A 256239-nucleotide genomic window follows, 5' to 3' on the forward strand; every position below is an offset into this window, starting at 1 on the left:
GGTCGGGTGCTGGTGAGATCTACCGCGAATAAGTTAAATGTTTATAGATATCAAGGTTTTTGTTTTCAAACCACTGTATTAAAATATTGGGGAATTAGGGGAGGGGGGACTTTGGGGGGGGGGGGGGGGGGGGAAGGAAAAATGGAAGATATAAGTATGACTGAAAATATACACATTGTAGCCACTGTACAGAAAAACCATGTTAACATCTATAGGTGACAACACCACTGTAAATGTATACTTTGAGTACATGACTTTTGACGGTTTCCAAAACTTGTACATGTATGATCTTTCTAACTGTCAATAAAAAAGAGTTTAAAAAAAAAATTATTAGGTTATTGTTCGATTGATTGGGATTGCATCTAATATTTATATTACCCTTCACAGTTATAGACACCTTTAAAACGTAATATTTTATTGATAAATAATTAAAATAAAATAGGGCTAACACAGACAAACCAACAAAAACATTCAAAAACACACAATCTCTGTTTTAGCACTGGGTCATTATGATAAAGGCAAACCACAGTACACAGAGATGTAATATGGCTTACTTATTCAACCGAATCCAAAATAATCTCCCTCACAGTTGAATGTAGCCTGCTTTGGGAATAAGATTTACATAGAACATAGATGGCAGGACTGGAGAGGTTTATTGGACTGAGAGTTTTGTGTGAAATAACCGTGTGAAAGACGATGCATAATTTCACTGATAAGCACCAAAGAAAAACAAAGCCATTAGTCAAATATATTTCTCTCTATGATGCAAGTTCGTAGGATGTACAAAGAGTCCTTGCTTGAGTATATCAGGCAATTGAACTGTGTAAGGACTCAATTCTAAGGAAGGTTCTAAATAAGTCCATGTCTTTGGATATTTTGTATGGCAGGTCATACGCCTTACGCGCTATCTTCCAGGCTGCTATGGTGTCTCTAGCCATGACAGAATGCTTACCCTCAATAGGAAGGTTGAAAAAGCCCGTATGCAAGAGGGCAATTAAGCTCCATGGGCTGAATAGATCTGCTTCTAGATCACTAATGGAAAAGTCGTTGGATCCCCTTACCCAATCTAAAGAATGTCTTATGAGGCTAGCAACGTTATACATGTAGATGTCTGAAAAATGTATTTCACCCCCGCTCTTAGGAAGCATCAGCTTTTTCAGGGCAATTCACAGTTGCTTTCTTGACCACACAAAGGTCATGAATGCCGTGTGTAATTTCCCCAAATCACGCCTTTGTAGTAAAAGAGGAGTTGTATGTAATGGGTATAGGAGCCTTGGAAAACTGAATATTTTAATTAAGTGGCATCTTCCCAAGAGAGAGAGCAGGAGGTTACCCCATTTATGTAGTACTTTGGTTATCTTTAGTATTAATGGGAGATAGTTTAGTGAATAGAGGAATTTCAGTCTTTTGCCTATATGTATTCCCAAGTATTTAATGCTATTTTTGACTTTATTAACCGGGCAGCTTTTGAAAAACTGTGCCAGTAATTTCCCCCCGGAGGTAGATGTAGAGCAATTCGCATTTAGTGGTGTTTACGTTGAAGCCAGATCTTCCCAAAAGCTTCTAATAGATCAAAAACCTGTGGTAAATCAATGAGCGGTCAACCCAGCGCTGTCAACATATCAACAGTCTTGACTGTTTTACAGAAAAATGTTAATGCCTTTAGTTTCTGTAGTGCTTTCTAGTAGTCTTGCCAAGGGTTCTATTGCTAAGTTAAATAGAAGTGGAGATAGCAGGCATCCCTGTCTGGTACCTTTCTGTAGAGGAAATTTTGGAGAGAGAAAGCCTGGTGTGTAAATTTGTGCGTGAGGGGAGGAATATAGATTCCATATATAGTAGCAGAAGGGGCCTCTAAAGCTCATTCTATCCATTACTACTTTTAACCAAGGCCACAAGACATTGTCAAAAGCCTTTTCTGCATCTATCGTGAGAAGAGCCGGAAAAGGGTGGGCTGAAGGATGTATTTTAATGTCATCTTGTACTGTCAAGATTTTTCGTATGTTTATAATGGCCAAGCGTTCTTTTATAAAACCTGTTTGTAATGGGTAAATTAATTGGGGCATGATAGTAGTTAGGTGGTTTGCCATCATTTTTGCCATCAGCTTTAAGTCGGTGTTAATTAAAGAAATTGGTCGGTAGGATTTTGCGTCCAAAGGGTCTTTTCCGGGTTTGGGCTACAATTTAATATGGGCTGTATTCATGTCAGAGGGAATGGGGCAGTTCTGCATATAACCGTCAAACAAAGTCTCAAGTACTGGGGCTGTCTGGTCTTTGAATATCTTGAAGAATTCACCCGTATACCCGCTCCGGTCCTGGGGCCTTGTTGTTACCCAAGTTTGCAATACATTCTTTAGTTTTCAGTTGAGATATGGGGAATTTTATTCCACCCTTTGTTCTTCGGTCAGCGAGGGCCAAGGTATATCTGAAAACATGTCATCTCCCATCTCTGCAACCAACTGTGAATGTGAGTAAAGTTTTGAATAAAAGTTTTTTGGGGATGGGACTGCACTTTTCCTGAAGTGTCTTTTACGCCCACTATATTAGACCTATGAAGGGGTTTCCTTGCTAAATTAGCCATTATTTTCTCTGCCTTGTTCCCATATTTAAACAATTTTGCTTCCTTTCATGAGTGTAATAGTTGTTCCCTTTTATGAAGCCACGTTTCATAGGAATCTTTCGCTGTTACCCATTTTTGCTTATTATGGTCACTTCGACTGCCCTGAAATCGTGTGTAAGCCTCGCGCAATTGTTCACTTTATTGACTTATTTTATCCTTAATGTTTCTTTTTAGAGATATCACATAAGCAATTATCTTGCCTCAGATTACGGCTTTGACAGCGTCCCAAACCAACTGGGGGTTATTAGAGTGTTCTTCATTGTAAGACATAAATTCTAGCCACCATCCCTTTAGCAAAGCACAGAAAGTCTTTAGATATGATGGGAATTTTCATATGTAGTCGGTGTCTCTCGGAAGCCTCTTACTCAGGGACAACACCACTGGAGCATGATATGAAATTACCTTATCCCCTATAGAGATGTTAAGTGTTCTTGGTATCAAATGGGGTGTCACAAGGATGTACCGTATATGCCAGCGTATAGGACTACTTTTGAACCCCGAAAAATCTGCTCTGAAGTTGGGAATCGTCTTATACGCCGGTAATGCAAAAAAAAAGAAAGTGTCAAAAAACCCAAAAACATTGCTCACCTTCCCCGGCGTTCTGTGGCGCTGCTGCAGGCTGTCGCTCTCTCCTGGTCCCCGTGAATTTCAAGTGCTCTCCGTTCTATTTTAGCCCGTTTTAGTGCTTTTAACTGCACTTCATCACTCATCACAATGTATTTTCCATCCATGTGTCATCTGAGTATTTCATTCTCTCTCTATTCTTTTGTCTCTCATTTATTTTCTCTCATTCATTATTCCTCATTCTCTCTCTCATTCATATTCTCTCTACCAATCATTCTCTCTTATTCCTAGTCTCTCATATTCATATGCTCTCTCTCACACGTTCTATTCCCTCTCTCTCATACATTCGCTATCTCTCATTCATTCTCTATCATTCATTTTTTCGATTTCATTCATTTTCTCATTCATATTCTCTCATTCTTATGCATATTTTCTCTTTCTGTCTCATTCATTCTATCTTTTATTCTTTATTATTCATATTCTCATTCATTATTTTACATTGATATTCTTTCTCATTCATTTTCGCTTACTAATTCATACTCTATTTCACATTTCTATTCTCTCATTCATTCTCTCTCACTACCTCCCTCCCGCTACATTCCTCCCTCCCACACCGTGTTTCTACAAGCACTGTCCGATGAACACAGATCAGCACTGTCATACAGTGTCAGAGGAAGATAACAGCTAGGCATGCGCAGTCTGACCGGCCCTGTGCATGTCAAGCCGATATTCAGCTGAGCTCAGAGCTCGACCTGCGCTCTGACTATGCATGCCCAGCTCTCAAATCAGAAGTCTGCTGAGCTGAGAACACGATCTCTGTGCACAGGATTACAGAGATCGGGACGTCAGTGGAAGCCTCGAAAGTGCTACTTTAGAAGTCACTGATCAGCGCTGCGGGGAGACGAACAGATGCATCTTTATGTGGTAAGTAAATTGAAAAGTCTCTTCTATGCCAATGATTGTTTAGAAAATGAGTTCGTTTTTTCCCGGAATAACCCTTTAAATGGGGAAAATTGCCTTCTACCTCATTGTTTTGTTTTTGCCTTCCTCTGGATAAACATTGGGGGGGTAATAGGCTGAACAGGATGGACATGTTTTTTCGGCCTTACATATTATGATGCCTCTATTAACTGTACTGCGGAGGCTTGCCGTCGGCCATGCGCAGTACAGTTTATTTTCTTTTGTTTATTTGTATTTCCTGCGCCATTGCTTAGTGATAATGCGGGTACCCACAGTCCATTTGCAATGTTAATGTTGACATCAATGGAGGCTGCCCTCGCGAATTCCTCAGCAAAATAGTGTATGCTGTGATGTTTCTTTCTCTCGCAGAATACACAATTTCTATCCATGAATGTGAATGAAAAATCTAAAGTTCATGCCTTTTTAATGCCCGTGTTTTACTGCAGCTCATCTGTGCGGAATCCGCAATACAAATCAGCCTGTGTAAGCCTGACCGTACTCTGACGGACGCAGTGAAAAATCGCTGCTGTACGCTGGCTCACACAGTGGTAAAACGCTGCAATGTATACACTGCATTTTACAACAGTCATCTGAGCCCAGTCTTGGGAGGTTGAAGAACGGATTGCCCTTTTCAGGGCCATTACTCCATATATCAGGGTCAGTTATAACACGTTAGATGGTAACGGCAGGTGTCTCATTTTATACATTTCTCCCAAACAACTATTAGTTTATTATTCTGGTAGCCTTTTTGTCGTCCTCTTATGTTAGTAGCGGTTCAGTTTAGTGATGTAAGCCTGGGTTCAGCCGAGGAGGGCGCCGGCCGTTACACGTGGGCACTGTTTTGGGGCGGCTCTCCGGCTCTGGCCGCACCTCGAGCGCCAGTTTTATGCGCATGCGCGCTGCTGCCAGCTGGGTGGGAGGCGGAATAATGCGAGAAGTAGTGTATGGGGAGCGGCGCAGGTCCGTGATCCCCTCATCTCCCCTGACACCTCCCGGCCTGGCAGACCAGGCACTCAGTCTGCCGGTACCGCACCGAGGCAACCAAGAAGTGGCTCGCTCATCCCGACATGTCGCAGACAGCGATGTCAGAGACGTACGGTATGGAGGCGGGGCCTGGGCTGTGGCGTACGTGCAGCGGTGACGCCGCGGAGAGTAGCTCGGTGGAGTGCAGGTGACCGGCGCGCTGTGAGGAGAGCTGAGGGCTGTGGGACCGAGTGGTCTCCTCACAGGAGAGTCTTCTCCAGCGCTGCTGGAAGCAGAAGACTCGTTCTGAGCCCCGTGTTGTAGCTGCCACCATTATGTCGGCCGCGTGTCGTCTGCATCACGACATGTGGGGTAGATAAAAAAAACAGTAGTCTATAAAATATGGTGCAGCATGCAGCGCTAGTACTCCCATAAACCCCGGACACCGTGACTGAAATGCAATGTGTCCCGTTACTTTTGCGGGGTCTGTTGCATACCGTTGGCATCCTGGTATCGCCATCACGGTCATCGATCTATGCCTATGATGGAGCAAAATTACGGAAGAGTAAACGCCGCGTTACAGGAATGTCTGCCCACATGCTCGCAAATATTGCGCAATGTTTTTGCATATGTAATACACGTAAAAAAAACCAAATGTGAGTGGTCCAATACAAATCAATGGGCTATTGGCATAACGTGTTGCACGTGGGAAAACCGCCAACAGTGACAATCCCTGGGGTGAGACTGGACTGAAACCATGTGACCTGGAGAGCAGACGAGCGCCTCCTGCCTGCACTACCGCGCTGTCCTGATTTGTGTTTCTATGCAGTTTTCTGTTTACAAGATGGAGTTTCGGGACAGAAGTGGCATTGGACAGAACGTAATGCGCTTAAAGGGGTTGTCCCGCGAAAGCAAGTGGGTCTATACACTTCTGTATGGCCATATTAATGCACTTTGTAATATACATTGTGCATTAATTATGAGCCATACAGAAGTTATCAGAAATTATTCACTTACCTGCTCCGTTGCTAGCGTCCTCGTTTCCATGGAGCCGTCTAATTTTCAGCGTCTAATCGTCGGATTAGACGCGCTTGCGCAGTCCCGGTCTTCTTCTTTTCTCAATGGGGCCGCTCGTGCCGGAGATCAGCTCCGTGTAGCTCCGCCCCGTCACGTGCCGTTTCCAGCCAATCAGGAGGCTGGAAGCGGCAATGGACCGCACAGAAGCCCTGCGGTCCACCGAGGGAGAAGATCCCGGCAGCCATCTTCAACCGGTAAGTAAGAAGTCACCGGAGCGCGGGGATTAAGGTAAGCGCTGTGCGGTTTGTTTTTTTAAGTCCCTCCATCGGGTTTGTCTCGCGCCGAACGGGGGGGCTGTTAAAAAAAAAAAAAACAACCCGTTTCGGTGCAGGACAACCCCTTTAAAGGGGTTGTCCCGCAAAACAAAGTTGGGGTATACACTTCTGTATGGCCATATTAATGCACTTTGTAATGTACATTGTGCATTAATTATGAGCCATACAGAAGTTATTCACTTACCTGTTCCGTTGCTGGCGTCCCCGTCTCCATGGTGCCGTCTAATCTTCAGCGTCTAATCGCCCGATTAGACGCGCTTGCGCAGTCCGGTCTTCTCCCTTCTGAATGGGGCCGCTCGTGCCGGAGAGCTGCTCCTCGTAGCTCCGCCCCGTCACGGTGTGCCGATTCCAGCCAATCAGGAGGCTGGAATCGGCAATGGACCGCACAGAAGACCTGCGGTCCACCGAGGGTGAAGATCCCGGCGGCCATCTTCACAAGGTAAGTAAGAAGTCACCGGAGCGTGGGGATTCGGGTAAGTACTATCCTTTTTTTTTTTTTTTAAACGTCTGCATCGGGTTTGTCTCGCGCCGAACGGCGGGGGCTATTGAAAAAAAAACAAACCCGTTTTTTTTTTTTTTTTTCAAACACCCCCCCCCCCCCCCCCCCCCCCCCCCCCCCCCCCCCCCCCCCCGTTCAGCGCGAGACAACCCCGATGCAGGGGTTAAAAAAGAACACCAGACAGCGCTTACCTGAATCCCCGCGCTCCGGTGACTTCTTACTTACCTGCTGAAGATGGCCGCTGGGATCCTCTCCCTCGGTGGACCGCAGGGCTTCTGTGCGGGTCCATTGCCGATTCCAGCCTCCTGATTGGCTGGAATCGGCATGTGACGGGGCGGAGCTACACGGAGCCCCATTCAGAAAAGAAGACCCGTACTGCGCAAGCGCGGCTAATTTGGCCATTGGACGGCGAAAATTAGTCGGCTCCATGGAAACGAGGACGCTAGCAACGGAGCAGGTAAGTGAAAAACTTCTGATAACTTCTGTATGGCTCATAATTAATGCACAATGTACATTACAAAGTGCATTAATATGGCCATACAGAAGTGTATAGACCCACTTGCTGCCGCGGGACAACCCCTTTAAGGGCTCTCTCGCACGAGCCTTTGTTTACGGTGCACTATATGTGTGTGATTTGTGCGCATGATACGTGGTAAATAACTCTACATCACTTTCAGCAGCGCCTCATCTACACTGTTCAAAGTACGAGCGCAAAGAGAAAAAAAAGAACTTGGCATGCACTATAGAGGCCAAGATAGGGTATGGGTTTTGTTGGCACATAGCAGTACACAGTGTATTGCTGCATGCTTCCTGCACCGGTGATGTGCACGCAGTAAACACTCGTGTGAGAGAGCCCTAACGTAGTACACACATTTTTTGTCCATCAAGAAGCTTTGTGTATTAATAATGCTAATTAAAACCCGTAGTTCTAATTACATTGGTGGAAATTAAAAGTGTTCCACCCAGAAGGAATTGGGGTAAGTTCTGACCTGGTAGAGCTGTACTGATAAATGACATCAAACTTGGAAAAAAAAATAATCCGTTTATTGTGCCCTAGTAAAGGTGTCAGTAAGAAGTGCGCCCAGCATGAGAGCACCGATGCAGGTGTCAGTTAGAAGTGCGCCCAGCATGAGAGCACCGATGCAGGTGTCAGTAAGAAGTGTGCCCAGCATGAGCCCCAATGCAGGTGTCAGTAAGAAGTGTGCCCAGCATGAGCCCCAATGCAGGTGTCAGTAAGAAGTGTGCCCAGCATGAGCCCCAATGCAGGTGTCAGTAAGAAGTGTGCCCAGCATGAGCCCCAATGCAGGTGTCAGTAAGAAGTGTGCCCAGCATGAGCCCCAATGCAGGTGTCAGTAAGAAGTGTGCCCAGCATGAGCCCCAATGCAGGTGTCAGTAAGAAGTGTGCCCAGCATCAGCCTCAATACCGGTGTCAGTAAGAAGTTTGCCCAGCATGAGCCCCAATGCGGGTGTCAGTTAGAAGTGTGCCCAGCGTGAGCCCCAATGCGGGTGTCAGTAAGAAGTGTGCCCAGCGTGAGCCCCAATGCCGGTGTCAGTAAGAAGTGTGCCCGGCATGAGCCCCAATGCCGGTGTCAGTAAGAAGTGTGCCCGGCATGAGCCCCAATGCCGGTGTCAGTAAGAAGTGTGCCCGGCATGAGCCCCAATGCCGGTGTCAGTAAGAAGTGTGCCCGGCATGAGCCCCAATGCCGGTGTCAGTAAGAAGTGTGCCCGGCATGAGCCCCAATGCCGGTGTCAGTAAGAAGTGTGCCCGGCATGAGCCCCAATGCCGGTGTCAGTAAGAAGTGTGCCCGGCATGAGCCCCAATGCCGGTGTCAGTAAGAAGTGTGCCCGGCATGAGCCCCAATGCCGGTGTCAGTAAGAAGTGTGCCCGGCATGAGCCCCAATGCCGGTGTCAGTAAGAAGTGTGCCCGGCATGAGCCCCAATGCCGGTGTCAGTAAGAAGTGTGCCCGGCATGAGCCCCAATGCCGGTGTCAGTAAGAAGTGTGCCCGGCATGAGCCCCAATGCCGGTGTCAGTAAGAAGTGTGCCCGGCATGAGCCCCAATGCCGGTGTCAGTAAGAAGTGTGCCCGGCATGAGCCCCAATGCCGGTGTCAGTAAGAAGTGTGCCCGGCATGAGCCCCAATGCCGGTGTCAGTAAGAAGTGTGCCCGGCATGAGCCCCAATGCCGGTGTCAGTAAGAAGTGTGCCCGGCATGAGCTTTAATGCCGGTGTCAGTAAGAAGTGTGCCCGGCATGAGCTTTAATGCCGGTGTCAGTAAGAAGTGTGCCCGGCATGAGCTTTAATGCCGGTGTCAGTAAGAAGTGTGCTCGGCATGAGCTTTAATGCCGGTGTCAGTAAGAAGTGTGCCCGGCATGAGCCCCAACGCCGGTGTCAGTAAGAAGTGTGCCCGGCATGAGCCGCAACGCCGGTGTCAGTAAGAAGTGTGCCCGGCATGAGCCGCAACGCCGGTGTCAGTAAGAAGTGTGCCCGGCATGAGCCGCAACGCCGGTGTCAGTAAGAAGTGTGCCCGGCATGAGCCGCAACGCCGGTGTCAGTAAGAAGTGTGCCCGGCATGAGCCGCAACGCCGGTGTCAGTAAGAAGTGTGCCCGGCATGAGCCGCACCGCCGGTGTCAGTAAGAAGTGTGCCCGGCATGAGCCGCACCGCCGGTGTCAGTAAGAAGTGTGCCCGGCATGAGCCGCACCGCCGGTGTCAGTAAGAAGTGTGCCCGGCATGAGCCGCACCGCCGGTGTCAGTAAGAAGTGTGCCCGGCATGAGCCGCACCGCCGGTGTCAGTAAGAAGTGTGCCCGGCATGAGCCGCACCGCCGGTGTCAGTAAGAAGTGTGCCCGGCATGAGCCGCAACGCCGGTGTCAGTAAGAAGTGTGCCCGGCATGAGCCGCAACGCCGGTGTCAGTAAGAAGTGTGCCCGGCATGAGCCGCAACGCCGGTGTCAGTAAGAAGTGTGCCCGGCATGAGCCGCAACGCCGGTGTCAGTAAGAAGTGTGCCCGGCATGAGCCGCAACGCCGGTGTCAGTAAGAAGTGTGCCCGGCATGAGCCGCAACGCCGGTGTCAGTAAGAAGTGTGCCCGGCATGAGCCCCAACGCCGGTGTCAGTAAGAAGTGTGCCCGGCATGAGCCCCAACGCCGGTGTCAGTAAGAAGTGTGCCCGGCATGAGCCCCAACGCCGGTGTCAGTAAGAAGTGTGCCCGGCATGAGCCCCAATGCAGGTGTCAGTAAGAAGTGTGCCCGGCATGAGCCCCAATGCCGGTGTCAGTAAGAAGTGTGCCCGGCATGAGCCCCAATGCCGGTGTCAGTAAGAAGTGTGCCCGGCATGAGCCCCAATGCCGGTGTCAGTAAGAAGTGTGCCCGGCATGAGCCCCAATGCCGGTGTCAGTAAGAAGTGTGCCCGGCATGAGCCCCAATGCCGGTGTCAGTAAGAAGTGTGCCCGGCATGAGCCGCAATGCCGGTGTCAGTAAGAAGTGTGCCCGGCATGAGCTGCAATGCCGGTGTCAGTAAGAAGTGTGCCCGGCATGAGCCGCAATGCCGGTGTCAGTAAGAAGTGTGCCCGGCATGAGCCGCAATGCCGGTGTCTGTAAGAAGTGTGCCCGGCATGAGCTTTAATGCCGGTGTCAGTAAGAAATGTGCCCGGCATGAGCTTTAATGCCGGTGTCAGTAAGAAGTGTGCCCGGCATGAGCTTTAATGCCGGTGTCAGTAAGAAGTGTGCCCGGCATGAGCTTTAATGCCGGTGTCAGTAAGAAGTGTGCCCGGCATGAGCTTTAATGCCGGTGTCAGTAAGAAGTGTGCCCGGCATGAGCTTTAATGCCGGTGTCAGTAAGAAGTGTGCCCGGCATGAGCTTTAATGCCGGTGTCAGTAAGAAGTGTGCCCGGCATGAGCTTTAATGCCGGTGTCAGTAAGAAGTGTGCCCGGCATGAGCTTTAATGCCGGTGTCAGTAAGAAGTGTGCCCGGCATGAGCTTTAATGCCGGTGTCAGTAAGAAGTGTGCCCGGCATGAGCTTTAATGCCGGTGTCAGTAAGAAGTGTGCCCGGCATGAGCTTTAATGCCGGTGTCAGTAAGAAGTGTGCCCGGCATGAGCTTTAATGCCGGTGTCAGTAAGAAGTGTGCCCGGCATGAGCTTTAATGCCGGTGTCAGTAAGAAGTGTGCCCGGCATGAGCTTTAATGCCGGTGTCAGTAAGAAGTGTGCCTGGCATGAGCCCCAATGCCGGTGTCAGTAAGAAGTGTGCCCGGCATGAGCCGCAACTCCGGTGTCAGTAAGAAGTGTGCCCGGCATGAGCCGCAACTCCGGTGTCAGTAAGAAGTGTGCCCGGCATGAGCCGCAACTCCGGTGTCAGTAAGAAGTGTGCCCGGCATGAGCCGAAACTCCGGTGTCAGTAAGAAGTGTGCCCGGCATGAGCCGAAACTCCGGTGTCAGTAAGAAGTGTGCCCGGCATGAGCCGCAACGCTGGTGTCAGTAAGAAGTGTGCCCGGCATGAGCCCCAACGCTGGTGTCAGTAAGAAGTGTGCCCGGCATGAGCCCCAACGCTGGTGTCAGTAAGAAGTGTGCCCGGCATGAGCCCCAACGCTGGTGTCAGTAAGAAGTGTGCCCGGCATGAGCCCCAATGCCGGTGTCAGTAAGAAGTGTGCCCGGCATGAGCCCCAATGCCGGTGTCAGTAAGAAGTGTGCCCGGCATGAGCCCCAATGCCGGTGTCAGTAAGAAGTGTGCCCGGCATGAGCCCCAATGCCGGTGTCAGTAAGAAGTGTGCCCGGCATGAGCCCCAATGCCGGTGTCAGTAAGAAGTGTGCCCGGCATGAGCCCCAATGCCGGTGTCAGTAAGAAGTGTGCCCGGCATGAGCCCCAATGCCGGTGTCAGTAAGAAGTGTGCCCGGCATGAGCCCCAATGCAGGTGTCAGTTAGAAGTGTGCCCGGCATGAGCCCCAATGCAGGTGTCAGTAAGAAGTGTGCCCGGCATGAGCCCCAATGCCGGTGTCAGTAAGAAGTGTGCCCGGCATGAGCCCCAATGCCGGTGTCAGTAAGAGGTGCGCCCGGCATGAGCCCCAATGCCGGTGTCAGTAAGAGGTGCGCCCGGCATGAGCCCCAATGCCGGTGTCAGTAGGAGGTGCGCCCGGCATGAGCCCCAATGCCGGTGTCAGTAGGAGGTGCGCCCGGCATGAGCCCCAATGCCGGTGTCAGTAGGAGGTGCGCCCGGCATGAGCCCCAATGCCGGTGTCAGTAGGAGGTGCGCCCGGCATGAGCCCCAATGCCGGTGTCAGTAGGAGGTGCGCCCGGCATGAGCCCCAATGCCGGTGTCAGTAGGAGGTGCGCCCGGCATGAGCCCCAATGCCGGTGTCAGTAGGAGGTGCGCCCGGCATGAGCCCCAATGCCGGTGTCAGTAGGAGGTGCGCCCGGCATGAGCCCCAATGCCGGTGTCAGTAGGAGGTGCGCCCGGCATGAGCCCCAATGCCGGTGTCAGTAGGAGGTGCGCCCGGCATGAGCCCCAATGCCGGTGTCAGTAGGAGGTGCGCCCGGCATGAGCCCCAATGCCGGTGTCAGTAGGAGGTGCGCCCGGCATGAGCCCCAATGCCGGTGTCAGTAGGAGGTGCGCCCGGCATGAGCCCCAATGCCGGTGTCAGTAGGAGGTGCGCCCGGCATGAGCCCCAATGCCGGTGTCAGTAGGAGGTGCGCCCGGCATGAGCCCCAATGCCGGTGTCAGTAGGAGGTGCGCCCGGCATGAGCCCCAATGCCGGTGTCAGTAGGAGGTGCGCCCGGCATGAGCCCCAATGCCGGTGTCAGTAAGAAGTGTGCCCACTATGAGCCCCGGTACAGGTTTACGAAGTGAGCCCTGCTCCAGGTGTGAGTAGGGTGTGCGCCCGCAGTGAGCCCTGCTCCAGGTGTGAGTAAAAAATGCGCCCGCCGCGAGCCCCCCTCCAGGTGTGAGTAAGAAATGAGTCCCGGTACAGGTGTAAGTAAGAAGTGTGCCCGCCGTGAGGCCAGGTACTGTTGAGTAAGAAGTAAGGCCTGGTACGGGTGTGTGCCCAACATGAGCCCTGTTACGGGTATCGATAAGAAGTGTACCCGCCGTGAGCCACGGTACAGGTGTGAGTAAGAAGTGAACCCAGCATAAGTAGACACGCTTGGGTCCTAGCTGGCATTGAATTAGTAAAGGCCCATTTAGATGGGACAAATATCGGGCAAACAATGCTGTTGCATGAGAGATAGTATCGCTGTTTTGCAGCTGGGAGGCTGGTGGAGATTTCTCTCCTCGCTTTCCCCTGCCCCTCTCCATTCACTTAACATAGCTGCTGTTCAGTACTGAACAGCTGCTATTTATGCTGAATGCAGCATAAGACGATGAGCTGAACGATCATCGTTCTGTGTAAATAGCAGCTGTTCAGTATTGAACAGCCGCTATGTTAAAGGGGTTGTCCCTTGATAGCAAGTGGTGTTAAGCACTTCTGTATGGTCTGCGCATGCAGACCTCTGCAGTGCAAGCACGCCTGAGCCGGACAGAAGAGGGCAGACAGCGCAAGCGCGTCTAATCCCGTCAGAAGGCAGCTTTAGTCGGCGCCATGGAGACGGGGACACCAGCATCGGAGGGGTAAGTGTATAACTTCTGTATGGCCAATATTTAATGCACGATGTATATTACAAAGTGCATTAATATGGCCATACAGAAGTGCTTAACACCGCTTGCTATCACGGGACAACCGTTTTAAGTCAATGGAGAGGAGTGGGGGAGAGCGAGGAGAGAAATCTCCTGCTGGCCGCTCTGTGAGTGACCCAGCAATACTAGCTCCCATGCAACAGCACGGGAGCGAGTATGTGCAGGTGCGAGTGTCGGGCATTGTTCTCCGGCATTCGTCCCATCTAAATGGGCCTTAAGTGTTTGGATATTTTGTTGGTGTCTCTCCATGCCTGCATGACGTTTGCATCTAGTGGTGAGTGGCCATGTGATGTAATGTGTCTACCTATGGCATCCCAGACATGCTCGATTGAGGAGAAATCTGGGGTCCGGCATGGGCCAATCCATGGTTGTGACACCTTGTGAGGTGTGTCTGTGGTTGGTGCAGCTCCAAGTAAAATCAGAGAGCGCTGCACCTGCAGTAACAAGCACTGGCCACTACACACGTCTGAGCAGCTTCTGTTCTGTACCCCAGTGTATTGCAGTGCAGACAGCGGGCACCTGATCAGCTGATTGTCCGGGGTCCTGAGTGGTGGATCACAGCCGATCACTAGTATTTCCCTGGAAAACCGCTTTTAACTTATACTGTTAGATCACACAGAGAAATTGTTTTTCAATTGGTATCATTTGCCGTGACTAGATTGCGTTAACTACTCGTCATGGTGGCACGGGGGTTCTATCGACTTGGTCTTTGAACACCTACCTAATGTGTTCACTGAAAGTCCACATACACTGGCATTTAGTTGTCTAAATTCACTTATAACAGTGGGGTCTGATGAATTTTTGTCTACTGGGGGGTCAGTCAGCTTTCCCACAAGAGATATCGGGAGAAAGAAGGGTCACCAGCATTAAATTTCATCTTTATTTGTAACTAGCTGATATACCCGGCTTCGCCCGAGTTAATTTGCTACTGGTGTTTATCTGGTGTTCACATGGAAAATCTTATGAAGTCGTGGTTACTTTAGAGATACTGAGGAAAAACATATGTTCACCATTTTGCATAGTTCTCTGCGTTACCCAGGAAACGCCACGTGGAGGCAACCATGCGACGTTTCCTTTATATAAAATGACATCAGGAAGTGAGAGAATTAGATTACGTACATAAAATTTGGACACTAATTCTTTTGCGCTTAGAATTGAATAATCGAGTAGGGACCCATTACCTTTTCATATTTATGACACAATCAATGCTCGTGCCAAATTTCATGTTTCTATGACATTGGGAAGTGAGAGATTTAGATTATGTACATTAAATTTGGACGCTAATTCTTTTGCGCATAAAATTGAATAATGGAGTTGGGACCCATTAGCTTTTCCTATTTATGACATAATCAATGCTTGTGCCAAATTTCCCGTTTCTATGACACCGGAAAGTGAAAAAATTACATTCCACACGTAAAATTTGGTCGCTAATTCTTTTGCGCATAGAATTGAATAATCGAGTTGGGACCCATTAGCTTTTCCTATTTATGACATAATCAATGCTCCTGCCAAATTTCCTGTTTCTATGACCCTGGAAAGTGAAGAAATTACATTCTGCACGTAAAATTTGGTCGCTAATTCTTTTGCGCATAGAATTGAATAATCGAGTTGGGACCCATTAGCTTTTCCTATTTATGACATAATCAATGCTCCTGCCAAATTTCCTGTTTCTATGACCCTGGAAAGTGAAGAAATTACATTCTGCACGTAAAATTTGGACGCTAATTCTTTTGCGCATAGAATTGAATAATCGAGTTGGGACCTATTAACTTTTCCTATTTATGGCATATTCAATGCGCGTGCCAAATTTCCTGTTTCTATGACACCGGAAAGTGGAGAAATTACATTCCGCAGGTAAAATTTGGACGCTAATTCTTTTGCGCTTAGAATTGAATAACGGAGTTGGGACCCATTAGCTTTTCCTATTTATGACATAATCAATGCTCCTGCCAAATTTCCTGTTTCTATGACACCGGAAAGGGAAGAAATTACATTCTGCACGTAAAATTTGGACGCTAATTCTTTTGTGCATAGAATTGAATAATCGAGTTGGGACCTATTAACTTTTCCTATTTATGACGTATTCAATGCCCGTGCCAAATTTTAAGTTTCTATGACATTGGGAAGTGAGAGATTTAGATTATGTACGTTAAATTTCAACGCCAATTCTTTTGCGCTAGAATTGAATAATCGAGTTGGGACCCAATTTCTTTTCCTATTTTGGACATAATCTATGCTCGTGCCAAAATTCATGTTTCTACGACATCGGGAAGTTGGAGAACTTTTGGCGAGTCAGTCAATGAGTCAGTGAGGGTTTTCGTCTTTATATATATATAGATGGTGTTCATCCTACAGTGCAGATAATGTTAAATTAATTCTGTGGGTAAGTACGATCATATTTATATGATTAATATGAAATTTATATAATTTTTTAATATCTTACTGCTGCTTCATGCGTTTTATTTAATTTTTTTAAAGGATGTGCTTTTCGTATTGTCGCATTCAAAGACTACTAACATTTTTATTTTCATCAGCTATGCGGTTTGAGTTTTTTTTCATTTTTGTGGGTGGAATTTTATACTCTATCTGTACCATTTGGTGATCCATATGACTCTTTAATTGTTTTCTATTCCATTTTTTGTGAGGTGCGATAAATAATGTGCTGCATTTTTTTGTGGGTCATGATGAATGTGGTGATACCAGATTTGTAATGATCTTTAAAAATTTCTTTTTACAATAATGAAAAATGTGGGGTTTAAACATGTTGGTTGTTTTTTTTTATTTTTAAATTTTTTTTACACTCTTTAGGCCGCCTGCAGACGGATGGGTTGGATCCCGCTGCGAGAGTTCTCGCAGCGCAATCCGCCCCGTGCCCCTGCAGTGACGACTAGTGCGGCTCACTTGATTCCGTGTCGTCTTCTCTCTGTGATGTGCCTGCTGACGCCCAGCCGGTGCATGCGCAGCGCGGAGCCGGCGCTTGTAGTAAGATTTCTGGGCAAGCCTCTGCGAGACCCGCACATAAATAGACCATGCCGCGATCTGTTTTCTGCGTGTGTTTTCACGCGAACAAATCGCGGCTGTGTGCATAGGATTGCGGGCACGGGCGGAAATTCTGCGGGAAATCCCGCTCCCACCGCGGGATTTCCACCCATGTGCAGGGGGCCATATATTTATATTTTGCACTTTTTATTTTTGCCCTACTATAGGACTTCAGTATCTCTACCTTTTGATGATTCTTATAACGCACTGCTATAATTTAAGTATAGCAGTGCATTATATTGCCTATAAATCTCACCCAGAGGCTGAGCCTCATAGGCCACCTTACATGGCATACCCAGAGAACATCTTCAAGCCTCCTGGTGCCATGACAACCCATCGGGGCACCGTGATCGTATCTCGAGTGTCTGATGGGTGACAGAGAAAGCCCCCTCTTGTTAGTCTTTTATATGCCATGGTTGCACTCACCGTGGCACGTAAAGGGTTTAACACCAGAAATCGGGAGTTTATCCAGTCCCCGCTGTCTGAGCAAGTGACAGGCTGTCATCTGAGAGCTGAGCACCCGCTGTCCCTGGCACTAGAGACCAACCCCTTTAAATATTGACTACCTGTTACTGTAATATTTGCTGCCCAACCTGTATTACTAATGCATTTAAGTCAGTGGGAAGGTAATAGCCAGTACCGCTCCCCGCATGTATTGCCCCAGACTATCACTCATTAGCAGCCACTTACATACCATCTCTGCAGAAAGAAATCAATGCAACTCTAATCTGACATCTATTGTTTAGACTCTGATGGGACAGAAGAAACCACAAGCTATTAGACATCTAGCAGTGGGAGTACAGTCCTGGCAGGAAGTCTACATCACACCGGAAGGTTTTCTACTTTATTGCTACCTGAATTTGTTCAACCTGCGTTTTAATTATTCAGGCAGCAAATGCAATCTCCCTATAATGCTGTGCAATCCTACTGCCAAGTGTAAACTGTAGCTAAAATATCAAATACTAATAAATACCAAAGATTAAATAAGAATAGATTATTTAGCGTAAGTTCACGCTAGCGTTTTCATTTCTGTTTTGCTAATCTATTGTGAGAACAGCAAAGCGGTAAGAAAACTTTGTAGTTTTCCAGGTCATAAAAATGTATCAAAGCGGAAGTTCTTCAGTTTCAATCAATTTTTTCTCTGTTTTCCGTCTGGCCACCTGCACACGGGCGGAAATCCCGCCGCGGGATTTCCGCCACTGAAAGCCTGCATAGGAGTGCATTACAATACGCACTCCTATGCAGATGGCCGCGGTTTGGCCGCGCGAAATGTCGCGCGGCGAACAAACCGCGGCACGTCCTATTTCTGTGTGGGGCTCGCAGAGCCTCGCACAGAAACGTCACTCACTGGGCCGCCGGCTACGATCTGCGCATGCGCCGGCAGCTGGCACATGAAAGAGCCGGGGCCGCCGGACGCGGGTGAGTACGCGCTCGTCTCTGCAGGCGCTCGGGTCGGGTCCCGCGGCGAGAATTCTCGCCGCCGGATCCGACCCGCTCGTCTGCAGGCGGCCTCTCTCTTATATTTTTCACACTGAAACCAAAGTGTAGACTGCTGCACTTTTGTTTCCAGTTTCAAAAGCAGAATATGGATTGATTTGTTTTTTTGTTTCATTGTAGTCAATAGGACTTCACTAGAGCAGCACCCATCCTCTGGAATGCTCTACCCCAAGGCATCCGGACAATCCCCGATGCACGATATTTCAGACGTGCCTTAAAAACGCACCTCTTCAGGGAAGCATACCAAATCTCCTGACCTAGTCCCTCGCCCCTCCCTATGGTGCTCCACCCTGTTTGCCTTCTGATAAATAATCTGTACATAAAATTTCCTATTGCCTGTGTTCCCCACTCCCTGCACCTCCTGTACCACCCTCAACCCATTTGTGTCTAACCCAATGTACCTTATATTGTAATTGTTGTATTGTTTTGCATTTATCCATGCCTGAAAGCGCTGCGGAATAAGTTGGCGCTATACAAATAAAGATTATTATTATTATTATAATAGGAGGTGGATGGGAACTGAAAAGCAATTTTTCATTTCCGGTGGTGGTGGTGGTTGTTCTTCAGTGCTTGTGGCTCACTGGTTAGTGCCATTGCCTCGTAATGCGGTCCTGGGTACAAAATTTAGCAAGGACAACATTAACGTTGGAAAAACACACAGATGTCACGCTTGGTCAGACTTGAACCTAGGACTCCAGCACTGCAAGGCAGCAGTATAAACAACTGAGCCACCATACTTGATGAGAACATATAACCTCCAAGTAGGGCTGGGCGATTAATTGAATTAAATTGATTAATTCGCCCTTTGGGGGCCTCACGATTCAGTGTTTTTAGCAGACTCGTGAAATGCTATTTCATTATATTTTTTAAAAATTGCCCTCGTACTACATGCAGTCGTCTTTGTGCCTCTGAAGACTGACAGCCCCTTGCTGGCATCACATTACTTACAGAGTTCCTGCCACCAGCACCAATATCATGACAGCCTCATAGAGTCAGCCTGGATTCCACCCTTCCTCATCAGTGCTCTGCTTCCCACCATTGGGTGCTGTTTGTGTGGTCTCAGACTAGCTGCTGGTGGGTCAGTGGTATGCAGGATAGAGGGGGTTTTCAGCAGCTTCCACTGATTTGCACTTGCACGCACTGTGACAGCTCAACAGCATTAGCGCGGATTACATTGGCGCCTTGTCTTCCTTGTCAATGTGTAGCCTGCAGACTCCTTATTGCAAAGATTGCATATCAAGGTGCAGGCATGCTGCACTCAGCACCTCTTTGTCTGTGAAATTTATCATTTACAGTTAAAATTAACAGATAAAAATTCACACTTTATTAAGACCTATTTAATTTCTTAGTGGCCGCCTGCTGTAAACATACAATGGGCAGTTGTGCGTGGGGTAGCTGTTTGACATAGCTGACACCTGATTAACCGCAGCTTGATCACTGCCGCTTAGTTGGTTGAATGCCATGCTCAATTGACTGCAGCAACCAAGCAGCTAGTTAGACAGTGGTGGTCCCTTCAAGCCTCATTGCCATCCACACACAACATTATCGTTGGGTTCACTTGGAAGGCTGGAGCCAAGAGAAGGATCCCTAGGGCTGTCCACTAGGCTATATACTAACACTGAAATGCACAATATACTGTACTCCAATACTGAAGTAGAGCGGTATATTGTCCAAGTGGGTACTTTTGTATCTTGTCTCCACCATACTAATGGGTGGAGACATGGGCTGGGCTGCGGAAGCTAGAGGGAACGTCCACAGCTGCGGATTGGCTGGCGGAGACACACACCTGCATCGGAAGCCACTGCTGTAAATGTCCCGCTGGCATCTCCCAGCTCCTGACCCTGCTGCTGTCACTGTTCGGAGCTTGCTGTCTGGCAGCTTCTCCCAGCTCCCGACCCCACTACTGTCAGCTGGCCTGCCTGCTCTGTTGTCACAATTTTTTCACGCGCGTGAAAAAATCTGCGACCTGTTCTAATTTGGGTCGGATTCTGCGCGTGAAGCCTCCAATACAAGTGAATGGGTGCGTTTTTTCACGCAGTACATCCGCAGTGCAGCTGCGGATGGAGTCACTGGTTGCTATGACTACAGGAAGTAGGCATGGTAGGAGACGTCCCAACACACAGCAGAGCTTCACAGGCAAATTTGTAGAGGGAGATAGGTAGTATTTCTTGCCAATGCAGGATGTAAGAATGCAAAATCTGTAGTAATGAATTCCTCTTGTGAATTTTTTTGCAGTGACTGAAATAAAGTCACGCTGGAGAAGCGCCTGAAAAAAGTTATATGGATCAACCATGCCCACAAAGACATCTGCTCACCGGGTGAAAGCATGTTGCCAGAATAATTTAACGGTGCTCGCACAAGCAAGAGGGACAAAACGGTGTCTGGGTGTTGGTTTTTAAGCTGTTTTCCAAGGAATGGGCAGTTCTCTAGGGGTTGGGTTTACAATAAGGGGTGTCTGCTGGGTTTTCTGCGCGTTGTTTTCCGCAACACATCCGCGCGTGATTTTTCACGCATCCGCACCTATCCGCAAGCACATTTAGGTACCATACGCGCGTGAAAATCCGCTAGCGGAATCCGGAACGCTCGTGTGCAGGCGGCCTTAGGCCTCATGTCCACGGGGAAAATCAGGCCCGCTACGGATTCTACATGTAGAATCTGCAGCGGGTCCCTCCTGACCCGCGGACATGAGGGCTGAAAATAAGAATTGAAAAGAATTTACCTATCCGTAGCGGGCGGGGAAGGTCTGCTGTTCCTCACGGCCGGATCTTCTTTTTCGGCCGGCGGATGAATTCGTCACGCCGGCGGCACGTCGTCGACGTGCCGCGCGCATGCGCCGGGGCACATCCGCCGAGCCGAAGCAAGAAAGATCCGGCCGTGAGGAAGAGAAGACCTTCCCGATCCGCTCCGGATGGGTAAATACTTTTAAATTCCTATTTTAGGTCTCCCGCGGATCCGGACGGCTTCCATAGGCTTCAATAGAAGCCCGCGGGAGCCGTCCCCGCGGGAGACCCGCACGAAAATGGAGCATGGTCCAGATTTTTTCATGCTCCATTTTTTTTTAAATCCCTTTTATTGACCATCCGCGGGTATTTATCTACCCGCGGGTGGTCAATGCATCCCTATGGGATGCGGATCCGCATGCGGGAGATCCGCTGCGGATCTTAAATCCTATTTTGCCCATGGACATGAGGCCTAAGAGATGCAATGTAGGTAATCTTCTTTTTAGAAGAACCGTAAGCCGCCTTCACACATTGAAAATGCTCTGGAATTTTTGCTGATGGAATTGCACAGAAATTCTGCAGCCTTTACAGCCTAAGACATATGGAGAAGGTCTCTTTAAATCTCCTTATCATGATGCGTAAAATTTCCACAACGACTCTGCTGTGTTTTTGAAAAAGGCTGTAGATTCTAAATCTGCAGCATCTGTTTATGTTGTGAATTCCTGATCTTGAAATACAAGGCTTAAACTCTGCAGCATTTGCAATCTGCAATTACAAACAGCGAAATCCACACCATTTTGCTGCAGATTTGGTCACTGTGGATTTAAATCATATTTACTGCAGGTTTTCCTCTGGGGAAAGCCCACAGCAGTTATGTTTAATTCTGGTGCATTATGTCTCCTCCAGAAGTATGGGTGGAGACATGGGTTAGCTGGGTTGAGATACAGGGGATGGGCAGGTGACGCCCACAGGTGCTGATTGGCTGATTCACGCTGCAGGAACCCGCTGTCAGCAGTGTGCCATGTCCGCTCACATCTGCCCTGAAGATCCCGCTGCTGTTTCGGCGCTGTGTGCCGGGTGTGAGCCGCCACCCCTGTCTTGTACTTGGATAAATCCTTGGAGAGGTCAGCTGTGGGGACGGGACAGCAAAGACCAGCAGCCAATCAGCAGTTATGGGCGTAACCTCCAACTTATTCTGGTCAACCACTAGCTTCTGGTGGAGACAATGCACCAGTATCGTTATGTTTACAATGAAACTGGGCCTGCAAGACTATGCTATTTCCCTACATAGTCGTAATCTTGAATGATGAACGAGCATCAGTAGGGGATGATATAAGATCCATCGTAAGGGAAGAAATTCAGCCTGAAATTTCAAATGCCTGTGCCTCTAAAGTTAGTGAACTACTTAAAGAAAACAAAAACATGCTTGGGTGCAAATCTCCTCTGAGTTGGTGGCTCAGAAAATACTAGACTTGGAGAATAAGATTGAAGACACAATTACTACTTTGATTTGAAAAAAATAAACACCCTCCTAAAACACATACGAAGTTCTGTGGATGTGGAAGAGTTAAAGAAATCTTGAAAAAGTGTGTTTCTGGTCAATTCAAATCTCATAAAGTTTATACTAGAGGAATTGAAGGGGACAGAAGATTGTTTTGGCCTTTAGGCTCATGTCCACGAAGCGCCTGGATTTTTCATGCAAATTTCTGCAGCGGATACACTGTGAGTCATCATTAACCCTTTGTAATCCAATTTTGGATTCAGGGTTTCCTAGGGGGCTTTCTCTTTCTGCCATTGTACAATGGTGTTGTCTGCTGGGTAGAGCCAGTACTGCGGTATGTGACATGCCGGAGAGGCCCCCGACAACCGAGTGGCCAGTAATATACAGTAAGAATACCCTGCCGGACATCCTCCGACATCGGAGCTGTACAGCCTTCAATCAGAATGTCTTCAGACGTCAGACAGTGGATTTGAAAGGGTTAAATAGCTTTTTTTTTTTATTGCTTGCAGGAGATCACGGATTACGTTTTTTTTTTACCGCCACGGATGTACTCGATCTACTGTGGATTATCTTCGCAGAAAAAATCTGCAACCCCAACTCTGAGCCTTTTCACCACCTCCCTAATTGATTTTACCCTTCAAATTTGCAGTGAATCTGCAAATGTATTTACGGATGCACTGCGGATCGTAAGCTCCCATAGAGATGAATGGTGAACATTCGCGCGTGATCTGCGGTAAAATGGAGCATGCTGCAATTTTTTATCTGAACGTAGCATCCACAAATCAAATGAAAATCATACCCGCAGGCATTAAATGTATTGCAGATGCCCAATGCTTCCCTATAGGCGGCTTGATTTGCGGATCTCGCGCGTGGATCGGATTCTGTGGGCGGCGCCCACCCTGCCCGCGGCAAGAGGACATTACTTACCCGTCCGGATCCCCTGCGTGGCTGTGCGGGTCTTCCATCATCTCCACTGCGGATGGAGAAGATGAGGTTTTTTTTTTAAATCTGCTTTTCCGCGGGCCGCACGTCAGACAGCTTCCATTGACTTCAATGGAAGCTGTCCATGCGGACCCGCAGCAAAATGGAGTAGGCTGCGATTTGTTTTCCGGACCACAATGTCCGCAAATCAAATCCGCATGCTTAAATTCAGCTGTGGGCATCCAGTATTGTCTATGGGCGGCTTAAACATCGGATCGTCCACGCAGGGCAATTCAATTCCGCCTTGTGGACATTGGGCCGTAGGGAATTCAGAAGTGAATTTATTTTCAAAACCCATCCCTCCCCTAGAAGCAGTTGTTGGAATGAGATGAAACTTTGTCTGTGATTGTAACGTTGATATAAGTAAGTGAATAGAATATCAGAGCAAAAGCATAATTTCTTGTGGAGAACTGACCCTTTGTAGTGAGACTCTAGTACCCTGTTGTACCGCCTTTAGCTTGGATACAAGATGTGATACGGGTAGGTATGGAGGCTCTAGTACCCTGTCATACCACCTCTAGCTTGAATACAATGGGCAGGCATGGAGGCATACAGGTTTCCGTTTGGTATATTGCGGTATATCGTTACACATTTGCTGTAACTGAGCCTCTAGATCAGTGGTGGCGAATCTATGGCACTCGTGCCAGAGGCGGCACGCACGGCCCTCCCTGCTAACGCGCCGCCGTCGGCTGCTCAGAATGTTAGAGAATACTGTCAGGGGTGCTGCAGCTCCCATGCCGGTATTCACTCAGCTGCGCTGATCCTGGCACACACTGTAACTTCAGTGTGCAGTCGGGATCCTTCTCCCCTGACGTCTCCTCCGCGAGAGCATAGGGAGGAGGCATCCAGGAGCACACACTGACGTTCCAGTGTGCACCTGGGATCAGCGCTGCTAGCAGCACCGATCAGAGGAACAGCGGTGCTTCCACGAGGAGGAGTATATGGGTCTCAGGGGGGCACTGTTACTATTGGGGGCCGCTGTGGGATGTCACTACTGGGGCCGCTGTGGGGTGTCACTATTACTACTGGGGCCGCTGTGGGATGTCGCTATTACCACTGGGGCCGCTGTGGGATGTCGCTATTACCACTGGGGCCTCTGTGGGATGTCGCTATTACCACTGGGGCCGCTGTGGAATGTCGCTATTACCACTGGGGCCGCTGTGGAATGTCGCTATTACCACTGGGGCCGCTGTGGAATGTCGCTATTACCACTGGGGCCGCTGTGGAATGTCGCTATTACCACTGGGGCCGCTGTGGAATGTCGCTATTACCACTGGGGCCGCTGTGGAATGTCGCTATTACCACTGGGGCCGCTGTGGAATGTCGCTATTACCACTGGGGCCGCTGTGGAATGTCGCTATTACCACTGGGGCCGCTGTGGAATGTCGCTATTACCACTGGGGCCGCTGTGGGATGTCGCTATTACCACTGGGGCCGCTGTGGGATGTCGCTATTACCACTGGGGCCGCTGTGGGATGTCGCTATTACCACTGGGGCCGCTGTGGGATGTCGCTATTACCACTGGGGCCGCTGTGGGATGTCGCTATTACCACTGGGGCCGCTGTGGGATGTCGCTATTACCACTGGGGCCGCTGTGGGATGTCGCTATTACCACTGGGGCCGCTGTGGGATGTCGCTATTACCACTGGGGCCGCTGTGGGATGTCGCTATTACCACTGGGGCCGCTGTGGGATGTCGCTATTACCACTGGGGCCGCTGTGGGATGTCGCTATTACCACTGGGGCCGCTGTGGGATGTCGCTATTACCACTGGGGCCGCTGTGGGATGTCGCTTTTACCGCCGGGGCCCGCTGTGGGATGTCACTATTACCGCCGGGGCCCGCTGTGGGATGTCACTGTTACCGCCGGGGCCCGCTGTGGGATGTCACTGTTACCGCCGGGGCCCGCTGTGGGATGTCACTGTTACCGCCGGGGCCCGCTGTGGGATGTCACTGTTACCGCCGGGGCCCGCTGTGGGATGTCACTGTTACCGCCGGGGCCCGCTGTGGGATGTCACTGTTACCGCCGGGGCCCGCTGTGGGATGTCACTGTTACCGCCGGGGCCCGCTGTGGGATGTCACTGTTACCGCCGGGGCCCGCTGTGGGATGTCACTGTTACCGCCGGGGCCGCTGTGGGGGGGTCAGTATTACTGCTGGGATGGGTACTGCTTGGATATGTTTACACATGGAGGAAATTACCATGACAAATTCTGCAGCATTTCCGCATCTAAAAAGCAGTCAAAATCTACACGCTGTGTTTTTTGAAGCGGCCGCGACTGAGATAAGTATCATACGTTGTGATAAGCCCTGCCCCATGATGTGTTGGCACTTTGCGATAAATCAGTGGGTTTTGGCTTGCAGTTTGGGCACTCGGTCTCTAAAAGCTTCGCCATCACTGCTCTAGATTGTCTAAACTTGTAGGCTGTGGAAGTTGGCGTCCTAGATGGTCCCATGCTCTTTTCGTTCGTTGTTTATCTTATGCAGGCATAAAACCTGCCATTGGCTTGTTCACTTAGTGTTCGGTTAAAACAGCAATCATTTTGTCCCTGTATTATCTTATACAGCGAATGTGAAAGACTAAATGATCCACGTTTGAATGAGTCAACAATGTTTGTAGCTGTCTAAACTGGATGTGCGAGAGACAATGAGCTAGCAGTGACGTCACTCACTGATTCAAACGATAATCGACTAGTCGAAAAGCACCCTTAGACTTCATTCACCCGGGGCAGTTCGGTTGCAATAAAAACTACAACAAAAAGTGCATTGGTGAAACCAAGTATGTTTTTACTATATAGTAAAATGTGACAATTCACGCAGTTTTGCAAATGCGCTTTTTGGTGCAGTTTTTATTGCAACCCAACTGCCCCATGTGAATGGAGCCTTAGGTGCAGTGTCGCCCAGTTTGGTACAGGCTGCCTCCTAAGACGAGACTCCTGACGGCAGGTGCTTAGTGGTTAGACAGCGCATGTGTGACCTGTACAGCTTGATTGGCACGTATGCCATTTCACTGCAGTAGAAATATAACCTAGAGACAAGCTGGGAGATGCAGAATTCTACACATGCTCGACCGCTACACATTGAACTACTCTGGGACATGTTTATGGGCAACAGTAATACAATCACCAGGGGATGTTACTGTGAGAGGTGAAGGCTGCGGACTGATTCCCTTTAGAAAAAACAGTCTTAGGCCCAATGTCCATGGTCGGATTTAATTTGCGGGAGATGCATGGGTGTCATCAAAGCAGTGAAAAGCATGCAGATGTGATTTTTTTTTTTTCTTCTTTTTTCTTTTCCCCGCCGTGCAAAGAAATCGCAGCATGCTCCATTTTCCTGTAGATTTCGTGTGGACGGCTTCCATTGAAGTCAATGGAAGCTGTCCGATCTGTGGCTCGCCCGCTGCTGTCACTTTAGACGCGTTGCGGATCTGCGGGAAAGCAGGAGATTTAAAAAAATAAATAAAATAGCGCCCTGGACGCATCCGCCGTGCTAGAAGAAAAAAGATCCGTCTGTGATGGAGGGGACCCGCGCTGGATACGGAGAGGGGAGAAACTGTGCCTCATGCACATGGGGGAAATTGAATTGTGGATCATGTGCTTGTCAACAGGCGCCGGCGATCAGCTGCTTAATGTGCCCATTGATGTGTATGGAGATTTCTCTCTCCACGTACACCAGCGGATTTTATTTGCGGCCGCAGCATGCTCTATTGAAGTAAATGGAAGCCGTCCCTGCTGCAGCACTTCTGCAATGAGCACTGCAGAAGTGTCGCACGTCCGCGTCATCGCCTAGGTGATGGCGCGGCGAGATTTGTAATGCGGATGAGCGACAGTTGCACATCCGCAGTACAGAAGAAGATTCATCTGACAGGTACACAGGGTCGCAGGCACGGGAGGATGGAGAGTGACTTGTTTTGATTTGATTTACTGTAGATGATGGGTTATGATTAGCATCTTAGCACAACAACTTTATGTACCAACATAAGGGCCAGCTACATGGAACGATTATCGTGCAAAATCTTTTCAAACGAGAATGCTTGATAATCATCCAAAGCCATCTACATCCGAAGCCATCTTGCTCTGTTTGTTTACTTGTCGTTTGTCACTCACATTCAGCCAGCATCAAAATCATCACTGGTTCGCTGACTTCTCTCTGCGTCTCAACGCTCTGTGTATACGTAGAATGTGAGCAAGAAGCCAGCGAGTAGTGAGCAATACTTAGCTGTGATCTGCCTGTCTAATTGATCTGCACAAGTGCTAACAACCAGTGGTGACATCACCCACTCGTGCAGATCGTTTAGCCGACAGTTGTTCCATGTAAGTGGAGCATTAGACGGTGTCCTTAAAGGGTTAAGCTGACCCATACCTTATATTTTGTTAGTAACAACTTTCTAGAAACGTTTGTGACAACCCGTTAAAATTGCTTGTATTTTAGTTGTTTTGCAGCTTTCCGTAGAAGATATTTCAGAGAAATGTTTTGTTAACCCCCTTAGTGACGAAGCTTTTTTCATTTTTGTATTTTCGTTTCTTCTGCCTTTTAAAAAACAACTTTTTTATTTATCCATCAACATAGCTGTATGAGGGCTTGTTTTTTGCGGGACAAGTTGTATTTTTCATTGGTACTATTTAATATATCATATAATGTACTAAAAAACATTAAAAAAATTCTAAGTGGAGAGAAATGGAAAAAAAAGTAAATTCCGCGTCTTGCTTCTACGGGGCACAAATTGCAACAAAAATGACATAATATCTTTACTCTATAGGTCAATACGATTACTCCGATGCCAAACTTAGTTTTTTGTTTTTTTTTGCTGTACTACTTTTTTAAAATTTTCTGTCGCCATCTTCTGCACACAATAGGTTTTTATTTATCCATCTACATAGTTGTGCAAGGGCTCATTTTTTGCGGGCATTCTGTAGTTTGTGTTGGTACCATTTTGGAATACATACGACTTTCTGATTGCTTTTTATTGCATTTTTTCTTGGAGACAGTGTGACCAAAAAAGAGCATTTCTGGCGTTCTTTATTTTTTACGGATTTTTACGGAAGCAGCGCTACCAAATATGTATCTTTGTTTTATTATTTAGACTATTTTATTATAAGTATGGCAAAAGGTTTATTTTTTAAACTTTTTTATTACTTTTTAAAAATAATTTAGTAAAACTTTATTGATCTTTCAATGATCCCTTGTCTATCGCGGGGGTTATGTTCCACGAAGTAGCAGCATTGTATTTACACAAATGAGTCTGTTGTGGGGAACTGCCAAACAATCGCAAAAGCGAACGAACAATGCGCTTTTTAGTGATGCCAGTTTACACGCGACGAACAAATGAACAGCATGCTACGATCAGTGAGCCAATCAGTGTCCAGGATGTAGAACACATTCCATCAGCCAATAATGTGCCGTGTTCAATCTCGCGTTGGCAAGCGCTAGTGGCGTATTGTATTTCCTGTATGTACCGCAAAATTCCATGATATAGTGAAAAACTCAGTGAAAACAGAATTATATAGGGTCTATCTAAAATCGTCTATGCACTGCATTGAACCGCGATATAGCGAGAGATCACTGTATTCTTACTTCTTTTTTTTTTGTGCTCCTTATTGCACTCCAAATCTCTTTAATAAAAAGCATTTAACGTACAGTGCACGTCTAAACAGCACCTCAAACAGGAGCTCTCATTGAAGCACATTGCCTAAAGTATCTTACAGAAAGATTCACTTAAAAACTAACTTTTGGCTTCTTTCACATGGCTGTCTGAACTGTATGGATTTTATTAGATTTTGTAAAAAACATTGGATCCCTTCCTGATGAAAACTTCCAAAAGTCAAAGTCTGGAAAACAGGTTTCATTATCCAGTCAAAGATTTCCTTTAAATTACTGTTGTTGCTCCAATGACTCAGTGTGACTTGTCACATGTATGAGCTGTAATAGGTCTCTCAGAGGTCACTTTGTAATTTTACAATCATTTTGCATTTCAGATTTTCTCTTCAAATTCCTTGTCATTGGAAACGCTGGCACAGGAAAATCCTGCCTGCTACACCAATTTATTGAGAAAAAATGTAAGTCAGTAACCTCTGATTGAATGTGTTCATGTATTACTTGTGTATGTGTTGTCATGATACATTTAGGCTGCCTGTCCACAGGCGATGATCCACCTGCGATAAATCGCCCGCGGATGCTATGAAAAGCTTTCCATAAGCTAACTTTGAAAAGCGCAGTCAGACGTCCACGAGCGGAGAATCCTAGCCATTCTCCGCTCGTGGGATTGAATTATCCTTGGTGACCCTATATATTAGATAGGCACATCGCGGAGACCTGTCAGTGCTCCTCCCTCCTCCACTGCAGCGGAATATCACTAGCGATATTCCATCCCGGCCGTGGACAGGCAGTCTAACATGCTCAATACTTTTTTTTTTTTCCGTACCTTTTTAGCGAACCAGTGTTTTATGTTTTTGGGTTATTATTTAATGACAAAACTAATTCATAACCAAAGTAAACTGAAATTAAAATCTGGGTGAATCAAAAGGTAATGCCTCCACTGTCATCACAACTTTAGTAACCACTTCAGGACCGCAGAATTCTTATAAACATCCTGCAGTTCTGAAGTGTATGGAGCAGGCTCAGGAGCAGAGTTTGCTCCATACTCGCAGCTATCAGTTGACAGCAACTGGTAACTGCCACGATCAGAGTTAGCCATCTAAACAGTCGGTGGGAGGGAGGGGACCCCTTCCTATGCACAATCAGTCCCCTCCACAGGGGTGCCAATGAGCAAGCATGGCAACCCAGAGCCTACTGAAGGCTCTCAGGGCTGCCTCCCATAGATGCCTATTAAGCCCTTCCTGGCTTGAGAGGCAATGTCAAAATTTACTGAGGTATTGCTGTAAACAGTATAAGCAATCAAATAATTGCAAGTTCAAGTCCCATATGGAGAATAAATAAAAGTGAAAATGATTTTTTTTTTGCTTTTTTTTTTGAACTGTTTAAAAAAAATCAATAGTTGAAACACCCCTTTCCCATTTTTCCCCCCAAAAAAACTAAACCAAAGAACTCACATAATTGGTATTGATGTATATGTAAAAGTCCAACCTATTAAAATATCACAATATTTGCCCCATATAGTAAGGGCCTTAAAAAACACGAAAATAACAGAATGCCAGAATTGCAATTTTGTAATTTGCAATATATACATTTGGTATCCCAGTAATCGTACTGATCCATAGAACAAATTAAAAATTAAACCCACCAAAAATGATGTCAATGCATTTTTTTTTCATTTCTCCCTACTTAAAAAGTTTTAAAACGCTTTTCCATACATAAAATTACATTAAATGTTAGCATTTAAAATTACAGCTTGTCCTGTGAAAAACAAGCCCTCAGACGGTTACATCAATGGACAAATTAAAAACTTTTAGCTCTTGGAAGGTGGGGGCGCAAAAACAATAATGAAAAAATAAGAAATCCCTGTCCTAAAGGGGTTAATGAACAAATCAACGCAAAACGGACACAAATTGTAGCCTGAAGTCTCCTGTAGATGAAACTACTGTTCAAGATAGTCACCATTACATGAAATACATTTACGCCATTGCGAGAGAAACTATAGTGTCTGTTGAACACCATCTTGTTTCCGAACCATTTTTTTACTTATTCAGATATTTTGTTCAGAAGATTACAAGGCCTGAAGAAAACAAGCTGCAATTGACCTTCGTTCACACAAGTGTCTGCTTAGGGGGAGATAGCTAACGAAATATGGACTTTGTTCTAGAAACGTATTCTGCTAGCAAATAGTAAAACAGATAAGGAGGTTTTTTATTTATATTTTAACTTAGTTCAGGAATGCTTATAGATTGCCAGTTAGCAATCTCATACAGTTAGTAAACAATGCATGACTAGATAAGTAGTTTGCCTAGAAATCGACACTGCACATGCAACGTTTTAATAATCATTAATAAAGAGGCATAACAAGGTATCCCTATACTAAATCAGCTGACCTTTTATTCTCATTTTCAATGTATTTTTTAAAAGGACTATAAATACTTTGGATGGTTAACAAATAAATGGAAGCATTGCGATTTACACAAATGCTGTGTGACATGTCAGTGATTCTCCAAGCTACTAAAATTTTAATCCTTAATTTCGAAAACAAGAATATACTTGTAGAGCTTCATTGCACGAACACCATTGTTGAAACTAAGTATGAAATCCAGTTTAGAAAAATTTAAGTTTGTTTTTGATCCATGATTTTACAGACGACTTCATCCAAGTTTTTAAATTTCATACATCTTCTGCCTTTGATAGACCCAAACAAGTAGAAGGGGCTAAATCAGGGCTAAGAGGTGGATGAGGCACTGCTGACAATGCCATTTTGGCAATCGCCAGGGTTATGAAAAATGATGTGTGACATCTTGAATTATCGTGATGCAGCTATATTGCATAAATTTCTTTGAGGTCTTTGTCTTCCTGATGACCACCTTCAGCTTCTTACATATTGTGAGGTAGGTTTTCCTGTTTATTGTGAGATGCCTATCGGAAAAGTCAATGAGGATAATGCCCTTTTGTGTCCCAAAACTCTTTTGTCATAATCCTCTGCGGTGATCTGGCAGACTTGAATTTTTTGAGACATGGAGAACTACTATGGTGCTATTCCTTGGATTGAACCTTACTCTCCGGATCATACAGGTATGTCTAGTTTTCGTCCCCACTCATCACATTTTTGAAGAAGTCCTGTTCCTCAACTTCAAAGACATCCAGGAGCTCTTGACAGATCTCCACCTATCTCTTGCAAATGTCAACAGCTTGGAAACACACTTGGCACAAACTTTGTGATACCCTGAGTCAGTAGTCATCGTTTGTGCAGAAGTAAATGACACGTGCAATGCATCAGCAACATTCCGATCTGCGCTGTGTCTGTCGCCTGGAATCAACTCATCAGCACGTTGCCTGTTGCCATCGGTGACTGATGTTGATGGACTGCCACTCCTCAGCCCATCTGCAATTTTGTTTCACCTGCTTGAACTTCACCCAACATATTGCTAATGTCTATTACAGTGTCCCCATAAACATTCTTTAGCTCATTATAGATTTCTTTAGGTGCACACCCCTCTTTCGCCTGAAATGTAATGACCGCTCTTTGTTTTAGACTTATGCCTGTGGGTCTAATCATTCAATCTGAAAAAGAAAAGCATATATTGGTAGAGTGAGGACAGCTATATAACGTCGTTTATAGCCATTCACAGGCACTAAAATAGTGACTTTGGAGTTAGACATAGAGGCAATACTTTTTGATTCACCTTTGTATGTTTTTTTTGTATTATGTATAACTAGTGATAAGTGAATTCTTCAAAACAAAGGAGCATATTTTCTTAGACTGGCATCTCATATGCTGGTCGAAGTAAACTTTGCGCCAGTGTAAGTATGAGAAATGCCGTAAATGGCGGCACCCCCGAGCACAGTGAGCTGGCGTAGGTTTTATCTATAATGATGCTTATTTTAGCTAGGTATTGTTGTTTTTTTTTTTGCTTTTACTTCATGTTAAAATGTTAATAAAAACAAATAAAAAATTTTCCGTTTTTTGGTATTTTTTCCAAATGCTTCAACTTTATTTTGTAGGCAAGCCTTACGTGATAGAAAAAAAACCATGTCATTTTTGAAATCTGTGCAAAAAACTACATAAAGATGATTTAACAAAATCAAAACAATTTTTAAAAAAGTTTTTTTTGCAGACCTGTGTAATTTACACTGTCTTCTAGTGAAAATATAGTAAATCTGTCGTGGACTTTTACTGCACATGGATTTAAAACCGGCATGCAGGAAAAGAAGTGACATGTCGCTTCTTGATGCATTTTCTGTGTTGGGAATCTGCATGTAGATTATGCAAATTGAAATGGCTGCATCAATGTGTGTATCAACAGCCTTACAATTGCATAGCTGTTGCAGAGATCTACACCTCGGATGCAGATTTCTGCTGTGGTTTTTGAGGCAGGATCCGCATGGATAAAGCTTTTACAGACATTGTCCGTGTGAACATACCATAAGAAGTTTACAAAATAAAAGTATTAAATTAAAACTCACCATTGTTATGTATGTGGGTTCAAAGGTATATATTTTTGACTGTTTGACTTCTCATGTTTTGTGTGTGGGTTTGATTTTTGTGGGATAGCAAAGCATAACATCTCTCCCACAAAAAAGTAACAGTTGAAGAGTTGAAATGTGTAAAATGTAATGTAATGATTTTCATTATCGTAGGATACCTGCATACGGCAACACTTAATGGGAATTTCAATGATTAAACTATTGATGAGTCAGGATAGGCCATCAATAGCTGATAGGCGGGGGTCCGACACATGGCAACCTGACCCTGGCTGTTCCCAAGGCTGATGTGGTACTGAATGGGGATGCTGTGTTCCAGAGACACAGTTCTGAACACTGTGCGGCAGCCTGGAATGGTACGGCAGGCACATTTTCCATTCAAGTGAGCCTGCTGCATAGTGTACAGAACTGTGGAGTGAATTTATGAAACTGTCTAAAAGAAAAACTGTCTGTATTGCTCTTGAAAAATTAAAAGTTGTGCTGTAATTGGTAGCTATGGGCAACACAGTTTTTCTTTTAGAGTTTCATAAATTTCACCCTGTGTGTTTCAGCAAACAACAGCTCTGTGTAGCTGTAGCGACCAGCTGATTGGCTTCTATTGATGACTTACCCAAAGTATAGGGCATCAATAGTTCAGTCTGAGAAAACCCCTTTAACATATACAGTACTGTGCAAATATTTTAGGAAGGTGTGGCAAAAATGCAGCAGAGTAGGAATGATTTAAAAAATAGAAGTACGTTTTTGTCAGTTAATAAAATGGAATGTGAAGGAACAAAAGAGAAATGTAAATCACATCAATATTTGGTGTGACCACCCTTTGCCTTCAAACCAGCATTGGTTCTTCTGGATACGTTTGATGGACGTTTGCAGGGAGGTTGTTCCTAACATCTTGGAGAACTAAGCACAGATCTTCTGTGGATGTCAACTCGCTCCAATTGTTATCTCTTCATGTAATCCCAGACATATTCGGTAATGTTGAGATTAGGGCTCTGTGAGGGTCATATCATCAGTTCCAGGACTTCTTGTTTTTCATTACACTGAAGATAGTTGTTAATGACTTTGGCTGGATGTTTGGGGTGGTTGTCCTGCTGCAAAATAAATTTGGAGCCAATCAGACGCCTCCTAATGGTTTTACGTGATGGATAAGTATCAGCCTGTATTTCTCAGCATTGAGGACATCATTAATTCTGACCAAATCTCCAATTCCATTTGCTGAAATGCAGCCAAACCTGCAAGGAACCTCCACCATTTTTTACTGCTGCCTGTAGACACTCATTATTGTACCGCTCTCCACCATGCTTCACTCCTGCCTGCAGACACTCATTATTGTACCGATCTCCCCCCATGCTTCACTGCTACCTGCAGATACTCATTATTGTACTACTCTCCACCATGCTTCACTGTTGCCTGCAGACACTCATTATTGTACAGCTCTCCAGTCCTTCCACAAACTGCCTTCTGTTATAACCAAAGATTTCGAATTTTGACTCCTCAGTCCAGAGCACCTGCTGCCATTTTTCTGTACTCCAGTTCCTGAGTTTTCATGCATAGATGAGTCACTTGGCCTTGTTCCTACATCGAAGGCATTGCTTTTCGGCCTCAATTCCTCCATGAAGTCCACTTCTGTCCAGACTTCTCTGAACAGTAGATGGGTGTAGCTGGGTCCTACTCGTTTCTGCTAGTTCTGAGTTGATGGCACTATTGGACACCTCAATTTAAAAGGGACGTAAGACATAAGCATGATTTGTATTTCATATGCTGCATAGTTTCCTTGGCTACATCTATTGTTCTTAATGTTTCCTGTTTCTTTGTGCTGCTTTTAAAAGAGCTTGAACATCACAATTTGAAATACCAGTCTGCTTTAAAATCTTTGCCTGGTTAAGACCTTGCTGATGCAGTATAACTACGTTGTGTCTTGTTGCTGTGCTCAGTTTTGCCATGGTGTATGACCTGTGACATAAAACTGTCTTCCACAACCTTGCTTTTTGTAGCTGAGTTTGGCTGTTCCTCACCCAGTCTTAAGCCTTCTACAGAGCTGTTTTTTTCTGTTAATGACTGTGTTTCAATCTACATATAACGATGATGATCATTATCACTTGTTTAGTATAATTGGTTAATCTACACTAGACTATAATCCTACAAAATCCCTGACCTTGTGCAAATGTACCGAGAAGAATTGATGCTGTCCTAAGGCAAAGGATGGTCACATCAAATATGGATTTGATTTATGTTCAAAAGATTTTTATTGGTTTGTTTAGTTAGTCTGTTCATGAAGTACAATGAAAACGGTTTTATAAACGTCATATGTCAAATAAACAGTGCTGACGTACAAAAAAATTTGCCGTCGTTCTTCAGATAACATTTCACTTTTCTTAGAATATCTTTTAACTGTATAAACAATCTTGTATAACTCATGCATAGTTTTGGATTTGATTTAGATTTCTTTTTTGTTCATTCACTTTGCAGTTGGGTTTATTTTTGTCAGTTAAGGGTGCCTGTCCACCGACGTGATTTCGCCGGCGGTAAACTGCTGGCGAATCACGCCGTCTGAAGCTTTCCATTGCATTGCTATGGAAAGTGCCGGCCCCCTGTCCACGAGTGGAGAATCATTGCGATTCTCCGCTCGCGGTCTGCAATTCACAGCATGCTACGAATTGCCCTGGTTCTCCGCGGTCAGCCTATCTATTAGATTAGGCTGACCGGCGGAGATTCGTCTGTGGCTCCTGCTCCTGGGCGGCGGCTCCCATGGCGGATCTACCGCAACGCCCATGGACAGGGGGGCCTAACAATCAGCACTTCTATTATAAAAGCATTTGAATTTTGCAACATTTTTTCCACATCTGCCTAAGGCTGGGTTCACACTTGGCGGAATTGCCGCAGAATTTCTGGGTAGACTTTGTGCACGGAAATTCTGCCGGCAATTTTTATCTTTTAACTGTATAAACAATCTTGTATAACTCATGCATAGTTTTGGATTTGATTTAGATTTCTTTTTTGTTCATTCATTTTGCAGTTAGGTTTATTTTTGTCAGTTAAGGGTGCCTGTCCACCGACGTGATTTCGCCGGCGGTAAACTGCTGGCGAATCACGCCGTCTGAAGCTTTCCATTGCATTGCTATGGAAAGTGCCGGCCCCCTGTCCACGAGTGGAGAATCATTGCGATTCTCCGCTCGCGGTCTGCAATTCACAGCATGCTACGAATTGCCCTGGTTCTCCGCGGTCAGCCTATCTATTAGATTAGGCTGACCGGCGGAGATTCGTCTGTGGCTCCTGCTCCTGGGCGGCGGCTCCCATGGCGGATCTACCGCAACGCCCATGGACAGGGGGGCCTAACAATCAGCACTTCTATTATGAAAGCATTTGAATTTTGCAACATTTTTTCCACATCTGCCTAAGGCTGGGTTCACACTTGGCGGAATTGCCGCAGAATTTCCGGGTAGACTTTGTGCACGGAAATTCTGCCGGCAATTTTTATCCCGGGATAAAGCAGCAAAGTGGACGAAATTTGCAAAAATCTGGTCCACATGCTGCAGAGAAGCGGAATTCAAAGCTGTGGCATGTAAATTTTTCTGGCCGTCTCCGCTGCGGCCTCTCTCCTTTTTTTCTGACCATTCCGCGAAATTTCCGTGTTCACACACCCTGTGTGAACCCAGCCTAGAAGTTTTGCACAGTAGTGTAGTTTATTTTTTATTAAGAGAATCTCTGATGTACACATTGACAAGGTTGATCACTTAGTTGGATGTTTGACCATTTAATAAATTTTGTTCATAGGTTGCTTTCTTGCCATGATTTACGAGTTAAAATTCTGTTTTTCTTTCTAGTTAAAGAAGATTCCAATCACACAATAGGAGTAGAATTTGGCTCTAAGATTATAAATGTTGGTGGTAAATATGTGAAGCTACAGATTTGGGATACAGCTGGACAAGAAAGATTTAGGTATTCATATTGATGTATAATCCTTCTATTTTTTATGTCAAGCTACATAGAAAATATAAAAATAAAATCCCTAGAGAACCATATTAGAAGCTTGAGCCAGCAGTGCCCTATCGTGTTGGAAATAATCGCTTACATTTTAGGCATTGTGGCTTTGGTTGACAAATTTTTATGAGCAATTTTCTGCTTGGCACCCACCCCACCTGTGTCACTAGATGGCAAATTAGTTTGACAGCAAAATATTTTTTGAAAATGTACCAACACTTTCAGATGTGCATGAGTAGTAGCAGTATTTCTGGACAGTTTGTCTTGTATATGTAATTTTTTCACCAGTCTTTACCTTTTGCACTCTCCATCTGTAATTCTCAGTCTTCTCTGAGCTTGTGGGTAGAGAGTAGCTGCTATGATGTCTTCTAAACACTGCAGATATAGAGGAGTAGGATCCCTTATTCTGTACCTATGATTCCTTTTATTAAGATTGTTTCTTAGAGACTGGGTAACTAAAAAAGTGCAATTCTGGCGTTCTGTATTCTTTTTCCTGACTGTGTGGGATAAATAATGCATTTTGTTTGATCAGACTTTTATGGATCGCTGCACTTGCCTTCAATGATGTCCAGTTTAATGGAGCTCTCAGAGCTCCAGACTAAAAGTATTACCAAGGAGCCATTGGCTCCTGAACCACAAAATTTTGGAGCTAAATAAAATTTCTAGTCACCGAAAAAAATTATATAATTTTGTAATAAAGTAGACTTACTGTGTGCAGTGTCCCATATACTATAAATGACTGTCGCTTCCATTAAATTCCACCTCCAGTCCTGGGTTAATAACCCCCTCTATAATGTTCCCCATTTGTTGTGCCCTTAGATTACTCAAATGGTGACAGACATTTCCCAGTGAGAACCATTCTAACGATCATACGGAGACGTGAGAAGATAGCTATAATCTGAACTAAGGGTGCGTTCACACATAGCAGATTTCGTGTGGATGTTCCACTGCTAAAAAATCTGCATCAAAATTCACACTATTAGTTGCGAATCCACAGCAAATTTCAACGCTTCAATTTAAATTCAGTTGAAAGGGTGAAATCAGCTGCAAGATCTGAACTACATGCACAACAAAATTTGCACCAAGCGACACAGATTAGCTATAGAGTTTTTCCACAGTTGAAAGAAAAAAAAATTGCGGCAAATCAGGTATATGTGAATGCACGTTAAGAATATGTTCACACGTTCCAGAAATACTGCAGATTTTCCACAGCGGAAAATGCACCACTGGTGCGGCTTTTCATGTGGATCCGTCACTAATTTCATCCTTTAAATAGAAAGGGTGAAGTCTGCTGGGGGTCCGCACCAAAATCTGTATCAATATCCGCACCACTAATTTGGTTCTTTTTGCGGAATTAACGTGGATTTATATGCCTATGTGCACGTTCAAATGTAGTGGAAATGAGGTGGTTTTTCTAGAGCAGAAAATTCAAAACAAAATCTGTATCAAAACTGTGTCAAAATCTACACCATTGGTGCAAATTTTGGTGCGACTCTGCTGTAGATTTCATCCTTTCAATTGAAGGGGTGAAGTTTGCTGCAGATCCACCTCAAAATTTGCACCAATGGTGGCTTTTGGTGCAGATTTTCTGCTGCAGAAAATCCACACAATTTTTTTTATGTGTAAATGTACCCAAATGCAGCACATTTCAAAGGTATCATACAAGGAACAAGTAATGTCACAGTAGGGCTGACAACAGCTAGGAGCCCCACTGCACACCCACTGTATTGTGCATGGAAGGTGTTCCCTCTCCCACTCCACCTCCCAGTACATACAAGCCGTGATGCCGCTGTGCATAAAAGTTATGATCGCCTCTATGACTTCACCTCCTGCTTCATCAGTACCACTGATGAACCTCTACTCCTTCCCCTCACTAAACCAAAGGAGCCACTGGTAAGACGGCTTGTTATTCACAATGCAGAAGGGAAGACAAGCTTTTAATTTCAGATCCTTCTGAGCAGTGCGGGCATACTTCAGGGGCGGGTCCTGACCTTGGAAAGAGGCATACTTTGCCTGGGGTACGTCTGCAACAACATATAGGAATTTGAGATGTGATGGCAGCAGGTCTAGTTGCAAATGGCCACTAGATTGAAAAATGTAGTCGCTGTTTGCAAACTCTTAGTTGTATTGGTGACCATTTTAGTCGCCATATTGAGCACTGGCTCTGGTCACGCATGCCACCATCTCTCCATAAATTTCATTGGGGCAGATGAAAATGTCAGAGTGCAGCTGCTTGGCTGTCTCAAGCAAATCCATTGAGAATGAATGGAGCAGTACTGCACATGCACGGCCAATACTCCATTCAATCTGACGTCAGTGCGGGACTTATGACCACAGTACTTGTAATCAGTAGAGGTCCAAGCCATCACACTTCTCACCTATTCTATAGATAAATAAGTCAGTCATTAGATGACCCCTTCAACCCCTTCCCTCTCCATGACCTATTAGTACGTCATGGATCGGCGGGGTATGTATGAACCTTTCTTCATACAGTGCGGGCATCAGCTGTTTGTTACAGATGACACCCGCGGGCAATAGCCGCTATCTGCCATTCGAACGATCGCGGCTATTAACCATTTAAATGCTGCTGTCAATTCTGACAGCAGCATTTAAATCCCCCGAACGATGTTCGGGGGTCCCGCAGGCCCCCCCCCCCCCCCCCCCCCCGCGGTGAGATCGGGGGAGCCGTGCAGGTGTCATGGCAGCCGGGGGCCCCGGGCCTACCTTACCAGACTGCCTATCAAGCCATCCCCGTGATAGACTGCCTGTTAAATGGCAGTATGACGTAATGCTATAGCATTACGTCATACTGCAGGAGCGATCAAAGCATCGCTGGTTGTAGTTCCCCAGGGGGACTTTAAAGTAAAGTTAAAAAAAAAAATCAATAAAGTTTTTTTTTTTATTGTAAAAAAAAAAGTTATAAAAGTTTACATCACCCCCTTTCTGCCATATCTATTATTAAAAAATCTAAATCCTAAAATAAAAATATGTATTTGGTATCGCCGCGTCCGTAAAAGTCCGATCTATCAAAGTAGTGCATTAATTTTCTCGCACGGTGAATGTCGAAGAAAAAAATAAAGAACGCCAGAAATGCATTTTTTTAGTTACCCTGTCTCCCAGAAAAAACGCCATAAAAAGCGATCAAAAAGTCGTATGTATTCCAAATTGGTGCTATCAGAAACTACAGGACATCACGTAAAAAATGAGCCCTTGCTCAACTACGCCGACGGAAAAATAACCGCAGAAAATAATTGAAAAAAATTAGATGTCTTTGAAAAAAAAAAAAACCTATACAAGTTTGGTATCGTAGTAATCGTACCGACCCATAGAATAAAGTTATCATGTCGCTTTTGTTGCCGTTTGTGCGCCGTAGAAACACGACGCACCGAAAGATGGTGAAATGTCGTTTTTTTTTCCATTTTACTCCACTTAGAATTTTGTAAAAGTTTTTCAGTACATTATATGGTACTTTAAATAGCACCATTGAAAAATACAACTCATCCCGGAAAAAACAAGCCCTCATACAGCGACGTCGATGGATAAATAAGAGAGTTACGAAAATGGAAAAAGAAAAAGGGGACTCGTCATTAATGGGTTAATAGACAACATTGCAAATTGCTATATATTGCAATGCCGAAGTACTACAGTATATAGTACAAGCAATCAGATGGTTTTATATATACATTATGACACCTGTACATACACACCTGTACAAACAATCGCTTTAGGTTACGAATCTAGCAACACGTTCTTATAAATCCATAGATGCACACTTATACATACATATACACACGGAGAGGAACACTTGCATAAATTAATATATTATGTAAGCCTTTCTTGAGTGTAACAATATCACATCTTGCAGTGCTGCAGTTCTAGTTTTGATACTGACCTTGCTGGGGATTTGAGCCCGAGACTCCACCACTGCAGGGCAGTGGTGCTAACCACTGGAGAAGCAGCAACGTTGTTCAGGGAGGCTAAATTAGGGAACCTGATTTTTATTCCCATTGATGATAATAAAAGTTGGAATTGGGAGTCCTGATTTAACCTGATTTTAAAAAATAATTGTGATCACTCCTGACCTGATTATTTCAATGATCGCTCAACACTAGTAATGGTGACCCAATAAGAGTATGTACCATTAATAGCGACCCTCTGCTTTTTATCACTGACCAGTTACGTACCCCTTAACACATTCACGCCAAGACCAAGCATCCTCATTTTATATACCAACCTTTTATGTTGCGTAGCTTACGTTACCAGCCTCATCTTTTATGGGGTCTCATGACCTTCTCAATGTCGTCACTGTCATAATATCTGAATTGCCTTAATGGCATTCTACAAAATGTTGTGAAACGGCTGAAGAATTACTATTACTAGTATGGGTCGCATCCCACAAATGCTGATTAATGCTTTTCCACAACTGTCTACACATATTGTAACTTTTACTCCATGCATGAAATAATATGTATGTTGCTGAACAATTAATAAATGACAATATATTGTAATTTCTCCCAGTAAAGGCTCATGTCCACAGGCAGATTCCGCATACGGGAGCCCACAGTGGAATCCGAACCTGCTTGCAGCCGGCCACCCTGTGTACCAGTCCGTGTCTGTACTGTGGATTTGTGCGGAAAGGCCGGCTGGGGCACATCCGCAGTACTTTTTCCGCAATTCAAACATATTTGGGCCTAACATATGAACCAAAAGCCTTACCATTGGTAAGGCTTTTGCAGTTGTACTTGCAGTTGTACTTAACCACGTGCCGACATTCCTGGCATAAGTAGTAATAATAGATGGAGGAATCAACTGACCAATCGTTTGACCTCTTCTGGCTGCAAATCTGCAGCCTTCCTCCAAGATGATCTTTGACATCAGCATATACTACTGTAAATATTTTTTAATTTGTTTAGAATTGCATGAATACTGTGTGACAAACCTGGCTGTAGTATCATTATTTAGCAAACATGTATTGGATTCGTCAGCAACCTAGCTTGTCTGTTTCTCTGTATAGCAATATTTATACCTTTAAAGCCATAGTATATTCTCTACATTTTAGTTGTTCAGAAACTCGCCAGCCTTCATCCATGAAATCATTATTATCACTACATATACGTCGCGCTCTAACAAATTCACCCACTGGCAAATATCTGGTAACATGTTTGGGGTGACTGCTCGTAGCATGCAATAACACATTCCCTGAAATCCTTCTTAGATGTACTGTAATACTGATGTACAAGGCGACATCAGATGTGATACCCAGGACATAGGAAGTGAACAAAGATTTTTTTTATGTCGACACAATTCGGTCAGAGGGGAAACCTGTGTGTTCTTAAATCTCTGACTCCTTATTACATCACATATAGAGCCTGCCTATTGAGTAGGCAGGCTTATTAAAAGCTAACACTTATTGGCTCATCTTATCTTTTAACATCAGACAAATAAAGACGGAACTATAGTTTACTTTCACTTACATGTTTAGAGAAGGGAGGGGTAGAGTGTGTGTGTAAAGAAAGGGGTATTAGTGGGTGAATTCCAACTGCTGGTATCTGGTTATACAGTGCATCTTAGCTACAACTAGTAACACACAGGAAAAGATTAGATACACAGCAAAGCAAACTGCATGTACAGACAACTATGTTTTAAGGGAAAGGAAGCTAATAAAGGCTCATTTATATGGGACGAATGTTGGGCAAACTATGCCCGACATTTGTCCCCGCAAGTACCCATTCACGTACTTTTGCACAGGAGCAGGTATCATTGCTTCACAGCGGGGCAGCTGGAGATTTCTCTCCTTGAGCTCCCCCGCCCCTCTCCATTCACTTAATATAGCCGCCTTTTAGAACTGAATGGCTGCTATTTACACTCATTGCTCATTATTCAGAATTTTAAGTTGCATAAAATTCTGAGAGATGAGTGTAAATGGCAGCCATTCATTACTGAACAGCCGCTATGTTAAGTGAACGGACAGGGGTGGGCGAGCGCAATTAGAGAAATCTCCTGCGGCTGCCCCTCTATGAAGCAACGATAGTCGCTCCTGCGCAAAAGCTCGTGATTGGGTACTTGCATTGTTTGCCCAACATTTGTCCCGTCTAAATGGGCCTTAAGGCTCAAATTAGTATACAGTAGAATAAACCAAATTAATATAAAGAGAGAAAATAGCTAAGTAGAGATGAGCGAGCACGCTCGGATACAGCAGTTACCGCAGCCACATTTATTTGTGTGCACGTTTGTGAGCAACACTAAATACGCACAAAATGACATTGCATATATGCGCCTCTCTCTCCCCCTTTCTCTCTCTCTCTCTCTCTCTCTCTCTCTCTCTCTCTCTCTCTCTCTCTCTCTCTCTCTCTCTCTCTCTCTCTCTCTCTCTCTCTCTCCTACTCTCTCTCTCCTATACTCCTCTCCCCACTCTCCTTCTCCCCCACTTCCTCCCCTCCCCTCCACCACTCTGTCTCCCCCACTATTTCCATTCTTTTCCCTCCTCCCCACTCTCTCTCCTTCGCCCATCCCCCATTCTCTCTCCTTCTCCCCCACTCTCTCTCCACCACTCTCTCCGCTGCTCTAGCTGTTCCCGTCGCCGCTCCTGTGCTGCCACTTGCCCTGGCTCAGTTTTCTGCGGCGCTTCACAGGGAAGCCTCCTGTCACTCACCCCGGGGCTTTCCCTTGTCCCTTCCTCGCTCCTGCGCTTTCACGCTCGGCACTGCAGTGGTCCTAACCCTAAAGCTCCAGCCTCATCTTAACTGTAAACCTCCAGCCCTAAGCCTAACAGTGAAGCCGTGGCAAGCCGGCCCCCTAGCCAATCAGAAGCTCAGCAGGCGTTAACTGGGCGTATACTGTGTCACTAGGTCTCCACCTATCCTTCTGGTGGAGACAAAACATACCATTACCATGGGTGAATTCCAACTGCTGCTGCTGGTATCTGGTTACACAGTGTATCTTAGCTACAACTAGTATCACACAGGAAAAGATTAGATACACAGCAAAGCAGACTGCATGTACAGACAACTATGTTTCAAGGGGAAGGAAGAGAATAAGGCTCAAATTAGTTTACAGTAGAATAAACAAAACAATATATATTATGCTTCAGCCTTCGGGCTGATAACAGAGAAACAATAGCTTATAAGTCCTCTTACCACAATACTACTCACGTGTACATGGATTCGGTGTTTAAAAAGAGATCCAAAAACAAAATGGACTTCGGCCTCCATCACACAGACTATTTTTTCAGTGTTTATCGCTGCGCTTTCAGTGCAGCGCTAAATGCTGTCAGAGAATAGAACAAAAAAACTGGCAGTGGAGAAGGCGCAACAATCCAGGTTAAAGCAAATAGGAAGTGACCAAAGGTTTGGGAAACTTCTCCTTTTATTTAATAAAGTACATGATCAGCTTATGAGCTCTGCGCATGGGCCGGCTGGGCGGCAGCCGACACATCACAGAGCTGAAACCGCGGGAGCAGGTGAGAGGCGCACTGGTCACTGCAGGAGCGCGGGTCGGATTCCGCTGCGAAAATTCTCACAGCGAATCTGACCTGGCCATCTGCAGGCGGCCTTACAAGGGAGAATTAAGCCGAATGTCCACGGACGGATTATCGCTGCGGAATGCGTGGTCAGACACCCGTTTTGAGTTCCGCAGCAATGTCCGGACATAGATATGCTGTGGTAAACAATTTCTCCTGCCCACGAGCGGATATCAACTGCGATTTTTCCGCTTGTGGGGGGAGAATTGCAGCATGTAAGCCACACAGCAGTCCGTCCCGCAATACTTCCGCAGTGTGCAGTGCGGAAGTACTGTGAGAATCTGCATCACAGTCCAGCGCCGGCACGTCATGCGCTGCGCTCCGCATGCACGCCAGTTCACCAGGCGAGACACTCGCGATAGTTCCGGAGAGGTGAGTATAGGGTTTCTGGGGGGCGCCGGGTCTGATTTCGCTGCGATATTTTGCAGGCGGAATCTGACCTGGCCGTGGGCATATGAGGCCTTAGGCCCCCTATCCACGGCAGTGATTTCCACGCCACCTGAAGCTTTCCATAGCATTGCTATGGAAAGCGCCGGCCCCCTGTCCACGAGCGGACAATCACCGCGATTCTCCGTTCGCGGCTGGCAATTCGCAGCATGCTGCAAATTGCCCTGATTCTCAGCGGTTAGCCTATCTGTTACGTTGTGCTGCTGGGACCTGTAGTACTAGGGTTTCTAGCAGCACAGTTGAATGATTGAGCTGGCTGGGTGTGGTGATCTCCTGCTAGCCAATCCCCTGGGTCTTTGCTCACATATAAACCCAGCTCCTGTCAGTGTTTGTCTGGTGTTCAGGGTGAGCAGTCATATTACTTCAGCTGGCTGTGTGATCTGTGCTCTGTTCTGTCCTGTTGCAGCTCGCTGTGTGATCTATGCTCTGTTCTGTTACAGCTTGCTGTGTGCACTGTATCTGGTGCTGCTGGAATCCTGGATAGTGTAGGGACTAGTGGTATAGTCGGGAGCCGTGAAGTGGCCCGCTAACTTCCAAGTTTTTATCAAAATGTCAACTAATACCTGGTATTTATATTCAGCTTTCTATCTGTTAGTAGTGGTTGCATTTTGGCTGCTGCATGCTGTGTTTTCTGGATTTGTGTGTCAGCTCTCTCTGTCCAGTTGTCCCTGTCATGTGGCATGTGTATGTATCCTGTTCTGGTGCATGGTTCCTAGGATCAGCTAGGGTCCAGATCCGAAGAATGCTGGGCCGCCCTTTATTGGGGCGATGTCCACACTTAGGTAGGGCCATGTTATCCTCCTGGTAGCACAGGGTCAGTTGCCTGAAACCTGTGTGCGTGCATCTCTCTTGGTCACGATCGTGTGGGCCCCGTGCTTAGTTTGCCCACACGATCGTAACACTATCAGATTAGGCTGACCTGCAGAGAACCGTCTGCAGCCCCTGCTCCCGGGCGGCGGAGATCCGCCGCGGGATACCGCAACGCCCGTGGACAGGAGGCCTTAGGCCTCCTTCCCACGAACGGATTTCCGCCGCGTAATTCGCGGCGGAAATCCTCTGCGTTGCCCGCAGCTATTCTATTGAACCTAATAGCTCAGTGCTCACGGTACGGAATTCCACTGGCGGAATTCCGGACCGTGAATTCACCCGTCCTCACCCGCGGCATGCTCTATTTGCCGTGGGTGTACGCGCGGACGGCTTCCATTGCAATCAATGGAATCCGTCCGTTCATGCTATCTTCCGCTGTAGCACACCGGAAGATAGCGTGAAAACGCTTCCCCGCCCACCACCGCCGTGTCATGTGACGCGGTGGGCGTTTCACATAATGCGGCGGAGGTGGGCGGGGAAGCGTCATGCGGGAGCGAGGACGCCGAAACCGCAGGTAAGTATGTGGTCTCCTGGGGGGTGCCGTGACGGGCTCCCCCACCAGTAATAACGCCCCCGCCAGCGATCCCCCACCAGTAATAACGCCCCCCCCCAGCGATCCCCCACCAGTAATAACGCCCCCCCAGCGATCCCCCACCAGTAATAACGCCCCCCCCAGCGATCCCCCACCAGTAATAACGCCCCCCCAGCGATCCCCCACCAGTAATAACGCCCCCCCAGCGATCCCCCACCAGTAATAACGCCCCCCCAGCGATCCCCCACCAGTAATAACGCCCTCCCCCAGCGATTCCTCACCAGTAATAATGCCCTCCCCCAGCGATCTCCCAGCAGTAATAATAGTGATACCCCCCAGCGGCCCCCAGTAGTAATAATAGTGACACCCCCCTAGCGGCTCCCAGCAGTAATAATAGTGACACCCTCCCAGCAGTAATAATAAAGACCCCCCCCCCCACCCCCAGCGGCTGTCAGCAGTAATAATAGTGACCCACCCCCCCAGCAGTAATAATAGTGACACCCCCCCAGCAGTAGTAATAGTGACACCCCCCAGCAGTAATAGTAGTGACACCCCCCCAGCAGTAATAGTAGTGACAGCCCCCCCAGCAGTAATAATGGCCCCCCCACAGCGATTCCCCCACCAGTAATAACGCCCCCGCCCAGCGATCCCCCACCAGTAATAACGCCCCCCCCAGCGATCCCCCACCAGTAATAATGCCCTCCCCCAGCGATCTCCCAGCAGTAATAATAGTGATACCCCCCAGCGGCCCCCAGTAGTAATAATAGAGACCCCCCCCACCCCCAGCGGCCGTCAGCAGTAATAATAGTGACCCACCCCCCCAGCAGTAATAATAGTGACACCCCCCCAGCAGTAGTAATAGTGACACCCCCCAGCAGTAATAGTAGTGACACCCCCCAGCAGTAATAGTAGTGACAGCCCCCCCAGCAGTAATAATGGCCCCCCCACAGCGATTCCCCCACCAGTAATAACGCCCCCCCCAGCGATCCCCCACCAGTAATAACGCCCCCCCCAGCGATCCCCCACCAGTAATAACGCCCCCCCAGCGATCCCCCACCAGTAATAACGCCCTCCCCCAGCGATCCCCCACCAGTAATAACGCCCTCCCCCAGCGATCCCCCACCAGTAATAACGCCCTCCCCCAGCTATCCCCCACCAGTAATAACGCCCCCCCCAGCAGTAATAATGCTCCCCTCCCCCAGCAGTGTCCCAGCAGTCCCCCAGCAGTGATATACTTACCCCTCCTCCTCATGGAAGCGTTGCTCCTCTTCTGCCCGATCGCTGGTGCACACTGCCGGATGCCTCCTCCCTCTGCTCTCGCGGAACCAAGTAGGAGACGACGGGGGAGGAGATAGCAGCGCTGATAAGTGAGTGCCTGCAGGGGAGATGTGGCCACTGCAGGCATTCACTAGTGGCGAGCTGCTGATGGTGACGTGTGCCAGCAGGGAGGGCTTTGCGTGCCGCTGGTTCGCCTCCACTGCCCTAGCTCATTCCCTTCTTGGTTGGGCAAAAACATTTCAGCCCTCACCCTGATGCATAGGCTTTGCAGCAGAAAACAAATGAGTTTAGCCACTATGGAAGATGATCATTCTAAAATGGAAGAATATTCTGCAAAAATTGAACTAATAGAAGGGTAAATGTGAAGTTTGGAAAACTGGTCTAGTACGGCACAGGATTAAAGTTTCTGTTCCTGCAATCAAGCAGGCGCAGGTCGGGTCCTCAGCTGTCAGAACCAGCAGAAAAGGGAGGTGTTTTTTTTTAACTGCTTCTGCCTTCTCCTTTCCCAGGTACATAGCTCTTAACCCCTTAATGACATGGCCTATTTTGGGCTTTAGGCCTCCCTCACACAGGGCGTTTTATACAGCGTTTAGCGCTGCCTTTTCAGCCCAGCGCTAAACGCTGTACAACACTCCCATTCATTTCAATGGGGCTGCTCACACAGGGCTGAAAACGCAGCGCCTTGCAACGCTGCACTTTGACAGCGATGCAAGTTCTATTTTGGGGCGTTTTCGCCTATTGAAATGAATGGGCAGCGGTTTTAGCACTGCTGAAAACGCGGCAACACTTGGTGCCGCGTTTTTGGCAGCGTTAACCGCTCGCCGATTTTCGGGGTGAGGGCTTGCAATAGAAGCCCTACCCCGAAAATCTGCCCCAGCCAGGTAGAGAGAAAAAAAGAAAGTTAATACTCACCTAGCCGCTGCAGTCCGGGTCGCGGCCGCTGGTCTCTGCCGCTGATCCGGGCTTCCCCTGCATTCACAAGTCTATTGCCCAAGGCCAGGTTTGAGAACCCTGCCTCCGACAATAGAGTGCTGTGATTGGTTATCGGCACGGTCGATGCCCAATCACAGCCCTTCATTGACTGTCTCAGCCAATCAGCGCCGGCAAGCTCTGATTGGCTGAGACAGTCAATGAAGGGCTGTGATTGGGCATCGAGCAAGCACCGACAACCAATCACAGCACTCTATTGCCGGAGGCGGGGATCTCAAACCTGGCCTCCGGCAATAGACTTGGGAGTGCCGAGGAAGCCCGGATCAGCGGCAGAGACCAGCGGCCGCAACCCGGACTGCAGCGGCTAGATGAGTATTAACTTTTTTTTTTCTCTTCAACATTCTTGGCTGCGTTTTCAGCCGAGCTCAAAACGCAGCCAAAACGCTGGCATAAAGTATGCCAGCGCTGCTGAAACGGGGCGGAATCTGCAGTAAACGCAGCGTTGAAAAACGCTGCGTTTCTGCAAACGCCCTGTGTGAGGGAGGCCTAAGGACGCAATGAATTTTGGCGGATTTTCTTCTCCATTTATCAAAAGTCATAACTTTTTTATTTTTCCGTCAACGCGGCTGTATAAGGGCTGTTTTTTTGCATGGCGAACTGTAGTTTTTATCGGTGCCACTTTTGGGTACATTTGACTATGTTGTAAAACTTTTATAATTTTTTTTATGATAGCAAGGAGAGAAAACACATCAATTCTGCCATAGATTTTTTTTTTTACAGGGTTAACCATGCAGCATAAATGACACAATCCATTTTTTCTGCAGGCCGGTACGATTACAACGATACCAAAATTCTTACATTTTTTTTTTAGGTTTTTCCACTTTTCTGCAATAAAAACCCTTTTTTTGGAAATCCTTTTTTTTTTCTCTATCGCTGCATTCAAAGTCCTGTAATTTTTTTTTATTTTTCTATGTACGGAGCTCTGTGAGGGCTTATTATTTACGAGACGAGCTGTAGTTTTTTTGGTACCATTTTGGTGTACATATGGCTTTTTTGATCACTTGTATTGTGTTTTTAGTGAGGCAAAATGCTAAAAATTAGCATTTTGCCTCAGTTTTTTAGCGTTTTTTTAAACGCTTTTTTCCATGCACACTCAAAAGCATGTGCAGCTTATTGTACGCAGCGTTACGGACGCGACAATACCAAATATGTGGGGTTTTTTGTTAACCTTTTTTTATGCTATTATGAGAAGGTTTTTTTTTTACTTTTCTTTTTTTTTTACATTTTTTTTTAAATTCATTTTTTAAATCTTTTTTTTCACACAACTTGTGTCCCTCTGGGGTCTTTCACCACAGTACTGCTGATCACTGTGATGAGGCATGGCAGGGCTACTGCCCTGCCATGCCTTATCGCTTATACAGCGTTCATAGGCAGTGGCACTACAGGACGCCAATGTCTGGCGTCCTGTTGCCATGGCGACAGGCCGGGGTCTCGCGATAACATCGCGAGAGCCGGCTGAAGACACATGGGAAGCGCGCTCCCTCTGTGAACTCTTTCCCTGCCGCAATCTACTTAGATCGCGGCAGGGAAGGGGTTAACAGCAGGACGCCGGCTGTGACTGACACCCGGCTCCTGCTGCGGGATAGGACGAGATCATATGTGATCTTGTGCTATCCCCAGGACGTAAGTTTACGCCCTGTTGCGGGAAGTACTCCGCTGCCAGGGCGTAAACTTACGCCCTGGAGCGGGAAGGTGTTTAATGAGTGCCATGTACTAAGAAGTGAAAGCCTTACTTCCACTACGTGAGTCAGCGGTCACGTTACCGCTGGGTGCCCCCTGTTACAGCGGAGCTGCAGGGTCCTGGCAGACCCTGATGAGCTCTGTTAGTGACTGATGTCACTACAGGGGGATGTTTTCCCCTGTAACTGGGGCTGCTATGGATGCCCCAGCTACAGGGGAAAAGTGTGAAGAAAAAAAAATAAGACCGTTTGAGTGTCCCCCAGAGGTCTTATATGACATCATGGGGGTCACAGATGGTTAAAAAAATGGTTACAAAACTAAGTTTAAAAAAAAATTACAGAATAAAATCTATATATATAAAATTGAATGTATGTCTGTCTGCGTGCGTGCGTGCGTGCGTGTCTGCGTGCGTGTCTGTTTGTCCTTTATGCGCTACTACACCATTCATCCGATCGCCATGAAACTTTGGGAAGTTGTTAAGTACACTCCTAGGAAGATTATAGGCATAGTACAAATATCCTACGATAAATGGCTCGCGAGCGTCGTCGAAAGTTACGCCCCCCCACGTAGATCGAATAAGTAAGCCACCTGCTATTGTGATGTCATCACTGATGTCATCAACATCGGACGCCCTTGAACATGCCCCAACATGTTCTATAAAGCTGCATTGTGATGTCATTAAGGCTCTATTATGACACGTACAGCTTGGAACCACTAGAGCACGCCAGCCAATTACCATTGGAGTTGGAAGTGGGTAAACAAGTACTAGGATATCTTCCTAAGAAGCCACAGTAGCCGGATAAATTGTATGTTCCACCCAACGGCTATTTTATTCAGCCCGCAAGGTGGAAGCAGCGGCCTACAAAATCTAATTCTCTCATTTCCTGATGTCATAGATAGATAGATAGATAGACTGTATGCAATAACCCAGATAGATAGATAGATAGATAGATAGACTGTATGCAATGACACGTACAGCTTAAAACCATAAATACTAGAGCACGCCAGCCATTTACAGTCAGTCTCCATTGGAGTTGGAAGTGGGCAAACATGTACTAGGCCAGTGATGGCGAACCTTTTAGGGACCGAGTGCCCAAACTACAACCCAAAACCCACTTATGTATCGCAAAGTGCCAACACGTCAGGGGGCGGGGCTTATCACAACGTATGATTTTACCCCCGTCGTTCTAAAAAGGACAAGGCTGTTTCAGAATAGACCGGGTGCAGATTCTGACTGCTTTTTGGACGCGGAAATACTGCAGAATGTCTTCAGCGGAGATTTCTGTGGAAAATTCTGCAGCATTTCCGCATCTAAAAAGCAGTCAAAATCTGCACCCGGTCTATTCTGAAAGAGCCCTGCCCATTTCTGCCACATGTACACATACCCCAGCGGTAATAGTGACACCTTCACCCCAGCGATAATAGTGACATCCCACAGCAGTAATAATAGTGACACTCCCCCCATTAGTAATAAGAGTGACATACCCCAGCGGTAAACCTCAGTGGTCGCTGCTGCCGTCATCTAGATATATAAAAACGTAGTATGTATGTATGTCTGTCTTCGCAGCAACGCGCGACGGGTACGCTAGTCTATATATATAAAATTGAATGTATGCGTGTCTGTGTGTGTGTGTGTGTGTTTGTCCTTTATGCGCTACTACACCATTCATTCGATCGCCATGAAACTTTGGGAAGTTGTTGAGTACACTCCTGGGAAGATTATAGGCATAGTAAAACTATCCTACGATAAATGGCGCGCGCGCGAGCGTCGTCGAAAGTTACAAACCCCCCACGTAGATCGAATAAGTAAGCCACCTGCTATTGTGATGTCATCACTGATGTCATCAACATCGGACGCCCTTGAACATGCCCCAACATGTTCTATAAAGCTGCATTGTGATGTCATTAAGGCTCTATTATGACACGTACAGCTTGGAACCATAAATACTAGAGCACGCCAGCCATTTACAGTCAGTCTCCATTGGAGTTGGAAGTGGGCAAACAAGTCGTCGAAAATTACGCCCCCTCCCCCACGTAGATTGTTTGATTTCCATCACTGGATGTCTGACAGTTAAAGCTGCATTGTGATGTCATTAAGGCTCTATTATGACACGTACAGAGCCACGTAGATCGTTCGATTTATATCATTGCCACTAATTCTCTCACTTCCCGATGTCGTATAAACATGAAATTTGGCACGAGCATTGATTATGTCATAAATAGGAAAAGCTAGTGGGTCCCAACTAGATTATTCAATTCTAAGCGCCAAAGAATTAGCGTCCAAATTTTACGTACGGAATCTAATTTTCTCGCTTCCCAATGTCATGGAAACTTGAAATTTGGCACAAGGATTGATTATGTCATAAATAGGAAAAGTTAATGGGTCCCAACTCGATTATTCAATTGTAAGCGCCAAAGAATTAGCGTCCAAATTTTACGTACGGAATCTAATTTTCTCGCTTCCCAATGTCATAGAAACTTAAAATTTGGCACGAGCATTGATTATGTCATAAATAGGAAAAGCTAATGGGTCCCAATTCGATTATTCAATTCTATGCGCCAAAAAATTAGCGGCCAAATTTTACGTACGGGATCTAATTTTCTCGCTTCCCAATGTCATGGAAACTTGAAATTTGGCACAAGCATTGATTATGTCATAAATAGGAAAAGTTAATGGGTCCCAACTCGATTATTCAATTGTAAGCGCCAAAGAATTAGCGTCCAAATTTTACGTACGGAATCTAATTTTCTCGCTTCCCAATGTCATAGAAACTTGAAATTTGGCACGAGCATTGATTATGTCATAAATAGGAAAAGCTAATGGGTCCCAACTCGATTATTCAATTCTATGCGCAAAAGAATTGGCGTCCAAATTTTACGTACGGAATGTAATTTTCTCACATAGAAACGTGAAATTTGGCACGGGCATTGAATATGTCATAAATAGAAAACGCTAATGGGTCCCAACTCGATTATTCAATTCTAAGCGCCAAAGAATTAGCGTCCAAATTTTACGTACGGAATCTAATTTTCTCGCTTCCCAATGTCATGGAAACTTGAAATTTGGCACAAGGATTGATTATGTCATAAATAGGAAAAGTTAATGGGTCCCAACTCGATTATTCAATTGTAAGCGCCAAAGAATTAGCGTCCAAATTTTACGTACGGAATCTAATTTTCTCGCTTCCCAATGTCATAGAAACTTAAAATTTGGCACGAGCATTGATTATGTCATAAATAGGAAAAGCTAATGGGTCCCAATTCGATTATTCAATTCTATGCGCCAAAAAATTAGCGGCCAAATTTTACGTACGGGATCTAATTTTCTCGCTTCCCAATGTCATGGAAACTTGAAATTTGGCACAAGCATTGATTATGTCATAAATAGGAAAAGTTAATGGGTCCCAACTCGATTATTCAATTGTAAGCGCCAAAGAATTAGCGTCCAAATTTTACGTACGGAATCTAATTTTCTCGCTTCCCAATGTCATAGAAACTTGAAATTTGGCACGAGCATTGATTATGTCATAAATAGGAAAAGCTAATGGGTCCCAACTCGATTATTCAATTCTATGCGCAAAAGAATTGGCGTCCAAATTTTACGTACGGAATGTAATTTTCTCACATAGAAACGTGAAATTTGGCACGGGCATTGAATATGTCATTAATAGAAAACGCTAATGGGTCCCAACTCGATTATTCAATTCTAAGCGCCAAAGAATTAGCGTCCAAATTTTACGTACGGAATCTAATTTTCTCGCTTCCCAATGTCATAGAAACGTGAAATTTGGCACGGGCATTGAATATGTCATAAATAGGAAATGCTAATGGGTCCCAACTCGATTATTCAATTCTATGCGCCAAAGAATTAGCGTCCAAATTTTACGTACGGAATCTAATTTTCTCACATAGAAACTTGAAATTTGGCACGGGCATTGAATATGTCATAAATAGGAAACGCTAATGGGTCCCAACTCGATTATTCGATTCTATGCGCCAAAGAATTAGCGTCCAAATTTTACGTACGGAATGTCATTTTCTCACATAGAAACTTGAAATTTGGCATGGGCATTGATTTTCTCGCTTCCCAATGTCATAGAAACTTGAAATTTGGCACGGGCATTGAATATGTCATAAATAGGAAATGCTAATGGGTCCCAACTCGATTATTCAATTCTATGCGCCAAAGAATTAGCGTCCAAATTTTACGTACGGAATCTAATTTTCTCACATAGAAACTTGAAATTTGGCACGGGCATTGAATATGTCATAAATAGGAAACGCTAATGGGTCCCAACTCGATTATTCGATTCTATGCGCAAAAGAATTAGCGTCCAAATTTTACGTACGGAATCTAATTCTCTCACTTCCTGATATATATAAATGAATGTATGTCTGTCTGTCTGTCCTTTATGCATTACTACACCATTCAGCCAATTGCCATGAGACTTTGGGAAGTTGCTGAGTACACTCCTGGGAAGATTACTGGCATAGTACAACTATCCTACGATAGGTGGCGTGCGTGCGAGCATCGTCGACAGTTATGCCCCCCAGACAAAGATCGTTTGATTTCCATCTCAAGCACGAAAGCAAAAAGGCATTACGAGCAACGGGATGAGTGTTCAACCAGAAAATGATGCATCCGCCGAACGTTTCGCAAGACAATTGCTGGATATTGAGAATGCTGAGGTAAAATGAAAGCTGTGCTGTGATTGGTTGCTATTTCTTATACTGCTGAGGTAACATGAAAGCTGTGCTGTGATTGGTTGTTATATATTATACTGAGGTTGCATGAAAGCTGTGCTGCGATTCGTTGTTATATATTATACCACTAAGGTAACATGAAAGCTGTGCTGTGATTGGTGGCTACTTCTTATACTACTGAGGTTGCATGAAAGCTGTGCTGCGATTCGTTGTTATATATTATACCACTGAGGTAAAATGAAAGCTGCGCTGTGATTGGTTGCTATATATAATACCGCAGAGGTAACATGAAAGCTGCGCTGTGATTGGTTGCTATTTTTTATATTGCTGAGGCAGAATAAAAGTTGCGCTGTGATTGGTTGTTATTTCTCTTACTGCTGAGGTAACATGAAAGCTGCGCTGTGATTGGTTGTTATATTTTATACTGCTAAGGTAACATGAAAGCTGCGCTGTGATTGGTTGTTATATATTATACCACTGAGGTAACATGAAAGCTGCGCTGTGATTGGTTGTTATCTAGATATATAAAAACGAATGAATGTATGTCTGTCTGTCTTCGCAGCAACGCGCGACGGGTCAGCTAGTATATACATAAAAAAGAAAATGACCCGCCGCCGACACCAACCAAAACCGTCGCTGTATGCGCCCTGCAATCCAAACTAGACACATTATGTTTGAACTGTTTTATTGGCATTAGTTAACAATTACCGTATATACCGGCGTATAAGGCGACGGGGCGTATAAGACGACCCCCCAACTTTCACCTTATACGCCGGGAATACAGCGGAGCAAAAAAAAATAAATCATTACTCACCTCCCCCGGCGTTCTGCGGCGCTGCTGCAGGATGTCGCTCCCTCCTGGTCCCCAGCAGAGCATTGCTTTCTGGACGCAGGGCTTGAAATCCCCGCCTCCAGAAAACACGTGCCTTCAGCCAATCACAGCCATTCAATGATGTCATTGAATGGCTGTGATTGGCTGACGGCGTGTGTTAGTTAATCACAGTATTAGCTTTCTGGAGGCGGGGATTTCAAGCCCTGCGTCCAGAAAGCAATGCTCTGCAGGGGACCAGGAGGGAGCGACAGCCTGCAGCAGCGCCGCAGAACGCCGGGGGAGGTGAGTAATGATTTTTTTTTTTTTTTGACACTTTCTTTTTTTTGTATTACTGGCGTATAAGACGACCCCCCGACTTCAGTGCAGATTTTTCGGGGTTCAAAAGTCGTCTTATACGCCAGTATATACGGTATACAAAATATGGTGCAAAGATTTATCTCGCTGCCTACGAATACAACACCCTGTAGATTCCTCACAGCATATCCATATATGATGAAATGTCAATCCAGTAGTTGTGAGTTGCTTTGGGATATAAATTTAGGATACGCTGGCCCCAAAAGGTTTGAATCAGGGCATTGAATTTTTTAATTAAGAAGGGGGTAGATTCGCTTTACCTGATTATGACACTTTATATATTGTTGTTGTTTTTATTTTTTTGCAAAAACAAAAATATATATGTATATATTTTTTTTACATTTTCCTATTTTTATCGTGATCTATGTAATATATATATATATATATATATATATATGGAATGTTTTTCTCAAAGTTTTTTGATACTTGATTTTGATACACAATTTATTTTATATCTTTCTATGAAAAAAAAAATTTCTATAAAATGTTTTTCTACATAAGTTTTTTTTCTACATAATTTTGCATATATTCATTAAAATTCTTTTGTCATATATGTTTTTAGGGGAGGTTTACAAAATGCCTACATTTATAAAATACCCACATAAATGGAGGTTGCTCCCCCAAAAAACTGCAGAATACTCTGTGGGAAATGGGTTAAACTCACCACATGGTTTAGATTAACCACTCATGTTTTCCTAATCCACCAACCCCTGTTTTGTGACGTTCCTATATATTACTGCTGGACACTCGCATTGTACTGTTTTTCCCTGAGGAAGAAGTCAGTTCTAGGCTTCATAATGCATAGGAATCTTTTGGGTAGCTGCAGTAATTGTAGCCAGCCGGGTCATGTCCCAATTTATCCCTCAGTCTCCTTGGCGCAGAGTTTCTTTTACTTATTCTCAAGTCCTTATTCTCTGTGCTACCTAGTGACTCTTCTACTGCTTCCTTGTCATACCTTTGCCCACTTTCTCAGAGATTATTTATTTTTTCAATTTTTTTAACTTCTTTATTTTTTTATTTTCAGAGATCATAGGGATGTCCGAGTTTTGGACCAATAGGAAGAATCTATTTCATCATATCGTAAAATTCTTTAACCTGCCTGATATTGAAAATAGTTTAGACAGACAACTTCTTCTTGAAGAAGCAAGGAGGAATTTGTGACTCCTTGAAAACTTGCTCATCAAAGAAATGCAAGGCCTCTGGGAGATTGCATGACTAGAGAGATACTTAAAATCCCATAGCATTCCAAAAGGCCTATCTATCTATATACCACTAGCTGGTGATTTGGGGGATCCGGTTATTAACCCCTTAATGACGCTTCCCCTTTTTTTTTTCTTCCATTTTTTGTTTTTTCCTCCCCCTTTAGGGTGCCTACCCACTGGCGTTTTTTTTTCCCTGCGAAATTCGCAGCATTTTTTTTCTGCAGGGGTCTATGGGACTTGTAATGTTAAAATCGCGACCGCGCAAAATCGCAATTTACCGCGATTCGCGGTAAATTGCGATTTTGCGCGATCGCGATTTTAACATTACAAGTCCCATAGACCCCAGGAGAAAAAAAATGCTGCGAATTTCGCAGGGAAAAAAAAACGCTAGTGGGTAGGCACCCTTAAAAAAAAAATCGTAACTCCTTTTTATCCATCGATGTCGCTGTATGAAGACTTGTTTTATGCGGGACAAGTTGCAGTTTTCAATGGTGCTATTTAAAGTACCATAGATTGTACCGAAAAACGTAAAAAAAATTCAAAGTAGAGTAAGATAAAAAAAACCACATTCCACCATCTTTCAGTGCGTCTTGTTTCTACGGCGCACAAAGTGCAACAAAAACGACATGATAACTTTATTCAATGGGTCAGTACGATTGCTACGATACCAAGCTTGTATAGTTGTTTTGTTTTTTTTTGTACTGTACTACTTTTTTTTTTTTTCAAAGACATTTAATTTTCTTTTCAATTATTTTCTGCGGTCATCTTCTGCGCGCAATGAGGTTTTTATTTTTCCATTGACGTAGTTGAGCGTGGGCTCATTTTTTGCAGGATGTCCTGTAGTTTCCGTTAGTACCAACTAGGAATACATACGACTTTTTGATCGCTTTTTATTGCGTTTTTTTTCTGGGAGACAGGGTGACTGAAAAAGTGTATTTCTGACGCTTTATTTTTTTTTTCGGACGACGTTCGCCATGCGGGGTAAATAAACGCGGCGATACCAAATATGTATTTTTATTTTAAGGTTTTTAATTATGGATATGGAAAAAGGGGGGTGATTTAAACTTTTATAACTTTTTTTAATATTTTTCTTTTACAATAAATAAAAGTTTATTGCTCTGATGTACTCTTTTTTTTTTTTTTCTTAAGTCCCCCTGGGGGACTACAACATGCGATGCTTTGATTGCTCCTGCAGTATGACGTAATGCTATAGCATTATGTCATACTGCTTTCTGACATGCAGTCTATCAAGCCAACCTACGGGGATGGCTTGATAGGCCGTCTGCTAAAGGCAGCCCTGGGGCCTTTCAGAAGGCCCCCGGCTGCCATGACACCGGCACGGCTCCCCCGATCTCACCGTGGGGGTTGGGGGGGGGCGTATGGGACGATGTTCGGGGGATTTAAATGCCGCTGTAAGAATTGACAGCAGTATTTAAAGGGTTAATAGCTGCGATCGGCGCACGGCCGATTGCAGCTATTGCCCGCGGGTGTCAGCTGTAATAAACGTGCAGCATGCAGAAACTGTGTGACTGAACAATTCTCGTTCAGTCGCTGCATGTGTTTACATGGAACTATTATTGTTCAAATTCCCAATGGGAGTGTGGGAATCTGAATGATTCTAAAAGATAATCGTCCCATGTAAAAGGGCCATAAATGTCACCAGGTAAACCAGTGAAGATTAAAATAGACAAATTGCTGGGTCCCAATGGCAGACCCCCCCCCCCCCCCCAGATTCTAAGTGGATTAAATAATGTGATAGACAGACTGTTTCTTATATTTGAGGACTCTATAGTGACGGTCTGTTCCACTGGATTGGCACATAGCCAATGTGGTGCTTGTATTAATAAGTGAACCTAGAAACTACAGGCCGGTACATCTGACTTCTATTGTAGGTAAAATGTTAAAGGGTCTCTAAGAAATGCTATCCTGGAGCACCTCAAGGAAAAGGGCTGTATAAGGAGTCCTACCCACTTGCGTTTTTTTAACGCTGCGTTAACTAACGCAAATGTGAATAGGACGCAACGCAAATTTGTGCTTTGTCATTTTTGTGCATTGTGTTTTTAACATTAGGAAGTCCCATTGACATTTGCGTTTAAAAAATGCAGCGTTAACACAACGTTAAAAAAAACGCAAGTGGGTAGGAGCCCTAACTCCGCATCAGCATGAGATCGCTCCTGTCAAACCCACCTGATCAGCTTCTACGAGGAGGTAAGTGCTAGACTGGACCAGGGAGAGTCATTGGATCTTGTGTATCTGGACTTTTCTAAAGCTTTTGCTACTGTGCCGCATAAAAGTTGGTATATAAAATGCGAATACTTGGTCTGGATGAAAATGTGGGTAAGTAACTGGTCAGTCATAGGAAGCAGAGGGAGGTTATCAGTGGGGTAACATAGGGGCCGGTTTTGGGTCCTATTCTTCTTAATTTATTAACGATGATGTGGAAGTATTGTATAGTAAAATATCAATATTTGTAGACTTTAAGGAGCCCTAACACTGATAAATGTAAGATTCTGCACATGGGCAGAGGAAATGCATGTCAAAATTACATACTAAATGGGAAACCGCTGGAGCAACCGGTTTCAGGCAGCTGCTGCCAAGGCAAATAGGATCATGTGCTGCATCAAAAGAGGTCTAGGGGCACATGATGAGAACATTGTTCTTCCTCTTTACAAGTGACTGGTCAGACCACACATGGAATATTGTGAACGGTTTTGAGCTCTGGTGCTTAAGAAGGACATATCAGAGCATGAGCGGGTACAAAGGCGGGCAGCTATATTTATAAACAGAATGGACAAACTACAATACCCAGAAAGATTATCAAAATTCGGGTTACTTTTTTTTTCTAAACTAAATATTTCGCTTACGGGGGCGACAATATAATGTATAAATATATCAAGGGACAATACAGAGATCTTTCCCATCATCTCTTATACCCAGGACTGTAACAAGGGGGCGCTCTAATAACTATATATAATTATATCGGGTCAGTACAGAGATCTCTCTCATCTATTTAAACTCAGGACTGTAACAAGGGGGTGCTCTAATAATTTATGTATAGTATATCGGGGATCAGTACAGAGATCTCTTCCATTATCTATTTATACCCAGGACTGTGACCCGTGGCTAACTGGCCCTGCATGGACTTGACGCCGCATTCTGCGCTTGTGCGCTAGGATGGTAAAAGGTCGGGCGCATGTGCAGAAGTCCGGAGGACCCGGTAAATTTTAAATCTCCTGCTCCTGGCTGTCAAACACAGCCAAGAGCAGGGAGATGTCACTGAGTCCGCAGTGCGCGGTCCCCAGCGATGTGATCGCTATTATCCAATGGATAACAGCAATCATGCAAAGTTTTAAAAAAGTTAGTTTCACCTTACCTAACGGATCATATGTGTGAGAGGAGGTGAAATTACTTACCTATGCTCTCCAGCGATGTCACCTGATGGGATCTTTATCCGTGGACCTTTGCCCGGCTTCTGTGCATGTGCGCACCGACAAAATGGTGGACGCAAGCGCAGAAGCTAGGGAGGGCCCGTGAAATTTTAAATTTTCTAGCTTGGAGCAATGACCGGAAGCTTGTTCAGTGGTTCTCGCTCACGAGATCGCCATTATGAAATGGTATAAAAATAGTATAGCGATCTACCTTAGGTTGTCAGGGTAATTTCTGCGTACAGCACCAATCAGGCCCACCCCACTTGCCCCGCTGCCGGCGGTAAAGAAGAAAACACCACACACGGAAGTCTGGTATAGCTCCTCACACGGGGACATGACTGCGCACTTTATTACAGATTACATGGGATCTTATACCCTTTGGTCTCATCACTAGGAATGGGTGATGGGCTCATTGGCTCAAATTCACCGCATAACCATATATGGGAAGTCCGGATGTCCGGCCTGAGACAGTGAAAGTCATATACGTAGTTGAACAGTCGTTATCTAGATATGGCGCTTCTGGGAAAACAGCCAAGTACACGGCCTTCGTCCGATTCTTCTTTGCTGTGTTTAAAATACATTTTGTCTTCGCCTTGCAAGGCCTTTGGAATATCTGATGTAAGGCGACATATAAGTTTTTCTCATTTTTAGAATTGAATAGAACTTGCATACAGGTATAAAAGCATAAAAAACATATGGCAATATATACATATTCCCTCACAAACCCCCCTAAAAACTTATATGGAGATCAAGCACCAGACCTTGCCCTCTTCCTCGGTCGCCTCTCCCTTGCGTCAGGGTTTCTCCACTGCCCGTAAGTCCCTACTCCTAGGAGGGGGGGATCCCTACCTCACCTCAGAAGGAGGCCATGGATTCCCTGGGCTTATTTCCGGGCATCCATACCCTGTACCTGTACAAGTTAACACCCCGCAGGGTGTGCCCTCGCTCGAACCTAAGGTCTTCTGCACTATCCCTAGGCAAATGGGAATTCCACTGACAATTCATCTTAGGAGATCGGGGCAGGCGCAGTACTAGTACATTTCTCCATTCTTCTGGTAACGTAAGTGGTTGGCATTATCGGAACTGGCTCTTCATCTTTTTCAAACAAGGGAAACGTTGGTGTCACATTATCCAGTCCCTTACTCATACTCTTTTTGATCAAAGGGATAATACACATACAGGAAATTACATACCCCACCTCTTTCTGCTAAAATCATATCAAGGGCCACTCTATTTTGGAACACCATGGATGCAGTGGGCCCTAACTGGTCAGCTAACCCTTGCAAAGCATCCCTGGTGTAGTTTACAAAACTTTGCTGATTGTAATAGATATAATTCATCCAATCTACATTATTATTAACAGTGACAATAGCAAATAAGGACTCAAAACCTGCTTTAACCTGATCTCTAGAATTAAATTAATCTCGCACCCCCCTTGGCACTCCTATTGCATCTATGTATACATATGGATCAAAGTTACCACCTGGAGCGTCAACTTCTCTCTTAGCACGATGCGGTGTTGGATTCTCACCCTCAGTGTAGTCTTCATATTGCACATTTGATTGTATTAATTTGTTCTGATCCCTGAAGCTGGGGGCTAGTGTACAGTAGTCAAAGGTGTGTGTGGCTATGTGTGTGTTAGAGAAATTGTACCACAATGTCACTGTGACAGCCACTTCCGCCAAGGTCCCCAACCCTGCCCATAGCATGTAAAGGATATGCAGGATCATGAGTTTTTTCAGTGCGAAGTGTGGATCCAAGTGGGCTTTCCTTTGAGCTTGACTGCAGTTGTGGTGGTGAGCAACATCTGGTAAGGACCTTTAAACAGGGTTTCTCTCTCAAACCTTTTCACATAGACCCTGTCACCTGGTTTCAGATTGTGACACTCATCTGTAGGACCTGGGAGAAAAGCAGAGACTGCAGAATGCATTATTGACAATTCCTTGGAGAGGCCTATGACAACATTAACAAGAAAATCATTCCCCAAACTCTGATTCTGTGGCATGTACCCTCCGGAGAAAAAGTAAAAAAATAGTGGAAGACACTCAATTCAAGATTTGCCCGTTTCCTCCATTGGCTTTTGTATCTACTTTCCCACTACTCCGCGGATGGTAGGGTGTGTGAAAAGCCTGGAATATACCCAAAGCAGACATGATGTGTTACATTATTTCACCTGTGAAGTGTGTACCTTTGTTTGACTCAATCACTTCCGATGCCCCATATCTGCAGATTACCTCATTCATGAGCTTCTGTGCGGTTACCTGCTTATTTACTTTGGTAACAGGGTAGGTCTCCGACCTGAAAAGAAATCAACAACAACAAGCACATATTCATGCTTCCCAACAAGTAGGAGCTGAGTGTAGCCAATTTGCAATCCCTGTTATGTGGCAAATTTACTTCTGCCCTGTTGCTTACGGCAAAGATCATGCAAAATTGGACAAATGATGCAGCAGCTACAGAAAACCCAGGAGCCACCTGTCCTCGTTCAAGCGTCGACATCATTGCTGCTTTGAGAGGTGCGTCTTTCCGTGCGTCAGCTGGGCCATCATGGGGCACAGGGACTGTGGTAGGCAAGTGCTGTTGACTGTTCACCATATGCCATCCCTTTTTAGTCCATTTTTCCTTTTCTTCCTTGCTGGCTTGTAACTGTAAAGTCCTTAGTATATCAAAGTCCAAGTTTTTAGTCAACGTCCAAAGTTTTAGTCAAAGTCCAAAGTTATTGTTAAATTCTTCTTTTCTTCCACGGCTTGAGGGCCGCTGCCTTTGCTGTGTGGTCTGTGATGGCGTTGCCTCTTGTTTCTCCGGTGTAGGAATTGGTGTGAGCTCTCCACTTTGTCAGGTAGAAGTAGGGTCTCCATGAGACTCTGCACCGTTGCATCATTCTTAATTGGCTGTCCTGCTGAGGTAAAAAACTGTCTGGCCTTCTATGTTGGGCCATAATCATGAGCTATGCCAAATGCATACCGGGAGTCAGTGTAAATGTTTGCCGTCTTACCTTCCTCCACTCTACACGCCTCAGTGATGGCTTTCAGTTCCACTTCTTGTGCTGCGACATGCGGAGGCATTCTGCTTTTAGGACATCTTGTTGTGTGACCACTGCATATCCAGTGAGGAGTCATCAATCACCCCTGGTACCATCTATAAAAAACAACTCAAAATATGCATTGTTAACAAGGGCTTTCAGTAACTTTTTTAAAACTTAAATTTTCTTGTTGCATCAATGCTAGACAATCAAGCTGGTATTTTATTTCAAAAAGATCAGAACCTTGTTGCAAAAAATTTTAAAAATGGCTGATTTGCAATACCTAGATTACCTATGCCTTCTCCTCCCCCCCCTTTGAACCAGGGTACTCAATTGCAACAAGAGTACCCGGTTTCAAGGTAGTATAACATTGTAAAAAGATTTGATGGATGCAGATAAGGCCTGTAAGATGTTAGCACCAATAACAGAGACATGAGTTACATCAGGGCAGAATAATCTACAAACACCTATTAATATTTCAAATGTGATATGCTTTGAGCAAATTCATTATTAATCTGATCCTGCCTGCAATGTCTTATCAAATTTGAGAGAAAAAAAAACAAAAAAACTTTTACTAGCTGCTCAAGATCCTCACCCCCTCCCTTGTGGACAAGAGGGATGAAACCTTACGTCCTTTACATCATCTAGCTCCACCCCCTCGATACTGGTCGCTTGCGTCTTTTTTCACACCTTCATTTCAGCTTTACAGTCTAAGCATCCACATCACAACCAAGTAAAGTCTTATGCATTGGGGGGGACTTTTATCCCCAGTCAATACCTGCATCACACATGTTACATTCATCACAGCCTGAACACTGGGCGCTAACTCTCATCCATCCATGTGCTCAAGTCTGCTCCGTCACCCCCTATTGAAGGTGTACCAGTACATACAGATGCACAGACAAAAAGTGTGACAAACATACATACATCAGTTGAAAAACATTGAGGTGAGTGCTATAATGTTATAAAGTACATGATTCTATTGAGATGAGATTGTGAATGAGCGCTATTTTTGACAAATTATGTGAAGAAAATTTGCTGAGTGACTGAGACATTCTATCTTTCTTATTTACTGAAGCTATTATATGCTATATTAAACGCTGATATATTTTAGAATGCGTGGGTATCTTTCAGCCCCCCTGCCTTTCTTTCTCTGTATTTGACCCTGAGCTGAGAGTCAAGTCTGAAAGCCCCCACCTTTGCAAAATAAGCCTTGGAAAGCTAGACACAGGCTGCAGCTTCAAGTAAACAAACCTTCTCCTCTAAAAGCAAGCTCAGTTAACCATTTGCACATATATATACATATATACACATACACATACATCTATTATCTATCTAGTATTATACACCTTTTCCTCTCTCTCTCTGCCAACAAATCACGTCTTGTAACCTTCTTCTCGACTTTGCTTGTTTCCCATATTTCTCTCCCTACCTAACTGCCAATGTAACCTTCAATAGACACTCTCCCGACACCCTCTTGATCACTTACTGTACTTTCCAACATTTCACTTACGGATACTTTCTTAAACAAATAATGTGTACATATTTAACTTTCTCTGACTGTCTCTCTCTCCTCCTCACTCCAGCACTTTCTAGCAACCCTTGGTCTTTCAAGGCGCCCTTCTTGGTCCTAAAGACCTCCTCCCAATCACCATACTGTAATCTACCATGCGGGTCGATGTCACACATTTGCATAAGTTTTCTTACAGTTTACAAATTGTGACCCTTGTCTCTCCTCCATCAATTGATCCGCACAGCGGCGGCCCATAAAGGGCTCCTTCTTCTTTAATAAGGTCTTACGCATATTAGAACAACAACAACAACAATAATAATAACACGCTCCATAGAGTGCATCCTTCTGACCCGAATTGTCAGCCCCTTATATATGGCAAAACAACTGAAGGCATCTTCTTCTATGGAACCAGTCCCATAGAGTGCATCTCCTCAGCTAAACCATTAATTAACTAACTAAACTAAAATCGAGGGTCCCTTCTTCTATGAGACCTATCTCATAGAGTGCATCTCCTCCTCAGCTAAACCATTAACAACTAACTAAACTAAAACCAAGGGTTCCTTCTTCTGTGAGACCAAATGAAAAGAAAGAGAGAAAAAAAATTCTGCAGATACAACAAACAATCTTCACTATCATTAAAACGTTAAAACTTCAAAGTACAAATAGACTACAGACTAGTTCCTGGGTGAGCGATTGGTGCGCATATCATGGTCAGTGGTCCGTGACGGCAAACCCGAAGCCCACACGAGCTACCGTGTAGAACTCTTAACCCAACTCTTCCGGTCACAAAACACAGATAGTCCCTCCCGCTGCAAGACTCGCAGTGTAAAACACAACATAAATATATGCTGGTCTTACCTGGAGTTCTGTGAGTTGATCAGGCTCGGTTTGCAGCAGGACGGCTTCCCTGTGGCGTGGATCCGGATGGACAGGGCTGCACGGCTCCGGTTTTGTCGCCCCACGTTGGGCGCCAATTGTCAGGGTAATTTCTGCGTACAGCACCAATCAGGCCCACCCCACTTGCCCCGCTGCCGGCGGTAAAGAAGAAAACACCACACACGGAAGTCTGGTATAGCTCCTCACACGGGGACATGACTGCGCACTTTATTACAGATTACATGGGATCTTATACCCTTTGGTCTCATCACTAGGAATGGGTGATGGGCTTATTGGCTCAAATTCACCGCATAACCATATATGGGAAGTCCGGATGTCCGGCCTGAGACAGTGAAAGTCATATACGTAGTTGAACAGTCGTTATCTAGATATGGCGCTTCTGGGAAAACAGCCAAGTACACGGCCTTCGTCCGATTCTTCTTTGCTGTGTTTAAAATACATTTTGTCTTCGCCTTGCAAGGCCTTTGGAATATCTGATGTAAGGCGACATATAAGTTTTTCTCATTTTAGAATTGAATAGAACTTGCATACAGGTATAAAAGCATAAAAAACATATGGCAATATATACATATTCCCTCACAAGGTGGGTCTCACACGACCAAATAGGAATTGCGGATTCAGCATGTGTTAGTTCCGCGGCAATATGTGGATCAATCAAATGCATTGGATTACACAATTCTGCTCACATTAGCAGTTCGGAATTATGTAATCCACTCGCAAAAAAACAGAATGCAGCATGTTCTGTTTCCGCAATATAAAGCCCATTGTGCTCTATGGTCGCGGATATACAAGTCCATATGCAATTACATTGTGTACGCTCTTTGGGTATCTGCATCATTGCTAAGCAACGGTGCTGGAAATATAGACAAATAAAAGGTGTACTGCGCATGACCACCTGCATAAGTACTCATAGACTGCTAGAGTTGGAAGGGACCTCCAGGGTCATCGGGTCCAACCCCCTGCTCAGTGCAGGATTCACTAAATCATCCCAGACAGATATTTGTCCAGCCTTTTGTTTGAACAATTCCATTGAAGTAGAACTCGCCACCTGGTAAACTGTTCCACTCACTGATCACCCTCACGGTCAGTACGTTTTTTTTAATATCTAATTTGTGTCTCCTCCCTTTCGGTTTCATCCCATTACTTCTAGCCTTTCCTTGTGCAAATGAGAATAGGGCTGATCCCTCTGCACAGTGACAGCCCTTCAGATATTTGTAGACCGCTATGAAGTCTCTTCTCAGCCTTCTTTTTTGCAAGCTAAACATTCCCAGATCCTTTAACCGTTCTTCATAGGACATGATTTGTAGAACACTCACCATCTTGGTAACCCTTCTCTGAACTTGCTCCAGTTTGTCTATGTCTTTTTTAAAGTGGGGTGCCCAGAACTGGACACAGTATTACAGATGAGGTCTGACAAAGGAAGAGTAGAGGAGGATAATTACCTCACGTGATCTAGACTCTATGCCTCTCTTAATACATCCCAGAATTGTGTTTGTCTTTTTGGCTGCTGAATTACATTGTTGACTCATGTTCAGTCTATAATCTATTAGTATACTCAAGTCTTTTTCGCATGTGCTTCTTAGCCCAATTCCTCCCATTCTGTATGTGCTTTCTTCATTTTTCTTGCCGCAGATTTAGGACTTTGCATTTCTCCTTGTTAAATACCATTCTGTTAGTCGCTGCCCACTGTTCAAGCGATTCTTGATCTTTTTGAATACTCTTTCTCTCTCTTTCCTAGTGTTAGTTATCCCTCCTAGTTTTGTGTCGCCGGCAAATTTGATCAGTTTCTCATCAATTCCCTCCTCCAGATCATTTATAAAAATGTTGAACAACACTGGGCCTAGGACAGAGCCTTGTGGTACCCCACTTGATACATTCTTCCACTTGCATTTATGACCACTCTTTGAGTACGATCACTCAGCCAGTTGTGAATCTACCTAACAGTTGGCTTGTCAATCCCATAATTAGGTCATTTTTTCAATAAGTATAGTATGAGATACTTTGTCAAATGCTTTACTAAGGTCAAGATGTATTCTATCCACAGCATTTTCCTGATCAACCCAGTCGGCGATACTGCATTGAAGGAAATAAAATTCGTCTGGTATGACATGTTTGTTACAAACCTATGCTGGCTCTGGCTAATTACTCCAATTCCATTCAAGTACTTGCATACATGCTGTTTAACCCTTTCCAATCCACTGTCTGACCTCTGAAGACATTATGATTTAAGGCTATACAGCTCCGATGTTGGAAGACGTCCGTCAGGGTTCTCTCATTGTATGTTGCCAGCCTCTCTGCTGTCGGAGCCTATCCAACGTGTCACCTCATGCAGTACTGGCTTTAGCCAGCAGATAGCGCCGTTGTACAACAGCAGAAAAAGAGTAAGCCCCCTAGGAAAACCAGGATACAACAAATTGGATTGCAAAGGGTTAATAATTTGATCAAAGATCTTTCGCGTTATGGAAGTCAGGCTCACAGGCCTGTTATTTCCGGGATCTGCCTTCTTCCCTTTTTTGAAGATGGACTTCTTCCTGTTCTCCAGGAATTTTCAAAGGTTATGGCGAGTGGTTTAGCAATTCATGTGGACCTTGAGACTTGAATTCATTTAAGTTCGCTACCTCTTCCCTTACCATTTCTACTTATAGATAGCCTGCATTCTTTTATTCTCCCCAGTAGCACAGGGAAGATCAGTTGATGTTCCATCTACTTTCTGAGAGAAAACAGATACAAAATAGGAATTTAAATGTTCGGCCTTCTCAACATCATTCTTAACCAATTCACTATTTTCATCTTGTAAGTCTCCAATAGCATCTTTGACTTTTCTATGGCTTTTGACATACCCCCCAAATCCTTTTTTATTGCTTTTGGCCTCTGTTGCAAGCCTCAATTCATTATTAGCTTTTCTGACACTTGCCCTACAGTTTCTGCAGACCGCATTATATTCTTCTTTAGATATTCCCCTCTCTTTCCATTTGATAAACATATTTTTCTTTGTTTTTACATGTGTGCAAGGTCTGTGTTCATCCATCCTGGTTTCTTTAAATGCTTCCCATTTTTCCTTCTTTTAGGGATTGTTAACGATTGTGTTTTAGAATCTCATTTTGCTGTATTTCCCAAACTTCTTGGATATTTCTCTTCTTAAGAACATCGAGTAATTGGATTCTTCCTACCCTCTTTCTGAGTTCATTAAAATCTGCCTTTCTAAAATCCAACCTGGAGGTCTGAGTTTTCTCAGGTTTTCCTCCCCTTTTTATCCAGAATTCAAGGATAGCATGATCACCGCCTCCCAGTCACCTTTACTTCCTCCACCATTTCCTCCCTGTTGTTAAGAATTAGGTCCAAGATAGCAGATCCCCTTGTTTTTTCTTCTACTTTTTGGAACATAAAGTTGTCAGCAAGAGCGGATAAGAATTTGTTGGATCCATTACTTTTACCTGAGAGAGATTCCCAACAAATGTCTGGATAGTTAAAATCTCTCATGATCACTATGTCATGCTTTTTTGAGAGCTTGGCTATCTGGTGTAGAAAGAGTTCATCAATATCTTCTGATTGTCGAGGTGGCCTATATAGTAAATGCCTACAATGGTGTCATTTCTGTTCTCTCCTTTTATTCTTACCAAACAATTTCTACAGAACTACCATGCTCTGAAGCTTGAATCTCTGTGTTCATCCATCCTGGTTTCTTTAAATGCTTCTCATTCTTTTTTCTCTTAGGGATTGATAATGATTGTGCTTTGAGAATCTCATTTCGCAATATTTCCCAACCTTCTTGGACGTTTCTGTCCTTAAGAACATCCAGCCATTGGATTTTTCCTACCCTTTTTCTGAGTTTATTGAAAGCTGCCTTTCTAAAATCCAACCTTGAGGTCTGAGTTTTCTCAGGTCTTCCTCCCCTTTTTATCCAAAATTCAAGGATAGCATGATCGCTGCCTCCTGAGCTCCCAGCAACCCTAACTTCCTCAACCATTTCCTTCCTGTTGGTAAGAATTAGGTCCAACATAGCAGATCCCCTTGTTTTCTCTTCGACCTTTTGGAAGATAGTTGGCAGCAAGAGCAGCTAAGAATTTGTTGGATCCATTACTTTTACCTGAGAGAGATTCCCAACAAGTGTCTGGATAGTTAAAATCTCCCATGATCACTACGTCATCCTTTTTGAGAGCTTGGCCATCTGATGTAAAAAGAGTCTATCAATCTCTTCTGCTTATCCAGGTGACCTAAAGTAAATACTCAGTTATGCACAGTACATTACGCAGCCATACGCAGGGCTACGGCTGGGCTCACAGCTGGCGTCTTCTGCAGGCTCGAAGTCCTTCAGATCGCTACCTGTAATCCCTACATAATTTACAAGAAGTCTCCGGGAACACTCACTTTCCTGCAATTCCAGGAGCAGCTTATTGAGCACCTTTTTTCACTCCATCCCTGCCACTGAGGTAAAATAAATACCTCCCCCCCCCCCCCAAAAAAAGTGGCAGGTTTGCAGTAAGCATGGGAGGAGGAGGGATACCCGGTTTTATTGCCCCATGTGCCCATCCCAACCAGGCCTCCGTAATTACCCCCCGGGGGTGGGTGGTGGAATACTTTTTAGGGAGTCAATTTTTTTTTTCTGCACAAGTGTGCAATGGGGCCTGGAATTTATTCAGTTGTGCCCTGAAATCCAATGGGTGTTCCCTCCATTATAGCCCTAGCCATGTGTCCTATAAGTAGATTGGGGCTTAACTGTGGGTATTGCTGAACACGGATGAACTAGTACTATAAAATTTGGGGTGCCTTTTCCTTTTCTTTGTTTTGAACACCTAAAACAGTCATGAAAGTGGCATTTATAAAAATAAAAACAATTTTATTTATTTTTCAAATGCTTTTCAATAGTTTTTTGCAAAAAATTGGGGGGGGGTCAGAATGCTCAGTACACTCCTAGATGAATTCATGAGGTCGAGTTCTCAAAATGGGGTCTCTTGTGTGGGGTGTTCCATCGTTTTGTCAGTTTGATGGCTCTACAATGTGCAAGGTATTATTGTATCTTGACGCCACCAGGAACCTAGGGGTTGGACAGGAATGCCCCTGCCCCCCCCCCCCAAGCTCCCCATAGGCTGACATCAATAAGGTCCTAACTGCACAGTGTTTAGAGATTTATACTGGGCCGTGGATGGTTAAGGTTAGGGCTTATTTTCCAGTGGCATTTACTGTGAATAATGTAATCCTCACTGCAAAATTAACCCTAACCATCCTGGGCGCGCAAAAATCCCTAAACACTTTGATGCTACACGATGCTGAAATAAGTACCTGCCGTTCCTCTTGCTTGTGGCCTGGCCAACCGCTGCCTCGGGACAGAAGGGAGATGGAGAGCGGGGAGCTGCAGCACCGAGAAACTGCCGGACTGCACTGTCGTGCCACTGCTGCATCAACATGATATAGATGTGTGTTGCAGCAGCCGGCAGAAACAGGTGGCAAGGGCCCAACGGCACTTTCCTGGCGCCGCTGGGTGAGCACACACTCCATGTCCGGCCGCGGCCGGTCCGGACACCTACCCCGTCGATCAGCAACAGCAGCGAGGACAGCCGGGATGAGCAGCAGCAACGAGGAACATCAGCAGTCGAGAGCGGACGGCTAACACAGAACTGCAGCAGGGAGGTAACATATTGAGCGGGGAGGCAGGGAAATTTCAAGCAGCATCGGGGAGCTTAACATGTGGACCGCCCCAGGGAGCCTTTAAGACTGATGTCAGAGTGACAGCAGCAGCGGGGAGGACAACTCTTGGCAGGGAGCAGAGGGGAGAATTATACTCACCTTCCAGGACCTGCAGGGGAGACATCTGTCCAGCCACTGAGGTACTGGGGGCGTCACCGGGCTGTCAGTGCTCTCTCCAGCACTACTTCCTCGTGACCTCAAGGTACAATAATACCAATGTGCAATGCGGCCTGGAATTTAGTCAATTGTGCCCTTAAAGCCAAAGGTTGTTCCCTCCATTATAGGCCTAGCCATGTGTCCTATAGGTAGATTGGGGTTACAATGGGTAGGTTTCTGAACACAGGGCAAACAGCGGTATCCACTTTGGAGTGCAAGTCTTCATATATATGTGCCTTGTACAAAAAAACTAATGACACGATTACCCGAAAAATGAAAATCGTATTTTTTCTGTGCTTTGCTTAGTCATTCAAAAAATGTGAATTCGTTAAGGGGTCCAGTTTTCAAAATGGGGTCATTTGTGGGGGGTGCTCTATAGTTTTGGAAGCTCAAGGGCTCTACAACTGTTCAATGGGGCCTAAAAGACCTTCAAGCAAAATTTCTGTTCTGAAAGCCACTGACTGCTTCTTTTGTTTTAGGCTCCATTGTTCATACAGACATAAAATTATGGCCGCAATGGGTATGTTTCTGAACACAGGACAAACACGGGTATCCATTTTGGGGTGCAAATCCTCATTTTCATGTTCAAGCTCTTTAAAATGACACATTTGCAAAAATATGAAATTTTATTTTTTTTCTCCTCTAAATTGCATTAACTCCTGAAGAAAACTGTGGAGTCAAAATACTCATGACACCAACAATGAATATATTAACCCCTTTAAAACTACAGGACGTACAGTTACGTCCTGCAGCTGTGGGGTATGTATGGAGGGAGATTGCGGGGCACCCACAACAGCTCTGATAAGCCGCGTGGCTGATCACAGCTGTTAACTTTTTAAATGCCACTGTCAATTTAAATCCCCTGACCGGGTATCCCTTCTCCCATGCTTACTGGAAATCTGACACTTATTTGGGGGGGGGGGGATTTCTTGATCTCAGTGGCAGGGATGGGGTGAAAAAAGTGGCGCTCTGTGAAGCTTCGTAAGCTTACTGAGGTGCCGCGATCTCCCACATAAGGCGTCCCCTTAAATGGCTGTGATTGGTTAATGCAGGGCTGGCTTTCATTGGCTGACACAGCGCTGAGTTAACCAATCAGAGCATTAGCTTGCTGGAGGCGGGGCATTCAAGACCCGCATCCAGAAAGCAATGCTCTGTAGGCGTAGAGGAGAGAATGACAGCCTGCAGCAGCGCAGCAGATCATCGCAGAACGCCAGCGGGAGGTGAGAATTGATTTTTTTTTTTCTACATGTAGTTAGTTTCCCCATTGATATGCATTGGAACGCATTAATGGCATTTCAATGGGGAAAAGTGCTTTCCCATACATGCTTTACAAGCTCCGTCTCGAAACAGATTAAACTCGTATGTCAAGGCACCACTGTATTAAAATATGGTACCAACGGAAACTACTGGACATCCCGCATAAAATGAGCCCTCGCACAACTGTCGATGGAAAAATAAAAAAGTTATTGCCGTCAGAAAATTATTTTAAAAAGTTAAATATCATCATAAAAAAAAAATTTAAGTAGAATCATAGAATGGTAGAGTTGGAAGGGACCTCCAGGGGCGTGGGGTCCAACCCTCTGCTTAGTACAGGATTCACTAAGGCCTCATGTCCACGGGTAAAATAAGAATTAAAAGCCGCAGCGTTTTTCCCGCACGCGGATCCGCGCCGCATAGGGATGCACTGGACACCCGCGGGTAGATAAATACCCGCGGATGGTAATTAAAAAATTTCTGGAGCATGAAAGAAAATGCTCCATTTTAGGCCTCATGTCCACTGGGTAAATGGAATCATTGGCCATCCGCGGGTCCATTAAATTGATTTTTGCACCCATGGATGGCATTTTAAAAGAACTGCGTTTTTCACTCGTGGGAGAAAAAACGCGGCATGCTCCATTTTGCCAAGGATCGGCAACATTGCTATCACATTGATAGCAATGTGTGCGGATATCTGTAGGCAAAAAAAGTACCATTTAAAGCAAATCCGCATGGAATCTGCCGCGGAAATCTGCGCCAGATTCTGCGCTGATTGTATTTTTCTAGTGGACATGAGGCGTTAGTGCGGATCACGCATGCGGGAGCTCATAGAGCACATAGCTCTATTGATCTCCCGCATGAAAAATAAAAGACAATTACAGTGCATCCGCACTGCAAACCGCAACCCAAATCCGCGTTACAAATTCGCAGCCGATCTGATTTTTCACGTGGACATGAGGCCTTAATCATCCCAGACAGATATATGTCCAGCTTTGTTTGAACATTTCCATTAAAGGAGAACTCACCACCTCCCGTGGTAACCTGCTCCACTCATTGATCACCCTCACTGTCAAAGTTTTTTCTAATATCTAATCTGTGTCTCCTCCTCTTCAGTTTCATCCCATTGCTTCTAGTCTTTCCTTGTGCAAATGAGAATAGGACTGATCCCTCCGCACTGTCAGATATTTGTAGACCGCTTTTAAGGCTGCCTGTCCACGGGTGTTGCGGTATCCCGCTGCGGATCTCCGCTGCAGGAGCCGCCGGCCGAGAGCAGGAGCCGGCAGACTGATCTCCGCGGTCATCCTATCTAACAGATAGGCTGACCGCGGAGAATCGTGGCAGCATGCTGTGAATTGACGGCCACGATCGGAGAATCGCAATGATTCTCCGCTCGTGGACAGACGGGCTGCGCTTTCCATAGCAACGCTATGGAAAGCGTGCATTGCGTTCCCCGCGGCCGGAATATCGCTGCGGGGAATGCAGTGCAAACCCGCCCATGGACAGGCAGCCTAAGTCTCATCAGAATAACATGACACATGAAACAATCACATTTGGTTAAAAACAAGTACTTGTGTGTATCATGTAAGATAATACCTAACTGGCACTTCCGACTACTATCTTTATTGCTCAGCCTTCTTTTTTGCAAGCTGAACATTCCCAGATCCTTTAACCGTTTCTCATAGGATATGATTTGCAGACCGCTCACCATCTTGGTTACACTTCTCTGAACAAACTGGAGCAACTTCAGAGAAGAGTTACCAAGATGGTGAGCGGTCTGCAAATCATGTCCTATGAGGAACGGTTAAAGCATCTGGGAATGTTTAGCTTGCAAAAAAGAAGGCTGAGAGGAGACTTAACCCCTTAATGACATGGCCTATTTTGGGCTTTAGGACGCAATGATTTTTGGCGGATTTTCTTCTCCATTTATCAAAAGTCATAACTTTTTTATTTTTCTGTCGACGCGGCTGTGTAAGGGCTTGTTTTTTGCGCGGCGAACTGTAGTTTTATCGGCGTCATTTTTGGGTACATTGACTATATTGTAAAACTTTTATTTATTTTTTTATCATAGCAGGGAGAGAAAACGCATCAATTCTGCCATAGATTTTTTTTACAGCATTAATCATGCAGCATAAATAAGACATTCCATTTTTTCTGCGGGTCGGTACGGTTACAACGATACCAAAATTCTTACATTTTTTTTAGGTTTTTCCACTTTTCTGCAATATTTTTGGAAATCTTTTTTTTTTTCCTAAATCGCTGCATTGAAAGTCCTGTAACTTTTTTATTTTTTGATGTACAGAGCTCTGTGAGGGCTTATTTTTTGCGAGACAAGCTGTAGTTTTTATTGGTACCATTTTGGGATTCATACGGCTTTTTTGATCACTTTTATTGTGTTTTTAGTGAGGCAAAATGCTAAAAATTAGCATTTTGTCTCAGTTTTTTAGCGTTTTTTTTAACGCTTTTTTACCGTGCACAGTCAAAAGCATGTGCAACTTATTGTATGCGTCGTTACGGACGCGACAATACCAATTATGTGGGGTTTTAATTTTTTTTAACCTTTTTTATGCTAATCTGAGAAAAAGCATAAAAAAGGGTTTTTTAAACTTTTTTTTTTTTATTCATTTTTTAATCTTTTTTTTTTTTTTTTACAACATGTGTGTCCCTCTGGGGGACTTTCACCACAGCCCTGATGATCGCTGTGATAAGGCATGGCAGGGCTACTGCCCTGCCATGCCTTATCGCTTATACAGCGATCTTAGGCACTGGCAACACAGGACGCCAGTGTCTGGCATCCTGTTGCCATGGCGACAGGCCGGGCTCTCGCGAGAGCAGGCGGAAGACACAGAGGGAGCGCGTTCCCTCTGTGAACTCTTTACCTGCCGCGATTTACTTAGATCACGGCAGGGAAGGGTTTAACAGAGGGGGCGCATCTCTGATGCACCCCCCGCTGTTGCAGCGGGACGCCTGTGACTGACAGCCGGCTCCCGCTGCAGGATAGCGCGGGATCATATGTGATCTCGCGCTATCCCCAGGATGTAAGTTTACGCCCTGTTGCGGGAAGTATCCTGTTCCCAGGATGTAAACTTACGCCCTGGAGCGGGAAGGGGTTAATATCTGTCTACAAATATCTGAAGGGCTATCACAGTGCAGAGGAATCAGCCCTATTCTCATTTGCACAAGGAAAGACTAGAATCAATGGGATGAAACTGAAAGGGAGGAGACACAAATTAGATATTAAAAAAAAATTTCTGACAGTGAGGGTGATCAATGAGTGGAACAGGTTACCATGGGAGGTGGTGAGTTCTCCTTCAATGGAAGTGTTCAAACAAAGGCTGGACAAATATCTGTCTTGGATGATTTAGTGAATCCTGCACTGAGCATGTTTTTATTTATTTATTTTTTTTAATATTTAGTAAAACATTATAGTTTTGATGTGTCCTTTTTTAATTTTATTTTAGTCCCCACAGGGGAGAACAACTAGCAATGCTTTGAACGCTCCTGCGGTATGCTGTTATGCCATAGCATTACATCAAAGTGCAATCGGGCACCCACGGTAATGGCTTGATAGGCAGTCTGCTAAGACAGCTCTGGGGCCTTTCAGAAAGCCCCCAGCTGCCATGACACTCCGCACGGCTCCCTCGTTCGGGGGATTTAAATGCTGCTTTCAGAATTGACAGCGGCATTTAAACTGTTAATGGTGCCAATCAGCCACGCAGCTGATTGCAGACATTGCTGCCCGGTGTCAGCTGTAATAAACAGCTGGCGCCCGCGCTGTAAGAAGAGGGGTCGCTCTGCGATTCCTTTTCATACATACCCCAATGCTGCTACCCACAGTGGGAAGGGGTTAAAGATCCACAAATTCTTTGGGTCTATTTTTATACAATGTATGTTGAAAAAAGCAATATCAGAATTACTTGGTTATGCAAAACCTTTAGGGCTCATGTCCACGGGCAAAATAAGAATTAAAATCCGCAGCGGATTTTAACTCTTCTCCTGCCCGCGGATCCGCACCCCATAGGGATGCATTGACCACCCGCGGGGTAGATAAATACCCGCGGATCGTCAATAAAAGGGATTTTAAAAAAAATGGAGCATGAAAAAATCTGGACCATGCTCCATTTTCATGCGGGTCTCCCGCGGGCTTCTATTGAAGCCTATGGAAGCCGTCCGGATCCGCGGGAAACAAAAATCGGGATTACTCACACGCTCCGTTTCTTCTCTTCGCCGCGGCGCCATCTTCTCTCCGTCGCGGCCGGATCTTTTTTCTTCGGGACGGCGCATGCGCGGGGCACGTCAACGACGTCATCATGCGCATCCGCCGAGCCGAAGAAAGAAGATCCGGCCGCGACGCAGAGAAGATGACGCCGTGGCGAAGAGAAGAAACGGAGCGGATGGGAGGTGAGTTTATTCTCATTTATTCTTATTTTCAGTCCTCATGTCCGCGGGGCAGGAGGGACCCGCTACGGATTCTCCATGGAGAATCCGGAGCGGGCCTGATTTTCCCCGTGGACATGAGGCCTAAGGCCTCATGCCCACGGCCGAGGCGGACTCCGCCAGCGGAATATCGCTGCGGATGCGGACACGGCTCTACCCCCCCCCCCCCCCAAACCCTCCCCCCCCAAAACACTGCATACTCATCTCTCGGGAGATGACACTGCGTACTGTCTCTGACGTGCCAGCAGTGGGCGATGACGCGGTGGGCGGTAACACGTAATCACGCGATACTTCCACTGTGCTCACAGCGGAAGTATCGCGTGACGGAGTCAATGGAAGCCGTCCACGCGGTTTTCCGCGGCAATTAAAGCATGCCGTGATTTCTTTCATGCTGCGGAATTCTGCAGCGTGAACATTGAGCTATTAGGTTCAATAAAATCTAATAGCTGCGGGATAAAGCCGCAGATTTCCGCCACGTAAAAAATGTGGCAGAACTCTGTCTGTGGGCATTACCCCTTACAGAGTTATGCTATGTTAAATTGACACATGTCAGATTTCCAATATTTGATCTGGTCATTAATGCGCAAACAGGCTTGGTCACTAAAGGGTGTAGAGGGGTCTGGACTTTTTTTTGAGGATTACATGTTAAATTATAGTCACTGATTACTTCAGAATTCAGAAGGGTCAGTGATTATTCCGATTGCCAGATTGGAGTCGGGAAGAATTCCCCCCCCCCCCCCCCCCCCCCGCCCCCTGCAAAAAAAAAATTAGGCAATTTGGCTACTACCTCATTAGGGATTTTTGCCATTTCTCTTTCTTAACATTGGGGGGTAATAGGCTGAAGTGGATGGCCGTGTCTTTTTTTTTTTCTGCCTTGCAGCCGTTACTAAGTTAATATTGAGGACAAAATCCTTTTTGTCCTGCGTATTTGGCTGCTACTTCTAAAAAGCAAGTTTTTCCAAACTCCTGCACAGGTAAACGTAGCAGACGTATCGCAGTGATCGGTGTGCCTATCACTACATTGTGTTGCTTCAAGAGAGCTGCAAAAATATGCTGACAGCAGAGGCGTAACTTGAAGCTTCTGGCCCTCAATGCAAAACCTGTAACAGGGTCCCCAACTATAATGCTTTATTCATAGTACTGGGCTACCTACATGGAGAATAGAGGCCTTATGGGCCCCCTAAGGCTCCTGGGCCCGGGTGCAACCGCATCCCCTGCATCCCCTATAGTTACACCAGTGGCTGACAGATTCCCTGTAAAGCACAGCCTGTTTTCAGAATAGTCCCACTCTCAGAGCAGATATCAATATAGCCAGCTAGTCCAGCAAAAACGAATAAAATGTTGTTTTTTTTCTCCAAACTATTAGATTCCCCTTAGGCTGCCTGTCCATGGGCGTTGTGATAAGCCACTGTGGATCGCCGCTGCGGCAGCTGCCGCCGGGCAGCAGGAGCCAGCAGACGGATCTCCGTGATCAGCCTATCTGACAGATAGGCTGACCGTGGAGAATCACGGCAATTCGCAGCATGTTGTGATTTGCTGGCTGCGAGCGGAGAATCACTATGGTTCCTTCCTCGTGGACAGGGAAGCTGCTCTTTCCATAGCAACGCTATGGAAAGCGTGTATTTTTTTCCCCACTGCCAAATTGTCGCTGCGGGGAACGTAATGCAAAAACACCCGTGTACAGGCAGCCTTATGTAGAATGATGTCTTCTAGTTGAGAGGGCTTTAAGTTTACTGGTTGCTTGGCACACCTAATGGGGTGATCAAATCCCAAATTTGCTGACTCATCTGTAACCCTTCCTTGGTGCAGAATGTATTTTTGTGCAGCTTTTGCTTCATATTTTCTCATAAAGGATTAGTTGGCAACAAATCTGGGCTTCTTGCCGGCCAGAGAAGTGTGGGATTTCATTTTAAGCCAAACTAGGATTTAGTCGACTTGGATGTATGACAGAGCGCTGCATTTTGTTGGAAGGTAAATTCTCCATCATTAGTTTCATCCATCATTTCAGAATAGAGTGCAAAAAATGTTCAGCCCAAATATTTATGTACACAGAAGCATTGATAGTATTTACTATCAAGTGCATACTGCCAACTCCTTTTAGCTGACATGAATTTCCACACCATTACAGAAGCTGGAAAGTCACTGTCCGAGTTGGGAACTCTGGTTGAAACGCTTCTTCAGAAGTTTGGATCACTTGTTTCTGTTCATCAACAATGCAGAGCTTGAACCTTCACTTGTCACTCCATATTATCGAATTCCACTAATGAGGCCCCCAGTTTTGGTGTTCCTTAGCCCACACCAGATATTTAGTTTTTGCAGGGTTATAACAAGTATTTTTTCCTTTGCCTTGTAGTAGCTTATGCAGGCTAGGTTTATGGCATTATTTCATTGGATGTTACTAATGGAATTCCACTCCATTGAAATTGCAGCAACTGACACTAACTGATTCTTCGTGACAGTTCTGTGCAACGCTCTTCTGTTTTTGTCTTGAACAGAAAATTTTCACAAGCGGCCTATTTTCTTCCCAACAGTAATTTAGTGTGTTTTTGTATTTTTTGAAACGGTACCTTGAATTGTCGGCAGGGTGTATCTAATGTTTTGAAAATCACATATTGATATTCTCCCTTTATGCAATTTTTATAATGTTCATAATTTTTATGGAAATGTTTTGTGACTGCCACCTAAAGGTATGTTGTACTGTATACTTCGCCTGGCTTGATCAGATCAAATTTAATAAGCTTTATTAACCAATCTGAAAACAGTCAGGCTATTATTATAGTTCCCAGATGTTGTGGAAGAACTTGTGTAACATTTCTATAAATAATATTGTTTGAATTTTGGAACTTGTGTTCTATAGAGGAATAATTATAGTTTAAGAAAATACAAAGTTTGATTAACTGAAGAACATAATAAAAAAAGATTTACAACAATTTTGCAAAAATGGATGCATTCTTAACAAATGGTACCCGGACTTTTATGAAAATTTGTAATTGTAATGTAGTAATTTTTTTTCTTTAATAATGCACGCATGCTGTTAACATTAAACCTATTTCTGTATCCTAAATTCTGTGTCTCCTTTAATAGGTCTGTTACACGCAGCTATTACAGAGGAGCTGCTGGTGCTTTACTTGTTTATGACATCACAAGGTAATGTGTATAATCTGTTTTGCACCCACTGGCTTTTAAGACCACTTTCACACGAGCATTTAACGGGTGTATTTATGTGCTCTTAAAGTGGTTGTACCCAGTTATTAAAGGGGTTGTCCTGCGATGGCAAGTGGGGTTAAGCACTTCTGTATGGCCATATTAATGCACTTTGTAATATACATCGTGCATTAAATATTGGCCATACAGAAGTTATACACTTACCCCCTCCGGTGTTGGCGTGCCCGTCTCCATGGCGCCGACCAAAGCCGCCTTCTCGCTGGATTAGACGCGCTTGCGCTGAAGGGGCGCTCCGGCGTGCTTGCGCCGCGCAGGTCTTCTGCGCATGCGCAGAAGACCTCTGCGGCGCGAGCATGCCGGACAGAAGAGGGCAGACTGCGCAAGCGCGTCTAATCCAGGGAGAAGGCGGCTTTGGTCGGCGCCATGGAGACGGGGACGCCAGCATCGGAGGGGGTAAGTGTATAACTTCTGTATGGCCAATATTTAATGCACGATGTATATTACAAAGTGCATTAATATGGCCATACAGAAGTGCTTAACTCCACTTGCCATCGTGGGACAACCCCTGATCCAGCCTCTGTCGACTTGGCCGTATAAGGGCTTGTTTTTTATGTGACAGGCTGTAGTTTTTATTGGTACTTTTTTAGGCACATAGGGATTTTTTAAAATTAGTTTTAGGGTACATTCATACAAACGTTTTTCTGTTGGACGGAAATAGGATCCATTCATTTGAACGTCTGTTCTGCGAAATGGTTTTGAGGGGCCTCTGTCATCTCATTTGAGCACTTGTATCTACATTATTGGGCTCAAAGGTGAGGGGACCGGGAACTGCATTTTGTTCCCACCAGGTCCCCTGTTTTAGCTTTGTGTCCCTAGAAAAGGTAGCGCCTGCACACAGTGTGGATCTTTTCAGAAGGCTGTGTGTGTGCGCTCTCTTATTCAACTCATTGACTTTAGTCTCAATAAATTTCTCTGGAGTTTTGAAACATATCAGACATTTGTATCATTCGAGTTTAGAGAACCCCTTTTAATCTCATTTCAGCTTTAAAAAAAAATTTCTTTTTCCAAATACAGTCGTGAAACGTACAATGCCCTCACCAACTGGCTAACAGATGCTCGAATGCTGGCTAGTCAAAACATTGTAATAATTCTTTGTGGGAACAAGAAAGATTTAGATGCTGACCGTGAAGTTACATTTTTGGAAGCTTCTCGATTTGCACAAGAAAATGGTGAGTGATGGTCTTTTCTTATATGTAGTAGAGGAGAATATCTGTACAATGATTCTGGGCAGCACAAGTGTTTACAGATTGTACTAAATTGGCCTTAATTTCTGGTTGTCGACAATATTTAGATTTAAATCACTGAAGCATATACCCTGTGCAGCACCTACATTAATCTAAGGTTTTACTTCTAAACAGCCCGTGAAGGGACTTATCACCAGGAAACCCAACTATGGTTTATATTGTATATGTTTGTTTCAAAAAGAACGTCTTTGTCTCTCTGCCTCCTCAATTCTCCAGTTGGTCAGCTGAACAATAAGGTGACCGATACATAATAAATGCTAAAAATTTAGCTAGAAAAAATATATTATACCCATAAATTGTATATATATATTTCCAACCCTTATATCCTTTATATGATAATATATATTTTTTTAGGAACAACATATTTTGCAGAACTTAACAAATCAAAGGGTGTTTGCACTGAAAAAATTGGACTTTACATACAGTTTTAAATTGGTAATTCGCACTATAGGAGTTAAAGCCCCCTCAAAGTTTACAATCTGAGGAAATAGGGTGATAGAAGACGTTGGAGTGTTTGTTCTGGACATACCATGTAAGTTGTGCAGGTCTAGAAGTTATTACATTAGGGAATATTTTTAAATTAGCTTAATAAGTAGAAAAGTCTAATAGGCTGCGTGTCATTAAAAAACTGATAGGAACTGTATGATGCACTGCAATACAGAAGTAATTAAGTGTATTATACAAATGACTGCATGGTCAAATGCCCTAGTAGGACAAAAAAAGTAAAAAAAATAAAAAATGTCATTTTAAAAATTGCATTTTTCCTCCCAAATATTGCTTTATTATGTAATACATAAACAATGGCTATTTTTTTAAATACAGGCTGAACCCCAGGATGGAATCATAGGCTTTCATTGTCCAAATGAAAACCATAAGGTCTCTGTTTGAGCAGGGTTCCATTCCTCTGCAGGATTTGTGGAATAGTGTAGTTGACTTCCCTTTGCTGTCAGTCACAAATGTTGGAAAGGAATGGAACATTGCTTAGAGTAGTTATTGGTCTTCATTTTAAAGGAAACCTGTCATCAAGTTTTTACAATGCAATCCACTATAACACTTCAACAGCGCTGCTAATGTGAGTTTCTTATTGCTATTTGGTTTTGCACTCCATGCCTCGGTACCTTTACAATCTGCTTTTGAAGTTTCTCCGTTCTGTATTCTAATGAGCTCAAAAGAGTTAGTTTTTGTCTCAGCGCCATACCAGGTATGCACCTGTTCTTAATTGACATGCATAGTGATTTATCTTCATTGTAATCCCATGCATGTGCCATAGCAAACCCTGCCCGCTCCTGCAGATGTCTACGGGAGTAATGATCTTCAAGGTGCATGCGCAGTACACTACAGAAGTATCAGCTAGTAAGCGAGAGCTGAGGTGCGTGGACAGGGATTGTAATGATGCCTGTGTGGTATTACAATAAAGAATAGAAAACCGTATGCATGGCAACTAATAACAGGTGAGTGCCTGGTGCGGCGCTGAGAAAAAATCTGACACTCTTCAACTCATTTCAATACAGCGCGGGAAGGCTTCAAAAGCAGTTTGTAAAGGTACGAAGGCACGCATTACAAAACCAATTTAGCAATAAGGAAATATCATTAGCAGTACTGTTAAAGATTTATTATAGATTACATTGTAAAAATCTGATGACAGTCTCCCTTTAACAATGAAACCCCTATGGTTTTGTCTGAATCCCATTTTCGGGGACTCGGACAGGACCCTGGACAGAGTATTTATAGCATATGTGCAATTTTAGATGACTTTTTAGAATAAGCTCTCATGTATGCACATAGAATCATTAAATGGTAGAGTTGGAAGGGACCTCCAGGGTCATCTGGTCCAACCCCCTGCTCAGTGCAGGATTCATTAACCCCTTAGTGACGGCCCTATTGTAAAACTACGTCCTGCTGTTGCAGGACGTGTATGGAGGGAGGTAGCGCCGCTATCTCCCTCCATACAGCGCAGGCGTCAGCTGTTTATTACAGCTGACACCCACGGGCAATAGCTGCGCTCGGCCGTTCGCGGCTATTAACACTTTGAATGCCGCTGTCAATTCTGACAGCGGCATTTAAATCCCCCGAACGCTGTTCAGGGGTCCCGCACGGCCCCCCCCCCCCCCCCCGCGGTAAGATCGGGGGAGCCGTGCAGGTGTCATGGCAGCCGGGGGCCTAATGAATGGCCCCAGGGCTGCCTTAGCAGACTGCCTATCAAGCCATCCACACAGGGTGGCTTGAAACACTGCCTGTAAAAAAGCAGTATGACGTAATGCTATAGCATTCCGTCATACTGCAGGAGCGATCAAAGCATCGCATGTTAAAGCCCCCCAGGGGGACTTCAAAGCAATGTAAAAAAATAATCAATAAAGTTTTTTTAATTGTTAAAAAAAAAAAGTTATAAAAGTTTAAATCACCTCCCTTTTGCCATATCCATTATTAAAAAATCAAAATCATAAAATAAAAATATGTATTTGATATCGCCCCGTCCATAAAAGTCCGATCTATCAAAGTAGCGCATTATTTTTCCTGCACGGTGAACGTCGTCTGAAAAAAAAAATAAAGAACGCCAGAAATACACTTTTTTAGTTACCCTGTCTCCCAGAAAAAACGCAATAAAAAGCGATCAAAAAGTCGTATGTATTCCAAATTGATACTATCGGAAACTTCAGGACATCCCGCAAAAAATGAGCCCTTGCTCAACTACGTCGACGGAAAAATAAAAAAGTTATCGCGTGCACAAAATGACCGCAGAAAATAATTGAAAAAAATTAAATATCTTTAAAAAAAAATAAAAGTACTACAGCAAAAAAAATACTATACAAGTTTGGTATCGTAGTAATCGTACTGACCCATAGAATAAAAATATCAGGTCGTTTTTGTTGCAATTTGTGTGCTGTAGAAACAGGACGCACCGAAAGATGGTGGAATGTCGTTTTTTTTCCATTTCTCTCCGCTAAGAATTTTTTAAAAAGTTTTTCAGTAAATTATATGGTACAATAAATAGTGCCATTGAAAAATACAACTCATCCCGCAAACAACAAGCCCACATACAGCGACGTCGATGGATAAATTAAGGAGCTACGATTTTTTTAAAGGGAGTAGGAAAAAACAAAAATGGAAAAAAGCAAAAAAGCTCCGTCACTAAGGGGTTAAATCATCCCAGACAGATATTTTTCCGGCCTTTGTTTGAACAGTTCCATTGAAGGAGAACTCTCCACCTCCCGTGGTAACCTGTTCCACTCATTGATCACCCTCACTGTCAGAAAGTTTTTTCTAATATTTAATTTGTGTCTTCTCCCTTTCAGTTTCATCCCATTGCTTCTAGTCTTTCCTTGTGCAAATTAGAACAGGGCTGATCCCTCTGCACAGTGACAGCTCTTCAGATATTTGTAGACAGCTATTAAGTCTGAACTCAGCCTTCTTTTTTGCAAGCTAAACATTCCCAGATCCTTTAACCGTTACTCCTAGGACATGATTTACAGACCACTCACCATCTTGGTAAATCTTCTCTGAAGTTGCTCCAGTTTGTCTATGTTTTTTTTTTTTTAAGTGGGGTGCCCAGAACTGGACACAGTATTCCAGATGAGGTCTGACTGAGAAAGAGTAAAGGGGGATAATGACCTCATATGATCTAGACTCTATGCTTCTCTTAATACATCCCAGAATTGTGTTTGCCTTTTTGGCTGCTGAATTACATTGTTGACTCATGTTCAGTCTATGATCTACTAGTATACGCAAGTCTTTTTCACATGTGCCGCTTAGCCCAATTCCTCCCATTCTGTATGCGCTTTTTTCATTTTTCTTGCCCAGATGCAGGACTTTGCGTTTCTCCTGTAAAATACCATCCTGTTAGTCGCCACCCACTGTTCAAGCTTTTCTGGATCTTTCTGAATACTCTCTTTCTCTTCCCTAGTGTTAGCTATCCCTCCCTAGCTTTGTGTTGTCAGCAAATTTGATCAGTTTCTTATCAATTCCCTCCTCCATATCATTTAGAGAAATGTTGAACAACAATGGGTCTGGGATAGAGCCTTCTGGTACTCTACTTGATAAATGCTTCCACTTGGATGTGCAGCCATTTATGACCACTCTTTGAGTACGATCACTCAGCCAGTTGTAAATCCACCTAACAGTTGCCTTGTCAATCCCATATTTGGTCATTTTGTCTAAGTCTGGTATGAGATACTTTGTCAAATACTTTACTAAAGTCAAGATATACTATATCCACTGCATTTCCCTGATCAACCCAGTCGGTGATTCTGTCATAGCAGGAAATTAGATTTGTATGGCATGACTTGTTTGTTCCTAGCTCATGCTGGCTTTGGTTAATTACTCCATTTTTATCCAAGTACTTGCATACACGCTGTTTAATAATTTGTTCAAAGATCTTTCCCGGTATAGAAGTCAGGCTCACAGGCCTGTAGTTTCCTGGATCCACCTTCTTTTTTTTTTTTTTTTTTGAAGATAGGCACAACATTTGCCCTTTTCCAATCTTCTGGGACTTCTCCTGTTCTCCAGGAATTTTGGCAAGTGGTCCAGCAATTACCTCCACTGCTTCTTTTAGTTTCCTAGGATGTAAGTCATCTGGACCTTGAGACTTGAATTCATTTAAGTTAGTTATGTGTTCACTCACCATCTCTTTACTTATAGATAGCCTGCATTCTTTTATTCCCCCCATAGCACAGGGAAGATCAGTTGATGTACCATCTACTTTCTGATAGAAAACAGATACAAAATAGGAATTTAAAAGTTTGGCCTTCTCAACATCATTCTTAACCAATTCACCATTTTTATCTTGTAAGCATCCAATAGAATCTTTGACTTTTCTTTTGCTTTTGACTTACGCCCCAAATCCTTTTTTATTGCTTTTGGCCTCTATTGCAAGTATCAATTCATTATACGCTTTAGCTTTTCTGATACTTGCCCTACAGTTTCTGCAGACCGCATTATATTCTTCTTTAGATATTCCCCCCTCTTTCCATTTGATAAACCTATTTTACTTCATTTTTTAACATGTGTGCAAGTTCTGTGTTCATCCATCCTGGTTTCTTTAAATGCTTCCCATTCTTCCTTCTTTTAGGGATTGTTAACAATTGACCTTTGAGAATCTCATTTTGCAGTATTTCCCAACCTTCTTGAATATTTCTGTTCTTAAGAACATTGAGCCATTGGATTCTTTCTACCCTCTTTCTGAGTTCATTAAAATCTGCCTTTCTCTTTAAGCTTACAAGTAGAAAATTACCAGTAGTGGAGAACCAGTCACCTCACACTCGTCTATCATTTTATGCCGTGTGGTAAACTCCTATCCCCGCAACAGCTGATCGATAAATACTCAGTTCCAGAACGCCTATGGCTTGAACTGAAACAAATACACAGCTTCCTTCGCTCCCTGCTATGTTCCGCTGGCCCCTCCGTCACCCCTACGCCGTTTGAGGGAGCCTGCATATGGGCCCCACTTCAATCAGGTATAATATCGTCACTTTATGCTAACATGAACAAACCCCTCGCAGAAGCCAAACTCCCCTTCATGCAACACTGGGAGTTGGATTTCGGCATTTCCCTCCCCCTGCAGCAATGGCAACACTGTTGCACCTTCATTGCTAAAGGCAGTCATCAAGTAACTCTCGCTGAATCCTCAGTAAAAATCTTACACAGGTCATACCTAGTTCCTACAACAATCCACAAATACTCTCCATCCACTTCCCCGAACTGTGTTAGGGGTTGCGACAACCTGGGTTCAATAGCCCACACATGGTGGACCTGCCCATCGGTTGCCACGCCTTGGAGGGGGGTGACCAGACTCATCTCCAGGGTGTTGGGTAGGGCGTTCCATCTTGCCCCATCTGTCTGTCTCCTGGCCGACAAGCCTCTAGGCTTCAACAATCAACAACAGAAACTTTCGCAACAGATATGTATGGCGACTAAAATCTATATTGCATCCCAATGGATGACGCCCACTCTCTCTCTAGAACCAATTATTGCAAGAGCATCAAGAATGATACTTTATGAAAAGTTGTCGGCCATGAGGGAAGACAGTATGGATCTCTTTCTGAAGACCTGGAGACCCTGGGCAGAATATCTAGATATACCAGGCAGCTAGGCCCCTTAGGCATGAGATGGCGAGCTGTAAGGAATGACTTGCTCTGGCGTCTCAAGAAAAGAAGATAAGCAAACGTCCCGAATACATTCTGAAATTACGGACGGAGAGGGGTAGTGAACGGATTAGGTCAGGAGGTACAGGATTATATAATAATGGGGAGACGGACATATCACGCCACATGTAGAATTAGATGAGGTGGATGGAGGAAGGGGAAGGACTGCACACAAACAAACAAGCTAACCCATTGGGCATTACCAAACAGTGTGGACTCCTATTCATTATTCACTCTTTTATGTTTTTTTTACAAAAAATTTTATTTTCTATTGTTTGATTTGATATCTGTTTATCAACCTTAAGATGCCCCCTGCGTGCGGATTTATTAAAGCAGATTGTATTGTTAACTTGAAAATTTCAATAAAACACTTTGAGAATAAAATCTGCCTTTCTGAAATCCAACCTTGAGGTCTGAGTTTTCGCAGGTCTTCCTCCCCTTTTTATCCAAAATTCAAGGATAGCATGATCACTGCCTCCTGAGGTCCCAGCCGCCCTTACTTCCTCCACCATTTCCTCCCTGTTGGTAAGAATTAGGTCCAAGATAGCAGATCCCCTTGTTTTCTCTTCTACTTTGAGACATAAAGTTGTCAGCAAGAGCCGGTAAGAATTTTGTTATATCCAATACTTTTACCTGAGAGAGATTCCCAACAAATGTCTGGATAGTTAAAATCTCCCATGATTCCTATGTCATGCTTTTTTGGAAGCTTGGCCATCTGTGGTAGAAAGAGTTAATCAATATCTTCTGCTTGTCCAAGTGGCCTATAGTAAATGCCTAAAATGGTGTACTTTCTGTTGTTCTCTCCTTTTATTCTTACCCAAACAGTTTCTACAGAACTACCATGCTCTTAAGCTTGAATCTCTGTGGAGATGAAGGTTTTCCTAACATACAACGCAATACCTCCTCTCCTTTTTTTTAGTTCTGTTTCTTATATATAAGTTGTATCCCTCAACCCTTGTATTCCAATCATGCGTATCATTCCACCAAGCTTCCGTGATGCCTATGATATAATAACATTGTTCTCGCTGACGAGATAGGTCAACCATTTTTATCCCCCTGATCAAAGACTTTATGCCGAGAGCGAAGAGTCTTTTCTTGGTATAATCAAGCACTAGTAACGTATATTCTCTCCTCAGACAGTTAAGTGCAGAGTGATTTGCCTCAGTGGGAGCCATAATATAACAGGTTTCTGCCTCGGAGAGACAATGCTCCAAGTCCTCCCTTGCCTGCGGCAGAGACTTTCTATAAACTGAGATGGCCCCAGCAAAAGACCCTCTACTTAAGGCCTTAAGAGCCTCCCAGACCATGGACTTGGATGCTGAAGAAGCATTAACTTCCCAGTAAATCTCTGCCTCCTGGTCACTATAAGTGCAGACTTCCTATTGGTCAAGCCAAAGGGGATTAAGTCTCCACAGGGGACGAGTGTCCCTCCCCTCCAAATGGAGGACCAGCTGTAGTGGTGAGTGGTCCGAAATACCTCAGGGTACATAAGAAACGTCACACACCAAAGGAAGACATTCCGGGGACCCGAATCACAGGTCAATTTGAGAAGAAAAAAAAACATGAGTCACTGAATGACAAGAGTATACAATAGCGTGTGGATGCTTCAGGCGCTACATCTCCTCCAGCAGATAAAGAGAAGCCCACGTAGGCAACTGGGATCCCACCTGAGTCGTCTGCCGAAGACTGTCACGTATTGGGTCCATTAGGTGATTAAACTCCCCCCATCGGTATCACTGGGGCTGCCTCTAGGAGTATCACCTTAGCCATGATATCATGCAGCACCTGAATATCAGCTGGAGCTTGCAAATAAACATTGACTATGGTCAAAAGCTGTCCGTTAAAGAAGCCCTGCAATATAAGAAAGCAACCATTAGGGTCAATATGCAGGTGTTTGAATGTGAACGGGACTGACTTGTCACTAGTATTGTCACGCCTCTAGCATAGCTAGAGTATGTGGAGTGATAGGCTAAGCTAGCAAGCGCACGTTTGAGTGCCATTACTTTAGAGCCCTGCAAAATAGTAAAGTCCAGGACAGCACAACTCCATATAACCCTCAGGGTGGGACTGTCCAATGTGCCAGCCGCAGCAAGGAGCTGGATCGCTCAGCTCCAAAAAGCCAGTCAGAAGAAGAATAGCCGTGGCAGCAGGAAACGATGCAATCAAAAAACCTTTATTCCTCCAGTCACCATACGACGTTTCGATCAAACATGATCTTTATCAAGAAACTTTAGAGCCCTGCAAATGTGTTTCCTGCAGAAGAACAATGTGGGGAGAATAATTCCTAAGGAAATTGAACACCAGTGCCCTCTTTACCTTGGAATTAAGGCCTCTGACATTCCATAAAATCAGCTTAAAGGGGTTGTCCCGCGAAAGCATGTGGGGTTATACACTTCTGTATGGCCATATTAATGCACTTTGTAATATACATCGTGCATTAAATATGAGCCATACAGAAGTTATATACTCACCTTCCCTGCGCTGGCGTCCCCGTCCCCATGGTGCCGTCTAATTTCAGCGTCTAATCGCCCGGAAAATAAGGAAGAAGTTGCAGACAGGGGATTCGGGTAAGAATTTTTTTTTTTTTAATTTCAACACATCCCTTGGGTTTGTCCTGCGCTGAATGGGGGGCCTATGCAAAAAAAAAAAAAAAAGGTTTCGGCGCAGGACAACCCCTTTAAGCTTATCAGCCATTGGGAACCCATTAAAAATATGAGAAGGTCACATCTGTACAAATCAATTCTGTAACTGCGCATGGACATTGCACTGTTAATCACTGAGACAGTAGGTTCCAACTATCACTGAAGAATTCACTGTCTGGAACCCAGTAGATTTGTAAATATTTTTTGCTTAAAACATAGCTTTTAATAAGAATACATTAAATCTAAAATTTATACATATAACACTATTCCAAAATAATTAACATACACACACTTAAGTATAACCAAATTCCCTTGACCTCTCGGTAATCCTATAGGGCTGTAGATATAGATTAGTCTGGATTCACTACCAGATACCTGGTTCTTTTTAACCATACATGGTATCCATGGTTTATGACTTTTAATAATGGTCTACTAGCCCCAGTAATTCTCTTTAAAATAGTCGGTCAAGGGATAATTTTTCGGACTAGATTAGTCAGATAAATCACCTTTTATCTTTAAGATTGCAAGTGACTAATACAAGGGTCCCCATATGTTGGCTAATAGAGGACAGGAGATCATTTTTGGGTTTTTATTTTATTAACCCTATTATCCTGGATCTTGAAAAACAATAGGATCGACGCGTTTCTTTAGTCTGATGTTATTATTGGACTAATTCATCAGGATCCACCGATTTTTTTTCTATTTTTTATATTATGTACAATTGATCAAAGAGATGAGATGTTTTTCAACACTTGCCAATATTTCAATACAAGGATTCTATAGGTCTATTGACCTCAATGGTAAATGAACCCTGTATCTATAGAATTGAGGTAGTGGTTAATGATAATTACCCCAATTAGATATGCTATCACATATAGCTGCTTTTAAACAGACTATCATGTGTAGCAACTAACTCGTGTGATATATACGATCATTAGTATCCCTTCTATGTATACTGACCACGCATACACCTTTTATATAAAGTAGCAGCGCCAGAGCATCTAACTACTGGTGGGGTTATGCTTAAAAATATATAACAGCATACCCCTATTTAGTACCTCAGTCTTACGGCGTGACTGGTAGTTTTTACTGCCTCTGTACTGATAACACAGCAAGCCTACAGCTATATAGCCCAGAAGGACTGTCAGAGCGCGCATACAGACGTATCATGCAGCGCTATTGAGCACTAACAAAAACACACAGTGGGGTGGCTGAATGAGACTGGGCTATATAGCTGTAGGCTTGCTGTGTTATCAGTACAGAGGCAGTAAAAACTACCAGTCACGCCGTAAGACTGAGGTACTAAATAGGGGTATGCTGTTATATATTTTTAAGCATAACCCCACCAGTAGTTAGATGCTCTGGCGCTGCTACTTTATATAAAAGGTGTATGCGTGGTCAGTATACATAGAAGGGATACTAATGATCGTATATATCACACGAGTTAGTTGCTACACATGATAGTCTGTTTAAAAGCAGCTATATGTGATAGCATATCTAATTGGGGTAATTATCATTAACCACTACCTCAATTCTATAGATACAGGGTTCATTTACCATTGAGGTCAATAGACCTATAGAATCCTTGTATTGAAATATTGGCAAGTGTTGAAAAACATCTCATCTCTTTGATCAATTGTACATAATATAAAAAATAGAAAAAAAATCGGTGGATCCTGATGAATTAGTCCAATAATAACATCAGACTAAAGAAACGCGTCGATCCTATTGTTTTTCAAGATCCAGGATAATAGGGTTAATAAAATAAAAACCCAAAAATGATCTCCTGTCCTCTATTAGCCAACATATGGGGACCCTTGTATTAGTCACTTGCAATCTTAAAGATAAAAGGTGATTTATCTGACTAATCTAGTCCGAAAAATTATCCCTTGACCGACTATTTTAAAGAGAATTACTGGGGCTAGTAGACCATTATTAAAAGTCATAAACCATGGATACCATGTATGGTTAAAAAGAACCAGGTATCTGGTAGTGAATCCAGACTAATCTATATCTACAGCCCTATGGGATTACCGAGAGGTCAAGGGAATTTGGTTATACTTAAGTGTGTGTATGTTAATGATTTTGGAATAGTGTTATATGTATAAATTTTAGATTTAATGTATTCTTATTAAAAGCTATGTTTTAAGCAAAAAATATTTACAAATCTACTGGGTTCCAGACAGTGACATTGCACTGTTGGTCAAACTTAAGATTTAAACTGTTATTAACGAACACCAACTTCCCTTCCCGCCTTACCCATCCAACCCAACCGAGGATAGGTTTGAATCCCATAACTATTACAAGTAGAACGGTGGGGCACAGGCCCACCAGGGTACTCCTGAAAAAAACAATGAAAAAAGCTGCAAAAGGTTTGAAGGTGAGAAGAGAAGAAAAGAAAGAGAACTCCCCTGTCTATCTCCTAAACATTTTGACATCCATAAACCCATATAGAAAACCCGATATCACATATTCTGCAGCGTACTAAGTAACTCAATAAAGGAGAAGGACCCTTTCAGCCAGGGGGAGAATAACTTAGTACAAAATAAAACAGTGGCCCGTTTTGCCTCGGGGGGAAAATGCCCCTCTCAGCAAAGGGGTCATAGATAAGGCTAGAGTATACTAGACCTTTTTGATCAGAGTTCGGCTTTGGGGTCAGTAGCCTGAAAAGAAAGGAGAGATTATGCATTGCAAACTGTTGTTTTAATGTCCTTGTTATATAAGCATAGAACAGTCTCTGCATTAAAATAGTACAGAGTCAAGTATTCTTCCAACAATAAGAAGGATTCTCCTTACCCTCATAAGAGAGAATAAATGCAAAGTTAATGGCATCAAGGAGTATCAAAAGTTACAAGTCTCACTAGGATATTTAAGGCCAATCAAAATTTATTGGCGCTCTAGCCAAGCAATCACATCTTCCAGCTTATCAAAGAAGTGAGCCCAGTTGTCCTTGATTACCTTAAGCTCAGCTGCATACATCATTGCATATGGCAGCTGCTTAGCGCGTAAGAGATGCTTTGCCTTCATGAACTTCTGATGATGCTTCGGTACTTCCAGGGAGTAGTTGGGGAAGATTCTCACGTGCTGTCCCTGTACTTTTAGGGGGTCCACTCTTCGGTTCAGTTCCAGCACTTTATCTCTGTCCCTGTAATTTAGGAGTTTAGCTATAAATGTGCATGGAGGCGCTCCTGGAGGCAGGGCTCTGGTTGGAATATGGTGCGCATGTTCCCCGCAGAAGAGGGTGAAGAAGAATTTGGAGCCGTAGATTTCCCTGAGTAATGATTCAAGGTATTTACAGGGTTGTCCCCCCTCCACTCTCTCCGGCAAGCCGACCATCCTAATATTGCACCTGCGAGACCTGCAAGGTCGTCGATCTTTACCTGATGAGCAGAGGAGGTAGATTCAAGCACCTGTATTTGCGCCCTAAGTGGTGTGACTATGTCCTCTAGATCAGAGACTCGCGTCTCCACAGTGGTGGTGCGCTCTCGCAGGTTGTGGACATCTGCCCATAGCAGGCCGAAGTCAGACTGCAGGGCATCAATCTTCCCAGTAAGAGCAGATCGACAGTCTGTTATGGCCCTGTTATGGTAATAAATCATATTACAGAAGATTTTACTGCTTTGCTCCAGATTGGTTATAATGAGAAGCTTCATGCATGAATATATGTATTTGAACTCATGGATGTTATCCGTCAGTCCCTAATACTCTTTTGGTTTATTCAAAGGAAGTACAATACAGATATACTGAATATGATGCACCAATTACTTGCATGCCCCCAACATCATAACAACTCATGATTGGCCTAGTATGTAATGACGCTGATGATTAACATATCTTTACGCCCCAGGTGTATGTCGCTATGTGAACACGTAATTCCTATATACCCAAGTAGCATAGACTTTATTTGTATTCCAATCTGGACCAAGGAATCCGAGGGAGGAGATAAGGAGCAGCCCCCCCCCCCCCCCCCATATGAACGGTGGGCATCCCAGCTCTTTCTCATAAGAAACACATCTGGAGACAGTGCTAAGTCCTGGGAACTGTGTGTATGAGTGTGTTGGAGATACCGCACAAAAATGCAACACACACACAGTGTACAGTATTGAACTAGTTAACCATTTCACTGCTAGCTATATTCTACGAAAGTGGATATATGAATAAATATATGTATGTTTGCATAGGCTGATTTAAGTAACACCTTTATATTATTATTATTACAACAGTCCCTCCTTTTCGTTTCTTGTAGTAGTCAGGTGAACATCTCTCAGGTACCTACAAATGCCCTACTGGTAAGTGTCGGTATTCCTATACTACTTCCCCAGATCCCCCAACCGACGTTCTCATAATATGCATAAACAAAAAGTATCATAGAAAGGCACTGCAAGAAGGGAGGGTTGATTGAAAGCAGATTCACCTTCAAAGTCAGTAGTCAAAGGCAAAGCATCATCATACATAACAGGGACAGCTTTGTCAAAAGTCTTTGGGAAAATTCCTTGACGGCACAAAATAATGCAGTTAATAATAGCAATGTCAGTAAGAATAGTCACTAAAGTTCTAGCAAAAGATGAAATTCGGTGGCTCCATCTGCCAAAAATATCAGTCCAGCAGTCATCAAAAGGGGTCGGAGATGCCAGAATTTGCTGCTAGTTCTTTAAAGAGGCTAATTAGATCCTCAGAGCCTTAGTTCTGGAACCATGGCTGTGAGAAAGTTAACAGGGATTGAACGACCTAGGAAAAGGCATATGTTCATCATTGTAGGAAGACTCTCTTGCAATGAGACGCGTGTATCCAATTGGATTTGTCCTTCCAGCTGAACATCTGTAGCGGTGGTCAGGAACACTTGTTATGGACTTTCAAGTCTGGGTTCTAGAGTTTTGCGGACTTGTCTTTTAGTAACCACCCAATCTCCTAGTTTCACAGATTGAGTTCCTTCTAAGCTGTCAGGATCTGGAAGGGAACTGAACACTCGAGAATATACATTAGTTAAGTGTTTTGTGAGAGCAATAACACAGTTTGTCAAGCTACCATCCTGTAGCTGCAGTTATCATGGAAAATACAATCCTAACTTTGGGGCCGACCCAAAAAGTACCTCATATGGGCTGAGGCCTATTCTGTCAGGTGTGTACCTTATGAAGAAGAGTACAAGTGGGTACTCTTCTAGATAATACATTGCAATAGGTCTGTACTGTATTGTATTATAGCTATTGCTAGTGATCATTTGCCATGGCAGAACCAGACACCAGGCAATAGCAACCCATCGCCCTTTTGTGATGACATTGTGGTGTTATAGAGATCATAGCATTTAAGGGGTTAACAGCGGAGCTCAGTTTTTTCGCCAGTCACCGCAGGTGCAGCTAGAAGCCGTCTGTCAGTCTTCGGCCTTCCTCACACAGGCGTACAGCAAAGCTCCATGATTTTGAACACAATGCTTTTCCACAATTTACTTTCGTTTTCGTCCTACGCCGGCTTTTAGCACACCCCATCATTGATGAGGTGCGCTAAACACTGAAAAATAGAACAGATTCCGCTTGAAAATTGAGTGCCTGTCTTCAAGGCTCCATTGAAAACAATGGGAGCGTTATGCCGCGGTGCTGAAAACGCCTCGTTAATCGCGGAAAAAAGCCCCAGAGTCAGGGAGGTTTTAGTTGGCTCCCTCTGCAGATGGCACAGCTCAGCTTTGGAGCCCGTGCCATGCATAGGACGTATGTTTACATCCTGTTGCCTTAAGTAGCCAGTATATATGCCTGTGTGAATGAATGGCCCCTTAGTGTGCACTTTTCATGAAAGCACTTTAAAGGGGTTGCTTTTTTTGTCTCTGATGTTTGTTGTTGTTAGCCATTTAGTTGTTCATGACTCGCGGCGACCCTAAGGCCGGCTGCACACGAGCGTGACGGGCTCCGCCGCGGAAGCCCGTCTCAGCGCCCCCCAGAGACCCCATACTCACCAGCGGATCCGGCGTCTTCGCTCCCGCATGACGCTTTGCCGCCCACCGCCGCCGCGTCACATGACACGCCCACCACGTTATATGACGCGGCGGTGGTAGGCGGGAAAGCGTTTTCACGCTATCTTCCGCTGTGTTACAGCGGGAGATAGCGTAAACGGACGGCTTCCATTGACTGCAATGGAAGCCGTCAGCGCGTACACCCGCGGCAAATAGAGCATGCCGCGGGTGAGGATGGGAGATTTCACGGTGCGGAATTCCGCACCGTGTGCCCTGAGCTATTAGGTTCAATAGAACCTAATAGCTGCAGGCAACGCAGCGGATTTTTGCCACGAATTACGCGGCGGAAATCCGTTCGTGGGAAGGAGGCCTAAAAGCGAGCTCCCTTTATGTTTTTCGGTTTTGCTCTACTTCTTGCAGTTGTCTGATATTCATGCCAGTATCAGCTTTGACCGTATCAAGCCATCGTGTCCTTTGGCGGCCAGATCTTCTTTTGCCACTGATCTGTCCAAGCAGATCTATAGATTTTTATAGCGACTTTGCATTTACTACAACAAAAACCTTGCTGTGCGCAGAGCTTGGAAGAGAGGAGTTTATTGTATAGCTCCCCTCCAGCTAACATGTACAGGATGTTTCACCGAAAATGCAACCCTTATTTCGGCTTGTAGAACTGTATTTTCAGGGGCCTATAATTGACTCTTGTTCTGTTTTCTGCCATGACTATATTGTTTGTTAGGGTGCAACGCCTGCTGTCGTTCAGTTGGCCTATCCGGAGAAGACCGTGCTCATATATCACAAATGATGTGATCGAGTGCTGATGGGTCATTACTGCTAATTTTGCACATCTCGCTTAACAAAAAACAGAATAGAAAGTGATGAAAAAGTCATATGAATAAGCAAATGGTACTATTAAAAAGTATAAGTTGTTCTGCAATTAAAAAATTAATCGGCACACTTTGAATGCAGTGATTAAAAAATATGTACTTTTTTTATAACAAATCTGCGAAAAAAGGTAGCAAACTATATACATTTTGTATTGACGTAATCATTCTGGCCTGAAGAATTAATTTAACATATTATTTATACTGCATGGCGAATGCCAGAAAAACAAATGCCATAATTGCAAATTTTGTTAATGTTGCCTAAAAAACTAAAATGGAATAAAATGTTACATATTACCAAGAATAGAATCAAGAGCTCCTCCAGCAAAAACTAGCCCTTATTATTCTAATCATGCTGACCAAGAGAATGTTAGCACATTATATATATATTTCAATATATTTATTAACAACCTGATAGAAGGACTGCACAGTAAAATATCAATATTTGCAAAATTATACGAGACAATTAATACAACAATGTGTGGCTGCAAAAGGATCTAGGCCTTATGCACACGGCGGTGACGGGCTCCGCAAGCGGAATACCGCAGCGGAGTCAGTCACGGCGCCCCCCCCAAAAACCCCCCCTACTTACCTCTGGATCCCAAAGTCCTGCATGACGCTCCAGCGTACAGGTGTCACATGACACGGTGGGCGCGGCGCGTATTCACGCTATACTTCCGCTGTGCTACAGCGGAAGTTTAGCGTGACGGGCGGCTTCCATTGACTACAATGCAAATAGGACATGCTGCGGAATTCCGCAGCATGTACATTGAGCTGTTAGGTTCAGTAGAACCTAATAGCTGTGGTGTAACGCTGCCGTGTGTGTTAGGCCCTAGATAAGCTGGGGGACTTGGGCAGAAATGGCAAATGAAGTTCATTGTTGATAAATGTAAGGTTATGCACATGGGCAGGAGAAACGAATGTCACCAATATACACTAAATGGGATACAGCTGGGGAAAAGTAATATGGAAAAAGACCTGGGGCACTAGTGGATTGTATATTTAACTGGAGCAACCAATGCCAGTCAGCTGCTGCAAAAGCTAGTAAAGTCTTGGGGTGCAATAAAAGAGGCATAGGGGCAAGGGATGAGAACATTATTCTTCCACTATATAAGACACTTGTCAGGCCTTACATGGAATACTGTATACAGTTCTGGACACCGGTGCTCAGGAAAGATGTTGCAGTGCTTGAGGAGGTTCAAGGAAGGGCAACTAAATTAATAAATGGAATGAGAGAACTAGAATACCTGGAGAAGCTATCAAAATTAGGATTATTCACCCTGGAAAAAAGACAGCTAAGGGGCGATCAAATAACTGTATAAATACATTAGGGGACAATATAAGGATTAGAGTTGAGTGAGCATGCTCTTCTGAGCTTGCTACTCGTTCGAGTATTAGGGTACTCGAGATGCCCGTTACTCGAGACAAACACCACGCGGTACTCAAGTCAATTGCATTGCATTTCCCTTCCCTGCATGTTTAGCGCCATTTTCTAGCCAATAAACATGCGGGGAAGGCATTACCACTTCCTGCTGTGATGTGCCAGCCCTCCCCCCCACCCCCCCACAGTAGTGAGTGACTGAGCCGATCAGGTGACCGCCGAGTACTTAAACTAGTCCCACCCGCGGCTCGCCTCAGACGCATGCTGGCAGTGGCTAGGGAAAGTGCTGATGCTTATACAGGAAAAAGTGTTAGCGTAGGATCCGCTCTAAAACAACCCCAACGGTCCTTCTTGGGGCTACTCCTCATCGTGTGCATTACAGTTGTGGCTGGCTGGAAGCAGTAGTGCACCAATTTTTTTTTTAAAGCATCTATCTCTCTGCAGAGCATTACAGCTATAGCATTCTCAGTCTGCAGTGCATTAGGTAGAGTTTAGGGACAGAGCTGCTGAGATGGGGAAAGTTTTACAGTCGTGATCCTCTCTACAAGAACCCCAACGGTCCTTCTTAGGGCTACTCCTCACCATGTGCATTATAATTCTGGCTGGCTGGTAGCAGTAGTGCACCCTTCTTTTTTTTTTTTTTTTTTTTTTTTTATTACTGTAAATTTTTATTTGAAATTTTCAAGTTTTACAATATTGTAATAAACTTTCAATTGCTATACAACACAGTCTCATTGTTATTTCACAGAAGCTGTTTCTAATTGTGTGGATCGAGAGAACGAGAGGAGAGGGCCCACTCAGCAGGCATGTTTGAGCGATCCGCCTCCCGACATCCCGGCCCACTCTGAAAAATAGACTGTTAGTTAACTTTAACAGAATATGAACGGCCTGGCCAGGGCCTAACCTGAGTTTTTTAGGGGGAGTAGGGAAAAAGTAGGGGGGGGGGACTTCTGAGACCAGGAGTTTTTGTTCCCATGGGGTGGGTGTTGTAGAGGGCGGTTTCGGGCTGTAGCATGGTGGAGAGACAGAGGTTCTTTGTTGTTCTAGTTCCCTTATGTGTTTACAGGGAAGTCAGGAATCTATTGTTTTGCGATGGGTAGGAATAATCTAGCCATGGGGACCATATATTTGAAAATTTCTCATGTCTGTCGGCTAGAATAGAGGTCAGCTTTTCATTTATTAGGTACCAGTCCATCCTACGCTTAACCTCAGTCCAAGGTAGCTTTGCGCCATGAATGGGCAATAACTTGTTTCGTGGCCAGAAATAGAAAGGATATTAATTTTCTTGAGTCCGGAGGGATATTGTTTATGCGTTTATTTAACAATGCTTCCCAAGGGTCTTTGCGGATGTTGTAGCCTGTGACTGAATATATTAGGGAGTAAACTCGAATCCATAGTCTCTTAACTTGGGGACAGGACCACCATATGTGGAGCATATCACCCGTAACTAGGCATCCGCGAAAGCAGTTGGGAGAGCGTCCGGGTATTGCATGGGCTACTCTATCTGGGGTTAAATACCAGCGGAATAAAATTTTAAATGAAGTTTCTAGCATTAGTATATTTCTGGCGCTGCTGTTGGTATATTCCCATATTTGAGTCCATTCCTCGTCAGATAGGATTTTGCCTAGGTCTTTCTCCCAACGCGTTATGTACGGCATTTGAGAGCGGTAAGAGAAATGAACTAAATCTGAGTAAATTTGCAAAATGAGGCCTCTTGCATGTGGGTATTTATGACAATATCTCTCAAATGGGGTTAAGGTCAGTGGAGAATTCGAGTTCTTGAGGAGAGAGGAAATAAAGTGTTTTAGTTGTAGGTATCGGAATATTTCCGAGGATGATAGGCTATGTTTTTCCTGTAGGGTGGGGAAAGGGGTGAGCTCTTTTGTTGACAGTAAATGGTATAATTTGGTGAGGCCCGACTTCGTCCAATTCTTAAACAACTGAGTCGATTCCATTCCTGGTATAAACATAGGGTTTCGCAAGAGTGGCGTAAGGGGTAGGTGCGGAGATATTAGTTTTCCTGAGTATTTTATTGAGTCCCAGATGTAAAGGGAGTGGTTGATAATAGGGTTGTTGATAATGGGTCTATGTATAGGTGGTATCCATAAAATGGAATCGATGGTAAGGGGGTGTATTTCTGATGCTTCCAGTGATACCCAGAGGGGGGTGTTAGAGAAGGAGTGTAAGAGGGCCAGTTGGGCCACCTGGGCCGCCTGATAATATTTTAAGTAATTAGGAACTCCCAAGCCTCCCTTTCTTCTGTGGCTGTGTAAGGTAGATTGTGGAACCCTGGGGATACTGCTGGCCCACACGAATCGGAGGGACATTTGTTGGAGAGTCTTAAGCATGTATCCAGGCACCCGTATCGGGAGAGCCCTAAAATAGTATAATAGTTTAGGGAGAAATGACATCTTTAAGGCATTAGCTCTACCAATCCAGGAGATGTGGTATCGGCTCCAACTCTCCAGGAGTAACCTTGTTTTGCGAAGAAAGGGAATGTAGTTTTGACTATATAAAGATAAATAGGAATTAGTCAGTTGGATGCCCAGGTAGCCCAGAGAGCCCGTCGCCCACTGGAAGGGGAAATTTGTCTGTAGCAAATCTACCGACTCGGGTAATAGTGTGAGGTTGAATGCTTTGGATTTTGTATGGTTAATTGTTAAGCCTGAGATTGACCCGAATCTGGATAGTTCCGCCATGAGGTTGGGTATGGTAGTGTGTGGGGAAGATATGAGCAGTAGTATGTCATCAGCAAACATTGAGAGTTTGTGGTGAACTGAGGCGATTTCGATTCCTTTTATGTTAGGGCTGTTGCGGATATTAATAGCCAGGGGTTCCATGGCCAGGATGAAGAGTAGTGGGGATAGTGGGCAGCCCTGTCGTGTCCCACGATGAATTGGGAATGTATCGGAGCAGAAACCACTGTATCGTACAAAGGCGTTAGGGTGGGCATATAGTATCCGTAGCCATGTGAGGAATTCGTCAGGAAACCCCCACCCGTCGAGGATCAAGAACAAGTATTCCCAACCTAGTGTGTCGAACGCTTTGTGTATATCTAAGGATAGAAGCATAGCTGGTATCTTTCTGGTTCTACAGAGGTGGGTGAGGTGGATTATTCTTCGAATGCTGTCAGGAGCCTGACGGCCTGGGACAAATCCTACTTGATCTTTATCGACTAGTGTGGGGAGGGCCTTATTTAGTCGCGTCGCTAGGATTGTGGTGAGAAGCTTTAAAGGGGTTGCCCCGTGAAAGCAAGTGGGGGTATATACTTCTGTATGGCCATATTAATGCACTTTGTAATATACATCGTGCATTAAATATGAGCCATACAGAAGTTATTCACTTACCTGCTCCGTTGCTAGCGTCCCCGTCTCCATGGTGCCATCTAATTTCAGCGTCTAATCTCCCGATTAGACGCGCTTGCGCAGTCCGGTCTTCTCCCTTCTGAATGGGGCCGCTCGTGCTGGAGAGCTGCTCCTCGTAGCTCCGCCCCGTCACGTGTGCCGATTCCAGCCAATCAGGAGGCTGGAATCGTCAATGGAACGCACAGAGCCCACGGTGCACCATGGGAGAAGACCTGCTGTCCACCGTGGGTGAAGATCCCGGCGGCCATCTTCGCAAGGTAAGTAAGAAGTCACCGGAGCGCGGGGATTCGGGTAAGTACTATCCGGTTTTTTTTTTAACCCCTGCATCGGGTTTGTCTCGCGCCGAACGGGGGGGCTATTGAAAGAAAAAAAAAACCCGTTTCGGCGCCGGACAACCCCTTTAAGTCTACCTTTATTAAAGATATGGGGCGATAGTTCTGTTTGTCTAACAAATCTCTATCTGGCTTAGGTATCCTTGGTATGGAGGCTAGAAGGGCTGTCTGACCCACCTGGTGGCCGTCTCTCATTGCATTGAAGTAATCAGCCAGATAAGTGCTTAGGATTGGCGAAAATTTTTTGTAATACGGGGCCGAAAAGCCATCTGGGCCAGGTCTTTTATTGGGTTTGAGTGCTTTAATAGCATGAGTCACTTCTTCATGGGTGATTTTGGATGCTAGATTGTCAAGGAATGTTTCCCCAAGTTTTGGTAGTGGGGTTTCTTGGAGGTAAGAAGCGATTTCATTTCTTGGAAGAGCGCTTTGCTGTGAATACAATTTGGTTAAGAATAGGGATGAGCGAACGTGTCCGTTACGGACACATCCGCACCCGGACACCGGCTTTGCCGAACACTGCAGTGTTCGCGCGTAAGTGTCCGGGTGCCGCCGGGGGGCGGGGAGATGCGCGGCGGCGCGGGCGGCAGTAGCGGGGAACAGGGGGGAGCCCTCTCTCTCTCCCTCTCCCCCCCACTCCCCGCCGCACCCCCCCGCGCTGCCACAGCGGCCCCCGAACTTTTTCGCCCGAACACTGAAGTGTTCGCAAAGTTCGGTGTTCGGGCGAAAAAGGGGCGGAGCCGAACGTGTTCGCTCATCTCTAGTTAAGAACTTTTGGAATTCTCGCGTTATTGTATTTGGGTTTGCTGTAATTTCATTTTGGCTTGTGCGTAGCTTGTAGAATGGGTTTGTGTTGGGGTGCGAGCGAAGTCTACGGGCTAGAGGCGTGGAAGGTTTTATTGTTAAGTACATAAAAACGCTGTCAGGACCATTGTATTTTTTGTTCTATTGTATCTGTAAGGCAAAGGTCTAATTCTGTTTTAGCTCGAGATAGCGCTTGGAGATTATTTTTAGATGGATGTTTTTTGGCTGTTTCTTCAAGTTGGGAGACTTGTTCTAATTTTAGTTGATGCGACATGCGTTCCCGTTTGCGTCGGGCTGCTATTTGTATTAAGTGGCCTCGAATCACTACTTTGTGCGCTTCCCAAAGAGAGATAGGGGAGGAGGCAGATGGGATATTCAATTGAAAGTATTCTTCCAATTGTGGAGTTAATACGGATATAACCCCAGGGATCGATAGGAGAGAGTCGTTGAGGGTCCAAGATGTGTTTGTGGGTTTAGACATCAAAGAGTTGCATGTAATGTATAACGGGCTATGGTCAGACCATGGTACTGATAAGATTTTAGACAGTAGTATTTGAGGTGTGAAGGTATCGGGGATTAGAATGTGGTCTATTCTTCTATATAGAGAGAGTGTGGAGCTGAAAAGTGAGTATAGTCTTTGGTAGTTGGGTTTGATTCTCACCAGGCATCTACCAAATGGTGTTGTTGAAGGAGGGTTTTAAAGTTATGTGATATCGTATGTTGGGGCAATAGGGGGTGGGCTGGAAGGGTGGTTGAGTTCCTATCCAGATTCGGGTCAAGAATGCAGTTTGAGTCACAGCAAAGGATAATGGTACCTGATTTATTGGTCTCGACCAATTTAAAAAGCTTTGTGAAAAACTGGATTTGTCTTGAATTTGGAGCGTAGTAGGAGACGATAGTGACTGGGACGTCTTGGATGGAGCCTGTCAGTATTAGGTAGCGACCTTCCGGGTCTGCTATAGTAGAGATGTCTGTGAAGGGAACTGATTTACTGAAGCAGATGGTGACTCCTTTAGTTTTAGTGGTAGCATTTGCTGAAAAGAATGTGGGGTATTGGGGGGAAAGGTAGCGCGGGTTGAAGTTACTGGAGAAGTTGGTTTCTTGTAGGCACACTATGTCTGCGTGTCTGCTTTTATAGTATCTGAATTTTTTTGAGAGCTCTTGTGGGGAATTAAAGCCCTCTACATTGTGGGTTATTATTTTTAGGTCCATGGGCGGGGGTGGTAATTATTGTAAATGGAAACCGTCTCAGGACCTCCACCCCATGGGAGGGGAGGTTGGGGAGGGACAGGAAGAGGGAAGGAGCAGGGGGAAGGAGGGTGTGGCCAACATATCCTTTTATTGTTAGGAACAATGGGTGAGATTGTCTTAGTAGTAACAAGTGGTAAACTCTTCATAGTTACAAGGTGGTGCACAAGTAGGAAGCCATTTTAGCTCTGAGCTAGGGTGGCTATGAGTATTTGTAGTTTAAAGTTAAAGGAGGTCGGGAAAACCCTAAGAGGGGGGGGAGTGGTGAGAAGGAAAGGGGGGGATAGAGAGGGCAGAGGAGGTGGGGAAGGGAGGGTAGATCTGGGTAGAAAGCATTATAAAACATAAGGCATTTCAATATTGACTGTAATTCTTGTTGGAATGTTTCGTTAGAGAGTAGTGTTCTATCCAGGAGGAAAGTTGTTCCTATCTCTAAGAGGTCCACTGCCCGGAAAAGGTCTGCCTTATTTCTGTCTTTTTGTTCTTCGGGTAGGGCCTCATGTATATAGTGGGATTACCTCACAGTAATGCAAAAAAATTGTTTGCGACCGGTGAAAGATTAGGTCTGCAAGAGAAACAAAAATCTAACGGCCTGCAGACCTAAAAGTCCTTCATAGATTCAACTCCAGAGGGTTGTTGTGAATTTATTCAGGTGGTTGTGGCGTCTTTTTTCCTGGCTCCTGGCGTGGTTTTTGAGGGTGGTGGGGATGCGGGAGACGAGGCTGTGGAATCCAGCTGGGGCGGGGGCAGTTGTAGGTTCAACTCTTTGAAGCAGCGGCGGGCACCCTCAGGTGATAGGATGGTATGGACTTTATCTTGAAATGTAAAAGTCGGTTTAAATGGAAAGCCCCATCTGTATAGTATCTTCTCTTGTTGTAGGATAGATAGGTACGGTTTAAGAGCTCTCCTCTTGGACAGTGTAGATGGTGCTAGATCGGGGAGTAATTGGTAGTCGAATCCTTGAAATGTTAGTTTACGGGAAGATCGAGCAGCTCGCATCAGCTGCTCTTTGGTTCTGTGGAAGTGGAGTTTTAATACGATGTCTCTTGGAGGACCGTTTGGATTTGGTGCTCGTAGGGCTCTGTGAACTCTATCGAGTTCCAGTCGAACAATTTCGATGTTCGGGCAGAGCTCCTGGAATAGCGCAGTCACTGTTGATTGTAGATCTTTGTCGGATTCAGGGACTCCGCGGATGCGTATATTGTCTCGTCGTGCCCTATTTTCAGTGTCTTCTAGTTTATCGTGTAGAAAATGTATTTCTTCGTGTAGTTGTTCTATTTCTTTTTCATGGGATTCTAGGACTATGGTTGTGTTGTCCATTCTGTCCTCTAGAGCGATTGTCCTCTGGTTAAGCTCTCGGATCTCATTGGAGAGTTTAGTAGTTATTTCGGTGGAGGTCTTTGTTAGCTCTTTTTGTAATGATTTCTATTCGGGTGAAGAGTTTGTCTGATGTGATAGAAGTAGACTCCTCTGAGGAGTTATTGTTATGGCTGTCCATGTTAGCACGTGATGGGAGCTGTAAGTCCTCCATCGACGAGCGAGATGTTTCGTCGGAAGAGATGGTAGTCTCCTTTTGTCTTGAGAGTTTTTTAGCGCTCTGTTGTAAATTTATATTGTTTTTTCCTGTTCAGGGTTGAGCAGAGCGCATGGTTGTTGCGTTTGGGATAAGTGGATTAGAAGCTGCTTCGTTTGAGTTTTAGGTAATTTGGGTCTCAGGGTCTTTCCGGTGTTGTAGCCACCATTCAGAGCCGTGCACGGTTAGTGCTACATTAGTAAGATGGCATGTTTCTTAGAGGTGAAAGTCTCTTTTTCGGAGTACTTTTGTTAGGACGCATTAGTGTGGCGATGTGCGTAAATTGTATTTTGTGTTGTAGAATTGTGATTTACTTCTATCTGCGCTGCTTCTGCAGTGTGGTTGTTTTACGTTGCTTTGCGTAGGTAATATCAACACAGGCCACTAGGTGGCAGCAGAGTCCATCTGTATCTATGATAATATACTGTACTGTAGTTGGGGTGGTTTTTCTGTGGGTCACTAATTGCCAATAATGATGAAAATGATAAAAGTATACAGATATTGCGTTAGCAATGAGCCAAGTATGAGTAGTGGCTTTGCAGGAGTCAGGTTTTCTAGTGTCGATGGTGCACCTGCTGTTCTGAGTGGTCTTTTGGTGTATGTGCTGCCAGCTCTGCTGTGCGGGGCGTAGCAGAGCAGCAGGGGACTCACCCAGTTAGATGCTGCGGTCACTATACCAGCGCTCCTCAGGTCCTGCTGCTGTGCCTTTTGCTGTGCAGTTCCTTTCTCCTGGGTCGGGGAGTCTCTCCGGCACCCGGGAGCACCTCTGCTAGCAGGGGGAGCTGTCGACGTCTTTGTGCCTGACTGGGAGCCGCGGGAACGCAAGTCCCGCACGTGTGTTCTTTTCAGCTGTGTTCAGCCTCTGGTGCTCTCGCCTGCAGTAGGGTGAGTGGAGCGGTGTGTTGTCTGCTTTGTGTGCTGTCCGTGGGGGTCGGCTATGGGCTCTCTGGGTATGTGGTTAGCGGGACTGGTGTTTCCCGCTCTCTGCTACACACAAGATGGCCGCTGCCTCACAGGGAGTCAGAGACTGGGCGCAGATCTTCCGTTGTGGCTGTCCGTGTTGATTGTCGCCTCTGAGAGCAGGAGGGGGAAAAGCACCAGCGTGGGGATCAATCCAGCGGGGGATCACCCCGGTGAGTATATGTGCCGCCGAGTTGCGGGCCGGCGGCCACGGCGGTATATTCAGAGGGAAGGAGCCGCGGCTGTTTGTTTGCAAGGCGCTGCGGTGAGAGCGCGGGCACTGAGGGTGACAGAGCCTCCCCTCTGTAAGTCGGCAGGGGTTACCTTGTGCCGTAGTCCTCTGCTTGGGGCTCCGTGAGCGGTCCCGGACGGGTGTTTCTGAGCGCGGGACTTGTCGGGTTAGGGCGCGGGCCGCTGTGCAGGACGGCGGCTCTCTGTCTTCTTTTCGGCGGCGGGAGATCACCAGGTGAGCCTTGTCCGGGCCGGTTGTGGGTTCTGGTGGGTCCCCAGGTGCTGTGCCCTTGTCTGCCTCTGTTTGGGTCACTGATTTGACCCAGAAAAGAGTTGAAAAGGGATATGATATGGCGGAGCAAAACAGCATGCGACCTCTCTCCTTGCTAGCTTGCACCCTTTTTTTTTTCAACGCACCTAGCCCTGTGCAGAGCCTTTCAGTTATACCATGCTATGTCTGCAATGCATTAGAAAGAGGTCTCACCACGAAACAGTACTGTAATATTTCCTAGGCCACTGCAAAGCCTTTCAGTTATACCGTTCTATGTCTGCAGTGCATTAGACAGAGGTCTCACCGCTAAACAGTACACTAATATTTCCTGGGCCACTGCAAACTATTTCAGTTATACCGTTCTATGTCTGCAGTGCATTAGAAAGAGGTCTCACCGCGAAACAGTACTGTAATATTTCCTGGGCCACTGCAAAGCCTTTCAGTTAGGGACAGTGCTGCTGAGATAGGGCTACTCCTCACCGTGTGTACTATAGTTGTGGCACCCTTCCTTTTTTTAAAGCATCTAGGCCTGTGCAAAGCCTTTTAGTTATACCGTTTTCAGTCTGCAGTGCATTAGACAGAGGTCTCACCGTGAAACAGTACTGTAATATTTCCAGGGCCACTGCAAACTATTTCAGTTATACCGTTCTATGTCTGTAGTGCATTAGACATAGGTCTCACCGCGAAACAATACTGTAATATTTCCTAGGCCACTGCAAAGTATTTCAGCTCTGCCACTGTGCAGAGCGTCTCACAATACCCTTTCCCTGGGGGGATGGAGGGTTGAGATAGCTGCAGTTACCAGCACTATCCACTGGCTTTAGAGTCTTCTCCCACTCCATACAGCCTCTTTTATCTACAAGTCTCTGCGAGCGGTAAATCACCCCTAGGTATCAGCGCAAGACAGCAGGTTAATTTTTTCAAGTCACATCATAGAGCCTCTGCTATCTACAAATCTCTGTGTGCTTTGAATTAGCCACAGTTGTCAGCGCTGTACAGTGGGATAATTTATTTGGGCCCTGCTCTATCCTTAATGCGCCATGATGAGGAGTAGGAGTAAGGGTCGACGACGTGGACGCGGGTGTCCAAGTGAGGGTGTGGGCACAGGCCAAGGTCCTGGGCGGGGTGAATCACAGCCGGCTGCTGAGGGATTAGGGGAGAGGCAAGTTTCTGGGCTCCCCAGATTCATATCACAATTTGCGGGTCCGCGTGGTAGACATTTATTGCAAACAGAGCAGTGCTAGCAGGTCCTGTCGTGGATGGCAGAAAACGCGTCCAGCAATGTATCAACCACCCAGTCTTCTACGCAGTCCACTACTCCCGGCCTAGGGACTGCAACTCTGAATCCTCTGGCTGCTCCTCCTTCCTCCCAGCCTCCTCATTCCATGAAAATGACATATTCTGAGCAGGCAGACTCCCAGGAACTGTTCTCGGGTCCCTGCCCTGAGTGGGAAAAAACAGTTCCTCTCTCACCTGAGGAGTTTGTCGTGACCGATGCCCAACCTTTGGAAAGTTCCCGAAGTCTGGGTGATGAGGCTGGGGACTTCCGGCAACTGTCTGAAGAGCTTTGTGTGGGTGAGGAGGACGATGACGATGAGACACAGAGCCAAGAATCCCCCAACTGTTTCCCACAGCACCCCCTTGCGGCAAGCCTCCATGCAGAGGGCTAGGTGTTAAAAGGTCTGGATGTTTTTTAGTGAGAGCACGGAAGACCGACAAACAGTGGTGTGCAACCTGTGCCGCATCAAGATCAGCCAGGGAGCCACAACTACCAGCCTCAGCACCACCAGCATGCACAGGCATATGATGGCCAAGCACCCCACAAGGTGGGACGAAGGCCATTCACCCCCTCCGGGTCACACCACAGCCTCTTCCCCTGTGCCACAACCTGGCACACAGATCCAATCCCACTCTCAGGACGCAGGCATGAGCGCCTCTCGGCCTGCACCCACACCCTCACCTCCACGGTCCTCCACTCCATCAAGCAATGTCTCTCAGCGCAGCGTTTAGCTGTCGCTAACAGAAGCTATGGAGCAAAGCGGAAATACGCCGCCACTCACCTGCATGCACAAGCTTTAAACGTGCACATTGCCAAGTTAATCAGCCTGGAGATGCTGCCGTACAGGCTTGTGGAAACGGAGGCTTTCAAAAACATGATGGTGGCGGCGGTCCCGCGCTACTCGGTCGCCACTATTTTTTACCGGTGTGCTGTCCCCGCCCTACACCAGCACGTCTCTCGTTTACGTCTGCAACATAAACCGCGCCCTCACAAACGCGGTTACTGGGAAGGTCCACTTAACCACGGACACATGGACAAGTACTGGCGAGCAGGGCCACTGTATCTCCCTGATGGCACATTGGGTGAACTTCGTGGCAGCTGGGACCGAGTCAGAGCATGGGACCTCTCACGTTCTACCCACACCCAGAATAGCAGGTCCTACCTCAGTGCTGGTATCTGCGGCGTTTTATGCCACCTCCTCAAAACTCCTCTTCCTCCTCCGCCACCTCCACCTCTCAATTAGGAAGTGTGAGCACATCGCCAGCAGTCGGTAGTGCGCGGCGCGGCAGCACAGTGGTGGGCAAGCGTCAGCAAGCCGCGCTGAAACTAATCAGCTTGGGTGACAAGAGGCACACGGCCCCCGAGCTGTTGCAGGGTGTGATAGAGCAGACCGACCTCTGGCTTTCGCCGCTGAGCCTCCAACCGGGCATGGTCGTGTGTGACAACGGCCATAACTGGGTGGCGGCTCTGCAGCTCGGCAGCCTCACACACGTGCCATGCCTAGTCCATGTCTTCAATCTGGTGGTTCAGTGGTTTCTGAAAAACTACCCGCACTTGTCTGACCTCCTCGGCAAGGTGTGCCGTGTCTGCGCACATTTCCGCAAGTCCACCACGGACGCTGCCACCCTGAAGACCCTGCAACATCGGTTTCAGCTGCCAGAGCATCGACTGCTGTGCGACGTGCCCACACGCTGGAATTCTACGCTGCACATGTTGGCCTGGCTGTATCAGCAGCGTAGAGCAATAGTGGAATACCAGCTGCAACATGGGCGGCAGAGTGGTAGTCAGCCTCCGCAATTCTTTACTGAGGAGTGGCATGGATGGCAGACACCTGTCATGTCCTCGGAAACTTTGAGGAGTTTACCCAAATGGTGAGCAGCGTACGGTCATCATTAGCGTTACCATCCCGCTGCTTTGCTTGCTGAGAAGTTCACTGCTAAGCATAAAGGCCGACGCTTGGCGGTTGGAACAGGAGTCGGCGGATGACAGTATGTCGCTTGATAGCCAGCCCACCCTCATGTCTATATCTCAGCGCGTTTTGGAGGAGGAGGAGGAGGAGGAGGAGGAGGGAGAAGAGACTGCTGGCCACACTGCAGAGGGTACCCATGCTGCTTGCCTCTCATCTGTTAAGCATGTATGGGCTAAAGAGGAGGAGGAGGATCCTGAAGTCGTCCTCCTAGTGAGGACAGCGATGTGTTGCGTACTGGGACCCTGGCACACATGGCTGACTTCATGTTAGGCTGCCTTTCCCGTGACGCTTGCATTAGATGCATTCTGCCCAACACAGATTACTGGGTATACACCCTTGTAGACCCACGGTATAAGGAGAAGCTTTCCACTCTCATTCCCAAAGAGGAAAGGGGTACGAGAGTGATGCAATACCACAGAGCCCTGGTGGAAAGAGTGATGCTAAGGTTCCCATCTGATAGTGCTAGTGGCAGAAGACGCAGTTCCGAGGGCCAACTAGCAGGGGAGGCGCGGGGATCAGGCAGAATGTCCAGTGCAGGCAGGGGAATACTCTCCAAGGCCTTTGCCATTTTTATGGCTCCCCAGCAAGACTGTGTCACCACTCCCCAGTCAAGGCTAAGTCGGAGGGAGCACTGTAAAAAGATTGTGAGAGAGTACATAGCCGATCGTAACACCGTCCTCCGTGATCCCTCTGCTCCATACAACTATTGGGTGTCAAAGTTGGACACGTGGCCCGAACTTGCACTGTACGCCCTGGAGGTGCTGGCCTGCCCTGTTGCTAGCGTCTTGTCAGAGAGGGTGTTTAGTGCATCTGGGGGGATCCTCACGGATAAGCGTGCCCGCCTGCCAACTGCCAGCGCTTACCCTCATAAAGATGAACAAAGGCTGGATTTCCCCAGACTTTTCTTTTCCACCGGCGAAAAGCAGCGGAACCTAATGATTCTCTTCGCTGCAACAGGGGAAAAATGCATCCTTTATCACCGCAGAAAAAGGGGGAATTAGCTTCGTCAATCCCTCTCGGATATTATTACTCCTCCTCCTCCTCCTCCTAAAACAGCCTGTCATCACGCTGAACTGCCAATTTTTTCTTGCACCCAAAAGGCTCTGTTTAAAAGTTTTTTACAATTTTTAAAAGTTTCAAAAGTTTTTATACTTTACCAGAAACCAATTTTTTCAGAGGGCTGCCTCCAGGCTCTGTTACAAATTAAGCAACAGCGAGCTGTATCTTTAAAAAATGTTTATGGGTTTCACCTGCCCTCGCAGTTGAGCAAATTTTCAGGGGTACACTTGTACGCTTGGTACACCAATTTTTCAGGCCCTTGCCTATACTGTTACCTAACTAATTTTTCCGGCCTTCGCCTATACTCTTGGTAACCAAATTTTTTCAGGTGTTCACCTATACTCTTGGTACACCAATGTTTCAGGGGTTCGTCTACATTCTTGCTACAGAAAATGTTACTGGGGTCTGCCTATATACCTGCTACTGAAAGGTTTGAGGGGTCTGCCTATTCTCTTGCTACATAATTGTTACTGGGGTCCACCTATACTCTTGCTACAGAAATGTTACAGGGGTCCACTTATACTCTTGCTACAGAAATGTTACTGGGGTCTGCCTATACTCTTGCTACAGAAATGTTACTGAGGTCCGCCTATACTCTTGCTACAGAAATGTTACTGAGGTCCGCCTATACTCTTGCTACAGAAATGTTACAGGGGTCCGGCTATACTCTTGCTACTGAAATGTTACTGGGGTCCGCCTATACACTTGCTACTGAAAGGTTTGAGGGATTCGCCTATACTTTTGCTACAGAAATGTTACTGGGGCCCACCTATACTCTTGCTCCAGAAATGTTACAGGGGTCCGCCTATACTCTTGCTACAGAAATGTTACTGGGGTCCGCCTTTACACTTGCTACAGAAATGTTACTGGGGTCCGCCTATACACTTGCTACTGAAAGGTTTGAGGGGTTCGCCTATACTTTTGCTACAGAAATGTTACTGGGGTCCGCCTATACTCTTGCTACTGAAATGTTACAGGGGTCTGCCTATACTCTTGCTATATAATTGTTACTGGGGTCCGCCTATACTCTTGCAACAGAAACGTTTCAGGGGTCTGCCCATACTGTGGGTGCACAAAGGTTTCCCATAGCAGTGTTCAGCTGCCTGACACATACACAGAATGACGTGTGTGGGGACACATGGATTTCCCATAGCTATGTAACTCACGGCACCTTGGGTCACACAAGGTGGAGGCTGGGACCCAGCCTGACCCAGGGCCCGCTCACGTACTTCCCACACAGAGTATTGCGGGTCCTACCTCGGTCATGGTTTCTCGGCCTTATTATGCCACCTCCTCCTCCTGCTTGGGGTCTGGGTTTCAACGCTGGGCAACATGTATTTTCTCTCGTGTTACCACAGTTATCTGAGACACTGGTTTGGGCCAAACAAAAGGAGCGTTACTGAATAATTGAAACGTTCACAGCTGTACTAGCATTACACACTGAGGTTGTGGGCAGAGGCCAATGTCTTAGGAGGGAAGAATCAACTGCGCCAGGTTTGGCCTGTGGAACTTCTTGGTGGTTCATCCAGTCTTTGGAGCGATGAAAGCAACTGTAACTGATTCAAGGAGACGTTCAAAGCTGTACTAAAATCCGAGTCCACTTTATGTCCACGATTACTGAGGGTGTGGGCCGAGGCCGAGGTCCTTGTCTGGCTGAAACTCTGCCATGTTTGGGCACTCTGATTTCTTTATCTGTAGTACCGTCTTTGTGCACCCACGGCATAGGCGAGCCCGAGAAACTCAAAGACTTCCCATTGCGTTGTTTTACCTGTCTGCCACAAATACACTGACTGACTTGGGTAGGGTGCAAACGGCTTTCCCATTGCGGTGTTTTACCTATCTGGCAGAAATACACAGAATGACTAGGGCAGAAGTGTGGCCCAGGTCTTTGGCGGGGTGAAACTCTGCCATGTGTGGGCACTCTGATTTCTTCATGTGTAATACTGTCTTTGAGTTTCATGGGCTCGCCTATGTTGTGGGTGCACAAAGATTTCCCATTGCGGTGTTTTAGCTATCTGGCACAAATACACTAAATGACTTGGGTAGGGTGCAGAGTGCCACCTCCTCCTCCTGCTTGGAGTCTGGGGATCAGCGTTGGTCGACATGTATTTGCTCTCGTGTTACCACAGTTATCTGAGACACTGGTTTGAACCAATCTAAAGGAGCATAACTGAATTAAGAAGATGTCCACAGCTGTACTAGCATCAAAGTCCGCTTTATGCCCACGATTGCTGAGGGTGTAGGCAGAGGCCGAAGTCCAGGAGGGGGGGGGGGTGCAACTGTGCCAGGTTTGGCCTGTGGAACTTCTTTGGGGTTCATCCAGTCTTTGGAGGGATGAAAGCAACCGTAACTGATTTAATGAGACGTTCACAGCTGTACTAGCATCCCAGTCCGCTTTATGCCCACGATTGCTGAGGGTATGTGCAAAGGCTGAGGTCCTGGGCGGGGTGAAACTTTGCCATGTTTGGGCACTGTAATTGCTTCATGTTTAATACTTTCCTTGGGTTTCATGGGCTCGCCTATGCTGTGGGTGCACAAAGATTTCCTATTGCGGTGTTTTAGCTATCTGGCACAAATACACTGACTAACTTGGGTAGGGCGCAGAAGGCTTTCCCATTTGAGGTGTTCAGCTATCTGACACCTACACAGAATGAATTGTGTGGGGACACATGGATTTCCCATTGCTATGTAACTCGCAGCACCTTGGGTCACACAAGGTGGAGGCTGGGACCGAGCCTGACCCTGGGCCCGCTCACGTGCTTCCCACACAGAGTATTGCGGGTCCTACCTCGGTCACAGTTCCTCGGCCTTATTATGCCACCTCCTCCTTCTGCTTGGGGTCTGGGGATCAGCGTTTGTCGGCATGTATTATCTCTCGTGCTCCAAATTACCACAGTTATCCGGGATACTGGATTGGAGCATTCACAGGAAGCGTTAGTGATTTCATGAGACTTTCACAGGGTTACTGTATACCTGTGGTGGCAACTTTTGCGACACCTCCTGCTTCAAAGCAATCTTTGGTGTTAGTATGTGCTCCTGCATTGTGGAGATGTGTAGAAGTGCTGGCACCTGAGTCCCCTTTATGCCTACATTCGCGGCTCCTGACAATTTTGTGACGGAGGTGGCACAGGATTGGAATGATGATTGTACGTTAATTTATCATCAATTCTCATCCTCATTGTGGGCTATCGCCCACACTTTCAAAGGAGGTCACTGCCTGACCCTGCCAACTCTCTGCAGTGTGTGTCTTCGGTTCTTCCTCATCGCAGATGCACTTATAAATTGACATGAGGGTGGTGTGGCTATGACACAAGCGTGTGGCATGAGGCCAGTTGAACGCTGCGCAGGGAAAATTGTGTGTGCGCTGTGGACGCAGGCTCGTGCGAGTGGTTGGACAGCAATGCCAGCATGTAAACCCAGGAGAAGAGGCAGCGGTGTCACCCGCAGGCAGTGATTGTCCTTGGTTGCAGCTAGTATGGTGCTTAGCTAAGATGTGCCAGCGCGCGTGCCTTGCTAATGAGGGGGGTGACCGCCAGGCTGTTGCCCCCATTGTGGCTTAATAATGGGACCTGGGAGCTTCAGATACAGCCATGCATGCTGCCCCTGTCGTTCCTTATCCGTTTCTGTGGTGTTTCCATGACTTTCTGATGTTTTCCAGTGTTTCACAAATCATCCCCTATGCGGAGCATCGGTCCCATACAAAAATGCTCGAGTCCCACATTGATGGCGTTTGTTACTCGAAACGAGTTCTCGAGCATTACGAAAAGTTCGACTCGATTACCGAGCACCCGAGCATTTTGGTGCTCGCTCATCTCTGTTTCTATTCAGGACTGCAATGGTAACAAGAGGGCATCCGCTACGTCTAGAAGAAAGCAGGTTTCATCACAAAGATAGAAGGGGGTTCTTTAATGTAAGAGCCGTGAGACTGTGGAACTCTCTGCCTGAGGACATGGTGATGGCAAAATCCATTGAGGAGTTTAAGAGTGGACTAGACGTCTTTCTGGAGCGGTATGATAGTACAGGATATAGACATTAGGTGACCAGCGGGGTGGTTGTTCCGGGTCTTACATTCAGTTAGGAACTATCAAAGGTTGATCCAGGGATTATTCTGATTGCCATTATGGAGTTAGGAAGGAATTTTTCCCCCAAATTGGCTAATTAGCTTCTGCCTCTTGGTGTTTTTTGCCTTCTCCTGGATCAACAAGGAGGTTGAAAGAGGCTGAATTAGATGGACATTGTCTTCATTCAGCCTAACATACTATTTATTCCACATGCTGAACGCCATAAAACTGACATTCAAAAAGCAATGGGGAAATTCCCCCCACCACTACCACCACTAAGTTTTTAATGATTTATACAATGCATTGTACCCAAAATGATGCCAGGAAAAAATACAACTTGTCCCACAAAAAACAAGCCCTCCTGCGGCTAGGTCTATGGAAAAATTAAAAAGTTATGGAATGATACTATGAAAAAAAAGCTCAGAGTGTTTAGTCATTAGGGTCTAAAATAGGACAGTCATAAACCCCTTAGTGACCACGCTATAGTCTTTTTACGTCCTGTCGTTGCAGGACGTGTATGGAGGGAGATAGCGCTGCTGTCTCCTTCCATACATCGCAGGTGTCAGCTGCCGCACGGCCGATCAGGACTATTAACCCTTTAAATGCGGCTGCCACGGGGATGGCTTAATGGGCATTCTGCCATGGCCCCGGCTACCATGACACCCATACGGCTCCCCCGTGGTGAGATCGAGGGAGCCGTATGGGTGTCATGGCAGCTGGGGTCCTTCTGAAAGGCCCCAGGGCTGTCATGGCAGAGAGCATATCAAGTCATCCCCGTGGGGTGGCTTGATAGGCTGCCTGTCAGAATGCAGTATGATTTAATGCTATGGCATTACATCATACTTGTGTTCCCCCAGGAGGACTAAAAGAAAAAGTGAAAATAGAAACGATAGAGTTTTATTATAGATATTTTTTTAAATAGTAATTTAAAAGAAAAAACCTTTTCCATATTTACAATAAATCTAAATAAGGAAACAAAAATACATATTTGGTATCGTTGTGTCTGTAAATGTCAGATGTAGCAAGGTAATAAAATATTTACTGCGTACGGTGAGCGTCATCAGAAAAAAAAATGCCAGAAATGCGCTTTTTTTGGTCACCCTGTTGCCAAGGAAAAATGTAATTAAAAGCGATCAAAAGTCCTAAGTAATCCAACATGATAAAAAACGGAAACGACAGGACGTATCGCACAAAATGAGCCGTCGCACAACTATATTGATGGAAAAATAAAAAAGTTATTGTGCGCAGAAGATGGAGACAGAAAATTATTTTGAAAAATTTAATTATCTTTAAAAAAATATATAAGTAGTACAGCAAAAAAAACTATACAAGTTTGGTATCGTAGTAATCGTACTGACCCATAGAATAAAATTATGTCATTCTTGTTGCAGTTTGTGCGCCGTAGAAACGACGCTCTGAAAGGTAGCGAAATGTCATTTTTTTTCCATTTCTCTTGACTTAAAAGTTTTTCAGTACATTATATGGTACATGAAATAGCACCATTGGAAAAATACAACTCGTCCCGCAAAAAACAAGTCCTCATACAGCTATGTCGATGGATAAATAAAGGAGTTAGAATTTTTTAAAGGGGGGGAGGAAAAAACGAAAATGGAAAAAAGCAAAACAGTGTGGTGTCTAAGGGGTTATGGAGTTAAAAAGCTAACCTTTTCTCTTTAGAGATTCATAGATACAACAGTTAATTTTCAGTTATTTCTTTTCATCTCTTGCATCCTGCAATATTTAATTTTGTATTTTTAATTTTATACATTTAGTATCAAGTGTTTACTTATTTTTTTTTTCTCCTTTTTTTTCTAGAACTGATGTTTTTGGAGACAAGTGCGCTTACAGGAGAAAATGTGGAGGAAGCGTTTGTACAGTGTGCTAGGAAAATACTAAACAAGATTGAATCAGGTAAATTATAGAAATGGAGGACTTTATGTGGGATGTGTTTATTTTGACTTAACCCCCTTAACCCCTTAATGACATGGCCTATTTTGGCGTTGAGGATTTTTTTGGTATTTTTCCATCTCCGTTTTTCAAAAGCCATAACTTTTTTATTTTTCCATCGGCGCGGCCTTATAAGAGCTTGTTTTTTGCGTGGCGAGCTGTAGTTTTTATCAGTGCCATTTTTGGGTACATAGGCTATATCGTAAAACTTTTATAATTTTTTTATGATAACAGGGAGAGAAAACGCATCAATTCTGCCATAGATTTTTTTTTTTTTTTTACAGCGTTAATCATGCAGCATAAATGACACACTAAATTTTTTCTGCGGGTCGGTACGGTTACAACGATACCAAAATTCTTATATATTTTTTTAGGTTTTTACACTTTTTTGCAATAAAAACCCTTTTTTTTGGAAATCTTTTTTTTTTCTCTATAGCTGCATTCAAAGTCCGGTAACTTTTTTATTTTTCTATGTACGGAGCTCTATAAGGGCTTATTTTTTGCGAGACGAGCTGCAGTTTTTGTTGGTTCCATTTTGGGGAATGTACGGCTTTTTTGATCACTTTTATTGCATTTTTTGGGAGGCAAAATGCTAAAAATTAGCATTTTGCCTCTGTTTTTTAGCGTATTTTGTAACGCTTTTTGCCGTACACGGACGCGTCAATACCCAATATGCGGGGTTTTAATTTTATTTTTACCTTTTTTTATGCTAATATTAGAAAAAGCATTAAAAAAGGGGTTTTTAACATTTTTTTTACATTTTTATTTCCTTTTTTTTACACTATTTGAGTCCCTCTGAGGGACTTGCAGCACTGTGCCTATGATCGCTTATACAATGATCATAGGCATAGGCAATACAGGATGCCAGTGCGTGGCGTCCTGTTGCCATGGTGACAGGCCGGGCTCTCGCGATGAAATCGCAAGTGCCGGCCGGAGACACAGAGGGAGTGCGGTCCCTCTGTGAACTCTTTCACTGCCGCGATCTACTTAGATCGCGGCAGGGAAGGGGTTAACAGCGGGGGGCGCATCTCCGATGCCCCCCGCTGTTGCAGCGGGACGCTGGCTGTGACTGATAGCCGGCTCCCGATGCGGGATAGTGCGGGATCATATCTGATCTCGCGCTATCCCGAGGACGTACCGGTACGTCCTGTTGCGAGAAGTACCAGGCTCCCAGGATGTACCGGTACGTCCTGGGGCGGGAAGGGGTTAAGGACCAGGCTGTTTTGTACCTTAATGACCAGACACTTTTTAGGGATTTTACCTATGTGGTGGTTTTAATGCCTTATTTTTTTTCCTTCAGCTAACAAAATTATTTTTGCAGCTTTTTTTTTCCTGTGACATATAAGGCTTTTTAAGGCCGCCTGCATAGGATTGCGTTAACAAACGCAATCCTATGCAGACGGCCGAGCGAAATCTCACGCGGCAAACAAACCGCAGTATGTCCTATTTCCTATTTTCCAGAAATGTCACTCACTCGGCCGCCGGCTCCGGTCTGCGCATGCGCCGGCTGCCCTGCAGCCGGCACATGAAAGAGCCGGGGACGCCGGGCGCGGGTGAGTACGCGCTCGTCCCTGCAGGCGCTCGGGTCGGGTCCTGCGGCCGGATCCGACCCGCTTGTCTGCAGGCAGCCTAAATATCTTTTTTCACTGACTCCTTTTCACCCCCCTTCTCCCCGCTTTTTAGTTTTTTTGGGGGGGTAAAAAGCTATTAAAAAAAATTGTATATTTACGATAAAATAAAGTATAAGAATGAGTTCTTCATTTTGCTTTGGGTGTTTTGATATACAGTGGTACCTTGGGTTATGAGTGCCTCAGCTTGCGAGTTTTTTGACTTGTGAGCAGGCTCTGTCCCTAGTTTTTGCTTTGATTTAAGAGCAAAAACTCAGGTTATGAGCCTGCCCGCAAGTCAAGCAGCTTGCAAGCTGAAGCTCAGGGGGGTTCATCTATAGTTTTAAGCCTTTCCAATCCATTGTCTGACTTCTTCAGAGATTCTGATTGAAGCCTGTACAGCTCAGATGTCGGAAAACATCTGACTGGGTATTCTTACTGTGTATTTCTGGCCGCTTAACTGTTGGAGCTTCTCTGGTGCATCAGATGTCCCCATGGGGGCTCACAATCTATATTTGCCTGTTAATATGAGTTTGGAATGTAGCAGGAAAACAGAGTACTCAAAGGAAATCCATGCAAATTAGCACCTAGGACCTTAGTGCTGTGAGGTAACCATGCTAATCATCGAGCCACCATGTTGTACTTTGATCACAAGTTCATACACCAAGAGAATCCGATTACCGTTATAGCTTACAGAAGTCAATAGAGTATAGAGGAGAAGGCAGCTGCTAGAGGAAGACAGAAACAAGAAAGCACAGTGACACTTCTGCAGCTACTAGTAAGGCCTCATGTCCATGACCAAAATTGAATTGTGAAATCTGCGCATATGATCCGCAGTTAAATATGCCCATAGACAGACATCGGGCATCTGCAGGTAATTAAATACCTGCTGATGTTATTTTTTTCCGACCTGCGGATTGCACGCGTGGAAAAAAGCCTGCAGCATGCTCCATTTTCTGGGTTTCCCGCACGGATGGCTTCCATTGAAGTCAATGGAAGCCATCCGATCCGCGGCACAGACGCAGCTGACACTGCGTCCGTGCCGCGGATCTGCAAGAAAGCAGGAGAGCCGCCGTACAGAAGAAAGAAGAGCCGACCACGATAGAGAAGGCCCGCATGGCCGCCGGGCAGGTAAGTAAATGTCTTTTTAGGCATCATAGCTGTGGGCATGGGTGGAATCCGCTGCGGGATTCCATACTTGGAAACTGTGTGTGTCTGTGGACATAGGACTTAAAGGGGTTGTCCGGCCACACAGGGTAAAAATTTTTTATAATGCTGCTGCTTCCCTTTCAGTAAGGATAGTAACACACAGCATACAGGGGCTCAAACCGGCAGGCAGATCAGCTGGAATGTCAGTTTATTACCTTAGAATCTGATCTTCACTGCAGCTTTCAAAGATGGCGCCTCTGTGCTGCCTTCCCACAATGTTCTGCGCTCTCCCTCCTCTGTGTGTGCACTCCCGATGGCAGTAAGAGGCATGAAAAGGCAGGATTTCATGGCCTCCCTCAGCTCACGTCCTAGCCCCGCCCATGACACGCCCACCTCTATTGAACTGATCTACAGTCTCTCCCCACCCAGGCCCCGCCCCCTGCTGAATACTATAATCATAGGGGTTGTGGCCAGGGGAGACTGTCATACACTCATGGTTCAGGATAAAATCCTACCATGAAAGTAAACAGCAGCACTATGTATAGTGAATGGAGAGGGGCTGGGGACAGCTGAGAGAGAACTCTCCTGCAGCCCCCCACTGCAAGGCTACCTACTGCCCCCCCACCCTGCTAAAGTAAAGTAAAACAAAACATTTCCCCACACACACATGCCCCCATAGTGCCCCTCCAACAGCGACCCCCCCCCCACAGTGCACTCTCCCACAGTGCCCCCCTAATGATCCCCCACAGTCCCCCCCTACAGTGCCACAAACAGTGCCCTCCACAGTACCCCCTACACATGCCCCCCACAGTGCCCCCCAGTGTCACCCCTACAGTGCCCTTCAAAGTAGCCCCCCTCCACATGCCCCCCTCATTCCCCCCCAACCACAGCATTCTCCACAGTCCCCCCTCAACAGTGTCCCCCCAGTATTCCCCCCCCCCCACAGTACCCCCCCTACACATGCCACCCCCCCAGAGTCCCCCCAGTGCACTCCAAAGTAGCCCCCCTCCACATGCCCCCCACAGTCCCCCCATCCACAGCATCCCTATACAGTGTGACCGCATACCCCACCGCGACAAGTCTATGTGACCGCATACCCCACCGCGACAAGTTTATGTGACCGCACACCCCACCACGACAAGTCTATGTGACCGCACACCCCACCGCGACAAGTCTATGTGACCGCACACCCCACCGCGACAAGTCTATGTGACCGCACACCCCACCGCGACAAGTCTATGTGACCGCACACCCCACCGCGACAAGTCTATGTGACCGCACACCACTAGCACGCCGCCCCCCCCCCCCCCCATCCCCCCGCGCGACTTCTGTCACTGTCAGCTGGGTCCCTGCACACCACTAGCGCGCGCGCGCACACACACACCTCTGCACACCACTAGCACACACACACAACACTGCACACCACTAGCACCCCCACAACCCCCCCCCCCCCCTGTAACTTCTGTCAGCTGGGTCCCCGCACACCACTGCACACCACTTGCACTCCCCGCCTACCCCCCCCCCCCCCCCCCGCGACTTCTGTCAGCTGGGTCCCTGCACACCACTAGCACACACACACACCACTAGCACCCCCAGCCCCCCCCCCCCCCCCGCGACACTTCTGTCAGCTGGGTCCCCGCACACCACTTGCACACATCCATCCTCCTCCCCCCCCCCCCCCCCCCCGCGAGAGCCCGCCCCTCCACTCATTCTCCTCCCCTTAGATACCTTGGAGATGAAGAGCCAGCAGCCACGCCTCCCCTGCAGGAAGAACTGAGCTTCCCAGCGGCTGAAGTTCTTCTGCACATGCGCGGAGCTGTGCTGGAGAAGCGCGTCCCCGTTGTCCCGACAAGAAGAGGAGAAGACTTGTCAGATCCAATGGCAACCGAGAAGCAACACGGGGGGGGGGGGGGGGGGGGGCGGGGGGGCACCCCAAAAGGTAAGTGAATAACTTCTGTTTGCCTAATTTACAATGCACAATGTATATTACAAAGTGCATTGTATTGGGCAAATAGAAGTTTTAACATTAATTGTCTATGGCCAGACAACCCCTTTAAGTGTTTTATCCTCTCCCAGTGCTAGATTCACATCTGCACTGCTTACTACTGCTGTAAATTGTCCTCCATGCCACTGCTGCTTTTAAGGGTGTTCTAGAGAGAAACCTGCTCTCCTATGTGTGAGCTAAATAGGAGACCTCATAGTGGCTAATCTAGACCCACTAGCTCAGGAAAAACTGACAATTGAGAGATGGAGCCTGCAGAGGAGAAAACAGCTTTAAAAAAGAGGATACAAGTCCTATTGTATAATGGCCATAGATGGTTCTATTTCTCATGCATACGCAAGACAGCTTATTCTGAAAAGTCATAAACATTGATTAAACAAATTTCATAGTAAATACAACATATAACCAGCCTATGTAGATCAAAAATTCAAGACATTAAAAAAAAACATTGCATGTAATGTGTTTCTGGGTAACTCCAATGCTATTTTTAGTGGTTTATAGATTTTACAGTGGGAGCAAAGAATTGAATTGAGTAGGGCTCAGAGGGGAGTTGACATTAGGATATCTCCAGCCCATGACATGAAATAAGAGGTCTAATATGCTTATCTGAATAATAGCCAACTGGGGCATTGATCATGGAGCTGGAAATAATCACTTAGAACATCTATGCAAATACGAAGAATTAAAGGGGTTTTACAGCACTAACTAATGATGACCTATCCTCAAGATAGGTCAACAATAGTTGATCAGCATGAGTCCACCTCCCACTGATCAGTTGATTGAAGTGACAGCAGCACTCAAGTGAGCATCGCTGTCACTTCCGTCTCTGCCAGGCACAGCACTGTACATTGTATGGTCACTGTGCCTGGTATTGCTGCTCAGTCACATTCAATTGAGTCTGAGCTGCTCTCAGGTAGCATTACCGATGAATCTGACATTACATGCCTGAGAAGAGGGTGTAGCACTCACCTGACTGCCATGGCCTCTTCATTCAGTTGATCGGCCCTGTTTAGAGTGGTAGAATACCACCAGTCAATTATTAATTACCTATCCTGAGGACAGGTCATCATTAGTTTAATGCCAGAGTATCCCTTTAAAGGTGATATTAGTTAAGTATAGAGAAAGCAGAGACAAAAGGGAGGACATATGAGTAAATATAGACCCTTTAGCCTTACGCCAGTGTCCTTTCCTCTCTCTCTTTTTTGAAGAACATTCATGGTTTCCAGACTGAGCAATATCTCATTATTGGAGATGAGCGAACGTACTCGTCCGAGCTTGATACTCGTTCGAGTATTAGCGTGTTCGAGATGCTCGTTACTCGAGGCGAGCACCACGCGATGTTCGAGTTACTTTCACTTTCCTCTCTGAGACGTTAGTGCGCTTTTCTGGGCAATAGAAAGACAGGGAAGGCATTACAACTTCCCCCTGCGACCTTCAAGCCCTATACCACCCCCCTGCAGTGAGTGGCTGGTGAGATCAGGTGTCACCCAAGTATTTAAATCGGCCCCTCCCGCGGCTCACCACAGATGCATTCTGACATAGATCAGGGAAAGTGCTGCTGATGCTGGAGCTGCTATAGGGAGAGTGATAGGAGTTATTTTAGGCTTCAAGAACCCCAACGGTCCTTCTTAGGGCCACATCTGACCGTGTGCAGTACTGTTGAGGCTGCTTTTAGCAGTGTTGCCCTTTTTTTTTTTTTTTTGTATATCGGCCGTGCAGAGCATTGCGTCCTCACTCTGCAGTCATTGTACATAGTATAGGGCCAGTACTGGTGAGGCAGGGACAGTGGGAAAGGTGAAAGAGATATACTCTCTATATAGGCAGTGGGCTTTCTCAAACAAATTTGGGAAAAATAAATATATTTGGGCTGCCTGTGACCGTCCTCCGTGTACTGCGTGTCTGCTGGCGGTAGTAGTCCTAATTAATACGCAGCTAAGTGTTACAGCAGGCTTGCGCAAAAGTGTTTCCTGGCTCTGCGTTGCCCGTTACATCACCGCCGTCATCCCGTCCAGAGGGAAACAGTCTGCAGTAATTTTACATAGTATATAGTGGTGAGGCAGGGACAGTGGGAAAGGTGAAAGAGATATACTGTCTATATAGGCAGTGGGCTTTTTCAAAAAAATTTGGGAAAAATACTATCTTTGGGCTGCCTGTGACCGTCTTGAGTGTACTGCGTCTCTGCTGGGGGTAGTAGTCCTAATTAATATGCAGCTAAGTGTTACAGCAGGCTTGCGCAAAATTCTTTCCTGGCTCTGCGTTGCCCGTTACATCACCGCCGTCATCCCGTCCAGAGGGAAACAGTATACATATATATGCTGCCTACAGTATCTGTCTGCTGTCTCAGCTCAGCCTTTAAAAAAATAGAAGCAAAATACTTAAGGGCTACTAGTGGCCTTTGGACACTTGACTGCTTCTGCGCTGTGAATTCCACTAGCTCAGTCACACGCACCTACGTCTCACTACAGGCTTGCGCAAAATTCTTTCCTGGCTCTGCTGTGCGTTCCGTAAGTGAAGTCAGCCTCCAACCACAGGCCAATAAGCGGCACATTTAATTACAGCGTTCTGTTTCTGCACTACTGGTAATACAGCATGCTGAGGGGTAGGGGTAGGCCTATAGGACGTGGACGCGGGCGAGGACGCGGAGGCCCAAGTCAGGGTGTGGGCACAGGCCGAGCTCCTGATCCAGGTGTATCGCAGCCGACTGCTGCGGGATTAGGAGAGAGGCACGTTTATGGCGTCCCAAGATTAATCTCACAATTAATGGGTCCACGCGGTAGACCTTTATTAGAAAATGAGCAGTGTGAGCAGGTCCTGTCGTGGATGGCAGAAAGTGCATCCAGCAATCTATCGACCACCCAGAGTTCTGCGCCGTCCACTGCTGCAACTCTGAATCCTCTGCCTGCTGCTCCTCCTTCCTCCCAGCCTCCTCACTCCATTACAATGACACATTCTGAGGAGCAGGCAGACTCCCAGGAACTGTTCTCGGGCCCCTGCCCAGAATGGGCAGCAATGGTTCCTATCCCACCGGAGGAGTTTGTCGTGACCGATGCCCAACCTTTGGAAAGTTCCCGGGGTCCGGGGGATGAGGCTGGGGACTTCCGGCAACTGTCTCAAGAGCTTTCAGTGGGTGAGGAGGACGACGACGATGAGACACAGTTGTCTATCACTCAGGTAGTAGTAATTGCAGAAAGTCCGAGGGAGGAGCGCACAGAGGATTCGGAGGAAGAGCAGCAGGACGATAAGGTGACTGACCCCACCTGGTTTGCTAAGCCTACTGAGGACAGGTCTTCAGAGGGGGAGGCAAGTGCAGCAGCAGGGCAGGTTGGAAGAGGCAGTGCGGTGGCCAGGGGTAGAGGCAGGGCCAGACCGAATAATCCACCAACTGTTTCCCAAAGCGCCCCCTCGCGCCATGCCACCCTGCAGAGGCCGAGGTGCTCAAAGGTCTGGCAGTTTTTCACTGAGAGTGCAGACGACCGACGAACTGTGGTGTGCAAGGTTTGTCACGCCAAGATCAGCCGGGGAGCCACCACCACCAGCATGCGCAGGCATATGATGGCCAAGCACCCCACAAGGTGGGACGAAGGCCGTTCACCGCCTCCGGTTTGCACCACTGCCTCTCCCCCTGTGCCCCAACCTGCCACTGAGATCCAACCCCCCTCTCAGGACACAGGCACGACCGTCTCCCGGCCTGCACCCACACCCTCACCTCTGCTGTCCTCGGCCCCATCCAGCAATGTCTCTCAGCGCACCGTCCAGCCGTCGTTAGCGCAAGTGTTTGAGCGCAAGCGCAATTACGCTGCCACACACCCGCACGCTCAAGTGTTCAATTTGGCTATGTGCACGTTTAACAGCCTGGAGATGCTGCCGTATAGGCTTGTGGAAACGGAGGCTTTCAAAAACATGATGGCGGCGGCGGCCCCGCGCTATTCGGTTCCCAGTCGCCACTACTTTTCCCGATGTACCGTCCCAGCCCTGCACGACCACGTCTCCCGCAACATTGTACGCGCCCTCACCAACGTGGTTACTGCCAAGGCCCACTTAACAACGTACACGTGGAGAAGCACAGGCGGGCAGGGCCACTTTATCTCCCTGACGGCACATTGGGTGAATTTAGTGGAGGCTGGGACCGAGTCAGAGCCTGGGACCGCTCACGTCCTACCCACCCCCAGAATTGCGGGCCCCAGCTCGGTGGTGGTATCTGCGGCGGTGTATGCTTCCTCCACTAAACCACCCTCCTCCTCCTCCTACGCAACCTCTGTCTCGCAATCAAGATGTGTCAGCAGCAGCACGTCGCCAGCAGTCGGTGTCGCGCGGCGTGGCAGCACAGCGGTGGCCAAGCGTCAGCAGGCCGTGCTGAAACTACTCAGCTTAGGAGAGAAGAGGCACACAGCCCACGAACTACTGCAGGGTCTGACAGAGCAGACCAACCGCTGGCTTTCGCCGCTGAGCCTCCAACCGGGCATGTTCGTGTGTGACAACGGCCGTAACCTGGTGGCGGCTCTGCAGCTCGGCAGCCTCACACACGTGCCATGCCTGGCCCACGTCTTTAATTTGGTGGTTCAGCGCTTTCTGAAAAGCTACCCACGCTTGTCAGACCTGCTCGGAAAGGTGCGCCGGCTCAGCGCACATTTCCGCAAGTCCAACACGGACGCTGCCACCCTGCAACATCGGTTTAATCTGCCAGTGCACCGACTGCTGTGCGACGTGCCCACACGGTGGAACTCTACGCTCCACATGTTGGCCAGGCTCTATGAGCAGCGCAGAGCTATAGTGGAATACCAACTCCAACATGGGCGGCGTAGTGGGAGTCAGCCTCCTCAATTCTTTACAGAAGAATGGGCCTGGTTGGCAGACATCTGCCAGGTCCTTGGAAACTTTGAGGAGTCTACCCAGATGGTGAGCAGCGATGCTGCAATCATTAGCGTCACCATTCCTCTGCTATGCCTCTTGAGAAGTTCCCTGCAAAGCATAAAGGCAGGCGCTTTGCGCTCGGAAACGGAGGCGGGGGAAGACAGTATGTCGCTGGATAGTCAGAGCACCCTCCTGTCTATATCTCAGCGCGTTCAGGAGGAGGAGGAGGTGGAGGAGCATGAGGAGGAGGGGGAAGAGACAGCTTGGCCCACTGCTGAGGGTACCCATGCTGCTTGCCTGTCATCCTTTCAGCGTGTATGGCCTGAGGAGGAGGATCTTGAAAGTGATCTTCCTAGTGAGGACAGCCATGTGTTGCGTACAGGTACCCTGGCACACATGGCTGACTTCATGTTAGGATGCCTTTCTCGTGACCCTCGCATTACACGCATTCTGGCCACTACGGATTACTGGGTGTACACACTGCTCGACCCACGGTATAAGGAGAACCTTTCCACTCTCATACCCGAAGAGGAAAGGGGTTCGAGAGTGATGCTATACCACAGGACCCTGGCGGACAAACTGATGGTAAAATTCCCATCCGACAGCGCTAGTGGCAGAAAACGCAGTTCCGAGGGCCAGGTAGCAGGGAAGGTGCGGAGATCAGGCAGCATGTACAGCACAAGCAGGGTAACACTGTCCAAGGCCTTTGACAGCTTTATGGCTCCCCAGTCAAGGCTGAGTCAGCGGGAGCACTGTAAAAGGATGGTGAGGGAGTACGTAGCCGATCGCACGACCGTCCTCCGTGACGCCTCTGCCCCCTACAACTACTGGGTGTCGAAGCTGGACACGTGGCCTGAACTCGCGCTGTATGCCCTGGAGGTGCTTGCTTGTCCTGCGGCTAGCGTCTTGTTAGAGAGGGTGTTTAGTGCGGCTGGGGGAATCATCACGGATAAGCGTACCTGCCTGTCAACAGACAGTGCCGACAGGCTTACAATCATAAAGATGAACAAAGCCTGGATGTTCCCAGACTTCTCTTCTCCACCAGCGGACAGCAGCGGTACCTAAACAATACGTAGGCTGCACCCGCGGATGGAAGCATCATTCTCTATCACCATAAAAAACGGGGACCTTTTAGCTTCATCAATCTGTGTATTATATTCATCCTCCCCCTCCTGCTCCTCCTCCTGAAACCTCACGTAATCACGCCGAACGGGCAATTTTTTTGAGGCCCACAAGGCTCAGTTATATAACTTTTGTAAACAATGTTTATACGTTTCAATTCTCAATTCAATAAAGCGTTGAAACCTGCACCTGAGCCAATTTTTATTTTTACTGGGCCGCCTACAGGCCTAGTTACAAATTAAGCCACATTAACCAAAGCGATTAATGGGTTTCACCTGCCCTCTTGGTTGGGCATGGGCAATTTTTCTGAAGTGCATTTGTACTGTTGGTACACCAATTTTTTGGGGCCCTCGCCTACATTGTAATCCTAGTAATTTTTAGCCCACCTGCATTAAAGCTGATGTTAGCTCAGCTGTGCTGGGCACTGCAATGGGATATATTTATGTACCGCCGGTGGGTTCCAGGGAGCCACCCATGCTGTCGGTCAACACGGAGTTGTAACTGCATGTGTCCACTTCTAAAGAACCCCAGTCTGACTGGGGCATGCAGTGTGGGCCGAAGACCACCTGCATTAAACCTGACGTTACCTCTGCTGTGATGGGCACTGCAATGGGATTTATTTATGTACCGCCGGTGGGTTCCAGGGAGCCACCCATGCTGTCTGTCCACACGGAGTTGTAACTGCATGTGTCCACTTCTAAAGAACCCCAGTCTGACTGGGGCATGCAGTGTGGGCCGAAGACCACCTGCATTAAACCTGACGTTACCTCAGCTGTGATGGGCACTGCAATGGGATTTATTTATGTACCGCCGGTGGGTTCCAGGGAGCCACCCATGCTGTGGGTCCACAGGGACTTCACATTATGGATTTGTACCTGCCAGTGTCTATGTATTAAAAACCCCGGTCAGACTGGGGCATGCACTGTGGGCCTAAGACCACCTGCATTAAACCTGACGTTACCTCAGCTGTGCTGGGCACTGCAATGGGATATATTTATGTACCGCCGGTGGCTTCCTGGGACCCACCCATGCTGTCGGTCCACACGGAGTTGTAACTGCATGTGTCCACTTCTAAAGAACCCCAGTCTGACTGGGGCATGCAGTGTGGGCCGAAGCTCACCTGCATTAAACCTGACGTTACCTCAGCTGTGATGGGCAATGCAATGGGATTTATTTATGTACAGCCGGTGGGTTCCAGGGAGCCACCCATGCTGTGGGTGCACACGGAATTCCCATTGCGGAGTTGTACCTGCCTGTGACTATTTATAAAAAAAAACGGTCTGACTGGGGCATGCAGACACCTTGACAGAATGAATAGTGTGTGGCACATGGGTTCCCCATTGCTATGCCCACGTGTGCAGCTCCTGATGGAGGTGGCACAGGATTGGATTTCTCATTGCTTCTGTACAGCATTATGGACTATCGCCCCACCCCTTTTAAAGAGGGTCGCTGCCTGGCCGTGCCAACCCTCTGCAGTGTGTGCCTGCGGTTCCTCCTCATGGCAGACGCGCTTATAAATAGACATGAGGGTGGTGTGGCATGAGGGCAGCTGAAGGCTGCGCAGGGACACTTTGGTGTGCGCTGTGGACACTGGATCGTGCGGGGGGGGGGGGGGGTTGGGCAGCATGTAACCCAGGAGAAGTGGCAGCGGAGTGTCATGCAGGCAGTGATTGTGCTTTGTTGGAGGTAGTGTGGTGCTTAGTTAAGGTATGCATGGCTAATGAGGGGTTTTCAGAAGTAAAAATTGTTGGGGGGGGCACTCTTGCCGCTATTTTGGCTTAATAGTGGGACCTGGGAACTTGAGATGCAGCCACACAGGTAGCCCCTCGCCTGTCCTATCCGTTGCTGTGTCGTTCCCATCACTTTCTTGAATTGCCCAGATTTTCACAAATGGAAACCTTAGTGAGCATCGGTGATATACAAAAATGCTCGAGTCGCCTATTGACTTCAATGGGGTTCGTTACTCGAAACGAACCCTCGAGCATCGCGAAAATTTCGTCTCGAGTAACGAGCACCTGAGCATTTTGGTGCTCGCTCATCTCTACTTATTATCATAATTGTCCACTGATAGTTCCTCCATACAAACAAGTAGGACATCTGCTGCCAGTCTATCAACTTAGGCGTATGTATAGTACACAACTGTATAGGACTGACAGAACGAGCAACTGTTAAACAGTGGCATAAGTGGCTCTTTTCATTAAGCCTTGTTAGACTAAGCTCATGCTTATTTATTTATCGATTTGATGTTTTAGGTTCCCTGATTATTGATTGTATCGAGTCACTCAAGTCAGGGAGGATCCTGTAGGCTCTGGGAGCAGCGATGTGTCAGAATCTTTTAACCATGCCTACAGTTTTTGGAGGCATGTGTATATGCTGCAGTAAGTGCATGACAGGGTAAAAGGTTTTATGCGATTCGGCTTGAGCTCTTTCTTAAGCTGCTAGCAGTGTGCACAATAATAGTTTTTCTAAAAAACTTGCATACACGTTTTGTGTCTAAATAGCGGCATGAACCAACTGAGGTCGATGCTCATATCTATTCACTGGCAGACAGAGCATCCTAGCGTTTGCAAAGTAGTTTAATACACTAGAGAATAGGTTTTCGCAGCCCACTTTCTATCTGTGGCCCCAAGAAGTTTGCTGATTTTAATTTTGGCCCCTTTCTACTGCTAAGTTGCGGCAGGCCTGTATTACAGAGTACTAGGGAGGTTTCTAAAAAGGCCACCTCTAAATTTTAAATCAGCAACAGAGGTTTCGAACAAAACCTAAGTCCTTATATTCTGCAGTATTGTCTTAGTAACTGAGGAATCCACCTCTTAAGCAAAAGGTTTTAAGCAAAACGTCGGAGAAGAAGTTAAATTTTTTCTTAAAATCCTTAGAAGAAATGATGAGGGTCCAGGCAACTCTTTCGGGCATGCGGGATTATTAGATTCCTCTAGTGAGGGTGACCTTTTATTCTGGATGATACTTCCTCTAATAAAGATATGTGGGGAAAATCAACTTTTCCAGCAGAAGATACGGACCATTTGCTTAAAGCGACATGCACTTTCATATGACTTTTCAGAATAGGTTGCCATATGTTAGCTCATGAAGAATAAACCTATTTTTGATGTTGTATGACTTGTATATCGCATTTTTACCACTTTTTTCCTTTGTAGGCTGTATCTGTAATTTTCAGTTATGTCTGCGTGAGTCACTTCCTATCCCCCCCCTCCCCTCTTGTTCCCCAAAACGTCTATGGGCAGCATGAGTCATTGCCACCTCCACTTCCTGCCTCTGTGCTGTTGTCTCTGTTACTAATGGAGGATTTCACATGACAACAGGAGTGGAGACAACAAGTTAGAAAGAAGGGAGACCCCTAGTGGGCAGCACTTTAGAGAGTTTTTTTCAGAACAAAAATGTCATATGCAGTAAAATGGTTTACACTTTTGTCATCACATTGGCTATCATAGTAACAGACGTTTTCTGAAAATGCAGTGATTGTTTAACCCTATTGCTGTTTTTGTACATCTTGCACCTCTATTATCCAGGATAATTTTCATACTTTTGACGTACAAATAATACAGAAATTACTAAATAAAAAAAATATGAAGATATTTGCATGATATGAAGATAGACATCAGCCCAATATATGAACTTTGCACATGTTGAATTTTTATTTTTAGGATGTATCATGCATGTATAATTTCTGTCACACTTTTAGCCAGTGACATCAATTTTTAAGCATTTTTATCCAAAATTACACTTCAACAATGCAATATTTCGTTGATGTGTAATTTAGTATACAAATGCTTAAAAATTGATGTCACTGGCTAAAAGTGTGACCCAAACAGAAATTTGGGTGCATGATACCTCCAAAAAATGAAAGTTCAACATGTGCAGAGTTCATATATTCCACTTGGGCTGATGTCTATCGCCATATTATGTACATAACTTCATAAAATCACCAGAACTGGAAAGGCCAAAAATCAGTTTTTAAGCTGAAAATTAAAAAAATTAATAACCTACACTGATGGAAATTGTAAGTATTTCGCCCAGAGGGAATTGGTGCAATTTCATGAAACCTGGTAGATCTGTACTGAGCCACCCGGAATAAATGTCAGCAAATTGGAATGAATTAGACAAAGTTTATTATTGTTCGGTGCAGGTGTCAGTAAGAAGTGTAGCCACCATGAGTACCTAGACATTCTTGGATCCTTGCTGGCATCGAATCAATAAGTATTTGGTTATCTTGTTGGGATATGTCTTGCCATGCCTGCATGATTTGTGTGGTAAGATTGTGGTGGGTGGCCATGTGACATAATGTGTCTATTTATGGTGCCTTAGACATACTCCATTGGGGATAAATCTGGTGACCGCGCGGGCCCATCCATGCCCGTGATACCTTGCAAAATGTTTCTTGTGATGGCTGCAGTATCCTGTTGATAGATACAATTCCGGATGGTGGTCATGAAGGGTACGACAACAGGCTGTATCACTCTGTCCATATACTGGCGGCCAGTCATTGTGCCTTCTACAACAACCAACTCAGTTCTGCTGTCAAAACGGATTGCCCCCTAAACCATGAATCTAGGGGTTGTGCTGAAAGCACATCAGGGTGGGCCCTTTCTCTAAAACAAAGATTGATATGTTGATGATCACTTTGCCCCAGACAGACAGGACTCATCCCTACACACAAATGTTCTCCATTCATTTGTCCAGTTGAATCGCGCAGTACATCAGGTTAGTAGTTTCTAGCAGTGAAATCGAGTTAACAGAAGGCACTGCATGGGGGTCCGAGAATGCAATCCAGCTTCAAGCAGTCGGTTTACAATTGTTCATGGGGTGACTCCAACCGCTCCTCGGATCTGTACTACAGTCACCCGTATATCATCAACTGTCATCCACACAGTTTGACGGTCTTCATGTGGCGTTGTTCTTCTGTGTGGACCTGTGCCAGGTGTGCGAGTACTGGAGCCTTCCTGTGTCCACTGAGTAATCACTTTACTATATGATTCTCCATTTCAAACATGACAATCCGACCTGTCTTAAAGTCAGACATAGCTAAGATACTAGGAAGCAGCGGAGGTAATTGCTGAACCACTCGCCATAATCTTTGAAAATTCCTGGAGAACAGGAGAAGTCCCAGAAGATTGGAAAAGGGCAAATGTTCTCCCGATCTTCAAAAAACGGAAGAAGGTGGATCCAGGAAACTACAGGCCTGTGAGCCTAACTTCTAAAGCGGGAAAGATCTTTGAACAAATTATTAAACAGCATGTATGCAAGTACTTGAATGAAAAGGGAGTAATTAACCAGAGCCAGCATAGGTTTGTAACAAACAAGTCATGCCAGACTAATCTAATTTACTTCTATAACAGTATCACGGACTGGGTTGTTCAGGGAAATGTGGTGGATATAGTTTATCTTGACATTAGTATCTCATACTATACTTATTGAAAAGTACCAATCACCAAATATGGGATTGACAAGGCAACTGTTAGATGGATTCACCGCTGGCTGAGTGATCGTACTCAAACAGTAATCATAAATGACTGCACATCCAAGTGGAAGAATGTATCAAGTGGGGTACCACAAGGCTCTGTCCTAGGCCCAGTGTTGTTCAACATTTTTATAAATGATCTGGAGGAGGGAATTGATGGGAAACTGATCAAATTTGCCGACGACACAAAGCTAGGAGGGATAGCTAACACTAGGGAAGAGTATTCAAAAAGATCTAGAAAAGCTTGCACAGTGAGCAGCCACTAACAGAATGGTAATTAACAAGGAGAAATGCAAAGTCCTACATCTGAGCAAGAAAGATGAGGGAAGCACATGCAGAATGGGATGAATTGGGCTAAGCTACAGCACATTTGAAAAAGACTTGGGTATGCTAAGAGATCATAGACTGAACATGAGTCAGTAATGTGATGCAGCAGGCAAAAAGGCAAACACAATTCTGGAATGTAATAAGAGAAGCACAGAGTCTAGATCACGTGAGTTAATTATCCCCCTCTACGCTTCGTTAGTCAGACCTCATCTGTAATACTGTGTCCAATTCTGGGCACCCCACTTAAAAAAAGACAGAGACAAACTGGAGCAAGTTCAGAGAAGTGTTACCAAGATGATGAGCGGTCTGCAAATCCTGTCATATGAAGAACGGTTAAAGGATCTGGGAATGTTTAGCTTGCAAAAAAGAAGGCTGAGAGGAGATTTAATAGCTGTCTACAAATATCTGAAGGGCTGTCACAGAGCAGAGGGATTAGCCCTATTCTCATTTGCACAAGGAAAGACTAGAAGCAATGAGATGAAACTGAAAGGGAGGATACACAAATTAGATATTAGAAAAAAACTTTCTGACAGTGAGGGTGATCAATGAGTGGAACACGTTACCATGGGAGGTGGTGAGTTCTCCTCCAATGGAAGTGTTCAAACAAAGGGTGGACAAATATCTGTCTAGGATGATTTAGTAAATCCTGCACTGAGCTGGGGGTATGTATGGAAGGGGAATTCACTGAAAAATAGAGAGACTATTACTCACATTCGTATCTCCCACAATGGTGTCTATATTACTTTCTTTATACCACAGAGCAAGAGAAAAAAAAAAAAAAGAAGAGAAAAAATGTTTCTCTCTAGAATGATGACTTGTTAATTCTTGCCTATATTACAGTAACTAATTGTTTCGGCAATATAGTGTTTTTCCCCACCACTATTGGCACATTCTTTTATAGTCTGCATGAAATAAAGTCCAGAGTGGATATGACTGTAGTCTAACTGCAACCTTCTTCTTGGTATGTCAGGGTATCTCATAGTACTCCTTCCTGACCACCCTACTAGGTATCTGCAGTATCAGTGCTTCCTTTGATGTCTTATTTTTTATTTTATTTAAGCTATCTGGTATAATAGAGATTGCTCATTTGATAGAGCAATTTAACCAAAATACTGTTCTACTGCTATCTCAATGTAAATCTCTAGACTGCAATAAGGTGCACTCAAGAGATCTATAGCTCTAGCAGACTACAGGGGGGACCGAAATATCTATATATATCAGTGAATTCCCCTTCCATACATCAGACCAATTATGTGAAGTCTGGGTGAATATCCATAAACCCAATTCAAATAAACATATGGTCTTGCTCTTTGTGTTTAGTATTTGTTCGTCATATTGAGTCAAAAAAGGTTAAGTTTTATTTTTTTCCGGTGATTTACTTGGGTATATTTAAAGAAATTTTCATTGCCTCTGTGATTTATTTTATTCTGCTATGTCCCATTCATTTATTTTATGTTTATTTTTTCAGAATGTAATTTCTAATGTTTTCTTATAAGGTGAACTTGATCCAGAAAGGATGGGGTCAGGTATTCAATATGGGGACGCTGCTTTACGACAACTGAGATCACCACGCCGTGCACAGGCCCAAAGTGCTCAGGAGTGTGGCTGTTAGAATCTGTTCTTAAAGACTCAAGGTAAAATAAACCAAGGGGTTAAATAGGTTTTTTTGTTGTTGTTGTTCTCACAAACCATAATTTGGCATCACAGAGATCAGCATTAAAGGCTGCTTAACCCCTTAGTGACTGAACTTTTTTGCTTTTTTCCATTTTAGTTTTTTCTTTAGTTATCCATAGACGTCGCTGTATTAGGGCTTGTTTTTTGCAGGACGAGTTGTATGTTTCAATGGTACTATTAGTGTACCATATAATGTACTGAAAAACATTTTAAAAATTTTAAGTGGAGAAAAAAGGAAAAAAACTACATTCTGCCATCTTTCGGTGCATTGTGTTTCTACAGCGCACAAACTGCAACAAAAATGACATGATAACTTTATTCTATGGGTCTTTACGATTACTACGCTATCAAACTTATATAGTTTCTTTTTTGCTGTACTACTTGTTTTTTTTTTAAGATATTTAATTTTTTAAAATTTTTTGACCCCATTTTCTGCGGGTAATAACTTTTTAAAATTTTTCTGTCGACATAGTTGTGCGAGGGCTCATTTTTTGCGGTACGCCAGGCCGTTTCCATTGCTACCATTTTTGAATACAGACGACTTTTTGATCTCTTTTTATTACATTTTTTCTTTATAATAATGTGGTACTTTGATAGATCGGACTTTTACTGATGCAGCGATACCAAATACTTATTTTTGCTTTATTTTTTAGATTCTTTTATTGCAAATATGGCAAGGGTTTTTTTTTTTCTTTAAATAATTAGTAAAACTTTATTGTTTTTATTTTTACACTTTCTTTTAGTCTCCAGGGAGGCCCACAACTAGCGATGCTTTGATCGCTTCTGCAGTATTATGTAATGCCATAGCATTACATCATACTGCATTCTGACAGGCAGCCTGCCAAGCCACCCCACGGGGACGGCTTAATAGGCATACCGCCAAGACAGCCCTGGGACCTTTCAGAAGGCCCCCTGTTGCCATGACAAACGCATGGCTTCCCCCGATCTCACCACGGGGGGGGGGGGGCGCACACGGGTCCCACGAACATTGGTCATGGCAGAGAGAGAGAGAGAAAAAAAAAACACACGTTTTATGAAAAGCTCGACTCGAATAACGCGGACCCGAGCAGTTGGGTGCTCGCTCATCTCTGGTTAATAGCCGTGATCGGCCGCACAGCCGATTGCAGCTACTACCCGCAGGTTACAGCTGTAAGAAACAGCTGACACCAGCGCTGTATGGAGGGAGATAGCAGCGCTATCTTCCTCCATACATGTCCTGCGATGGCAGGACGTAAAAACACTATTGGTCCGTCACTAAGGGGTTAAATAGTTTTAAATGTAATTATGAAATACAACATTTGCCTTTCCAAGAGGAACAATCATATGTTTGTGACTTAGGGCTCCTGTCCATGGGCGACAGTGCATTGCATTACTCGTGGCAGTAAACAGTCCGCGGGTAACGCAGTGCACGCTTTCCATAGCGTTGCTATGGAAAGTGCAGCCCCCTGTCCATGAGCAAAGAATCATAGCAATTCTCTGATCGTGGGACTCAGATTGCGGCATGCTGCGATTGTCTGCACGGACAAGAGTGATATTGCTGCTGCGATATCGCTGCTATGTACACATGGTTTAGTAATGTCAGTGATGCTACATTTTTCTCAAGAAAAAAAGCATCACTTCACTGCTATCTGCAATTTTTTTCACGCAAGAAAAAGCTTGCGATTTTGTAGCATGGAGGTTAATAGGGCTTTTTAATGTTAACATTGCATCGCATTGCATTGCATGAACATCACAAGTTCCTGCTATGCGACACGATGAACAAGGAGGCTCCATAGGGAAACATGGGCTACAAAACATAGCAAATCGCAGCTGTTTAGAGCATGCCGCAATTTTATAGTCTCGCAATGTAGCAGGCTACAAAACATCACTTGTGTGAAAGAACCCATAGGAAAGTATGGGCTCTACAAACATGCGATTTCTGTCTAGAAGTCTGGAGTTTACAAGATGAAATATCGCTGCTTGCAGTTCTATATTGTCTTATTCTCTAGCAGAAATCAGCAACAGAGGTTTCGAACGAAACCTAAGTTCTTATATTCCGCAGTATTGTTTTAGTAACTTTGGAATCCACCTCTTTAGCAAAACGTCAGAGAATAAGTAAAAATTTCTCTTAAAATCCTTCGAGTACACGCAAGCGCGTCTAATCGGGCGATTAGACGCTGAAGTTAGACGGAGCCAAGGAGACGGGGATGCCAGTGCAGGGAAGGTAAGTGAATAACTTCTGTATGGCTCATATTTAATGCACGATGTATATTACATTAATATGGCCATACAGAAGTGCTTAACCCCACTTGCTTTCGCGAGACAACCCCTTTAAGGACATTATGTGTCAAGTGAAATAATTATTGTTTATTAGGTTGATGTATAAGGTGTTAGAAGCTGATTCAAAGGTTGGGAAAGATGAGAGGGAGGGGAGGGGGTAAGTGGGGAGGTGAGAATGAGAAAACTCAATAAACAATTATTGAATTAATAAATACAGAATTGATACCTTGCTTTAATCTTTTGTATGTTAGAAAGTATACCTTGATACACTTCGTTGCTCTTATGTTTTTGTCTTGTTTTTAGGTGTATATATGAATCTAGGACTTAAAAAGATTTTTTCAGTACTCCTGTCTACTTGTTCTGCCTAGCGAGTAAGGTCTTCTTGAGCAACAGCTGAAGACTAGCAAAGTGGTGTGGTAAACAATGTATTGCCGACTGCAAAAAATAAAAAATTAGAAATCATTTACTGATCACTATGTACTGTATCTATACATTCATGTTTTGCATCTGTCTGTATATAACTTGTAATATTTAACCAACTTTACCTTTTAGATGTTCATTTTACAAATGGCATGTAAGATACTTCTGCTTTTCTTTGCTGGCATGAGAACATTTTATATTCGATTTTGTTTGTTTTTTTGCTGCGTTAGATAGCAAATCCCAAATCCTCTTCCATCTACTGGCTATGCTTCCATAATCATCCGAAGTGCCCCATCCCCCCACCTTGACAACTGTAGTAATCTTTATAAATTATTTGTTGCCAAGTGATGCACAAAGGATAATCAGATAAAACGATTTCCAACTGTCTCGGCCTCTTTTACTTCCTGTCCACTTCAATATAAATCTATCCATTTCAACCTAACTATTTTATGCTATATATTCACTGAGACAGAAGGGTTAACTGTACAACTTACAGGATTCACTGAGAAAACCCACGACGACTTTAATGAAAAATTAAGAATTAACTTTTAATAAGGATATTTAAAAAAGTGGAACTCACTATTACAAACACGAACACTTAAAGGGGTTGTCCCGCGCCGAAACGGGTTTTTGTTTTTTTTAAACCCCCCCCCCCCCCGTTCGGCGCGAGACAACCCCGATGCAGGGGTTAAAAAAACCACCCGCACAGCGCTTACCTGAATCCCGGCGGTCCGGCGTCTTCATACTCACCTGCTGAAGATGGCCTCCGGGATCCTCTGTCTCCATGGACCGCAGGGCTTCTGTGCGGTCCATTGCCGATTCCAGCCTCCTGATTGGCTGGAATCGGCACGTGACGGGGCGGAGCTACACGGAGCTACACGGAGCCCCATTCAGAAAAGAAGAAGACCCGGACTGCGCAAGCGCGGCTAATTTGGCCATCGGAGGGCGAAAATTAGTCGGCACCATGGAGACGAGGACGCCAGCAACGGAGCAGGTAAGTATAAAACTTTTTATAACTTCTGTATGGCTCATAATTAATGCACAATGTACATTACAAAGTGCATTATTATGGCCATGCAGAAGTGTATAGACCCACTTGCTGCCTCGGGACAACCCCTTTAATACACAGAGTGTAGAGAATTGCCCAGGTTATGTCCGTGGGTTTCAGCGTCAAATACTGACCACTAAAGCAATTAATCAATTAAATACAGGTACTGGGTTATCATAGAGTAACAGGGAAGTTGATAAGAAAGTTTCTCTTGATAATTCCGTTACTTCCAGATAGGTGTTTCGCTAAATGTGACTTATTCTAGTCTATTATGCTTTCATTGCTCCAGGGTTTATCAGTGTTCTGCTTGGTTGCTATTATAGCTGGAAGGAGAGATCGTACCCTTGAACCTCAGGAGACTCCAAATCGGATCATGAATCTTGGAGTATGGTGTTAAGAGCTTATGGTCATTAGTTATAAAAGAGAGAAACAACGGAGTTTGTGTGTCCTGTTAATTAAAATCTATAACATTCCGTTGAATAGAGAATAAGTCTGCCTACATACAGTAATTACTGTTCAATCAAGGACCACGGATGAAAGGGGCCTTATGGCTCTTATGACATTTAGTGCAAAAGTACTACAGGTACCATGTTGCTGATATCTGATTAGTCAGGTTCTAGAAAATTAAGCTCCTGAAGTAGTCAAAAAATCAACGCGTTTCCTCAATTGCAAAAAATATGCAATTGATTCATCAGGATTCTTGAGCTAGAGCTGTAAAGTCCTTTGTCAATTTTTGGCGCGGACTGATAACTCCTATTTTCACATTAGGGATACACAGTTGTAATGTGAGTTAGGAGGTTGTGTTTAGAACAGATAGGAAGACTGAATATCTGGCGATTGTGGATAGGTTACGTGTTATACACCCTTGTTAAATGTTGTGCGTGATTGAGATCTGTAGGCAGGGTAAAGGTGGAGGTGTTGCTTATTATAAGCACTTGACAGGACTGCTGCTGCGTATTTGGCAGTAGGGGCTTCTGATCATACTACTATTCAGCCAAAGTGGTAAAAGCGACTAGAGTGAGTAGTATTCGCTTAAATGTGCTGCAGCCTTGAACTGTCAAATAACCTATGGTTAGGTCTATTTGAATACATAGACTTTTGCCCTAAATGATAAGTGCATTGACCAAGATAATGGCCTCAGCACTCAGGGTCCGATATAGTTTGCCCCAGAAAGCTACCAGATTACAGCACCCAAATGCCTGCTGAGATCTATAATAGTAGGTAATCCCTTCCACAACACACATAACTGTCGGGATGAACGTCCCACAACCATCTGACAGACTCTGATCCTGACAGTTATGTGTATTGTGGAAGTGATTACCTACTATTATAGATCTCAGCAGGCATTTGGGTGCTGTAATCTGGTAGCTTTCTGGGGCAAACTATATAAGCTCCTTCAGGAGCTTAATTTTCTAGAACCTGACTAATCAAGTATCAGCAACATGGTACCTGTAGTACTTTTGCACTAAATGTCATAAGAGCCATAAGGCCCCTTTCATCTGTGGTCCTTGATTTAACAGTAATTACTGTATGTAGACAGACTTATTCTCTATTCAACGGAATGTTATAGATTTTAATTAACAGGACACACAAACTCCGTTGTTTCTCTCTTTTATAACTAATGACCACAAGCTCTTAACACCATACTCCAAGATTCACGATCCGATTTGGAGTCTCCTGAGGTTCAAGGGTACGATCTCTCCTTCCAGCTATAATAGCAACCAAGCAGAACATTGATAAACCCTGGAGCAATGAAAGCATAATAGACTAGAATAAGGCCGCCTGCAGACGAGCGGGTCGGATCCGGCGGCGAGAATTCTCGCCGCGGGACCCAACCCGAGCGCCTGCAGGGACGAGCGCGTACTCACCCGCGCCCGGCGGCCCCGGCTCTTTCATGTGCCGGCCAGCGCATGCGCAGACCGGAGCTGCCGGCTGTGTGAGTGACGTTTCTGTGCGAGGCTCTGCGAGCCCCGCACAAAAATAGGAGATGCCGCGGTTTGTTTGCCACGCGAGATTTCGCGTGGCCAAACCGCGGCCGTCTGCATAGGATTGCATTTGTTAACGCAGTCCTATGCAGGCTTTGAGCGGCGGAAATCCCGCCGCAGGATTTCCGCCAGTGTGCAGGCGGCCTAAGTCACATTTAGCGAAACACCTATCTGGAAGTAACGGAATTATCAAGAGAAACTTTCTTATCAACTTCCCTGTTACTCTATGATAACCCAGTACCTGTATTTAATTAATTGCTTTAGTGGTCAGTATTTGACGCTGAAACCCACGGACATAACCTGGGCAATTCTCGACACTCTATGTGTATTAAGTGTTCGTGTTTGTAATAGTGAGTTCCACTTTTTTAAATATCCTTATTAAAAGTTAATTTTTAATTTTTCATCAAACAAGTTGTGGGTTTTCTCAGTGAATCCTAACAATTTTATGCAGTGAATCATAGTTTCTGTAAATGCTGGAGTCAACACAATTTATGGCAAAGGATCTTATTTTATTTACTTCACAATACTAATACTAGGATTTACCCTCACATTTCAGGTTTATAAAGCGCTAAGCCCATGTACACATGACGACAACAACTTGGGTTATACACAAAATCTGCAGGATATTGAAATATGAAAGATATCTGCTTTGCGTGTACTGTTGCGTTACGTATTCCAGGCCATTTGTGATTTTGTTATCTAGAATACTAACATGATTTTATTTGTGCTAAATGTATGGAAAATAAATTTGTTTGCTGTACTCTTATGGTGACCTACTTATAACTGTTAATACTTGTCAATGCTAGAGATAAATCTTGATTACTATGAAGGACACGTTTGTTTTCAAGAGCAAGTATGAATAAACATCCATAGTCCCTGTAAATGTTTGAAACAATTCACAGAACACTGTTTTATCAACCATCTGGTAGCTTATTAGATGTATCGGCAGTTCAGCTTTTATGGTGACACCATAGATATCAACTTTATAGCAGGGCCCAGCATTTTACAAATAGTGACACAACGTCTTAGCTTTCTGGCCATTTGCAACCAGCTTGCAGTTGTCACGGCTGTAGTGAAGGAAGACTAAACACAGGTTTTCTAGCATATCCGCTAGTAGACCTGCTGCCCCCAAGGATACAGATGGTCATGCAGCCCTGAAACAGCTAGGGAGAGAGCACAAGCTGCTCCCCTTCTGCTATGTTCCCTCAATGTTTCTTCCCCAGGTAAGGTACAGAAGCCATGCTGCCAGTGGCTCCTGTTATGGGGAGGGGAGAACTTGGTTGCTGTTAGTGTGGTGGGGGAGGGAGGCGGGTGCCGAGCTGCTGTGCTATTGTGAGGATGGTGAGGGAGGGACACCTGATGTCTACTGTTAGACTAGTGGGGGAGAGGCGCCTGGCCTCTACAACTGTCAAAATGGTGGGAGAGGGTGGCTTGGCTGCTGCTACTGTTGGAATGGTGACGGAAGGGCACCTTACTGACTTTAGGCTGCTATTACACAAGCACCGTTAAATAGGTTTTCCACAACTTAAAATTGCTTCACAACCATTCTGTTCTTCCTGGTTGCTGCTGATCAGGATATGTGACTGCTGCAGCCAATCACTGGCCATAGCTAGTGATTGTCTGCAGCAGTCACATGTACTAGTCAGCAGCAACAATGAAGGACAGAGTAGTGTTAAGAGATATTTTAAGTCATGACAAAACCCCCTTAATGACGAGCCTATTTTGTACCTTAAGGACTAAGTAGATTTTGATTGTCATATTTATTTATTTTTTTTTGGGGGGGGGGGGGGGGGGGTGAAACATTTTTTAATGGCACCACTGTGGGGTACTTATAATGTATTGTATAACATTAAACTTTTTTGAGAGGGAATGGAAAAACGGACAGAAATAAATAACCTAATATGTTAGGCTGAAAAAAGACATAGGTCCATCAAGTTCAGCCTATTACCATTCATATTGGTCCAGAGGAAGCAAAAACAAAAAACCAATGGAGGAGAAGCCAATTTCTAAGACTCCAAGTCTAGCAGTTGGAATAATCCTCGGATCACCAACCCTTCTGAAGTAATCTGTGCCTATTACCTGTATTATTGTAACACTCAAAGTCATCCAGGCCCCTCTTATCCTATCTCTTTTGAGCTCTCCATCACCACGTCCTCAGGCAGAGAGTTCCATAGTCTCAATGCTCTTACAGTAAAGAACCCCCTTCTATGTCGATGTAGAAACCTTCTTTCCTCTAGACGCAGAGGGCGCCCCCTTGTTATAGTCAGTCTTGGGTATAAATAGATGATGGGAGAGATCTCTGCATTGCCCCCCGATATATCTATACGTATTTATTAGGTCAGCCCTCAGATGATTTTTTCTAAACTAATCCCAATTTTGATAACTTCACTGGGTAGTGTAGTCGCCCATTCCTTTTATCACTTTAGTTGCCACCTTTGAACTCAAGCTCTGATATGTCCTCCTTGAGTACCGGTGCCCCAAACTGTCCACAATATTCTATGTGTGGTCTGACCAGTGACTTGAAAAGAGGAAGAACAATGTTCTTGTCATGCACTCCTAGATCTCTTTCGATGCAGCCTACGATCCTAATTGCCTTGGCAGCAGCTACCTGACACTGATTGCTCCAGTAAAGCTTACAGTTAAGGATATTCTTGCATGGGCGATTGTGATATCGCCAGAAGAAAATCATGGCAAAATCGCTTCTTTGTTTATGTGAATTATGGGTGTCCGTGCTGATTTTTCTTGCAAAAACATCTACTGCTTGCGAGAAAGGCAAAAGGGCTTTCTGATGTTCAATATGCATCGCACGAAAATCAAGTAGGCTCCAGAGGGAAACATGGGCGATTTAAAAAAAAAATAAATAAATAAGAGAGAGTAAAACACAAAGACAGGACATGCCGAGATTTTTTTTGTCATGCAAAATGGCATGAGTGAAAACATCACAGATGTGAAGGAAACCATCAAGAGCAAGGGTTTCATAATCCTGCGTTTTCAAGCGCTCTCGTTTCGCGTGATTTTATCGCCCCTGTGAAAACGGCTACTTGAGGTAGGTCACCTCAAGTGGCATTACTACCACTTGATGGGGAGATTATATACAAGCTTGGAAAATAAAGCTACAGTAGATCCCTGGAAAATTGAGGCGACAAAGATCTGTGTGTCAAATTACACAAAGACAAGCTCCTCTTACTGTTCAGCCGCTATTCGGACGCTTCTGTCCTGTTCTGGTCACTGCACGGGCTGCCCGTTAAACACAGAATTCAATTTAAACTCAATACCTTCATACACAAATCCCTCCACAGCGCAGCGCCACCCTAGATTGCCTCCCTCATCTCAATCCATCACCCAGCCCGGGCTCTCCGCTCTGCTAACGAAACTAAACTGCGTGCCCCTCTAATTCGAACTTCTCATTCCCGCCTCCAAGACCTCTCCAGAGCAGCACTAGTCCTCTGGAACGCACTACCAAACGCTACCTGGGCAATCCAGGACTCCCAAAACTTCAGGCATGCTCTAAAAACGCACCTCCTCAGGGAGGCATACCGCATTTCCTAAACAAACCCTCTGTACACTGCCTGATAACATGCTCCCTGACCTACTGACTGCAATCCTTGCCAGCCACCGTCAACTGCCCCTGCAATCATACCGATCCTGCCGTCATACAGCTAAATGCCTGAGCATCCCTTGGTCTCCACCTCGCCATACCGTGCACATCTCCAGCCCCTTTACCTTCTGTATCACCCCATTACTTGTAGTATGTAAGCTCGTTGGAGCAGGACCCTCACCACTATTGTTTCCATCAACTGATTACTATGTAACCGTGGTTCTGTAATTTTTGTCTTTCTGTATTCCCACTGTCTTTGTAAGCGCTGCGGCATATGTTGGCGCTATACAAATAAAGATTATTATTATCGGAAAAAAATATCATGATGGTCTATGCCAGATGAAGGAAAAAGGAAAGTGAGCAACTCCAGTTAAAGGAGATGGCACCTGTGATTGCTGGATATGACAGTACTGTAATCATGTATATGGTCTGCAAAGTGTCTGTGTAATATGCAGCTATATTGTCACACTGTGTGTGTGTGTGGGGGGGGGGGGGGATATTAGTCTTTGTATAGTGTTTTTTTTCAGCAACACTATGCTGGTATTATGTTGTCATGGTCTAGGGGTATTATTTGGCCCTCATATAGAGTTATTAGTAATATTGATCTTTGCAGTGGTCTTTATTCAGTGACAGTATGTTGGTATTAATCACTCTGTGGTGGTAATATGAAATCATGGTGTGGCAGGATTACTTGGCCCTTGTATAGTGGTATTATTGGTAATGATGGTCTTGGCATAGTGGGCTTTGTTGAGTGACAGTATGGAGGTGAGCATACTGGCCATGTTGATTACTGAGATACTGTGTGTGGTCTATTTTTTCTCACTTTTCCAAAACAATTTTTTTAAATAAACAATTAACATTTGTTCCGTTATTTATTTAGACCCACTGGGGACATCACAATGTGATCTTTGGAATACTTAGTATAGCAAAGAATTACTCCAGGTTTGTCTGAAACTTTAAAGCAATCTATTAGGGTGTGCTGAATGCACTGCCTGGTAGGCATACAGCTGTGGCATGTCTGGGGGGGTCTTTCTTAAAGCCCATTTACACACACACAGATATCTTTCAAAAGATTTTTTAAAAATCAGCAATCGTTTTGCATAAAGTACTAATAAGCACTAATTGCTATTAGTACTTTATTAGCTTAATTTGCATGTAAATGACCTGGGAGAAGTTACTGAACTCAGCAGGAGGTCTGAGCTCTGTAATTAGCTCCATTATTCATCCATGGGCTCTCGGAGAATTCAGCACCATGGACAGCAGACACAGGGTTAGGTCCTGCTCATCAGCTGTTCTGCTGGTGGGGCTAAGAACTGAGAACAGCTGTAACAATGTTATCAGCTGTAATCGGCTCTCTGCAGGCAGAACACAGCATCTTGCTTATCAGGTGTTCTGCTGAACAACGGTCTTCAAGCAGAACTGAAAACAGTCGTTCGTCCGAACAGTGAAAGATGGGCACATTGAGACACAGCTATTATCGCTCAAAAGACGGCTTTTGAGCAAATTTTAAGCAATAATTGTTGTGCCTAAATGCGCCTTTAGGCCTCTGGCTGCTGCCGCAGTTATCCTTTGGCGTCCTGCAATTGCATTGGTGGGGGGCTGATGGGTCAGATAGAGCTGCCTCTGTCTAATCACCTAGGTATTATAGTTGCTATTGACCATGGCATTTAAGGAATCAGAGTCTTTCTGATCCTGGCCATTACAGCAAGATTTTGGCTGTCAGTTAATACAATGATCATGCGGGAGCAGAACACATGACATAAATGTCTGTAATAGAAGGTAAACACAAGCCATTCTATGATGTGCATTTACATTATGGAGGCTCAACTGGTTAGAAATCATGGTCAGTCCTAACATGTTCTGTGCTTCATAGTAAATTTACTGTGGTGAGCTATGTACGCCACAAGGCTTTTCCCCTTTCACTACCTTCTCAGCTGCAGTTTGCGCCCCCCCCTTTTTAATTTTTTTTCCAGGGCTACTTTTACTTCCCAGTTGGCTCTAGCTTACAGGTTTTTGCATGCTGCCTTGTGCTTCTTGAAGCACCATATTTTCCACTACAAGCAATTCTAGGAAGAATACCTGCTAATGAAACAGACACAACAGAAGTGCAGCTCTTTGAGAGCCCTATTTCGACTTTGTACCAAACAGACACAACTGTGGGTAAGCCTTAAGTACAAAGATGGGCATAAAGCGGGTTTCCTGGACTAATATTTTTGATGACCTATCTTCAGGCTAAGACATCAATATCAAATTGGTATTGGTCCACCGCTCAGGACCCCTGCTGAGTTGAATGAACAGACCATAGCAGTAGGATGTGCAACGCAGCCTCTTCTCAGGCCTGTGATGTGACATCTATCGGTTATGAGGCATAAGTGCAGCTAGTCCCATTCAAGTAAAATGAACGGAGGACCCGTACGGTGCTGTGCCTAACATGCAGTGAAGTGAGCCCAGTTTTAAATGCATAAATATTTTATACAAAAATACAGTTATCTAAGAATATGATTCATAATGGCTAAAAAACCTTATGTAAACATCTGGCTTGCTGCAAAAAAGTTGACATCGGAACATTGATAGCTATCCAACAAAAGAAAGCACATCACCATAAAACTAATCTGTTAAACCTTCTAATCCAGAATGAATAGAAATTGCCAATTGTACTGACAGACACAGAAAATATATAAATTAACTTGCAAAGAAAAACAAATTAAATACTACCGTAACACAATCTACTATTATCTGTTTTAAAGGGGTTTTCTAGGCTTTTTTTTAATTGCTGACCAGTGCTCAGGATAGGTCATCAATAGTTGATTAGCTGGGATCCTGAGCAGCTGCCCCCAGACTATCAGAAGACCGCTGTCAGCGCCAGAACACAAGAGTATGGAGTGGAAGCTGATCGCTCAGACCCTTGTGTAGTGGCTGGTAACTGCAGGCTAGGGTCCCATTAAAATCAATGAGAGCTGCGCCTGCAATTACAAGCACTGGCGACTACAAAGGGGTCAGAGCTATCTGCTTCAGTTCCTTACCTTGTGTTTTACTGGTGACAGCGGACGGATGTCTGCACAGCTAATCGGGGTCAAATTAAATAATATGTTGCAGGAGTAAACTATTGATGACATATTCTCATGGTATTCTCGGAATAGGCAATCAATAAAAAAATAGTCCAGAAAACTCCTTGAATCAGATGGATTTTTCCGCTTAGACTTCTGTACAATCACTTTATACTTACACATTAGAGATGATATATAATATATGGGTTTCACAAAATACAAAAATATAGTTGCCACTTGTAAAAGCAAACAATACTAATAAAGTAACACATTTATAAAGGGTTTGGTGCGTATTGCTTGTATCTAGTGAAGGTCTTTTTAACTGGAAACTTCTTTATAATGTAAGAGAAGGAAACACCAGACAACACACACCTCTTCCATCTTAAAGGTCAGTCCTGCTATTACACTTCAGTATGATGGTCCTCCTAGTAGGAATCACATTGAGTACATTACATATTCCATGAATCAGAACGTTGTTTTGCTATACAATCAAGTATCTTCATACATCGGCAGCAGACAGAGTTTTAGGTAGGGGCTTGTTCACATCTGCATTTGTCATTTCCGTTTGAATTCTGCCTGGCTGTTCCATTTTTGAAGCAGCCGAATGGATTTCAAGCCGAAATAAATGTTTGAAATAAATTGGTAAACAAAAATTAAAGGGTTTTGGAAAAACTAAAAAGTAGTGTTTTTCCGTTTACTTCCATTCCACTTGATTTCCGTTTCTTAAACTGAACAAATAGCGCCGCTGACTGCGGAACAGCCCGACGGAATTCAAACAGAAACGCCAAACACTGATGTGAATGAGCCTTAACGGTAAGGAATTTGTACATATTGACATAAAACATACCACTGTTTAACTATAAAGCATAAGAAAAAAAGTTGTGTATGTAAAACATGAGAAGAAAACTTCTCGCTGGAGAATGCCTGCAGCTTGCTGTAGAAAACCTTTAGAAAAAGGATGCTTCAGTTGGCTCCATATGGCTGCGACTTGGAAATAGTTTGTGCTTGTTGTCAGTAGACACTTTTTAATATTTTTAAAAAACTGAAGTGAATCTGTCTTATGGGCAGAACTGACCTGGGAGTCATTGTGGAGATAAGTGTACCATTAGCGAGCCCTGGCAGAATAGCATCTCATGTATTCAGTCATCCAGGGGTCATCTACGGGGGAAGGTTTTCTTCTTAGAACTCTTTCGGCATCTGCAGAGTGAGCTCTCTGCTTCTGCAGCAGCTGCTTCCGCTTTTCTTTCTGCCTTCTGTTCTTTGCTTTAAGTGCAGATTCATGGATCTTTAAAAAGAAAATATCATGAAGGTCTCCGAGCCAGAAGCAACAACAAAATTATGTTTATATTCCAAAAGAGACTCTCATGGGTTGGCATAATTAAATAGCCCTCATATTAAAAATGACATTTTGAATGAAAGGTACGTCCAAGTATAATATTGGCCCCTTCCACAGAGGCTAAACAATCAATTGCCACATGCTATTAGGATCGCAGGTGTTGCCATTGAAATCAACAACATTTGATGCACATCGCACAGGTGCTATGCAGTGTCTTTAAGGTCCTATTGATTTTAATAGGAAACATCGCATGGGTGCCATGCAATGTTTTTAAGATCCTATTGAAAACTATAGGCAATGTATTCCAAGGAACGTGAAAAAATAGGACATGCAGTGATTTTTTTTTAACCTCCCAGCATTGCTCATGTGTATGGCTTCATTCAAAAGAATAGAGTTTATATTCGCACAAGTTTCACGCCTGTGTGCATATAGCCTAAGGGATGAACTATGGAATATTTTTGGGCGTTTTGTATGTTTATTGTTCATTTTAAAATATACTTTCATTAAGTAGAACTTCACATTGTGTGACTTTTCAGCGCTCCAGCAAGGTTTCATGGAGAATGTAATTAACAAGCGTGTCAGAAATACTGACAAGTGGCCTTTAGTTCAAAAGGGCATTTATAGCCAAAAAGTTGCATTACTGGTTCTATAGACCAATTCTTCGACTCTTGAGAATGGGAACAGTTTGTGTGTGCTGCTGCCATTCTCTTTTTTTGATTTGACCAACCCACATGGGGCGTGCACTATTGTTTGAACCTCCATAATGACTACTTAAAAGGGTTCCCTCACAAATATAACCCCAGTCAACATGCCCCATTAAAGCATAGAAAGGGGTAACTGCCACCCAGGAACCACTCCAGAGCCAGAACAGGCAGCCATTCTGTACACGTAGTGCCCGCTCTGCCATGCCCGGGCCATCCTTGTATTACAAAGAATGCCCATTCATCTGAATGGCTGCTATATAATACTGCAGTTCCCTCCGGAGCAGCTGATGGTCTGGGGGCCACATTCTGAAAGGGGTTGTCTCACATGGGAGCACACCTATAATTACTATTCCTTCTATAAGAGCAGCATTTTCAAGCTGAAGGCAGCAATGTACTGTTATGTTTTTTTAAACAAAAAGAAAATTATAATAATTGGGGGTAACTTAGTAGAAAGTGGGAACATACTTTTCCTATTGCATTAATCATGAGCTGGGAGCCAACTGATATATTCTCTGAATCAGTGCTTACAGGCAGAAAGCTGCCCATCAGATTTGTATAATTCAGCTTTCTCTGAAGCTAGCAAGTAACAAACTGAATATTATACCTCATTTTCCTGTGCTGGAGCGCACACGTTGTGGGTCTTCTGACTACCAGTGTCTTTTTTTTTCTCCCCAGAAGCATAGAGCACAAACGCGTGTTGGATTTCTCTGGTATCTAACTTCTTAGCGTTCTGTTTGGATGAGGCGCTGTGGCTATGTTGTGGTCTTGAGGGACTTGCAGATTTTTCGTTTGACTGTGGGTTTTTTTCACCATCTTGGTTAATCTCTGTTATAATATAATACATAGCAATCAGCAAAAGAAAAAGCATTTTTAAGAGCAGCCATAATTCGGTATATAGAAACCAAGGATAAATGTAACATGTCCTATAAGTGCACATATAACTTACATTGCGTTTTTTTCTTTCTGATGCAATGTAACTGTGTATTTAACCTCTAGGTTAGTTTCCGTTTTTCCAATCCTCGTGTTTTTGTATCATTCAATTATGTTATTCGCTGTATAACAATTATTTCTTTGACTTTATTATGTGGGTCTGCAAAATTATGGCAATATTAAATTTGCTTATGTTTCACTACTTTTACATAGTTATGTTTTACAAATTTTTTAAAACTACTTTTACATAGTTATGTTTTATTTGCATAGTTATATTTTACTAATTTTTAAGTAAAAATTTTGAAGTGTTATTACATTTACCAGTAATCTGGTTTCATCAAAAGCATGATGACACCTCCAGAGAGGACCTCCGACCACTGGACAAGAAACGTGAGAAGATAAACTGGGGACACTCTGAAAAGTCGCGGAAGTGTATGAACAGCTTGAAAGCTGAGAGTCATAGTAGGTGTCGCTAGACAAATTAATTTGCAAGACATTCAAATATAAATAACTGTGAATTTACACCAAACAACTTTTGAGCGGAAACAAAACGACTAGAGATTAGTAAGTGAATTATTGCTTGTCAACCTGTTGATGATCATGTTTACATGGAACAAATCCTTTGTATCCATTCTTTCAAGCGATTTATAAACGTCGTGTAATGGCCCTGTTACACAGGATGACAGTTGGGTAAGTAACTGCACGAGCACGGATGTCTCATCTAAGGTCGTCGACGCTCGTGAAGAGCATTTACACTGACGGACTTCACTGCTGAATCGCGGGCTTCTCGCTTAGCGCTTCACCTTCTATGTGAAGCGGGGGATTGTTTACATGAACAAGAAGCCAGTGATAGTTTTATGCTAACAAAATCAGCGATGAAGACTTTTGAATAAACAGTGGGCAATTTTTTTTTTACTTTTTTTTCCTGCATTTACACTGCCTGATTATGGCTTAAATTCGTTCGTTTGAACAAATTGTGAGCAATAATCGTCCAATGAAAATGGCTCCTAAATTAATGTTTCCTTTTTTAAATCTATATATTGCCTTTTTTGTGGGTGTAAAAATTCCCAGGGGGTGCTGTCACATGTTTGAGAAAACCTAATTACTGTTAAGTGTAATCATACTTTTATCCTCTCGTCCATGACCGCACCCCTGGAGATGTATGTTAGGACTATAGCCTGTAAACAATTTTAGCTAAAATGAAAATCACATACAGGATTTAAGTGAAGCCTGTAAAAAAAAAAAAAAAAAAAATTATATAATTTTATATATATATATATATATATATATATTCTTTCCAAGTTGTGATTCTACAAATCTGGTCTCCTCTCTCCTCCAGATTTGAGATGCAAATTATTGTAGTTGTAAAGAACTACCTATCTAGATTTTTTTTTCTGATCAGTCCTTAAACATTCTTATGGACAGGGAAGGACACTTTCTATCTTGGCTCCAAACCTTCAATCATAGCATTCTCTATATATACTCACAAACTGCTTTTACTATTCATTGTGACACGTACCACTTTGACTAAACAGTCAATATCTTCAATAGAGACTGTTTTTCCCCTATCACATCTTCATCAAAGAAAGAGTAATCTGAAAACACAAGCTCTCGATCTACAGGAGTCTCACCATTGTGTATGTCATGTTGGGTAGTGGGACCCCTTCAACTACTCTTAAACTGCCTATTAGAGTGTTTATCTTCCTCTCTTACTATATGTTTCATAGACTGGGATAAAGAGTAGATTCATCATATGACAATATTTTTCATACAGGATTGGCATTATTGATTGGAATATGATGCCGACAATTTCTTTTTAGAGATTGGGTACTCAATTTTCTTGGTTTTAGTTGAAACCTAAGGCCTTCCTTAGTCTGAAAGACAATAATACATAGAAGGGAAACATCAATAAGGGAGCCCCATAAAAAGGTCTTATTCTCAGGCCCTCTTTTTAACTAATACTGGACTGGTGAAACAGGTTCATTCTTTTCTGGTCTTCCGGAACGGTCTCCTTGTTCTGAGATGACTGCAGACAATAAGCCTGTTCAACAGGTTGTAGGCTGGCTGGTGTAGGTGCACCTTAGACACCTAAAGCCACTTCTGGGACCACCCATCCACTCCTGGTTTAGCATGACATATGCTGAAAATGACTTTGTGTTCTATGGAATAATATGCTGCTATCCAAATAAGACCGCGGAAGTGTCACTACTCCAGCCAATACCAATGCCGCAAATTAGATGATGGCGTGCCACAAGTTATGCTGTGCTAGAACCAGCCTTGTCACCAGTAGCTGTCTACACCCTGTAAGCGCCATGACATGCCAACTAGAGATTACCTCCTGAAAACCCAGCCCGCTCCGCAGCTATCCAGACTTTAAAAGGGAAAGCAGCCTAAAGAGTCTCAGCCTGGCTGGAAAACTCCCAAGGAGGGGGGAAAGGAAGAGGGATCCAGTAGGACCTACATCAGGCAGCTCCCAGCAAAAGCCACCAGACAGCCAGTAAGCATGTGGTCCAATAATAACCCCCCCTCCCTTCTCAAACTCTGTCAACTGGGAAAAATCTCTTAAGATTGCATCATAGAAGTGTCTAGTGCTAATCAAGCTCTACACACACGTAGCTTTTAAGAGCTTTTTCTTTTTTTTAATTCTCTATTAAAAGCATTTTCCTTTTAAGCAAGAAACCCAAGATGGTGTTTTCTAATGCAATCCTATGGCAGCGGCCACGGGCGGAAATTCTGCGGGTGCAGGGGGCCCAATGTATGGTACCAGGAGTCATATTTATCGTATAAGGAGGTTGTCAGTTTCTCCACCCACTGAATCTCCTCTACACTGCGGATCCAATTAGCCAGAGAAGGTGGTGTAGGGGACTTCTAATGAGCCAGGATACATGAGTGGGCCACGTTGACAAAGTGTGAGAGTATGGATTTGTAGTATGCGTGTAAAGGGAGATGAGAGAGATGCATTAGGAACACTGTTGGAGACTGAAACTTGCAAATGTAAAATTTTACAGGTAATGAGGTGAACAGCTTTCCAGAAATTTAGTGCCAAGGGGGAATCCCGAAAAACATCTATGAGGGTACCCATTTCTGTAATACAGTGCCAGTATGTCAGGATGAGGAAGGATCCATGTGCAATCTGGAGGGCACCATCTACCATGCGAAAGGAGTTTAAAGCTTGCCTCCTGCTATCTGCTGGCAATTGAGGATCTGTGTTTGAACTTGAATATTATGTCCAAACAAGGGGGGTTTGCAACCCTGCCGTTGCAAGATCAGGAGAGAGTAAAATGCTGATAAAGAGTGATGGATGAGGCCAGATCCCAAACAGGTGGTTTCAAATACAGTCAGCGGTCTGCAGAAGTCTCTCGCCAGTAGGAGGGAACAAAAGAAATGTGCTGTGTGGTTCTAAAGAAGCCTAGAGAGACAGGATCTGAGGTTGACAATAGATATGTTCGAGAAAGCCAATTTAAACCTGATACAAGATGTACAGAATGGTATTTATCAGCAAAGTGCAAGGTTTGAAATGGATCGGAGGAGAGACCTATGAGGGAGTTGTGGATTTCCTAATATAGGGAAAACACAAGAGGGAGAGAGTGGTAAAGACTTCCAGGGGAACAGGCTACAGGCAAAGGGAAAACGAAAGTCCAGTTGTGGGATGTGTTTGTAATGTTGGTGGGATGGGGTAAAGCATGTTCAATGGATTTTAAGGAATCATGTCTGCACCGGTCCAGGACTCATTGAAATATTGATGCCTGATAGCAGTTGTAGCTTGAGTAAGCCTACTCCCCCCCTGAATCTTAGATAGGTAAAGAGTTAACCGTGTCAGTTTGTTAGCCCAAATAAATTTGATTAAATATGAGGAGAGGGATTTAACCTCTTAAAGATATGGCCTATTTTCGCCCAAAGGACGCAATGCTCTTTTGGGAGTTTTTCATCTCCACTTTTCAAAAGCCATGACTTTTTTATTTTTCTGTCAACATGGCTGTAAGAGGACTTGATTTTTTTTTTGTGTGGCGAACTATAGTTTTTATAGGTACCATTTTTATGTCCATATAATGTATTGTAAAAAAAACATTTTTTTTAGGTCAGGGAGAGAAAACATCAATACTGCCATTTTTTACAGCGTTAATCATGCAGCAAAAATGAAATTATTTTGTTTGCGGGTCAGTATGATTACGACAATACCAAATGTATTATTTTTTAAGTTTTCCACTTTTTTGGACATTACTATTTTTCTTGAGTTCCATAACTTTTTCATTTTTCCATGAACGGAACTCTGTGAGGGCTTATTTTTTGCATGATGAGCTGTAGAATTTATTATTACCATTTTGGGGTACATAGGGCTTTTTTGAACACTTTTATTGTGTTTTTGGGAGGCAAAATGATTAACATAAGTATTTTGCCTACTTTTTAATTTTCTTTTTACATTCTTTGTTGTGCAGAATAGGGTGTTCAATTTATTGTACAGGTTGTTATGGATACGATATCAAATATGTAGGATTTTTAACATTCTTTTTTTTTATACAAATAAGGTAAAGTGCGCAAAAAAAGGTTTTAGTTTTATTATATACACCTTAAAAATATATTTTTTATGTCCCTGTAGGGGACCTGAACTATAACAGCTATGATAATGCATTGCAGTATTTGTGTACTGCAGTGCTTTATCATTTACATTAGTGATCATACACCATGGCAGGCTGGGACACCAGTATTTGATGTTTGGTTGCCATGGCACCCATTAGCCCTCCGCAACTACAAAGATCGTGGTATGTAGGGGGTTAACAGCGGGGATTTCTGTTCTTATCGTAGTGGGAGGCTGGCCATCAGTCACAGCCAGCTTCCGCTTCTAGAGGGCGCAGGCTTAGTTTCTGAGTTGTTGTATGGTAACAACTGGTAGACATCAGGGTACCTGGGTGAGTGAAGAGTAACATAGTAACATAGTATGTAAGGCCGAATGAAGACATTGTCCATCTAGTCCAGCCTGTCTATCCTACTGTGTTGATCCAGAGGAAGGCAAAAAACCCCAAGGCCAGAAGTCAATTAGCCCTTTTGGGGAAAAAATTCCTTCCCGACTCCCTAATGGCAATCAGACTGTTCCCTGGATCAACCCCTAATAGTTCCTACCTGCCTATATACCAGGATTGACACTTAACCTAATATTTATATCCTGTAATATCCTTCTTCTCCAGAAAGACATCAAGTCCCCTTTTAAACTCCTCTATGGATTTTGCCATCACCACTTCCTCCGGTAGAGAGTTCCACAGTCTAACTGCTCTTACAGTAAAGAACCCCTTTCTGTGTTGGTGATGAAACCTACTTTCCTCTAATCGTAGCGGATGTCCTCTTGTTACCGTCGTGGTCCTGGGTGTAAACAGATCGCGGGAGAGATCCATGTGTTGTCCCCTCATGTACTTATACATGGTTATTTGGTCGCCTCTTAACCTTCTTTTTTCTAGAGTAAATAGTCCCAATTTTGATAGCCTCTCTGGGTATTCCAGTCCCGTCATTCCGTGTATTAGTTTAGTCGCTCTTCTTTGAACCCCCTCAAGCACTGTGACATCTTTCCTGAGCACCGGTGTCCAGAATTGTACGCAGTATTCCATGTGAGGTCTGACAAGTGCCTTATATAGTGGGAGGATGATGTTCTCGTCCTTCGCCCCTATTCCTCTTTTGATGCACCCCAAGACTTTATTTGCCTTTGCAGCGGCTGACTGGCATTGGTTACTCCAGTTTAGTCTATTATCCACTAATACCCCCAGATCCTTTTCCATATCACTTTTCCCTAGTGGTACCCCATTAAGTGAATATTTGTGACATCCGTTCCTCTTGCCCATGTGCATAGTCTTACATTTTTCAACATTGAACTTCATTTGCCATTTTTCTGCCCAAGCCCCCAGCTTATCCAGGTCCGTTTGTAGCCGCACATTGTCCTCCGTTGCATTAATTATATTGTATAATTTTGTGTCATCTGCAAATATTGATATTTTGCTGTGCAGCCCCTCTATCAGGTCATTGATAAATATGTTGAACAGAGTGGGGCCTAATACTGAACCCTGTGGCACCCCGCTAGCGACTGTGGTCCAATCAGAGTACGAACCATTTATTACCACCCTCTGCTTTCTATCGTTGAGCCAATTTTTTACCCACTTACACACGTTTTCGCCCAGTCCGAGCTGCCTCATTTTGTATATTAGCCTATTATGTGGCACGGTGTCAAAGGCTTTAGAGAAGTCCAGATATACAAGATCAATAGATTCTCCCTGGTCCAGCTTAGAGCTTACTTCATCGTAGAAACTGATCAGATTTGTCTGACATGAGCGACCCTTCATGAATCCATGCTGGTGAGGAGTTATTCCCGTAATCTCCTTGAGGTACTCATCGATGGCGTCTCTCAGAATCCCCTCGAAAATTTTTCCCGTTACTGAAGTGAGACTTACTGGCCTGTAGTTACCAGGCTCACTTTTGCTCCCTTTTTTGTAAATTGGGACCACGTTGGCAATGCGCCAGTCCAATGGTACTACTCCGGTCTTGATAGTGTCTAGAAATATAATGTATAGCGGCCTAGCTATCTCGTCACTTAGTTCCTTTAGTATCCTTGGGTGTAATCCATCAGGGCCCGGTGATTTATCAATTTTAGTTTTCTTTAGACGCTTCCGCACCTCCTCCTGCGTTAGGTATGAGATATTTTGTGAGGGGTTCGTTTTATTCCCCTGCACCTCGTGTGGCATTTCCTTTTCTTTGGTGAACACACTTGAGAAGAAACTGTTTATTAGATTTGCTTTCCCTTCGTCATCATCAATGATTTCTCCTGCATTGTTTTTTAAAGGGCCAGCGCTCTCCCTGCAAATCCTTTTGCTGTTTATGTAGTTGAAAAATAGCTTCGGGTTGTTTCTGCTCTCTTTTGCGATCCGTCTTTCCGCTTCCTCCTTGGCAGTTTTAATCGTATCTTTGCATATTTTGTTTTTTTCCCTGTATGATTTTAGCGCTTCTTCGCTGCCTTGTTGCTTTAGTAGTTTGAACGCTTTCTTCTTTTCGTTTATTGCCCCTCGTACCGTCTTGTCAAGCCACATTGGTTTCCTTTTAGCTGAGTTACTTTTATTTTTGAAGGGAATGAACTGCTCACATGAGGCGATTAGGATCCTTTTGAACTTTTCCCATTTTTCCTCCGTACTGATATTTTTGAGGATGTTGTCCCAATTAATGTTACCGATAGTAGTTCTAAGCTCATCAAATTTTGCTTTACTAAAGTTTAGTTTCTTTGTCACTCCTTGATAAGGCATCCTATTGATTGACAGCTGGAAGTTGATTATATTGTGGTCGCTGTTCCCCAAGTGCCCCTCAACCTGCACCCCCTTTATACGTTCCGGTTTGTTAGTTAGCACTAGGTCCAGAATGGCTTTCCCTCTTGTTGGTTCCTGCACAAGTTGGTTCAGGTAATTGTCTTTAATTACTCTCAAGAACTTATCACCCCTGTGAGATTTGCAGGTTTCGTTCTCCCATGTTATATCTGGGTAATTAAAGTCCCCCATGATAATTACTTCGTTTCGTTTTGACACCTCCTCTATCTGCCTTAGTAGTAAGTCTTCAGTTTCTGCTGTTGCTTTTGGTGGTCGATAGAAGACCCCTATCAGGATTTTGTTGTTTTTTCCTCCCTGTATTTCTACCCACAGAGATTCCACCTGTTCGTCTCCTACCCCTATATCCTCCCGTAGCCTCGGCTTCAAGTTCGATTTGACGTACAGACATACCCCTCCCCCTTTCTGGTTCCTTCGGTCTCTTCTGAAGAGATTGTACCCCTGCAAATTCACCGCCCAATCGCACTTATCATCAAGCCAAGTTTCAGTAATTCCGACCATATCATAGTTTTCATCAGTCATTCTCGCTTCAAGCTCGCCCACTTTACCGATCAGACTTCGTGCATTCGTGATCATACAATTTATTTCATTTTTTTTGTTTTTTAAATTTGTTTTGTTGCTATTCGTACTTATGGCTGATCTGTCAGTTCTAACTGTACTAGCCCCACCCCCTGCTCGTCCCCCATTCCCTTTGCTTGGACCCAGATCACTAATTACACTGGCTACCCCACTATTTCTCATTTTACCCTCCCCCCCAGTCCCTAGTTTAAACACTCCTCCAGCCTTCTAGCCATCTTTTCCCCCAGCACAGCTGCACCCTCCCCATTTAGATGCAGCCCGTCCCTACGGTAGAGCCTGTAGCCGACCGCAAAGTCAGCCCAGTTCTCCAGGAACCCAAATCCCTCCTTCTTGCACCAACTCCGGAGCCACTTGTTTACCTCCCTAAGGTCCTGCTGCCTTTCTAGTGTGGCTTTAGGTACAGGTAGTATTTCCGAGAAAACTACCCTGGAGGTCCGCGCCCTGAGCTTGGACCCTAAGGCCTCATGTCCACGGGGAAAATCAGATCCGCTGCAGATTCTACATGTAGAATCTGCAGCGGGTCCCTCCTGCCCCGCGGACATGAGCGCCGAAAATAAGAATTTAAAAGTATTTACCATCCGGCGCGGGCGGAGAAGATCAGCTGTTCCTCACGGCCGGATCTTCATTTTCGGCCGGCGGATGAATTCCTGACACCGGCGGCACATCGCCGGCACGTCGCCGACGTGCCGCGCGCATGCGCCGGGCACATCCGCCGAGCCGAAGCAAGGAAGATGCGGCCGTGAGGAACAGCTGACCTTCCCCGCCCGCGCCGGATGGTAAATACTTTAAATTCCTATTTTAGGTCTCCCGCGGATCCGGACGGCTTCCATAGGCTTCAATAGAAGCCCGCGGGAGCCGTCCCCGCGGGAGACCCGCACGAAAATGGAGCATGGTCCGGATTTTTCCATGCTCCATTTTTTTTTAAATCCCTTTTATTGACGATCCGCGGGTATTTATCTACCCGCGGGTGGTCAATGCATCCCTATGGGATGCGGATCCGCATGCGGGAGATCCGCTGCGGATCTTAAATCATATTTTGCCCGTGGACATGAGCCCTAAGTCCCTGAAATCATTTTTGAGGGCCCTCCATTGACCTCTAACTTGTTCATTGGTGCCAACGTGCACCATGACTGCTGGATCCTCACCAGCCCCTCCCAGTAACCTGTCAATCCGATCCGCGATGTGTCGAACTCGAGCGCCAGGAAGACAACACACCGTTCGACGATCCCGGTCTTTATGGCAGATTGCCCTCTCTGTCCCCCTAATAATTGAGTCCCCCACCACTAGAACCTGTCTAGCCTGCCCTGCGCTCCCCGTCCCCGTCTCACTGGAGCAGTCATCCCCCTGGCGTTCAGAGGGCGTGTCGTGCTGCAGCGGTGCTGGCTCTGTAATGGCATCCCCCTCATCTGCCAATCGTGCAGACTTGTTGGGTTGTGCCAGTTCAGGACTAGCCTCCCTGGTTCTCTTCCCTCTATCCCTCCTTCTTTCTGTCACCCAGCTGACTGCCTGCTCCCCCTGCTCTTCCGTACTACCATCCGCCCCCGCCTCTACCCCAGCGAGTGTCTGCTCAGTGAGCACCAAACTCCTTTCCATGATGTCAATGGCTCTCAGTGTTGCCAGTTGCCCATTTAGATCCAGAATTTGGGCTTCTAAATTTGCAACGTGCATGCATCTTGCGCAACAGTATGCACCCTCGATCGGCTGATCAAGGACCGCATACATTGCACAAGTAGCACACTGGATGACATTGCCAGGCATGGAGCTCATCCTAATGGGGATCTACAATTTACTTGTGGAAGTAGTGAAGATAGCCTTGCTCACACTCCGCTCACACGCTGCCGCAACCGCTGTCCCGCTGCCGCAACCGCTGACCCGCTGCCGCAACCGCTGACCCGCTGCCGCAACCGCTGCCGCACCCGCTGTCCCGCTGCCGCACCCGCTGTCCCGCTGCCGCAACCGCTGACCCGCTGCCGCAACCGCTGACCCGCTGCCGCAACCGCTGACCCGCTGCCGCAACCGCTGACCCGCTGCCGCAACCTCTGACCCGCTGCCGCAACCGCTGGCCCGCTGCCGCAACCGCTGACCCGCTGCCGCAACCGCTGACCCGCTTTCGCAACCCCTCACCCGCTGCCGCAACCCCTCACCCACTGCCGCAACCCCTCACCCGCTGCCTCTCTCGCGCAACCTCTTACCCGCTGACACTTATGCGCAAACCGTCAAAAAATTTTTTTTTTTTTTTTCCCCCCCTCACAAACACTTAGACCCCCAGACACACACACACACAGAAGACACAACTACCCAGATACACAGAAGACACACAGCTCACAAACACACACAGAGGTAGATACTCAGCTCCTCCGCTCCTCCTGGTGACGTCACCCGCTGTCCCGGCGGCCGCTCACTCTGCCCTCCTGTCACAGCTGCTCCGCTGAACTCCTGGTGGCCTCTTGGCGCCGGCTGCTGCGCTCCGGTCACACTGGTCACTCCTGCCCCCGCACCTGCTTCGGCTGCCGCTGCCCCCGCACCTGCTTCGGCTGCTGAGCTGCTCCGCTGTCCCCTTCAGCTCCCCGCTCGCTCGTGCCTCCGTCTCGTGTCGCTACTCCTGGCGTAGGAATCAAGCAGTCTTTGAAATGGGTTTCCTGGAGAAAAGCTATCTGGATCCTTTTGCTCCAAATTTGTTGGAGAGAGGATCTCTACTTTGGAGAGTTGAGGCCCCAAGTACTAAGCATACCAAAAGAGATGATGTCCATATTGGTGCCTCAACTCTAAATGAGAAAGAGAAGGGGAAGTATGGAGAGCAAAACGGCAGCGCTCCAGGTATCCAAGTGAGAAGAACCTAGGAAGCCGTTTCGGTGGCTCACCTGGCATGATCGGGCCACCTTTATAAAAAAAAAAAAAAAAAAAAAGAGGAAACATCAGACACCAAGACTCCAACTTACATAACTTTATACACAACGTTACACTTAAAGATACTTGGAGGGAACTTAACCCAGAGGGACGAGGATACACACACTTCTCGCATGCACACACCTCATGGTCTCGGATAGACTACGTATTCATAACACCCCAACTAGTATCAAGAACACTTAACATTGCCAGAGGCAAAATGATAATTTCAGATCACGCCCCTGTGATATGGTCCCTGAGCCAGAAATCTCCAAGGGGTGCGGATTACATATGGAGATTCCCAACATTTCTTGTAGAAGACGAAACTGTTTGCGCCCTATTAAGAGGATGGTGGTTAGAATACATGTCCGACAACGAATCACATGCGGACAACCCCCAACTGCTGTGGGACATGGCCAAAGCGGTTATAAGAGGCAAAATAATAGCCTATGTAATTTCCCTTAAAAGACACAAGACAAAATAAGCAACTATAGCGAACAACTACGGGAATCATACACTCAATTCTAAGGGAACTCAAATGAACACAATAAACAAAAATGGAAGTCAGCGAAAGAATCCTATGAGACATGGCTCCATAAAAGAGAACAACTGCTATATACAGGGAAAGAAGCAAAACTATTCAAATACGGAAACAAAGCAGGGAAAATAATGGCTAACTTAGCAAGGGGACCACTCCATAGAGCTAATATAGTGGGCCTAAAAGACACTTCCGGGAAAACACAAAACCACCCACAAAAAGTTAACCGCTTATTCTTTAACTTCTATTCAAAACTTTATTCCCACACACAGACAGACACGGAATCAGGAATGGACATGTTTCTAAACATACACTGGCCCACAGTGTCGGAAAACCAAAAGGCAGATCTAAACTCCCCCATATCCATAACAGAAATTAAAGAATGCATATCGAACCTGGGAAATAACAAGGCCCCTGGTCCGGACGGCTACACAGGTGAATTGTTTAAAATATTAAAAGACCAGACAGCCCCAATACTGGAAACTTTATTTAACGGTTATATGAAAGACAGCCCCATTCCCTCTGAAATGAATACAGCCCACATCAAACTACTACCCAAACCGGGAAAAGACCCAACGGATGTAAGATCATACAGACCAATATCATTAATCAACACAGATCTGAAACTGATGGCTAAAATTATGGCTAACCGCCTGGCTGCTATTATGCCCCAGATAATCTCCTCGCTACAAGCGGGCTTCACAAAAGGACGCTCAGCCATTACGAATATACAGAAAATCCTGACAATACTAGACGACATTAAAATACACCCCTCACCAGCCTTCCTTGCGATAGACGCAGAAAAGGCTTTTGACAATGTTCTATGGTCTTGGCTAAAAATAGTAATGGACAAAATGAATTTTGGGGGCCCCTTCTGCACCAATCTATGGAACCTATACTCCACACCGCAAGCACAAATATACACGCCAGGCTTCCTATCTCAAAAATTCCCCTTACAGAAAGGTACCAGACAAGGGTGTCCTTTATCTCCACTCCTATTCAATTTAGCAATAGAACCCCTGGCAAGGCTCCTAGAAATCTCTACAGAAATTGAAGGGATTCAAATTGGGAACAAAACAGTTAAAACTATGTTATTCGCCGACGATATCCTGATAGCGTTAGGTCGTCCGCTTGCGACTTACCTCGAGTCTTTAACCTACTGGGAATATTTGAGGGAAAATCAGGGTTTAACCCCTTAGTGACCAAGCCTGTTTGCGCCTTAATGACCAGGCCAAATTTTGCAAATCTGACATGTGTCACTTTAACATGGAAAAACACCATAAAGGTTTTGCATATCCAAGCGATTCTGACATTGTTTTTTCGCCACATGTTGTACTTCATTTAAGCGGAAAAAATAGACCGATAGAATTTGTGTTTATTTATTAAAAGCGCCAAAATTGGGAAAAATGTTGAAAAAATTGTCATTTTTTCACATTTCCAACTGCAGTATCTTAAATATGTGCAAACATAATATAGAAATTTTTGTTAAGATTTATATTTCCACCCGTTTACTTTATTTTGGGCGCACATTGGAAAAACTTTCGGTTTTTTTTTAACCATTTAGGAGACGTACAAATTTAACATTACTTTTTAGCATTTTGAGGAACACTTTGTTTTCCTATACCAAGCCAAGATTGGAAAGGCTCATAGTAACATAGTATGTAAGGCTGAATGAAGACAATGTCCATCTAGTCCAGCCTGTCTATCCTCCTGTGTTGATCCAGAGGAAGGCAAAAAACCCCAAGGGCACCAACCAATTTAGCCCTTTTGGGGAAAAAATTCCTTCCTGACTCCCTAATGGCAATCAGACTGTTCCCTGGATCAACCTCTAATAGTTCCTACCTGCCTCTATACCCGGATTGACAATTAACCTAAGACTTGTATCCTATAATGTCCTTCCTCTCCAGAAAGACATCAAGTCCCCTTTTAAACTCCTCTATGGATTTTGCCATCACCACTTCCTCCGACAGAGAGTTCCACAGTCTAACTGCTCTTACAGTAAAGAATCCCCTTCTATGTTGGTGATGAAACCTACTTTCCTCTAATCGTAGCGGATGTCCTCTTGTTACCGTCGCGGTCCTGGGTGTAAACAGATCTTGGGAGAGATCCTTGTATTGTCCCCACATGTACTTATACATGGTTATTTGATCACCTCTTAGCCGTCTTTTTTCCAGGGTGAATAATCCCAATTTGGATAGCCTCTCTGGGTATTCCAGTCCTGTCATTCCATGTATTAGTTTAGTTGCCCTTCTTTGAATCCCCTCAAGCACTGTGACATCTTTCCTGAGCACCGGTGACCAGAACTGTACGCCATTTTCCATGTGAGGCCTGACAAGTGCCTTATATAATAGAAGGATAATGTTCTCATCCTTCGCCCCTATACCTCTTTTAATGCACCCCAAGACTTTATTTGCCTTTGCAGCAGCTGACTGGCATTGGTTACTCCAGTTCAGTGTACAATCCACTAGTACCCCCAGATCCTTTTCCATATCACTTTTCCCTAGTGGTACCCCATTAAGTGAATATTGGTGACATCCGTTTCTCCTGCCCATGTGCATAGTCTTACATTTTTCAACATTGAATTTCATTTGCCATTTTTCTGCCCAAGCCCCCAGCTTATCCAGGTCCATTTGTAGCCGCACATTGTCCTCCGTTGCATTAATTATATTGTATAATTTTGTGTCATCTGCAAATATTGATATTTTGCTGTGCAGCGCCTCTACCAGGTCATTGATAAATATGTTGAACAGAGTGGGGCCTAATACTGAACCCTGTGGCACCCCGCTAGCGACTGTGGTCCAATCAGAGTACGAACCATTTATTACCACCCTCTGCTTTCTATCTCTGAGCCAATTTTTTACCCATTTACACACGTTTTCGCCCAGTCCGAGCTGCCTCATTTTGTATATTAGCCTATTATGTGGCACGGTGTCAAAGGCTTTAGAGAAGTCCAGATATACGAGATCAATAGATTCTCCCTGGTCCAGCTTAGAGCTTACTTCATCGTAGAAACTGATCAGATTTGTCTGACATGAGCGACCCTTCATGAATCCATGCTGGTGAGGAGTTATTCCCTTGTTCTCCTTGAGGTACTCATCGATGGCGTCTCTCAGAATCCCCTCGAAAATTTTTCCCGTTACTGAAGTGAGACTTAGTGGCCTGTAGTTACCAGGCTCACTTTTGCTCCCTTTTTTGTAAATTGTAACCACGTTGACAATGCGCCAATCCAATGGTACTACACCGGTCTTGATAGTGTCTAGAAATATTAGATATAGCGGCCTAGCTATCTCGTCACTTAGTTCCCTTAGTATCCTTGGGTGTAATCCATCTGGGCCCGGCGATTTATCAATTTTAGTCTTCTTTAGTCGCTTCCGCACCTCCTCCTGCGTTAGGTATGAGATATTTTGTGATGAGTTCATTTTATTCCCCTGCATCTCGTGTGGCATTTCCTTTTCGTTTGTGAATACACTTGAGAAGAAACTGTTTAGTAGATTTGCTTTCCCTCCGTCATCATCAATGATCTCTCCTGCATTATTTTTTAAAGGGCCAGTGCTCTCCCTGCAAATCCTTTTGCTGTTAATATAGTTGAAAAATAGCTTCGGGTTGTTTTTGCTCTCTTTGGCGATCAGTCTTTCTGCTTCCTCCTTGGCAGTTTTGATCTTATCTTTGCATATTTTGTTTTTTTCCCTGTATGATTTTAGCGCTTCTTCGCTGCCTTCTTGCTTTAGTAGTTTGAACACTTTCTTTTTTTCGTTTATTGCCCCTCTTACCGTCTTGTCGAGCCACATTGGTTTCCTTTTACTTGAGTTTCTTTTATTTTTAAAGGGAATGAACTGCTCACATGAGGTGATTAGGATCCTTTTAAACTTTTCCCATTTGTCCTCTGTACCGTCATTTTTGAGGATGTTGTCCCAATTAATGTTACCAATAGTAGTTCTGAGCTGATCAAATTTTGCTTTACTAAAGTTTAGTTTCTTTGTCGTTTCTTGATAAGGCTTCTTATTTAATGACAGCTGGAAGTTGATTATATTGTGGTCACTGTTCCCCAAGTGTCCCTCAACCTGCACCCCCTTTATACGTTCCGGTTTGTTAGTTAGTACTAGGTCCAGAATGGCCCTCCCTCTTGTTGGTTCCTGTACCAGTTGGTTCAGGTAATTGTCTTTAATAACTCTCAAGAACTTATCACACCTGTGTGATTTGCAGGTTTCGTTTTCCCATGTTATATCTGGATAATTAAAGTCCCCCATGATAGTTACTTTGTTGCGGTTTGACACCTCTTCTATCTGCCTTAATAGTAAGTTATCAGTTTCTTCTGTTGCTTTTGGTGGTCTATAGAAGACCCCTATCAGGATTTTGTTATTTTTTCCTCCCTGTATTTCTACCCACAGAGATTCCACCTGTTCTTCTCCTACCCCTATATCCTCCCGTAGCCTCGGCTTCAAGTTCGAATAGACGTACAGACATACCCCTCACCCTTTCTGGTTCCTTCGGTCCCTTCTGAAGAGATTGTACCCCTGCAAATTCACCGCCCAGTCGCACTTATCATCAAGCCATGTTTCCGTAATTCCGACTATATCATATTTTTCATCAGTCATTCTCGCTTCAAGCTCACCCACTTTACCAATCAGACTTCTTGCATTTGTGGTCATACAATTTATATCGTTTTTTTGTTTTTTAAATTTGTTTGATTGCTATTCGTACTTATGGCTGATCTATAACTTCTAACTGTACTAACCCCACCCCCTGCTCGACCCCCATTCCCTTTGCTTGGACCCGGGTCGCTAGTTACACTGGCTACCCCACTATTTCTCTTTTTGCCCTCCCCCCCAGTCCCTAGTTTAAACACTCCTCCAGCCTTCTAGCCATCTTATCCCCCAGCACAGCTGCACCCTCCCCATTAAGATGCAGCCCGTCCCTACGGTAGAGCCTGTAGCCAACAGCAAAGTCAGCCCAGTTCTCCAGGAACCCAAATCCCTCCTCCTTACACCAACTCCGGAGCCACTTGTTTACCTCTCTAAGATCCTGCTGCCTTTCTAGTGTGGCTTTAGGTACAGGTAGTATTTCTGAGAAAACTACCCTGGAGGTCCGTGCCCTGAGCTTGGACCCTAGGTCCCTGAAATCATTTTTGAGGGCCCTCCATTGACCTGTAACTTGTTCATTGGTGCCAACGTGCACCATGACCGCTGGATCCTCATCAGCCCCTCCCAGTAATCTGTCAATCCAATCCACGATGTGTCGAACTCGAGCGCCAGGAAGACAACACACTGTTCGACGATCCCGGTCTTTATGGCAGATTGCCCTCTCTGTCCCCCTAATAATTGAGTCCCCCACCACTAGAACCTGTCTAGCCTGCCCTGCACTCCCCGTCCCCGTCTCACTGGAGCAGTCATCCCCCTGGCGTTCAGAGGGCCTGTCGTGCTGCAGCGGTGCTGGCTCTGTAATGGCATCGCCCTCATCTGCCAACGTTGCAGACATGTTGGGTTGTGCCAGTTCAGGACCAGCCTTCCTGGATCTATTCCCTCTACGCCTCCTTCTATCTGACACCCAGCTTCTTGTTTGCTCACCCTGCTCTTCCGTAGCACCATCCGCCCCAACCTCTACCCCAGTGAGTGTCTGCTCAGTGAGCACCAAACTCCTTTCCATGATGTCAATGGCTCTCAGTGTTGCCAGTTGCTGATTTAGATCCAGAATTTGGGCTTCTAAATGTGCGACGTGCACGCATCTTGCGCAACAGTTTGCACCCTCGATTGGCTGATCAAGGGCACACTGGATGGCATTGCCAGGCATGGAGCTTATCCTAATGGGGATTTACAATTTACTTGTGGAAGTAGTGAAGATAGACTTGTTCACACTCCGCTCACACGCTGCCGCCTCCGCTCACACGCTGCCGCCACCGCTCACACGCTGCCGCCACCGCTCACACGCTGCCGCCACCGCTCACACGCTGCCGCCTCCGCTCACACGCTGCCGCCTCCGCTCACACGCTGCCGCCTCCGCTCACACGCTGCCGCAACCGCTCACACGCTGCCGCAACCGCTCACACGCTGCCGCAACCGCTCACACGCTGCCGCCTCCGCTCAAACGCTGCCGCCTCCGCTCAAACGCTCACGCCTCTGCTCAAACGCTCACGCCTCCGCTCACACGCTGCTGCAACCGCTCACACGCTGCTGCAACCGCTCACACGCTGCTGCAACCGCTCACACGCTGCTGCAACCGCTCACACGCTGCTGCAACCGCTCACACGCTGCTGCAACCGCTCACACGCTACTGCCTCCGCTCAACCGCTCACACGCTGCTGCAACCGCTCACACGCTACTGCCTCCGCTCAAACGCTGCTGCAACCGCTCACACGCTACTGCCTCCGCTCAACCGCTCACACGCTGCTGCAACCGCTCACACGCTACTGCCTCCGCTTAACCGCTCACACGCTGCTGTCTCCGCTCAACAGCTCACACGCTGCCTCAACCGCTCACACGCTGCCGCCTCCGCTCACACGCTGCTGCAACCGCTCACACGCTGCTGCAACCGCTCACACGCTGCTGCAACCGCTCACACGCTGCTGCAACCGCTCACACGCTGCTGCAACCGCTCACACGCTGCTGCAACCGCTCACACGCTGCTGCCTCCGCTCAACCGCTCACACGCTGCTGCAACCGCTCACACGCTACTGCCTCCGCTCAACCGCTCACACGCTGCTGCAACCGCTCACACGCTACTGCCTCCGCTCAACCGCTCACACGCTGCTGCCTCCGCACAACAGCTCACACGCTGCTGCAACCGCTCACACGCTACTGCCTCCGCTCAACCGCTCACACGCTGCTGCCTCCGCTCAACCGCTCACACGCTGCTGCAACCGCTCACACGCTGCTGCAACCGCTCACACGCTGCTGCAACCGCTCACACGCTGCTGCAACCGCTCACACGCTGCTGCAACCGCTCACACGCTGCTGCAACCGTTCAACCGCTCACACGCTGCTCAACCAAATTCCCCCCCCCCCTCACAAACACTTAGACCCACAGACACACCCACACACAGAAGACACAACTAGGGCACACTAAATACACAGAAGACACACACTTAGCTCACAAACACACACAGAAGATACTTATCGGCTCCTCCGCTCCTCCTGGTAACGTCACCCGCTCTCCCGGCGGCCGCTCACTCTCCCCTCCTGTCTCAGCTGTTCTGCTGCTCCGTTCCGGTCCCCTCCGCTGCTGCAGGCGCTGGACTCCTGGTGGCCTCTTGGCGCCGGCTACTTCTCTGCTCCGCTCACCTTACTGCCCCCGCACCTGCTTCGGCGCCGGTATCGGCTCCTGCGCTGTCCGCTTCAGTCCCCCGCTCGTGCCTCTGTCTCGGCACGCTGCTCCTGGCGTCTGACGTCACTTCCGGTCAGGAGTGTCAGAATAATAGATACCCCCACAAATGACCCCATTTTAAAACTACACCCCTTAGTGTATTCACTGAGGGGTGTCATGAGTATTTTGACCCCACAGTTTTTTTCAGGAATTAATTCAATTAGAGGAGAAAAAGTAAAATTTCTTATTTTTGCAAATCTGTCATTTTAAAGACATTTTTTTTCCCTATAGCTTACATGAAAATGAAAATTAACACCCCAAAATGGATACCCCTATTTCTCCCGTGTTCAGAAATATACCCATTGTGGCCCTAATGTTATATCTGAGTCCACAAAGGGGCCCAAAATGAAAGGAGTAGTCAGTGCGTTTCAAAACAGAAATTTTGCTTGAAGTCCTTTTAGGCCCCATAGCACACATGTAGAGTTCTTGAGCGGCCAAAACCACAGAAAACCCCCACAAATGACCCCATTTTGAAAACTAGACCCCTTAACGAATTTATGTAGGGGTGTACTGCGTATTTTGACCCCACAGTTTTTGAATAAATTCAAGCAAAACAAAAGGAAAAAATTAGGATTTGTGTTTTTTTGGCAATTCTGTCATTTTAAAAACAGCTTTTTTTGTACAGCACACATATGAAGGAAGAATTGCACCCCAAAATGAATACCCCTGTTTGTGCTGTTTTCAGAAATATACCCATTGTGGCCCTAATCTTATGTCCGCATGCACAACGGGGCCCAAAATGAAAGGAGTAATCAGTGGCTTACAGAACAGATTTTGCTTGAAGTCCTTTTAGGCGCCATTGCCCACTTGTAGAGTTCTTGAGCGGCCAAAACCATAGAGAACCCCAACAAATGACCCCATTTTGAAAACTAGACCCCTTAACGAATTTATCTAGGGGTGTACTGCGTATTTTGACCCCACAGTTTTTGAATAAATTCAAGCAAAACAAAAAGGGAAAAATTAGGATTTGTGTTTTTTTGGCAATTCTGTCATTTTAAAAATAGCTTTTTTTGTACAGCACACATATGAAGGAAGAATTGCACCCCAAAATGAATACCCCTGTTTGTGCTGTTTTCAGAAATATACCCATTGTGGCCCTAATCTTATGTCCGCATGCACAACGGGGCCCAAAATGAAAGGAGTAATCGGTGGCTTTCAGAACAGATTTTGCTTGAAGTCCTTTTAGGCGCCATTGCCCACTTGTAGAGTTCTTGAGCGGCCAAAACCATAGAGAACCCCAACAAATGACCCCATTTTGAAAACTAGACCCCTTAACGAATTTATCTAGGGGTGTACTGCGTATTTTGACCCCACAGTTTTTGAATAAATTCAAGCAAAACAAAAAGGGAAAAATTAGGATTTGTGTTTTTTTGGCAATTCTGTCATTTTAAAAATAGCTTTTTTTGTACAGCACACATATGAAGGAAGAATTGCACCCCAAAATGAATACCCCTGTTTGTGCTGTTTTCAGAAATATACCCATTGTGGCCCTAATCTTATGTCCGCATGCACAACGGGGCCCAAAATGAAAGGAGTAATCGGTGGCTTTCAGAACAGATTTTGCTTGAAGTCCTTTTAGGCGCCATTGCACACTTGTAGAGTTCTTGAGCGGCCAAAACCATAGAGAACCCCAACAAATGACCCCATTTTGAAAACTAGACCCCTCAACGAATTTATCTAGGGGTGTACTGTGTATTTTAACCCTACAATTTTTGAATAGATCTAAGCAAAGCAGTAGGAAAAAATTACGATTTTTATTTTTTGGGCTATTGCGTCAATTTAAAAAGTTTTTTTTTTGTACAGCACACATATAAATGAAGTCTTTCACCCCAAAATGATACCCCTGTTTGTCCCGTGTTCAGAAACATACCCATTGTGGCCCTAATAGACTTACAGGACCCATGGCTAGGCCTACAATGAAAGGAATACCCGTTGGATTTCCGGGTACAACTGAATAAAGTTCAGGCCCCATTGCCCACTTATAGATCTATTGAGCGGACAAAACTATAAAGAACCCCCACAAATGACCCCATTTTGAAAACTAGACCCCATCTAGGGGTGTACTGCGTATTTTGACCCCACAGTATTTGAATGAATCTAAGCAAAGCAGAAGGAAAAAGTTACGATTTTCAAATTTTTTTGGCAATTTTTAAATTTAAAAACAGTTTTTTTGTACAGTGTACATAGGAATGAAGACGTTCACCCCAAAATGGATACCCCAGTTTGTCCCGTGTTCAGAAACATGACCATTGTGGCCCTCATCTACTTACAGGACGCATGGCAAGGCCTATAAAGGAGGGAACACCCGTTGGATTTCAGGGCACAACTGAATAAATCTCAGGCCCCATTGCTTATTTGTACGGAATAAAAATTGACTCCCTAAAAATCCCCCCCCCCCCCACACACACACACACTCCGCGCCCTTTTCGGCGTTCGCAAATCTTAGATAAAAGTAATAATGTGAACTGTGTAGTATTTCCGAAGACAGGGGTAATTACGGAGGCTGGTTGAAATGGGCCCATGGGGCAATAAAACAGTGTATTCCCCCTCCTCTCATGCTTTTTGGGGGTATTTTGTGACCTCAGTAGCGGGTATGGGGTGTAAAAAGTGGCGTTCCGTGAGTCTCCGTAAGCTTGCGGAGGTGCAGCGGTCTCACACAGAAGGCGCTCAACAAGCTGCTCCTGGAACTGCATGAAGGCAAGCCTTCCCGGGGCTTCTTGTAAATTACGTATTACAGGTAGCGGTCTGAATAATGCCGTGCTCACGCAGCCGTAGGCGGAATCCGCTTGCGGAGTCCCGCAGGGGATTTCATCTGTGAGCCTGGCTGTGACCCTGCATACGGCCGCGTAATGTACTGCGCATAACTGCGTACTCACAGGCGGTCATGCGCAGTACACCTTTTTTGTTGTTTGCATTTCCCGAACCCTCGCTTAGCGATGACGCGGGTACCCGCAGCCCGTATACAACGTAGTTGCGTATGGGCAGCGGGTATATCCGCGACCATGGAGCACAATAGGCTCTATGCTGTGGATATCCGTGGTAAAATAGAACCTGCTGCGTTCTCTTTTCTGCAAGTGGATTACACAATTCCAACCCGCTAATGTGAGCGGAATTGTGTAATCCAATGCGATTGATCTGCGCAATACCGCGGATCAGACGCATGCGGAATCCGCAATTCCTATCCGGTCATGTGAGACCGACCTATGTTAGTGCGCTACTTTTTTATTACGTGATCGGCGACCGCTCAACGAGGCCACCCGTCACTGCTCCAGGCTTTCGGCGACCGTTGGTCGCTGGGAGCAAGGAGATTTAAAATTTCCTGGGCTCCCCGACTCCTGCACATGTGTCCAGCATTTTGCCGGCAATCGCATGTGCAGAATTCGGTAAGGTTCACGGAGGAGGATCGCGTCGAGGTTCAAATACGCAGGCCTCCGGTAAAAAGTTTCATCTCCTCTCACTGATCGCATCGGTGAGGGGAGATGAAACTTCAAATTTTTTTTTTTTTACTTTTACGTGATCGCCATTATTGGATAACGGCGAACACGTGACCAGGAACCGCTCACCGCGGCCCTCCGTGAAATCTCCAGGCTCTTGGCTACGTTTTGTAGCCAGGAGCAGGGAGAATTTAAATTATCCTGGCAATCCATAGCTTTTGCGCATGCGTCCGCCATTTTGGCGACAGGCGCGTGCGCAGAAGCTGGGGTAAGGTCCGTGGATAAATCCGGGGGCCTTATGTACGTACTTTCATCCTCCCTCACGGATATGATCCGTGAGGGGAGATGAAACATCCGCTTTTTAAACTTTTTTTTTTTTTTTACTTTACACATTTTTTTTTACTTTACATGATCACTGACATCCATTGGATGACAGTGATCATGTCCCTGGTGACATCCCTCTGCTCCGGGCTACACATGGCAGCCAGGAGCAGAGGGATTTTGAATTTCCCGGGGCTTGAGCCCCTCTGTGCACGCGCCCGATGTCAATCATCGGGCGCGCATGCGCAGAGGGGGACTTCGGGTCCCGGAACACCGGGGACATCGGCGGACCTGAGGTGAGTATTTTCACCTCCCCTCATGGATCCGATCCATGAGGGGAGGTGAAACTTTACTTTTTTAAACCTTTTTTGCACTTTTCCGCGATCGCCGTTATCCATTGGATAACGGCGATCGCAGTGTCGGGGACCGCTCACCGCAGTCCCTGCTGACATCTCCTGCCTCCCGGCTACCTACAGGAGCCGGGAGCCAGGAGACTTTAAATCTCCCGCATGCGCAGAAGACCGGCTTCGAGGCCGGAGCGGCAGGAGAGCGAGGAGCAGTGCGGCGGACCTCGGTGAGTATTTTCAGCTGCCCTGATGGATCCGATCCACCAGGGCAGCTGAATCTTTAACTGTTTTTGTACTTTTATTTACTTTTTTGCGATCGGCTCTATGCATTGCATAGCGCCGATCGCAATGCCGGGGGGGGGGGGGGGGGTGTCCGTACAGCCCGGGATGACAGCTCCATGCTGTCAGCTACCTGCGGACACCGACAGCATGGAGCTGTCACGTCCACAGCCCGAGGGGCTTTATTCTCTGCAGGACACATGTTTTTACATCCTCAGAGAATAAAGCCCACTTCGGGAGGACGTAAAAACACTATGGGCTGGTCGTTAAGGGTTTAAGGTTAATACCACGAAATGCGACCTAATAGATATTTCACCGCGGGACAAACTGACAGGCACATCTTTCAAAAATTGCCCAGTAAATATAGTCAAGAGTAGTATCAAATACCTGGGAATACACATAGGTAAAATACCAGAATCAATATATTCATTAAACCAACCCCTCTGATACTCAAAATAATCAAAGAACTAGATAAATAGAGCAACCTACCACTTTCCTTATTGGACAGATCCCATTTAATCAAAATGATTAGTTTTCCAAGATTGCTATACCCACTGCAAACAATACCCCTTTTATTACAAAGACGAGATCTGGAAAAGCTTCACAAATAGAGATGAGCGAGCGTACTCGGAACAGCACTACTCGCTCGAGTAATTTGCTTTATCCGAGTATCGCTGTGCTCGTCCCTGAAGTTTCGGGTGCCGCTGCGGCTGACAGGTGAGTCGCAGCGGGGAGCAGGGGAGAGCGGGCGGGAGAGAGGGAGAGAAAGATCTCCCTTCCTCCCTGCTCTCCCCTGCAGCTCCCCGCTCCGTGCCGGCACCCGAATCTTCAGGGACGAGCACAGCGATACTCGGATAAAGCAAATTACTCGAGCGAGTAGTGCTTTTCCGAGTACGCTCGCTCATCCCTATTCACAAAGCATTCACGGCCTTTTTATGGTCGAGGAAACGACCGCGCATCACCCTTAAAAAATTGGTGCTCCCTAAAAGTGAGGGAGGCATAAACTTTGCAGACATTCGACTGTACAATATAGCCAGTCTCATGAGGCATTCCTTAGATTGGTTAAGGGGATCAAACAACTTTTCCAACAATGATCTTGAATCAGAATTACTCGATCCATGGAGTTTAAATACACTTTTACATACCAGTTTCTCTAATCTCCCTACAGAGAGTAAACACTCTGTCATGGCCAAAGATACCATAGCAGCTTGGAAAATAATCTGTAAACTGTACGCCTTACCATTTAAAATTTCCAAACATATGGAACTATGGAAACACCCCGAATTTAAAGGGCGGGAAAATAAAATGTTTAAAACTTGGCGAACAAAAAGGTATCCTAAAAATCCAACACCTTATCCACCCGGAATCCCTTAGATATAAAAACTTCAGAGAACTAAGTGAAGAATATAACCTACCTGCATCCCACTTCCTCCCATACGCACAAGTGAAAAACGTTTTACGAAATAGGTTAACTGATGTCTCAAAAGAGGTAGTCATTAACCCCATAGATATCCTAGTTAACAATTGCACTTATAAAAACTCAATCTCAACGCTATACTCTAGGTTTAGGGAAGCGTGGGTGAAAGACAATGGCCCGAATATATTTAAAACATGGATCCGCGAGCTACAGGATCCTGAAATACCCGAAGAAATAATTAAGAGTTGGAACTCAGTAAGAAGGTCGATACTAAACGAAAGATAGAGGGAAACCTATTTCAAAATAATGCACAGGGCAATTTATGGGTTTGACAAACCCCAAAACCCCATTCAGAGCAATGGGAGCCCACAACTCTGTGGTGCCTATCAATTCGGATCTCCGTGGGCTCTGTTCAGGCCAGGATTATGTTGAAGATGACCGTTACAGTATTACAGGGATCAGAGGGGGATTTTTCTGATCATCGACTTAGAGTTGCTCTGTTAAAGTCACATTGAGAGACTAGTGTTTCCTCCACCCTGGTCACACAGGTGTCTAAAACCGAAGAGGCTTGTTCCACAGTCGAGACATGTTGGACAATAGAGTTTTGTTTTAAATGCTACAATGGCCTTTTCTTGCCTAGTTTCCACGCGTTGGATGACAGAATCTAGGTCCTCTTTGGTAGATGAACATGTGAATGCACCCCTACAAGTGTAGGCTTGACTTACAGAGAAGTTGCCAAGAAAGCCAAGGTGGCAGTCAGTAGTTTTCTGTACCATTAAAAGGCACTTGGAAACTGGAGGAAACTCAGACAGGAAGAGGTCTGACAGACCAAAGGCCACTAAAAAAAAAAAAAAAAGACACATTTCTAAGAGTTAACAGTTTGCGGGAACAGCACCTCACAACACTTCAGGCACAGCCTAATGCAGCTAAAATAGTTCCCATTTTAGACTTTTTATGACAGGTAGACAATCAGTGAAAAAGTCACTGCAAGATCGCAAAAAAAAAGACTTTCCTGGGCTACGCAGCATCTCCAGTAGACTACTGACGAGTTAAAGAAGGTCTTCTGGACTGACTAATCAAATTTTAACATCTGGGACATCACACAAGGTTTTTGTACAACATCGAGCAGGTGAACAGATGGTTCCTAAGTGTATGACACCAGCTTACAACATGGAAAAGGAAGCATGATAGTCTGGGGCTCTTTCAAGAGTTGTCAACTTGCACAGAGTGACTGGCACACTGGACAAAAATGGCTACCACAGCATTTTGATACACCAGAGGCTATTGCATGCTGTATGATTTTTTGGTCAGGAGTTCATATTACAGCAAGACAATGATCCAAAACATACTTCTAGGTTAAGTCAGAATTTCTTAAGAAGACAAGAAGAAGCCAGTAGGCTTCAAAGAATGGAATGGCCTCCATAGTCTCTTGAGTTTATTTGCGATTAACCGAACAAAAGGGTAAAAGCAAAGCAGGCTAAAGATGCAGTACATTTGTGTGAACGTCTGTAACAATGTTGGGAAGAAATTTCAAACAATATCTGAATGCAGTTGTAGAAAGGATGCCTCAATTGTATAAAACTGTTATATCTGCTAGAGAGGGCTACTGGGAAGAGTCAAAAATCTAGATTTATTTGGTGAAAAAGTTATTCTATTATTTTTATGAACAACTTGTTTATTCGATCTATGCTGGAAAAATAGGTAGCCACATATAATATATAGCGAAAGCCCTCACTGATTGATGACTAACTCACTGAGTCGTCACTATTTCTCTAACTTCTCGGTGTCGTACAAATGTAAAATTTGGCACAACCATTCTTTAAGTCGTAAATAGGAAAAGTAAAGGGGGTCGCAACTCGATTTTGCAATGCTAAGTGCAAAAGTAAGTGCACCCCTATGCAATGTACCTAATCTAACTTTTTAACTTTCCGGTGTCGTACAAACTTTAAATTTGGTACGCCCATTCTATAGGTGCTAAATAGGAAAGGTAAAGGGGTCACAACTCGATTATTCAATGCTAAGTGCAAAAAGTATGTGACTCCCTTTATGTTATGTAACTTCCCGATGTCGTACAAGCGTGAAATTTGGCACAAGCATTCTTTAGGTTCAAAATTAGAAACGTAAATGGGTCACAACTTGCGTATACAATGCTAAGTGCAAAAGTATGTGACCCCCTATGTTATGTAACTTGCCGGTGTCATACAAACTTAAAATTTGGCACGGCCATTCTTTAGGTCCTAAACAGGAAAAGTAAAGGGGTCACAACTTAATTATTCAAAACTAAATGCAAAAGTAATTGACCCCCTATTTAATGTAATTTACCAGTGTTGTACAAACTTGAAATTTGGCACAACCATTCTTTAAATCCTGCGTAGGAAAAGTAAAGCAGTCGCGACTTGATAATTCAGTTCAAAGTGCAAAAAAAAGGGACACCCCCCATGTTATGTACCTAATCTAATTCTTTAACTTCCCTGTGTTGTACAAACTTGAAATCTGGCACAACCATTCTAAAGGTGCTAAATAGGAAAAGTTAAGGGGCCCTAACTCAATTATTCAATGCTAAGTGCAAAAATAAGTGAACCCCTTTATAATGTTCCTAATCTAATATTCTAACTTCCCGGTGAACAAACTTGAAATTTGGCACGACCATTCTTTAGGTTATAAATAAAAGTAAAGGGGTCGCAACTTGATTATTCAATTATAAGTGCACAACTATTCTTTACGTTCCTTATTGAAAAAGTAAGTGACCCCCTATGTTAAATAACTTTCTGGTATCGTACAAACGTGAAATTTGGTACAACCTTTCTTTAGGTCCCACATAGGGAAAGTGAAAGGGTTGCAACTTGATTATTCAATTCTAAGTGCAAAAGTAAGTGACCCCCTATGTTATTTAACTAATCTAATTCTCTAACTTCGCGATGTTGTATAAACTTGAAATTTAACATGAACATTTTTTAGGTCCTATAAAGGAAAAGTAAAGGGGTCACAACTTGATTACTCAATTCTAAGTGCAAACGTAAGTGACCCCTTATGTAATGTAACTAATAGTAATAAATAATCTTTATTTGTATAGCGCCAACTTATTCTGCAGCACTTCAACACACATGTGATCCTCAGAAACATGAAATTTGCCATGACCATTTTTTATGTCCTAAAAAGGAAAAATAAAGGGGGGACGCAACTTCAATATTCAAATATAAGCATGAAAAAATACGCAATACATGAGTTATTTTCTCAAAAACCATAAAGCCTAGGGAAATGATTTGTATACTTATGAGAATCTACCTCACCTCTATGTGTGTATACTGAGGACAATCTAACTTTCCTCTATGTGTAAATACTAAGAAGAATCTAACTGACCTCAGTTTGTATATACTCAATGGCTGTAAAGTACATAAGGATGTGGCCATGGACGGCAGGGATGAAGCATGCCTTTAAGGCTAAAAAGGGGATGCAACCTACAGTCTGGGGGTAAATTTGAATAAAAAGTGGTGTTAACTTTAAGGGTAAAAAGTGAGGAGTGGCAGGGGTGGCACATTCTGCAGAGGGACAGCGGTACATGCAGTCTGAGGAGAATTTAACGCTCCTCTATGTGTATACATATTTTATTCCTCTGTTCCTCTGAAGTAACTACGACATCATAAAATTTTCCGTGCAAACACCACGTAAACACCTGTAACAAGTTAACTCGGGCGAAGCCGGGTAAATCAGCTAGTGTATCATAAAATGGGTGTTGGAATAAATGTTGCATGCAAAAAATCCATAAAACAAAGAATTCTGCACTTCACTATTCAGTTCAGGCAATATCAGGTTCCTTGAACTGGTGATCCAGAACAGTAAGGTTTCGGTCTGTAGGTAAATGTGGACCATTATTGAACATGATTGCCGCTAGTGTAGAGGAAACTCTATAAAGAGATGGCTGTAGGTCCTAAGCAAATGCTGAAATAGCACCATAACTTCTGAATGATGCAATTTCCTTAGTACTAACAGCCATCTTATTGGAGTTTCTTCCCACACATTCACAAGTGGCATGAGGGCGGAACTTCCCTTTTAAGTGCCCTATTCACTCTTCATTGAGCTGTTGGACAGCTTTGATTGACTACCATAGCAGTCGCAATTGACAACTGTAGTGTCCAAACAGGTACAGCTACAGCTGTTAATCAAAACTGTGCAGCAGCTCAATGGAGAGCGGCAAGGGCATTTCAGGGGGAAGTTCTACCCTCGTGGTACTTGCCGATGTGGTAGCATGGCAAATTAACGTTTAATTTCTACAAACCCTGGTACCAAAATCACAAGTGAAGTTTCGTCAATTTCTCTTCCCTCTCTCTTTCTTTTTCTTTTAAAAAAGAACACCACTTTTTCCAGCTTCTTTTTGCCATGTTTTCATACTTTCTGGAAGAAACGATACACCGAGTTGTTAGCTGTGGGTCACTAGGGAGTTATGACTGCAATGATCTATTCGTTAGATCTATAGTAACATAGTATGTTAAACATGTCCATCTAGTTCAGCCTACTAGCCCCCCCAATGTTGATCCAGAGTAAGGTAGAAAACCCAAATGAGGTAGAATCCAATTTTCCTCATTTAAAGGGAAAAAAATACCTTCCTGGCTTCAAGTATAGCAATTGTAACTATCCCTGGCTTACCAACCCTTCTGAAGTAATTAGGGACTATAACTAGCAATATTGTAATAATAATAAAATTTTATTTGTATAGCGCCAACATATTCCGCAGCGCTTACATAGACAGGGGGAATACAGAAAGACAAAATACAAAAAGTACAGAACCACGGTTACATATAGTAATCAGTTGATTGATACAATAGGGGTGAGGGTCCTGCTCCAACGAGCTTACATCCTACGAATAGTGGGGTGATACAGAAGGTAAAGGGGCTGGAGATATGCACGGTATGGCGAAGTGGAAGAGTGAGCGATCTTATACACATAGACAATGGTCAGACATTTAGCTGTGTGATGGCAGAAACGGTATGATTGCAGGGGGAGGTTTATAATGGCTAGCAGGGATTGCAGTCAGTAGGTCAGGGAGCATGTTATCAGGCGGGGAACAGAGGGGTTTGTTTAGGGAATGCGGTATGCCTCCCTGAAGAGGTGCGTTTTTAGAGCACGCCTGAAGTTCTGCGAGTCCTGGATTGCTCAGGTAGCCTTTGATAGTGCGTTCCAGAGGACTGGTGCTGCTCTGGAGAAGTCTTGGAGGCAGGAATGAGAAGTTCGAATTAAAGGGGCACTCAGGGGGGCGGAGCCTGGCCGGAGATGTAGAAAGTCGCACCTCAGTGTAGCTCCTGAAAGACCCGACAATCCCATCCTGAAAACGGGACCCAGAGACAGCGAAAAGCAGCCAAACAGCAGCGGAGGCACAGCAGCAAGCTCCGGAGGTGAAACGAGTGACAGCAGCAATAATGGTGCGAGGCAAGGAGCGGGGAAAAGCAGAAGAAGCCGGCGGCCGGCAGAGGCAAGATGGCGCCGGCGGGAGGGAGCCGAGAACGCTCATACCGCGGCTCAGTGTGAATAGTGCAGACACTGCACGCAAACTGGCAAGGTATGCCAGGGAAGAGGGAGGCAGTAAAGAAGTCCCCATAAGCCCCAAGCAACAAAAGGGAGACACAGGGGAGCAGGAGAGTTTGCAGAGAAGCACGGAGATGGTGGGGGCAGGAGGGGAGGAGGAAGTCACCGGCACAGCATACACAGAAAGTGAGAGAGACAAGGAGAGGGCAGACAAAGTAAATACACTAACGGAGCCTGTTAAACACAGCAAAGATAAAGTCAAACAAAGCAGTCCACATGCTGTACAAGACTCTGCTGGAAACAGGCAAGAAGCCATAAATCATGCCCACAACACCAACCACAATAATAATGATGCAAACAGTGCCAACACAGAAAAACATCACGCAAGAGACAGCATGAACAGTACAAGCAGCCCAGACATCTGCATGCACAGCGCAAAATATGCAAACACGTCAGACAGCCCTACACGAGACACCTATCAAAGTACAGAAGATGCTGCCAAAAAAGACCAAAGACAGGAGGGCGATAGATGCGCCAGAGAACCTACACTGAAAGAAATCTTCAGCGAAATTACTAAAGGCAATGCGTCACTGAACAACCTTAACATGCAGATGGGGGCGATGCAAAGTAATGTAAACCTGCTACGGCAAGATATGAGGAAAATATCAGAGCGTCTGACAGAAACTGAACAACGTATAAGCGACGTAGAAGACGCAATACAGCCGATGCAGCGAGACGTGGGAAAAAACCTGCACGACATACAATACCTACAGAACAAGGTAGATGACTTAGAAAATAGGTCAAGAAGGAACAACGTGAGAATTGTGGGCCTCCCAGAAAAGACGGAAGGAAGAAACGCAGCAGAATTCTTCGAAACATGGCTGCCCGAATTGTTCGGAAGAAACACCCTAACTGCGATGTTTGCAGTCGAAAGAGCCCACCGCGTGCCGACACGACCCCTCCCCCCGGGGGCTCCCGCCAGACCGATACTCATAAAAGTGCTGCACTATAGAGACCGTGACACCATACTTCAAAAGGCCCGCGAAAAGGGTGAAGTTCAATACAACGGCGCGAAAATCTCCCTTTATCCAGACTTCTCTACGGAAATACAAAAGAAGCGAGCAACATTTATAGAAATAAAAAGACGGCTGCGAAACCTACAAGTGCCCTACGGGATGTTGTACCCGGCTAAACTGAGAGTGGCGGCGCTGGGTACGACACAATTCTTCGAAAACCCAAAAGACGCAGGTCACTGGATAGATCAAAATGAAGAACAGATCCGGAGGGGAAGATCGCCGCGCAAGTCACCATGAAGAGGCTGCACCCAAAGTAATGTTCACACAAAGGGAACCGAAAATTTTTTGAAAGGAGCTCCTGGGACGACAGGATGCATCGCGTAGGAGAATGGAGGACTGGTACCCCGATCCGATGAGACAACGGATCAGTGAGTTATGTGTTGGGGATGTTTGTTGTTTGGTCTCTCTCTCGCATAGTTGGGAAATACTAGATAGTATACAGTTAAAAGGGATAAGGTTAAACGATAGAAAAATGGTTCAGGGAGGGATAAGGGGAAGAAATGTTAATGTAATTGTACGGTTGAATAGTATACTGCAAATAACGAAAATCTGCATTGCAAAGGTGAATAAATGTATGTATTGGCGGATGTGGGGGGCCAAACCAAAATGTTGCTGGAGAGGCCCATTGCGGAGAACAAATAGTAGTACACATACACATATACGGGGAGACATGGGGGAGACACAAATATTGAGACGGGGGTCCTCCCAGTGCGACTCACTCACAAAAACAAAAAGGGGTGGTAACACACAGAAAATAATCCTGCGAAAAACAAAAAACCCAAAAAATGAGTAGTAAGATCAGGGTCGTATCGTGGAACGTGAGAGGTATGAGCGACCAGACAAAACGATCAGCAATACTGAAAGTCATTAAGGAACAAGGCCCGGCTATTATATGTATGCAGGAGACGCACCTATCAAAAGAAAATACGGACACACTCAAAATAGGAGGGATGGGACAGAGCTTCCACTCCACACACACCAGGTACTCCAGGGGGGTTAGCATAGTGGTTCACAGAAATATACCGTTTAAATGCCTATCACGAAAAATCGATCCTGAAGGCCGCTTCATATGCCTACACTGCAGAATATACAATTATACATGCATTATAGCTTCAGTATATATCCCGCCACCATACAATAACACGACAATGCGGCAAGTTATAGGATTCATAGCAGACAAACCGGACATCCCAGTCCTTATCATAGGTGACTTTAATTCGGTCATTAACCCTACACAGGACAGACTAAGGGCAGGAAGCGTAAACGAAGAAAGGAACCTAACACCATTAGGTAAACTAATAAAAGAAATATCATTAATAGATATATGGAGAACACGGCACCCCACACATAAACAATATTCCTGCTACTCATCCACACACCAATGTTTATCTAGAATAGACCTAGCGGTAGGGAATATCCAGATATATAGAGATATAACCCGGATAGAATATCTGCCAAGAATGGTATCTGATCATTCCATACTACGCCTGGACATACAACATAGCAACACCGATAGTCACCCCCAAAAGAGATGGAATCTGAACTCGCACTGGCTAAATATATTAAACAAGGAAATAGTGAAAACGACACTAGAGGAATATTTTACACTAAACAAGGGTACCACAAGTATGACGGTCTGCTGGGAGGCCATGAAGGCATATATGAGGGGGGTATACATACAACAAATCACGCAGGCGAAAAAGGGGCATAGAGATAGAGGACAAAAAATACGTGACAAACTAAAAGAATCGGAAGAAAACTATATAAAAGAGAAAACAATAACAGCACTCAACCTATGGAAACAAGCTCAAGAGGCCCTTAATAATTACGTACTAGACACGGCGGCAATTAAAAACGGGTTCCGAAAACAGACATATTACGAGGAGGGAGAAAAAACGGGACATATGCTGGCAGTTATTGCCCGAACACAAACCAGCCCCACGTATATCATTGAATTAAAAGACACACAAGGCGAGATTGTCAGGGATACAACAGCCATAAGAGAGACTGCACGTGAATTCTACTCCTCTTTGTACTCCTCGAAACTGGAAAAAACGGGAGAACAAATCGAGGAATACTTAGCGGACATAGGAACACGTAAATTGTCGGAGGAACAGAGAGAGTTCCTTGATGCACCAATAGACTTGGAGGAGATGCAGGAGGCGGTAAAAGACATGCAAAATAACAAGGCCCCAGGGGAGGATGGTTTCCCAATAGAATTTTACAAACAACATGCAGACACTTTATTACCACAACTCCTGGAGACATGGGCGGGGGCGGAAAAGGAAGGGGAACTGCCACAAACAATGCGAAAAGCAAAAATAATAATTCTGCTAAAACCAGAAAAAGACCCCATGTCGATGGATTCGTATAGGCCGATATCGCTGTTAAACGCGGACGTCAAAATTATAGCAAAAGTTCTGGCAAAGCGGCTAACACAAGTGGCATCCACCCTGGTGCACCCAGACCAGAGTGGGTTTATACCAGCAAGATCAACGGCAACGAATATCCGTAGGGTATTTCTAAACCTACAAATACCCGTAGATAACACCGGAGATAGAACCATATGCTCATTAGACGCGGCCAAGGCGTTCGATAGCGTCGAGTGGCAATACTTGTGGAAGGTATTAGAAAAAATGGGCTGTGGCCCAATATTTGTGCAACGGGTAAAACTTCTATATGCTGGAGCGGAGGCGGATGTGACCATTAACGGGGGGTCCTCAGAAGCCTTCCCACTGCATAGAGGGACAAGACAAGGGTGCCCACTATCGCCACTGCTGTTTGCGCTTGCAATAGAGCCCCTGGCATGCAAAATTCGAGCACATCAGGAAATAGTGGGATTCAGAAGAGGAAATATAGAGGAAAAAATCGCTCTATACGCGGACGACATGTTATTATTCTTAGGGGATGGGGAAAAATCCTTGGAAACCGCGATGCTAGCAATAAAAGAATTCGGAGCCTTCTCAGGACTCACCATCAATTGGACGAAATCCGAAATACTACCGGTAGATACCCCAGGTATGCAAATTGCTAATAGAGAACTAACCCTGAAATGCACCCCAATAATTAAATACCTGGGAGTTAAAATTACGAAAAACGTCAGCGAATACGGGAAAATAAACCTAGAACCACTTATGGAAAAATGGAAACAAAAACTTCACATATGGCGGAAACTACCCATGTCAATCATAGGAAGAGTGAATCTAATAAAAATGATATGGATGCCCCAACTGCTATATCTAATACACAATTCCCCACACTGGATAACACAAAAATTCTTCCACAAGGTCAAGGGATTATTTAGAGAGCTCATATGGGGAGGGAAGACACCCAGGATAAAATTGGAACTATTATGCAACTCAAAAGAAAAGGGAGGACTAGCTTTGCCCAACCCGTTCTCGTATTTCGTGGCCTCACAGCTGCAGCATCTCAGGGGATGGGAGACAGAAGAGACACAAGATGCTAGTTTTAGAATTCTTAAAAATTTTTTCAGGGGGTCACACCTGCTCGAAACCCTGGAACGTGGAGCGTTTAAAAAAAACGGTCAAAACGCCCCCACACTAACAATGACACATAAAATATGGTGGAAGACCAGAAATATGTTCAATATAAAAAGCTGCACCCAGCATACCCCCATATGGAATAACCCACACCTGCCAGAAATCAACAAGCTAAGAGGCTTCCAAGGGTGGAAAGACAGGGGAGTCAGGAGAATGGATCAGATACTGGAGGGGGGGGAACTAAAAACCCTCGAGCAGATAAGACAGAATTACAGCATCCCCAATAGTGACTTTTACAAATATTTGCAGCTTAGACACGCTATACAAGCGGAAAAAAACTCGACAGAAATAGCAGTGACAACTAATATAGTAGCGGACATAATAGGAAAAGCCACCACCACAACAGGGAAAATATCTGTACTATATTCCCATATACAGGACACGGTTAATGCACGAAACCCGATACTAACAAAAGCAAAATGGGAAGCAGACTTAGGACCCATTGAGGAGTCACACTGGGAGGAAATACTGCACATGACACCCCAGTTATCTCTGAGCGAATCACACAGAGTCTCACAAATATTCCTAATACACAGAGTGTACCGCACCCCGGCCTTCTTACACAATATAGGAATGAGAACCTCCCCGATATGTGTAAGGTGCAAAACCCACACGGCGGACCTAATCCACATGCTATGGCGTTGTCCGAAATTGCATAGATATTGGGTGGGGATAAGAAATGCAATAAACGCAGCATTTGGCATACGTATGGACTTTACACCATACGTGTGCATCCTGGGATACATACAAGACCTAGCGTTGGATGATCATGAAAAGCTAGCGGTAGCCAGACTATTGTATATAGCCAGAAAAACAATAGCCCAACGTTGGTTGGATGAAGAACCACCCACGCTGGGAGAATTCAAAAACAAGGTCAACCAAATTTTACCGTGGGAAAGGAGCATATATACTAAACGCAAGGTCAGCCAAAAATATCAGGACATTTGGCTGAGATGGATACACGCCCAGAGTAACAGTGCTGGACCAAATGCATAAGTGGAGTGGTGAGCCGTGTGGGGAAGCACCAGTAAACCGAGGATCTAATAGGACATAACAAAGCATGTAATTGATATATACAGAGTTTATTAGGAAATGTAGAATAACTTACAGACTCGCTACATAATAAAATAAAGCGGTAAGGATCAACGAGATAGGATGGGAAGGGAGGGATGGGAGAGAGAGAGACCAGACAAGGGGCAAAGGATATGGCGCCGCCCCGTGTATGTAACAAAAAAAAAAATAACCCTGAACCAGTAAAAGAAAACAGCAAGAGGACAAGCAACAAAAAGACCAAAGAAGAAAACAAACAAGCAATACAAGAACTGTTACTATTGGCTACGATAAAGCACATTGTTTAATTAGAGACAGTTTTACCCAAAGAACTGAACACTGAGAGAGAGATCTTAGGGGGGGAGGGAGAGTGGGAGGGGGGAGGGAAGGGGGGGAAACCAAAGTTATGTAAGAAATGTTTTAATAATATGTAAAAGGTGAAAAAAGTTTAATAAAAAACACTTTAATTAAAAAAAAAGGGGCACTCAGTCTGGTTTCATTAGCAGAGCGGAGAGCCCGGGCTGGTTGATGGATTGAGATGAGGGAGGCGATATAGGGGGGTGCTGCGCTGTGGAGGGCTTTGTGGAGGAAGGTAGCGAGCTTAAATTGAATTCTGTATTTAACGGGCAGCCAGTGCAGTGACTGGCACAGGGCAGAGGCGTCCGAGTAGCGCCTGGACAGGAAGATGAGCCTGGCTGCCGCATTCAGGATGGATTCGAGAGGGTCGAGTCTGGTGCAGGGGAGGCCGATCAGCAACGAGTTGCAATAATCGCACAAGAAAGCTTCTGGCCCCTCTTAAACTCCTTTATAGAGTTTGCCAAACAATGTCCTCAGGCACAAAGTTCCATAGTCTCACTACTTTTACAGTAAAGAACCGCCTTCTATGTTGGCGTAGAAACCGGCTATCTTTTAGACGTAGAGGACACCCACTTATTACAGTTGCAGTCCTGGGTATAAATAGATGGGAGAGATCTCTGTATTGTCCCCTCCTCAGCCATCTCTTTTGCAAACTAAATAATCCTAATTTTGATAACCTCTCTGGGTACTGAAGTTCGCCCATTTCATTTATTACTTTAGTTGCCTGCCTTTTAACCTACCACAAGCATAGTGTGGGATATCAACTGGTTGTGTCCTCCAAAAGTAGCCACCTATGTCAGCACCCAAATGGATCGAAAAGTAGTGAGTGAAGCAGACACATAACATCACATAGTCAAAGCTTCACAGAAGCCAAGGGAGTGCCCAGGAGAAAGCTGGACCACTTCTCAGAGGGACTGTGCCAGCATGGACAAGAACTTGGAGAATGTGGAGCTTGGAGTGATCAGCTAATTGGACTAAGTCCCGCTCTTTAAGCCCTGGCAAACAGCTGTTCTTGCCGGGGCAAGACAGGGCCAGTGCGACAGTTCTGCAGAGAATTCCTAAAACATTAATGATTACCCGGACAACAGGAAAGTAGAAGGTATGTCAAAAGGGGAGCAGCTCTTATTGAGCATCTCTCCATTCTGGAACGTAGAAAAGTATCTGACGTGGCAGACGCTGCTCTATGATGTTCATGTACTGGTCTTGAAGCGTTAAGACTGGTGTCACATTTTTCTTTATCCAAAAGTGGTATGTTTTTAGCGGATTTGACGCTGAGGTTTTGTGTAGCAAAACCTGTGAAATCCAGATGTTTGTTGTATGTCAATAGCAAAATATGAAATTTACAACGAGCATTACAGCGGGTTGTTTTGTAGCTTTTTTTGTTCCATGGCATTTTTGCCAATTACTGCATACAAAATCAAAATTAAAAAAAGCGCCACCAATAAAAAGATAAAAAAGCTTGTAAATAAATGGATGAATTTCATCGTGTTTTGTATAACCCCTTTGTGACTTCCGATATGCCTTTTGATGGCCTCACCAGCTGGGTTTTATTCCACATGGCCGTCAATTCACAGCCTCACTGTGGAATAAAGTCCTGGGGTCTGTGCGGCTGACAGCTCCCTGCTATTGGTTACCAGAGGTAGCTGACAGCCTTGAGCCATTATGAGGGGCCGCAGTATCCAACCACCGGACCGTGGATAACGGTGATTGCATAAAAGTAAAAAAAAAGTTAGTTAAAGTTTTAGCTCTCCTCACAGATTAAATCCATGAGGGGAGTTGAATGTACTCACCTCAGTCCTCCACGATGTCCTGCGGCTTCTGGTCCTTCCAGAACCCGGCGGCGTCTTCTGCACATACGCGCTAGACGTAAAATGTCGGGCTCATGCGCAGAAGGCAGGGGAGCCCGGGAGATTTTAAATCTCCCTCCCACTGTATGCGGTTCCCGGTCACATGATCGCCGTTATTAGATAACAGCGATCATCTCAACGAAAAAAAGTTTAAGTTTCATCTCTCCTAACGGATCATATCCGCGAAGGGAGATGAAATTGCCTACCAAAGGCTTTATTCCTGGTTTTATCAGTGGATAAATGCGCAGAAACTGCGGATTGCCGGGGTAATTTAAAATCTCCCTGCTCATGACTATCAAACGTTACCAAGAGCCTGAAGATTTCACGGGGGGCCACGGTACATGGTCCTTGGTCACATAATGGCCGTTATCCAATGGATAATGTAAGAGTTAAACACAGTACAGACCCATTTACACAGGACGAACGGGCAAACGACTCGTCCCTGTGTCTTCGCGCTCCCATGCTTCTGCATGGGAGCAAACAGAACAGGCTGGTTCACGGAGCGGCCAGAATGGGGGCGGGGTAGTGCAGGAAATTTCTCTCCTCTTGCTCCCCTGCCCCCCTCTATTTACATAACACAACCGCCGTTTTTTTATGCAGCATAAAAGATGAGCGATGAATCTCCTGCACTGCCCTGCCCCTCTGCTGGCCGCTTTGTGTTGAGCCAGCTCTGCTAGCTCCTGTGCAGGCGCACGGGAGCGCAGAGACACAGGGATGAGTGTCGGGCATCGTTTGGCCGACACTCGTCCTGTGTAAATAGGCCTTTAAAGTTTCACCTCCCATCAGGGATCAGATCCATGAGGGGAGGTGAAAATACTCCGGCAATCCCTCTGACGGGATCTTTATCCGCTGACCTTTCCTCAGCTTCGGCACATGCGCCCGTCGGCAAAATGGTGGACACAAGCACAGAAGCTGGGGAGGGCCCGGAAAATTTTAAATCTCCTTGCTCTTGGCTATTAAAGCTGAGAGCCTGGAGCAGTGACCGAGAGCCGCAGTGAGCAGTCCCGATCACATGATCACTGTTAGCCAATGGATAACCTATCCACGTAAAAGTTAAAAAAAGTTCAAGTGTAATCTCTCCCCTCACTGATGCGATCGGTAAGAAGGGATGAAACTTCTTACCAGTAGCCTCCGCATTTGAACCCCGACATGATCCTCCTCCACAGACCTTCCCCAACTTCTGCACATGCGCCTGCTGGTAAAATGATGGGCACATGCACAGTAGCTGGGGAGAGCCCGGGAAATTTAAAATCTCCTTGCACCTGGCTACCAAAGGTAGCCGAGAGCCTGGGGCAGTGACCGGTGGCTTTGTTGAGCAGTCCCCGGTCACTTGATAAAAAGGCAGCGATCTACCGGTCTCACACAACTGGATAGCAATTGCAGATTTCACATGCGTTTGATCCATGGATCAATCAAATGCATTGGATTATACAATTCCACTCATATTAGTGGGTCGGAATTACGTAATCCAGTCACAGAAAACAATGCAGCATGTTCCATTTTACTGCGAATATCCGCAGCATAGAGCCCATTGCGCTCTAAAGTCGCAGATATACCTGCACCCCATACGCAACTACATTGTGTACGGGTGCCAGGTCCCGCGCCATCGCTAAGCGAGGGAAATATAAACAAAAAAAGTTGTACTGCACATGAACACCTCTGTGAGTATGCAGGTACGCGCAAATACATTACGCGTCAGTATGCAGGGCCACAGCTGGGATCCATTCGGGCCTCCGCAAGCGGATTCCATATAAGGCCGTGTGATTATTCAGAATGCTACCTGTAATGCCTACATAATTTACAAAAAGTCCCAGGGAACACTCGCTTTCCTGCAGTTCCAGGAGCTTTTTGAACGCCTTTTGTGTGAGACCGCTGCACCTCGGCAAGCTTACGAAGCCTCACAGAGCACCACTGAGGTCAAGAAAAACCTCTCCCAAAAAAGTGTCAGGTCTTCAGGAAGTATGGGAGGAGAATACCTGATTTTATTGCCCCATGTGCCCATCCCAACCAGGCCTCTGTAATTACCTGTTTTTAGACATACCACACAGTTTACATTATTACTTTTAGCCAAGATTTAGGGAATACCAAAGGGGAAGGGGAAGAGGATTATTTTTAGGGAGTCAATTCTTTTTCTGCATAAGTGAGCAATTGGGCCTGGAATTTATTCAGTTGTGCCCTGAAATCCAACGGGTGTTCCCTGCATTACAGGCCTAGCCATGGGTATGTTTCTGAACACAGGAGAAACAGTGATATCCCTTTTAGGGTGCAAGTCTTCATTCATATGTGTGCTGTACAAAAAAAAAATTTTAAAATTACACAATTGCCAAAAAAAAAAAATCATAATTTTTTCCTTCCGCTTTGCCTAGATTCATTCAAAAACTGTGGGGTCAAAAAACACAGTACACCCCTTGATGAATTCATCTAGGTTTCAAAATGGGATTATTTGTGGGGGGTTCTCATGTCATTTTGGCGGCTCAAGGGCTCTACAAGTGTGCAATGGGGCCTAAATCACCTTCAAGCAAAATGTCTGTTCTGTAAGCCACTGGGCCCCTTTGTGTATACAGACAGAGGATTAAGTCTACAACGGGTAGGTATCTGAAGACAGGACAAAAAAGGGTATCAATTTTGGGGTGCAAATCCTCATTTTCATGTGACCTATAGAGAAAAGAACCTGTCTTTAACCCCTTAACACACCAGGACGTAAATGTACATCCTGGCAGAGGGGTACTTAACACAACAGGACGTACACTTACGTCCTGTGGATAGCGTGAGATCAGAAGAGATCCCATGCTATCCAGCAGTGGGACCTGGCTGTCACTGATAGCCAACTTCCTGCTGCCACAGCAGGGGTGCATCGGGACAGCGACCCCTGCTGTTAACCACTTCCCTGCCACGATCTATGTGACCTCTGTGACGTCATCGGACTCTCGCAATGAAATTGCGAAAAGAGCCCGATAGGTTGCCATGGCAACAGGACGCCAGCTACAGGAGTCCTGCATTGCCATTGCCTATGATCGCTAATACAAGCGATACGGCATTGCAGGACAAAAATCCTGCAATGCCTTATCATAGTGATCATATGTGCTATTGTACAAGTTCCCTACAGGGACAAAAAAAAAAAAAAAGATAAAAATAATGTAAAAAAAAAAGAAAAATGTAAAAAAAAACAACCCATTTTTGTGCTTTCCCATATTAGCATAATTTTAAAAAAAATTAAAATCCCACATACTTGGCATCGTCGTGTCCGTAACAATGCGTACAATAAATTGAACATGCTTTTTATTCTGCATGGCAAAACCCTAACAAACTGAGGCAAAATTTTTTTCATATTGCCTACCAAAAACCTAATAAAAGGTGATCAAAAAAGCCGTATGCTTCCCATCTTGCATGCTAAGACTGGCCAGTTTGGTATGATTAGAACCCATATGGTCTGACCCCCCCATCGGTTCCAACATCCCCCTTACCCAACTCCCAGAAACATACGGTAGTACTATATTACTTGATAATATTAAATATAGATAAGTCGTCACCTATCTCCATAAGTGTACCTCCTTCAATTTACTTTTTTTTTTTATTATTCTGTTTTCATTTTACTTTGAATACTGTTCCAGTTGTATTTCACTGCAAAATGTTATCCATAACAAAGTAATAACATTTTTCTTTGTTTGTAATAAAAACTGTCAATAAAAAGACATTAAAAAAAAAAAAGCTGTATGCACCAATAAAAATTAGAGCTCGTCTTGCAAAAATTAGTCCTCACAGAGCTCCGTCCATGAAAAAATTAAAAAAGTTATAGGACTTTCTTTGAATGCAGCGATTTAGAAAAAAATATAATTTCCAATGAAAGAGTTTTTATAGCGGAAAAGTAGAAAAACCTAAAAAAAAAAAGGATTTTGCTGACGTTGTAATTGCACCGACCCCCAGAAAAAGTGTGTTGTGTCATTTATGCTGCATGAGTAATGCTGTAAAAAAATAAATAAAAGAATGTTCACAGCATTTCTGCAACTTGTGAACATACCCTCTTGGCTTGTTCACACAATGAGTTTTCTGCCACGGAATTTGAAGAAGATTCCACATCAAATTCTGCAGATATAAATCTGCATTCCATTACTTTCAATTGGAATCCATGGTGTAATTAATTTTATTTTTTTTAAATAATTCTTTTTTTTTTATTGAAAATATTTTCAAACATTTAATGAACTGGAGAAGCAACAACCCAAGTCCAAAACACAGACTCTGCAAGTATGTCACGATATATAATCAAGTAGATGTCAGAAAAGAATGTACATACTTTATACAAACTAATTTGCATATATACAAGATAGTTAAAAGTTGAGGATAAAGTGTCCACTACCACTTAGTAGGGTATAAAGCAGGGTTTCCTAAACTCCAGTCCTCACGACCCCCAGCAGGTCATGTTTTCAGGATATCCTATGGTAAGAACACCTGTGGTAGTGTCTGAGGCACTGATGATAAAAAAAGAATCATTATAGAATATAGAAATAACCTTGGACACACTAGACAGGGAGAAAAAAGTAAAGGCAGACCTGGGAAAAATGGGTTTATAGACATTAAGAAAATAAAGAGCATGCTGTAATTTTAAAAAGGAAAACAACTATTGGGTAACTGGGATGATTCACAAAGATGTAGACGACTCTAGTATACAGTTTTTTAATATAGATCACCAATTTTTTTTTATGCCCAGAGATTTCTCAGATCTCAAATTCAAAATCTGCAAGAAAGGAAACGCAGAGGAAAAACAGAGATCAGAATGAAAGGGGATGATCAAGAAAATTGCCAATTGGTAAACAAAATTTGCAAACTTGGTAGAGTGTGGTCGGTAAATTTGGAGGCTTAAGCCCCCCCCACCCTCCCCCAGGAGAGCGATCAGAGAGGCCCCTAGGGTCAGTGACTCAATTGGAACCCATTTTTTATGCAAGGAAATTGTTGGTCTAGAATCGCTGCAGAAAAATAACCTTTAATGTCAGGGGCCTTCATACCGCCTAATTTATAAGGCTAAGCTATGGTAGAAAGTGTAATTCTTGCATGGGAGCCACCCAATATGAAATTGTTGAGAATTATTTGAAGCTTAATAAAAAAGGGAGTTTGGGACGGGAATCACTACGGTTCTAAAAATATAGAGAATATGTGGTAAGATTATTATTTTAACTGCTGCTATCCTTACAGCCCAAGAAATGAAAGGTTTACAAAAGTTGTTTAAGGCCTCATGTGCACTAGAAAAATACAATCCGCGCAGAATCTGCCGCGGATTTCCGCGGCAGATTCCGCGCGGATTTGCTTTAAATGGTATTTTTTTTGCTTGCAGATATCCGCACACATTGCTATCAATGTGATAGCAATGTTGCCGATCTGCACGGAATCCGCGGCAGAATGGAGCATGCCGCGTTTTTTCTCCCGCGCGTGAAAAACGCAATTCTTTTAAAATGCCATCCGCGGGTGCAAAAATCTATTTAATGGACCGCGCATGGCCAATGATTCCCTATGGGCAAAATCCGCTGCGGATTCCGCAATTCCATTTAGCTAGTGGACATGAGGCCTTAGAGTTACAGAATATAATTAAGCAAGGGCAGATAATTTTTTGGAAATGTTTGGGAAATGGGACTTGTAAATTAATATCTAAATAGGGTATGGAATGGTCATTCCAGACATACTGAAAAGAGCTGCCTAGTTTCATCATTGATACCAACGCTCAACAGTTGAGATTTTGTGTTATTTACCAGTTCAGGCCCGCTCCAAAGAGGATACGGGGTCTGTGAGTGCCAAAATAACAATCTGCATAAAGCCCTATTTTGTGTTCCTGATGTCCTAATTTAATCCCCTTAATATCCTTATTTAGTCTGCTAGGGGATCCATAAGAAGAGAAAAAAAAACCAGAGGCGAGAGATTGCAGCCCTGTTGAGTGCCATTAAAAATTATGAATGGAAGAGAAATACACCCAGATGAGAAGACCCTTGCAGATGGGTTAAGATTACAGACCTAATGGGCCCAAAAAAAAAATTTTTTTTCAAAAGTAGCTTCTAAATAGCCCCAGTAGATATGGTTGAATGCTTTCTCCAGAACCAGGGCTAAAAATAAAGAAGTTACACAACCAAGTTCAGTGGTCTTAATGAGATTTAAGAACCAGCGGGTTCCATTGGGAGCCGGTCTTTGTGGAACGAATCTCACCTAATCTGCAGAAACCAACGTTGGGAGGATAAAAAGAAGTTGTTTGCTGAAAAGTTTCGCGGAAATTTTAACATCAGTGTTCAATAAGTAAATGGGTCGAAAATTAGCTGGAGAAGTAGCCGCCTTGCCAAGTTTGGAAAAAGTAACACCCAGTGCCTCCAACATTTCTGAAGGGAAGGGACTGCTCTCCATTGCTGCATTGAACACAGATACCCAATAGGGGCCTGGTGACTTGAGCAGTTTTAGCATGTTAACCCTTTCCAATCCACTGTCTGACGTCTAAAGACAATCTGATTGAAGACTGTACAGCTCCAATGCCGGACGACGTCCAGCAGGGTATTCTTACTGTAGATTACTGGCCGCTCTATTGTGGGGGGCCTCTCCGGCATGTCACATACCGCAGTAAAGGTTCTAGCCAGCAGATGGTGCCATTGTATAATGGCAGAAAGAGAAAGCCCCCTAGGAAACCCTGAATCCAAAATTGGATTGCAAAGGGTTAATGGCCTCAGGGACTTCAGACATAGAAATTGGTAAAGAAAGGGTGGCTAATTGGTCAAGTGAAAATTGAGGAAGAGGTGAATGCATTAGTTGTGCAATCTTTTGCCTTTCAGAATCTAGAAAAATCCTATCCCTAGATTTAAGACTTTTAAGTTGTTTGGCTAACTGCACTCCAGTAGTTATCATGAGCGTAAAATTGCACGTTCATTTTCTGAAGAGTAATTTCTTGCTTTGCAGCCAATAGGCTTTGTAGCTTGGCATCACGAAGAGCAGTAGTGACTGAAGAACTATCTGCGGAGTTGCAGGGCCACTGGTAAAAGGTCAGGGAACATTAATATGTTGTATGGGGCTGGTAGAGACTATCTTTGCCTCCCCTCAAATAAGAGTTTCTCCGTAGTTTGGAAAAATGGATCCAAGCCAGGAAATGCCTTGGAGCAGCCTCTGAAACAAAACGAGCTTTAGGGATCCTTTGTGCTTTATTAGTGGTATATTTTAATGGAGATAAAAACAGAAGTAGAGTGTGAAGAAGCTTAAGTAGACATTGAGAAAGGTCAACTGAGGACACAGATTATGGAATACCTCGAAATTTGATGTTATTTCTTCTCGATCTGTTCTCAAGGTCTATAACTTTTTCACAAAACTCCTCCTTTAGGACACTGAGCATATACCAACTTGTTATATGCAGTGGAAAATTCTCCCATTTTTGGCTAAGTATGATCTGTACGTGTAGCTAGATGTTCAATATTTGAGTATAATTGGCTGGAAATATTCTGCGTCTCTTGGGAAATGTCCCTCTGGAGCGACAAGAGTAGCTCTTTCAATGTATTAGTAGTTAAAGGTTTCTCTGTACCTGGATAGAATTGAAAGAAGGTTGCAAGAGAGATATTCTAAGTTTGGATTGTCATGTGACAGTGTAAGATCTTAGATAACGGCCCTTTTAAGTTGGGAGTGGCATGTAAGGAGCGAGGAACACTTTTTTTAGTCACTTCTCTGGAGGTGAGACTGTGGTCTGTTCTTTCAGGTCAAGAGGAGCCAGAGGAGGACTGTTGTGAAGGAGAGCCATGTTCCTGAGGTGCTGTTGCAGCCCGGTCTGGATCAAAGCTGTGATCATAGGTCTCCATATCTCTGTTTGTACTTTGGGAACCAGAAGGGAAAAAGTCTGTAAGCTTCCTTTGGATTTGATGCGTTTTCAGCCTATTATTAGCTGGTATTAATAGGCTCGGGGAAAATTGAAGACGTTGCTGTTGAAAAGGGAAAAGTAGTAATATTAAGCAGGTTACTATCATGGTTTGCAGACTAGTGGATCAAGAGTAGTTGTAGATCATTGTATGAAAAACTGATTTGATTGGTCTTTTTATGTGACACTCTGGAGCCATTTAAAATCAGGAATGCAGGTTTCAGCCAAGTATGACTTTGTACACGTTTATAGTATGGAAGTAGACAGCAGTGTTAAAAAAGGAGAGGGACTTGGGTATTAGTCCAATGCTGAAAAGTTGAAGTATGGCCCCATTAAATTGGATGTTATAGATCAATAACACATACTGGTAGGGGTATTATATATGTCTGGTAGATTTTCTGTCCAGTATATGAATCAGAAAAATGTCTTGATAGGATACACCTCCAGAAAAAAAAGAAAATGCCTTGTGGAACAGCACAATGTCCACATACACACAACAACCACCTGATGTCCCTTGCTTTAAGCAGCTTTAATTCACAAAATGACACCTAGTTTTATATAACCAAGCAGAAGGGAACCCTTAGGTACCTAATCTTATGTTCGGATGAACCTCACTTATATTCAGACGTACAGGGAAGAGGTCTCATCATGTCTCCGCTCAAACCTGCTCTTAGGTCCAGTAAGGGAGTGCACCACTATTCCCCCTATCTTCTGCACGAGGTCTGGTGGCCACGAGATGCATCAGCAGTGAGAGGCCCCAGGCACCCACCCCAGTGAGGCAGGCCAGGAACTAAGGCAGCTGCTGGTGCAGCACCCCGCAGTGCAACCAGGCGGGGAGGTCTAGGCAGCTGAGCGGTTGGTGATGAAGTCTAGAGGAACCCACCAGAGGTCTCCCTCAGACTTCCAGAAGACACCAGTCCACAGTCACCCAAGCAGCCGCCGTGCAGTCTGGGCCCCAGATCCTCCAGTCCAACCAGGCAAGTCCGGGAGCAGGTCACTGCCAGGAAACCACGCTAGGTGTCCGGGAGGATGTAGGGGACAGTGGAAGTCACCCGTAGAGAGATTGCCTGTGGAAAAAAAAATTGATATCACTTCTTGACATGGATTCCACACACAGATTTGCCCACTGAAAAGGTCTAAAGCCATGTGCAGATCCGTGGCCAGTTATTTTTATATCTCAGCTGCGTATTTTTGCTGTAGTTTTTAGCGGCACAACCAACACAGAAAAATCTGCATCAGATTCCGCTATCTGGACGAACACTTAGAGTGGTTTTACAGTGTTTTTTTTGTTGTTGTTGTTTATAACTACAGTTTTTCGTGCAGTTTACCAAAGCCAACAGTGGATTCAAAAGAAACGAGTAACATTAAGAAAGGGCTTATTTTTCTTTTTGCTGGATTTACCTCTGGCTTTGACACAGTTTCACTGTGCTGTGAAAGGCTCATCTAGGGATGTCTAAATGTGCAGCTCGCCTGCTGCATCAGTTGATTTCATACAATAAAACAGCTAATACGACAGCCTTCTGCACATTTAATTATCACTGATAAGCCAGATCACTCGCCCAGTCAACACTGACACCGATCATTGATGGAGTGTGGGGCTGGATTGTTGCTGTATCATCTGATTTTTTACAGTACTCTGCTAGGTCAGGGTCCCCAATCACATTTTCAAAACCTCTTGGGGGACAAAAAAGAAAACAGTGTTTAAAAAAAAGAAAAGGTAAATGAAAGTTTAATAACATATAAAACAGTCAAGAAAATAAACACGCCCCCCCCCCTCTCCTTTGCCCCCAAAAACGTCTTTTACAATAACCATTATAAAATAATAAAAATCTTATGAGTCTTGGAATGCCGCAATGGTAATACAAATTGTAGGTGCTTTTGTTGTAAAAAAAAAAAAAAAAAAGTTATATAAGCAAAAAACTATAAATGTGGTATCAGCATAATCATCGTAATCCACAGAATAAAGGTAAAAAGTCATTTTATACTATATAGTGAACACCATAAAAAATGGCGGAATTTCAGTTTGTTTGTTTTTTTTTATTTCCCTAAAGCATATCTAATAAAAGTTAAACAATCTATTATATGTGTTCCGAAGTGCAGCCATTAAAAAGCACAACTTACCCCTGCAAAAAAAGGTCTTATATAGCCATATTTTTTTCAGTTCATTCAGCAGAAAATGAGATTAAAATTGAGAATTGGTGGCGCCATGTTCCAAAATGTAATAACAGATTCTACCCCCATTGGCACCATAGTACCCACCCCGACAAAAAGGTGTGTGGAGTCTCCGTTGCAATACATAAAAGCCTCCCCCACAACCTCCTCTCTACAGAGGTTGACCCTGAGGGCAGGTACCTCTTCCTAAAATTAGAACTAGGAGCAAAGTTACTTACAGTGGCTAATATTTACTTTCCTAATTCAGGCCACATCGCCTTCGGGATCCAGGTACTGGGAGAGCTGGCTCGGTTCGCCTCTGGAACCCCAATCATCCTGGGAGGAGACCTGAACCTATGCATGGACCCACAACTTGACTCGTCATCAGGTAGGTCTGGCGTATCCTTGGCGGCCACACGTAGACTGAGGAGACAGCTGACCTCGCTTAAACTCATTGACCTCTGGAGGACACTCCATCCTGAGGTCAAGGACTTTACCCACTATGCTACGGTCCACAACAGCTATAGCAGGCTGGACTATCTATTCATATCACATAGTCTCCTAGATTTAGCGCCCAAAAGCTCAATTGGCAGGATCATTTGGTCAGACCACGCACCGGCCTATCGGGCGCTAGCGGAGGGAGACGGTAGGAATGAACAACGGAATTGGCAACTAAATGACAACCTACTAGGAGACCCCCTCTGTTTGAAAGAGATACACCAGACCATAGAAAATTTCATAGAAAACCATAAAAACGACAAAACAGCCCCGACCATTAAATGGGAGGCACTGAAATGTGTGCTGCGGGGAGTGTTTATTTCACATGGTGCCAGGCTCAAGAGGGAGAGGACGGACAGATTGCAGGACTTGTTGACGAAACTGGATAACGCAGAATTGTCCAACAAAGCAAAAGCCTCTGCAACCACGGGTGCAGAAATCTCTCAACTGCGACAACAGATCCTGGCAATCATGGACCAGGTTACCCTATGCGCTAGAGACAAACTGAGAGGAGGATACTACGAATACGGGAACAAATGTAGTGCATGGTTAGCTAGAGCCCTTAACCCTCGAGAAGCCCACTCTTACATCTTTGCACTGAATTCCTCTAGAGGAAAGAAAGTACACGCCACCGCAGAGATAGTGGAATGCTTCCACAAATACTATGAGGAGCTCTACAACATTCGCAGCGAAGGTATGACCCCTGAGGGTACCGGAGACACTGGACTGGCAACCTACTTGGAAGAACATGGCCCGCGCCCCATACCCAGCGGGGAATCCGAGGCATTAGAGGCAGACATATCTGAACAAGAAATCCGGGACGGGATTCAGAAACTCAAAATAGGCAAAAGTCCAGGCCCAGATGGCTTCATGCCCAGATTTTATAAAACATGCGGGAATTTATTAGTCCCCCTGTTACACAGCTCATTTAACGCCATTTCTAGGAACTGCCCGCTCCCACCCCAAGCCCTACAGGCAATCATAACAGTGATCCCAAAACCAGGAAAAGACCCACTACAATGTGGAAGTTACCGACCTATCTCCCTCCTAAATGTGGACATAAAAATTTTCGCCAGAACCATCGCTTCCCGACTACAACCCCTCGTGCCAGGGCTGATTCACAGAGATCAGGTGGGGTTTGTCCCGGGCCGTGAGGCCCGAGACAACACCATACGGACAATATCTCTGATTGGAAGAGCCCAGCAGGAGGGAACACCCCTGAGCCTCCTATCGGTGGACGCCGAAAAGGCGTTTGACCAGGTGAACTGGGGCTTCTTAGAAGCCACACTCCACAAAATAGGACTTGGACCCAGGCTACGGAACTGGATCATGGCAACCTCTGTGAAGTCAGCACCCCATCTTTCAAAAAAGTTATTTTTTTTATGAGTTCTGGATGCACCCCAAAGAGTTCTAGAGTTCCCTATTAATTTTTAAAATAGTTCTAGCGAATTAGGCAAAAAAATCAACAAATGTATCTCTGCGGTGCTAACTTCCAAAAATGATATTAATAAATCAGCGAGAACTTTGTAAATATGGGTATTAGAGCTTCGAGCATTAAGAGTTTTCTTCAGAACTCTTGAGGTGCTACCCAGAACTCTTATAAAATCGCGGGATTTCCCCGAATTTTTTTTTACACATAATAACTGAAATTTTTTTGATCCGGCATCTAAAAATCAGCGAGAACTTTATAAATATTGGTTCTAGAGCTTCGAGCATTCAGAGTTTTCTTCAGAACTCTTGAGGAGCTACCCAGAACTCTTATAAAATCGCGGGATTTCCCCCAATTTTTTTTTACACATAATAACTGAAATTTTTCTGATCCGGCATTTAAAAATCATCGAGAACTTTGTAAATATTGGTTCTACAGCTTCGAGCATTAAGAGTTTTCTTCAGAACTCTTGAGGTGCTACCCAGAACTCTTATAAAATTGTGGGATTTCCCCAAAAAATATTTACACAACTGAAATTTTTTTGATCCGGCATTTGAAAATCAGCGAGAACTTTGTAAATATTGGTTCTAGAGCTTCGAGCATTGAGAGTTTTCTTCAGAACTCTTGAGGTGCTACCCAGAACTCTTATAAAATCGCAGGATTTCCCCCAAAATTATTTACACATAATAACTGAAATTTTTTTGATCCGGCATTTGAAAATCAGCGAGAACTTTGTAAATATTGGTTCTAGAGCTTCGAGCATTGAGAGTTTTCTTCAGAACTCTTGAGGTGCTACCCAGAACTCTTATAAAATCGCAGGATTTCCCCAAAAATTATTTACACATAATAACTGAAATTTTTGCATCCGGCATCTAAAAATCAGCGAGAACTTTGTAAATATTGGTTCCACAGCTTCGAGCATTCAGAGTTTTCTTCAGAACTCTTGAGGTGCTACCCAGAACTCTTATAAAATCGCGGGATTTCCCCAAAAAATATTTACACATAATAACTGAAATTTTTTTGATCCGGCATTTGAAAATCAGCGAGAACTTTGTAAATATTGGTTCTAGAGCTTCGAGCATTAAGAGTTTTCTTCAGAACTCTTGAGGTGCTACCCAGAACTCTTATAAAATCGCAGGATTTCCCCAAAAATTTATTTAGACAGAACTGAAATTTTTTTGATCCGGCATCTAAAAATCAGCGAGAACTTTGTAAATTTTGGTTCTAGAGCTTCGAGCATTAAGAGTTTTCTTCAGAACTCTTGAGGTGCTACCCAGAACTCTTATAAAATCGCAGGATTTCCCAAAAAATTATTTACACATAACAACTGAAATTTTTGGATCCGGCATCTAAAAATCAGCGAGAACAGCACGGGACCCCGAGAGCGGACGTCTCCCGGCGCGGAAGGACCAGGAGGACCCGAGGAAACAGATAAGTGCCAACACGCACAAAGGGGACACTCACTTAGGGCAAACAGCCCAGGCCCTCCCCCCAGCCCTCACAGCTCTCCCAGTCCACATGCTCCCCACAAAAGGGATAAACAAGCAGAGGGACACGAGATCCCTGTAAGCAGCAGGAGACAGCATGCATCCCCACAGTCACCTCAGAGAGACACTGGCACAGTGCCAGAGAAAAATGCCCCAGTCACACGTCCAAAAGCACCAAGCAGCAAGTCCCAGCAGTCTGAGGGGAGTAGTAGTCCAGGGCTCCAGGGAAGTCAAAGAGGTCATACAAAAGCCCCAGCAGCACGCCCAGCCAGTCCGCCATTTTACAGCGACTCCTCGTCAGACGAAGAGTGGGATTGGAAGGCTCACCTAAGAGCCCTCCCGACAAAAAGAGACTTCCAACGCTTGGAAAGCTCACAAAAAGAAGCGATGTCCCTAATACAGCAAGAACTTAAGCATATGGGGAACCGCATTGGCGCCGTGGAGGAGACACAAGAAGAGATATTTGCAACACTTGAGTCCCATAGCCAAATCATAAATGCGCAAGCACAGCAAATGACGGATATGATGTCTCATCTGGATGACCTTGAAAATCGTCATAGACGTAACAACCTTCGCTTGCGGGGACTCTCGGAGGAAATTGCCCCCTCTCAGCTTGAGGACTGGGCCCGAAATTTCTTTAGCTCACTACTACAGCGTCCACCGGACCGGCCAATAGAAATCGATCGCATCCACAGAACCCTAGGCCCCAAGCCGGACGACCCAGAAAGACCGAGAGACATCGTGTGCCGCATACACTTCTTTAAAGACAAAGAAGCCATCTTAAAAAATGCACGCGACAGGAAAGACCCCCTCACCCATAATGGCGTCCCAATAGCGATCTTCCCGGACCTGGCCAGACGCACCCTCCAACTTCGCAGAGCCGTCAAGCCGCTCCTCGACCTTCTCCGGGCCAACAAGGTCCTCTACAGATGGGGATACCCCTTTCAACTCTCCGCCTCAAGAAACGGGAAGTCAGCGGTCTTTAGATCCCCTGCAGACCTTCCTAAATTTCTCGGCATCCTGGAACTCCCAATGGTCACGATCATAGACTGGCCCCACACGCCCGCACTCCCCATCACAGCACCCAGAACATCCTGGCAGGAAGCCAGGCCAAGACGCTCGAGGAACAGGAACCACTCCGCGCGCCCACCACCATGAACAATTTTACGGGATTATCCCCCAGCGCAAACAACGCACCGCGCCGACCAACCCCGCGAAGGAATGTCACCGTTGACACACGCCAGTTCAATCTTCCTGTCGCACAGGCCTCATACTTACTTACCCGCTTGAGCCACTACACCATTTACACTAATTTACACTACTTAACACACCGAGCTATCTAACACCTCACTAGCCTGTCTCTCACCCCCCCCCCCCCACTCTACAAATACCCTCTCCGACAGCTAAGTCGCCACACATTTAGCATTTTGTCACAGGTCACAGAAAAACAGACAACCCCAGCAAACACATGAGCACAGAAGGGGACGCCGGGAGCAGCTCCGGCATCCTTAAGTCACATCCCCCAACGGGTGGACGCCACTATGGTGCCGTCCGATTCTGACCATAGGTCCGAAACCCACCTTACAAGATTGGGACACCGTGTCCCAATCGACGGAAACTCTGCTTTCTGTCTCCCACCTTCCCTTCAACCCCGTACCCCCCTGTCCCCTCCCCCTATGCCCCCAATTTTCTCCCCAAAACCTCCTGGTAGCATCTCGGGTGCCCTGGGAACCCCTCCACCCAACACCAAACAACCACCATGACGGATCTCTCGTTCTGCACTTATAATGCCAGAGGCCTAAACAACCCCTCTAAAAGAGGCCAGATCCTGGCGCATTTCCACAAGAAACACATTCTAATCGCATTTCTCCAGGAAACACATTTTAAGAATGGCCATATACCTAAATGCACTAATAAATTCTACCCTACATGGCACCATAGCCCCCACCCCGAAAAGAAGAAAGGTGGGGTTTCGATAGCGATCCACAAAAGCCTTCCTCACAAAGTACTAGCATCAGAGACCGACCCCGAGGGCAGATTCCTATTTCTTAAACTAGATCTAGGACATCGGGTGGTAACAATGGCTAATATTTACTTTCCCAACACAGGACAAACCACCTTTGGGCTCAGCACTCTGGGGAAGCTGGAACGGTTCGCAGAGGGGTCCGGCATCGTTCTTGGAGGAGACTTCAACGTAGCGATGGAGCCTGGCCTGGATACGTCATCAGGTAAGTCCGGGGTTCCCCTGGTAGCCTTACGTAGACTGTGGAGACGCCTGCTAGACCTCAGACTCGTTGACCTTTGGAGGACTCTTCACCCAAAGGCCAAGGACTTTAGCCACCATTCCACCGCACACAATAGCTACGGGCGACTAGACTACCTGTACATCTCTCACGCCTTCTTGGACCTGTCCCCCAGAAGCTCTATGGGAGACATCCTATGGTCCGACCACGCACCCGTTTACGGAGCCCTACTGGGACAGGCGCACAGGAGGGGTTACAATTCCTGGCGCCTGAATGACAACCTCCTAAGCGATGCCTGTTGCCGAGAGGACATAATTAGAACCATCGAAACATTTGTTGAGACCCACCGAGTCGACACCACCTCCCCTCCCATACAATGGGAAGCGCTCAAATGCGTACTACGGGGAATCTTTATATCCCATGGGGCGAGACTTAAAAGAGACAGATCAGGCAAACTGAAAGATCTCTTCACAAAATTGGATAATACAGAAAGGGCGAACAAAGCTAAAGCCTCCCCCTCACTAAGCGCAGAGATCGCCTCCATTCGTCAGCAGATATTAGCCATATTGGACCAGGCTCACCTGTGCATGAGGGACAGATTAAGGGGCGGGCTATATGAGTACGGCAATAAATGCAGCAGATGGCTAGCAAGAGCCCTAAACCCACGCGAACAACACTCTTATATATTCGCCCTTGACTCTCCACAAAAGGGGAGGGTCCACGCAACTGAAGACCTATTAGATTGCTTTGGGCAATACTACACAGAACTCTATAACATCACAGAACCCGCGGAGGCCGCCCAAGGCGACCCCCTAGACCACGTAGAATCCTACCTAAGCGAATATGCTCCCAAACAGGTTCTTGGGACAAAAGCAGAGGCCCTGGACCAGGATCTTACGGAGCAGGAGGTGCGGGAGGAAATTCGGAATCTAAAAATAGGAAAGAGCCCCGGCCCAGATGGCTTCACGCCCCGATTTTATAGGACGTTTGGAAGCCAACTGGCGCCAATACTCTGTAAGACCTTTAACGCCATCTCCGACAATTGCCCCTTCCCGCAACAGGCCCTACAGGCCATCATTACAGTCATACCAAAGCAAGGGAGAGACCCCCTATCTTGCGGGAACTATAGACCCATTTCCCTACTGAATGTGGACACTAAAGTCTTCGCAAGAACACTAGCCACCCGCCTAGGACCACTTATCCCCACACTTGTACATAGAGATCAGACTGGTTTTGTCCTGGGCCGAGAGGCAAGAGATAGTACCATCAGAACTTTATCCCTGATAAGCAGGGCACGAAACGCGAAAAGCCCGTTATGCCTCCTATCGTTGGACGCCGAAAAGGCGTTCGACCGGGTCAAATGGAAATTTCTTGAGTCCACACTACAGAAGATAGGTCTAGGGGCGAGACTGAGAAACTGGATAATGGCCCTATACAACAAGCCCACAGCCCAGATAAGAGTAAACGGGAAACTCTCCCACCCGATAAACATCAGAAATGGCACGCGCCAGGGGTGTCCACTTTCCCCAACCCTGTACGTGTTAGTAATGGAGTCCCTTGCCAACGCAATCAGATCGAATCCGGAAATTCAAGGTTACAATATAGGCCAAACCGAGCACAAGGTGGCCGCATTTGCGGACGACCTTTTGGTCTATATAACGAACCCCAACAGAGCCCTACCCGCCCTCCTACGAGAATTCGATAAATACAGTAAAGTTAGTAATTTTAAAATAAACCTACAAAAATCCGAGATCTTAAATATAACACTGCCGTCCTCTGATATAGCTCAACTGAGACCCTTATTCTCACTGTCGTGGCGGGAAGACCACATTAAATACCTAGGCACAAAACTGCCCTCAGACCTAGACCAGATATACGACTTAAACTTTGAGCCCATATACCGTTCCCTGATGAAAGACACAGAAAAATGGCGCGCACTAACACTTTCCTGGACCGGCAGAATTAATGCGGTCAAGATGATCTTCCTCCCGAAACTCCTGTATCTTTTTCAGACCCTCCCAATACAACTCCCAAGGAGTTTCTTTATCAAGATACGAAAGACGGTGACATATTTCGTATGGGGCGGGTCCAGACCTCGGTTGAGTTACAAACTTCTCACCCAGAAAAAAGAAAATGGCGGGCTGGGCTTGCCAGACATGTTGCTTTACCATAGGGCCGTAATAGGTAAGACCGTTCTGGACCTCATGCACAGAGGGCAAACTAAATTATGGGTCGAAATGGAGCAGAGCTCTGCCCCATTCCAAGCTCAGGGCCTCTTTTGGCTCAGGGGCGGACTGGGTAGAAGGGGGATCAGAGTGTCGCCATTTCTGAGCTCACTTCTACGAATATGGGACAACTTCGCGAGCAATAACGGGCTGATATCTACTCCTGGTCCCTGGACCCCTCTTGTGGGAAATCCGGAGTTCCCTCTTGGGATAGGGGGCCTGGCACTCCTGAGTAACCTAGGAGTTCATCTGCCAAGAATACACGACATACTAGGAGAGGAAGGAATTAGGCCACTGAGCTCGTTGATGGAGGAGGGAGGAGCCGTAGCAGGTGCGTGGTTTCAATACATGCAGCTAAGCCACTTTATCAGAACGCAGAGCAGAGCCTCAGATCTGTCTACCCCGCCTACTCCTTTTGAGAAGCTATGTGCGGACCCCCGTAAGTCGAGGGGACTGATCTCCGTGGTCTATAACATGCTGGTGGCCCGGGGAACCCGGGACTTAGAAAGAGGTTGCCGTGGAGCCTGGGAGAGAGAACTAGGGCGACCCTTGCCCGACGAGGACTGGGCTAGGGGCGTCAGTCTGACCCACAGAATGTCAGTCTCGGGCAGACACCACGAGCTAAATTATAAGCTCATTATGAGATGGTATCGCACACCGTCACTACTGGCCAAAATATACCCTGGCACCACGGCCAACTGCTGGAGATGCCTGAAAGAAACAGGAACGCTCACGCATATTTGGTGGTCCTGCCCTGGGATTAGAGGTCTGTGGTTAGAGATACAAGCCCTGTACAATGTACTGAAAAGAAGCTCACTGACTCTCTCTTCTGAGACTGCGCTCCTCTCAGTCCTGCCGGGCTCCATCGCTGCCATTAAGAGGGATATCTTGAGATTCTTCCTTCTAGCTATGAGAACAGTGATCCCCCGACTCTGGAAGTCCCAGACGATGCCGACACGCCTGAGCTGGACAGCTGCCCTAGATGATATCCGATATATGGAAGAGCTGAGAGCCAAAGATGACGACAAATGGCTGAAATACTACGATGTGTGGGAGGTATGGATGACGTTTCGAAATTCTGACAAGTTCAAGCAATGGCTCGAACACGGGGTATTACCCACTTGATAGACGACAGGGAACCCACTAAGGGCCCTACCCGGGACGCTACTTCCCCCCCCCCCCTTACCTTCTTCTTCCTCACCCATCTCCCCTCTCCTCTACTACACAGTCACCCCCCTCCTCCCCAATTTACTTAAGCTCTATTCAATCACTCTCACTGATGTTAACCCCCACATTACACCTTCACATACACCACCTTTCCACCTCATGACACACCACATCCACGTTGAGTCGAGGTTCACTCTTAGACGACCCGACTCCCACATGCCTTTTAAGGTTAATTTCACGCAAGACACAAACATGGTTTAATAGTCTGCAAGAGACTGTTGTTGTTTTCGATAATAATTAACTGTTGAAGTTAAGCCCTGAAGTCTGGAGCTATTTTACATTTTCCTGTTGCGGCGACAGGAGTCTCCACCGCAACGGACAATCGCACCCCTTTACTGTACTGCCAACCAGGCTTCGGGACAGTTATTGCCTTTTATGCATGTCAACCACTTGCAAACTTGTATGTTTAAAATTCTGAATAAACACATTTTGATATAAAAATCAGAGAGAACTTTGTAAATTTTGGTTCTAGAGCTTCGAGCATTAAGAGTTTTCTTCAGAACTCTTGAGGTGCTACCCAGAACTCTTATAAAATCGCAGGATTTCCCAAAAAATTATTTACACATAATAACTGAAATTTTTGGATCCGGCATCTAAAAATCAGCGAGAACTTTGTAAATATGGGTTCTAGAGCTTCGAGCATTAGGAGTTTTCTTCAGAACTGTTGAGGTGCTACCCAGAACTCTTATAAAATCGCGGCATTTGAAAAACAATATCGACTTTATATCAGATGTTGGTTGAGGAGGACACGCGCAATTGCGGGAAAGACATTGAAAGGAATTGGGAGCGAGAACTAGGTGGCGCCCCCAGAGGAGTCTTGGAAAAAAAATCATACATCCTGTCACATAAAATGTCGGTTTCTAGCAAGGTGCAGGAGTTAAACTACAAAATACTAACAAGATGGTACCAGACCCCAGTGAAACTAGCCAGGATATTCCCCCAGTATCCGGATAAATGTTGGAGATGCCAATCGGAAAGAGGGTCATTTGTTCACCTCTGGTGGTCATGTCCTCTGATGCGCCCATTCTGGCAGGAGATCAACACTCTTTACTCCACAGTATGCAGAACTCAGGTCCAGTTTACGCCAGAAATAGTAGTACTGTCTATGTTCCCAGGATCAGTGGCACATTTGAAAAGCTCCCTACTCAGATTTTTTATACTGGCCATGCAACAGATAATCCCCAGAATATGGTAATCTACGACACCTCCCTCTAGAATAATGTGGTGGGAAGCTTTAGATCACCTGAAAGATATGGAAGAGCTCAGTGCCAGAGACGAACTAGGACATGAGAAATGTGCCTCTATCTGGATGATCTGGAACCAGTTTTGATTTTCTCCGGACCTAACCACATGGTTTCATTTCTTTCTTTTTTCCTTCTCTCTCATCTTATTTCACTTCTATGCCCACTGCATGTTTGCTTGATATAATCAGTTTTCTAAGGCTGGGTTCACACGGGGCGGATTTGCCGCGGAAATTCTGTGCAGAATTTCGCCACGGCAAATCCGCATGCGGCCGCTAATCCCGGGATTAGCCAGCCTTGTGGACGAGATTTCTCAGAAATCTCGTCCACACGGGACGTCAAATCCGCTGCGGCTAAGCCAGCGCGGATTTGCCGACCGCGGCATGTTCATTTTTTTCCCCCCACTGCGGGCGCGCTCTCCTCTATGGGAGCGCTGGCCTCAGCGGAAGAGCGGGCGGCCGGGCCGCTTCAAAGCCGCCGCGGGTTTTGCAGCGGCGGTACTCCTGGCGGAAATCTTGCGGTTTTTCGCTGCGGCCAAACCGCAAGATTTCCGAACCAATAGAACCAATATTTACAAAGTTCTCGCTGATTTTTAGATGCCGGATCAAAAAAAATTTCAGTTATGTCTAAATAAATTTTTGGTGAAATCCTGCGATTTTATAAGAGTTCTGGGTAGCACCTCAAGAGTTCTGAAGAAAACTCTTAATGCTCGAAGCTCTAGAACCAATATTTATAAAGTTCTCACTGACTTTTAGATGCCGGATCAGAAAAATTTCAGTTATGTGTAAAAAAAAAATTTTTTGGGAAATCCTGCGATTTTATAAGAGTTCTGGGTAGCACCTCAAGAGTTCTGAAGAAAACTCTGAATGCTTCAAGCTCTAGAACCAGTATTTACAAAGTTCTCGCTGATTTTTAGATGCCGGCTCCAAATATTACAGTTATTATGTGTAAATAATTTTTTGGGAAATCCTGCGATTTTATAAGAGTTCTGGGTAGCACCTCAAGAGTTCTGAAGAAAACTCTGAATGCTCGAAGCTGTAGAACCCATATTTACAAAGTTCTCGCTGATTTTCAAATGCCGGATCAAAAAAATTTCAGTTATTATGTGTAAATAATTTTTGGGGAAATCCTGCTATTTTATAAGAGTTTTGGATAGCACCTCAAGAGATCTGAAGAAAACTCTTAATGCTCGAAGCTCTAGAACCAATATTTACAAAGTTCTCGCTGATTTTTAGATGCCGGCTCCAAATATTACAGTTATGTGTAAATAATTTTGGGGGAAATCCTGCGATTTTATAAGAGTTCTGGGTAGCACCTCAAGAGTTCTGAAGAAAACTCTTAATGCTCGAAGCTCTAGAACCAATATTTATAAAGTTCTCGCTGATTTTTAGATGCCGGATCAAAAAAATTTCAGTTATTATGTGTAAAAAAAAATTCGGGGAAATCCCGCGATTTTATAAGAGTTCTGGGTAGCACCTCAAGAGTTCTGAAGAAAACTCTTAATGCTCGAAGCTCTAATACCCATATTTACAAAGTTCTCGCTGATTTATTAATATCATTTTTGGAAGTTAGCACCGCAGAGATACATTTGTTGATTTTTTTGCCTAACTCGCTAGAACTATTTTAAAAATTAATAGGGAACTCTAGAACTCTTTGGGGTGCATCCAGAACTCATAAAAAAAATAACTTTTTTGAAAGATGGGGTGCTGACTTCACAGAGGTATCATGGCACTCTACAGAGGCCCCACGGCACAGATCCGGGTCAACGGCAGGCTCTCACGCCCGGTAAATATCCGCAACGGCACGAGACAGGGTTGTCCCCTGTCGCCCACCCTATATGTCCTAGTCATGGAGTCCCTCGCAAACGCCATAAGAAGAAACCCAGACATCAAGGGCTTCCCAACTCTGCACTCTGAACATAAACTTGCATCATTTGCGGACGACCTACTCATCTACCTGACTAACCCCCAAACTAGCCTCCCGGCCATTTTACAAGAATTTAACAAATACAGCCAGCTAAGCAACTTTAAAATAAATGTCAACAAATCCGAAATCCTAAACATTAATCTCCCTCCTTCGGAGGTAGCCCTCCTAAAGTCCCGACTCACACTGAAATGGAGAGATGACCACATTAGGTACTTGGGTGTTAACATCTCAGCTAAACTGGACAACCTGTTCGACATCAATCACAGACCCCTCTGCTCGGCGTTGGAGAGGGACCTGGAGAGGTGGCGATCTCTGACCTTATCGTGGTTCGGCAGGATTAATACAATAAAAATGAATGCCCTTCCCAGATGCCTCTACTTGTTCCAGACCTTACCGATACAGATACCCAAAACCTTTTTCACGCGACTTAGAAGAGCATTGGTTAAATTTGTATGGAATGGAGCAAGGCCCAGAGTGAGTTACAAAATCCTAACCCAAAAAAAGGAAGTGGGGGGGACAGGCCTCCCGGACCTTGCAAAGTACCAAAAGGCGACTATAGGCAAATGCATATTAGACCTAATACTCAGAAGAACCACCAAGCGGTGGGTCGAGCTCGAACAAGACTCAGCCCCCTTTAACGCGCAGGGCTTGTTTTGGCTAAAGGGTGGCCTTGGGCGACGGGGGGTTACGGTCTCCCCGCTCCTGGGAATCATCCTGAAACAGTGGGACGGCTTTGCAGCAAAAACAGGACTGATATCGATACCTGGCCCCTGGACACCTCTAGTGGGAAACCCAGACTTTCCACTGGGCGCAAGGGGCTTACCCTTACTAGACAGGCTAGAGATGCCAGTCCCTAGAATCAAAGACGTAATGACAACAGATGGAATCAAACCACTGGAGGCACTACTGGGGGAGGGGAATCGGATAGCCGTTGCGTGGCTCCAACACCTTCAGCTAAATCATTTTATACAAGCTCAGGGCCAGATCTCGGAGGTGACCCGACAGCCCACCCCCTTTGAAGAGATGTGTGCTACATCACCCGAACGGAGAGGGGAGATATCCACGGTTTATGGCATTTTGGTGGCCGGGGATGCGCCAGACGGTGGGTCGAGCTTCAGGGGGAAGTGGGAGGGAGAGCTGAGACAGTATCTCGAAGATAGCGACTGGGCCAAATCTTGTATCATGACCCACAAAATGTCTGTATCAGGCAGGCATCACAAACTAAATTACAAAATCCTGTCCAGGTGGTAGCGTACCCCAGCGCGCCTAGCTAAAATGTACCCCAATGTCAGCAGCAACTGCTGCAGATGCCTCAATGACTTAGGGTCAATGACCCATATCTGGTGGTCCTGCCCTCTGGTGTCCCCTCTGTGGAGGGAAGTAAATGCCTTATATAACGCCCTTACTGCGACAGAGATCTCATTTTCTCCAGAGATAGCCCTCCTCTCCATCATCCCCGGACCAGTTGCCTCGATTAAGAAAGGGGTCCTCAAATTCTTCCTACTAGCAATGAGGCAAGTGATACCGCAATTGTGGAACACAACGGAGACTCCTACACGCTTAAGGTGGGTAAAAGCTATGGACGACATTAAGTACATGGAGGAACTAAGGGCGAGGGACGAAGCTAAATTTTCTAATTATTACGCCACCTGGGCAACATGGATAAGCTTCCGCTCCTCAGACAGATTTAAAGGGGTGGTCTCGCGAAACCAAGTGGGGTTATACACTTCCGTATGGCCATATTAATGCACTTTGTAATGTACATTGTGCATTAAATATGAGCCATACAGAAGTTATTCCACTTACCTGCTCCGTTGCTAGCGTCCTCGTCTCCATGGTTCCGTCTAAATTCGCTGGCAGCTTGCTTTTTTAGACGCGCTTGCGCAGTCCGGTCTTCTCCATTCAGCACGAGCCGCTTCAGTGTGCTCCCTGCTACAGCTCTTCTGCGCATGCGCAGACGAGCTGTCACTGCTCGGGAGCGCGCTGAAGCGGCCATTCTGCACCATCCTCTGTTAGAGGAAGGTGCAGAAACTGGAGCTGCCCAGCGGAGAAGACCAGCCCAGCCCAGCCCAGCCCAGCCGCCCCGAGAAGCCTCCCAGGTAAGTGATGGGTCGGGGGGGGCTGCCGCTGCGCCGGGCTGCGCCGGGGGGGGGGCTGCCGCTGCGCCGGGGGAGCTAGCGCTAGGCCGGGGGGGCTGTCGCTGCGATGGGGGGGGCTGTCGCTAGGCCGGGGGGGCTGTCGCTGCGCCGGGGGAGCTGTCGCTAGGCCGGGGGGGCTGTCGCTGCGCCGGGGGAGCTGTCGCTAGGCCGGGGGGGCTGTCGCTGCGATGGGGGGGCTGTCGCTAGGCCGGGGGGGCTGTCGCTAGGCCGGGGGGGCTGTCGCTAGGCCGGGGGGGCTGTCGCTAGGCCGGGGGAGCTAGCGCTAGGCCGGGGGGGCTGTCGCTGCGCCGGGGGAGCTAGCGCTAGGCCGGGGGGGCTGTCGCTGCGCCGGGGGAGCTAGCGCTAGGCCGGGGGGGCTGTCGCTGCGCCGGGGGAGCTAGCGCTAGGCCGGGGGGGCTGTCGCTGCGCCGGGGGAGCTAGCGCTAGGCCGGGGGGGCTGTCGCTGCGCCGGGGGAGCTAGCGCTAGGCCGGGGGGGCTGTCGCTGCGCCGGGGGAGCTAGCGCTAGGCCGGGGGGGCTGTCGCTGCGCCGGGGGAGCTAGCGCTGGGGAGCCGGGGGCTAGCGCCGGTTACCTGCTGTCTGGTCGGCGGCTGCGGGGCGTCTGGTCGGCGGCTGCGATGCGTCCGGTTGCCATGGAGACACAGCTGGCGGCGTCTCGGGAGCGCGCACGTCGGGCTGCAGCGAGCGACTGGGAAAGAGCCGGCGGCCATCTTGAGGAAACTTTTATAACTTGCTGAAACGCTGGAACGGTAAGTACGAACCAGCTAGAAATGTCATTTACAGGGGGACTTAGTAATGTGTGTTTAATGGGGGGGACTGGGCAAAAAAAAAAATTAACTGCTTCCTCGAGACATCTCCTTTAATCAATGGTTAACTAGTGGAGTGATGCTGAACTGAACTGAACACAATTACTATGGAACGTCACCACCGACGACGCCCTCTAAGGGGTGACAGTTGCCGTGCAGACCAGACTGGACCTCCTCATACCTTCCCCTCCCAGAGTCCCCAGCGGCTCTTCACCCCAAGACCCTCCCCTCCTCTCTACCCCCATACTTCTATCGCTCTTCCCCCATCTCTCTTTTTCTCTCATCCTAAGCGAAAGATTAAGAATAAGTAAGCAATTAGCACGTTATTGTTTAAACTTAGCAAGAGTTAAGCTAGATTATCTATACAGATAAAATAAATTAATCTAAGAAAAGCGAAATGTAAACTGAAGAACAACGTCAGAATTTATGTTTGTAAACAGTGTTTATTTGACAACTTGAAATGTGAATTCTCAATAAAAAATATATTAAATAGAAAATTGAGAATTGTCCATAAAAGTTTCAAAAGAAAAAAAAAATCCAGCTATCCACCTGTTGCAATGAGAGTGGGCCGCAGGATCAGCCCCACTAATTGTCTGTGCCATTAATGACCTATCCTGAGGATAAATCATCAATGACAAAAGCCCGGAATACTCTGTTCTGGACAGCTACCACCATAAAAATAAAACCCAAAAGTAATTATGGAATTGCTTTTTTTCTATTCTACTCTCCTCAAAAAAGAATTTTTTAATACATTATTTATATTCCAAAATGGTGCCGCTACAGAATATAACTTGTCCTGCAAAAAAACAAGTCCTCATACAGCTACATCTTTAGAAAAATTAAAAAGTTATGACTCTTAGAATGCAATGACAAAAAAATGAGAGAAAAAAGATCGCCATGTCCTGAAGGGCCAAAATATTTGTATCCTCAAAGGGTTAATGGTGGTGTACTTGAGCTCAATGCTTAGGGCAGTGTGAGCTGTAAATATGGCCCTGTACAGCATACCTTGCCTGAGGGGATCACTTCCACTGCTCGGCACTTCATTGTGTGTGATCTGCTCACAGATCCCATTCTGCCTGGTAATGGCATCTGCATCCTTTTCATGGTCGGCAGCTGCCAGCTTCTGTGCGGGCGGAGCTGGTTCTGATGCTTCGGAAGTTGCAGCCACTGACTCACACGTCTTTGGTGGTGGTGGTGTGGTCTGCCCACTGCTGGAGTCTGAGCTTCTGTCCCAGCCCTCCCACAGCCAGGGGTTATGTGCTTGCTCCAGTAATCTCCTTGTCAGCCGGTATTTCAGCATCTCCTCATAGCAGCTCTTGTAAGCTTCCCAGTGTGGGTCTTTGAAGCGCTTCATGTATTCACTTCGCAGAGTCTTACAAAGCATCTTCCCGCAGGTACCCTCCAAAGTAGCAGGGACCTACAAGAAGCACATCACAAATTGCTGTTCTCCACTTACTTTCATCGAGACACACCAACCCACCCTGGCGCCTAAATCTAAGTCACCAGTCCCGCGCCCATCCTCATGGCTTCCAGCCAACACAGTACACATCGATCTCTGCATCACACATGACACCTTTACTTGGACTACCAACATGGTGTTGCCCATTAGTAGTAATAAAAAACAGCGATGCTCCTGTATCAATGAGTCTCAATATTTATCAATACAATTACAAAAAGGTTAAGGGCTCATGCCTATGGCCGTGACGGACTCCACCAGCGGACTATCGCAGCAGAGACCGTCACGGTGCCCCCCCCAAAAAAACCTATACTCACCTCCCGGATCCTCTGTGAGTGTCCCGCCTGACGCGCATGCGCAGTACAGCGCATGACGTGGCAGGCGCTGGGTGGAGTCGCGTATTCACGCGATACTTCCGCTGTACAGCGGAAGTATAGCGTGACAGGTTCCATTGACTACAATGGAAGTTGCCCACTCGTATTCCCGAGGCAAATAGGACATGCCGTGGTTTATTTCACGCTGTGGAATTCCGCAGCGTGAACATTAAGCTATTAGGCTCAATAGAACCTAAAAGCTGCGGTGTAACGCCGCATGAAAATCCAGCCGTGGGCATTAGCTGGTTTCAAATCTGCATCGGGATCTCCGGTCGGAGGTTCCATCGCAGTTTCGGCTCAAAATATCAGAAGAAAAAGCACTGCATGCAGCTCTTTTTCTTCCACCTACAACCCAGGCAGCTGTGCAGAAACAAAAACAGCCCCATTATAGTCAACGGGGTCCATTCGCTGCTGTTCAGTTCTTTCCTGAGATGGCTGTGGGGATTTCCCTTTCTTGCACCCCATTGGAAAGGGGAATCCCCAACGCAGGTGTGAAAGCAGCCCTTAAACTGTTGGATTTTGGCTTACAAGTTGAACGCAGCTTTGAATGCAAGTCATGTACAACTTGCTTGCAAACTGAAATGTTTAAATTATAATGCAGCGAGCTGGTATTTTCCTAGGGTATAACAACTGAAAATAATGTAGCTGGTGAACATCCTCCAGCTGGAGTGAGGGAATAAGTAGGTGTTATACATACATGACTGTCAGGTCTTGTGCTAGCTTCTGGTATGATACAGAGAAGACTTGTTGCTTAATTTCTAAGCAGCTCCCTACTGATGGTATAGTGTGCATTCAGTGGGATTGTATTAGTAGCTTAGTTAGAGATCAGTGTGTGGTACATTATGGAGACTGGTTAGGCATCTGACGCCCAGTAGGTAGTTAGAGGTCCGGTTTCAATGCTAGATTAGTTGGTTGTTAGGGACCACGTGTTAGTATAGTCAGGCTGGCATCTACTTTCACCCCTGCATCCCTGACTGCTGAGTGAGAGTTGGAGGAATGTTTCCCGGAGTAATCCTGCAGCGGGATCATCTATTTCTGTCTGGAGGTATTGTGCACGGGACTCTATATATACATACATAATATTATATAGCTACCGATTTACCTAACGTAAGACCATTTTGGGGGTAGGCTTGAAATTAAAGCCCTCACCTGAAAATAAGCCATAGCTAAAGCACATGAAAAAAAACCCACATCAATACTCACCTGGCTCGTGGTTTCTGAGTCCCTCGCAATGGTCCTCGGCAATGCGGCAAGCGGGCGTGTCCTCTGCACTGAGAAATCCCTTCTGCCCTTCCAATGTCAGAAAACTAAACTCAAGTCACACCAAATAAACCAAAAAAAGTAAGAAAATTGGATCCTGATCCAAGAAGAGCATATACATCAGAAAATACCTAAGGTCCTTTGTCATCTCACATCACTCAAACCGCCACTTGAAAGCTAATGCTAGCTCCTCAGCAGTGTTAAAACAAAAATGCCTGTTTCTTGTGTTTAACTATTTTTACTTCACAGGTTGAGACTATGCTGGGAGGTCTTCTATGACTTGCCCTACTCAACACAATACTGTTAATTACTGTTTAATAGTAATGGGATCGATCATGATCAGTTTCACTTAAATACGTGCCCCTCCCCCCCCCCCCCCCCCGTCCTGTCTCCTGTCCAGCTGCAAAACACCAGAGATTATTGTTCACTTATAAATCAGACAATGTTATTGATTTCTGTTTATGTTATTGTTTACCATGTTAGTACAATTTTGGACACTTCTGCTGATCCTATGCATCTGAGACAATCTCAAATACCAATATAAATGGCAAATCTACAGATAGCCTCATTTAATGTTAGAGGTATCAATGGCCCTCAAAAAAGAGCTCAGATACTCCATTACCTTGAGACAAATAAAATTGATATTGCTTTCCTGCAGGAAACACATTTTAAAAAATGCTACACACACTTAACGAAAAATAGAACTTTCACAAGCTGGTACAATGCATCCTCTGCCCTCAAGAGACATAGAGGTGTAGCAATTATTATAAGTAAAACAAATCCTTTTCAGCTCATAAATGTTAAATCAGACACAGAAGGTCGGTACATTTTCCTAAAAGGAGTAATATAGGAGAAAACCTTTACTTTTGTAAACATATATGCTCCAAACACCAACCAGGTAAATTTCTTCTCCTTCATATTTGACCAATTAGAAAATTTCAAAGAGGGACACCTAATTTTGGGCGAGAACGTTAATGTACCCTTACAACCCTTTTTAGATACCTCAAACGGTGCGCCCTCAATACCTTTCTCAAAAGTTCAAGAAAATCTGAAGTTTTTTCTCAGAGTTGCATCTGGTTGATCCTTGGAGAATCTGTAATCCTGCTGCCAAGGAGTATTCCTTTTATTCCACAATGCACAAAAAATACTCTAGGATATTTATATATATATACATACATATATATACACATACCTACCCCACTCCTTGATTCGGTCATTGACCAAGGCTGTATATGACTCTTATACTCGGATCACGCCCCCTTTTTCCTAAACCTTGCACTCTCCCTTAAGATCCCATCAATTAGATATTAAACGATAGCCTTCTTAAAAAAAGGAGGATATTGAAACCAGTAAACAAAGCATCCAAGCATATTTTAGAGCAAATGAAATCCATGAGAGAGAAAGAGAGAGAGAGAGAGTCACCCTTTTAGAAGAAATAAAAAAAAACAAAACGATTTACCACTGGTAGAGAAAGAACTTTTCGATCTTTGTACTCGACTAAGAGAAGCCCTCAATCTAAAAAACGAAAAAGATTTTTTTTTTTTTACACAAGATTTAAACATTACACATTCTCGGACAAATGTGGGAAAGGTCTCGCTGCCTTAATCAAAAAACAAAACTTTAAAAAACTTTTAATCACCAAAATCAAAGCTAAAAACGAACACTTACATTACAAAACAGAGAATATAGCAAAGATATTCAGCTGCTACTACTCAGATCTATACAATTTAGATAAGCAAGGCAACACTAAATCCAATAAATCTGTCGCAATCCAAAAAATCTTAGACTCCATTTCTCTCCCACAGATCTTAGAACCCCAAAAATTATCTCTAGCCAATCCAATCAGCTTGACTGAAATTGAAGATGCCATTAATTCCCTTCCAAAGGGTAAAAGCCCAGGCCCAGATGGATTTAGCTCTGTATATTATAAAACATACAAAGATGTCCAATCCCCACAGCTACAGTACTACTTCAATCAGATTAGCAATACAAATCACTTCTTAAAGGAATCACTAACTGCCCATATATCTCTTATTCCTAAAAAGGAAAAAGACTCATCCCTCTGCAGTAGATACAGACTAGAGATGAGCGAACGTATTCGTCCGAGCTTGATATTTGTGCGAATATTAGGGTGTTCGGGATGCTCGTTATTCGTAACGAACACCATGCGGTATTCGGGTTACTTTCATTTCCTTCCCTGAGACGTTAGCGCACTTTTCTGGCCAATTGAAAGACAGGGAAGGCATTACAACTTCCCCCTGTGACGTTCAAGCCCTATACCACCCCCCTGCTGTGAGTGGCTGGGGCGATCAGATGTCACCCGAGTATAAAAGTCGGCCCCTCCCGCGGCTCGCCTCAGATGCCTTGTGAGTTAGATGAGGGACAGTGCTGCTGGTACCGGAGCTGCTGTAGGGAGAGAAATAGCAGTTAGTGTAGGCTTCAAGAACCCCAAAGGTCCTTATTAGGGCCAGTAATACCTGTGTGTTGGCTGCTGTTAGCAGTGACTTTTTTTCTTCTTCTCAAAATCGCGTCTGCAGAGCGTTGCACCCGGCATTAGGGACAGAAGTGTTGGATAGGCAGGGAGAGTGTTAGGAGTGAGTGTAGCCTTCAAGAACCTCAACGGTCCTTTCTAGGGCCATATTTAACCGTGTGCAGTACTGTGCTGGCTGCTGTTAGCAGTGCTGCATATTTTTTTTTTTTTCTCAAAATCGCCTCTGCAGAGCATTGCACCCTCCATTGATACTACAGGGAAAGAATTGTGTAGGCAGGGCCACAACACAGTTATTATTCATTGAATATACGCAGTGGGTCCTTTTGGTGTAAAAAAAAGGGAAAAGAAATCTATGTGTCCTGCCTCTGTCCGTCCTAAGGGCTGTGGACACGTGTGAGCTGCGTGTACAACGTTAAAAAATCAGACGCACCCAGCTACGGTTTACTGCTGGCTTCGCCATTTGCTTTCCTTAATTGGGAAAAAAATACCTGCTCTGCCAGAGTTAATAACTCTGCTACCCTCAAGTTCTGTGACACATTAGCAGGGCCACAGCACAGTTATTAAACTTCTCATGTTCATTGAATATACGCAGTGGGTCCTTTTGGTGTAAAAAAAGGGAAAAGAAATCTATTTGTCCTGCCTCTGTCCGTCCTAAGGGCTGTGGACACGTGTGAGCTGCGTGTATAACGTTAAAAAAATCAGACGCACCCAGCTACGGTTTACTGCTGGCTTCGCCATTTGCTTTCCTTAATTGGGAAAAAAATACCTGCTCTGCCAGAGTTAATAACTCTGCTACCCTCAAGTTCTGTGACACATTAGCAGGGCCACAGCACAGTTATAAAACTTCTCATGTTCATTGAATATACGCAGTGGGTCCTTTTGGTGTAAAAAAAGGGAAAAGAAATCTATTTGTCCTGCCTCTGTCCGTCCTAAGGGCTGTGGACACGTGTGAGCTGCGTGTACAACGTTAAAAAATCAGACGCACCCAGCTACGGTTTACTGCTGGCTTCGCCATTTGCTTTCCTTAATTGGGAAAAAAATACCTGCTCTGCCAGAGTTAATAACTCTGCTACCCTCAAGTTCTGTGACACATTAGCAGGGCCACAGCACAGTTATTAAACTTAGATTATTCATTCACTAGAGGCAGTGGGGCGTTTCGTTTTCAAAAAAGGGAAAAAATTATATTTGGCCTGCAGTCTTGCGCCAATTTATTTCCTGCCTGTGAAATCAAATCACTGGTAATACAGCATGCTGAGGGGTAGGGGTAGGCCTAGAGGACGTGGACGCGGCCGAGGACGCGGAGGGCCAAGTCAGGGTGTGGGCACAGGCCGAACTCCTGTTCTAGGTGTATCGCAGCCGTCTGCTGCGCGATTAGTAGACAGGCACGTTTCTGGCGTCCCGACAGTCATCGCACAATTCATGGGTCCACGCGGAAGACGGTTATTAGAAAATGAGCAGTGTGAGCAGGTCCTGTCGTGGATGGCAGAAAGTGCTTCGAGCAACCTATCGTCCACCCACAGTTCTGCGCCGTCCACTGCTGCAAATCCGAATCCTCTGTCTGCTGCTCCTCCTTCCTCCCAGCCTCCTCACTCCACTACAATGACACATGCTCAGGAGCGGGAACACTCCCAGGAACTGTTCTCGGGCCCCTGCTCAGATTGGGCAGCAGTGGTTCCTCTCCCACCAGAGGAGTTTATCGTCACTGATGCCCAACCATTCGAAAGTTCCCGGGGTCCGGGGGAAGAGGCTGGGGACTTCCGCCAACTGTCTCAAGAACTTTCTGTGGGTGAGGAGGACGATGACGATGAGACACAGTTGTCTTGCAGTGAGGTAGTAGTAAGGGCAGTAAGTCCGAGGGAGCAGCGCACAGAGGATTCGGAGGAAGAGCAGCAGGACGATGAGGTGACTGACCCCACCTGGTGTGCAACGCCTACACAGGACAGGTCTTCAGAGGGGGAGGCACGGGCAGCAGCAGGGCAGGTTGCAAGAGGCAGTGCGGTGGCCAGGGGTAGAGGCAGGGCCAGACCGAATAATCCACCAACTGTTTCCCAAAGCGCCCCCTCGCGCCATGCCACCCTGCAGAGGCCGAGGTGCTCTAAGGTGTGGTAGTTTTTCACAGAGACGCCTGACGACCGACGAACAGTGGTGTGCAACCTTTGTCGCACAAAGCTCAGCCGGGGAGCCAACACCAACAGCCTCACCACCACCAGCATGCGCAGACATATGATGGCCAAGCACCCCACAAGGTGGGACGAAGGCCGTTCACCGCCTCCGGTTTGCACCCCTGCCTCTCCCCCTGTGCCCCAACCTGCCACTGAGATCCAACCCCCCTCTCAGGACACGGGCACTACCGCCTCATGGCCTGCACCCACACCCTCACCTCCGCTGTCCTCGGCCCCATCCACCAGTGTAGTTCAGCGCACCGTCCAGCCGTCGCTTGCGCAACTGTTGGAGCGCAAGCGCAAGTACGCCACCACGCACCCGCACGCTCAAACGTTAACCGTCCGCATAGCAAAATTCATCAGCCTTGAGATGCTGCCGTATAGGGTTGTGGAAACGGAGTCCTTCAACAGTATAATGGAGGCGGCGGCCCCGCGCTACTCAGTTCCCAGTCGCCACTACTTTTCCCGATGTGCCGTCCCAGCCCTGCACGACCACGTCTCCCGCAACATTGTACGCGCCCTCACCAATGCGGTTAGTGGCAAGGTCCACTTAACTACGGACACGTGGACAAGCACAGGCGGGCAGGGCCACTACATCTCCCTGACGGCACATTGGGTGAATTTAGTGGAGGGTGGGACAGAGTCAGAGCCTGGGACCGCTCATGTCCTACCCACCCCCAGAATTGCGGGCCACAGCTCGGTGGTGGTATCTGCGGAGGTGTATGCTTCCTCCACTAAAGCACCCTCCTCCTCCTCCTCCGCAACCTCTGTCTCGCAATCAAGATGTGTTAGCAGCAGCATGTCGCCAGCAGTCGGTGTCGCGCGGTGTGGCAGCACAGCGGTGGGCAAGCGTCAGCAGGCCGTGCTGAAACTACTCAGCTTAGGAGATAAGAGGCACACGGCCCACGAACTGCTGCAGGGTCTGACACAGCAGACCGACCGCTGGCTTGCGCCGCTGAGCCTCCAACCGGGCATGGTCGTGTGTGACAACGGCCGTAACCTGGTGGCGGCTCTGCAGCTCGGCAGCCTCACGCACGTGCCATGCCTGGCCCACGTCTTTAATTTGGTGGTTCAGCGCTTTCTGAAAAGCTACCCACGCTTGTCAGACCTGCTCGTAAAGGCGCGCCGGCTCTGCGCACATTTCCGCAAGTCCCACACGGACGCTGCCACCCTGCGCACCCTGCAACATCGCTTTAAGCTGCCAGTGCACCGACTGCTGTGCGACGTGCCCACACGGTGGAACTCTACGCTCCACATGTTGGCCAGGCTCTATGAACAGCGTAGAGCTATAGTCGAATACCAACTCCAACATGGGCGGCGCAGTGGGAGTCAGCCTCCTCAATTCTTTTCAGAAGAGTGGGCCTGCTTGGCAGACATCTGCCATGTCCTTGGTAATTTTGAGGAGTCTACCCAGGTGGTGAGCGGCGATGCTGCAATCATTAGCGTCACCATTCCTCTGCTATGCATCTTGAGAAATTCCCTGCAAAGCATAAAGGCAGCTGCTTTGCGCTCGGAAACGGGGGCGGGGGAAGACAGTATGCCGCTGGATAGTCAGGGCACCCTCCTGTCTATTTCTCAGCGCGTACAGGAGGAGGAGGAGGAGCATGAGGAGGATGAGGAGGAGGGGGAAGAGACAGCTTGGCCCGCTGCTGACGGTACACCGGCTGATTGCCTGTCATCCTTTCAGCGTGTATGGCCTGAGGAGGAGGAGGAGGAGGATCCTGCAAGTGATCTTCCTAGTGAAGACAGCCATGTGTTGCGTACAGGTACCCTGGCACACATGGCTGACTTCATGTTAGGATGCCTTTCTCGTGACCCTCGCGTTGCACGCATTCTGGCCACAACGGATTACTGGGTGTACACACTGCTCGACCCACGCTATAAGGAGAACCTGCCCACTCTCATTCCCGAAGAGGAAAGGGGTTCGAGTGTGTTGCTATACCACAGGACCCTTGCGGACAAGCTGATGGTAAAATTCCCAGCCGACAGCGCTAGTGGCAGAAGGCGCAGTACCGAGGGCAAGGTAGCAGGGGAGGTGCGGAGATCGAGCAGCATGTACATCCCAGGCAGTGCAACAGTCTTTAAGGGCCTGGACAGCTTTATGGCTCCCCACCAAGACTGTGTCACCGCTCCCCAGTCAAGGCTGAGTCGGCGGGAGCACTGTAAAAGGATGGTGAGGGAGTACGTAGCCGATTGCACGACCGTCCTCCGTGACGCCTCTGCCACCTACAACTACTGGGTGTCGAAGCTGGACACGTGGCCTGAACTAGCGCTGTATGCCCTGGAGGTGCTTGCATGTCCTGCGGCTAGTGTCTTGTCGGAAAGGGTGTTTAGTGCGGCTGGGGGAATCATCACAGATAAGCGTACCCGCTTGTCAACCGACAGTGCCGACAGGCTAACACTCATCAAGATGAACAAAGCCTGGATTTCCCCAGACTTCTCTTCTCCACCAGCGGACAGCAAGGATACGTAAGCAATACGTAGGCTGCACCCGCGGATGGAAGCTACGTTCTCTCTCACCATCCAAAACGGGGACATTTCTGCTTCATCAATCTGTGTCTAATATTCCTCCTGCTCCTCCTCCTGAAACCTCACGTAATCACGCTGAACGGGCAATTTTTCTTAGGGCCACAAGGCTCACTCAAATAATTTTTCTGAACAATTTTTAAAAGTTTCAATGCGCTTAAAAGCGTTGGAACTTTAACTTGAACCAATTTTTCGTTAAACTGGGCTGCCTCCAGGCCTAGTTACCACTTAAGCCACATTAACCAAAGCGATTAATGGGTTTCACCTGCCCTCTTGGCTGGCCATGGCCAATTTTTTGGATGTACATTAGTACTGTTGATACAGCAATTTTTGTGGGCCCTCGCCTACAGTGTAATCAAATTAATTTTTAGCCCACCTGCATTACAGCTGACGTTACCTCAGCTGTGTTGGGCAATGCAATGGGATATTTTTATGTACCGCCGGTGGGTTCCAGGGAGCCACCCATGCTGTAGGTGCACACGGAGTGTAACCTACATGTGTCCACTTGTAAAGAACCCCAGTCTGACTGGGGCATGCAGTGTGGGCCGAAGCCCACCTGCATTAAGCACGACATTACTACCTCAGCTGTGTTGGGCAATGCAATGGGATATTTTTATGTACCGCTGGTGGTTCCTGGCACCCACCCATGCTGTGGGTCCACAGAGAATTATAAATGCATCTGAAAGCACATCTAAAGAACCCCAGTCAGACTGAGTGTGGGCCGAAGCCCACCTGCATTAAGCACGACATTACTACCTCTGCTGTGTTGGGCAATGCAATGGGATATTTTTATGTACCGCCGGTGGCTTCCTGGCACCCACCCATGCTGTGGGTCCACAGGGAGTTGTAAATGCATCTGTTTCCACTTGTAAAGAACCCCAGTCTGACTGGGGCATGCAGTGTGGGCCGAAGCCCACCTGCATTAAGCACGACATTACTACCTCAGCTGTGTTGGGCAATGCAATGGGATATTTTTATGTACCGCCGGTGGGTTCCAGGGAGCCACCCATGCTGTCGGTCCACAGGGACTTCACAATAGGGGGTTGTACCTGCCTGTGTCTATGAATTAAAAAGCCCGGTCTGACTGGGGCATGCAGACACCTTGACAGAATGAATAGTGTGTGGCACATAGGTTCCCCATTGCTATGCCCACGTGTGCAGCTCCTGATGGCGGTGGCACAGGATTATATTTCTCATTGCTTCTGTACAGCATTGTGGGCTATCGCCCCGCCCCTTTTAAAGAGGGTCGCTGCCTAGCCGTGCCAACCCTCTGCAGTGTGTGCCTGCGGTTCCTCCTCATGGCAGACGCACTTATAAATAGACATGAGTGTGGCGTGGCATGAGGGCAGCTGAAGGCTGCGCAGGGACCACTTGGTGTGCGCTGTGGACACTGGGTCGTGCGGGGGGGGGGTTGGTCAGCATGTAACCCAGGAGAAGTGGCAGCGGAGTGTCATGCAGGCAGTGATTGTGCTTTGTTGGAGGTAGTGTGGTGCTTAGCTAAGGTATGCATTGCTAATGAGGGCTTTTCAGAAGTAAAAGTTGTTGGGAGGGGGGGGGGGCCCACTCTTGCCGGTATTGTGGCTTAATAGTGGGACCTGTGAACTTGAGATGCAGCCCAACATGTAGCCCCTCGCCTGCCCTATCCGTTGCTGTGTCGTTCCCATCACTTTCTTGAATTGCCCAGATTTTCACACATGAAAACCTTAGCGAGCATCGGCGAAATACAAAAATGCTCCGGTCGCCCATTGACTTCAATGGGGTTCGTTATTCGAAACGAACCCTCGAACATCGCGGGAAGTTCGTTTCGAATAACGAACACCTGAGCATTTTGGTGTTCGCTCATCTTTAATACAGACGTAATTCATTAATCAATAATGATATTAAACTCTATGCAAAAATCCTGGCGAATAGAATCAAGACTATTACCTAACCTAATTAATGCAGAACAAGTAGGTTTTATACCCCATAGAGAAGCCAAAGACAACACAACCAGAATACTTAACATAATTCATTACGCTGAACATACAAAAACCCCATTGGCCCTGCTCACAACCGATGCAGAAAAAGCATTCGACAGGGTAAGCTGCCTTTTTTCAAAATGACCTTAAAAAATTTAATTTTCCGGATATCTTTATCGATAAGATTATGGCCTTATACAAGGAACCCTCGGTGAAAATCAATGGAGAACTCTCTCCCTCATTTAATATAAACGACGGCACCAGACAAGGATGTCCTCTCTCCCCACTACTATTCATCCTCTCAATGGAAGTTTTCTCTGAAAGAATTAGGCAGAATACACTCATAAGGGGCTTAAAGGGGTTGGCTCACGCCGAAACGTTTTTTTTTTTTATTCTATAGGCCCCCTGTTCGGCACGAGACAAACCCAAGGGATGGGTTAAAAAAAAAAAAAAAAGTTTATTACTTACCCGAATCCCCGCGCTGCGGCGACTTCTTTCTTCCTTTACCAAGATGGCCGCCGGGATCTTCACCCACGATGCACCGCGGGTCTTCTCCCATGGTGCACCGTGGGCTCTGTGCAGTCCATTGCCGATTCCAGCCTCCTGATTGGCTGGAATCGGCACACGTGATGGGGCGGAGCTATGAGGACCAGCTCTCCGGCCTGAGCAGCCCCATTCACCAGGGAGAAGACCGGACTGCGCAAGCGCGTCTAAAAACGCCAGAAGACAGCGAATTTAGACGGATCCATGGCGACGGGGACGCTAGCAACGGAGCAGGTAAGTGAATAACTTCTGTATGGCTCATAATTAATGCACGATGTATATTACAAAGTGCATTAATATGGCCATACAGAAGTGCTGAACCCCACTTGATTTCACGAGACAACCCCTTTAATATGTGGGCAGAAAGAACATAAAAACAGCATCCTTTGCAGATGATATGCTCCTTATTCTCATTAACCCCCATAAATCTCTCAAAACCCTATTAGAAAAATTTGAAAGATTTAAGCCAAGTCTCCAACTTCAAACTAAATTTTACTAAATCTGAACTTAACAATATAAACATAGACAAGACAACCTGGTCATCTCTAACCAAATCATCCCCTTTTGAAAACACTCATGTTTACATTACATATCTTGGGTCAAAAATATCCAATATATCTAACTTATATGACCTGAATTTTGTTCCCATCCAAGGAAAAATAGAAAGACTTAAACGCATGGAAATCTTTGCAAATTGCATGGTTCGGCAGGAAAACCTAATAAAAATGGTAATCCTCCCTAAAATACTCTACCTCCTACAAGTACTATCTATAGATATCCCACAAAATTTTTTCAACAAATTGAAAAGCTTGATGATTAAATTTATTTGGCAAAACAAAGGCCCCAGAGTAAAATATATAACTCAAATCAAGCATAGGAAACTTGGAGGTATTGGTCTACAAGAGTTTAAAACTTATAAAAATGCAGTTCATCTCAACAGAATAATTGACCTAACTCATGCTCCAATAAACAATAAACCCAATCTTAAAGAGACCGGGAATCCAATAACAACCCCGTCACTTAAAATATGGCAGAAATTAAACAAAAAGCTAAGATTAATCCCAAATATTCGCGGATATAGACCCTTCCTAAACCTAATACCCAACAAATTTAAGCTTATTAAAAATATGCTATCAAACATCCCCAATATCACCTCCACTTTCTCTCTGGAGTTATATGAAAATAATATATTTCTTTCCCAAAATATGATGGATCCCTAGTTTATTTTTAAGCATCTTAGCAACAGACTTTCATATTATTAACCCCTTAAGGACATGGCCTATTTTGGCATTGAGGACCAAACGATTTTTGGTATTTTTTCATCTCCATTTTTCAAAAGCCATAACTTTTTTATTTTTCTGTCGACGCGGCCTTTTAAGGGCTTGTTTTTTGCGTGGCGAACTGTAGTTTTTATTGGTACCATTTTTGGTTACATAGACTACATTGTAAAACTTTTATTATTTTTTTATGATCGTAGGGAGAGAAGGATAGAATTTCTTACCGAAAATTCCTTTTTTCCGAGTCATCATGACGGCAGTACCTGGAGGTTGCCCTCTGACCTTGTAGGGACAGGAAGCAAGAGACTTGAAAAGGCTCCTCCTGCCTCCCATTCTCCAGTGTCTTCCAAATTACTTACATGGACAAGGCTTGGTTTATCAGGAAAATGTTTTATTTGCTCAGAGAAAAAAGACATAGTCCCGTTAAACACAAAATAGAGGGGTGCATTACCCGAACATTAACAGAGATATTATGCCATAATATCAAATGGGAAAAAAAAATTAGACATATATATATATATATATGTCTCTCTAACGTGCCGTCGTGATGACTCGGAAAGAAATTCTATCCTTTTCTCCAGCGTCATCAAGACGGCAGTGCCTGGAGCCATACCAAATTACTCTCTATTGCCTGTAAGACCTTCCTACCGAACGATAGGTCCGAGGAGAGGTCGGTGTTTAGTCTATAATGTTTTGTGAACGTGTGCAGGCTAGACCATGTGGCCGCCCTGCATATCTGGTCTGGCATAGCCATGGCCCTTTCTGCCCAAGAGCATGATACTGCTCTCGTAGAATGGGCCTTTAGTCCTTCCAGAACCGCCCTGTTGCTGGAAGAGTAGGCCTGCTGGATTGCTGTTTTTATCCAGCGCTAATGGACCTCTTAGAAGCCACCCTTCCTCTGCCCGGCCCCTGAAATTGAATAAAGAGATGGTCAGTTTTCCTAAAGGGGGATGTTCGATCTAAATAACACAGGATGGCTCCTTTTACGTCCAGGCTATGGTATTCTCTGTCTTTATCGTTTTTGGGGTTCTGACAAAAGGATGGAAGGATAATCTCCTGCTGCCTATGGAATTTTGAGGCTACCTTGGGTAAGAAGAAGGGGTCCATTTTTAATATGATTCTATCGTCCAGGACTAGTAGGTATGGTGTCTTGCATGAAAGGGCCTGGATCTCACTAACCCGCCTTGCCGTTGTAACTGCGACTAAGAGTATAATTTTGAGGGTTAGTGTTTTAATCGATGTTTGATCAATGGGCTCGAAGGGGGACCTACAGAGGCTTTTAAGTACTAAGTTTAAGTCCCATGGGGGTACTGAACTATGGTCTACTGGTCTCATCCTCTCCGCCGCCTTCATGAATCTGCGGATTAACTTATGCTCGGCTAGAGGTTGGTCCAGAAAGCACGAGAGGGCCGAGATCTGGACTTTAAGGATCCCTGGTCTTAGGTTTTTGTCCAGGCCCTCCTGGAGGAAGTCCAAGATCTCCGCCACTGAGGTGTCGAGGTCGTAAACTTCCAATCTCCTCCAGGAAGAAAACCTCTTCCATATCCTGTTGTAAATGGCGGTAGTTACTGGCTTGTGGCACTGGCGCAGAGTTGATACTACCCTGGTGGACAGACCTTGTCTTAGCAGCATCTGTTCCTCAACATCCATGCTGTCAGTTTCAGCTTCTGCACGTTGGGACACAGAACTGGGCCCTGCGATAGGAGATCCTCTCTGGCTGAGAGCCGGATTGGATCCGCGATGGCCAGATTTAGGAGCAGGGGAAACCATGTGCGCTTTTCCCAGTACGGGGCGACTAGTATGATGGTCACGTGGCTCTGCCAAATCTTCTGCAGGACCCTTGGGATAAGGGGAATGGGAGGGAAGGCGTAGGCCAGACCGACGTACCAGCTCCGAGAGAATGCGTCCATCCCCTTGGCTCTGTCTCTTGGATTGAGGGAAAAGTAATTGGGGCATTTTGCATTTAAGCTGCTCGCAAAGAGATCCACTTGTGGCCTGCTCCAGATGTCCACGATGCACTGGAACTCCTCTTGGTTCAGGGACCACTCCCCTGGGTCCAGGAGTCTTCGGCTAAGGTAATCTGCCGTCGCGTTCTGGGATCCCCTGAGGTGGACTGCTGTTAGGGACCGCACCATGGCTTCGGCCCACCGGAAAATTCGGGCTGTCAGATTCAGGAGATCATAGTTCCTGATGCCTCCCTGGTGCCGAATAAGGGAGACCGCAGTCACGTTATCTGAGAAGACCTTGATGTGTTTGTCTCTTAGGGTGTCTTGTGACCTGCACAATGCTTCCCAGATGGCCATAAACTCCCTGAAATTTGGGGTCTGGTTTCTAGTTCTTGAGCCCCATTCCTCCTGCACCAGGCGTTGTCCTACCTGTGCTCCCCAACCGAGTTGGCTCGATTCGGTGACTACGCTAATGAAGGGTTCAGACACCCACTGGTATTCCGCATTTAAATTACGCGCTGACAGCCACCAGTGCAGGGACCGAGTGACTGATAGTGACAGGGGCATCCTGGCGTCTAATGAGGTCGCTGCTCCATCCCAATTGCCCAGGACGGCCCTTTGCAATGTCCTTGAATGTTCCTGGGCCCATGGTATAATCTGGATACACGATGTCATAAGGCCCAGCAGTCTCATTCCATCTCTTACAGATATCTGCCTTTTCCCCCTGTATTTACAGACTGTCTGTCTTAGGCTCTCCTTCCTAGGTGGCGGCAAGGATAGGGTCTGTGACTTGGAGTTTATCTGAACCCCCAGGAATGTTTTCAGGTTTCGGGAAGGAGACTGGACTTCTGGAAGTTTACGATCCACCCCAGCCTCTGGAATAGGGTGATGGACCGAGCAGTATTCTCCTTTAAGGCTTTTGCCAAGGGTCCTATTAGTAGGAAGTCGTCCAAGTAGGGAACGATATTAATGCCTGATGCGTGAAGATGTGCTACCATATCCACCACGATCTTCGAGAAGACTCTGGGTGCCATGGATATGCTGAACGGTAGGCACTGGAACTGGAAGTGATACAGGCAGTTTTCTCTACCACAAAACGCAAATACTTATGATGTTCCGGAAGAATCAGGACATGGTAGTACACATCCTTCAGGTCAATTGTGCACATATAGTCCCCCCTTTTTACTAGGGTTACTGCTGACCTGATAGTTTCCATTTTAAACTTTTTATAGATGATGCATCTGTTCAGGCCCTTCAGGTTAAGGATCATCCGGTGCGAACCGTTCGGTTTTTTAACGAGGAAGAGGGGAGAGTAGTACCCCAGTCCCTGCTCTACCGTGGGGACCTGTACTATAGCCCCAATATGTAGCAGGTTAGTGATCTCCTCTTTGAAGACTTCCTGGAGGACGGGATTGCGTGGGAGTAACCGTGAAACTATTTGGGGGCCGGACGAAGAACTCTATCCTGTACCCCTGGGATATCAACTGGAGAACCCACGGGTTATCTGTAATGCGCTGCCACTCTAGACCAAGCCTTAGTAATATACCCCCCACCTGGGAGTCCTTTACTGGGGTAGCGATTTTTCTCGTCTTACCCCTGCCACCTTTGGGGTAGGACCAGCGGCCCGTCTTCCCTTTCTCGCGATAGGGTCTAAAGGTTGGTTGCCGCTTAAGGGGTAACGCGGTTCTCCCCTGGTCTGGAAAGCCGTGGGTCCACTCTGCCGCTTTCTTCAGGATTTCATCCAGATCCGCCCCGAAGATATACTGGCCGTGGAAGGGAATGTTGCACAATTTATTCTTAGACGCAGCATCCCCCTTCCAGGTCTTCAGCCACAGCACCCACCTAGCCATATTGGACAATGCTGCGTTTCTGGCCGCTAGTCTCATCGACTCGGTGGAAGCGTGTCAGGAAGGCTGTTGCTAACCTTAGCAAGGGTATGCACTCTTGGATCTCTTCTCTGGACGCTCTCTGCTTGACCTGGTCGTCCAGCTCCCCCAGCCAGAGAAACATAGATCTTGCCACGGACGTGGCCGCGATGTTTAACTCCAGGGTATAGGCTAACGTCTGCCATGCCCGCTTCATCAGGACGTCAACTTTATTGTCCATGGGGTCTTTAGGGTGGGATGAGTCCTCAAAGGGAAGCGCTGTCTTCCTGGCCATCTGCGCATCTACCTTTGGTACGTCCTCGTAATCCTGCACGTCTTCCTCCGAGAACCGGAGCCTCTCCTTATATTCCCGGGGCAGATACAGATGTTTATCTACGCAGGCCCATTCGTTGGAGATTACTTTCTTCAGGGTGGTATTCACCGGGAACACCGTCTTGTTTCTTGCTCTAAGTCCGCTGAACATATCGTCCTGAACGGATCTGGCTCGACCGTGTCTTCTATTTTCATGGTGTCTTTCACCGCCTTTACGAGTTCATCGAGATCACCTGACAAAAAAATAATACTTCTTACTTTCATCTTTAGCCTCGGGGGCATGGTCAAATAGCTCGCCTTCCGAGAGTTCGCCCAGTGACTGCTCTGAGTCTGAGTTTGTTAAAGGCGCGTAACTGGGCCTTTTGGCGGCTCTTTTTTCCCGCTGGGCCGGGGAAAGGCTAGAGATGGATGCTCGCACCTCTTCTCTGACAAGGGACCTTATGTCCTCCATAAACGCCGACTACTCCTCTTTGAGGATTTTTGCCGTGCATTCTGGGAATAACGATTTTTTGTATGCCTCTTCTAGTTTTTTAAAACACAGGGAGCACTTCCTGTGCCTTTTCTTGGGATCCTGCTTTGTTTTGGCAGATTCCCTGTCCTGCAACGATACATGCATAGAGCGTATAAATACGTGTATACTGCCCGCCCATAAAAACCAAATTTTGTACATATTGCACCCTTTTTTGGTTTTAGGTGGAACACTCACAGTTTGCAGGGCCTCCACATCAGTCTCTCTGCTGGTCATGCTGCAAATGGAGCTGTAAGACAGACCTGTGTCCTGGGGTGCACCTTCTGTGAAGGTGTCCTGTAGTGGAGGCTTTCCGGGCTCTACTTCCGGGTTTCCCGGCGTGTGACGTCACCGCATCGTGACGTGTCACTAGCCCCGCATCGAGCGCTGACGCGCTGGAACCTGCTGCCTGTGGGAGAGGGGTCCTGGAGCCTCTGGCCCGCCGCTCTCCCTGGCGCCGCGGTGATGAAGCGGGGAGGCAGAACCTGTAGCCCGCCGTCCCCCGGACCGCAGATGAAGAGGAGGTAAGAGGGGAGGCGAGCCTGTGGTGCGTGCTTCCCCCCTCCCCGTCGATCTTTCGGCTCCCTGGAGGGAGCCCTCTTGCATGTCCCTGTAGGGACAGGAAGCACTGGAGAATGGGAGGCAGGAGGAGCCTTTTCAAGTCTCTTGCTTCCTGTCCCTACAAGGTCAGAGGGCAACCTCCAGGTACTGCCGTCATGATGACGCCGGTGAAAAAACGCATAAATTCTGCCGTAGATGTTTTTTGTTTTTTTTTAAAGCGTTAATTATGCAGCACAAATGATTCAGTACATTTTTTTCTGCGGGTCAGTACGGTTACAACGATACCAAAATTCTTATATTTTTTTTTAGGTTTTTCCACTTTTCCACCATAAAAACCCTTTTTTTTGGAAATTACTTTTTTTTTCTAAACTCACTACATTCAAAGTGCTATAATTTTTTTATTTTTCAATGGATGGAGCTCTCTGAGGGCTTATTTTTTGTGAGACGAGCTGTAGTTTTTATTGGTACCATTTTGGGGTACACATGTTTTTTTAAATCACTTTTCCTGCGGTTTTTGGGAGGCAAAATGCTAAAAAGTAGCATATTGCCTCAGTTTTTTAGCATTTTTTAAACGCTTTTTGCCGTGCAGGATAATAAGAACGTTCAATGTATTGTACACGTCGTTAAATGTGGAGTTTTAAAAAAAAAATGTTTATGCTAATATGAGAAAAAGCATAAAAAAGGGTTTTTTTTACTTTTTTTAACATTTTTATTTTTTGTACGCTCCCATGACGTACCCTTAAGGACGGGGTTAGGGACTCAAGGGGTTAAGGACTCAATCTCCCTATACCAAGCAGATATACTTAATACTAACCATGACTTAATCCTTCCACATTAATTTATGAAAAAGTATCGCACTAAGAGAAAAATATCTAGGATTTACCAAACCCTTCTGTACAACAAACACCCTCCTATATAGCTAGTTGGGAGAGAGATTTAGATATATCATTCTCTCCAGAAGAAGTGAAACAAATCCTACAAAACGCACAGTAAGGCCGCCTGCAGACGAGCGGGTCGGATCCGGCAGCGAGAAATCTCGCCGCGCGATCCGACCCCAGAGCCTGCAGGGACGAGCGCGTACTCACCCGCGCCTGGCGGCCCCGGCTCTTTGATGTGCCGGCTGCCGCGCAGCCGGCGCATGCGCAGACCGGAGCCGGCGGCCAGGTGAGTGCGTGCCCCGCAGAAAATTAGAACATGCCGCGGTTTGTTTGCCGCGCGAGATTTCGCGCGGCCAAACCGCGGCCGTCTGCATAGGAGTGCGTATTGTAATGCACTCCTATGCAGACTTTCAGCGGCGGAAATCCCGCGGGAAATCCCGCGGCGGGATTTCCGCTCGTCTGCAGGCGGCCTTAAGCTTAATATCCACGTGCTTTCAGGAACTAAACTACAAGATCATATTAAGATGGTACAAAACCCCCGAACTTCTTAACAAAATAGATCTAAACTATTCTTCACTGCTGGCGATGTCTCACAACAAAAGGCACATATATACATAAATGGTTCTCCCGCCCTTTTTTCAACCCTTTTGGTATGACTTGCAAACTAGGATCAATTCTATTTTAGGAACCAAAATTACTATCACCCCAAAACTACTACTATTAAATTTGAATCCAGCTATTGGCAACATGGGAAAGACAAACTTGCTTCCATTTCTCATAAACGCCGCCAAAGTATTAATTCCCAGACATTGGAAAGATACAGATCCCCACATCATTCAAGAGTGGTACAATAAGCAAAATACCATGAGCAGCTATGAAAATGCTAGATGCCTCCGAGATGAGAATCTGGATAGATATCTGAAGACTTGGAGTAAATGGCTATGCTACTAAAACAGGCTATTGCTCCTTTTACAGCTTTATTAAGCCATACTGATTTACTCCTACTGCTAAGGCCTCCTTCCCACGAACGGATTTACGCCGCGTAAATCCGCTGCGTTGCACCATGCTATTAGGTTCTATTGAACCTAATAGCACAATGCTCACGATGCGTAATTCCACCGCGGAATTACGCACCGCGATTTCTCCCGTCCTCACCCGCAGCATGCTCTATTTGCTGCGGGTGAGGACGGGCTGTACGCGCTGACGGCTTCCATTGCAGTCAATGGAAGCCGTCCGTTCACGCTATCTCCCGCTGCAACCAGCGGAAGATAGCGTGAAAAAACGCTTCCCCGCCTACCGCCGCGCATCATATGACGCGGTCGGCGCGTCATGTGACGCGGCCGGCGCGTCACGTGACGCGGCCGGCGCGTCACGTGACACGGCCGGCCGCGTCACGTGACGGGGTGGGCGTGTCACATGACGCGACGGCGGTGGGCGGGGAAGCGTCTTCACGCGATCTTCCGCTGGTAAGTATGGGGTCTCTGGGGGGCGCCGTGACGGGCTTCACTGCGGAATATTACGCGGCGGAGCCCGTCACGCTCGTGGGAAGGAGGCCTAAGTCTTTTATTCTTGTAAGGTCTATCTCACATGGATCCACAAATCGCAGCATGTTCTATTTTTATGCGGATTCCACATGGACGGCATCAATGGAAGCCGCCCAACTCGTGTCCTATCCACAATTGACATTGCGGACAGGTTGTGGGAGTGGCCTAAGGCAATATCGATATGGTTTCCCCACAGCGTTTTACCCATTTTTCAAACATTTGCTCTGCTGGCAGAGACAGTGTATAGGTCGTGAGTGTACTGCGTAAGCCCGCCAAACATACGCTCACGGACAAGCACAGTGTAACTTTTAAAAATTTTTTAATGCAGCATTTTTACAAATGCTCTTGTGGGAGTGGTCTTAGGACTCACTCGGGTGTAAGTGGCCCACGCATTGCACCTGTTTTTTTAACACGCGTAATACGAAGTAAACATCCAGTACGCATGTAACATGCATATTTGCTGCGTATGTTATATCCCCATCGCCTGTATTGGCACTTAATACGCTCCAAAATAAGACACGCCGTGAGTGGCCCAATAGAAATCAGTGGGCTTTTTGCAGCACAGATGTTCGTGTGATGTGAGGTTTCCCGTGGAAATCAATAAAAAAAAAACACTTGCCGATCCTCTGACCCACATGAAACAAGCAAAATTTCCCAGAAGCGATGCATTTTTGCATGAAAAACTACTCGCATCCTCAGATAAAACCCATGTTGACAAGTGCAATATTTGGCTGGGTTTCCTGACCCGATATCACGCTCGCCTGAGTGAATGTAGCCTAATTCTGTAGAATTTCCAGTGGTATTTGCTGTGGAAACTCTGCAGCATCTATGGTAGGTGAGAAGTCTTGTGTCACATGTGCAGTGATATTCTCCGTACATACCAGGAACATGCTACAAAAAAAACCACTCTGAAATTAGAAGCAGAGCAGGGAACAGTGAAGGCACCATTTTCTAGAGGTTTACCGACACCCAGTTACTGATGACTATCTTGAGGATTGAGGTGGAATGATTTCAGCGGACACACCGGTCTTTTTCGCTGATATAGCAGTTCCATCTCATTCACTTGAATTAACTGCTTTCATGCTGTGTGACTGTTCAACAGGATGTCACAGGCCTGACAAGACTCTGTGGCGCTCGTGCCGCGGCCCCTCTAAACAGGGGTATATGAACAGCAGCCCTCCACTGATCTAGTACTGATGTTCTATTCAGGGGGTCGCACTTTATCCCCAGCAAAACCCTATTACAGCTCTGTGCAAGAGAGGGCAATAATACGCCTGTGAGGCGAGCCATCACATGATATACAGGTTAGGCCTGCTTCACACGACCATATCCATAAACCATTTAGTGTCCTGCAGCATTTTACCAGTCTGTGTCATGCCAGCAGAGAACACATATGACAGCGTAAACGTACCTAAATATGTTGGCGCTATATAAAGATTATTATTATACTGTGCATGTGACTGTCTTTTTTTTTCAATTCCCCGCTGTTTCATAGTGGAGTTGAGTATGTATCGTCGCCCATACATAATGTATTGCATATGGACAGCGTTGCATGCGCTCTGAACAGAGAAGCATAGGGCTCACGTTGCGTGACACGCTGCTAAATACAGCATGCTGCAATCTATTTCTAACGCGTATCTACATGCAGGGTTTATACACGCATGTGAACGGATCAATGAAGGTCCATTTGCATGCATTGACTCCATTCACCACGTATCCAGCGGCTGTAATACGGACCGAAATCATGGTCGTGTGAATGAGCCATTACAAGGGGGCTTGGAATGCTTTATGGCACTTTTTCACATATGACACCCCCCAAACCTCATAAGACAACACAGTAGAAACCTTGTGGTTTCCGCTTGTAGTTTTCACATGAGCGTAATTTTATCATAGAATGGTAGAGTTGGAAGGGACCTCCAGTGCAGGATATACTAAATCATCCCAGACAGATGTCTTTCCAGCCTCTGAAGACTTCCATTGAAGTATGGCGTATTATTGCCGCAATATATCTGTTGATTGGAGTCAATAAAAGTATATTGATTCATTGACATTAGGGTATATTCATTGCGTGTCATACGTGTGTAAAAAAGAATGCAGCATGTTCTATTTTACCATATATTACATGCAATAGAGCCCTATTGTATGGGTTCGTATGAAAACGCTGTACATACGCAATTACATTGTGCAGCGTTTTATACTTATGTTGCTAAGAATCAAAACAAGGAAAGTAAAAACAAAAAGAAAAACTAGGAAGCCGATGTGCGACGGCGTGCAAGAATTACACGATCATGCGTCATCACAATCATGGTGATGGAAACCTCCACATGCTGGCATTTTACCATACGCTCGTGTGAGCCTTAAGTGAACAGGATTTTTTAGGGCACAGTAGTAACACCTATGGAAAGAAAAAACAGATGAGAACTAACCACCCACAGACTAGTTAGGCCCCCTGTCCACGGGTGTTGTGGTATCCCACAGCGGAGCTCCACCGCGGGAGCCGCCGCCCTGGGGCAGGAGCCACAGACGAATCTCTGCCGGTCAGCCTAATCGGACAGATAGGCTGAACGCGGAGAATTGGGCAACTCGCAGCATGCTGTGCATTGCCGGCCGTGAGCAGAGAATCACAATGATTCTCTGCTCATGGATAAGGAGCCGGCGCTTTCCATAGCAATGCTATAGAAAGCTTCACAGGGCGTGATTTACCAACGGCGAAATCACGTCTGTGGACAGGGGGCCTTAGCGGTAGATGCCGGCAGCTTGGGAAAAGGTCAGACAGCGGCGGATGGCAGCTGGAATACTATATATCGCAGTAGAAGAGCTCATGCCCACGAACATATCAGGATACCGCTGTGGGGAGATCCGCAGCATTTTATTGATGCTTGTAAACACCGGTTCTGCCGGCAGAGAGCGCATATGGCTGCGGCTGCACTGCGCATGCCCGCGTATCTCATGCACAGTGTGACTTTTTTCTAAAAATACCCCTCTGTTTCATAGCGGGGTTGCGTACGAAAATGCTGCCCATACACAACGCATTGCATACCGACAGCATATCATATGCTGCCTATACAAATGTGTATGCGTGGGACATGAAGAAATAGAGCATACTGGGATTTAATTCTCGTGCGTAGCTACATGCAGAGCCTACACACACAAGTCCATTGTCTCCATTCACTGCATATCACGCGGCTGCGCAATGCACACATATGTGGTGAAAACACGGTTGTGGGCATGAGCCCTAAGCAACTACTTCTACAACACTGTGACAGATGGCCGCCAGACGGTACCACACACATGCCACAACTACTGCTCTCCACACACCTGCGTGCCGGCCGCATCCACCAACCCGTCCTTCAGCTCTTTGCACTCACCAGGCGGCTAGTGCAAGATGTAAACACTCGCCACTACAGCAGATACTATATCCTAGCAGCTACAGGACCTTGGATGATGTCACACCCATGTGACCAGACATGTGACCAAACACTACTAATAAGATGGTTGGTTTCCTGGATTTTTTTTTACCGGAGGCTGCAGACATCTACACGGTTTACTGGAAGACCATCAACGGCTGCAATGTTCTGTGGGGACTGGGGGGGGGGTCTTCTCCTCCTACAGATGCAATACTCTGCAGTGCTGGGGTCGTTGCATGCACTAGAATTCTAATGCTATACATAAGACTGAGGGCTCTGAGTGCACTGCGATACAATGCTCTGCATGGCCTGGAATGAATATTGTGACATTTAAAACATAAAATAAAATATCTGATGCCTCAATAAGTGATAATAAAATTCCAGCATGCAAGGATTGGATATTGTTCACGATTACATGTGTAACACATGTATGTAAAAGACGAACAGTAATAGAACTATACATCTGGCAATCCGGCTTCAGTAATAATGATGGCATTGGATTTTACCCCTCCTGTAGACCAATCCAATGGCTGAATACAATCTTGTATAGGACCTATTAGCTGTCCACAGGGGTTTCCTCTTGAGGATGAAGTAGGAAGGGAATAGACACTTGTCCCTGGGGTGATTAACTCATTAGGGACAGATGTCCATTCTATTCCCAGGAAGTAGGAGGAAACATGGCAGAAGCAGAGCAGCAACAACAGTAACAGCATTGAGTGCACAGTGTGGTCTTTGATATAAATCTATGCTCAGTCATCTGTGAATATGAATTGCCGGCGTGCTAAGTAATCAGTGGAATCTACCAGGGGTGCAGAATTCAGGTGAAATCCATGCCTCGTTAATTTTCATAAACATCAGGTGATCCACTTTGTCTGTGGACAGGCGGCTGCATCTGTCAGTTATCACACCCACAGATGTGCTGAACACCCTTTCTGATAGCCCAGTGTCAGCAGGGCAGGTAAGCACCTCTAAAGTATGTTGTGCAATCTCTGTCCACTCATCCAGCATAGACACGCAGACATCAAAGGGGCCAACGCCATGCCGGAGTACATCCACATGGGAGCTGACATACTGTTGGACAATGATGGATAAGTGCTCTCTGTCACTGTGAGCCTTACTATGTGCGACAGACTAAAAAAAACTATGCCTAACAGACTGTCCTGATACTGCTGCCTACATTCCCCAGGGTCAGGTCTAAGGTCTCATGTCCACGGGGAAAATCAGGCCCGCTACGGATTCTCCATGGAGAATCCGTAGCGGGTCCCTCCTGCCCCGTGAGCATGAGCGCTGAAAAGAAGAATTAATAAGAATTAACTTACCCGCAGCAGACCGGGAAGGTCTTCTCTTCTTCACGGCCGGATCTTCTTTCTTCAGCCGGCGGATGCACATCCGCCGAGCAGAAGCAAGAAGATCCGGCCGTGAGGAAGAGAAGACCTTCCCGGTCTTCATAAATTTGCTCCATGTATTCCTGTCTGTGAACATATCATTTTTGCAAACCGTTATCCACACCGACATCCAAGGCGGAATTAGGAAGAACAAAATGGGCAAATGATTAGCGGCTCCACCAGGGTTAGACTGGGGCTAAAAAGTTGTCCCAAGACACAAATTTTCAACGCTCAGTATGACTCTTCTAGTGGAAATAACCAGGAATACTAAATCGATTACGTAGAATCAATTGGTGAAAGCAAATTTAGGGGTTGCTGCATTAAAATTCAAGCAAAGGCAAAAAAAATGCAAATAAGGTTGCCAAAACAACATTTTGGAAAAATTTTTTAACCTATAACTTTCTCCAGGTAGAGATTATACTATGTGCAAAATTTCACGTCAATCAGTCGTACGGTTTGTGCGTGATGCTCCAACAAACAAAGTAACATTGACAAATATATAGAAGACTAGTAATTATTAGGACATTATAGTAGCAGTGTTTCTGGTGGCACATCACAATCACAATAGTTTGATTATCACACAAGACTAACACAGCTTGGCTCCTCCCACAGCGGTGACATCACAGGAGGTCCTTCAGCTCACCATATCTCTGTAGTGGTGGTAGGTCAATGTGTTCTGTCAGGACTGCAGAGTTAGGTAGGAAATTGTAGTACCAGTGTTTCTGGTGGCGCAATGCGCCACACAGCTCTGCTGCATGGTACATGCATTATGATCCCCACACATCACACACAGCACTACTACACCCCACACATCTCATGCACAGCTTGGCTCCACCCACAGCAGTGACATCACCACAGGTCTTTTACCCCCACTGGATCTCTGTGGGCCTATTACTCCCCACTTCTACACGAGCCAACCTAAACAACCAATCACCGTGAGCCAGCTAAACCAAATAACCAATCACAGTGAATCAGGCAACTCTAATAACCAGTCACCGGGAATGCGCCAACCCAAATAACCAATCACCGGGAATGAGTAAATCCAAACAACTAATCAGGTTGCAAATGGTGTGCATTGGGGGAGTAATATAGATATATGCTCTCTGCGATGGTAGTAGGTTGTTGTCTTCTGTCTGGACTGCTGAGTTGTGACTACTGAGATAATAACAGCTTAGTTGTATTCTCAGTGTGTTAGTTTTGTTCTATCAGTCAGACTCTGTGTTTTATATATGTTGTAGGACCTTCGATGGCGTCACCAGGGGGCGGAGCAATGTCGTTACCAGGGGCAGAGCATCAGAAGCACTCACTCGTTAGTAGTTTGACTAACTGATTACCCAGCGTTTCCAGTGTATTTTTTTTCCTTTGAGGCTGTATTCCCACGAACGTATATCGGCTCGGTTTTCACGCTGAGCCGATATACGTCATCCTCACGTGCAGGGGGGGGGGGGGAGGATGGAAGAGCCAGGAGCAGGAACTGAGCTCCTGCCCCCTCTCTGCCTCCTCTCCACTATTTGCAATGAAAGAGGGCTAAGTTCCGTGAATTAGCCCCGCCCCCGTTCCACCTCTCCCCATTGCAAATAGTGCAGAGGGGCGGAGAGGGGGCGGGAGCTCAGTTCCTGCTCCTGGCTCTTCCATCCTCCCCCCCTCCACATGAGGGCGACGTATATCGGCTCGGCGTGAAAACCGAGCCACTATACGTTCGTGGGAATGCAGCCTTAGACACGAGTGTTTGTGTGTGTACATATAGTACAATTCTGGCACCCACCCCTCCCCCAGCCCTGGATTAGCCAATCACAGCCATTCAATAGCTGTGATTGGTTCGAGTGCTGTAGTGATGGGTTCTTGAGCGCCGCGTCCCAGCCAATCAGAGCCAGCCATTCCTGGAGGCAGGATTTTTGAAACCCTCTGGCCAGGAAGCGCTGTCTGAAATCTACAAGCAAGTGCGGGGTGCAGACAGCGCCAGTCAGGTAATTGTGTTTTTCCTTTTTTTTTTCAAAGGCAACCACAGCTTATTTTTAGGCCTCATGTCCACGGGGAAAATCAGATCTGCTGCAGATTCTCCATGGAGAATCCGTAGCGGGTCCCTCCTGCCCCGCGGACATGAGCGCTGAAAATAACAATAAATAAGAATAAACTCACCTCCCATCCGCTCCGTTTCTTCTCTTCGCTGCGGCGTCATCTTCTGTGCGTCGCGGCCGGATCTTCTTTCTTCGGCTCGGCGGATGTGCAGGATGACGTCGGTGACGTGCCCCGCGCATGCGCCGGCCCGAAGCAAAATGATCCGGCCGCGACTGAGCGAAGATGGCGCCGCGGAGAAGAGAAGAATCGGAGCGTGTGAGTAAACTCTGATTTTTGTCCCCGCGGGAGACCCGCATGAAAATGGAGCATGGTCCGGATTTTTTCATGCTCCATTTTTTTTAAAATTCCTTTTATTGACGATCCGCGGGTATTTATCTACCCCGCGGGTGGTCAATGCATCCCTATGGGATGCGGATCCGCGGGCAGGAGAAGAGTTAAAATCCGCTGCGGATTTTAATTATTTTGCCCATGGACATGAGCCCTTAGGGTAGGGCTTATATTTCAGGACACAGCGAAAATCCCCGCAAAAGAGCGCCAAAATAAAAATTAAAAAAACAAAGGAAAAATCGCTATAATCGCTGTGATTTTCTTGCAGCGGCATTGCTGTCGCCCGTATGAAGGAGGCATAAAGTTTATCTAAAATTTTTCATATTTTTAGGTGTGCTGATATTCATTTATGTAGCTTTTTTCCCGTCTTTCTTACATTCTGATTTGTAGTGTCCATAATGGTTTGTTGTAAAACTGCATAGTGGGAAATACCTGAGACATGGGGAAATCCATGTCACCATTACACACTAAATGGGAAAAAACACTACGCAAAACAGACATTGGGGATTTTAGTTAACCCCTTAGTGACCACCCCATAGACTTTTAGCATCCTGGTTTGCTAGGCTTTAATTCCCAGGGCCGTCAAACACACTCGCTCTGGGGATTAAAGCCACGTGGGCTGTGGACGTGACAGCTCCATACTGTCAGCTGCCGGAGGTAGCCGTCAACCAGGAACTGTCATGGGGAACGCACGTAAAAACAAAAAACACGGCATGATCCATTTTAGTGCGGATCACGCATGCAAGAGCTCATATCTCAATTGATCTCCCGCATGAAAAAAACACAAAACAAACAATTATAGTGCATCCGCAGCAGAAATCTGCCTGATTTTCCCCATGGACATGAGGCCTACGTTTCATCTCCCCTCACGGATCATTATCCATGAGGGGAGATGAAATTACGCTCCTAAAGCCCCCTGATTTATCCGTGGACTATATGCTGGTTTCTGCGCGTGCGTGTCGACTTGCCGGGGTAATTTAAAATCTCCCTTCTCTGGCTACTAAACCTAACAGAGAGCCTGGAGATCTCACGGGGGGCTGCGGTACATGGTTTCTTGGTCACGTGAGCGTCGTTATCCAATGTATAAACAGCGATCTATAAAAAGGTAACATTTCACCTCTGGTCACGGATTTGCACTGTGAGGGGAGGTAAATTTACTTACCTAAAGCCTCCAGCGATGTCCCCCGATGGGATCTTTATCTGCGGACCATTCCCCAACTTTGGCACATGCGCCCTTCGCCACAATGGCAGACGTAAGCGCAAAAGCTGGGGAGAGCCCAGGAAATTTAAAATCTCCTTGCTTCTGGCTACTAAAGGTAGCCGAGAGCCTGGAGCAGTGACAGAGGGCCACGGTGAGTGGTGCATGATCACGTGATCGCCAAAGTAAAAAAAAAAAACAGTTGAAGTGCAATACTCCTTTCGGTTCGGGCCCCGTAGTGCACACGAACATAAAATTAAGGGCACAATGGGTATGTTTCTGAACACAGGACAAACTGGGGTATACATTTTGGAATAAAAGTCTTCATTCAGATGTGTGCTGTACTAAAAAAAAATGTTTTTAAAATGATACAATTGCCAAAAAATGAAAATCGTAGTTTTCTCCTTTGTTTAGATTCGTAAAAAAAAACTGATAGGTCGCAATAGGTGATTATACCTACCCGATAATCAGGTTTCCAGGAGTCTCCTCGACAGCACCACCTGAGATAGCCTCCTCCTATTTGGACAGGAACACACCGAGAGGTTAAAAAGCTCCCCCCTCTCCCACCTTCCTCAGTGGTTTCTAACGAATTGCCAGGGGAGTAGCTTAAAGGGGTTGTCCCGCGCCGAAACGGGTTTTTTTTTTTTTCAATAGGCCCCCCGTTTGGTGCGAGACAAACCCAATGCAGGTGTAAAAAAAAAACCAAACGTTTAGTACTTACCCGAATCCCCGCGCTGCGGCGACTTCTTCCTTACCTTACTAAGATGGCCGCTGGGATCTTCACCCACGATGCACCGCGGGTCTTCTCCCATGGTGCACCGTGGGCTCTGTGCGGTCCATTGCCGATTCCAGCCTCCTGATTGGCTGGAATTGGCACACGTGACGGGGCAAAGCTACGAGGACCAGCTCTCCGGCACGAGCGGCCCCATTCACCAGGGAGAAGACCGGACTGCGCAAGCGCGTCTAATCGGGCGATTAGACGCTGAAATTAGACGGCACCATGGCGACGGGGACGCTAGCAACGGAACAGGTAAGTGAATAACTTCTGTATGGCTCATAATTAATGCACGATGTACATTACAAAGTGCATTAATATGGCCATACAGAAGTGCTGAACCCCACTTGCTTTCGCGGGACAACCCCTTTAACCTAAATCTTTACCTAACTGGTATTTTAACCTATATTTTTCCTAAGGGAAATTATATTTCGTAAATTTTTCCTAGTACTTCATATATACATATACACATATATACACACACACACACACATATATATATATATATACACACATATACACACACACCTATTTCCCCAGTTGTCTCTACGACAGCACCACCTGAGACGTACCAACTAAAAATTATCTAGGGTGGGATTGCCGTCGAGATGACCTTGCGGCCAAGGGCCATGTCCTCGTCCTGCTGCACCTTTACCCTATAATGCTTAACAAAAGTGTGCGGCTTCTTCCAAACTGCAGCCTTGCATTTCTGTTCAACAGACGCTGAACTATACTCGGCCCATGAAGACGCTACTGCCCTTGTGAAGTGGGCTTTAAGAACAGAGGGGACTTCTTTCCCCAGGAACGGGTGGCAGATAGATAGGGCCTGTAGTTCACTAACCCGTCTTGCTGAGGTAATCACCACCAGGAAGACTGTTTTAATCGTGAACATTTTTATTGAAAGCGCTTCGATCGGAAATATATTTGTGGGCCTAGGTCGTAACCTATCTGCTGCTGTCAGGAATCTGCTAATCCACCTGCTCTCTGGTAACTTGGTGTCAAATAGAGCACTAAGGGCCGCGACCTAAACTCTTAGGGTGCTTGGGGAGAGGCCCATTTCAGGCCCTACTGCAAGAACTCCAGGATTAAGGGGATGCCCGGAAAGGAGCCCAGGGAATCTCTTTCCTGTCTCCATGAGATAAACCTCTACCAGACTTTTTGATAGATAAGGTTGGTTGTTTTTTTCCTACTTGACATTAGGGTCTCGATTACTTTCTCAGAGAGCCCTCTTCCTCTCAGAGTGGATTCCTCAAGATCCAGGCTGTTAGGTGAAGTTTGTCTATATTCGGGTAGCTCAGAGGTCCCTGCGTCAGTAGATCCGCCTAGGCAGGGAAGATGACTGAGTCCTGGATGCTCAGAGTTTTTAGAAGACCGAACCAGCTTCTCCTTGGCCAGAAGGGGGCCACCAGAATCAGTGTGCATATCTGATCTGAAGTATTGCAGCACTCTTGGAATTAACGGTATTGGAGGAAAGGCATACACATGTGAGGGTATATATATATATTGCCATATGTTCTTTATACTTTTATACCTATATGCAAGTTTTATTCAATTCCAAATGAAAAAAACTTATATGTCGCCTTACATCAGATATTCCAAGGCTTTAGAAGGCTGAGAGAGATGTTCTAGAAATTCAGAGAAGAAGAACCAGACATGAAGGACGTGTGTACTTGGCCATTTTCCCAGAAACAAGATATCAAGATGTTCAACCATGTACATAATTTTCACTGTCTTAGGCTGAAAATCCGGACTTCCCATATATGGTTATGAGCCCATCACCCCCTGGTGGGGATGGGAAAAAGGGTATAAGATCTCATGTAATCTGTAATAAAGCACGTCGACGTCGGCACAGCTGAGAGCCATGTCCCGTGTGAGGAATGATACCAGATTCCTGTGTGGTGTCTCTTCTTACCGCCGGCAACGGGGCAAGTGGGGTGGGCCCGATTGGTGCGGTACTTAGAAATTAAACCATGATAAATGGCGCCTGAACGTGCGGCGACAAAACCGGAGCTTACAACGCATTCCACCCGGATCCACGCTACTGAGAAGCCGTCCTGCTGCAAACCGAGCCTGATCAACTCACTTAGAACTCCAGGTAAGACAAACATATATTTATGTTGTGTTTTACGCTGCGAGTCTTGCAGCAGGACTGACTATCTGTGGTTTGTGACCGGACGGGTTGGGTTAAGAGTTCTACACGGTAACTCGTGTGGGCTTCGGGTTTGCCGTCATGGACCACTGACCGTGATATGCGCACCAATCGGTCACCCGGAAATTAGTCTGTAGTCTATTTGTACTTTGAAGTTTTAACGTTTTAATAATAGTGGAAATTGTTGTATCTGCAGAAGTTTTTTTTTCCTCTCTTTCTTTTCATTTAGTCTCATAAGAGAAGGGACTCTCGGTCGGTTTGCCTTATATATGGGGCTAGCGATTTGATTTCAGAGAGATGCATTTTATGGGGCTGGTTCCATAAGGAGAAGGGACCCTCGGTTGTTCTGCCAGTATATAAGGGCCTGACAATTTGAAAATTAAGAGGGATGCATTCTATGGAGCGTGTTATTTTTATTATTGTTGATGTTCTAATATGCGTAAGATCTTATTAAAGAAGATAGAGCCCCTCAAGGGCTGCCGCCGTGTGGATGAATCTGTAAAATGTAAGAAAACTAATGAAAATGTGTGACACCGACCCGCATGGCAGATTACAAAATGGTGTCTGGGAGGAGGTCTTTAGGACCGAGAGGTGCCTTGGAAGATCAAGGTTTGCTAGAAAATACTGGAGGAGGAGAGAGAGAGACAGTCAGAGAAAGTATGTACACATTATTTGTTTAAGAAAGTATCCGTAAGTGAAATGTTGAAAAGTACAGTAAGTGATCAAGAGGGCGTCAGGAGAGTGTCTATTGAAGGTTATATTGGCAGTTAGGTAGGGAGAAAGTGCTGAAGGAGCAAGCAAGTCGATAAGAAAGTTACAATGCACGTGATTTGTTGGCATAAAGAGGGAAATGTGTATAATACAAGATAGATAATAGATATGGATATATATGTGTATATATGTATATACTGTATGTGCAAATAGTTAACTGAGCTTGCTTTTAGGGGAGAAGAGGCTTGTTGACATGTAGCTGCGAGTCTCTGTGTAGCCTTCCAAGGTCAGGAAGATAACAGCGAGAGAGAAAATGCAATAACAACCTTGGTTAATATCTTGGCTTGCTTACAATGAATTGAAATGAATTTAATTAGTTATACTGTCTTAGTAGGCAGGGAAATATAGTAATTTCTAATGTATATTCTTACTTATACAGGGGTTGAAAATGAATGTTGCAAGGTCCCAGCATATGTGTTAATTATGAGTTCAAAATGCAGGGAATAGTTAAGCTAAACAATTCAGTCTGTGTTTCATATTCGCGGAGAGATAACAGTCAGGGTCACAGAAACTAAAACACTTCAGTGTTTAATACAGCATATAATAGCTTCAGTAGATAAGAAATATAGAATGTATCAGCAAACTTTTTCACATAATTTGTCAAAAATAGCGCTCATTCACAATCTCATCTCAATAGAATTATGTACTTTATAAGATAATAGCACTCACCTCAATGTTTTTCAACTGATGTATGTATGTTTGTCAAACTTTTTTTGTCTGTGCATCTGTATGGACTGGTACACCTTCAAGGGGGGTGACGGAGCAAACTTGAGAGCATGGATGGATGAGAGTTAGTGACCCGTGTTCAAGCTGTGGTGGAATGTGTGATGCAGATAATTGACTGGGGATAAAAGTCCTCCCCATGCATGGGACTTTGCTTGGTTGAGATGTGGACGTGTGGACTGTTACGCTGAAATGGAGCTGAGAAGACGGACGCAATCTGCCAATATCGAAGGGGTGGAGCTAGATGATGTAATAGTACGTAATGTTTCATCCTTCTTGTCCAAGGGAGGGGTGAGGATTTTGAGCAGCTAGTAAAAGTTTGTTTTGTTTTTTTCTTTTCTTTTCTCCTGTCTGAAATTTGATAAAGATATTGCAGGCAGGAACAGACTAATAATGAATTCACTTAAAGGGATCTCACATTTCCAATATTAGTAGATGTTTTGTAGATTATTCTGCCCTGATGTAACTCATGTTTCTGTTATTGATGCTAACTTCTTACAGGCCTTATCTGCATCCATCAAATCTTTTTACAATGTGGTACTAACTTAAACCCGGCTACTATTGTTCCAATTGAGTACCCTGGTTTAAAGGGGGGGAGGAGAAGGCATAGGTGATCTAGGTATTGGAAGTCAGCCATTTTTAAATTTTTTGCAAGCCATTTTTTTTTAAATTTTTAAATTTTTTTGCAACAAGGTTCTGATCTTTTTCAAATAGAATACCAGCCTGATTGTCTAGCAGTGATGCAACAAGAAAATTTAAGTTTTAAAAAGTTACTGAAGCCCTTGTTAATAATGCATATTTTGAGTTGTTTTTTATAGATGGTACCCAGGGTGATTGACGACTCCACACTGGATATACGGTGGTTACACAACAAGATGTCCTAAAAAGCAGAATGTCTCCGCATGTCGCAGCACAAGAAGCGGAATTAAAAGCACTCACGGAGGCGTGTGGAGTGGCCACAGGTAAGACGGCAAACATTTACACTGACTCCCGGTATGCATTTGGCATAGCTCATGATTAAGGCCCAAAAGGGAAGGCCAGACAGTTTTTTTACCACAGCAGGACAGCCAATTAAGAATGATGCAATGGTGCACGGAGACCCTACTTCTACCTGACAAGGTGGAAAGCTCACACCAATTCCTACACCGGAGAAGCAAGAGGCAACGCCATCACAGACCACACAGCAAAAGCAGCGGCCCTCAAGCCGTGGAAGAAAGAAGAAAAGAAGAATTTAACAATAACTTTGGACTTTGATAAAAACTTGGACTTTGATATGAACTTGGACTTTGATATGAACTTGGACTTTGCTTATAACTTTGGACTTTGACTAAAACTACAAATGGACTAAAAAGGGACGGCGTATGGTGAACAGTCAACAGAACTTGCTTACCATAGTCCCTGTGCCCCATGATGGCCCAGCTGACGCACGGAAAGACGCACCTCTCAAAGCAACAATGATGACGACGCTTGAACAAGGACGGGTGGCTCCTTGGTTTTCTGTAGCTGCTGCATCATTTGTCCAATTTTGCATGATCTTTGCCGTAAGCAACAGGGCAGAAGTACATTTGCCACATAACACTTGCCTAGACCACTCTACCCATTTCAGGGATTGCAAATTGGCTACACTCAGCTACCGCTTGTTGGGAAGCATGAAAATGTGCTTGTTGTTGTTGATGTCTTTTCAGGTTGGAGACCTACCCTGTTACCAAAGTAAATAAGCAGGTAACCGCACAGAAGCTCATGAATGAGGTAATCTGCAGATATGGGGTATCGGAAGTGATTGAGTCAAACAAAGGTACACACTTCACAGGTGAAATAATGCAACACATCATGTCTGTTTTTGGGTATATTTCAGGCTTTTCACACACCCTACCATCCGCGGAGTAGGGGAAAGTAGATACAAAAGACAATAGAGGAAACGGGTAAATTTTGAATTGAGTGTCTTCCATTAGTTTTTCTTTTTCTCCAGGAGGATACATGTCACAGTAGCAGAGTTTGGGGAATGGTTTTCTTGTTAATTTTGTCATAGGCCTCTCCAAGGAATTGTTAGTAATGTATTCTGTAGTCTCTGCTTTTCTCCCAGGTCCTACAGATGAGTGTCACAATCTGAAACCAGGTGACAGGGTCTATGTGAAAAAGTTTGAGAGAGAAACCCGGTTTGAATGTCCCTACCAGATGTTGTTCACCACCCCAACTGCAGTCAAGCTCGAAGAAAAGCCCACTTGGATCCACACTTCGCACTGAAAAAACTAATGATCCTGCATATCCTTTACATGCTATAATGTGGTACAATTCCTCTAACACACACCTTTGACTACTGTACACTAGCCCCCTGTTTCAGAACAAATTAATATAATCAAATGTGCAATATGAAGCCTACACTGAGGGTGAGAATCCAACACTGCATCGTGCTAAGAGAGAAGTTGACGCTCCAGGTGGTAACTTTGATCCACATGTATACATAGATGCAATAGAAGTGCCAAGGGGGGTGCCAGATTAATTTAATTCTAGAGATCAGGTTAAAGCAGGTTTTGAGTCCTTATTTGCTTTTGTCACTGTTAATAATAATGTAGATTAGATGAATTATATCTATTACAATCAGCAGAGGTTTGTAAACTCCACCAGAGATGCTTTACAAGGGTTAATTGACCAGTTAGGGCCCACTGCATCCATGGCGTTCCAAAATAGAGTGGCCCTGGATATGATTTTAGCAGAAAGAGGTGGGGTATGTAATTTCCTGTTTGTGTATTATCCCTTTAATGTGACCAAAATTTCCCTTGTTTGAAAAAGATGAAGAGCCAGTTCCGATAATGCCAACCACGTACGTTACCAGAAGAATGGAGAAATGTACTAGTACTGCGCCGCCTCAGTCTCATAAGATGGACTGTCAGTGGAATTCCCATTTGCCTAGGGAAAGTGCAGAAGACCTTAGGTTCCAGCGAGGGCACACCCTGTGGGGTGTTAACTCGTACAGATAGAGGGTATGGATGCCCGGAAATAGGCCCAGGGAATCCATGGCCTCCTTCTGAGGTGAGGTAGGGATCCCTCCCCTTTAGGAGTAGGGACTTACGGGCAGTGGAGAAACCCTGACGCAAGGGAGAGACGACCGAGGAAGAGTGCAAAGTCTGATGCTTGATCTCCATATTAAGTTTTTTAGGGGGGTGTGTGAGGGTATATATATATATATTGCCATATGTTCTTTATACTTTTATACCTATATGCAAGTTTTATTCAATTCCAAATGAAAAAAACGTATATGTCGCCTTACATCAGATATTCCAAGGCTTTAGAAGGCTGAGAGAGATGTTCTAGAAATTCAGAGAAGAAGAACCAGACATGAAGGACGCGTGTACTTGGCCATTTTCCCAGAAACAAGATATCAAGATGTTCAACCATGTACATAATTTTCACTGTCTTAGGCTGAAAATCTGGACTTCCCATATATGGTTATGAGCCCATCACCCCCTGGTGGGGATGGGAAAAAGGGTATAAGATCTCATGTAATCTGTAATAAAGCACGTCGACGTCGGCACAGCTGAGAGCCATGTCCCGTGTGAGGAATGATACCAGATTCCTGTGTGGTGTCTCTTCTTACTGCCGGCAACGGGGCAAGTGGGGTGGGCCCGATTGGTGCGGTACTTAGAATTATTACCCTGATACACAAGCTTTTTTCCTCAATTCTGACTCAGGGCGTCTACCGCTGTTGGCTGGTCCCCTGGTCAGAGGGAGAAGAAGTTCTTCACCTTGGCGTTCTCCTTGGTTGCAAATAGATCTAGTTGTGGGGGTCCCCACCTGTCCGTCAGGATTCTGAACGCCTTCTGAGATAGAAACCCCTCTCCTGGGTCTATACGTCTTCTGCTAAGGAAATTTTCCCTCTGGTTCAGCACTCCTTTTAGATGTGTTGCCGAAATTGAGAGGACTCTGCCCAGCGGAAGACTTCTTGCGAGATGCTCTGTAGGGCTGGTGACCTTGTGCCCCCTTGACGCTGAATGTGGGCAACCGCCGTGGTGTTGTCAAACAGGATTTTTATGTGCCGATTTCTTACCGAGTCCCCCAGCTGTTGCTTAGAGTTCTCTGTAGTTTGATTATTGACCTCATATCTCCTGTGGCCAGGGACCCTGTAGAAGTTGGTCTCCCACGTGCAACCCCCACCACCAGGCACTTGCGTCTGTCGTGACGTGTGTGGCTGGGTTCTGTATCCAGTGGACTCCCCTTGGCAGGTTCGCTGTTGATGTCCACCAATGCAGAGATATTTTCACTAAGTTTTTGATGCGCATCTTTGCTCCTAATTAGGACTGTCTTCTGTCCCAGACTGAAAGGACTGCGATCTGCAGGGGTCTGGTATGCGCTTGGGCCCATGCTACCTCAGGGATGCACGATGTCAGGCTTCCTAGGAGGGACATGGCCTCCCGGACTGTACATGACTGCCTCCGCAGAAAGGTCTTGACTAGCTGAAGGATCTTCTGTATTTTTATCTCGAGAAGAAAGGTGCATTGAGTCTCCAAGTCAAGCGTTATGCCCAGGAATACCTTTCCTCTGCTGGGATCAAAGCTGGATTTCTCCCAGTTTATTATCCATCCTAGGAATTGAAGCAGATCAATCACCGTCGCCAGGTGTTCTGCTAAGAGCTCTCTGGACCCTGCTACAATCAGGATTTCATGCAGATAAGGTATTATTAGGATTTATTTTTGCCTTAGGTAGGCTGCTACCTCTGCCATGATTTTTGTAAAAATTCGGGGGCTTAGGAAATCCCGAAGGGAAGGCATCTGAACTGAAGATGACTTGTTCTTCTGCTCGTATCTAGTGCGAATCTCAGGTATTTCTGAGAATCCCTGTGGATCGGCACATGAAAGTACGCGATCTATAGACGCCATATAGACTGCCTTTGGTATCAGCTTCACTGTTGAGGAGATTGACTCCATCTTGAACTTTTGACATCTGATAAAGGCGTTCAGGGGCTTTAAGTTTATCATCATGCATGACTTCCTGCATGGTTTCCTTATCAGGAAGAGTCTGGAGTAGTGGCCCCGGGTCTCTTCGTTCTGAGGTAAAAAGGATACTGCGTTTGAATGTAGTAGGTCCTGAGTAGGCTCTGTTGGAGTAGGCGTAGTGGTTGTGCTGAGCCTCCTGTGGTAAAGTATTTCCTTCTGGGGAGGGACAACAGCTCTATTTGGTATCCCTGCTGTAGGAGCTCTGGGATCCATGAGCCTTCGCAAATCGCGGCCCATCGATCCGCAAAGTTCCCCAGCCTCGCCCACACTGGGATGGCGTCAGGGTTTCTGTTTGGTTGGATCCCCCTGGTGGGGGTTAAAGAGGAAATTTCGCCCTCTACCCCCCTTGGGGTAACTCCAGCGACCTGTCTTGTCCTTGCCCGGGCTGCTGCGGTGGGGCCCGAAAAAAGGTCTTCCCCTTCTGTTGCTTATCCTCTGGGAACCCCTTCTTCCTGATGGACGCCTTCTCGAGAATTTTGTCGAGATCTGGGCCAAAGAGAAACTGGCCATGGAATGGAAGAGAGCACAATTTGTTCTTTGAGGCTAAATCGCCCAACCAGGACTTTAGCAATAAAACTCTTCTGGCTGAATTGGACAGGGCTGTCGCCTTTGCTGAGAGCTTTACTGTCTCCGCCGATGCATCCACCAAAAAGTTCGTGGCCATTTTAAGGATAGGGAGAATTTTTATAATCTGGTCCCTTGGTGCTTTGTTAGTTATATGGAGCTCCAGCTGCTCCAGCCACACTTCTAGGGTCCTGGCCACACATGTGGCTGCGACCCCCGGTCTGAGTATAGTAGCTGCTGCCTCCCAAGATCTTCTCAGGAGGCCCTCAGCCTTCCGATCCATTGGATCTCTTAATTGCATGGCGTCCTCGAAGGGCAGAGTTGTTCTTTTAGCTACCTTGGCCACCGGGACATCCACTCTGGATATTTCCTCCCAGCTTACACACACTACTACTTCAAACGGGTATCGTCTTTTAACCCCCCTAGAGGAGAAAGATCCCGCATCAGGCTTTTTCCATTCCTTCTGAATCAGCTTGGAAATGTTGCTATGGACTGGGAAGGTTTGTCTGCGTCTTTCCCCTAGTCCCCCGAAAATCTCGTCCTGTATAGTACGCGGCTCTCTGGGTTCCTCCATTTTGAGTGTAGCCCTGACAGACTTAATGAGCTCTGCTAAGTCTTCCTGATGGAATAGATATTTCTTGTAATCCTCTTCATCTGAGGACTCTTCAGGCGCTGGTTCTTCCAGCTCCATCCCGAGCGAGCTTCTTTCGGAGTATAAATATTCTTC

General features: G+C 45.5%; 2 protein-coding genes across 6 annotated transcripts; one reads left to right on the plus strand and one right to left on the minus strand.

The window, feature by feature from the left end:
• Window positions 1-5066: 5066 nt before the first annotated feature.
• RAB4A (RAB4A, member RAS oncogene family) lies at window positions 5067-139687 on the plus strand. Its single transcript, XM_066596018.1, has 8 exons — window positions 5067-5239; window positions 29329-29409; window positions 37258-37372; window positions 81296-81358; window positions 82451-82605; window positions 118627-118722; window positions 136789-136926; window positions 139529-139687. Exons 1-7 carry the CDS (start codon window positions 5209-5211, stop codon window positions 136902-136904), a joined length of 657 nt encoding a protein of 218 aa, XP_066452115.1. The 5' UTR covers window positions 5067-5208; the 3' UTR covers window positions 136905-136926; window positions 139529-139687.
• A 3479-nt stretch (window positions 139688-143166) lies between these two features.
• Window positions 143167-240584, minus strand: CCSAP (centriole, cilia and spindle associated protein). Of its 5 annotated transcripts, none has more exons than XM_066596020.1 (5): window positions 240462-240576; window positions 218495-218598; window positions 216467-216878; window positions 151968-152188; window positions 143167-150608 (listed from the first exon to the last, which is right to left on the minus strand). In XM_066596020.1, exons 3-5 carry the CDS (start codon window positions 216843-216845, stop codon window positions 150429-150431), a joined length of 780 nt encoding a protein of 259 aa, XP_066452117.1. In that variant the 5' UTR covers window positions 216846-216878; window positions 218495-218598; window positions 240462-240576; the 3' UTR covers window positions 143167-150428. The 5 variants fall into 5 exon arrangements, with proteins under 5 accessions (XP_066452117.1, XP_066452120.1, XP_066452119.1 ...); XM_066596023.1 differs by having other exon boundaries at window positions 240512-240558; XM_066596022.1 differs by having other exon boundaries at window positions 218495-218603; window positions 240512-240557.
• Window positions 240585-256239: the final 15655 nt, after the last annotated feature.

The sequence above is a fragment of the Eleutherodactylus coqui genome, chromosome 3, assembly GCF_035609145.1.
Source record: "Eleutherodactylus coqui strain aEleCoq1 chromosome 3, aEleCoq1.hap1, whole genome shotgun sequence".
NCBI lineage: Eukaryota > Metazoa > Chordata > Amphibia > Anura > Eleutherodactylidae > Eleutherodactylus > Eleutherodactylus coqui.

Bases quoted from the DNA above. Each gene is read 5' to 3' on its own strand.
- RAB4A (XM_066596018.1), top strand. From the start codon at position 5,209: ATGTCGCAGACAGCGATGTCAGAGACGTACG. The intron at 29,410-37,257 runs GTAAGTCAGTAA...TTTTCTTTCTAG, and splicing joins CCAATTTATTGAGAAAAAAT to TTAAAGAAGATTCCAATCAC. The intron at 118,723-136,788 runs GTAAATTATAGA...TTTTCTTATAAG, and splicing joins ACTAAACAAGATTGAATCAG to GTGAACTTGATCCAGAAAGG.
- CCSAP (XM_066596021.1), bottom strand. From the start codon at position 216,845: ATGCTTTGTAAGACTCTGCGAAGTGAATACATGAAGCGCTTCAAAGAC. The intron at 152,189-216,466 runs GTATGCTGTACA...ATATTATAACAG, and splicing joins AAGTGATCCCCTCAGGCAAG to AGATTAACCAAGATGGTGAA. The intron at 150,609-151,967 runs GTATAATATTCA...TTCTTTTTAAAG, and splicing joins CTCCAGCACAGGAAAATGAG to ATCCATGAATCTGCACTTAA.